This window comes from Lissotriton vulgaris, chromosome 12 (assembly GCF_964263255.1).
Source record: "Lissotriton vulgaris chromosome 12, aLisVul1.2, whole genome shotgun sequence".
In the NCBI taxonomy this organism is placed as follows: Eukaryota; Metazoa; Chordata; class Amphibia; order Caudata; family Salamandridae; genus Lissotriton; species Lissotriton vulgaris.
Window position 1 is genome coordinate 173,822,361 of NC_141700.1, and position 288,358 is coordinate 174,110,718.

Consider the following 288,358-nt stretch of genomic DNA (forward strand, 5'->3'; position numbering starts at 1 on the left):
GGTTTTTGGTCAAGAGTGACTGAGCAAAAGGTTTTGCAATTTGCAAGCATGAGTCCGTACCTCTGACACTTCTGAACTCTGACCGTACTCTTGTCCTGCGTTGGATAATCATCATTGGGGATCAATCATCGATGAATTCGGGAGCTAAATGACTCTGCCACACTGTCTAGTCAGTAAGGAGATTGGGGGTTCTTCAAAGTCTGATATCACTGAGGTATGTGGAAAGTCTACCTGCGCCTATTATAATTGATAAACAATGCACTATTTAGTGTCCATAGTTCTGTTTGTGCAGATTTGTCCCTGCAACAGTAGTAGTATGGATTGTCCTCCTATCCAAACCAAAAGTAAAGTAGTATCTTATTCTTTCTTGGTGGTCATTCACATTTTATTGTTGGGAATTGTCAAAGCATAAACATTTAGAAGACTTGAAACGACATTATGGACAATCCCAGAGGACTGCACTCAGTGCAAAGAGCTATTGTTGACTAGAATGGGAGTTTTGTTTAACACCTTTTGCCAAATGTGCAATCTTAGTTAGCTACACAGACAGACTAATAAGAATAATCTAGTAATACCGCAGGGAGTCATAGTAGAGGCAGGATAAGAATTTAGATACAGTCTACAAGAAGATCAAAGACGATTTAGAAAAAATTGGATGAGGAACGCTAGGAAAAAATAGGTACTCTATATTAAAATGAAAACTTACCGGGGCCAGCAAAGGAGCCCTCGCCTGACCGATCCTGGCCTTCTAGAGTAGCAGCAGCCGATACCACCTCCTCCTCTGTCCTCTTGCCCCTGGGGGGAGCTGATGTACAACATGAAAGAAAGAAAGACCCAAAAACATGGATGATTGTTGTCAATCAAATCAAGCATTTCAAAAGAACAATAACAAAATATTTTGGCGAAATAGCAAATAGACAACTATTCCACGGGATATATTGACCTATCTCATGTGGTCTACTACGATATATTAGTATTGCTTGATTTGCGGACCCTCGACTTGGACAGTTATGTAACTCACTAAACAAACTACTAAAAAGGTTCACCTAGGACTGACAGGCAGCAGTCCGCAGCACGCGAAGTGACAGACAAACTCCATCGAGATTGCATATCAGTGACAACACTAAAAAGTTTCCTACTACATTAACCAGTCATTAAAATACTCAAACTATCAATCCACCACCACTATTTCTTCGTATTGCCAGGTGTACAAAGGAAGGACTGGACTTGAGTCTGTAGGGGCAGATTTACAAGCCCCTTGTGGCTCTTTTGCTCCGTTGTTGCATGACTTTTGTGACGCAGCGGCAGAACAAAAGAGGCGCCATGGTGCGGCGTATATTAACAACGTGACGCACGTGGGAGATGCATCACGTTGTAAAGCCCTGCGCCATCAGGGGGCGTTCCGGCACAAGGGAGGGCGTTCCTGCGCAGGAACGCATCCTAAAAGTGGCTGAGGGAAATCTACAAGATTTCAATCAGTCACTTTTAGGACAATGATGCGTCACTCAAACCCTGCGCCTGCTTGAAGCTTGACGCAGCATTGGGGAGATAGGGCACCCCAGAGCATTGCTGGAGCTGCACCATCGTTGCGACGCAACTCCAGTAATGCGCTGCCTTTACGGCACAGATGCGTAACGCTTCGGTGACGTTTTGGGCCCATCCCTGCTAATTTTCAGGGATCCGCCGGTAATTGCAAGTCTGCCCCTTAGTGTCTAGCATTACGCAGTTCAGTAAACTACACTCATACATAATTTCTCAGGCCAATGAAATGAACACAAAATCGAAAACAAATAAGCATAGTAGTATCTCTACTGAGAAGGAGAGCAGTGCACCTGAAATGCACAGAAGATTTTGAAATATAATTTACCTACAATGTAATCAGCAGAATTATTGCTCTTGGAGAAAAACAAAAAATTGCAATATAATAACACACAGAGCAGGAGAAAACAGAGTAGTGATAAAATAGCTACTACTACTCACCAAGCCTCGGGATCTCGACGCCGAGCAGGCCGAGCAGGTCGCGTTCCCGGTCCAGGAGATCCGTCCAACGGTGGGTGGCCTGGTTGTAGGTGCGCCGGACCCGAGAGCGTTCATACATGGCCCGGCGCACCTTCTCCCACCGCTTCCGGTGCTCCCGGAGCCCGTAGCCACTTGCGATCCTGCCGCGATGGTCCTGGGGAGGTGGCGCTGTACATAGTACACTAGTGCGGTCACCTCCTCCGCGCTAAAGATCTCCTGTGGCATCACTAGCTCCCCCCTCAAACTCCCGCACGGGAGCAGGGCACGGGGTGCAGGACCCTTCCCCTTCTCGGGCTGCTTCCTGGCTCCCTTTACCATGGTCTGGGCAGAAAGGAAGGTAAATAAGAAATAGAATAGGGAAGAAGAAAAGAAAAGAGTTTAAAAAAGTAGTTTAAAATTAACCAAAAGTAGCAGAAAACACAAAAATATAGAGCTAGAAAAATAGAGGGATAGATAATAAGTAAAATAGATCAAAAAAACTTCAAACAAGCAAAGGATGGCAGAGATTGAGAGAGGATACAGAAAGCATGCTCAGAACCATAGCAATGAATGAAAAACAAGATGCCCGCACCCGTTCACGACCGCATGGGTAAGTTTGCACGAGATTTCCCCCGCGATCACACGCTAACTTGTACTAGCGAGCCGCACACTTTGCGAGATTACACATAGCGCCCGGAAACAGAAATACGTCACGCAAACAAGATGGCCGCGCCCAGGTACGACCGCTAGGGTAACTTTGCGTCATTGCGCTACAAGCGGCTCGCGAAAACGCAAAAAACCATGCAAACTAACACGCCGCAAAAAAACAAATCGCATATTCACACGAATTCGCGGCTTTCGAATTCATTCTCGCGCAAATTCGCGCCCCACGAATCCCGCGAAATTGCAGAAAAACTATTTTTGCAAAACTGAAAGCACTCAGCAGGTTCAAAAGTTCAAGCTCATCATTAGTAACCATTCCCTGTAGTGCTTCCTGAGGGCCCCCTCCAGAGTTCAGTTGCCTACTTGCAACTATTCTATGACCCTGCTCTGACCCTCACAGCAGGCTCAGAGAATAGCTACAAGTATGCCACAAAGGTCCTGTTAAAAACAATTACACTGCAACAGAAAGCAATTACAGATAAGGAAGCAGGTGCCAGACTGGAAGTTGAAATTCAGTGACACATTAATCAGCCCCTAATTCATTCATGTCAGTTGAGGCAGGGCAGGTGTGCTAACGAATTTTGCAAAACTGAAAGCACTTAGCAGGTGCAAAAGTTCAAGCTCATCATTAATCAGGAAGCACTTACAGCTAAGGAAGCAGGTGCCAGCTCAAATTCAGTGACAGGGGGTCAAACGGCAGCAGGCGCACTTACCGGACCACACGCCAGCACGCAGCTCCTGCCCCTGGGTTGGTAACGCTGTAGGTCTCGCCACCATCATCCATCCAGGAGCGGCTGGAGACTACAGCTCCCAGCGGGCTTTGCGTGGACTTCCTGTGTCCCGCTGTCTTCGCGCCCGGAGGCGCTACAAAGCACAGCCTACCCCTCCGCGTCGCGGGACGCGCGCGGGCGACGCCGGGCGGAGCCCGGGCAGAGGGCGGGCCGTCTAAGGCCGTCCAAGGACGACCAGGGATGGGACGGGCCACGTCCCTTTCATCATGGGTAAGCGCAAATTGGCTACATCGGCGGCAGGCGAGGCAAAAGCGAAGGTGCCCAAGTACACAACCAGTATTATCACTTATTTAACTACAAAGGTGGGGGAGCTATCAACGCAGATCGCTGAGTCAGAGCGTGAGCTGGGTCTTGCTTCTAGCGCTGGGGCTGGTAACACATCCAATGCCTCTGCTATAAACTGTATCCCGTTGGAGCCCCGGGTCATTATTGAGTCATGTAGACCCATTCTACCACCAACCGCCACAGTTCTTCCGTTCCCAGCTTTGTCCGAAACTGTGATACCATCACTCCCTATGACCCCGGGGGTTGCTGAAAGGATTGTATTAAGCCAGCCTGGTCCTTTACAGTCATTTTATGTAACTGAGGAAGGTATTTCGGCCCTACTGGAAAAACTGTTTACAGAAAGACTGGAAACTGCTTTGATCCAGATTGCCTCTGACATTACTGAGACTTTGAAGGATTGTGTTAAGAACCTTATGGAAAAATGTGACCGCATTATTGATGCCCTTAATACTCGAGCCCCCTCCCCCTCTATGCCTATAGCGCCATGCCCTACAGTTGCGCAGATGTCTGCTCCCAAGGGTGGGGGTCCACCCACAATAAGGTTGGCTGGCTCCCCTATAGTGACCATTGATAACCTTGCTCCAAAAAAAGGGAAAGTGGATAATGGGATATATATCCCCACAACGGAGGCTGCTCTCAGGGTAATTACCTCTGTAAAGCCTAGAGGCCAGCAGGGGGCTGTGGTAAGAAGGGTACCCCCAATAAATTTACCGCCGGATGCAACACCCTTTGTTGCAATCTTAGTTAACGTGCCTAAACTTGAAGATGGGGAGGCGGAACATCATGATACTCTTCTCAGGCATGTTAAAAAATGGTGTAATGCTAACTGCACGGGAGAAAGTAATATCGCAGATAATATTGTAACAAGTAGAAGGGTCAATTGGGTGGGCACAAGCAAGAAAGAGGTAGCTGGAGATTGTGTCATTGTTAATTTTAAATCTAGAAACGTCGCTAGCCGACTCTTTTGGGACGACTCCCCTTTGGACCCTGTAAGTAAAGGTGTTCGGGCGATGCCTCTTGGCTTCTTCTATCCCCGAGTATATAGACTGGGTGGCGTGGAGATTAATATGCCACAATCTACTGAAAACGCTTGGGTAGAGGACAAACTTATTTCATCTATGGTTACTAATGATTGGGTTACTAAGCCAACCAAGGGGAATGGTTTACTTAATGCTGCAAGGAACATTCCTTCAAATGATTTATTTTTGTCAAATAGGTTCGTGGCCCTAGCCGATAGAATAGACATTGAATGACTAGAGCCCGAACATGAAAACCTGACTGTCCCATGTTTAGGTATTGCAGAGGTTACCACATCTGAGGCCATGGTCAAAACTGTTGTAGATGACCCATTACAATTGGGCAAAGGGCATATCAGGTTATTATCATGGAATATTGCGGGCCTACGGGCAAAACAGGATGACCCGATTTGGCTACAACAACTCAAGGAACACGATATAGTTGCCTTGCAAGAAACTTGGTCAAAAGACAAGGGTTTCTGGGTAGATGGTTACATTTCATTTTTTGTTGATGCCCAGAGCTCCACGGCGGGAAGGGATAGAGGGGGCTTGTTATTTCTTGTTTCAGTCAAATTAGCAGGGAATGTTAGAGAAATACCCAGTTCATCTCAATTTTTCCAGCTGGTGGAAATTTGTTTGGCAGACAAGAACAAGCTTGTGTTTATAAATTGTTATAATTCCATGCAAGGGGGGCCCCCTAATTTTGTTCTAGAAGGCTTATCAGCCTTTTTAATCAATTATATGTCAAATCAAACCACTTTTGTTCAGCTAATAATGATGGGTGATTTTAATGTTCATTTGTGTGAGTCTCACTGCCAGATTGTAGATGATACCGGTCCAGACCACACATCGTTGCCTCATTTTGAACACAGCCCTAAGGGTGTGGCAATGGAAAACCTGTTATCATCTAATGATTTATATAAGCCAGGGTTCGCAGACCCAACAAACCGTGTGGTCACGTACAACGCGAGGGGCAGCAAATCGATTATTGATTACTTCTTTATGTCCCCGGGGCTCTTACGTTATGTATTGTTTTATAATGCTTTTGTAAGTGGGTTCAGTGACCACAACCCGGTGTTGCTGGTTCTGGACACTCTTTCTGGTTTGTGTAAAGGGGAACAAAGGGCTACTTCCACAAGGGATGTAAGGAGCAGAGACCAGGGAAGACGCCTTAAATGGTGTAAAGTTTGTCCAGAGGACTTTCATGGTCTAATTGAGCAACATATGGCAGTTGAAATTGAGAAATGTAGGGATGGAGAGAGGAGGGGGGGGAGGTTGTTAGTGCCTTTGAAGCTATTTGTGCAAGAATAGAAAAAGAGCACACAGCAAAACCGAGGAGGGGTCCTGCCCCAGTGTTCAGGTGGTTTGATCGCACTTGCTCGAAGGCACACTCGGCTTTGTTGAAAGCCCTTAAACAATCGCCCAGAGATAGGTCTCGGGTGGCACAGTTGAGAAGAGAATATGCAATGGCGGTTAAATTACGGAAAAAAGCCATTAAAGATGAAGCATGGGATTCTTTAATGGATTCCACAACTCTTAAACAAAGCTCCAAATGTTGGGCCATAATTAATAATCCTTTGTTTGCTAATACTAATAACATGGATCTTGATATAAATATCCCTGAAGCAGACTGGATTAATCATTTTTCCAATATATATGGCTCAAATGAAACAGTTGAGGCTTTCGCAATACCCTACTCCCTATCCTATCCTACCAAGTTAATTTTTAGTCAATCAGAAGTAGAGCTGGCAATTTTAGGCTCTGCTGCCAACAAAGCTCCGGGCCCAGATGGGGTACCTCTGGACCTCTACAAACTTAACCCTGAGTTGTGGGCTGAGATCTTAGCTAATGTTTTTAATTGTGTACATGAGGGGGTTTGCCAAAAACCTGGGCATGTTCAATTATAGTACCCATTTTTAAAAAGGGCCAAAGAAGTGACCCCAAGTGTTTTCGACCAATTTCTTTATTGGATTCTTCTATGAAGATTTTGGGCAAGGTTCTGTTAGCTAGAATTAACACTTGGTCCCTAGAAAATGACATTCTAGCAGATGCCCAGTATGGGTTTCGCGCAGGTAGAGGGACAGAGGACCAATGCTTAAATCTTCATTTGATAATTTCGAAATACACTACTGCTAAAAAGGGGTCAATTTTTGTTGCTTTTATGGACCTGTCCACGGCCTTTGATTTAGTTAATAGAGCCCGGCTGTGGACCATGTTGTTAAAATTGGGACTTGATCCACCCCTTGTATATTTCCTGGCAGAACTACACAAGGATTTAAAAGCTTCCATTAGGATGGACCAAGAAGGTAATTGTACAGCTTGGTTCAAATCGAGTAGGGGCGTGCGGCAGGGCTGCATTCTCGCTCCCATGCTGTTCACTCTTTATATAAATTCACTTGAGAAGACTCTTTTATCTGCTACCTTGGACATTCCGCGTGCAGGGGATACCCGTATTCCTGTTCTCCTGTACGCGGATGACGCAGCTTTGATAGCTCGTACCTCCATAGGTTTGCAAAGACTTTTAAATGGTTTTAATGACTTTATGTCTTCATTGGACTAAGTGATAAATAACTCCAAATCTCACGTCATGGCTTTTGGGGCTGTTAAAAACAATTCTAAACAGTTCTACTGCAATGGCGACGTGATCACTAACGTCAACATTTTTACCTATTTGGGTGTGATTTTTGACACCAAGGGGAGCTGGGCTCCCCAAATTACAGCTAAAACTAAAGCAGTTAGGAGCTCGGCTAATGCTATTTTAGGTTTCTCCAGGAGACTGGGTGGGAAGCCAACTGGTGCTTTATTAAAATTGTATAGGGCGAAATCTGTGGCAATAGCCAGGTATGGCTCAGGTTTGTGGGGTCATGTGAATGGCGAATCGGTCCAAAGGGAAGAAAATAAGTTCCTTCGATCCATATTAGGGCTTCCCCAATCCACAGCCACGTTCTCAGTCCATCAGGAACTTGGTCTAGGGTACATTTCAGACACCCTCCTAATGGCCCCCATTTTGTTATGGATAAGGACCTGGACCAATAACAATCTAGGCCTGAATCATAAAATACTGGTGGACTGTCTAAAATTGGACAATTTCAAAAAAATAGCTTGGCTATCATACATTCAAAAGTGTTCTTCGGACCTTGGACGTCCCGATATTTTTTCGGTCCCTCAAGGTCTAAAGAAATCTGATTTAGATTGGGTTAAGCTCAACTTCATTAAAATTAAAAATGTGGAGAGGGAGGAACGACAACTGACTAAAACCACGGTCAGAGCTCATTACCTGACCATTACTCGCCTCACTATACAACCATACCTTACTATTGTTAACATCCCCTTTCACAGGTGGCTTCTGGTTAAACTTCGGTTTAATCAGATTTATACGGTTCTCTGTGATAGTCAAGGCTGGTATAAGGAGGATGACGTCCCTGTTTGCAACTGCGACAACTTTTCAATACAAGATAATATGCACTTTATGTTGTTCTGTCATTTTTTTACTGTGCCCAGACAGAAATACCTGGTTCCATTATTGAAGGATAAAGCCTTCCATCAGGCAAAACCTGCCCTCCTGTATCTCCAATTATTGGATTCTGCTTTGGCTATGTTTAGCGTGCCCAATTATCTTGTTGCTGCGGTTAGGATCAGGAGAAGAAGACTTAAAATGTAATACATGGGTTTTTGCATGGAAGGTTAAAATGGATAATGTTTTGTGTATTTGTAAATTTTTAGCGAAATACTTACTCCTTTTTTAGCTGTATTTTTAAATTGTGAATATATTAATTATACTGATGCTTTTCAATCTTTTTTAATATTGTGAATATGTAAATATTATTGACCTATTGTCTTTGTAATTTCTCATGAATTTGTATCGCCCCTTCTTTGTGAATGTAGAATGCTTTTATGATTTTTAACTAAATCGAATAAAGTGGTTTTGACTTGACTTGACTTGAAATTCAGTGACACATTAATCAGCCCCAAATTAATTCATGTCAGTTGAGGCAGGGCAGGTGTGCTTTTCCCCCCATAATCTACAGTGATGAACCAGAGGGTGGTAGTGATGTACCAGAGGGTGGCATGGGTGAACCAGAGGGTGGCAGTGGTGAAACAGAGGGTGCTGTGATGAACCAGACGTAGAAACAACATGGTCGCGACCGCTGCGACCCGACAAGTAAGTTCGCGTTTGCGAACTGGTAAAAAACCCTCGCGAACTGGCAGAAACCCTTGCGAATACAAAAAAAATAAAAATCCGCGAATTCGCGAAAGTTCGCGAATTTCGCGGATTGCGAATTCGTAAATACGCAGATTCGCAAATTGCGAATTCGCAAAATTCACCCATACTTACTCCAGACTCCCCCTATCCATTTCCCTCAAGGCAGATGGATGGATTACGACGAGTCCCCTCAAGTGGGACTGAAATTACTGACTGACTACATGCTTGCTGATTGCTGACAGAGTTACTTCTGATATTGACAGGAGAGGCTGCCCTGTGGGCCCTCACTTTCCGAAGAAGATGCAGACAAAAAGTAAAACAGGTAATGAATAATTGAGAAGATGGCATGCAGTGGACAGCAATGGCTGTCTGGCTCTGATGAAACCAATTGCTATTTGTTTTTTGTGCATGAAATGATGAATCATATGTCTTGTCTTAGTTATTATTTAATCTTTTACACAGTAATTGTAACTCATGTCAACTACTCTGTTTTTTTTACCTTGTTTATTTCAAATTGTACTTCAAATTCAGGGGCCACTATGTTGCATTTCACAATATGCAAAATGTCCTTGGAGCGGACTCACTTGCCAATATACCATGATGATTGAATAAATAATATATCTTTTTTCTTTACAGTCACTCACTGGGATGGATGGATCATCAGAGTTGGTTTACGGAAGAACTATGGCCAATTCGTGAGTGGCAAACAGGTAAACCAGTCTACAACAACTACTACAGCAGAACTACATGTCTGTCTATTTGTGGCATGTAGTAGTCGAGGGCGAGGCTGTGTACTGTTGTTGTTATGCCAGGCAGGGTCCACTCCAGACAGCAGTTCATGTAAAATTGGGGCTATGTGGCTTGCTGCATACAATTAGATATGCTTTGTCTGTCTTACAAAGAGCCTAGGTATGCTACATCAGGTTGATTCACTCAGTGGTGCCTGCCTTGACCGTCTGCATGGCACTGCCTCAAGCTTGGGCCAAACATCCGTTATGTTTGCAAAATTTGCTGTTTTTTGGTATTTCGCAAATCTCGCGAAATTACCGAAAAATCACTAATTCTTGAGCGGAACGGATTTTTGGCCCATGCTTGCGGCAGGGCCATGCAGACGGTCGAGGCAGGCACCACTGAGTGAAGCATCCTCCTGATGTAGCATATCTATCAATCAATCAATCAATCATGACATTTATATAGCGCGCTACTCACCCGGAAGGGTCTCAAGGCGCTTGGGGGAAGGGTCCGCTACTGCTCGAACAGCCAGGTCTTGAGTTGTCTCCTGAAGGCGAGATGGTCCTGGGTCAGTCGAAGGTGGATGGGGAGGGAGTTCCAAGTTTTGGCCGCCAGGTAGGAGAAGGATCTGCCTCCGGCGGTGGCTCTTCGGATGCCTGGGACGGCGGCGAGGGCGTGGTTGGTCGATCGTTGCTGGCGGGTGGGAGTGTAGAAGATCAGGCGGTCATTGAGGTACTTGGGCCCCAGGTCGTGGAGAGATTTGTGTGCGTGGGTGAGGAGCCTGAACGTGATCCTCTTGTTGACGGGGAGCCAGTGCAGGTCCCTCAGGTGGCTGGAGATGTGGCAGCAACGGGTGATGTCCAGGATGAGTCGGGCGGCGGCGTTCTGGATGCGTTGGAGTCTTCTCTGTAGCTTGGCTGTGATTCCGGCAGAGAGGGTGTTTCCGTAGTCCAGTCGGCTGGTGACGAGTGCCTGGGTGACCGTCTTCCTGGTTTCGGTCGGGATCCATCGGAAGGTCTTGCGGAGCATGCGTAGGGTGTGAAAGTAGGATGAGGAGACGGCGTTGACTTGTCTGGTCGTCGAGAGGGAGGAGTTCAGGATGAAGCCCAGGTTGCGTGCGTGTCAAAGATCTAGGATCTTTGACACAGACAGACAATGCATATCTAGGGTTTAGGGTTCAGTGCACTTTACTAGGGTTTTTGGGTTTAAGTTGGTATAGTTCCCGCTGAGTCTAGGGCTCGGGGCCTGATGCAGGCTCGTTCATAATAATGTTGGCAAGGTTTTAGGGGGGTTTGGTGTTCTTTGGTCCAGAATTGGCAGAATTTTGGCCTTTTTGGGTGTGAAAACTAGTTGTAGACATTCTTCTTCTTCTTCTTCTTCTTCTTCTTCTTCTTCTTCTTCTTCTTCTTCTTCTTCTTCTTCTTCTTCTTCTTCCTCTTCAAAGAGCGCAGTGGTTCGATTTTGTTCTGCCTTGCTGAGATTCTTGGGAATCGCTGGAACAAGTTTCCAGGTAAGCTTCAATAGGATCGAAGTAGTGGAAGTGCTGAAAACAGCAATGTTTTGTGAACAGCGCAATTTGCCATGTTTTGAATGGGAAACATCACTTACAACGCAACTTTTACAACGCAGTGCCTTTACGACGCAACTTTTACAACGCAAACCATTACAACGCATTGCGCTGGGGGGCGCTCTAGGATAGAGAATAGGTTTAATTTACTGTCCAACATCTTCCCTACTATCCACGGGGACTGGAGTTGGAATAGTAAATGAAACTATTCACTATCCAGCGCCCCAAAGCACTATGCGTTGTAATGGTATGCGTTGTAAAAACCGCGTTGTAAAAGCATGCGATGTAAAAGCATGCGTTGTAATGTCGTACATCCGTTTTGAATATACCAGTATTGCATGTTTTTGGGGGGCTGTTTGGGGGTGTTCTAGATTTGTGGGGGTGAGTCGGGGGGGCTGGGAGCACTGTTGGGATAGTCTAATTTTGATTGCGAGTGGTTTGAAGAAAATCCATGTTGGAAAAGGGGGGTTTGGGCCTAGTTGCAGACAGCGTTTTGGCACAATTGAAACTGAGGCCTAGCAGTATTGCGTGTTTTGGGGGGGCTGTTTGGGGGTGTTCTAGATTTGTGGGGGGGGGGTCTGGGGGTCTTGGAGCACTGCTGGGATAGCATAATTTTGATTCCAAGTGATTTGAAGAAAATCCATGGTGGGAAAGGGGGGTTAGGGCCGAGCTGCAGAGCGCGGTTGGACCGATGTTGACTGGTTGGCTGAAAATGTTCTAAGTATGAGTTTTTGCATTTTTGCTTTTTGCCTGTTTGGGGGTGTTCCGCTTTTGTTGCGGGTGGCTACAGGGGTCTGGGGGCATAGCTGGGAAGGTCTAATATCGGAATCAAGTGGTTTGGACAAAATCCATGGTGAAAAAGTTTTTCACTTTTCAGACTTTTCGCCCACTTTCGTGTTTTCGGGGGGCTGTTTGGGGGGTTGCTGGTATTTGGGGGTAATTGGGGGGTCTTGGAGCAATGCTGGGCATGCCTAATTTTGGTTGCAAGTGGTTTGGAGAAAATCCATGGTGGAAAAGGGGAGTTAGGGCCTAGCTGCAGAGCACGCATGGAGTGATCTGGGAACTAGGCCTAAATTTTTCTAAGTGCCCATTTTTGCTTTTTGCCTATTTGGGGGTGTCCTGCTTTTTGCGTGTGGCTGCAGGGGTCTGGGGGCATAGCTGGGAAGGTCTAATATCAGAATCAAGTGGTTTGGACAAAATCCATGGTGAAAAAGTTTTTCACTTTTTAGACTTTTCGCTCACTTTCGTGTTTTCGGGGGGCTGTTTGGGGGGGTTGCTGGTGTTTGTGGGGGTTGGGGGTCTTGGAGCAATGCTGGGCATGCCTAATTTTGATTGCAAGTGGTTTGGAGAAAATCCATGGTGGAAAAGGGGAGTTAGGGCCTAGCTGCAGAGCGCATTTGGACAGAATTGAAGGTAGGCCCATTTTTGTTTTTTGCCTGTTTGGGGGTGTTCTGCTTTTTTGTGGGTAGCTGCAGGGGTCTGGGGGCATAGCTGGGAAGGTCTAATATCGGAATCAAGTGGTTTGGACAAAATCTATGGTGAAAAAGTTTTTCACTTTTCAGACTTTTCACTCACTTTCGTGTTTTCGGGGGGCTGTGTGGGGGTTACTGGTGTTTGGGGGGGTTGGGGGGTCCTGGAGCAATGCTGGGCATGCCTAATTTTGGTTGCAAGTGGTTTAAAGAAAATCCATGGTTGGAAAGGGGAGTTAGGGCCTAGCTGCAGAGCGCGCATGGAGTGATCTGGGAACTAGGCCTACATTTTTCTAAGTGTCCATTTTTGCATTTTTGCTTTTTGCCTGTTTGGGGGTGTTCTGCTTTTTTGCGGGTGGCTGCAGGGGTCTGTGAGCAATGCGGGGAAGGTCTAATATCGGAATCAAGTGGTTTGGACAAAATCCATGGTGACTTTTTTTTTAATTTTCGCTCACTTTGGTGTTTTTGGGGGAGCTGTTTGGGGGGTTCCTGGTGTTTGGGGGGTTGGGGGGTTTTGGAGCACTGCTGGGCATGCCTAATTTTGGTTGCAAGTGGTTTGAATAAAATACATGGTGGGAAAGGGGAGTTAGGGCCTAGCTGCTGAGCGCGCTTGCATTGACTTTGGAAGTAGGCCTTAAATGTTCTAAGTGTCACATTTTCCATTTTTCCTTTTTGCCTGTTTGGGGGTGTTCTACTTTTTTGCGGGTGGGTTGACAGCTCTGGGGGCATTGCTGGGACTGTCTAATATCGGGCACAAGTGTTTTGGATAAAATCCATGGTGAAAAAGGGGGGTTAGGGTTAGGGGTCTAAAATCGCAGTTTACACTTTACACCTAGCTTGAGGGGAAAGATCCGCAAATTTCGCCCACACCAATTTATCCTTGAAAAGGAGACTCAGAGTATGTACTTTTGAAATTATGCTTGTATGTTTTGTAATACTGTCGGCTCTGAAACTGAAAGTGTTATTTTTGCACTACACAGCGTACCGTATATTTTTTTCTCTGTAGTGTTTTAATATCACTTCCTGTTTTTCCATCAAAAATTACAGGCTGGCTTTTACCCTGTGCAATGGCAAAAAGGATGACCTCAGGCTTAGCGACCCGAAATATCCACCAGGCAGGCAGTGGACAAGGTGTCTTCTGGTCCCCAACATTGATCGGCCGAGTATCAGATGGAATGGAGGAGTACCGTGAAAAAGAGGAATGGCTGGATGCATGCAACTTCCCAAATTCAACAGGACAACTACAATAACATACAGTTACAGTATCCATCTTCATCTCTACTTATCTTTTAAGTAATGTTATTGCTGTGAACTTCTGTGAGTTTGACTCTGTGCATTTGTTTGCTCTCTGCTTCAATTCATCCCTCCAGCCATTGTATACTTTTTTCTTTGCTATTTTTTAAACTCATTTAATGTACTAAGTGGTTCTTCTCTCTGAGGGCAGATAGGCAAGTGAAATTGCGTAATTACTGCAGCCCTGTACTGTCACATTGTTTCTTCATAGATAGTACATTGTAGAAAGTACTACTTACTTTACAGTAACCTATCCATTTAGCAAACAACTTCATGCATGCAGTAGTGCATACACTTCCTTTATGTCCCTTAAAAGATTTATGGATAGCTTTGTATCCAAATATTTGTTTATCTTGAATTTGTTGTTTGTCCATGCTGTGGTTTTTTTTCCTCTCTCCACAAAACTTTCCCCATCAAAGTTTCAACCCCTAACCCTCTTCCCCCGGGCTGTGTGGTTTTCATTGAGGTGTGAATAAATTACAACAATAATTCCACACACTTGCTGGGGAGGATAAGGTCAAAGCAATAGAAAACATCCTCCTCCTACACGTGGCGAATGATTATGCTGCTGTGCCCTTCACCTTCAGTACTATTTCTTGTAGTAGCCAAAGCCAAACTCCACGCAACTAGTATACTTTGGAAACTTTAGCATTTGTTAGGCTAAATTATGGCACTGTTCTTGTTTACTATGCTATCTATCATACTGTTGTAATGATCCGCTCAGGCCACTCAAGGTTTCATTTTCTTTTTTTTTCATATGCTGCTACTGCCACTGTGTACCACCAGTACCACCACAACGATACCATTTCATCCGCTCAGGGTTGCCAACCTTCATCGCCAGTTGCCATGCAGCAAGCCCTGTGCCTAGCCCTAGGCCTATTCTCAAACACGAATCACAGGTAAGATAAGCGTTTGGGGGCGAGGAAGAATAAGGGAGTAGGAGGAGAGAGGAGAGAGGTAGTACTAATAAAGTAGTAGGACAATTGAATTCACTAACTCTGTGAGTGGCACTTACTTTTGCAAACATTTGGGCGATTACTTAGACAATTTGAATCAAGCAGCCAGTTAAGTTTCAGGGAAAAAAAACTGTTAACCTCTCCCCCCTCCTCCCCCGCAAAACATTAAAAACGTGTATGCAATGTTTCAGTTCAAAGTAAATAATTATTTAAATCCATAACAAAAATGAACTATCCCGCAAGACCCGACCCACCCCGCTCTCTATCCCCAAAGAATGTCCGTGAAAAAATCCCCAAAGTCCAAGAATAAACCCAACTCCCAATTCCCACCCCCTAAAAGTCTTTAAAAAAGGGGCAAGGGACAGTCTCTCCTCCTCTACTGCCGCCGGAGGTGTCCTTTGGCCAGGTGGGCCCATTGCTCCCCGCGGAGGTTCTTCTTGAGCAGGCTCTTCATTCTCTTCATCTCCTGCTCAATGTTGGACACCCTGAGGGTTAAGCGGTGGATGCGGGCCTTGCACCTGCTGTGGGGGGCAGCTGAATTTTTGGCTGCTTGGTGGTGGCGGGTGGCTGCGGTACCACGGCTCCGTTCCGCTGGAGGCTAGCTCTGACTGGCTGACCCAGGGAGGGCGGAGGAGGATGCAGCTGTTGCGGTGGATGTTGTGGTGGACTGCATGTCCTCCTCCTCCTGGGCCACCAGCCGCCGATATTCGGCGACAATCGCTTCCAGCTTCCTTTGCCGGGCACATCTAACCAGCTCCTTCCATGTCAGTTTGGAAGGAGCATCTATATGAAGAAAGAAAGACCTACTGTAACCAATGCTCTTCAAGTTTAACACAAAATAATTCAGCAGAAAGTTGTGTCACAGTAGAACTAGCAACTTGCAAGCACAGTACATAACATTTGTGGCCTGTATCTATCTAACCTCCCGCTTCGTCAGCCTCTGCTCTAACATTAGTGGGAGTTTCAGGAATCAGTTCTACGAGCACTATATGGACTCACTACATTAGAGTCGACTATGACAGTACACCAGTCTTATTCTTCTTCTACTCTCTTGTTTAGCGAAATTGGTACATAAACTTCTGGAAGCCGATATAATGCCAGCGCAGTCAACTTGCACCCGAGAAAAACAGACACAAGCCATGATGACACAGACTTGCGTTACTGTACCAGTCCAGTACATGCAGGTGGTGAAGCTCTTACTTTTCTATTACGGGTGGCACTGAGAATACTCTGTTACAAGGGCTACTGCTTAATTAATTTAACTTTCACCCTACAGTGCCAATGACTACTAGAAAATGAAAATGAAGAAGATAAATAATATGATTATCTATCCCTTCACAGGATATTTGCTTACATATGGGATGACTTTAGGTGCTTTGTTTTTTATTGAGTGAACACTGATAGTCCACACATGAATGACAGAGTTGTACTAAAATTAGTAACAGAGGTAGTGAGTAGCCCCCGTAAACGCTGGATATATGCTGTGCTTGAAATACAAACTACTGCTACTATTCATGGTAGTATTCAGAAAAATTACAACTTCTTTTCCTTGCCTTTGCTACACTGGAACGGACGTGCGGGTGCAGTGTTACATGCTCTTCAAAGTAACACTTACTTCATCCAGTGACCGTCTACTCTGTCTACATACACATATGCTATCTATGAGTCAGATAGTACCATGATCCAGTCATCAATCCATTCAAAGTAAATGTCAATCATTCTTCTTAATGTCTCAACTGGACAAACCTTAGTTTTTCTCACGGAAAAACATTTTCATTTTATTTTGGAAACCGCAAGCCATGCATCCGTGCTTGACTTGCATTTGAATTTGAACCAAAGGATATATTGCGCACACATACAGTTTCTGTTTCACCCACCCAGGCAGTCCTCTTCCCTTTCTCCTTCCACTGATCCTTGCTTCATCCTTTAACCGCCCATGCATCATATTCCCAGCCACCTCGGGCAGCATTCAAAAACACATATCATTCTTTACCAGTCATCAATACTTTTTAACTCGCTCGGCCTTCCACACTTACTTACACCCTTCTTTCCCTTTTTGTTCATCCCATCCATCAAGTTCATCTCTGATCTGACTTGGCTTCTTGATAAAACTTTCACAGCTGAGTTGAAGTCAATTTAGAGGAGGCTACTACCTGGTTGATAAACTTAGTTCTAAATTTGTAAGTCTTCTTAACAGTAAAGTTTACTTGTACTGTACAACATATACACCCATGCAGAGAGCGCACTCTGCAGTCTGCAATCTCAATAAGTAAGGAATATAATAGTTTGCCACTGCCCGCCACTCCCGCGGCATCCCCCACAGTAGTTCCCGCTGGATGTTGCACCGCCTCCGCCCCAGGAGTGCCCCCCTCCGCGCTGGCCCCGGCACCGGTGGATGGCTGTGCCGATGTTCCGCCTAGAAAATACATTTCAGATTCTTAGATGCCATATACACCACTCCCTAGTATTTTGTCTAGGAATGAAAAAATTTACTACGACTACACAAACAAATTTAATAACTTGTGACTCTCTAGTCTAAACTACTAATTGCCCTTTTTTCAGGGAAGGGTGTTTTTTAGTTATGCTTAGCCATACTATGTCTTGCTACACTTTTTGGCACAACTGATGAATGCTTGCTTTTTAACACGCACCATTTTTCTCATACCAGACAGAAGCTTCCCTTCTAAGAAAGATCAGATCATCATCACTTGGACGGAGTCAGCAACGATTCAGTACCACAAAGAAAACTTGAAGTTCCAACCTGGTGAGGGCTCGACTTTTTGGTCATGAGTGAGTGATCGAAAGGGTTTGCAATTTGCAAGCATGAGTCCGTGGCTCTGTGAGGTCCGGACTCCGGCTCCGTAGTCTTATGTCCTGGGTTGTATAATCATTGGGGATCAATCATCAATAAATTCGGGAGCTAAATGACTCTGACACACTAGCTAGTCAGTAAAGAGATTGGGGGTTTAAATTCTGTTATGACGGAGGTATGCGGAAAGTCGAACTGTGCCTATTATAATTGATAAACAATACACTATTTCGTATCCATAGTTCTGTTTGTGCAGAATAGTCCCTGCAACAGTAGTAGTATGGATTGTCCTCCTATCCAATCAAAAAGTAAACTAGTATCTTATTCTTTCTTGGTGGCCATTGACATTTTATTGTTGGGAATTTTCAAAGCATAAACATTTAGAAGACTTCCAAAGACATTATGGACAACCCAGAGGACTGCACTCAGTGCATAAAGCTATTGCTGAATAGAATGGGAGTTTTGTTTAACACCTTTTGCCAACTGCGCAAGCTTAGTTAGCTACACAGACAGACTAATAATAATCTAGTAGTACCACAGGAAGTCATAGTAGAGGCTGGATAAGAATTTAGAAACAGTCTACAAGAAGATCAAAGACGATTTAGGAAAAAACGATTAAAGAACGTTAGGAAAAAATAGGTGCTGTAAAAGATAGGAAAGTATAATTATTAATATTAACAGGAAAACTTACTGGGGCCAGCAGAGGAGCCCTCACCGGACCGATCCTGGCCTTCCTGATCTTGTCCCTTCTCCGCCTGCACCGCTACCTCCTCCTGTGTCCCCTTGCCCCTGGGGGGTGCTGATGTGCAACATGAAAGAAAGACACAAACATGGATGATTGTTGTCAACCAAATCAAACATTTCAAAAGAACAATAACAAATTATTTCGGGGAAATAGACAACAATTGCACAAAATTGATTGACCTATCTGATGTGGTCTACTAGGATATTAGTATTGCTGGATTCGCGGACTGTCTACTTGGAAAGTTATGTAACTCACTAAACCAACTACAAAAAGGTTCGACTAGGACTGGCAGGCAGCACTCCGCAGCACGCGAAGTGACAGACACAGTCCATCGTGATTGCAGACCAGTGGGAAGTTGAATACTAAAAAGTTTCCTACTAAATAACCAGTCATAATATACTCAAGCTATCAATCCACCACCACTATCTCTTCTTAGTGGCAGGAGTACAAAGGAAGGACTGGACTTGAGTCTCTAGGGGAAGATTTACAAACCCCTTGCGGCTCTTTTGCGCCGTCGTTGCGTGACTTTTGTGACGCAGCAGCAGCGCAAAAGAGGCGCCATTGTGCGGGGTATATTAACAACGTGACGCATCTGGAAGATGCATCACGTTGTAAAGCTCTGCACCATCAGGGGGCGTTCCGGCGCAAGGGAGGGCGTTCCTGCGCAGGAACACCTCATAAAAGTGGCTGAGTGAAATCTACAAGATTTCACTCAGTCACTTTTAGGCCAATGCTGCGTCAAAACCCTGCGCCTGCTTGAAGCAGACGTACGGCTTGACGCAGCATTGGGGAGATAGGGCACCCCAGAGCATTGCTGGAGCTGCGTCGTGCTTGCGACGCAACTCCAGCAATGCGCCGCATTGTAAATGCGGCGCACCATGGGTGGTGGAGGAGTGGCGCACAATTACTGGCGCATCCCTGCTAATTTGCAAGGATGCAATAGTAATTGTAAATCTGCCCCTTAGTATCTAGCACTACGCAGTTCTGTAAAGTACACTCATACATAATCACTCAGGCCAATGAAATGAGCACAAAATTGAAAACAAGTAAGCATAGTAGCACCGCCACTGAGCAGGCGAGCAGTGCACCTGCAACGCAATCACAGAAGATTTTGAAACATAATTTACCTACAATGTATACAATGTAATCGGCAGCATTATTGCTCTTCAGAAAACACAAACATTTGCAATATGATAACATAGAGCAGGAGAAAACAGAGTAGTAATTAAATAGCTTCTACTTGTCACCAAGCCCAGGGATCTCGAATCCTAGCAGGTCGAGCAGGTCGTGTTCACGGTCCAGGATATCGGACCACCGGTGCGTGGCCTGGCTGTAGGTGCGCCGGACCCGAGACTGCTGATAGATGGTCCGGGAACACCTTCCTCCACACCTGAAAACGCTCCCGGAGCCTGTACCCGCCAGCGATCCTGCCGCCTGCTGCGATGATCTTGGGGAGGCGGCGCTGGACATAAAGAAATCAGTGCGGCCACCTCCTCCGCGCCAAAGATCTCCCGGGCTATGACTTTTTCCCCCCTCAATCGCCCGCATGGGAGCTGGGTACGGGGTGCGGGACCCTTCCTGGCTCCCTTTGCCATGGTCCTGGAGAGGAATGGAAATAATAAATAGGAAAGAGAATAGGGAAAAAGTAAATAAAAGAAGAGGTAAAAAAAGTAGTTTTAAAGTAACCAAAAGTAGAAGAAAACACAAAATATAGATCTAGAAAAATAGAGGGATAGATAATAAGTAAAAAGGATAAAAAAAAACTTCAAATCAATCAATCATCGTATTTATATAGCGCACTACTACCCAGAGGGTCTCAAGGCGCTGGGGGGGGGGTCCGCTACTGCTCGAACAACCAGGTCTTGAGTTGCTTCCTGAAGGCGAGGTGGTCCTGGGTCAAGCGGAGGTGGGTGGGGAGGGAGTTCCATGTCTTGGCGGTGAGGTAGGAGAAGGACCGTCCCCCTGTGGTGGCTCTGCGGATGCGGGGGACGGCGGCGAGGGCGTGGCTGGTCGAACGGAGCTGGCGTTTGGGAGCGTAGAAGTTGAGGCGGCTGTTGAGGTATCCTGGGCCTTGGCTGTGTAGGGCTTTGTGTGCTTGGGTGAGGAGACGTAAGGTGATTCTCTTGTTGACCGGGAGCCAATGCAGATCTCTCAGGTGTCCGGAGATGTGGCTGCGACGGGGGATGTCCAGGATGAGTCGTGCTGAGGCGTTATGGATCCGGTGGAGTCTCTTCTGGAGTTTGGCGGTGGTTCCGGCGTAGAGGGTGTTGCCGTAGTCCAGACGGCTGGTGACGAGGGCCTGGGTGACCGTCTTCCTGGTCTCGGTGGGGATCCACCGGAAGATCTTACGTAGCATGCGCAGGATATTGAAGCATGACGAGGAGACGGCGTTGACTTGTCTGGTCATGGAGAGGGAGGAGTCCAAGATGAAGCCCAGGTTGCGTGCGTGGTCTGTTGGTTTGGGTGCGCTGCCTAGGGCGGGGGGCCACCAGGAGTCGTCCCAGGCGGAGGGTGAGGATCCCAGGATGAGGACTTCCGTCTTGTCCGAGTTCAGTTTCAGGCGGCTGTTCTTCATCCATTCGGCTACCTCTTTCATCCCTTCGTGAAGGTTGGCTCTGGCGGTGGCGGGGTCGTTGGTAAGGGAGAGGATCAGCTGGGTGTCGTCGGCGTAGGAGATGATGTTGAGGTTGTGCTGGCGTGCGATGTCTGCGAGGGGGCTCATGTAGATGTTGAAGAGGGTTGGACTGAGTGAGGAGCCTTGAGGGACGCCGCAGATGACTTCGGTGGCTTCAGATCTGAACGGGGGGAGGCGGACTCTCTGTGTTCTTCCGGCGAGGAAGGAGATGATCCACTCCAGTGCCTTCTCCTGGACACCGACGTTGCTGAGGCGTTGTGCTAGGGTGCGATGGCAAACAGTGTCGAAGGCCCCAGATAGGTCGAGGAGGATGAGGGCCGCTGTTTCTCCGTTGTCGAGCAGCGCTCGGATGTCATCTGTGACTGCGATCAGGGCGGTCTCGGTGCTGTGGTTGGCCCGGAAGCCAGACTGTGAGGGGTCGAGGGATCCGTTCGTCTCGAGGAAGGCGGCCAGCTGCTTGTTGACGGTCTTCTCGATGACTTTTGCAGGAAATGGGAGCAGCGAGATGGGGCGGTAGTTCTTGAGGTCGGTGGGGTCAGCCGATGGCTTCTTGAGTAGAGCACTAAGTTCGGCGTGCTTCCAGCTCTCCGGGAAGGTAGCGGTGTCGAAGGAGGTGTTGATGATGTCCCGCAGGTGGGGTGCGATGATAGCGTCGGCCTTGTTGAAGGCGTGGTGGGGGCAGGGGTCGGTCGGAGATCCGGAGTGGATGGAGTTCATTGTGCGGATGGTGTCTTTGGTGTTGATCGGAGTCCAGGCGCGGAGGGTGGTGCTGGGGGACGGGGGTTCGGGCGTGGCGCTAGTCGGTTGAGTGATGAAGCTGTTGTGTATGTCCGCGATCTTGTTGTGGAAGTAGGAGGCGAGGGAGTTGCAGAGGTCTTGCGAAGGGGTGATGTCGTTGTTTCCGGCGTTGGGGTTGGAGAGCTCTTTGACGATGTTGAAAAGTTCTTTGCTGTTGTGTGCATTGTTGTCCAGTCGTTCCTGGAAAGCAGTCTTCTTGGTGGCGCGGATGAGTTGGTGGTGTTTCCGGGTGGCGAGCTTAAGGGCAGTCATGTTGTCCGGTGTTGGGTCTCTGCGCCAGGTTCTCTCGAGGGCTCGGCAGTTCTTCTTGGAGCTCTTGAGTTCGTCGGTGAACCATGGGGCTTTCTTGCTGCCGGGTCTGCTGGGCGGGGTCCTCAGGGGGGCGAGCTCGTCTGCGCAGTCGTTGATCCACTTCGTGAGGTTGGTGGCCGCCTGGCTGGGGTTCGTTGTGCTGGTGGGAGGGTTCGTGCTCAGGGAGGACGCGAGCTGGTCGGCTGTGATCTTGTTCCAGTTCCTGCGTGCCGCCTGTTGCTGGTGGTGGTGGATCGTGGTCCTAGCGAAGCTGAAGTGGACGCAGCTGTGGTCCGTCCAGTGGAGTCCGGTGGCGTGGCTGAAGGCGATGTCCTTGCTGGATGAGAAGACGGGGTCGAGTGTGTGTCCGGCGTAGTGGGTGGGGGTGGTCACCAGTTGCTTGAGTCCCAGGTTGGCGAGGTTGTCCAGCAGGGTGGTGGTGTTGCGGTCGTTGTTGTTTTCCAGGTGGAAGTTGAGGTCCCCTAGGAGGGGGCGTGCGGGCTGATGAAGTCGGTGATGTCTTCGCTGAATTGTGGTCGTTGTCCAGGGGGTCTGTAGATGAGGGTGCCTCTGAGGGTGGTCTTGGGGTTGATGTGGACTTGGAAGTGCAGGTGCTCGGCGGTAGAGAGGGTGTCATCGGTGTTGGTCGTGATGCGGATGGTGTTCCTGTGGATGATGGCGATGCCTCCTCCGGTGTGATTGATGCGGTCCCTACGGATGATCTTGTAGCCGTCTGGGATGGCGATGGTGATGTCAGGCGCGGAGGAGGCATTCATCCAGGTTTCCGTGAAGAAGGCGACGTCTGGGGCTGTGGTGTCGAGCAGGTTCCAGATCTCGATGGCGTGCCTGTGGACGGAGCGGGTGTTCAGCAGGATGCATCTCAGGTGGCTGCTGCTGTTGCTCGTCGAGGTCTTGGGTACTGCTGGAGTGGTGCAGGTCCGGATGCAGGTGAACTTGCAGGCGTTGCAGCAGAAGGGTCCGTGGGGGTGGCTCGGTAGCAGCCCGGGTCTCGGCCGGCGTTGAGTGCGTTGAGGGTGGCGGCGTCGTATGTCCAGCGGGTGGGCAGGGGTCTGCGGGGGCCAGGGGTTCCGGCACTGGGCGCGGTCCAGGCGCGGACGGGCGCAGACGGGCTTACCTTTGGCGCGCCTTCGGGGATACAATCGGCGCGCCCGCTGCGCGTGACCGCTGCGCGTTCGCACGGTCGCCATATATGGCGAAGTGCGAGGGAGGGCGGAGCAGCTGGGAGGCGGGAGCGGGGAGGGCACAGAGAGAAAGGGGGCGTGGTTGTCTACGGAGGCGGGAAGCGGGGAGCGGGGCGGGAGGAACCGGGGAGCGAGAGCAGGGGACAGGCGCTAAAACTAAAACTACAAGAAAAACAAAAGGCAACGCAGCAGCAGCAAAGGGGCACAGAGCAAAGAAAAACGGGGCACAGGAGCCTACACACACAGTGAGCACAGCACTACACCGCAGGAGACCACGCCGCTCGGTGGCAGGGGGCGTGGTCAGACGGCGGCGGCAGGGTCAGCGAGGCAGGCGGGTGGCGGGAGGCACTCGCAGCAGCTGGTGGCCGTGCGGCGCGGGGGTGTCCTAAACTAGGTCAAACAAACAAAGGATGCCAAAGATTGAAGCTGGATAGAAAAAGCATGCCCAGAACCATAGCAATGAATGAAAAACAAGATGGCCACGTCCATTGAGGACGGCATGGGTAAGTTCACGCGATATTTCCCCCGCGAATACGCAAAAACACACGCAAACTCGTAATAGCGCGCCACACACATCGCGAGATTGCCAATAGCGCCCGGAACAGGAAATACGCAGCGCGCACAAGATGGCCACGCCCATGTACGACCGCATGCGTAACTTCACGGTCGGTGTGCTGCAAGGGGCCCGCAAATATGCAAAAAAAACAGTGAACACGCCAAAACAATCGGCAAATTCGCACGAATTCGCAAATTTTGCGGATCGCAAATTTGATTTTGTGTGAATTCGTGGACCGCGAATTCGCAAATTTCACCCATACTTAGTGTCATGCATTCCCCAGGTTTAGTTGAAGCTCTCCTATGATGTTATCCCAGTTGCTTATTGCTGAGACTTGATTTGGTGGATTTGTGCCATTCTGTCTTTTCTCCACCCATGCTAACAAGTTGTCTCCAATTTTAGCAGATAATGTCATTCTTTGGAGAACCTTGTGCCTCTCTTCTCCTGTAGTTTCACCTATTTTTGGAAGGTGATTGCTGTAGTTACTGCTAGTTGTATCATGGCTCTCAGGGGCCTCTGATCCCATTCGGCCCTGACATTGATTTCAAAATCTAGCAGCCTAGTTGCAATGGTTTCACTGACTACGATATATTCGATTGTAGACACGTTCGTGAAGATTAGTTTTGAATACTAGGAGGGAGAGCGTGATTCTTTTAGTGAGTGGGTTGAGCTTAGCTTGTGGTTTTTAAGAAGAGTTAAAAGGGGTACAGCCCAACCCCTGTACCTGGGCATGGCTTTCATTTTTTTTAAATCCCTTAGGTTGAAGTCCCCTCCTATGATTACTTGATGAGGGTCATATTTGGTTTGAAGGCCAGCTAAAGTTCTTGTCCAATCCATTAATTTCTTCCTGATAGTCTGTGCAGGGTTAATATAACAGGTTATTAGCAGGAGGCGTAGGGGTTGAGAGTTAAGATTCAGGACTTTAATCAGTACGACTTGGGTCTTTGGCATTCCAGTTTGCATTTCCATGGCTTTGAGTCTGCATCCATGTATTAGAAAGATGGAGAGTCCTGCAGATGGCCGGCTGAAGATGTTCCGCTTGGTAGCTGCTACATGAAACTTGTAGTATCCTTTTAAAAGGGTGCTGTTCAAGGCCCCGTCTCCTGGTAACACACTATGTCGCCCTTAGCTAGATAATCTTGTATTGGTATTTTCTTGGAGAATTTGCGAATCCCTGCGATGTTCCATGAGATTAAGGAAAGTTCTAGATTGGGCGAGGTTTCATCTCATACCCCCTTCCTGCCGGACTGACTGTAACTATTGTTAGGGATGATGTCACTGTGTTCTTTGGGCTACTGTGGGAAATAGGGCAGGTTGACTTGAGTGTAAAGCTCGTTTGCTTGGTGCAGTATGTGGCCATAAACTTTAGAAGGGGCACTTGAGCTAATCTGGCTGCTACTGCAGGCTAGATTGCTGTTGGTATCATTCAAGACTGAGCGGGCCCCCTTCTCCCCTTTATTCTTGGTGAGGACATGCGGGTATTTCATCTACCCGGGGGTCTGAGCATCTATGCGCCCCTCAGCTAGCTGCCGTGATAGTCCCAATACTGCGTGTTTGAATCGCTTTTGCCGAAATCCCACCAGGGTCGAGTCGCCGTGGTTGCCCCCTGGAGTTTCAAGAATCTTACCCATTTTAGGTCTTCTAAAAGAATTTGTGCGAGGGAGGCTACTTGTTTAAATAGGCAAAGGATATTGCTCCTATTCAGCATGTCATGTTGGCCCTTGATGTAATATCTAGGAGTAAGCAGTACTGCGTTCATATTTGTGGCTACATCTGAGGTTAGTGCTTCTCCTGTTCCTTGACCTTGATCTTCAGTGCTTGTTGGGAGCTTGGGCTTAGTGGATTTTTTGGAGCGTTGCCTTGGGCTGGTTGCCCTTCCTGATGTGCTTGGAGGCCTTTCCTTCCTCGTCATTCCCGGCTGTAGATGTATAGTGGGCCCTTCTGGCCTTGTTGGCTCTGCAGTCTTCGATGTGAAGAGTGTTGATATCTGGGTGCCGAAGTCCACCTTCGCAGGGCGTGTCCCCACAGCTTCTTTGGGTCCCGGATTTATGCTAAGTCTGTGGGGGAACTAGGGATCCTGTATGTTGTTGTGACTTGATGGCGTTGCCTGCCCTTGGGTTTACCATCTGTTAAAAGCCCTGGCTTGACCCCCTGTTTGACTATGAAGATTGGGTAAGGCTGTCTTTCATTTATTTAAATTCATGGAATGGGTTGATTTGTGGTGACTGGCTGTAGTGATCTCCTTTTGGCATTTTTTTGCTGTTTTCTCAGATTTTACTTTGCTCTTCTTGATAGGGCAAACAAAGCAAACACAAAGAGATGATGGATGGAGCGCTGAAACCTTTCAGGCACTCACCCCCAGTCATAGATCTGGGTTTAATCCATCATCGTTCTTTAGCTCACTTCAACACGCCGGTTCAGACCTAGCCATATGCAAATCAGCCTTGAACCTGTTCGTCAATGGAACAGTCCAGCCCAAACTGCCAAGCCAGGTTTTCCCTTGACTGGAAACAAGCATCCTGGCACTAGTTTTGGGGTAACACCCCTCATCAGCCAGGCTAGTTTGAATCCAGTGAAAAAGTGAGCAAGGGACCCACGTCTGGGCATACCCTGCCAAGTTAGGGCAAACAAAGCAAACACAAGGAGATGATGGGTAGAGCGCTGAAACTTTTCAGACACTCACCCCTAGTGACAGATCTGGGTTGAATCCATCATCCTTCTTTAACTTACTTTGCCACCCAAGTTCAGACCCAGCTATATGCAAATCAGTTGACCCTGTTCCTCATGGGAACAGTCCAGCCCAAACTGCCAAGCCAGGTCTTCCCTGACTGGAAACAAGCATCCTGGGACCAGAACTAGGAAAGAGGCTGTTAAATTTCACGCCACTGTGGAGATGACTGGCGGGCCATAGGTGGGTGTAGCTGGGCTTGAGGAGGTTGGTGGTGCCTCTGATTTTTGGTCTTCTGGACCAAGACCTTCGTGCCAGTGGATTTATGCCACAGTGTCTAGCTCTCATCCCATTTTGTTAGGGACAGCCCTGGTGCTCCAGGGTTGTATTTATTCCTTGCATTTGGTGATTCAGGTGCCCTTTCTTTCAAATTTAGGTTAATATAGAGCTGCAGAGTTTCAGCTCCCCCCAGCTCACTGAACATGAGAGTGATCTCCTCCTTTGGATGGGTGAACACCGAAGGGAAGTATTGGTTGTACTTAAGTTGCAATCGGCTGATGAAAATAGGGTTCCTTACCCAACGTTTACCTTTTCCGTTTGGTAATCCGGAGTTGTTCTGGGGTTTCCACTTTTTCTGAAAAACTGTGAGATGGAATCCCTTTGGGAGAAGTTCAGTGGGTTCTTGTTAGAAGATTATGGCTGGTTTGTGCTCCTTGTGACCCTTTAAGTGGTTAGTAGGAGAGTGTCCCTTTCATGGAACAGTGCTTGGTCAGCAGGTGACCCTCTTTTTGGGTCCCATTTTGCAGTGGCCAACCAAGTGTTATGAGGGTGTCAGGGGGGTTTTCAGTGCTGCCAAAGTCGATAGTTCCCCAAGGCTCTCCCAAGGAGGAGGTTCTTGTGCCTTCCTGCAGCCTCTCGGAGCTGTCAGTAAACTTGCCTCTCTCCTCCTATGGGGTTCTGCTGGGGCCTATGAGGTACTTCAGGCCACCTGGTTCCCCTGCTAAGTTCCCCACTTCTTTTGTTCCTGCGACCAGTAAGGTTTTGTGCACTGGGAGCGCTGGTCACTGTGAGTTGAACTACCGTGGGTTAGACGTATCGTCACCTGGTTTTCCCACAGTTTTTCTGCTGCTCTCTTGTAGCTCCTATTTCAGTGTGCTTCAGTAGCTGGTTGTGGAGGTATTCTCCTTTCTGCTGTGCATACTGCTTTCGAGAAGCCTTTCGGCGTGTGTGTCCTGGTGCTGTCTAATTAATCTGAGGTATGAAAATATATGACACAAGAATAAGAAACATTATCTATATTCATTGATTGTGGATATCCAGAAAAAGTGTTGAATACGGCAGTTACTAAGGCTAGAATTATAAATCAATTGGCATTACTAAAGGATAAGCTGAAACATACGTGTAAATTGAAACAAACAATTTTGGTGAGATTTGTAACTAGGTGCTGTGTGGGGAATCAACAAATCTTTAGTATCTTCAAAATTTATTGGACCATTTTACCAACGGATCAGGAATTGGCAAGTTATGTCACTAGGAATCTCTTGATGACATATAAAAAGGCAGTCACTCTCAAGAAGGTATTGAGTCCGAATGCCACATACAAATATGTACAAAAGAAGTCTGTAGCTTGGATGGGCAGTAAACGTAGAGAGTGCTTCAAATGTAACAACTATAAATGTGTCTGTTGTAAATGTGTATAAATTTTCAGCCCTTTTGTGCGCATGACCACTCAAAGTCTTTCAAAATCAAGGAATTTATCAATTGTAGCACAACTTTGTATGTGTGTATATAATACAATGTGTTTGTTCTTTGAGGTGCGTAGGATCTATAATTAGGCCTTAAAAGGAAAGATCGAAAGAACATTTAAATTCTATTAAAAATAAAAACCTGAGTTCTCCAATCAGCACACATTTTTCTGAACACAATTCCATGGAAATTAGTCAGATTGCATTATTTGAGATTGATCATGTTCAGAAATATTATAAAGGGGGAGATCTAGAACACAGACTCAGATGTAAAGAGATATGGTGGATAGACACTTTCAGGACTGTTAAACATGGTGTAAACATGGACAAGGAGTTTATTACCCTTCAAAATTACTATAACTAGTCCACTGGATCGTGACCTCATGGAGGTGCTGGACAGTGGCTGGAGTGTAATTTACTTTTATTACTCTACTGGGTGGTAGGCTTAGGGAAGGTGGTGGACAGTGGTGAGGGTCAAATTAACTTTTACTACTCCGCCGGGGGCTGACGTCAGGGGAGGTGCTGGTCCGTGGTGGGAGTGTATATTTACTGTTAGTACTCCACTGGGGGCTGTCGGCAGGGAAGGTGAAGAAAAGAGGTGGGGGTCAAATATACTATTACCGCTCTGCTAGGGGCTGACCTCAGGGAAGGTGCTGCTCATTAGTGGAGGTGAAAATGTACTATTACTACTCCACCAAGGGTTGTCCTCAGGTAAGGTGCTGGACAGTGGGGAGGGTGCAGATTTAATTTTACTACTAATCTGGGTGCTAGGCTCAGGGAAGGTGCTGGATAGTGTTTGGGTAAAATTTACTATTACTATTCCACCTGAAGCTGAAAGGTGCTGGACGGTGGTGGCTGTGTAAATTTACTATTACTACTCCGCTGGGGGCTGAGCTTAGGGAAGGTGCTGGACAGTGGGGAGAGTCCAAATTTACTATTACTACCATGCAGGGTGCTGGACAGTGGTAGGTTATAACATTAAATACACTTACAGTAAAACATACTAATATGATAGGTTTTTTAATTCCTTTTCTTACAGACTTTCAATTTCTGCAATTTCGAGGAAGTTTACAAATCAAGATCACCAGAAATGCAAACTGATAGTTTGTTTAATAGTTTTTTTACAGACTTTCAATTTCTGCAATTTCGAGGAAGTTTACAATTCAAGATCACCAGAACTGCAAACCATTCAAATCAGCACTTGTTTATAGCAGAAAGATCTTCAAACTTATATATTTTTTTATAATCCCACATTACAAACAAAGCTAACAAAGTATTTTCAACTGGATAACCAGAAAAAATAAAAAATCACTCTTAGTTTTAAAAAAACCCCAAATAGAATAAAAATGTCTGTTGCCATCAATAACATGCTTTTAAATAATAATGCCAAAACATTTTTCTATTCCACAGGTACATTGCTACCGATAAAACTCTTCTTTAGTTAAAGGCCAATATGTATAATCTTCTTATTGTTAACTTTTCCTTACAGACCAAACCAAAGCCTCCTGAAGGGAGCTGTCCTTCAAATCAAAAGCAGCAGAGAGATACCCTCGCCTACCAAAACTACAGCTCACTGGCAAAGAAATTAATTGAGGTATTTTTTACACAAACATCAGTTCTCTTAATAAGCAAGTGTCTTTTTTTTACAGGCATCAACTTCAAATACATTATTCTCTCAATCAGTGTACAGAAATAAAATTACAAGCATGTCTGTGTAAATGTCAAAAGGCTGTCAAGAAATGATTTTGCTTTTTAGGGTATAAGTAAAAGACACTTTTATTAAAAATACATTTACACAAAATGTCTATTTCTTTTTTGTTTTACAGACAAATACAGTATGGCATCAATAAAACAGACCAGCTATGTACTATCTAGAAGAGGAAATCAACTACTTAAGTATGGTGGCTACCTTTATTGTAAGGAGAAATAAACTTAGCCCAGACGTCATTGGATATATGTGCAATATTTTCCATCCCTTTGCACAGGCAGAACAGTTACTCTTGGTGACATTGTTGAAAGGGCCACTGACTATAGCCACTCTGCAAGGGAGATTGAAGTTAGGCAAAATATCCAACAATTAAAAACACTTGCATCCAATTCCAATGAGCCCTGTGGCTCAGTGTTGAGGGAGGTATCTCAAAACATTCCTATGCATGTAGCAAGTTGTTTGCCCACAATTCCCAAAATCTGTAGAATTACACTGGGAGAAAAACCGGCAAGTAACTCCGAACATGAAAATCCCCAGGCCTACTCAGATATTAACATCCGACCTGGACTATCTGTAACCTTCACTCGTGAAACTATCCTTTCACTCAACAAAAACCCTCTGAGAAGAATACTAATCTTTTGCACACCCATAAACTTGTAACACAGCAGAATAGAGATTTTTGAATGATGCATGGCACCTTTAAGTCCACACCCCATCCATTCACCCAAATATACACTATTCACGCCAACATCAATATCACCACAGTTCCTTTAGTTTACAATTTACTACCTGAGAAGCAAGCCTCAACCTACATTGAATTTTCAAATCAAAAACACTGAATAAAAGTTCTAGAAAAGTGATTATTGTTTTTGAGTTACCCATAATTATTTCCATTAGTAAATCATATCCCAATACCCAAATTTAAGGATTTTTTTTCACTTTTCTCAGGCTTTTTTGGCGAAAAATTAAAAAAATCATGCTTAGTTGAAGAGTACATATTAGACAGCAAACTGCAGTTTGAATTAAAGAAACTCACAGCGCTAAGCTTCTTATCTCCTGACCGTGTGGATGAATTATACATAAGTGTATTATACAAAATGCAAGGACAAATTGGCACCATTGCTAAATTATTTTGAGGACATATGGATTGACCATCTAAGTAGGTTGGCTCATGAGAGTAAGCCAAGCTCCCCTATTGACTTCAGGACGAACCTGCTTATAGGGAGGTGCTAGGACTAACAATGCCACTGAGGGGTGGCTCAACTCCTTCAACAAATCTATTGGTAAACCTCCCTCAAACTTCTATATTTTTCTTGTGAATTTTGAAGAAGGAGCAAAGTTTCCAAATAATGAGAATAGAGCAATCATTGACAGGTAGTCTGAATGCACATGTTGCAAAAATATACTAAGGAGATATTTGAGCGACTATTGGGCCAAATTCAAAAGTTTTTGTTGATGGTGGCTTCTGACTACCTGGACAATGGTGCTACAATCGTACTACATTTCTAAAGCATAGTAACCCCTACTATATCTTACTTTCCTGCCTTATGATGTCTACTTTCTTCGACTCTTAGGGCCGCATTTATGAGGTTTAGCCGTAGGGAAGCGCAGCAGGCCTTCCTGCTGCGCTTCCCTGCAGATTCTGTACAAAAATAATCACAAGTGGCTTTTCCTCTTTCTATGTGTGCTGCAGAATGCAGCACACATAGAAAAAGGAAAAAACTAGGAGAAATAAAGATATTTCTCCCTGTTGCGCCTCCCTTACGCCTCTCCTGGGAAGGCGTAAGCTTTTGGCACTGCCTTCGATTTACGATTTCTCATAAATCTGGAGCAGTGTCAAAAGGCCATGGATGTTGCTGGGAACGCCCCCAGCAATACCAATTTCACACCCCTTTAACGCAGAACACTGCATTAAAGGAACTGATATTTATCAGGCAGCATTAAGCCAAAAAAAGTGGCTTAGTGCTGCCTGATAAATATCACGCATGCTTCTGTGCCACAGAACATCAAAAACAGTGACGTTCCGATGGCGCAGGCGGCATCATAAATGCGGCCCTTAGTGATTTATCAAAAGCATCAGTCACCAACAGCCTTTTGTACTCCAAATATTCCTAGAAAGTGCTGAACTTTCACCCAAAAACCCCCCACAGATTGCCGAATACACAATTTCCAACAAATAAAGAGTAAGTCAAATGACTGTGCTGTTTAACCCCTTCGATGCTCATGACGAGCTCAGCTCGTCATGAGGCACAGTGGAGCTGTGCTGATGACGAGCTGAGCTCGTCATGAACAATGGGATTTCCAACAAGTCAGCACCGGAGGAAAATATCTCTAGCAGCGCTGGTGTTAAAAACACAAATCCACCCTGAAATCCAGAAAAGCTTGAATGTTTTTCAAAAAATACAACTACAATGACCCTCCTTCCAAAGAAAAATACCACCATCCAGGTCCTTATTGTAGTTGTCACAAAAATTTGCAAATCCAAGAATCCTGTAACAAAAGTATGATGGTTTATAAAAAACATAGATAAAAAGAGAAATGTAACAGCAACCAGCTTTCCCAAATTTAAAATTAACTGCACCCAAATCAAGAGAATCCATTTTCTTCTTGAAGCTACGTGGTCAGTGTTTTGTCAATATTCTAAACAATATACAAAAAGCATGTAGCAAAAAAGATTTAAAATACCGCTTTTATTGCAAATTGGTTTTTAAAAGCTCAATACCTTTTCTTATAATGCTTTTTTAAACTGAATTTGGCCAAACAGAATTCATCTTGACGTGGGCCTACAACCATACCTGCATAGGAATGAAAATGTGGTTAAATTGTGCAAAGCATACATTTTACTTCAAACATTTATCTAACTACCTCTCACCTCTCTCCTTACAATAAACTTTGCAACCTCCAAACTTAAAATATTAAAATTAATTGTTCTTAACTGACCACAGCTCTTCCTTGCATCAAATCTTGACCAGGACGCTCCACCGACTGTAGAAACAGACCCTCAACTGCATACATCAAGTCAAAAAGTAAAAAGTGAGAAAAGACAAAACCTGATTGCCTTCAATGGGAAAGCATGGAAAAATCCAGTAATAAATGTTTTTAGAATGCTCTAATTGATGTAATAAAATGTACTTTATTTTTTTTAAAATACAATATACTATTAAATATTTATTGTATATTTGGTGACTTTTTTTAACACCTTTAATATGTTTTCAAATTAATAAATATGGCTTGATGCCTTCCATATGTTAATAAAGTATTTTTTAACTATTTATGTATGTGGTAGTTATTTTTTACATTAAGTTTGTTATTATTTATTTTAATTTAAGATGGACTTAAATTCCTAATAAATACATGGGTAAAATGTATTTCATAATTTATGATAGCTCTATTAACAATAATACCTGAGTATTAATACACTTCCTCACCGATACCCTTATCTCCCTCACATCCCATGCTGAATGGTATGTATAACATAGTAAAGACAAGGAGATGATGGTAGGAGTGCTGAAGTTTTTCAGACACTCACCCAAGTCACAGATCTGGGTTGAACCCATCATTATTCTTTAGCGCAATTCAATTCAATTATTTTATTATGATTTGGAATTCCGAGAAATTCCACATAAAATATCCAAAAACAACATTTAATACAGATCACAATATTTAAAATACAAAAAGGGTATAAATTCGATTTTCCTGGATTACACCCAAGGAAACAATCTTTTTTCTTCATTTAGACTCTGTACTATTGAGAACAACGGAGGTCAATGTCCAAAATACAAAAAGTTACAAATTCAGTTTCTTAATTGCATCCTTCAAGGAATGGAAAACATTTTACTTCACAGAGTTCATCACTTCCAATTGGCAACACTATTCTAATACGTACACTTCCAGCTAATAACGATCATTTCAGGTGGGTAAAACTTTTAACTATCTCCCTAATTTTATAAAATTATCTACGTTTAGTTGGCACATACTTTAAAAAGAGTACAGTTATCATCCTATATACACATAACAATTTAGGAGAATAACATAGAATCACGATAGCAGCAAATATTTTTTAAAGTGCTAAATAAAGTGCTAATGCGTTACATAAAGTGCTAGCGCTTTGAACCCTATTCTAGAGCATTTCTCACAAATAATTGCCCAGGAGCTATACTTCTAAGAAAATGTGTTTGGAAAATAAACTTTCTTACAGGAATACTAATCCACAATTAAAAATCCGTTATTGAATATCATGTTTAGTAACTGATTAAAATGCGTACAGTACTTAAAAAGCTAGTGCATAAAGTCACATGATACAATACTATAGAAACCTAAGGATCACCATCACCCACTAATTTTTCTAATAGACATTCAGAAATTCTTTAAAAAAACGAATTTTTTTAAAACAAATCAATTCAGATGGGGGGAACAGGAGAAAGTTATGGGCTTGTTCTGCTGTGGAAATTTTATACTGTAAAAAACCAGGACTTAAGTATTTGCGGCGTATTGAAAGAAGCGTCGGGCACACAATCAGAACATGATTGAGATATTGTATGCCACCATTGCATAGATCACAGTATCTTTCGTTTTTGGGGATACCCTCCCAAGCGCCTGTTACAACCCTTAAAGGCAACTGGTTCAGTCTTAATAATAAAATCACTCTGCAAACTCTATGATTCAAGTTCCAAAGAACATACGGCTGAGGATTTTTAACTATAGAGCTCTTCACGATACAGTCTAATCTTCCATTCACACGGCATATTTTCAAGTCTCCTTCCCGTGAAATCACATATATACTTCTTTTAATTATATGCTTTAATGCATTTTGTCCAAACCTGCTGCCCCTTCAGAGTCTAAACCAAAACTGCCTAAAGACTTTATATAATTCCTAAAAATTACACTTTTCGACTGCATATTGGTGAAAATTTCCTTATGCAATGCCAACCTTAATAGGTTCTCCTGACAATTTATCAATGCATTTCCCCACCTTAAACAAGCTGCCATTGTTAAAACATATGTCGAAAGAAGTCCAAATTGAAGCCTAAGGGCGGCGATTGATGCAGCATGACTCAGATTACATAATTTTCGCCAAATTTTACCTTCCACTTTTTCGAATTTTACCCAATCGCATTCATCTATCGTTTCATTTGCATAATTCAAAGTGGGGGGAATCTTTTTTTTATACACTGCAATAGTATGCGAAAAATGTCTTTTACCACATTGCAGGTACAAGCGATTAATTGCAGAGGCTTGTGAAATAGCTTTACTTTTGCAGTGGTCCATATGTCTGTTAGCAGAACACCTATTAGTGAAAAATTTTCCTCAATAAGGGTAAAATTTCACTATTTCCATTATTTCATTTCCTAAAAAACATTTTAACTTTGCTCTAATCTTACAGCCATTATAACTAAAAATCATCACTTTACTCTTTGAGCGACTTATTTTTAGGTCACCCAATTGAGGAGGATCACCTTTGCTTTCCCCAATCCGTCTCGGTAAATCATTTATGTAGATTGAGAAAAGCAAAGGAGCCAATAAACACCCCTGCTTCAAATCATTGTTAGTTAAAATTTTCATTGAGAGACCTTGAGTCCCCCCTAACAAAACTTGGGTCCATGTTGAAGAGTGGAGAGTAATTATTACTCTTAGCAGGTTCCCCAGGATCCCCATAGTGATCAATTTCCTCCACAGCGTCCCCCGATCCACCCTGTCGAACGCTGTGGAGAAATCAATAAATGCTGCATACAATGGTGTCTTCCGACCAACGGGATATTTATCAATTAAAGTTTGCAGAGCAGAGATGTTATCTAAAGTACCACTATTTTTCCTAAACCCTGTTTGTTCAAGGGGAATTAAATTATTTCCAAATACCCACTCTTGTAGATGAACCAGGATGCTTTTCGCAAACAGTTTTCCTGTTGCATCTAACAGGGAGATTTGCCTAAAACTTGCCTGGGAGTTTTAAGGGCCCTTCTTATAAAGCGGGACTATTACGCTTCCTTTCCAGGAGTAAGGGATGTCCCCAAAATTATAGCAATGGATAAATAAGGGTTGTAGTGCTTTTGCCCAATCGCCGCAGTCCTTTTTTATTATGGCAACAGGGACATCATCCGGACCCATTGCACCCGAGTATCTCGACCCCTTAATATATCCTTCAATTTCCCTCTCTGATGGCGCTTCTACAACACCCGCCAATGCTATAGTATTAACAGACCCCTCAACTTCCTCTTCTAATAGATTAGGGGCATACAGTAAGGAAATATAAATAGACCACTCTGTTTCTGGAATTACCATGGGTTGAGTCCTTTCTCTGCTATCACAGAATTTAGCTATTAAGGCCCAGTACTTTCTAGTATTTCCCGAGCGTGCCACTTCCCTAAGCCGAAATCATTTTTCATCTTCAGAGGCCCTACGGACTGCTGCTAGTTTTCTTTTCCGGACCTGTTTTAATCTATATATCTCTTTTTGTCTTACAGGGCTAGGATCCATAAATTGGGATCTAATCAACCCATTAATCTTATTATTAAGCTTTTTAATTTCAGTAGGGAATATTACTTTAGGGGCGATTCATACAACTTGCTTCTTTCTACCCAGATTTCTTATGGCAGCCATTAATCTTTCGTAATTCATAATCGGGCTCACCCAGATTGAACTAGGCACAATATTTTTAAATACCCACTGGAAGTTCGGAAGGTTCTTGTATGACCAGCAGGTGCGACCATTATTTCGAGAATAAGTTACATTGTCATTCCTCTGATTCCAGAGTTCAGGTTTCTCAAAGTTTAATGCTAAATTTACAGCCAAGATGTTATGGTCACTAATTTAGTGGGAAGCACTTTAAACTGTGAACATGCCCCAAATAATTGAAACGACACTGCCATATAATCAAGAAGGGAATAGCCAAATGTCCCATGAAAGGTGTATGCTGCGGGAGAGTCCTCTGGGAATCTACCATTTAATAAAACTAGGTCAAGATTCCTAAGATTCTGCAACAATGAAAGGCCACGTTTGTCAGATTTTAAATTGGCCGGGAATATTGACTCCCGTATAAACCAAACATCCTCCAAGTCCACATTGGAAAAGGACGAGATGGAGCTGTTGCTTATTTTAGCGTTAAAGTCCCCTACCATCAATATGCATACTTTTTCTCCATCACTACATAAATTTTGCACAAAAGAGCAAATGGAGACAACTAATGGAGTAAATGCTTTCCCTGGTGGAATATACACGTTTACCAAAAGCAGAAAGGTTGCATGTCCCAAGATATCTTTTTCCATTTTTACCTTAGCACAGATACAGCAATTTGAAGAATGTTCATATATCACTGGGTCCCATGCTAACTCACAACTTAGCAAGATGGCTAGACCCCCACTAGCATGCCCCTTTATAGATTTTTTTGCCTCACTACAGAACACATAATAGTTCTCTAACTGAAACTCTTCCCTTGCCCACGTCTCCTGGAGGAAAATTATCTTGGGTGCTAGGTATTCTACAGACACTAGCTTTTCAGACACTCACCCAAGTCACAGATCTGGGTTGAATCCATCATTATTCTTTAGCGCACTTCGCCACCCCAGTTCGGACAAAGCTATATGCAAATTCGTCTTGACCCTGTGCCTCATGGGAACAGTCCAGCCTGAACTGCCAGGCTATGTCTTACCTGGACCGGAAACAAGCATCCTGGGACCGGTTTTGGGGTAACACCCCTCGTCAGCCAGGCTAGCTTGAATCCAGTGGCAAAGTGAGCAAGGGACCCACATCTGGGCATACCCTGCCACCTCAGGGCAAACAAAGCAAAAACAAGGAGATGATGGACGTAGCACTGAAACTTTTCAGACCCTCATCCCCAGTCACACATCTGGGTTGAATCCATCATCATTATTTAGCTCACTTTGCCACCCCAGTTCAGGCAAAGCTATATGCAAATGAGTCTTGACCCTGTGCCTCTTGTGAACAGTTCTGCCCGAACTGCCAAGCCATGTCTTCCCTGAACTGGAAAACAAACATACTGGGACTGGTTTCAGTGTAACACCCCTCATCAGCCAGGCTAGCTTGAATCCAGTGGCAAAGTGAGCAAGGGACCCATGTATGGCCATACCCTACCCTGTCAACTTAGGGCGAACAAAGCAAACACAAGGAGATGATAGATGGAGTGCTGAAACTTTTCAGACACACACCCCAGTCACAGATCTGGGTTGAATCCATCATCATTCTTTAGCTCACTTCGCCACCCCTGTTCAGACAAAGCTATATGCAAATCAGTCTTGACCCTGTGCCTCATGGGAACAGTCCAGCCCAAACTGCCAAGCCATGTCTTCGCTGGACCAGAAACAAGCATCCTGGGACCGGTTTTGGGGTAACACCCCTCATCAGCAAGGCTAGCTTGAATCCAGTGGCAAAGTGAGCAAGGGTCCCACATCTGGGCATACGCTGCCAACTTAGGGCGAACACAGCAAACACAAGGAGATGATGGACGTTGCACTGAAAAATTTCAGGTACACACCCCTAGTCACAGATCTGGGTTGAATCCATCATCATTCTTTAGCTCACTTCGCCAGCCCAGATCCGACAAAGCTATATGCAAATCAATATTGACCCTGTGCCGCATTGGAACAGTCCAAACCGAACTGCAAAGCCATGTCTTCCTTGGACCAGAAACAAGCATCCCTGGGACTGGTTGTGGGGTTACACCCCATATCAGCCAAGCTATCTTGAATCCAGTGGCAAAACGAGAAAGGGTCCCATGTCTGGGCATACCCTGCAACTTAGAGTGAACAAAGCAAACACAAGGAAATGATCCCTGGACATATTTTTAATAATATATAGAATTATAGTCAACATGCAAAAAATAACTTACAGATGCCTACTCAGGCATAACACTTATTACTTGAGTATTAATACACTTCCCCACCCCCATATCCCTTACATCCTGTGACTAATGGTGTGTTTTACACCCCTAGACATATTTAATTTTTTATTTAATTCCAGTAGACTTTTAAAAAATAACATATATATTAATGCGCCAGCCCACCACGGCGGTATGCGCATGCTAAAGTGCACCCTAACCTGTGGGGGATATATTGAACAAACTCACAGTTTATCCATTCAAACCTTCAGGATTTCCAAAAGCTGTTAAGGATATGAAGTAACAGTAGACTTCACAACATGGGTCCCGGTGTGGGGGGTGCTTGACATCAAGTCAAACCTTCTCTCAAGGTACGTGCCTGATAGGGTCCTGCAAATTGCCCTTCATGGACCCGAATATACTGTTGCCTGGTTTTCCACCATGAACCAATAAACCGAGGCATCTTTTAAAACTCACTATTTTCACAATCACACAATCACACATGTACCAAAAAACAGCTCCACTGCAACCAGGCGTTGTAGCACACCAGAGAGGCACTCGGCCTCTCTGGTGGTGTCCCAAGGATGGAGCATGTCACCAACTAGGTTGGTGAGGGCTGGGTCTTTTTAAACAAGAGTGATTCCTTGTGCTGGCTTTCCTTCCCTGTCCATTGTTTGGCCTCACTCTTTTGTTGTTTTTTTATATTTATTAGTGGGACCAATAGTGACTCCTTCATTTCCCTCTCTGTCTTGTTGTTATTATTTGTTCAAAATTTCTAGCCAATGTATGCGTCCACGATGATACGAAATGTGTTTTAGCAACCTCTTCTACAGCCAGACTTTAGTGTTTTGAAATCAAAGGTCACTTAGAATGGATTTTCACAAGAATCATCTGACTATCACTGGTATCTAAATATTCAGAATTGATTGCTAATTTTAGTAAAACAAATAAATATCATGCCATTTTCTTGACTACTGATTGCATGAAACTCATAATCTTGATATGAACAAACGTTGTGGTTACCTGATAGCAAACACGTACTTGCATTCTGTGTTAGTTCCCATAAATAGAAATAGAAATCAGGAATATATAATTCTGATTAGTTGCTAGGAACTTTGGGCTCAACAATAATTAATTTTTATTCTGAATTGGTTCCTAGATTCTAACTTAAAAGTGTAACCGAACCATATGTGACATCATTTCAAAAATTCTATTTTGGGTCTTAATTAAACGCTTTTCAGTTTTTTTAACTCTAGTAATTACCACAGCATTATTTTTTTTTTTAAGTTCTTACACAGTGAGGATACATCTGATTATGACATTTTAATAAGATTATGTCCTCAACTGACATTTCTAGTATATTACATGATCAAAGAGCAAAATATTTTTATATAGAATAGAATTTAAGTAGGCCAACAAAAGATGTAACCTTTTATTGGAATTATTGATAGGTGTTGTAATACTGAATTATTTTGTACCATAGGGGTGACCCAAGCCAACTTCTCTCTGCCTAAATTGTAAAGAATAAGTTTGCTTTAATTTTATAAGAAGGCAACAATGTAGACAAGTATAGCAATACAATCTCCACTTTCTTCGGGATGTATATATGCACAAGAAAGAGCTGGTAAAGAGGTAGGAACCAGTTGTTTCTGTCTCAAAAACGTATACCCACGCTATAACACTTGACAATCATATTACATAACCTATACAGTAATATCACTACATTGCAAGTTATGTATAGGGAGGTATATTTCTTAAAAAGGTTAGGAAGATGATGTAAAGATGATGTAAATGTAAAATAATGAAATAATTACAATAATCATGTTGTGGTAAGCAATATACTGAATGCAATATACATCTGTAAATCAATATTATTGATCTAGATATAATGTCATACAATTATCCGAACATCGAAACAAAAGGCTTACTAACCCAATTTGTCCCACCTGATCCCAGGATGTAAGGAAAATGCATGTACATCTTCTGTGATGCCAATTTCACTCATTTATATATAACCATTTACAAAACGCTAATTATCCAGCAAATGCTATCTAACATTGGGCATCAATATTAAAAAATATGTATTTGCTCTTATTCAATTAAACATTGACGGATTAATAAGGCAATTGCAAATAAGGGTGATATGAATACATCATATCACACCTTATTTGCAATTGTGTTATGGAGGGGTCAATGTTTAACAACACAATTTCAAACAAGAATAATATGACTACAAATAAATAAATATTATGTTGTTCTACATTTAATAAAACTCTGACGTTCACCCAAAAAAAACAAAGGTTAAAGTGACATTATAGTTACGTGAAAATATCTGTTTAAACAACATTTTATGAGATAGTTGTCCCCCACCATGCCTAGTATTGTCATGAATTATGTCATTTTAGATTTTATCAGTTATGTCATCAATGATGTCCTTGAATATGTCATGAGTAATGTAATCTATGAGGTGATAAGCAGGGCATGGTGTCTTTTGCAGGTACACAAGACAGGAAACAGTTGTGGTCTTGTAGTTTATTTGTAGGACAAAAACCCTAAGATGTCTCTGGCAGGAAAGCCCAGCTCCAACTGCCCTTACATTCTTATGTACACACATAGGAGATACCAACATTCCACAAGAATTAAAGGAACAGTGATATACAGAAGCATGAGAGAATGTAACACATCTTTCCTCTTAAATAATAAAAAAAATTAAAAAAAACTATATACACTGCAATGAATATAAGGTCAATGAATATAAGGTCATTATACTTATGTACAGAGTCACTTCAAATAATACAGATTCACATCAAATAATCCTTAAGCTTGACAGGTTTCACAATAATACGTCCAGATAATCTTCTGGGCTTGGGAACATCCTCCTTTGGAAGTTCAGGTGACGCGGACTGAACATGGGAAGACTGGACAGAACTAGAAGCAGAAATGGAACCAGACCCCTTTTTCAACCAAAGATCACGTTCCAGATCATTGCACCTGGTAACATTGCATAAATTCCATTTCTGTCCGTCATCAAGTAATACACAATTACCCAATACTTTTAACACCTTTTTAGGATGAGACCATCTGGAAGAACCATCCTTGGATAACCCAAAGCGAGAAGACCTGACCAAATCTCCCACATGAAAACTATTTACACATTTCATAACTTTGTCATTATGCCTGTCTACATACTTCTTCTGATAAGCACCCATCCTACTGTCGAGACCTTCTTTATAATTACGACCAGCAGAAATCTTGAGCATCCATGTAGGAGTCACCTTATTACCAGCAGAACGCCCCTTTAAAAGATGGAATGGAGATACCATGGTAGCAGAATGTGGAGTGTTCCTATAACTCCAAATCAAATTTTTGACAGCAATCTTGCAATCATTTCCACCAGACACAGCTAATTGTATACAATCTTTTAAAACACGGTTGAACCTTTCTACCATGCCGTTCTCCCTTGGGCAATAAACAGCCGTGGTAATATGCTTTACACCACATTGGTGTAAGTAACTTTGGAACTCAGCAGCAATGAACTGGGGGCCATTGTCAGTCGTAATGCTCTCAGGAAAACCTTCCCTATGGAAAACTTCCTCACAAAAGTTAACAATGCTAGAAGCTTTAACTTCCTTAACGAATGCAACTTCAGGCCATTTGCTATAATAATCCATCAACACGATGGCGAACTTCCCGGTAATGTTACCAACACTGAACGGACCACAAATATCCATAGCTAACTTCTGCCATGGTCCGTCAGGAAATGAAACAGCAGAGATTGTAGTTTCTTGGGAGACATGAGATTTATCACTGCATGTGCAAGCGGCACAATTCCTTACACACCTTTCAACATCCTTGTCCATACCTGGCCACCAGAAATCACACCTACATCTTCTTTTCATGCCAGACATGCCTGAGTGCCCTTCATGCATAAGATCTAGTAACTTACTTCGTAACGAAGACGGTACCACAAGTTTATCAGCTCTTCTAACTACACCAACCACAAGGTCATAAGAAAGTTCAGCCCAAACTGTTTTGTATTCAGACAAGTCAGAGTCACTCCAAGAGAAGTTATTGCATGGTGATGTTAAGCGTGCAATTACTTCCTTCAATACCACATCATCCTGAACAGCTTGTTTCCATACTTCCAAACTTATGGCACCACCACATGCTTCATCCACAGAAGCAATTGACCAGTCTTCATCTTGTTCACCCACGACATCTTCACCTCCAACAGGAAGTCGAGATAGGCAATCAGCATTGACATTTTTGATTCCCGGTACATATTCCATTGAAAAGTCATATTCTTGTAACTTATAAATCCACTTGGCAATTCTAGGTGTGGCCTTCCCTGCACCCTTAGTGGAAAAAATATCAACAAGGGGTTTATGATCTGTTCTCAACTCAAAATTAGTGCCCCAGACATAGTTCCTGAAATAATTCACACCCCAAAAGCAAGCTAAAGCCTCTTTCTCGATGACAGAGTAAGAAGGTTCAGCACCTTTCAATGTACGTGAGGCAAAGGCTACCACCCACTCAAATTTATCTTTCCCTTGCATCAAAACAGCTCCAAGCCCATATGCACTCGCATCCACAACTATGATCGACCTCTTGCTGGGATCATAAGGTTTAAGTGCAACAGCATTTGCAATTTCCTTTTTTACATCATCAAACACAGCTTGACACTCAGTGGACCATGAAAACTTGGCACCTTTTTTCATCAACAATCTCAAGCAAAAGACTTTGGAAGCAAAATTTGGTACAAATTTCGAGTAATACTCGGCAAGACCTAAAAAGGAACGGAGCTGGTCTTTATCAGATGGTGCCGGAGCGTTCTTGATGGCATCTAACAAGTTCTTTTTTGGTTTAACACCATCTGCGGATAAGGTGTGCCCAAGATATTCTATTTCATTTGTTGCAAATTTGCATTTTTCAGCCGCCACAGTTAACCCAGCCTTTTGAAGTTTCCCTAATACATCATGTAGAATCATATCATGGTCACTTTTGTCTGCACCCCATACCAGTACATCATCCTGAAACACTAACATATTGGGTGTGCCTTCAAGGACTTTGCACATGACTCTCTGGAAAACCGCCGAGGCGGAAGATAACCCAAAAGGCATTCTCAAGAACTGAAATGCACCCTCAGGAGTGATGAAAGATGTTAGATGACGGGATTCTGGATGTAACTTTATCTGATGGTACGCATTGGATAGATCAATGGACGAGAAAAATTTTGCATCTTTAACAGAAGCAACCATTTCGTTAATTTTGGGCAAGGGGTAACGATCTACCCAAATATTTTTGTTCAAATCTCTTAAATCAACACACATGCGCAATTTTCCATTGGGTTTTCGTGCCAAAACCACTGGACTAAGCCAATCAGATGCTTCAATTGGTTCAATAATGTTTTGATGACAAAGGCGATCTAATTCCAATTTGAGTTGAGATCTTAACACTAACGGCACATTCCGTACTTTATGGACAATAGGAACACAATCTGGTTTAAGAACAATTCTATGTTCAAATTTTTTGAGACACCCTAATTTAGGATTAAACAAATCAGGAAACTTATTATGCAACTCCAACACAGCATTGTCATCCTGAGTTACTAAAACTTCTTCAGAAGTTTTTTTATGCCAATTGGGAGATAGTAGAATCTGATCAGGATGACTTGGATCAAGGGTTAATCCTAAATTCCAAACTTCCTTCCACCCTAATAGTGCTCTCCCTTTTTCTACCACATAAACAGTTCCAAGAGTGCTCCTATCCTTAAAAATGATTTCAGATGTGAAACATCCAATCACAGGTAGTCTAATGCATAGATAACCTACAGGAGATCTTTGTGAATGAACCAAGATGGGTTTACCACACGTTTCCCACATGGTCTTATCAATAATGGTATACAACGAGCAAGAATCAGCCCAAAGAAATAATTTGTGGTTGTTGATAGTGACTTCACATTTAGGCGGTTGAATCTCATCAGAGATTTGATTGACCTCATCATCATTCCAAATGGTCATAACATCAATGTCGCTATCACTATTAGAGTAAACAGATTCATCAACAACATTTACAGAGCTTTTCCAAGCATTAGGATTCCCTGACCTGCACATTTTTGAAAAATGACCGGATTTGTTACACTTGAAACAAGTGACATTTGATGCAGGACACCAAGAATTTTCAGTGGTATGCTTGGCATTTCCACATCTAAAACAAAATTGCTTATTGTTAGGAATCATAGTCTTACTAGAAGATGCTTTGTTATATGATACAGTGCTTTTGTTGACACTAGAAAAATTGCGAGGTCTAATTCTACTATCATGTTTAACATTATATCTATTATCAAAAGTTTTTGGTTTACTGGACACAGTACATACCTCACCAGAATCTTTGTTTTCAGACAATTTTCTATCAGTGCTATGTGTTTTGTTCAACTCTTTGACATAACGTGAATTATTTTCAACTCTCCTGGCAATAGAAATAGTTTTGTGAAGAGATGGATCTTTTAAGTCAAGTAATTTCTCCTGGATTTTAACATTGTTAGTTCTATTGATGAACTGATCCCTTATGATTTCCTCATGTAAGTCCTTAAACTTGCAGGTAACTGCTAACCTTCTTAAGGCAGTAACATACTGTTCAACTGTTTCACCAACCATTTGTGCTCTTGAAAAGAATTTATGTCTTTCTACAACAATACTGGTTTTCTTACCAAAATTTTCTTCTAGTGCATTAAGTGCATCTAGATACTCATCAGACAAAACTGTTTCAAGTTTTGAACAATCAAATACAATTTCTTCTTCGCTGAGATCTTCATCTCCGCCAACACATACCTTTGAATTAACAGAAGATACAATGGGTAAAGTTTTCAGTACTTTCCTACCTTCAACACCAAGACTGTGTTTGAGTAAAGCTAATTTTCGTGATGCAAGGAATACTTCTCCTCCAATTGCCTCCAAATAAGTTTCGAAGGATTCACGCCAATCCTCCCAATTCATAGGAGGTACACCAGGATCTTGTAAAAATTTGGGAGGAGCTAAAATATTATTAGTTTCCATGTTGAGTAAAGGTTAATTACAATATGTTATATACAATGAGTCTAATATGACAATGATACAATTAAGGTGAAATGAAGTGAAGAAAAAAAAAAAAAAAAAAAAAAACTAACATATAAAAAGTAGTCACCGATGTCTGCGCTGGTTTCAATGAAGAAATGCTGAAAGAAAATTAATAGTTTTGTCTCTGGTAGTGAAGTACAGGAACATTGTTTGTTTAATAAAGATAATCTCTTCTTTTTTTTTAGAAATCTCCCAGAATGCCTTGTCATCTCCCAAAGTGCATTGCGAAGAAGAAGGAAAAACGAAGGAAATAGCAGGTGAGTGTGTGTCGTATTAATTGTGCAGTTGCTGAAGTAAACGAAAGGTGAATTGATAAAAAAAAAAATATATTTGAACGTTGATAACAAAGACTGAGTTACTTTGTTGTAAGCGATCGTTGTTTTTGTCAAGCGCCGTCTAATTAAAGTAAATTAACGGAGAATCGGCAAGATTACGTTGCCAGGCAACCGGACTACACAAAATGGCCGCTACGCGACGTAACTGCCTGACGTTGTCTGTAGCTTTCCGCCTGACGTGGCCGGAGTGCTTGACGTCGCTGCCGAGCAAAGACGCGGAATGCAGGTGAAGATCAGCTGGCAATATTCTATGCGCGTATACACGCTCGCGCATTGGCAACAGCTGGAAGCTTTTTATTTAAAAGATGCAGGTTATTAATAAAGCGCTGTTTTCCACATACAACTGAATTTCCCAAAAAACAAGGTAAAAACATGAAAAGAGTTTTCCTTTTTAACGCTTGCGAGCGCGTTCAACAAAAACAAAAAGACAGTCAAAGTCAATGTCGTTTATGCAAGCGCTCTTCATGAAAAATCAACAAGGAAATTGACAACACAAAAATACACAACTCACTGTACTGGAGATTGCTATTTCATGAAGAAGTTTTGAAGATCCTTCTTTATGTTGGTTGGTGAAGATATTTTCAGGATACTTTTCTACTGTAGAAACGATTTTCTTTCTTGATGTGTAGAAATTTTTTTAAGGTTGAGGACATCAAAGGGTTAGATGGGTTGTTTTCTCCCTCGTCGCCACTTTTGCAGGTACACAAGACAGGAAACAGTTGTGGTCTTGTAGTTTATTTGTAGGACAAAAACTCTAAGATGTCTCTGGCAGGAAAGCCCAGCTCCAACTGCCCTTACATTCTTATGTACACACATAGGAGATACCAACATTCCACAAGAATTAAAGGAACAGTGATATACAGAAGCATGAGAGAATGTAACAGTGTCGACACCATGTGATCCAAACTCTGTCCTATCAAATCTGGATGGCCTTTGACCCCTGCTCTGTCAAAAGTAGTGTACTGGTACCAAACCCAATCAACCCTGTCCTAACAGCTTCGCACCATTCAAGTTAGCTCTGTTACAGTTCACCCTTCCTATTAATACCCAACTTCTTAAGAAGCTCAACTTCAGTCCTGCTGTCTACTGCAACTATTCTCTGATTTCTTTAGAGTCATTGAGTCTGTTGCCACATAGGATAGCTCTTACATGTCTTGCACATGACCTTGCTGACAGGAGTCGCATTGGCTCTTATCCTTTTGAATATCTTCGTAGCCTTCAAAACTGTCTCCAATCCCACACTGCGATCTCTTTTTTATACTGTTGGAAAGAAGGACAGTGTCTTAGACTAGCTTTATTCCTTTCTCCAGAGATCCTTGCAGAATGTATTTTAAGAGGGCTGAGCGAAATCTAAATTATGCCAGCGTAATTCTTATAATATGGGGAACTTCGTGTTAAGCTTGGTACACAAAATGATGCCAATAGACAATGTTGCATAATTATGCTGCAGTTCAGTGTAAAATGGTAGTGTGGACAATGCTAACAACCACAGCTTGAGTGGCTGTTTTTCCTTTGTTCACTGCAGTTTTCGTTGTTTTATTTTTAGCACACAAAATGCATCCTTTTGTCGAAAACCGATAGGATGCATTTCTTGCTAAAATACAGCGCTAAATGGTGCATTTACATTGAACATATTGTGTGTAATTTTGCATAATTTTCCCCAAATTTATTGAAGTTATGTGAAAACCAAATATGCAATTTCACACCCTAATTAACGTGTATTTGAATAGCACACATTCACTCGTAGGTGTCTTGGTACTGAATAGCAGATATTTATTGTTACCCAACTCAATGGTACTCAATTTATCAGCCTCAGAGAGATCAAAGGCTGAGTGGACTTGGTGGGAATTGAACCTGTGACCATGATGTTGAAAACAGGCTCCTGCCGTGAACACATTAGTCCACTGATCCACCTTCTACTCACCTTTCAAGCCTCTCTCTTGTAGAGTTCCACAGTGTAGGAAGCTGGCTCTGATATACTATACCAAAGTGAGTATAGTGTGCACAGAGTCCAGTGCAACCCCAAAGGTAGGCAGAGGTAAAGTTAGATAGCACCTCATTCTCTATTGGTGGTAGTGTGGTCGAGCAGCATGGCAGTATCAGAGGACAGTGTTAAGCATTTGTTGTGCACACTCAGACAGCAAATGAATTCACACCCTCAAAAACTGAACTTCAGACCAATTGTTTTTGTATGAAAAATATTGTTTTAGTTATTTTATTTTCTAGAACCAATCAAGCCTGGCACAGGTAAGCAATAAATATTTTACAGTAGTAATGCAGATTGCACACAGTTTGAACTGTAATTGCATATTACAACCACAGTACTGGCCTGGGACACCAACTATATGGACACATAGGTGGTCCCCTCACACTGAGGTATTTTTTGAACAGACTTTACATATTCATTCCACCAGTCACCTACTGCAGTTATCGCCATTACTTATACCATTCTCCAAATTATTTAGGCCATCTATCAAGTAACACGTCTAGGCCCGGACAATTAGCATTGATGAAACTTTTTTCTTACTTGGCAAGATTTCAGCAACTCTACCCATGGTAAGCTGAATCACGCATATGATGCTTTTCTCACCGCTCACTGGGTCTTTTGGGTGTCTGCTTTCATCCTGAGGTCACTACACATAGTCCAAATCATCTCTCTTCACTCACATCTGGTTTAGTCTCCACCATCAAAGGACGGGTTTTGTCGCACCCCTCTGATTTCCTGGGTCTACGATACCCTTAAGTCTTTTGCTTCCCTTTAGCTCTTCATTTTAACACAACTCTTTTTGCAGTCCATCTTCTGTAGGACTACTCTTCTTCTTCATTTTATCATTTACATTTTGTCTCTATTCTTTTTTTTGTACACAACTCCTTTGCGGCTCTTCTTCTCATGAACTATCCCTCTCCTTTTACTTGTAATCTTTTTAAATTTCCTTTAAAATTCACTGACGGGTCACTCACAGATTTCTAATGTTTTTGTACATTGTATGCTATTGCAGCCCTGAAGAAGCCCATTGGCTGTTTAAATCTGAAAACCAAGCATAATTGAAAATAAAGAAAAACACAAGCCACAATGACGTTTATTCATTGTTTTTGCAATTTGCATATACCACGTCATCTATTTGCTCTCGAAATATATTGCCTCTCATATTCTGCACCGTGGTTTCATGCCCAATACTGCTGTGACTTCTACTCTAATTTTTGCCGATATTTCTTATCGCAATTATGTTCCGTATTAGACCATGGACTCGCGCCCACCTTCCTGTGGTTTTGGAGGGTCTGACCTCCGGCCCCTCTACTTATACCCCAGTTGCAGGAGTGTGCGTACCGTATTTCTGACTCAACCTGCACCCCCCTTTTTATAATACCATTGAGAGCAGTTACTTTCTGAATTATAGGAAGGTTTGCGCTTTGACCACACTGGCAGCAGTTTTTTAATTATGCTCCTTCAAAGCTGCTTCCACTCTCTTTTGGATGAGCATGATATTTTATCTGATAGCTTAGATACTCCATAAATCAGCGACCCCTGCCTGTTTCACTCTCTCAGCTCAGCCCAATTGCATCCATTTATTCTAGGCTCTGCTCTCTTTTATAGACATTTGTACACTGAGGACACGTTCAGGTACAATCACAGTACTGGCCTGGGACACCAACTATATAGACATATAGGTCGTACCCTCGCACTGAGGTACGTTTTGAACAGACTTTACATATTTATTCTACTAGTCACCTACTGCAGTTATCACCATCACTTATACCATCTCCAATTTATTTAAGCCATCCATCAAGTAACACGTCTAGGCATGGACAATCAGCATTGATGAAACTTCTTTCTTACAAGGCAAGATTTCAGCAACTCTTCCCATGGTAAGGTGAATCACGCATATGATGCTTTTCTCGCCGCTCACTGGGTCTTTTGCGTGTCTGCTTTCATCCTGAGGTCACTATACATAGTCCATATCGTCTCTCTTCACTCACATCTGATTTAGTCTCCATCATTAAAGGACGGGCTTTGTTGCACCCCTCTGATTTCCTGGGTCTACGATACCCTCAAGTCTTTTCCTTCCCTTCTGCTATTCATTTCAACACAACTCTTTTCGCTGTCTGTCTTCTGTAGGACTACTCTTCTTCCTTTTATCCTTTACATTTTATCTCTATTTCTTTCTTTGTACACAACTCCTTTGCTGCTCTTCTTCTTTTGAACTATCCTTCTCCTTTTACTTTTACTCTTTTTAAATTTGTTTTAAATGTTCTGACTGGTCACTCACAGATTTCTAATATTTTTGCACATTGTATGCTATTGCACCCCTGAAGAAGCCCATGTTTTGGTGAAACGCATTGGCTGTTTAAATCTGCAAACTAAGCATAATTGAAAAATTAAGAAACACACAAGCCACATAGACAATTTTATTCATTGTTTTTGCAATTTGCATATCCAAGGTCACCTATTTGCTCTTGAAATATATTGCCTCTCATATACCTCCTGTGCATGTTCAAATTTTGTGGTCAAGTGGCAGCTGACCATTTGGGGGGGGCAATATCCTGAACCGATGTGACTAGACTAGGTGGTGCTGTCCTCTCTAACCCGGCTGCCTTCTTTTCTTTTGCTCTGTAACCACAATTTCAGAAATCTTAAGAAACCTGTGTATAATATGGGATATCCATTTGGCATGTGCAGCAATTTAACAAAAACTGACCGAGGCCCACTCAAGTTCTGAAAATAAGTGTTTTCATTTACTCTTAAAAGAAAAAGAAAGAGAGGCAAAACCAATGGAAGATTGTTCTACCACTGAACTCCACCACTTTTACAATTTATTTTCCACAGAGTAACGCTCTTTTTCCTTGGGTATTTTGCAGACAACCAGTACCCAATAATCTCAACTTTCTGTTGGGCAGGTAGGGTCAAAATCACATTCTCCTTTGTTTAGGACCTACTAGGTGAATGAACTTATAAATCAATGATAGCACTCTGAAATGGGGACTTTTGCCATAACAAGGCAAAGAAGGGTCCTTAAATTTGAGTGTAATCGATCATAGTGCATAAGAAACAGCCACCACTTGCTGCAAAGTTCTGGAATTTTCTTTAAACAGCCTACAATCTTATGAAATATAGTAAGTGGCATCCACAATGGTTGAACTGCAGTAATCCAGATTAGAGCCTTCAATGACCCAGGTCAAAGTGAAATGATTGTCTTCTGAACACCAAGGCTGGGAATCAAAAATATTGTGAATGTAGTTAATACCAAGATTTGGTTACCTGACTTATCTGTCCTTCCAGATTCAGTGTCATTGACTACCACACTTAGAATTTGATTGTACAAGTGATGGTAATGAAGGAAGGTTTCCATTGTCAGTGGACCTCACAGTGTTTTGAGATCAACACATAAGGACCATTAGAATCAGGTAGCAATATCTGGATTCAGAAAGAGGCAACAACCCCCATTAAGAATGGGATAGTCTCTAGCGGTTGGATCAAAGAAGAGGGATTGGTGAATAATCACTCAAAGAGAGTAGAATCTGTACATTGTCAATATAAAAATGATATCCTACCCCATAAATCATGGAAAGACTTAATGCACATGTTATAAAGCATGGGGGATAAGGGGTGGTCTAGTGGACCAGACGTGACGAGATCACCTTCAAAGAAAGCACACCATCATTAATCATGTGTGTCTTCCTGACTGGACTAATCTATGCCACTGCATCAAGGAAGGATAATTAGCAGGTTGTGGTGTAGTGTGTCAAACGTGGCCAAAGGTCAAGCAGCACTGAAAGAGCTGCAAACCCCTATCCAGAAATTGGAGTGATCTTTCATGTATAAGCTACACATAGTCAAACATCTGATTTTAGGTCACCAAATAAAAGATTTTTTTTTAAAGGTGCACCCAGAATAGGTTGTTAGTTGTCAGGGTTGGGTGGACTTAGAGACAGCTTTTTTCAGCAGAGAGAGATTGAATCATAGCTTCTGGAATGACTAGAGTGGTTACATGAGATGCCCCCACCCTCTAAAGCCTGTGGCAACTCTGGGGAACAAACACATTATTTATATGGGAAGGGGGCATGCTGCTCTCATCCCCGACCCTATGTGGGGCTGCATCTCCTGGGGCAAAACAATAAGTAGCCATCCAGGGCCTTGGGGACCCCATCCCCAGTGCCAGCTCTTTGAATGTGTCCTGGGGAGCCCACCTCTGGACACAGGGGTTTTCCCTGCCACAAGGACTGCGGGCAGGAAAAGAAGTGTGCTACCACCCAGCAGGAGCTTAAAAAATGCTTCTGTTTCTTTTGTGGGCAGGGAAACTGTTATTGCTCCTGTCTGTCTGGAGCAAGCAGAAGTAACTGCTTCTACCTGGAGCAAGGAATGCTGGTTCCACCATTTTAGTTGACTAGTGCCACGGGGTCTCTGGTGCTTCCCGTACAGCCTTCAGCGTTATGTTTCACCCTGGTGAATGGGTTCCCCAGAACTCTTTAAGGCTGAGGAAGGGAGGACCACACCCTGCTCCTCTTTAATTAAAATATGGCCCAAAATGCTGGGGTATCAGTAGGCCCGGACTGGCCATAGCGAGCACCGGGCAATCCCCCGGTGCGCCGCACCGGTGGGGGCCTGTTTTAGGCCCCTGGGGGCCGGTTTTGGGCCCCTGGGGGCTGTTTTTGTTACAGGGCCATTTTTGCAGCGTAGCCGAAAACCGGCCCCGGCACAGTGCTCGGCCGGCCCCCCCTCCGAGTGGGAAAGGGGGGCCGGCCGAGCACTTTGCCAGGGCCAGTTATGGTTCCCAGTCCGGCCCTGGATATCAGCAAATTTCCTTCACATCAAACTCAAAGATATACCCATTGACGTTTCAATGATATAGAATATCTTCTGCTTTTATTTTGTTTGAAGTACATAAAGATAGCAATTTACAGAGCAAATAGCATATGGTCAAAGATGTAAATCAAAGAACATAATTCCAACTAACACATGTTTCACAATGTGCTATCCCTATTTGAAGGCTTACAGAAGAGTTGGACAGACAGACTTTCAAATGCATATATGAATAAGTCCTTATTAAATGCGATCTCATTCGTAACCATAGTGCATGCAGCACTTACTCCAAGAGGAAGGAAACAAATAGATACCGATTCTGTGACTTCATGTATCCTAGTTATTCTAATATGATAATCATCATTATCCAATGCATATGAAACTCCAGTCTGTTCACAAAATTAGGGGCATATTTATCAAAGTTTTGTGTCGCCCATGTACCACACAGGGTAACTCAAGTACGATGCAAAACCTGGATGAGCTTTACCAAGGCATGTAAGGTCACCTTGCATGACCCTGCGGTGCTTGTTAAATCTGGAGTAACGCGAAGGAGTGCAAGTTACTACCTTCTGTTACTCTGCCCCAGGGTGGCACTGTATGGGTGAAGCATGGGTTTTTCCATGCAACCACACATGGAGTGTGGTGCATTCCCAGATATACCATGAGTGGTAGACCTGGGAATGATTCAAATTGCTAGGCCTTCCGAGGGGAGGCATAACAATGAGAAATATCTTTATTTCTCCTTGTTTTTCTCCTTATGTGTGTTGCATTCTGCAGCACACATAGAAAGAGAAAACAGACTTAGAGGATTGTTTTTGTGCGGTAAGGTGTCCCTTCCAGCACAAAAAAAACTTGCCTGCAATACACACACCCTTGCACCATGGTGCAAGGATGCCTGCTTTGCGCTAAGCAGTCAAGCAAAAGTAAAGGGCACGAAGGCGCCATATTTTGGTAGATATGGCACACTCCTGCCCCCTCCCTTTCATGCAGCACAGCAAAACAGGGTGACTTGCTGCATTGAGTGAAAGAATGGTAGTTTTTTTTACTCTAATTGCTTAGAACTCGTCATAAAGAATCGTCTTGGGAATCTTTGAAATGCCAATGTATAGCTATATATTTGTATTTGGTGTAAAAGAAAAGCCCTGATTGGCTGTATTGTGGAAAATAAATATTAGTACATGAAGCTAAAAACAAAACAATCTGAACTGATTGCAAGTTAATTTGGATCACAATATTTGTAGTTCATGCTTGGAAAATGTTAGTACATTTAAAGAACATTTTTATTCTTGTGTGAGTAACATATCTTGCTCTGGTACCTAATATACTTGTATGTATTCTCTCATTCATCCTTGTACCTAGAGGCAATTGACTTTGTGGAATTTACCCTACTAATCAATGATTAAATAAATAAAAACGATTCTGTTACATGGGTATCACTGCTGATTGCCGTTCAGTTAGTTGACTAGAACATTTCAACTATGCTTTGTTGCCACCAACGATGCAAAATATCGTTTGCACGGATTTCCAATGTAAATAAAGGTGTCGTATAATCTCATTAAATACAGTTTAGCCTATGTTGTACTCAAACTGCTTTCTTGCTGGTGATCGTGCTCCACTATGCTAGGCATGCTAACAAGTCCGGTCACTACTACAGACATTAGGGGGGCCAATAGCAATGCCTTACAGCGTAGAACCAGGAAACAACAATATACACCCATTCATCCTGGGCAACAAATCACTTCTTGGTATTACGTCCGAGATAAACAAATTACATTTGCATTTACTAATCACCATAGAGCAACAATAACTGCGTTCTTGATATAGCACGTTAACAATGTCAAATGCACCATTGTTGATGTTCCTAGACTTTTTGAGAATCCCAAAAACAAAATCGAAACGTTGGGGCATATTACCAAGCAATAGCGATAATTATCGCTATTGCTTGGTTAGCGGGGAAAAAATAATCGCCGAGTTGCGGCGATCGCAGATAAACCTTGGTATTACCAAGGTTTATCGCAAATGCGATAAAAATCGGCCACAATGCATGACGATATTAATGCATTAGCGAGCTAATGCTCTTAGCCATGTTATCCACCTCCCATTGGATAACATGGCTAAGAACTGCTCAGGGCAGGTGTTAGCTTTTGGAGATATTCGCGCTTAGCGCAAATATCTCCAAAAATTGGTAATAGGAGATAGCGATGTTAGCGACTGTTTCCAGTCGCTAACATCTAGGCACACCCACTTTGCATGTCATTAGTGAGAAATATCACTGACATGCAAAGTGGGGCTGAGATGGTCGCTATTTCCTACTAGCTGCCGCTAACTGGTGTTAGCGACAGCTAGGTAATAGGGAGATAATTTTATCTCCGCTTTCTTGGCTTTTAAAGCCAAAAAAGTGGAGATAAACCCCCTTGATAATATGCCCCTAAGTTTACTAATTTGACAGTAGGAAACTTAATAACTCTGAGCCATAATTGTCCTTGTGCATTATGGGTAAATCAGATTTGCATTGCATTGGTTATATGTTGGATTCCTTCTGGAGACGTCCTATTAGCTGTGTGATTTTACAACTCAACTCGAATTATGCTGTGCATACAGTTAAGAACGCATGCCTATTTTACTATTTTTCACATCTATACTTCTCAAAAAATGTTTGAACAGTTAATTAGAAAAAAATGACCCATAATTCTAAGATATCCGTTTGAGTCTGCAATGGAGTGTTGAGCTGTGTCTGCAGCCGCTACAGGAGACAGCTTGTCATTCCTGTCATCGACTGACGGGAAGCCGTGGCATGAGCGTTACCGCTCCTCGCCACTTTGGCTAGGATTGAAGAAAAATATGCAAAATAAATTGCGGCGTCACAACACTCTATCCCGTGCACCACCGGGGTGAAGCGAAACAGGGCCAATGCGTTTGCTGAAAACCTGCAAAACGGGGTCCGCTTACCACCGAGTAACAGCGCCTCAGAATTAGTCGCTTTAGCACAGCGACGAAACCCGCTTTATCTCTATTTTTAAATAATGCCTAAAGATTGCTCACATGCTGGCGTAAGGTTATTGGGTAATTACCGTGGTGGGTAAAGTCACTTCATGTCACCTCATCATTTCCTTCTGCTAAAATATTATGCCACAGACTCATTAATAACAAGCCAATAAAATGATTTCAGCAATCTGGTTTGAGTCTTTTGACTACCCAGATGGCCTGCGATGTTAATGTGTGACAATTTTAACAGTGAACTCGGACTGTTTTATGGAACCAACATTTGTTCCAATGCTTTTTTTTATATCGCACAATTTTTTGACACAGATGGTACAAATTAGTCAGAAAAACAGAAATGCTCATTTAGTAGCCTGGGATACGTGGTTTAGCTAAGGCCATTGAAATATATCCGTGTTTATGATTCGTTAACCGAGTGTAAACCTTTATTTAGTCACGCGCAAACTGTGTCTATTCTGTCAGTTATGCACCAAGAATTGTTTTGTCAATGATAACCAGGGCACTAGTCCTAAAAAAAGAAGTTCGGGGACTAAACTAATTAATCAGTATGCAAGTGGCACCAGGGCGCGTGACACTGCGGCGCGTGACATCGCAGCGCGTGAGGCGTGTGACATCACAGCGCATGACATCACTGGAAGTGGCATCATAAGAAGGGACATCAGATCTTAAGCCCTCACTGTATATGTTTAATTGAGCACATTTCGATACTTGCAAACCCTCCTGATTTAGGCAGGAGATTCACACTTTTGTAAACTTCACATAAACCAATGTTGCCCTATGTCAGCATAAAGCTTACTCTACCCATAGTGCTTTAAAAGAAAAAATAGTGATATTTAAATTATTACATCGCCTCCTTAGGGGTAGTAAGCGCTATATAAATGCTATTTATTTTGGGGAAATACTGGGAAAGAGAAAGAGCAACACATACAGATGTTCTCACAGTGCATGCATTTCTCCTAAACAGAGGCTGAACAAAGTGAATAGTGAATAGCTGCTCTGTTAAGTATGTGTGAAGTGCCAACAAGGTGTGACCCTGTGATTCCCCCTGCTGCATTTGCTTCTAGATGTGAAGCTCCTGACTGCTGCCAGTCAGGAGACTTGAACAAAAGGAGGCCTGATGACTCCTCAGATTCAGCCTTTGTTATGGGCCTGGCAGTTCCGGCTATACTGTTCACATGAGGCACAGGGTCAAGACTGTTTTGCATATGGCTGGGTTCAAACTGGAATGGCATGGTGAGCAAAAAAACGATGGATTTAGGCCCAGATCTCTGTATTGTGGTGAATGTATGACATTGTTCTGCATTCTGTCAATCAATTGTTCTTTTTGCATTTGTTATGGGCCCAGCAGGAGTCCGAAATAAGAGAGCCCCAACCCCTCCCCGGCTGTACGTTGTTGCTGTTCAAAAGCAGATATAAACGTGTAGGCGCTGCTAAAAGTGTCTCAGTGTTTGGAAATTACACAAGGACGAATTCAGCATCTTTTTTAGTGGGGCCCAACATCTGGGCAGGGTGTACAGTGTCCACCCAGTGAAAAAAGTGGGTGGATGGCGTCCACCCGCATGTGGTTCCGACTTGTACCCTGATGATAGCGGAACACAACAGAAACGGAACCAAACGATCTGGGAGAAATTTGCACATTTGCTGTATATAATGACAAGTCCAGAGCGAAATTGCAATTACTCCAGCGAAATTCGTAGCATTTATCAAGTTTTGCATTATGAGAAATTCCTGAAATGATGCGAAATTGTAAAATGATACTGTATTTGCAACAAAGTTATAGTGCAGGAGATTGGCAACATTGCGAACAACCGGAACACTAACAACTGTCATTTGTGGTACTTAGAATGTTTTTAGCACAAAATGCATCCTACAGTTCATCTTAATTTGGGCTACAATATGGAGCTAATTAGCAGATTTTTATTTTGCCTGTTTATGATCAATTTCATGTAATGTCCCCAAACTTTTGCTTCCTTCAACTAAAGCAAATCACACCAATTTCGCACACCGCAACAATAAAACGAAAACAATTATTGATGGAGACACTTTTCGTTATGTGAAACACACAAAGGCACGATGGCAGGGTATATGCCTCCGCACTACTACCGGTATTCTCCAAACAGTAATAATACCGTGTTCCTATACAGTATCTCACAAGTTGCCTACCTCTAAAGGCCAGCCACCATTATTGGTCTTAAAGCTAACATAAACAAAGGTAAGAGAGGCACATGTAAAGAGACAAGTTCACAACAATCCTTGGAAACAGTCCACAACACACGGACAAGTGATGATGACAGGAACAGGTAAGGCTTCCTGTAATAAATCCTTTATTCGCAGGTAATATACAACACAGCCAACTTATTTCATCCATGCGGGATTCTTCAGGGCAAAAATGTGGTCCAAAAAGTGTAAATCACCCAGGTTGGTCAAGGAAGCTATTGCAGAGTCCTAGCAACACTGAAATACAGTGGGTCATATATTACAGCCATGAAAATCCTCTATAATTGAAAATGTCATTTTCTCATTGTTCGCGATTGTGATGCAACATTTGTTAACAACACAACAAGCCTATAAGCAATTCATTAAACCATTTGGGTTTAAGTGAAATCATTGTTTTGAGTCTCTTTAACATTGTATTATTTGATTATTTTGAGTATTTTCTGATTGACATTGTTTACTTGGAAATGAATTCAAGCACTAAGGGTATGGGGTAATAGATGACTGCAACTATCTCTTAATCAGGCTACAATATGAATTTGGGTGCCAAGGATCAGAGATGCAATACCCTTACACCCCTATGGAAAATTCCATAAAACACAATTAAGTACAAAAAAGAATCCAGCACTCCAACAAATAGTATTGATTCTTATAACAAATAAATGTTCTAAACAGGAGAAATCAGCAGGTGGTGATGTAACTTCTTTATTCATTATTCTTTTTCATATAAAATTTCGACATGGAGTAGCCAACGCGTTTCGCCCTTACGGACTTCTTCAGGGCAAAATAATTCTTGGGATATCATTTTTAGCAATTCTACTTCTATTTTTTCTTTTTATTCTTTTTTAAAATGTAGGTAAATAACAAGGTTTTAGAAGGGATTCCATACATCACCTTAGTACAAGTAGTAAGGCAACGTTATTCCAGTCTGCTCTTGTGAAAGCCTTCAACATGAATGTTCACTTGTCTAGGATCGTCCAAATTTTTAGAAAAACGCTGTGTAGTCGAGGATCGTCTCCGCCGGATTCCGCGTAATTGGAAGCCTGAGGGCGCCACCAGTGTGTGTTGTGTCTGGTACACTTCGGCGAGCTAGCCTTTCCTCAAAAGGTTTGTTTTGCTGGGTCCGAAAGGCAGTTTAAAAACTGCACACAAACTGCAATGGCAGACCTGAGACATGTTTTAAATATCTACTAGAGTGGTGGCACAATGAGTGTTGCAGGTTCACTAGTAGCATTTAATTTACTGGCCCTGGGTATATGTAGTACCACTTTCATAGAGACTTAAAAGTCAAATAAATGTGCCAATTAGGTGGAAAACAATTTTACCTTATTTAAAGGAAGGAGCACAAGCACTTTGGCACTATCTAGCAGTGGTTAAGTTCACAGAGTGCTATGGTCAACAAAATCACAATTGCAGGAAAACTATCGCCTAATTACCTTGCAGGATACAGATGCAAAGCAGTTTGCTGGAATTCTATTGATGAATTTAACGGACTGGGCAAAGGAGAAGCAGGTATTGCCCCCGAACCAAATAGGCTTTATCAAAGGCCTTGGTACATCTACAAATATTATCAGTATTAATTGACAAAGCAATTTCATCTAAACAACCGTTATACCTGTATTTCGTAGATTTTAAATCTGATTTTGACTGTGTTGACGGAGAACTTCTGTGGAAAAAACTTAACAATCAAGGAATTCTGGATAATCTGTTAACCCTTTCCATGCTCATGACGAGCTCAGCTCGGTTGAGCTGTGCTGATGACGAGCTGAGCTCGTCATGAACAATGGACTTGACGATGAGTCAGCATAGGAGGGGAAAACACCTAGCAGCCAAGGTGTTAAAGATGATCAGGCTCCTGCACTCTGAAACTTGGGTTAGGGTGAGGACGGGGGAAGGAAAAATACTAACCAATACAATTCCTACATCTAGTGGTCCTAAACAAGGATGCGTTTTGCCCCCCTTACTTTTAAATTTATTTTTAGCTGATCTTTCTACTGAGTTAAATGAAATCAATGCACACCCTCCAAGGTTAGCTCAGAAACAGATATCCAACCTATTGTATGCGGAGAACGTCATTCTTCTAAGTCACACCAAAGTTGGAATGCAACGACTAATTGATGGCATTTTTAAGTATTCAAAGAAAAATGGCATGTACATAAACAAAGCTAAGACCAAGGTAATGGTTATCACAAAAAAAGTGTGACTTAAATTTACACATAAGTGTACTTTGTATGACAAAGAATTGAAGCAAGTAGCTGACTACAAATACTTGGGCGTCACTTTTAATGATAATGGCAACTTCCAGACACAAAAACAGGATATTACAAGGAAAGCAAACTCCCTTGTCGGGGCATTCAGAACCATTCAGAAAACCATAGGAGACCTGTCTTATTGCCCGTTATTAAAAAATAATTGCCGCAAAACTACTGCCTACCCTAACATACTGTAGTGAGGTACTCAATGGGAAAGATGCGGAGATCATCAATACCGCCATTGCCAAAACGTACAGAACCTTATTCTTTCTCCCAAAGAATGCCTCACAAGCCCAGGTGAGGTTGGAGTTTGGGCTAAACAACCAATGGTATGTAAGGAAAGGGCATATATTGAACGTGTGGAACAAAATAAAAAATCGATCGGGACAATGAAATGTCTCGTTTACTGTGGCAAGAAGTAAAAAATAACAGAAACTTAAAAGCCTGCTCCTATTTAAATACAGCAATTGAAGAATTTGTTATAACATCCATTTGGAACACCACCATTGCACAGGAGAGCTTCAGAAAAACAGTAAATAAACTTACCAACCATCTTTCCCTGATAAAGGATAAAGATATTTTTGTTAAACGTAATCACGCATGGCAGATAGTTAACGGATTCAGGAAAAAAAAGGTTCAAAACTACCTGAAAAAATCAAGGTCCAAGAAAAATAAACAAATCTTTATCAATGCTAGGTTTGGCTGTTTTCCAGGTTTATGTCACTTGGCACCATTGAAAAGATGAAAAGATAACAAATTATGCAGGCTATGTAAATTAGGGCAAGAAAACATTCTACACTTATTGTGTCTTTGTCTGGATTTGGAAATTGAAAGAAAAACTCTACTTAAGAGACTGTTTAACATTCGTGGTGTAAGGACATGTAGACAAGCCCTGATTACAAGTTTAAATCCTGAAGATCTGCCAATCAATTCAGCATTCGTCAAATTCCTTTGTGTTGTACAAAAAAAGTTGGAGGCTCTCGCTTGATTAACTTACTGCGTGAATATGTATTTTATTGAATTACGTCTTTGAAATAGCCACAATGATTGATTATTATATTACCTAATGTTTATGGTAAATAACAAAGTTTTAGGAAATTAACTGAGTGTATGGATTGTTTTATAATTTTAAAATTGTTGATGTTTTAGCTGCTTTTTGTAAGATTTTAATTAATCAAACAAATACAATAAACTTGAAACAAAATCACATTTCAGCAAAACAGGAGGGGAGAAGGCAACAGGTTTGGGGGAAGACCACCCTAAGGCTGACAGGAGTAATAGCCCTGTGATCAGTACAACGTGATTTGAAAAGTATCCTCTTTGCAAATGGTAACCAGTGTATTGTTCTTTAATGGAGAGGGGAAAGATTAAATGTATGGAAGTGAGAAGTCCAGCATTCTGTTTATGTGAAAGAGGTTTGATCAAAGAATCTGAAGCTCCCAAAAACACAGAATTACCATAGTCTAACTGATTAACTATAGTGTCTTGAACAATAAAAGGTTTATTTTCAGCCTGGGGCAGATGTAGTAGCTTTTTTTAGAACTAGTGTGAAGATGCTAGTGTGTTCATATGAGTGATCAGAGCTAGATCACTACTAAAAAAGAAATCAAGGTTCCTGAACTCAGAAGAACCTGCCTGTGGAAAGTTAGAATGGGGAAGACAGAAGTCTACCGACTGTGCCTGAGGGATCATATATGCAGCACAATACAATACCTCTGTGTTATCCTCATCAAAGTTAAAAGAATGCAGAGTCAGCCAATTAGTTATTTTGCACATGCATGGATGGAAATGATCCCATGGTGCAGGATTCCTTGTGTCTACAGATATTATGAGTTGGGTATTGTCTGTGCAGTTCATAAATAATATTCTTGATGGAAAGTAGGTAGACCAATGGCCTCAAGTAGATACTAAATAAAGTGAGACTCAACTCAGGCCCCTGGGGCACCCGCTGTTTCATGCATCAGAATTCTGTTTGATGCTATGGAAGATGAAGATGAATGAGCTATATTCTTCAAATATAATATGCACCATCTCATAGCGTTGCCCTTTATGCTGTTTTCAGTTTGCCTCGAGATTGATATCTCGTGGGAGACAGTATCAAATGCAGGCAAACAAGTCTAATAAAACTAGGGCCACCAAGTAATAAAACCAGGGTCACAAAGTAATATTTAATATCAATGGCATACAGGTTTAGGCAGTCTTCATTAATTGAACAATTCATGCTTTGTATAGAGTGTGCTTAGAAACAAGTAAAACAAAAGCACAGCACATTTTATATTATTATTTTAATTTGTGAGACATTGAAAGTGATCTAGTGGCAAATGTCATTGGAGGAATGCAAAATGCCGTGCCATTACTCCCATCATCCCAAAACAAATACTCCATTCTCTGCACTGTTTCTACCACATCTGCCCTGACCTTTGTGTTTTCATGTGGTTTTTGGAGACTGATTTTTTTCCCCTTAACTTTATGGATGTGTATTGAACTGGAGATCGAGAGCATCCTCTGAAGACCCCGCCTAGCAGACCCGGCAGCAAGAAAGCCCCATGGTTCACCGACGAACTCAAGAGCTCCAAGAAGAACTGCCGAGCACTCGAGAAAGCCTGGCGCAGAGACCCAACACCGAACAACATGACTGCCCTCAAGCTCGCCACCCGAAAACACCACCAACTGATCCACGCCACCAAGAAAACTGCATTCAAGGAACGACTGGACAACAACGCACACAACAGCAAGGAACTCTTCAACATCGTTACAGAGCTCTCCAACCCCAACGCCGGAAACAACGACATCACCCCTTCGTAAGACCTCTGCAACTCCCTCGCCTCCTACTTCCACAACAAGATCGCAGACATACACAACAGCTTCAGCACGCCACGACTGAACAACCGCCCCCCACCACCACCCTCTGCGCCTGGACCCCAATCAGCACCGAAGACACCATCCGCACGATGAACTCCATCCACTTCGGATCTCCGACGGACCCCTGCCCCCACCACGTCTACAACAAGGCCGACGCTGTCATCGCACCCCACCTGCGGGACATCATCAACACCTCCTTCAACACCGCTACCTTCCTGAATAGCTGGAAGCACGCCGAACTCAGCGCTCTACTAAAGAAGCCATCAGCCGACCCCACCGACCTCAAGAACTACCGCCCCATCTCGCTGCCCCCGTTTCCTGCAAAAGTCATCGAGAAGACCGTCAACAAGCAGCTGGCCGCCTTCCTCGAGACGAACGGATCCCTTGACCTCTCGCAATCTGGCTTCCGGGCCAACCACAGCACCGAGACCGCCCTGATCGCAGCCACCGATGACATCCGAGCCCTGCTCGACAACGGAGAAACAGCGGCCCTCATCCTCCTAGACCTCTCCGCGGCCTTCGACACTGTCTGCCACCGTACCCTAGTGCGGCGCCTCAGCAACGTCGGAATCCAGGAGAAGGCACTGGAATGGATCATCTCGTTCCTCGCCGGAAGGACACAGAGAGTCCGCCTCCCCCCGTTCAGATCAGAAGCCACCAAAGTCATCTGCGGCGCTCCCCAAGGCTCCTCGCTCAGCCCAACCCTCTTCAACGTCTACATGAGCCCCCTCGCAGCCACCGCACGCCAACACAACCTCAACATCATCTCCTACGCCGACACCCAGCTGATCCTCTCCCTCACCAACGACCCCGCCACCGCCAGAGCCAACCTACACGAAGGGATGACAGACGTAGCCAAGTGGATGATGAACAGCCGCCTGAAACTGAATTCGGACAATACAGAAGTCCTCATCCTGGGATCTTCACCCTCCGCCTGGGACAACTCCTGGTGGCCCCCCGCCCTGGGCAACGCACCCAAACCAACAGACCACGCACGCAACCTGGGCTTCATCCTGGACTCCTCCCTCTCCATGACAAGACAAGTCAACGCCGTCTCCTCGTCGTGCTTCAACATCCTGCGCATGCTACGTAAGATCTTCCGGTGGATCCCCACCGAGACCAGGAAGACGGTCACCCAGGCCCTCGTCACCAGCCATCTGGACTACGGCAACTCCCTCTACGCCGGAACCACCGCCAAACTCCAGAAGAGACTCCAGCGGATTCAGAACGCCTCTAAGCGACTCATCCTGGACATCCCCCGACGCAACCACATCTCCGGACACCTGAGAGATCTGCACTGGCTCCCGGTCAACAAGAGAATCACCCTCCGTCTCCTCACCCACGCACACAAAGCCCTACACAACCAAGGCCCAGGATACCTCAACAGCCGCATCAACTTCTACGCCCCCACAGGCCAGCTCCGATCGACCGGCCACGCCCTCGCCTCCGTCCTCCGGATCCGAAGAGCCACCACAGGAGGAAGGTCCTTCTCCTACCTGGCCGCCAAGACTTGGAACTCCCTCCCGACCCACCTCCGCCTGACCCAGGACCACCTTGCCTTCAGGAAGCAGATCAAGACCTGGCTGTTCAAGCAGTAGCGGACCCCCCCTCCCCTAGTGCCTTGAGACCCTCCGGGTGAGTAGTGCGCTATATAAATGCTTGGATTGGATTGGATTGGACTGTCATGCAGTATTTGATTTTTAGGAAGAGCAATTCCTCTGCCTCTCCTTCCCACCACCCCAAACAATGGGCCTAACTGGATTTTGAAAATCAGCTCTACTGCTGAGACTGAAATAACAAGGTCATGGTTAGATCTTGTTATCTCCATTTTATTATGAGTCCCTAATCCCGTCTGTTGTCAGCTGAAGTAGAATGGTCCATCCCAAACAAGGTCCTAGGGAAATTAACCTGCCGTCTGTACCCCTCTTGTGTTGGTACTTGAAGTGGGATCTGGGTGCCTCATAAAGATTTGTACCACTTCTGAATTCAAATTATTCTCTACCTAGGAGTCTGACTGCAGTGTCCGATGGGCTGATCTGACAAGGTCAGTAGATGGACCAATTGTTTAGCCTTTTGTGAGCCAATTTTGTGGTGTGTTTGGTTGTTTTTGTACTGTTATTTCAGCAAACATTGCCTGCAGCAAGTACAAATGCATGCTGTCTCCTATACCTTGCAAAATACCTATACAGCAAGTCTTTACAAGTTCAAAACTGTCATGATTTGCAAATGTGAGCACTTTTTTGCTCTATGATTCGTTAATGGGGGGATCAGTTTTATCTTGGTGCCCGGACCCATTTTTTGTCCCAGTCTGACACTGGGAGAAATCCAGGGCACCAAGTGTTGCTACACTGTGCATTACTTGGAATTGACTCTTGAATTTGTTTCACTGGTTTTATTTCATTTATTGGGGTCAGGATTTTTACTGGATGCATTTGCATCTAGGTGAGGGTTTAAGTGCTGTGTGCCTAACGGCAGTTGTCTGTGATGTGTTTGAGATGTTAATTTAAGATTCTATCAACATATGTAACTATGCCAAACCCACACCATGCACAGCCTTTGGGCCTGTGTGGCATTAGGTGACCACACCCGGCGCCCAAACCTCGCCGCTGGCCATCCACCACCACGCATGGCAGAAGGCACCCTCGCCATGCATAATGTTATCATAAATGATGTCATTTCAGCATTTATTTTGTCATTTAAGACAGTGGAGGGCCAAATTATGTGTCTGGGTTGAGTAAGTTATGCACCAAGAAAAGGCAAATTATGCAGCAGAATGTGGCACTACTATTACTTCATTATTTTGTTCATTTGTACACTGTCTGGGCATTGGCTGCATCTCATTAGTACCTAACATACAAATATAGTAATAAGCAACAGAAAGGTTGCTTGCATTTCATTAGTACCTAACACACAAATATAGCAATAAGTAATAGAAAGGTGAACATTCAAGCATTGCGAAGGGAGTTCTATTGTGCTACACCACGTGCCTCTGCATTTTGATAAATTTTTGAATTGGTTGAGCTAGAAACAAATTTTCTTTTGTTAAGATCTGCAGATTATGCAGCAGATAATGGAATATGTGGTAAATTCGGAAAATCTATAATTTTTTTGAAAGACCCGGGGTCGCATAATCACATAATTCCAGTGGCCCTGGTTATAAGTGATGTTATCAGTGCGGTCATAGAACATTTTATGAGTGATTTAGTTTGTGAAGGTATAAGCAGTGCATAGTGAGGGCATGAGTTATAGTTAGTTCATGGGACAAGTTATACTTATAATTATTTCACTTAACTGTAAATGGTGATTTAATTTTTTTTTAGTTTAAAATGTTATGTTGTAAGTGACATTTTCACCAAAATATGATGTCAGTTTAACCTTTGCTTTTTTCTGCAATTTTGTAACATTATTTAATCTACCAAACTATAAATATTGCTTTAACTTTTAATTTCTATTAGTGAATGTCTAGGTTGTTTCTAATGTAAAGTCACCACTTAATATATAAAAGGCAGGACTATTGACTTTGTCAAGGAGTGACTACATCAATATACAAGACAAGGCTATCAGCTTTGTCAACAAGTAATGCCATCATTGCAATGTCTGTCAATAAACATTTCTATAAAGCATTTGTAGTCAAAATACCTCTACACATGTTTCAGAATCTTTCTTTTAGAGCCCTAAATCACATAATGCAGCCGTAAGGCCAACTGATAGGTGTTCCCGCATTGTAAAGCTTCAGCTCTAGACACACTTAAAAATATAATTAACTTTTCCTGGAGTCAGGTAACAGAGACCCCAGGAAATATAGGGTTAATATAGATAAAAGAAATTCTGGGGTATTGCTGCACTCTCTGCAGCCCCCTACAACACTTACATAGCATGCTGCTTGGGAAACCACCATGGACAGCATTAAATGTTAATTATTCCTTGAAGAGCACAATGGGAGTAGTGAACAATAAATGAGTGGCTCAGCCCACTTATTTATTATTTTTAACGTTCTGCAATTTTTTTTGTGGTTGTCCTGGTCCCAGCCGGGACACCTGCAGCTTGTTGTTTTGTGGGGATGAGCCTCAAGCCCTTCGTGGCCCCACCAGCTCCCTGCATGGGACCTGACCACACTTATCTGTTTTTAAAATAATTATTACATGATGCCCCGGTCCCACACGATGCACCCAACAAGTATGTTAAAGTTGGAGGCAGGCCTGCATTCATCCTTGGTTGGTTGGGAGCCAGATGTACTTGGTTGGTTGGCTGTAATTGCTTTGGTTTCTACTCCCTCCCAGAAAGAGCAATCCAGTGTTCCCTGACCACAAGAGTGCGGGCAGGGAGTTGAAGTTTTCCCACCCTGCATTCTTGTGGGCAGAGAAAAACACTGTGTTGAGGGGAATGGGGCCGCAGGACATTGAATGTCATCAGGCTTCACTGGGGCCATAAGATGCTTCGGGAGGGGGGCTGCAAAGCACCTGTCTAAAATAATAAAATTGGCCCCAGGGAATGGAGTCCCCAGAGCCTTTTATTTGCTCAAGTGGAAGGATCTGCACACCCCTTTTATTCTACAATGTGGCAAACCCCCCGAAGTCCTGACCCACCCAAGGGGATCCAGAATGAATCAGGCAGGAGATTGCCTTTCTTTAATAGAAGATCCACAGTGCCGCTCGCAAAATTATGTTTTTGGCCCTGGAGGTCCTTCTGGACCCTCAACAAGGCCTTTCCCCCTAAAAGTTTTTAAAAAAATGTTTTTATTCGCAGTTTCATATTTGCAGTACAGAAACAATACTTATCTCTGAAGTAAATCAGCTCATTTAGTGATACATGAACATCACGTTCTTTTAGCAGTGGTAAACAGTCAAATATAGGTTCCATGTTACTAAGGTTCACCCCAGGCCCTCTTCCGCCCGGCCCCCATCACCCCACCCTAGGAGATCATTGGGAGTCAGTGAGCGTAAGTCCGTAGTGTGTGAGCCATGGCTTCCATAATCTCCAGAACTTTTTGATACGTTTGATATGTTTGATATGTCGTTTTCTCCCCAAGCATGTACATATCCATACTCTTTCTCCACTCTGCCAGTGACGGTCTCGGTATAGCCCGCCATGCCCTGGCTAGGTCATGCTTTGCCATCACCAATCTTAGCTGAAGTAGCGTTAACTTTATTCTGGGGTGATCAACCAACAGAACAAACTGGGGACTCAGAGGAATCGTCTCATCAAGGATAGCTCCTTCAAGGAAAGATTGAGAAGGTAAGCAATGGAGGAGGACAGATGACAAGCAAGGGAAGTTGTGATCTTCGCCGGGATGCTGTCTAGAGGTGACCCTGATTTTATGGTACAAATCAATGACTCTACCTCTGCCTGTATGACCGGTGGGAAACTTCTCAACAGTTGGGTGTCTGTCTGCGCAGGCACCTCAGGGGGTGTGATGGTTCTGGAATACCTACTTGACATAACTATTTTATTATAAATGAGCTCTATTTTTTGTGTGAAGAAGGTTCCCATATCATCACACAATTTTTTTGTAGGAGCCTCTGAATTTTCACAGGCTTTAGGGTATATAAAAGACTGTAAAACATGGTATAGTGCTTTGGGATCGTTTTGGGCCTGATCTAGTTGTAACTCTATGTGGGCTTTACGAGTTGCCCTAATTTTCCCATGATAATCAGCCTGGGATGTAAAGAACCAATCCCTGTCTTCCTCATTGTGAGTAAGACGCCCCTGATTTTCGTGCTTCCTGAAAATTCGTTCCTGGGCACGAAGTAGGGGGGAATACCAAGCATTCTGGGGGCGCCTGGAAATGCTGTGAAATGATTTCAGAGGTGCTAGCTGATCAATGGCACTGGAAACTGCCATATTATATTCGGCAAGAGCCTCCTCTATATTGTCTGATTTTGAAAACCGTGGCTCTACGAAAGAGGCTTGGAAGCCCTCCAAAGTGACTCTCTTCCTTTGTCTACAAAGGTGAGGAGTGGCTTGGCTAGAATTGGCTATCTTCCTGGGGACGTGGATGGACGCATGGCAGACCTTGATAAAGGCTGTGGGGGTTCACAAGAGACATTTGGAGAATTTGAAAAAATAATTTCCAGTGTGTGACCGGCTGATGCGTAGGGCCTTTGCTGTGCTTGGTTAGCCCCAGTGTAGCTAGGTCCGTCAAAAGTGTCCCTACATCCACATTGGAACCACACTCACTATGTATATTATATTCGCCCAGCAGCAAAAACAAAAAATTGGTGCTCGCGATCACATGAGGCACAATAAACTTGGTAAGTTGAAGAGAGATCCCAGTTAAAGGGCCAGGGGGTCGATAGACAAGAGCCCCCTTCCAGCACATTTGGGACGACGTAACTGTTCAAGAGACTCTGACTTTTTAATTGCAGCTAAAGAGTCCATCATGAGATTCAAAATCAGAGGTTTTGAATCCACTCTTCTTGATAAAACCCTCAACAGAGTATTAAAAATTCCCAGAAAGGACCTGTTGAGTAAGAAAAAAGAAGAAAAACCAGAACAATCGGAAGTCACTAATAAATTCAGAATGATAACAACTTTTTCAGATGAAGCCAATCAGTTGAGAAAGATACTTACCAGAAATTGGCATATGCTGCGATTGGATCCAACAATAGGAAAAGATGTCCCTCTACGACCCTTAATCACTTTTTGCAAACTAACCTCTCTCAAAAATAAATGAGTACAGAGTCACCTCATGCCACCTAAACCTAAAACGAGTGGAACCCTGAAAGATATGAAAGGGTTCTTCCCCTGTGGAAAATTCAGAGCCTGTGAGAACAGCAAACAGGTTTTGTCATAGAAAATTCCTGGCCTGAAAAAAGCGAGACCTATCAACAAGTTTATAACATGTCTAACCCCATATGTTGTGTACTGTCTGACCTGTCCATGTGGTCTTAATTACATTGGCAGTACCATTAACAGTGTAAAAATGCGAATTTTGGAACATCAATGTGCCATTTCTAACAAGGATATAACTTATCCAGTGGCACGGCATTTTGCCAAAGTACATCAAAGTAATAGGGATCTATTACAATATTATGGCATAGATCATGTTCCCGCAAACCCGAAAGGCGGAGATAGACTGTTGAGGTTACGCAGACTAGAGTCACGGTATATTATTGACATGCAAACTAAAAGCCCACAAGGAATGAATAGTGGGGAAGAACTGATGGTACATTTGGGCAAATGAGAAAGAGCGAATGAACCTATGTACTATTTTATGTTGATTCTGATACATACTGATTTTGAATTTGAATTTGACTGCATATCTGACCCTATTTTCACCTAGTTGTCTGACCTTTCCCTTCTCCTGTCTTTTCTTTTCCTTTCTCGGCTGAGAATTGTTAGAATTTGATAGGTTATTTTGAACATGTCCAATTATGAATATATTTTATTATCAACCACAGTGATTTAAATTGGAATATGCGCGATGCTTAGGTAAGCTGGTGATGTACTGATACACGGCGAGATTCTCTTAAAAAACACCGGCTTTTATGCGGCATCTATGCCGATACACGGCGAGAGTATTACATGTATATGTATATGTGAAAGATGTATTTATAAAGATAGTAAATCATCCAAAATGGCAGCTATGTTTGCAAGCGCGATAAATGAATTTTCCAGCCGTCATCGCTGTTGATAATTTGAGATGATGACGCATTTATAAGCTGCCGCTTTACAGCGTTAGAGGTAATTACTGACAAAGGACTTCTGTCCGAAACACGTCTGTTAACACTGCTAACGGCGCAATAAAGTCATCCTGCTTTACCCTCGGAGTGCTGTACCTTTGTTCCATGGATTGGGGGACAGAGCTGGAGCTTTAATATATATATATATATATATATATATATATATATTTATATATATATATATATATATATATATATATATATATTTATATATATATATATATATATATACATATATATATATATATGTGTATATATATATATATATATATCTATATATATATGATTGGTGATGTCGTTAATGTATCTTGTAGCAACCTTTATTGTTATTGTTACTATACAAGGAAATTGGGGTCAGCAACATTACTGGTGACATTATGTATCACTACTGACAACATTGAAGACACCACTGAAGCCTCAAAATTAATGTTCTTTTTCGATGTCTGTTTACCGACAGTGTAAATGTAGGCATTTTTCCACTCTACTCCCAGAGTCCATAGTAGATCAGTGGCGTAACAATAGCCCTCACAGTCCGGCTGTGTGGGGGCCCCCAAACTCAAAGGGGCCCCATCAATCACTGTGCATGGGTGGCAGACACCTGGCCTGATAGCTCCTGACTGGGTCCAGAGCACATAGGGCCCCCTCCATGTTCTTTGCAGGGGGGCCTCCGCAAATTTTGTTACAACACTGTAGTTGACCTGTGAAAGCTGTTTCCTTTGCACAATGGGGGCTGCTGCACTGAATGCAAATGATAGTGAAAGACAATGTACTGTGGGCTGTGAGAGCTTGAGAAAGAGCTTATTGTGGCCAAATGCCATGCACCTTAATCATTGACCAACATACCTCGCTGTAAGCAATGCAAAGTGTGATTTAGACAAGGGGAAAGTATATCATTACAAATTGAAGAAATGGTCTGAAGAAACTGTTAAGGGGAAATTATGTTTGCTTTTCTCACATCTCAAATACATGTTAGAAACAAACATAATAACTCTTTTTTAAAAAAAAAGAATTCTTTATTGAAATGTTTTGACAGAGACCTTCCTTTCCTCTATTCCCACCCCCCTTCGGCCACATTTGACAGGTAATTTGAGCCACAAATCAAGAATAAATAGGAAGAAAAAAGGAAACGAAAGCGTATACATTGCATTACTTAATAGTCAAATATCAGCAAGAAATTAACTTATGTTAAAGTCACATTAAGTTTTAAAATATTAGATGTTGTACTTTACACTTTATGATTCAGTGTGTTGTATCCACTGTATAAGAGGGCCCCAGATTTCGAGGCCTTTTTTTTTCCTCTTCACCCCTTCCCTCCTATATATAGCTATTTCTAAGCTATAAGTAGCTAATTGTCTCACCCGCCACTGTTGAAAGGTTGGAGGATTTAGATCCAACGAGCTAGAAGCTAAACATATTCTGAGAACGGCCATGGAGATAAATACGAGACCCTGTATTTCCTTTGGCCTGAGATCTCCATCCATTCCCAAAATTATTTCGGCTATTGATATTTCAAAGGTTGTGTTCCAAACTCCGGAGAGAAATTTAGAGATTTTGCTTCTAATGGGGTCTAATGTATCGCATGTGGCAAATAAATTTATTATGTCGGCTTCATGTGATGCGCATCTTGGACACTGGGTGCCTTTACCTGTACTCCATTTCGCTATTTGATGTGGTGTATAATAAAGTTGAAAAAAGGTTTTATAATATTGTGCTTGTAGCTTGGGGGACATTAGTAGTGTTTTTGATGATTGGTATGCCAGTCGAACTGAGTCTGGATTTATTTCTAATTTGTTTTGCCATTTGAGGATGTGTTTGTCCATATCGTCTGGCAGCGAAGAAACTATGTTGTTATAGATTTCCCCTATTTTGGCTGTGTTCTTACGGAGAACAGCCTCTATTGTCTGGACTTTATGGAACTCTGCGTTACCACCCCCCTTTTTCATTATAAAATCTCTGATTTGCTGGTATTCAAAAAAGTCTCTGTGTTCTAGCCCATACTCATTCTTAAGGTCTTTGAACGATTTAAAGCCAGTTGGTGAAAAGAGGGCGCCACATCGTGTGATCCCTGTATTAGCCCATCTTTGCATACAAGTGTCCCAGAATATCTCTGGAAGGTTGTGATTCCGATAGATACTCGTATAATGGGAATATCTTCCAATTCCTAGTAGTTTGCGTATGTTTTTCCATGCGTTATATATACCTGCAAGTGTTTTAAAGCGAGCTTTTTTGAAATGATTGTCATAGATCAATCGCCACAGATGCCCACCGGTTTCTGATCCTAGGATGTGTTCTTGCGGAGTTGTAACTCCCCCTTCTTTTGTCTGATGTCTATTTGGTGTCAATAAGGCCTTACCATATTTCAAGAGTGTAGCCCACCAATATATCTTAAGGTTTGGGACAGCGAGGCCCCCTCTGTCTCTTGGGAGCGAGATGTACCTGTATGCTCCCCATGATCGTTGGTAGCCCCAAATGAATCGAGAAAATACCTTGTCTATTTCTTTGAAGATTGGCAGTTCAAAATTTAGACAGATTGTCCTAAAAAAGTATAAAAATTTCGGCAGAAAGATCATTCTGATGACGTTACATCTACCTATTAGGGTGAGATATAGATTGTGTAATTTGCTGAGGTTTCTCTTAGTCTGTTTCAGAAGTGGATCTATATTGATTTTTACTAGTTGGTCTAGGTTAGAGGTTATATCAACACCCAGATATGTGGCATTTCCAACTATTCTTTCATCTCTGTAATTTATATTTTTATTGATAGTTATCTGTGTTTTGGCCTGATTTAATTTATACCCTGAGATTAGCTTCTTCTTCCATCATTTTAACTGAAGCACTGGGGTTACTTGTGGTGATCGCGATATCATCAGCGTATGCAAGAGTTTTGGTATTTCCACTTGGTGTTTTAATAGGTAATATGCTCTGATTGATCTCCAGTTTGTGAATAAATGGGTCTATAAATATCGCAAACAGTAGGGGTAGCAAGGACCCTCGTTCCTCTTTTCACATCGATCTTGCCAGATATTCTGCCGTTTATCATTACTACAGCTTCAGGGTTGTGATATAAACTACGGGTGGCATTGATAAATTGATCGCCAATTCCACTCTTTGACATGGCTGTCCATAGGTATTGCCAGGAGACCCTATCAAACGCCTTTTCGGCGTCCAAGAGTATAAGCGCCGTAGGGTCTCCTGCAGCCTCTGGTAAGTCAAAGAGTGTAATTACCCTTTGTACGTGATCCGTGGTAGATCTGCCGGGGACAAATCCGTGTTGTCGGGGTGATATGACCTTATGAATAATTGGTGCTAATCGGGTGGCTAGCATTTTAGAATAGATTTTGGAGTCACTATTGATTAATGTGATCGGGCGATAAGATCCTAGTTCGGTTGGGTCCTTATTTTTCTTTGGAAAGACGACGATTTTAGCCCGTGCCCATGATTTTGGCGGCTTACCTGCTAAAAATACTTGAGTCATTAGGACCAATAAAATTCCTTTAAGTGACTTATGAAATTTGACATAAAATTCAGCGGGGATACCATCAAATCCGGCCGCTTTCCCCGGGTCTAGACTGTTAATGGATAATAAGATTTCGATCCACTGAGGTATTATCGCTAGATTATCTTGATCTATTTGTGAAAGTTGCGGCCTTGGAGCTTGGTTTAAGTATTCATTGATTAGTTCTTGATCCTTGTCGGTTTCATTATATAGATTTTGATAATATATTTGAAATTCTAATCTAATCTCTTCTGTGTCTTGCCTTAGATGATTATTTCGATATTTGATCTCTTTAATTGTGCTTGCGGTGTGTTGTTGCTTTGTGCGATAGCTAGATGGTGCCCGATTTGCTCACTTAATTCGTATGCCTTTTCTTTATACATTGTCGCTTTACCAATTGCTTTTTCCGAGAATGTTTCCGTTATTCTGTTTCTTGCTATAATACAAACTTGTCATGAGGCAAACCACATCATTTGTGGCTAAAAAGACAGTAATCCATCTAAATCTAGGGACATATTTACCAGCCCCTATTGCCACAGGAACTTCACTTTTATCAGCGTTCCTGTCGCAATAGGGGCTTCGTAAAGCAGAGCTAAGCCCCTGGCTTAACGCCGCCTTTTAAATAAGACACCCTTTCACGCTATGGTTGTTGCGTTAGCCGTTCTGCCGTAACCCCCATTGATTTTGATGCTGCCCCATATTTACAAGGGTGGCGTAAATATGGGACAGCACCAAAATTAAACCTGGTCTTAAACAGGGAAAATGAGGAGAAATGCTTTATTTCTCCTTGTGTTTGCTGTTTCTATGTGTGCTGCATTGTGCAGCACAAATAGAAAGAGCAAAATGCCATATATGAGTGTTTATGTGCAGGTGTCCCTTCCTGCACACACCTTCCTGCACATAAACATAAACATTCATTTTAAAAATTACGAGTTGCACCTTTTATGTGTGCTGCACAAGCAGCAGACACAGAAGTTACAAATCTTCATTTATGATTGTTTATATGCAGGAAGGGACACCTTCCTGCACTTAAACAATATTTACTATGGTGCAGGTGGACCTGCGTTGGTGATTGGCAGCTAGATTTAGTGGCAGCGCAGGGAGAAATGTAGGGCTTTAATGTGCTGTAGATATGATGCAGCCCTGCATTTCTAAAATGACGGAGCACGGCGTTAGCCTTCTTGGCTCAACGCAGCGTATTGACACTTTAGTTGTAAGCATGCCTGCCAGTATTCAGACACATTCTGGTTTCAAACTTTGCTTTGATACCTGTGAAGTTGTTGTATGTGTCTCTATCCAATTGTGCTCTGGTGCATATACGTTTTAGCCAAAAATATTCAAAGATGACAATACAGCATTTAGGGCCTCATTTATGAGACTCCTTGCACCTCCAGAACGTCACTTTTTGTGACGTTCCCTGGGGCAGAAACCTGCATGATATTTCTCAGGCAGCACTAAGCCACTTTTTTTTTGCTTTATGCTGCCTGATAAATATCAGTCACTTTAACACAGTGTTCTGCGTTAAAGAGATGTGCAATGGGTGTTGACGGGGTCGTTCCCAGCAACATCCATGGCCTTTTGACACTGCCCCAGATTTACGAGAAGTCGTGAATCTGAGGCAGCGCCAAAAACGTACGCCTCCCCGGGGGAGGCGTAAGGGAGGCACCACGAGGAGAAATACCTTTATTTCTCCTCATTTTTTCTTTTTCTATGTGTGCTGCATTCTGCAGGAAAAAGCCTCTTGTGATTATTTTTGTACGGAGAGGTTTCCCTTCCTGTACAAAAATAATCATCCCCGCAAAGCAGGTATCCTTGCACCATGGTTCAAAGGTGCCTGCGTTGGCGCACAGTTAGCCCATTGTGCGCCAGCGCAGGGGAAAAGGACAAGGATGCGCAGTATCTGATAGATACGACGCATTCCTGCCCTTTTCTTTTGCCATACGGCAAAACCTCATAAATGAGGCCCTTACTATTTAACTTTTTAAAGGACAAGGGGACCCAACGGATAGCTAAGTACCATGGGTATAACTACGTTATAAGGAACAAAAGGACACTTAGCGTATTTAAAATTCGAACTGATGCAGTATAGGTACACAATGGAAGCTATACGAGTATCAAATTTCCAGACCCAGCCGGGAAAGGAGTTTATTTTCTGGAAGCAATATCCAATCTTACAGTATAAACAGTATAACTTGACACAAGCCTGTGCCGTACAAACCAGAGGAAAAAAACAAGGATAGCGTAAAGGTGAAAGGGGTGTCTTTCAGGCAAAGGAAAAGGAGCAAGGACAGGGTACTGTAAAGAGTTAGAAATTAATCTCAGTATCGCCTGGAGTTGGGTGTACACAATCACAATTGAAAATACTACACGTGTCACCCCACTCATGGGTGTCGACGTTTCGATCCCTTAGCTCAAATAAATACACGGGATCATCATCAGGACTTTGTAATAGACAAAAACATGCCTGAATGTGGTCAATACCGCCTGTTAGGAGAAAAGGAAAAGAGCAGAAGTTTTTCAGAGACTTAAGAGAGTTTTTTGCATAGATGCCAACTTAAGTAACACTTTCTCAGTAAGTGACCACGTGCACAGTGTTAGTGCCCTACTTAAAATCAACAATATTTACATATTCCTCGGATTCGCAGTGTCATGCGTGAGAAAATACGTCAAGGCGCTGTGTCGTGAGGGTGCTTGAACACGGGGAGGGAGGAATAGAATCGTGGGGTGAAAAATAACAGTCAGAAGTGACTAGGGGTTGTGCCAATGGGAGATACCCTACTGGTTTAATGATAAGAACAGGGAAGGTCATACCTCAATGAGGCGGAGAAAATAATCTCTAGTAGTTAACGGTCCTTCTCTTCAAAATATGGCAATGGTGCTAGAATAGGAGCAGAGCATAAAAGTGAATTAAGGTCAAAGGATCAGGAGGGTCATGGACATGGTGAGGAGTAGGCTAGAAATGAACCTACCACGTAGATAGGCGTGATGAAGAGCATAAAGGGGGGTCCAGGGGAAGTTTCTGCGTTAAAAGGTATCTCGAGGTCCGTTTTCGACTGCAGAGGGTAGCAGCTCTGAAAACAAAGTTACACTTAGCTCGATCGTGTGGAAATGGGGGACGCTTCGCACCCAAGGGTTAGGAAATAAGTCAACATACCTTAGTTCACTCTGTTTGTGAACGCGGAGTAGTTTTAACAATGCAGGCAACAATGGCCATGCATGTCGGGAGCCAACAATGTGGCGTTAGGGACGCTGTAAGAAGACAAACGGAAATAAATCAGCGCCTCAGTATGGTGTCACGCAGGTAAACCGGTCGAAAGCGCTGGCAGCGATAAACACTCACCGCGTCTGGATGTGGGTGGGCGCGTCTCTCGAGTGCTGCTCGGTCGGTGCCTGATGCGTAGCAACAGAACCAGTGCAACGGCAGACTGGATAAAGCCTCGCCGGTCACGTGACTAGGGTTGCGAGCGTCATGAATGCAGGAAAAGGCGGGGGCCATCTTGGAGTGGATGGTGGTGCTTGCGCCGTGGGGGAGTGCTCAGAATTAACTAAAGTGCCAGGAGTGAAACAATGAAAGTTTGTGACAAAAAGTGAATTCAAGATTATTAAATATCAGAACGGTATAGTTGCAATACTTCTTATTTTTCATACTAGATTTTTCAGAACAGGAACCAGGTGTCAATAAAGTTACCATACTCCTTATTTTTCAAAATTCATGTATGAATCCAACGAGGTATTTTTAGTGGTAACAATTTTTCCATGAGTCCCAGAATGCTTACTGTATACAGTTGTACCAGTTTGTCAGCAATGTAATTTAGTTCAATCAAAGCAAAGTAGTCCAATCCTCGCTACGGTTGAGTCCTTTTTGGATGGTGTTGAACTGGATGATTGATTTCAGTTCCTCTCGATTCAGGATCTGTTGTAGGTTGCCACCTCTCTGGGGTAATTTGATGGCCTTCAGGACTGTCCAACGGAGATCGTCTGCCGTGTGGTTCAAGTGGCCAAAATGTTCAACCAGGGGTGCGTTGGGGGTTCCACACCTTATGCGGCTACGATGCTGACTTATTCTTGTTTTTACTTTTTGTGTAGTCTGGCCTACATACATCATGGGACAAGAACATAAAATCGCATAGATGACATTGTGACTGTTACAGTTTGTGAAGTCCCTCAAGTCAACCGTGGTGTTGTTGTGACTAAATGTGCGCCCCTCTAGTGCCAGATTGCATACAATACATTGTCCACATTTTACGTGACCCCTCAGTGGGGGTAGGCCCCAGTTTGACTCAATTGTATTCATAGAGGGTGGTGCCGGTAGGGCTGCTCGAACAAGGTGGTCTTTTATATTCCTACTTTTTTTGAAAGCAAATAATGGTCTGTCAAGAGTTAGTTGGCCCGCGTTTAAGATTGGCCAGTGTCTTAAAATTGTTTTGCGGATTTTGTTCGAGATAGGGGAGAAAGTCGTGACACACGCTATTCTTTCTGTACTTGGCCTGATCTTGGGTTGGAGCAAGACATCCCTGGGGCAATACCAGGCACGTTTGGACGCGTTCTTTACGCGTCCAAACGTGCCTGGTATTGCCCCAGGGATGTCTTGCTCCAACCCAAGATCAGGCCAAGTACAGAAAGAATAGCGTGTGTCACGACTTTCTCCCCTATCTCGAACAAAATCCGCAAAACAATTTTAAGACACTGGCCAATCTTAAACGCGGGCCAACTAACTCTTGACAGACCATTATTTGCTTTCAAAAAAAGTAGGAATATAAAAGACCACCTTGTTCGAGCAGCCCTACCGGCACCACCCTCTATGAATACAATTGAGTCAAACTGGGGCCTACCCCCACTGAGGGGTCACGTAAAATGTGGACAATGTATTGTATGCAATCTGGCACTAGAGGGGCGCACATTTAGTCACAACAACACCACGGTTGACTTGAGGGACTTCACAAACTGTAACAGTCACAATGTCATCTATGCGATTTTATGTTCTTGTCCCATGATGTATGTAGGCCAGACTACACAAAAAGTAAAAACAAGAATAAGTCAGCATCGTAGCCGCATAAGGTGTGGAACCCCCAACGCACCCCTGGTTGAACATTTTGGCCACTTGAACCACACGGCAGACGATCTCCGTTGGACAGTCCTGAAGGCCATCAAATTACCCCAGAGAGGTGGCAACCTACAACAGATCCTGAATCGAGAGGAACTGAAATCAATCATCCAGTTCAACACCATCCAAAAAGGACTCAACCGTAGCGAGGATTGGACTACTTTGCTTTGATTGAACCAAATTACATTGCTGACAAACTGGTACAACTGTATACAGTAAGCATTCTGGGACTCATGGAAAAATTGTTACCACTAAAAATACCTCGTTGGATTCATACATGAATTTTGAAAAATAAGGAGTATGGTAACTTTATTGACACCTGGTTCCTGTTCTGAAAAATCTAGTATGAAAAATAAGAAGTATTGCAACTATACCGTTCTGATATTTAATAATCTTGAATTCACTTTTTGTCACAAACTTTCATTGTTTCACTCCTGGCACTTTAGTTAATTCTGAGCACTCCCCCACGGCGCAAGCACCACCATCCACTCCAAGATGGCCCCCGCCTTTTCCTGCATTCATGACGCTCGCAACCCTAGTCACGTGACCGGCGAGGCTTTATCCAGTCTGCCGTTGCACTGGTTCTGTTGCTACGCATCAGGCACCGACCGAGCAGCACTCGAGAGACGCGCCCACCCACATCCAGACGCGGTGAGTGTTTATCGCTGCCAGCGCTTTCGACCGGTTTACCTGCGTGACACCATACTGAGGCGCTGATTTATTTCCGTTTGTCTTCTTACAGCGTCCCTAACGCCACATTGTTGGCTCCCGACATGCATGGCCATTGTTGCCTGCATTGTTAAAACTACTCCGCGTTCACAAACAGAGTGAACTAAGGTATGTTGACTTATTTCCTAACCCTTGGGTGCGAAGCGTCCCCCATTTCCACACGATCGAGCTAAGTGTAACTTTGTTTTCAGAGCTGCTACCCTCTGCAGTCGAAAACGGACCTCGAGATACCTTTTAACGCAGAAACTTCCCCTGGACCCCCCTTTATGCTCTTCATCACGCCTATCTACGTGGTAGGTTCATTTCTAGCCTACTCCTCACCATGTCCATGACCCTCCTGATCCTTTGACCTTAATTCACTTTTATGCTCTGCTCCTATTCTAGCACCATTGCCATATTTTGAAGAGAAGGACCGTTAACTACTAGAGATTATTTTCTCCGCCTCATTGAGGTATGACCTTCCCTGTTCTTATCATTAAACCAGTAGGGTATCTCCCATTGGCACAACCCCTAGTCACTTCTGACTGTTATTTTTCACCCCACGATTCTATTCCTCCCTCCCCGTGTTCAAGCACCCTCACGACACAGCGCCTTGACGTATTTTCTCACGCATGACACTGCGAATCCGAGGAATATGTAAATATTGTTGATTTTAAGTAGGGCACTAACACTGTGCACGTGGTCACTTACTGAGAAAGTGTTACTTAAGTTGGCATCTATGCAAAAAACTCTCTTAAGTCTCTGAAAAACTTCTGCTCTTTTCCTTTTCTCCTAACAGGCGGTATTGACCACATTCAGGCATGTTTTTGTCTATTACAAAGTCCTGATGATGATCCCGTGTATTTATTTGAGCTAAGGGATCGAAACGTCGACACCCATGAGTGGGGTGACACGTGTAGTATTTTCAATTGTGATTGTGTACACCCAACTCCAGGCGATACTGAGATTAATTTCTAACTCTTTACAGTACCCTGTCCTTGCTCCTTTTCCTTTGCCTGAAAGACACCCCTTTCACCTTTACGCTATCCTTGTTTTTTTCCTCTGGTTTGTACGGCACAGGCTTGTGTCAAGTTATACTGTTTATACTGTAAGATTGGATATTGCTTCCAGAAAATAAACTCCTTTCCCGGCTGGGTCTGGAAATTTGATACTCGTATAGCTTCCATTGTGTACCTATACTGCATCAGTTCGAATTTTAAATACGCTAAGTGTCCTTTTGTTCCTTATAACTTACTATTTAACAACACTGGTAAGAAACAATTTGCTTTCTTGTCGCACACCGAAGGTAATTTGCAGGTTTATGTTTGTTTATGTTGCTAAATTTCTAAATAAAAAAGTAAATGCCAGGGTCCTAGGAACTTATCAGAATGCCACTGCTGTTTGAACCACCCACTGCCCCTAACAGGGGTGCCAAATACCAGTGCTACTCACCAACAATAACACTCCATCAAATGTGACAGTGAAGACTATAGTCACCCAAATCCTGGGTGCCCTGGTATTATTTTTCTTTACGTACTAAATTGTTAAGCACTCTCTTCATGTGCTCATTTAAAAAATAACTAAGAAATTGGTGCCGGTGCCCAGCACCGAAAAACACTGGTACAAATTACACAACACACGTTCAAAAAACAAACAGTAAGCAGAAGAACAGCAGTACAAATGTTATTGTGTAACACGATACTTTTTAAGATAATTTACAATAGTACTCATCTTTCTGCTTGTTGCTTTTCGTATACCTTCGAAAATGCTCTAGGGAAACGTCTGTGCTTCTAAAACAAAGAGCGCACTTGTCACTGTGACGTCGCTGAAGCTGCCTCAGGAGCTCAGTACTTGGCTACAGCTGTGGGGAATGCACACGCTGTCTTGTCAAAGTTGTGAAGCTGAAGACACTGTCCACTGTTTGGCTAGGGTTTGTTTTTAGTGATCAGGGCTCAACTCTGAAGTTCTGACTCAGGCTTTTACTACCCTGCGATTTTCGCCAGATCAGTTTAATTCATAACGCACTAAGGCCCAGATGTAGGTAATAGCAAATTACCGAATGGTAAATACCGAATTTTACCGATTCGGTATTCACTATTCGGTAATTGCTATGTAGGTAAAATATTCGGTAACCGATTCGGTAATTACCGAATCTGTATTTGCCATTGATTCCTATGGGCCTTGAAGCCCATAGGATTCCATAGCAAATACCGATTCGGTAATTACCGAATCGGTAATTTTACCGATTTTACAAGGGGGACAGGGTATCACTCTGACACCCTGTTTCACCCCTGTTTCTGGCTTGTGTGCCATGTGATACACATACATGCCTTTAGGGCATGTCTGTGTGCCACATGGCACAGGTGTACATGCACAGATGTGCATGTACACTGGAATTCGTTATTTACCATGGAATAGTATTCCATGGTCAATAACGATTCGGTAAGGGCCTGTGGCACTGATTACAGTGCCACCTACATATGGATTTATAGAATCAGTAAATTTACCGATTCAGTATTTTACCGATTCTGTAAATTTACCGAATCGGTAAATATACCGATTCTGTAAATATGAGGCCCCCTACATGTCAAATCCCAAATACCGGTCGGTAACGGCCGAAATCGGCCGTTACTGACCGGTATTTGGCGACCTACATCTGGCCTCAAGGCACGCAATGAACACCTTCAAACAATGCCATGCGGTAGTATCGGCCACTGTATTGATATGGATTCCACTGTAGTGTACTAACAACTGAACAGCCACATTTAATTCAAATCAAATACTTTATTTCAGCTTCAAAGGCCTTTGAAGTAAAAGCAAAGTAAAAATACAATACATACATAGAGAACTAAAATACACTCATCTAGTGCTCACTACAACGCACAGATATGCATCTGATTTGTCATAATGGTTTTGGGCAGGTCCCGCAGAGTTGCCACATCAGAGTAAAGGCTAACCTATTAACACAGAGCTATATAAGGTGCTTGTGCTATATATGAGCATAATGTTGCTGTGTATCTTGTGCCAAAGAATGATTTCTGTTAAAATATATGTACAGTAAATGCGCTTAACCATCGACATAAGCTGGTTAAAGTGCGTGTGCAAGAGGTACAGAAATTAATACTATTAAGATGTTCTTAAAAGTAGGTTCAACAATCTAGCTTTGTCAAACCAGACCTATCAATTCATAACATATTCAAAGTATTTCTAAAAATATAAAACCTGTGTAAGGGCATAACAAATAAAACCATTTTGGTAGTTACACCAATACTATCTATTTGTCCTTTTAAAAACTGTGCACTTTCAGCTGACTTCTCATACAAAGTGATGCACCCCAACTCTAGATATAAGCTTTGGCCTTGATTCCCGGTAATACAATTAAAAGATGTTTTTAAATGTTTGGCCTCTCTTTATCCTTTTGAAATTAGTGGCCAATAGGAACCGACTGAGGCCAAATACCATGAGGCGAGAATTGTCTGTTTTTAATATCTGCAGCATGTCATTAAGTTTCCAGACACTATAGCACCTGCCTAACGGTTTGAATCACTTCCTTCTTGCGATTTTATATCTTGGGCAAAAGTACAGAACATGTGAGATATCCTCATCAACTCCCATCAGACACAAGCAACAATGGGCCTTCCCCTTCTTGTGTTCTGTTGTTGCCCATTTGGAGACAAAAAAAGTATTTATATGCAACATATCATACCTGAATTTCAAGTATTGACTTTTTGCCATCTGAGGTTCTATTTCGTCCAGAAATGATTCAAAGCAAGGGGCTATTTTAAACTGGAGAAATTGCATAGTGAGCCTGCCCAGAGTACTATCTGTAGTTACCATGTGTTTAGTAAAATCCAGAATATGAGCTTAATCTTACGTTTTGATTCAGGAGTCAGCAGTCCCGAATTTGTCCAATATCTACTCAGACCTAGATCAATGAGCCATTTTCTAATGTGGCTCGACCAAGGGAAAGTAACTTGGGTATCAAGTTCCAAAAATTCACTGAATGATTCTCTGTACGTTACTAGCTCTGGTGGGGTCCTCGTTCTAATCCAGAATGACAAGGTTCTCCAAATGGCTAGGTGCTCCAATCGTTTAAAACCCAAGACATAGGACTTCAGGGGAATCACTGGAGTGTGATGTGGAAGGGACACAAACATTTTCAAAACTTTATTTTCACCTGTAATTAGGGGTTTGAGGATACTGCCTCCCCATATCTCTGAACCAAACAAGGAAGCAGTTTTGGCTCTGGTCCTGTGTTCTTCCAGAGCGGGAGTAATGGCTTTTGAAGATGTTGCTGCTTGCTTTTTTACAATAGGGATAGAGTTCTGCATTAAGATGGCCTTTGATTTCTCTATTTGAGGGGCCCAGGAAAGTCTAGAATCCAAAGTAACTCTTAAGTATACGAAGTTCGATACACGTTCTAAGGTTGTGCTGTTCAAATATATTTTGTTCTTAAAACTTCTATGTGGCGTAATAGTCCTATATTTTGTTTTAGTTGAATTAATCTCAAGGCCTTTTATTTTACAATATTTGTTGAGTTTATGCAGTACATTATGTAGCCCACTGGGTGTTTGCGACATCAGAATAGTGCCATATGCGAATGTTAGAGCGCAGACAAGATTGCCTCCAAGTTTTGGCGAGTCATGAGCAGTTTTTTGTAGGCTTTGCTTACTAAACTAAGTGGATATTTTTTTTGTGCCTTTGAAGGGGTGCCTTATTCCCATTTGCTAGCATAGATTCTTCCTCTTCAATCAGCTGATCGGTAGCTGCTAAGGTGCAGTTGTCTGCTGCGGAAGTCGCTGTCTTACTAAGCTTAGCCATCTTCTTCCTTCCGGTCGCTGACTCTATTGCCTTCCTTTTACCCATTTTCCTACCAGAAAGCCGCTCAAACTTGCTGCTCGGATGATATCACACACAACGGGTAAGCTATCGGGTAAAGTATTGCGCTTTTGCCGTAGCGACAGGAAAAATATAAACAATAAACAGACAGAATGAAATAATTCTTTCGATTTTGGATACAGGGTCCCAGTGTACAGTATGTCAAGGTCCAATGCTCATGTGATTATACCAGTAAAGATAGAGCAAAATGTATGTGCATTAAAGAAAAAAAAGGACAATGTTCTATTCTGTCTGGACTAGAAAAACTTCCAGAAGGTTCAAAATTCAGATCAACCTAATTTCGGAGCTGCAGTTCAAGGAAATATCATCATGTTTGGGCAGGTAGATCAGTTGGTGAATAAAAACCCCATCCAGCTATCAAGAGTCCATGGAAAGTAAAAACTTTGGGGCAGATTTATGATAACTGGTGCATCCCCAGGGATGCATCAGTTATTTTGCGCCGCTGCTCCGCCACCCATGGTGCGCATTTACAATGCGGCGCACCATGGGGCAAAAACGGCACAGATGCGTGACACATCTGTGCCGTAAAGGTGCCGCATTGCTGGAGTTGATAATAGGTCCTTGTGAATTCCCATAGCAGCCCAGGTTAACACCAGAACCTTGGCTGCTATGGGAATTCACAAGGGCATATTATCAAGCCCATTATTGCCGCTTTTGCAGCAGTTTCCTGCCGATAAAGCAGCGATAATTTTATCGCCTGTTCTTGATAATATGCCCCCTGGTTCGAGGTTCAACAGGCAACCACCATGTAAGCCATAACTGAGAACCACCACAGACACGAGTCTTCCACTGCTGAGGAACAGAAAAGGGGTATAAAAAAATACTGTTCAGTTCTCAACAGCGCTACGAAGTGGATTCCGTCAGAAGCCAGCACAATATAAAGCACTGAAATAAATAAACGATTGAAGTAATTGCTCTCTGAATAAGTATGTAATGAGAGTAGACTGTGTGGAATCCTTTATACTGTTAGGAACGACTGAAGCAAGGAGAGCTAGGCCCTCGACCAAGGAAACAAAGCACCTTACAACTCAATGTTTCACACTCATAAGCGCATAGTTTCATTCAAACAATCACCCCTATTACATTTATCCAACATTCTATTACACCCCCAATCTAAACAATTTTACATCCCACAGAAGTATCCGGATGTGAAGAATGTTTATGTCACCCATGTCAAAACCTGTCTTATTCTTTATATATAAAAGAGAAGTTACATATCATAGTTCATCCAGCTAACACTTGGTAAATCTGACAATTGTTTCTGTCAATAATTAAAAACATGACGCAAATATTTAGAAAAACACAAGCGGGTGATTTTAAAAAAGAAAACATAATTTAAAACATGGAAAGGGAGAGACACAGAAGAGAGGCGCATATGTCTTTAACTGGTACTAATCTGTTTGAGTCATGGTTTGAGGTACATGATTTTCTCAAATAATCATCATCTATTGTATCTCAAAGTTCATCAGATTTAGAGCAGACTTTACCTTGATAGGTTTCGGTGGGGAACAAAAATATGGAACACCTTCTTCGGGACAGATTGATATCTCCTACACACATATATATCAAAACAGTTAAAGCCCGCATGGAAAATAAACCCAAATTTACTACAATATTAAAAACGGGGGGGTTTATACAATAATGAACAATGCACTCCTGCCCAATTAAAAGTCTAACCTACCTCACACAAGAGTAGTGCCAGAAGCAAAAATACATGGGGGTTGCCAACCACCCTAATCAATGCCCACATTCAGGCTCCTTTATCCATGGCCTCATCATACATAATCAATTCGTCCCCGGAAGATACCATAACTCAATCCACAAGTAATTTTCGTTCATTGGTTACACTTATACAAACAGTGACCCACAGTCGATCTATTAGGTTCATCCACCATCTACTCGTTACATTTCAACTCGGAAATCCGGACAGAACTGGATATGTTCATGTTTTGTAGGATTTAAGAATTTGGAAGTTCGGCAAGGGACAGTACTGAAAAAAGGGAGTCATTTTTAACTCTACCCTCCTTTTCCATTTATACCTCCCATTATAAACATCTCTGTGTCTCCTCATGTCCTACCTTATACTGATAATCAGTCATCACAATTATCCGCTGGGTCCATGGGACTTTTGCCCTATGCAATATAAAGTCACCCATGAATGGATAACCCCCTATGGTGAGGAAAAGAGGTGAAATGTTCAATCATATCCTCTTCGTCTACTGCATTCATGTGAAGCTCATGTTCTTACCTCTTCTTTGAAGTTTAGTGGGTTACTATGAAAAACAGCCTGGGGTGTAGGTTCCTAATTTTTTTTGTTCAAAATAGCTCCTACACATTGTAATAAGAAAGTATTGGCCAAGTACATGAGGAGACACATGAAGAGTTTTATAATTGGAGTTATAAATATATTTCTATTTATTCTTCTTTCTCCATTTTCTGTCTTTCTTTTTCTTGCTGTGGATCAGAGTGTGATGATGAAAAACAAGTCCTAGCCCCCCAAAATAAGTGCAAACATTCACCACTGCCATCCTTTTCCTTTCCTGGTACTGTATTTGTATTTGCGTCATTGTTATTTGCATTTTCGTCATCTGTATTGCATTTTTGCTAGTGTACTGTAATTCAGGCGCCCCTGCCCTCTGTGCCTCCGCTCCCCGCTGCTGCTCCCCCACGGCCCACCCCCTTTTCCCCTCTGTACCCCCTGCCACTTGCCCATTGGCCGCCCCATTCCCGTCTCCCAGCTGCTCCATCCTCCCACTTCGCCTCTTATGGAGGCGGCGCGGCGGGCGCGCCAAAGGTAAGCCCATCTGCGCCTGTCCGTGCCTGGACCACGCTCAGTGCCAGAACCCCAGGCCCCAGCCGTAGCCAGGACACCCGACTGAGATACGACACCACCACCCTCACCGCACTCAACAAAGGACGACTTGCCGCATGCCACCGAGCCACCCCGAAGCGCACCCATGGACCCTTTACCTGCCAAGCATGCAAATTCACCTGCCTCCGAACCTGTACCCCGCACACTGAACGCAGCAACGACAACAACAACCACCTCCAGTGCATCCTCCTCAACACCCGCTCCGTCCACAAACACACCGTCGAACTCTGGGAACTCCTTGATACAACAGCACCAGACATCGACTTCCTCACTGAAACCTGGATGAACGCCTCCTCGGCCCCCGATATTGCCATAGCCATCCCGGCCGGCTCCAAAATCACCCGGAAGGACCGCATCAACAAAACTGGAGGAGGAATCGCCATCATCTACAGGAACACCATCAGCGTCACAACCAACGCCGAAGACACACTCACCGCCGACGAACACCTACATTTCCAGATCCACACCGACCCCCAGACCACCCCGAGAGGAACACTCATCTAAAGACCCCCGGGCCCACGGACACAATTCAGCGAAACCATCGCCGACTTTATCAGCCCGCACGCCCTAGCCTCACCAGAGTACATCCTCCTAGGGGACCTAAACTTCCACCTGGAGAAAAACAACAACAACAACACCACCATCCTGCTCGACAACCTCGCAAACCTCGGACTCAAGAAACTGGTGGACACTCCCACCCACCTCGCGGGCCACACGCTCAAACCCATCTTCTCCGCCAGCAACCACGTCTCCTTCAGCCACTCCACCAGACTACACTGGACCGACCAAAGCTGCATCCACTTCACATTCAAGAAGACCAAATCCCACCACCACAGGCTACAGATCCCTCGTAGGTGCTGGAGCAAAGTCACCATAGACCAGCTGACCACATCGCTGAGCCAGAACGCACCTGTGGACACCCCAGACACCAACAACGCAGCACACAATCTCGCACAGTGGATCACCAACTGCGCCAATGACCTCGCTCCACTGAAGAAAGCCCCAGGCAAGACTACCAACAGAAAAACCTCATGGTTCACAGATGCCCTCAAAATCACAAAGAAGTCATGTCGAACCCTCAAAAAAGCCTGGCGCCACAATCAGACATCAGAAAACATGACAGCCCTCAAGAGCGCCACCCGTGAATACCACCAAATGATCCGCACCACCAAAAGGACATTGTTCAAAGAGCGGCTGGACAACAACACCCACAACAGCAAGGAACTCTTCAGCATCGTCAAATAGCTCTCCAACCCCAGCAACAACAACATCACACCGTCGCAAGACCTCTGCAACTCCCTCACCACTTTCTTCCACCGCAAGATCGCAGATATACACTACAGCTTCGGACCCCAAACTCCACCTCCAGCCACCAAACCAAGGACCCCCACCACCCGCCTCAGCGCATGGACCCCCATCAGCACTGAAGGCACCACCCGCATCATGAACACCATCCACTCCGGCTACCCCTCCGACCCCTGCCCTCATCATATCTTCAACAAAGTTGACACCATCATCGCACCCCACCTCCGGAAAGTCATTAACAGCTCCCTCACGTCAGCCACGTTCCCTGGAAGCTGGAAACACGCAGAAATCAACGTCCTTCTGAAGAAACCAACAGCGGACCCCAAAGACCTCAAGAACCTCCGCCCCATCTCTCTCCTCCCCTCCACGGCTAAAGTCATTGAGAAGACCGTCAATAAACAGCTGACTTCATTCCTCGAAGAAAACAACTCGCTCAACCCATCCCAGTACGGATTTTGAGCCAACCACAGCACGAGACCGCCCTCATCGCAGCCACCGATGACATCAGGACCCTGATGGACAACGGAGAGACAGCCGCTCTCATTCCCCTGGACCTCTCGGCAGCCTTTGATACCGTCTGCCACCGCACCCTAATAACCCGCCACCACAACACTGGGATCCAAGGAAAGGCCCTGGATTGGATCACATCGTTCCTCTCCGACAGAACCCAGAGAGTCCGCCTCCCTCCCTTCCGCTCCGATGCCACAAAGATCATCTGCGGCATATCCAGAGCTCCTCACTCAGCCCAACCCTCTTCAATATCTACATGAGCCCCCTCGCCACCATCGCACGCAAACACAACATCAACATCATCTCCTATGCCGGCGACATCCAACTGATACTCTCCCTCACCAAAGACCCTCTCACCGCCAAAGCCAACTTCCAGGACGGAATGAAAGATGTCGCATAATGGATGAAGCACAGCCGTCTGAAGCTCAACTCGGACAAGATGAAGGTCCTCATCCTAGGACAATCCCCATCCGCCTGGAACGACTCCTGGTGGCCCACAATGCTTGGCACCACACCAACACCCACGGACCACGCATGCAACCTGGGATTCATCCTGGACTCCTCCCTCACGATGGCCAAGCAAGTCAACGCAGTCTCGTCCTCTCATTATACAACCCCACCCCCCAGCTCCGCTCCACCAGCCTCGCCCTCGCCACCGTCCCACGAATTCGCAGAACCACCACCGGAGGAAGATCGTTCTCCTACCTGGCAGCGAAGACGTGACATGGAGCTCCCTCCCCGCACACCTACGACTGACCCAGGACCATCTCACCTTCAGTAAACACCTCAAGACCGGGTTATTCGAGCAATAGCGGCACCCCCCCTCCCTTCAGCACCTTGAGACCTTTACGGGTGAGTTGCGCACTCTACAAATGTATTGATTGATTGACTTTTAACCTGCAGAAAAAAAACAGATATGCCCAGACAACCAGAAGTCTGGGATGGTGAAGTCATAAATCCAAAAGGTTGTTAAAGGAAATCTTGAAAACAAGTTGGATTAGGAACTGAAAGGACAAGCCAAACATGACATACGTAGGCTGACTGTGTGAATTGACCCTGGGCGAAGCACTACGCTATGCTTGCGTAGTTTGCGAAGATTGCGCAACTTCACACTACGCGAGCTGCACGTAGCACAGTACAAACACGCGCAGTGCAGCGTAGCGTAGTGCAGCGGTAATTTTTTGCTTGTTCGTGGTCCTCAAAATCATGTTCGCGACCGCGAGCAAGCAAAATGACACCCCGGCGAGATTCTCAACGCGGGGAGGTCAGGTTTCTCATTGCGAGTGGTTGCGCATGCTCGCGACAGCTCGCAATGAGAAACTACCAGTTCGCGTTGAGAAAGCTGCCACTCAAGTAAAAATCTACTCGAGCAGCAGAAAACTACAGTTCGCACTGTGCAAGATGCCGTTTTCAATGATTGCACAGTCCCGGATGCTTGTCCGCACACTGCGAACATGCTACTACGCAGCTCGCATAGTGCTACGTGAAGTTCGCGTAGTACAAAGTGCACTTCGCGTAGCTTCGCGTGGCGCTACTTCGTGAACTATGCCCACCCTTAGTGTGAATATCCTGACACAGAAAGAGGACCATGAATTGCAATAGTTTTCATGGGGAAATGGGTCTAGACTTATGGTATAGAGCATGGGCATGAATCAAAATCATGAGTTTAGAAACAACATTACAGAAGGGAGTATATTTTGTGGCAACCACAGTACATTGAGACAGTCCTTTAGAAAATACAATGAAAGTGCTATTTTCTGACTCTCTTTCCAATTTTGTATGATTTCCTGAATGGGTTCAGATTTGATTGCCACCAAAAAAAGCAAGATGCCACCATTGCTGCCATTGAGACCAGGATGACTGTAAAGTACTTGACCCAACCATATCAGCTTTCTTTTTCATTTTGCTTTCTCTGCCTCAAAACTCCAATGAGTAGCTTTCTGGCATCATAGGTACTTGGTAAAGATGAAACACAGGCAGAGATTCAAGCCACCTGTTAAATGCTGATGAGCTGGAACTAGGGGGGGCGGGGGGGCAGTGTTCTGTTGAGAGAGACGTTTTGGATTTATTTATTTATTTACTAGTGGATTTTCATAGAATTGACCAAACCCCGGGGGTGACAGAGATCTTTATGTAGTGTCAGGCTGCTCATTACAGGCTGCAAGAGTGATCACTGTAAATAACAAATGACATGGTATAAATGATAGTTACTGAACCCCAAACAATTTATACGAGTTCTAGATTAAAACATTTGCTACCACGTCAACCACTAGTTTAGGATCATCTTCTGCATACATGGACAACCCCACTGACACTGCTAGGCGCAGCCTGGAGAAGGGGTGCATGGATCTTAACTCCCTCTTTACCTCCAGGGCAGAATACACACTTCAGAAATTGAGGCACAGGCACTACGAACAGGGAGAGAAAGCGGGCAAGCTCTTAGCGGTGCAGCTGACACAACATGAGGCGGGGATGGCAATACCTGCAATCACCACTGATACAGGAGTCCTGGTCACCAAACCACAGGAAATCGTAGTCACATTTGCCTCCTCTTATAGGGCCTTTCGACCCCTCATAATCCCCTGTGAAGAGGCATAGACCGCCACCATCTTGGAAACCATTTGAGTTCCCTGATTTGCGGGCAAGGGTTGGGCACTGTTCAAAGGTTCAATAACCAAGGAGGAGATCGTGCAGGCAAGCTCAAACTTGTCCTATCACAAAACTCTAGGAGAGAATAGCTTACCGACAGAATCTAACAGGTGGACTATATTCGAGGTGATGGATCTCCTTCATGATGCCTTTACGGCGGTAGACCAGTGGGGTTCCCTTGGCCGACTCTCCAACAAGGCCTTGATATCGGTCCTCCCCAAACCAATGAAAGACCTCCTCTGTGAAGTAGCTACCGCCCCATTTCTCTGGGTAGCGAGGATGTTAAGAACCTGGTCATTCTGACGACTCGTCTCAAGTGGGTCCTCCCCTCCTTTATCCACCACACACAAGTTGGGTTCATACCAGGTCACTAGGTCACTGGTGACTGGCTCACACTGTTTGGATGGTGACGGGCCTGCTGGAGGATGCTAAGAAGGCCTTCAACAGGATAAAATGGGACTATCTGTTTGCCATGCTCTTGAGATTTGGCCTCAAAGTCAAGCTAATTTCCAGAGTATGCTGGCTCTATTACTCTCCCTCAGTGCAGGTTAACTGCAGTGGCTTCCTCTTTGACCCTTTTCCAGTCCCCTGGGGCATGCAACGGGGAAATCCACTCTCCCCCCTGCTCTCGCTCCTTGCCATGGAGCTCTTAGCAACAGCCTTGTGCTAGTCAGGGCAGATCGCGGGCATCCCCACGCCCGGACCCTTTGTGTTGTAGCCATATGCGGACGATATCTTGCCACTCTCAACCCTGTCCTCCTCCATCCCTGCGGTACTGAGGATAATTGATTCTGTCATAGCCCTATCTGGTACAAACTCAATTGGGGAAAGAGTGAGGCCACCGGGTACACATTTCAGGGGAAAAATTGTCTCAAACTCCTGTGCATCCTCATGAACAGGAGCTTGGATGCATGGTGGTGGACAAATTGGACCTACTCATTGAGCGCAAGCAGCTGGACTTTTTGAAGTAGTCCCATCTGAAACTTTCTCTGTGGGGTCGGACCTAGGCGTCCAAGATGGTGACCCTTCCGCGGTTCACCTTTGTGTTGGGCATGCTCCCCTTGTTGACGCCTCTCTGAGTACTCTACCAGGTGGGTAGAGCTATCAAGGACTTAATATGAGGGTCAATGAGGCCTCATCTGGCCATCAGGAAGCTCCTTGCCCATAGATCTGCAATGGGCCTTAGCTTCCCATCCGTGGAACAATATTGCATGGCCCTCCACCTAGCACAGCTGGAGTACATGCATATTCAGGTCTGAGGCCACCATTATGGGTCACGATTGAGAACTGGAGGATGGGTGGCCTGCTGGTTTTCCATTCCCTCTATTTTCCGAACAGCTCCAGCATTGGGACTTCGATCCCTATGTTGCAGGCCATGTACAAAATGTGGGTGCAAGCCCTCAAACTCCTCTTAACGGGTCCACGCCTGCATGACCAAGTGCCATATCAGAACAATCATGCCATCTGCATCTGGGAGGACATGCTTAATTGGGATTCCTGGCATGCGGTGGGGATCCACACCCTTGCTCACCTATTGCCCCACGGATAGCTTAAAATCTAGCACAGCAGTTGTGCTGCACACCACTGCGCCATTGCTTGTCCAGCAAACTTGCCTGAGTGTAAGTATATTTGTATCTGCTACTTGCTGGAGCCTGAGGAGCCCGTTTATTCATCCTTCCCTCATTTTCGTTTTGAGACCTATTGTTGAGCTGGTCTCAACCTATACTTCATTGTTCTACTTATTTGTTTGGATGCCCCACACTATGGTGGTTCCGAAGACAACGAAACACGCGTTGGAGCTGAATAACCTTGTGCCTCCAGATTTATCTACAACCTCCCACCAAGAGAACGCACCATAGTCTTTTGTCAATATTATTTACCTGCATAGGACCCTTTAGTGTTGTGCAATTTTGTCGATTTGTCCTTTGATACATTGCCCCTGAGTGATTTGAGTGTATGAGTATGTATGTATTTGCGGATGTATGCTTGTCATGAGTGTATGCATGTTGGACCATATTTATATTTATTTGTCTTGTTTCCACTATCATATTTATGTCCTATGCCATTGTTTTGCAAATTTTGACGAAACTATATAAATGCTAATAATAATAAAAATTCATGTATTTTGTAAATAAGATTTCTCTATATTTGTTTGGGGAAATGGTTGTGTGTTAGCCTAGTGATGCTCTAATTATTTGGTGACCCTTATGGGCGCCGTTTATATTACCTGTAGACAGGTTGGGTCCTTTTGATTGTTATTGGCATTCTATTTAGATGCCTAGTAGTATTCCGCAGTGAATCATTAGGGTTCAGTGGTCTGTAGAAGATGACGTCAGTGAGAAAGGAGCTCGTCGGACTACTAAAAATCCGCTGGCATCATGGGTAGTGTGGTCTCTGTCAGTATGTTGCAAAGCAAACAGTGTGTGATATCGTTCACCCGGAACTAAACTGTTTGGAAAGAATCTAGCGATTAATTCTAATGCTTCCTCGTTGTTGTCAAGAGGATATTGAGATAAAATATGTTTTTAATAATAACTCACTAGAACTCAAAGACTGTCACTGGACTACAAATAAGCTTTAGCATCATGGGTAGTGTAGTTTTAGACAGTATTACACTGGGAAATAGTGTGTGGCCGGATTCACTCGACACTCGACTGTTTAGAGGAATACAGTAAATCATTTCAAAGCTAGGTCCTTGTTCTCAAACGATAGCAGAAAATAGCTCGCTATAACTCAATTTGCTCCCCTGAGAAAGTAACGCATTTATACCAGTAAATCACTCAATTCTATGTTATTGTGGAATGATTATATCCTCCAAGAAAGAGATTCCTTAATTAAACACATGTAAATTATCACACTGGCTTGAATATTCTGCCAGTGATTAGTGCTCTGCCATTTAGGTACAACTTCTTGTTGAATTTATGAATGTTGACCTAGGTTGGTTTAAGGATTATATTTTGCCATAGGGCTAAAAAGGCTTATAATGGTCATGGCATTTTCTTGAACTGTTGGAAGTGTAAAGATGGTCCATCTCTAGGACCTCCTACAATGCGGTCCAAGGAATCTCATCACTAAAGCCAATCTTATCACTCCGGACTTTGAACACCCATCTTTGTTCTTCTGGAAAAAGAAATTTAGACACATCTGTGAGATGTGCAGGAATGAACGGTTGTTCCAATACCGTCCATTTCAGTTAATCGGCGCTTTGATTCATGTCCAAAAAATGCTGTATGAGTCTAGTGGCCTGCTTTTTACACCGTATAGTGCTCTTGTGCTCCATGATCCTTAATTTAACTTTCCGTGTAGTCATACCCACATATCGGTGCTGGCAGGGACACGTGATTAAGTAAATAAGCTTATTACTGTTACAATTTGTATGTTTTTACAGCACCCATGGTTTTGTTGTGCCAATATCTATGGTGGTTGTGTGCTCTGTTTGTGGGCAAGCAGAGCATGACCCACAAGGGAAATGTCCTTGAACTGCTGGTAAATTCCGGAGGGTCCCTTGAGTCCCAGCTGGCTTATCTTTAGGTTTGGTATGTACCAGGCTGTCTCGCAGATTGGAGCTTCGTTTAAAAGAGAACATGGGTAATGGGATGTTCTTGTTGCCAAGATTGAGTATCCGCCAATTCTTCCGTACACTTTTTTGTATCTCATTTGATAAGGTATTAAACGTATTCACGAATGGCATTCTGGTCATGGGAGGCTTTTGGATTGGTGGATCCGAAAGGGCATCTCAGTTATTATTAGATGCCCTTTTCAAGGAACGTCGCACCAACTTTTTCGGGTACTTCCTTTCATCAAGGTCTGGCACAAACATTTTCATGCCAAAGAGCTTTTCGTATGGGGTCTACCCACCCAGAGATCTTCTAGGGAGATTATTTAGTGCACGTTGCATGCATACTAATGGGCTATCCAGTTCCTGCCAGTTCCTAAGACTCTAGCTGTCAAGGATTGCTTTAAGTCACGGTTCATTCACTCCAAAACTGAAGTGCCCTCAGGCCTATATGGAGACGAAAATTTCACTAGCACGCCCAAAGACCGCCTTAGAGGCGAACGGCGGACCTTGGTCAGAATGGAAGGTGCCACATGCAAAAATTCCCACAAAGACACGCAAATCCCTGATGACATTTAAAGCATCTGAACCGCGTTGTGGCCAAAACCACACAAAGCCTGTGCACGAATCAACTTACACTGAGATGTATTTATAAGCAGTATCTGCAGAAAAAGGACTGCAGTGCTCAAGATATACACAACCAAAAGGCTTATTAGAGATGGTGGACGTGCAACCGTATTTGGTTTGACCTGCTGACAAATGTCACAAGAAAGTACATAATTATGAGCTTGTTTATATAAACCACGTCACCACAAACGTAGATGCAAGATAGAAACAGTCGCAGACATGCCAGCATGAGCTGAAGCCATGCCTTTGTGTACGGCTGTGATCAAAGAAGGTCTGCGGTCCGCATTGGGAATTAATCTGTCACCAAAGTTATTAATTTTTACATAAGGTACTCTATCAAGACTTAAATGATAAGAGTATTTTGAAGGGAAACCTTGCGGGTACTTACCACCCTTCTCAGTAGCAGCAATAGCTGCCAAAATTTCATCATCAATCTTAGTTATGGATCTCTTAACGGCTGCAACTGAACACGTGGCTACTGCTGATTTAGCTGCTTCATCAGCCAAACTATTATTGACAGCTTGTGCCCCCATGCACTGGTAGCCAAGAGTGTGACTCACCTGTGTGAGAGGCAGACATTCCTTAAGATCTGCCACTCGAACCCAAAGCATCTTATGCTTAATAGCGCTGACTTTGGAATCACAATAGTCATTCTGAGACTATGCGGGGGCGGGATTTTGATCGCTATCTTATCACCTTTGATCTAAACCCCGTTCTGGTCGACTGAACCTTTGTTGCCTGTCTTTGAGGAAAGAAGGTGCATCTCTTACCAGGATAATTCAATCAATAATGGACTCCGCTCGGAAGAACCACAAACAACTTCTAGCTTTCAAGGATTTATTATAAAGTTAGGGTAAGTTGTAAGTACAAGCATCTCAGCATAATATTCACCAGATACATGGGTACGATTACATACATGTGCTCTCTGAAAACCCTCAGACGAGCAAAGAAAACTACCAAGACTAGCTCCAATATTAATAGAGCTGCAAGCATAGACACGTATTGTGATCTCTCAATCATTTACAGGCGGAGTAAAAAGGGTCAGGATAGGCTGTCCCTACCCTGCTCTGGATGGTATCCCTACTTAACAGAATCCCAACCTACCAAAAGGTGTCAGCGGTGAATGACTCCCTGGGGAGATCACCCACTCTTAGTCTCTAGATGAAAACCTATGATCGCCGGTCATGACCCCTCTCTGCCTACCCATCCGCTCTCTAAAGGGTCCTCAGGCATCTGCTCTAACTCCACCCAGGGGTGCTGTCCCTAATACAAAAACACAATCTCATTTGAGACGCCCCTCGAGAGACGCCCCTCACGTGATGTTGCTTCTGGCTTTTTCCATGATGTTCTTCATTGGGGCCTCGTGCGTTAGAGTTGACCTTGCTTCTCAGACTCTGCTCCGGCCCGCTGATACCCCTCAAACATTCCTAAACCCTCCTCCATGTCTGGTTCATTTCCCTGAACAACCTTCTATTCATTCTATGTATAATTGGATCCCCCTTCTCATTTGTAGACAGACATCTGCAGCCAGGATCCCAATTCTCATAAACTTCTAACAGAAGTTTGCAACATTCCGTCTCGGCGCACTTGGCTCATACTAATACGTGTAAATCAAGCATGGCTAAACATTTCAGGCCTACAACATTTCTCGTAATGATTATGTTCTTCAACTTCTTTCATTAATCAATATCTCGTGTTAATACTCTACTTTAGGATTATATAACACATCTATATAATATAAACCTATTGCATACCTAACTACTAAATATCATTTAGTGCAATCCACGTCGTGCAAATGAATACCTTTCCCAAACCCTTTCAGCTCTGGCCCTGAGGCCTACTCCGTTCTGTGCTTACAGCATGTCATTCTTTCATTTTAGCAGCTACACGACATGGATTCAGGATTAATCACGTCTAATAAGGTTATACATATTCACACATTTCTGCATTAGTTCCACTTCTACATAAATCTCTAGATCAACTACACATGTCAGAATATAGGTGAATATAATGTTAGCACTCATGGCATTTCTCTTCATGATTGTGCGTACTACGTGTAAATGTGATGTACTGCTACAATTCGTTCAGTTTGCGCTCTCTCAGTTCCCCCCTTTGATGACCTCTAGGGGTCATCACCAACATTTAAACTGAACTAATTGCTAGTGTTCCTCGCTTCTGTGTTTCTAGAGCCCTCAGGCTCCTATACTGATTGTCTTGTATTGCAGCTAATCTCTGTAGCTGTTCTCTCTGGGCTCTCTCCAATCTCTTTGATCTATACCATTTGTATGCCCTCACCAATCCCCACAACATGATCACACAGATCAATATTATGATGATAGGTTTCAACACATACCATACGAAGCTCTTTCCCAAGTTGGCGAACCAACCTCCAACGTCACCCATTCCATGGCCCACTTTTTCCCAAACATTTACTCTACTCAGGTCTTCGATCTCCTTGTGGATATTAGTTATGTTCATGATAACTTTCTCCAGGGGCTTTGAATTGTCTGGAATGTAAGTACAACATTCCTGGACCTTCAAAGCCTTACAGACTCCGCCCTCCTTTGCTAGCAGGACGTCTAATGCAAGACGGTTTTGGAGCACCATGGCCCTTATCGATTGCATCTCTCCTTCCACCAGCATTAAGGACCTTGCAGTGCTAGCAGACAACCTGTCTACGACTGTTGCCAGTCGTCTAATTTTGACATCATTGAGGATCAGTCCTAAAAGAGGAAATACGGCTCCAAATACATCTCCAACCATTTCTGCATCTCCCAGGTCTCTTCTCCCCCTTACTGAAGCCTTGCCCTCGATGATCTCTAAGTCTTGGGCATGATATATTTTGGGGAAGATAATTGCCAAATAACATGAGCCATACCAGTTGTCAGGCAGTCTCACGTAAGCATTTCTTCCACACACAAAATATACATTTGGAATCACTTGCATTCCTTTCAAGAAATCTTTTGTATAATATTCTAAATTGAAAGCATGTTCACAACTGACTTCTCCTACGTATACATTTTCATAATACGTTTTGGCTCTGTGAAGACATAACTTTCCTCTCTGCGCTTTATCCAAAGCTATTGGACCACTACTACCCTTTCTCTTGTGTGCCTTCTCTTCCTCGGTCCAATCTGTTGTCCATTGTCCTGATTTTTTCAAAATCTTCTGCCTTCTGTATCGATCATCCACCTGCCCTATAAACTTCTTTTCGACCTCTGACACCTTGCATGTCAAATTATTTCTGCGGGCATGTGAAGTATCTAAGGTAATCCAAGGAATGAAGAACTTGGCCAATCTGTCTTCACTCTTCCAGTAGTCCCATTTATTCATTTGCTTGTAATTTGGGACTTCTGGTAACACTGAATCATAATTGGAGAAATAGTATTCAAAACTATCTCTCCCATAAAATATACTAAGCAATAAGCTACATGTAATGCCATATGTCAGCGGGAGGTGATGGTATCTAATGCCTTCATCTACAGACGCCGGCAACTGCATGCAAACATAGCAGTCCTTAACCTCCATGGCATCCACGTATTCATACAAAAGTTTAGCATAAGCGTTTGACCTGAAGTCACCTTGGGACTCATCCATATGTAATCTGCGGGCTTCTGCTGCTAATAACGCCTTTTCCTGTATGTTTTCTCCTTTCTCACCAGCAACAGTGGGTTTTGGTGTCACTACAGACTTCTCATCTGATACCCTTGCCTCCCTCTCATGTCCCACCACATATGAAACTGTGACGACTAAAGCTATCAGAAATATCACTCCTACTATTAGTGTGCCTATTATACATTTGGCCCTACAATTCGAGGTGCCTGCCTCCATTTCGTCAGACTGTAGGATTCTCTTCCTTATTTCAACACAAAGCTCTTTTTCTTCACGTCCCTTTACAGTCTCTTTTGTTCCTTCAGTCTTTAGAACCCCACAACTGGAAGCTGGCAACTCCTTTGCAAAAAGTCTTTTAAAGCTTCAACACAGACAACCCTAGCCCTTCTCCGTCAACTTATGGGAAGGTCCCTAAGAATTTCTGCTTCCTAGGCGCTAGGTAATCTTCTCCTTCTTAATTATTTACAAAAGTCTTTAAGCATCCACAATCAGGCTTGGGCCTGCGGCTTGGACGGCATAGTTCAGTATTTCCAGGCGAAGAGTGTGCTCTTCATGGCTTGTTATCTTTGTTCCAAAGTCAGGGAATTGCAATTCTGTGAAAAACATGTGCTTTAACTTGCTGAGGCGGGGAGGGCTGGGGAGTGTGAAAGTTAGTGACCCTTCTGCTTCGACTCCGGGCACTAACAGCTGTACTTCCACCGTGATGATGGGCTCAGAGCTGGACACCACCACCGCTCGTATCCTCCCTGTCTCCCGCTCCAAAGACATTTGTCGCCAGATATGTCCACTCAGGAGTGGCGTATCTTCTGCTAGGCACACGTACTCTTCTTGATCTTCTTAGATCCGGTGCTTCAGAGCCCTGAGCACCTTCTTCCTGGTCTGAATCTTCGGATATTGGAGGGAGGGTTCTCTCTGGAGTCGACCTCAGGCTTGTACTCCTTCTTTGAGGCCAGCTGGCTTCTCCACGTCTTACCCTCCTGCTCCTTGTCCTCCTGCTTTGTTCTCGCTCTCTTTCAGCCGGGTCAGTATCTGATTCGTACTCCCAGCTACTTTCTCCTTCAGTAGCGTCGTCTGTTTCGCTGTTGTACTGACCGTCCTCTGGCTGATCAGACTCGTTCCCTGCTTCTTCTGGCACCTCTACAGCTTGGCTAGCCCCCTCTATGGCTTCTCGGTCCACAGCTGGACCCCTATCCGAGAGAGGAGCTGTTTCTTCCAGAGGTGCTGGAACCCTCCGCGTATGCGACGCGTGGATCCAATTGGGCAGGCCTCCCACCTTCACTGCGGTGTTCGTAATCAGGATGATCTGGTAGGGTCCTCGCCAGCGAACATCCAGGCAGCTTCTTCTCACGTGCTTTCGCACAAGCACCCAATCACCAGGGCACAGGTCATGGCACGGATCCTGGCACGACGGAACTTCGGCAGCCTGCACCTGAAGGGACACAGAATGAATGGCAGCCCCTTACAATAGTCCAGGATCATATCATCTGTGATGTTTAACAATGCCGCAGTTGGTACAGATGGCAGCCTCATTGCTCTCCCCATTAACACCTCGTGAGGCGACAGTCCCGTTCTTCTGTCTGGGGTACTACGGAGGCTCATAAGGACCAATGGCAGAGCATCAGGCCAACTCAGGGATGTTGATGAACACATCTTTGCAATTCGGGCCTTAATGGTGCTATTTATCTGCTCCACGATCCCTGATGCTTCTGGTCGGTAACTACAATGCAATTTCTGATCTATGTTCAGGGCCGCACAAATCATCTTCACAAGCTCGCTGTTGAAATGCGTTCCCCTATCTGATTCCAAAGAGGCCGGCACCCCGAATCTAGGGATGAGTTCCCTAAGCAGTAACTTAGCTACTGTGAGGGTGTCACACCTGCGTGTAGGGTATGCCTCGACCCATCTGGAAAATACGCAAACCACCACCAAGACATAACGGAGGCGGTTGCACCTTGGCATTTCAATAAAATCTAACTGCATCCGATTGAATGGACCTCCAGACCTCCCTATGTGGCTCAGTGCAACTGGTGTTCTTTTACCTACATTTAACTGCTGGCAGGTCACACAACGTTGGCACACTGCTTCGGCTGCTACTCTGAATTTAGGGTTATACCACGTTTGTCTGAATACTCTCATCATAGCGTCTCTCCCTAAGTGTACTGGACCATGGATCTGTCTGGCCATTGGGCTCACCAGCTCATTGGGTAACACTGCCCTTCCATCTGCCGAGACCCAGAAGTGAGCCTCACCCATCACACATCCTGCCTTTTCCCATGTTTGCTTTTCAAAATCGGGTGCGTTATCTTGCATGCACTTCAGCTCATCCCAAGTGTCGACAGTTTCCAATATCATGGCTAATTCAGTTCTTACATTTATTCCACCCACTTCCACCTCTGTGAAAGAGTACCCTTGCTCCGCGCAGTACCTCGCAACTTCGTCGGCATATCTATTGCCTTGTGACACGAAGTCCATATTTCGAGTATGAGCGGTACATTTTACAACTGCGATCCCTGCTGGACATTGCAAAGCTTCTAACAGTAGACGCACAAACTCTCCATTTCGAATGGGGGAACCTGAAGACGTCATGTAACCTCTCTGAGACCATAACTGCCCATAATCATGAACTACCCCGTAACCGTATTGGCTGTCGGTGTATATGGTGACTCTAATTTGGTTGCTTGCCAGGCAGGCACGCGTTAATGCAATAATCTCGGCTACCTGAGCGGAGTGTACTCCTTCCAGGCATCCAGCTTCCACAATTCCAGAAATTGTGCAAACAGCGTAAGCTGCTCTCAACTGCCCAACTTCGTCTCTTACACATGAGCCATCAACAAAGAAAATTTCATCGGGGTCAGTCAGTGGCTCATCCACGATGTCGGGTCTCGGTTTGGTGCATAGTTCAGTCACATCGAGGCAATCATGGTCTGTACATTCATTGTCATCGATATCACTTGGGAGTGGCATCAAGGTAGCAGGGTTCAAAACAGAGCATCTCTTGAGGGTCACGTTCTCTGCAGCAAGGATGACTTGCTCATAGCGCGTGAGCCTGCTATTGGTCAGATGCTGTGTTTTGGTCCTGGTCATCAACAGTTCAACAGAGTGGGGCACGTACACCTCTAACGGGTGCCCCATCACGATATTCTCACAACGCTCGATACTGACACCTGTTGCAGCAACGGATTTGAGACATCCGGGCAACGCTGCGGCTACTGGGTCTAACGTAGCCGAGAAATAGGCAACTGGTCTACGGGCATTCCCATGAATTTGGACCAACACAGATAACGCACAACCTTCTCTCTCACAACAGTAAAGCAAGAATGGTTTATCGTAATCAGGCATTCCCAGAGCAGGAGCACGACACAGGTCCTCTCTCAGCTGCAGGAACGCCATCAAACAGTCTTTGTCCCATGGTACCGGATCACTCACCTCCTTGTGCATCAGTTTTTGCAAGGGTTTTGCTTTCAGTGAAAAGTTCGCGATCCACTGTCGGCAATAACCCACCATCCCTAGAAACATCCTGACTTCTCTCTGTGTCTTTGGCGCATTCATTTTCATGATCGCCTCTATTCTGTCTGGTGACACTTTTCGTTTACCCTTCTCTATTCTGTGCCCCAAGTACTGCACTTCTGTCAGACAGTACTGCAATTTTCCCGGGGACACCTTGTGCCCATTTACAGCTAGGTGATTTAGCAGAGCAATGGAATCCTCCCTGCAAGCTTCTTCTGTCTCTGATGCCACAAGGAGGTCGTCTATGTACTGGACCAGAACTGACTTCTGGGGCAGTACCAGACTTTCAAGATTCTTCTTCAATAGCTGGTTAAAGATCGATGGGCTTTCTGTATACCCCTGGGGGATACGACACCATGTTAATACGCGATTTTCCAGCTTAAAAGCGAAAAGGAAATGGCTATCCTCATCCAATGGGATCGAAAAGAAAGCCTGGCAAAGATCAATCACAGTGAACCATTCAGCTTGGAACGGTATCTGAAACAATATCACGGATGGATTCGGTACCACTGGACAACATGAGACAACTATGTTATTAATCTTTCGGAGGTCCTGCACTATCCTAAACTTCCCATTTGGTTTCTGCAAACCCATGATCGGGGAGTTACATGGACTACCCACGATTTCCTTCAGTATTCCTTGCTTAATCATGGACTCGATCACTGGTTTTATGCCTGCAATCGTTTCTGGAGTCAATTTATATTGGGGTGTTCTTGGAAACTCAGCATGCGGTTTCACTACAATTTTCACTGGGTCCACTCCCTTGACCAGTCCGATCTCTTCCCCAGTGAAATCCCACACTTCTGGTGCTACGGTCTCTCTCAGATCCCATGGGAGCTCATCCACGGTCAAAGTGGGATACAACTCCACACATATTCTTGAATTTGCGACTTTGAAGTCCGCATCGTCATCATTGGTCAACACCTCCACTCCTTGAGGTGTACAGTATATTGTACAATTTAATTTGCACAAAAGGTCTCTTCCTAACAGACATACAGGACTAGAATCGCAAACCACAAACTGATGCTCATCGCTGTATTTCCCTATTTTCACCTGCACTGGTTCTGTCAATTGGCTAGTCATTCTCCTGTTTGCGACCCCCACCACTTGTATAGTCTCTCCAGACATGGGCAGGCCTGGAACTGCGGCTGATCTTATCGTGGATCGAGTGGCTCCTGTGTCCACTAGGAAGGTCGTGGGGCACCCTGCCACTTCGGCCTCAACGTAGGGTCCCCTTTGGTCCACATCTAAGGCTGCCCCGAGGGTACAATCTTCTCTTTCTACTCTCTGTCCGGTTAGTGGATCAATGTAATAGCATTCTTCCCCTCCTACAAACAGAGGCATCTGTCTATATGTGTTACCCATGGTCCCTACTCTGGGTGGCTGGGGGAACTGGGCTCGTGGGGGTGGGGTCCCCCCTTTGAGCACCTTCCCTTGGTAGGGTATAACCCCTCTCGCCGGAGTACTCTGAACCTCTTCCTCCTCTACCTCCTGTTCTCCAATTTCAATGTTGTAGGGACACTCGCGTTTCCAATGCCCCACCTCGTTACACTGGTGGCATCGAGTCATTTTCTTCAATGCGGCTATATCCACCCTTGGTCTAAAGGTGGAGTTCTCCTCATTGCCCTTGCTCTGGCCATACTGTTTCTTACCCCCAGTTCCTGTACCCTGCTGCTGTTGCTGCTGTCCACCCTTACCAGCTGCCTGCATCTGCACCACCATCAGTTTTTCTTTTAACTTCTTTGCCTTGGAGTCTATCTTATCACAGCAGTACCTGGCATATCTCAGGATTTCATCTAAAGGTTTATTTTGCCAACAAATTAAGTGTTGCTGAATCATCAAGCTAATATCCGGTCTTAGACCCAGGACAAACTTAGACACGAACTGCCCAATGTCTTTCGGGTCCATTATATCCAACCCGCTATATTGTTTAAACGCTTTCAGCAATCTCTCATAATATTCATGAACAGTCTCCTTGGGTTCTTGTCTAGTTCGATCTATTTTGACCCAATCTATGTCCTGCATTGGCACTTTGTCCTTCAGCCAAGTCATCACTCTCTCGTATTTTGCCATTACTGTCTCGGACGGCCCATTAGTCTTTGCATCCCTTTCTGGTTCTGCTGTGGGCCACTCGGCGCTAACCTTACATGCGGTCCACAGGTCTCCTGGTACCACTATATCAAATAGTGTATTCAAATCTATCCACAGTACCTTGGAGATTTTCACGAACCTCTCCACTTGCTTATACCACTCGACGGGGTTCTCCCTTAATTTTGGGAAAGAGTTAGTAAAGGCTGCTAAGTCCCCCCTACTCCATGGCACATGCACATAGTTCCCATTTGCAACCTCACGCAAAGGGTATGCCTCTACTCTTTGTAATCCTCCTGGTGTCATACCAAGCATGCTTCTCCTGACGGTCCCCTTCTTGGACCACCTTTCCTCCCACTTATCTAGTGCCCTCCACGTCCTTATTCCCGTGATCAGTTCCCTTATGTGCGTTTTCAATCCTATTGTTCTTCTCTCATCTAAGTCTCGATCTGAATAATGTAGCCTGTGGTTACCCTGTAACGCTTTAGTCCGCGACAGGTCCACCATATATTTGCCTGCTAGTTCAACTAATTTCTCATGGATTGTTCTCGCCTTCCGGGTGATGTCCTTTGCCATGAACAGTATTTCATCCTGCTCATACATCTCCATTCTTTCTAGAGGCAAGGTACCATCTACCATGTCGTCCAGATCTGACTTTAAGCTGGCGACATCGAGTCTCTTGGCTTTTATCTCTGCTCGCAGTATGTCTTTCGAAGGGGGTTCACTGGCCTCTCTGCCATCCCAACTCCGAGCCCTACGCTTGGGCTCCGGAGAGTTAAGGAGAGTCCTACCTTCCTCCCATCTCTCTAAATCCCACGCTCGGCCATCCTGCCTGGGGAGGTGATGAAACACAGGCCTGTTTCCCCCTATCCCATTTTGTCCATTCTCTTTGGCTCCCCTTCCTTCATGGCAAGGTTCTCCGTGGTTCTCTACCCTGTCCTCATTCTCTCGTAGTCTAGTGTCACTCAGTATCTGGTAAGATCCTTCCCGGTTCCCCATATCCCCTGGACTGCGTTCCTGTCCGTAATCACAGGGGTCTTGGCGAGACCTCTCGCAACTCCCGTTCTGTCCCCTATTCCCAGACACATAGTGGGTGCACTTGAAACTGTTTCTATACTCCTGCGTCCTCCGGTCTCCTTCACTGTGTATTGGGCGAGACACCCCCCCACACTCGGGGCCCCTGTTTTCCAGGTCTGACCTCCCTCTCCTCCTGATAGGGCAAGTGTCCCCTCTCCTGTCCTGTTCCTTCCCGTCCCACTCTGGACTGCTTTCGCCAGCCTGAGGTTCCGTGACAATTGTCAGTGGTGTTTTCGACTCGCACGAATATGGTCGAGTCTGGTATCTATGAACCGCAAATGACGAGTTTAGTAAGTGTGCGCAGTTTCGCTGTGCTAACTTAAACCGTTCGTTTGCTACGTGGGTTTTTCATCTGTACCCACGGGTTCCATCTTAGATACGGCATCCATTTTGTCTCTTGCCCTCAAGTAGCCAGCGAACGGACGTTGTCCGCTTCGCGACCCTGGGACTCCCAAGATATTTGCGGAAGACACATGTTCTTTGTAAGTGTCTTTATGACTAGGGGGATGATACTGTAAGGCAGATGGCCCCGCTCGAGGCTCATCTTGCCGTGCCGGTTTATTGTCTTAGCCGTGCATCTCATTAAGCACGTCCCTTTGATGCCTGTATCTCGTGTTTCCCGATACCTCCCCTTTTACACCCTTTCCGATCTCCCCACTGTCTCCATCTTCCTCTGCACCTGTCTTTGTTCCTATTTCGATCTGTTTTACTGCCGATTGGAATGTACTAATGGTGGGAAGATGGGTTTTTACAGTTGGGAACCGCCAAATGTTTCCGCACTTATGTTCCGGACTTTGTGTGTATCAAAGTGACCAAAGCGACCCCTCTGGGGGATAATTGTGGGAACCGGGTTGTAAACCTTTGTGTATCATGTTGTCCTATGGGTAAATTCTGTATAAAAGGAGCGATCCACAGAACCAATTTGAAGCAGTCTCCCCAAGTTGCACGTGTTGTACTTGTCGTGACTTCTGTGTTCCCTGCAGTAAATAAACCTTGAATCTTTGACGCCGAAGGAAGTGTCCCGTGTCTCTGTCATTCGTACGCCGGAGCAGGTTACCCACGAAGGTTTCAGGTGTTGTGCCCTGGCAACGCTGGGTCTTAAAGAGCCCAGTCCTTCAGTTGGCGCTACATCAGTGGTACCGGTCCAAGCCCGACGATCGTGAGGAACTTCGTGTGAAATCTCCGAGGGAAGGTGCACTCCGCTTCATCGATCCTGTTGTCGAAATAAGTGGCCCGAAGACTTTTCCCGCGAAGATTCCCGCCTCCTGACGGCTGCGACGGACTGCTGCCCTGACTGTAGACCTGTTTTGGCGCCTGGCGTAGACCTTGGTATAGCGAGACGATTGACGGGCCTTCCTGGTGACGCCATCGATCTTTGAGTTAAGTATTTGTGGGTCGCTCCCAGAGTCCTTGGTTGTTGACACTTTAGCGAGTGTTTTTGTTGTTGACGCTGTGTGAGTGTTTTTGTCGGTGACACTTTGCTAGCGTACTTTGTTGTGTTATTTGACGACTGCAGCCGCCAAAAACCGAGGGTTTTTGCTTTTTGCTGGGACTTGGTAAATCCCGTAACCCTTGAAGTTTGTGAAACTCGGCTAGTGTGCAAGATGCCTGGTCGTAGTACTTTGTTTAGTTGTTTCAGACCTTGTGGTGCGGATTCCCGACTGGAGGATTCGTGTCCGATACCTCCGGTTGGAACTTCGACTTATGAACTGTACAGTAAACATGGGCTAGGCCCGATTACCTTTAACGATTACTGGATTCGCTATACAAAGAAGGATGGTGTCCTTAGTTGGCCACCTCATGGTAGCTTTGAGACCCCGATTTTAGATAACCTAGAGGCTAAATTGTTCGAGAGAAAGTCAAGGCCGGCCATGTTTGATGCCTTTCGGTTGTGGCGTAAAGAAGCCCGACAGAAAGAAATCAGACAGACTAAACGAAATCAGAGAGATAGTGTTGCTGCCATTGTAAAGAAAGCAGAGCAATTTCAGCATGATAAGGAGGTTAAAGAAAAGGAAGTGTTTGATAGATTACAGCGTATGACCATAGATAAATGCTATCCTGCTTTGCCTACTGAGTCGGAAAAGAAGGAAGACGCAGTTGAGGATCCCTTAATGTCTTATCTTATGAAGTCGCCACCTCCGTACGTGCAGGGTACCGCAGCTCCTGTGATTCCCCCTGTACCTGTTCCTGTACCTATTCTTCCTCTGCCTGTTCCTCAACCTGCACCCGTTCTTCCGACTGTTCCTGCTCCTTTGCCTGTTGCTATCCCTACTGCTCCTCCGCTTCCACATACTCCTGCTCCCGCTACTGCTCCTGCTCTATTAACTCCTGCTGTTGCTTCTGTTTCTACTCCTTCACTTGTTAGTTCTGTGTCTTATACTTCTCCCTCTACTCGTAGTCGTAATTCTCCTCTTGCGGCTAGTTTCTTTCATTCGCTCGGACCTGTTCTTGGGTCCGCTGGTTCAGATGGTCCTCAGAGACGTAGTCAGCTTCCTGGTAACAGGGAACGCGCTTCATTATATAATATGGCGATGGGTTGGATGACACATCCCCTTCGTAATCCACCACGTATTGTACTCGACACGTTTTGTCAATTTAATATACCAACCCAGAGATTCGTGTTCGAAGAAATGTGTAAGGTCCTTCGCGATCAGATATCGGCCGACGCACCTGACGAGGTGCTGACCGCTTTGTCTGATCTACAGCTTCAGTTCTCGACTGGACTGATAGTGGATACCAATGTTCGACGTGCTGTTGAACGGTTGCTATCTTTCCGTCCCACTTCTATACCCCAAGCCCTCTTTGTTGAAGATGCTGAAAGACAGCCAGATGAGTCTGGTCAGTTTCCTATGCGAGAAGTTCCACCAGTGTGGATGCCAGGCGACGCTAATGCTCAACCTCCGATCTTGCCACATTTCCAGAGAGTATGGATACATCTCCCATGGAAACGATCAGAAGTGTTACAGGTAAAGCAATCTTTGCCTGACCCTCGCAAAAATCCTGCAGGGTATTATAAAGAATTATCGCAGCTCGTAGACGCTACGGTAATGAATCTTGCCGATATTGACATGCTGTTTGGCAATGTCGTACCGCAACCGGTATGGGCTAAGATTCGGCAGGAAAATCATCCGAATGAATTGGGCGGTGATTGGGCTGCCCTTGTGGCGGCAGATGGTTTGCAAACTGGTGGTGCTAAACCCGAGCAGTTGATTGCTGCTCTTCCTCAAAGAATAATAACGCTCATGAAAACTCTTATGCCAGCTATGAGGGTGAATTGGGACAAATTGTCAGCTTGTAAACAGAAAAAGGACGAGAGTGTCTCTGATTTCTTTACGAGATTTGAGGAGGCATTCATCGATCACAGTGGTCAGGATATGAGCACTGAGGGTGGTCAGAGGTTGTTCGTAGACAAATTTGTTTCAAACTTATTGCCCGATTTGAGCAGTAAATTGAAAAATTCAGAAAGTGCGTGGGCCGTTTCTACCTCGGCTCAAATATTGGCTACGGCACAGTATTATGAGAATAGAGAGAAAGAAGAGAGTGACCGTGCTGATAAAAAGACGAAAGAACTTAAGACTAAAGTGTTGTTACAGCAGGCTTATCCTCCACATTCGACCCAGAATGCTTCGCAACAAAATAGATCACAGCCGCAATCAAACAGATCACAATATCGCAATGATTCCTCTTTCCAAAGATCGTCATTAGGATACAATCAATGTGCTTATTGTAGACAGGAGGGACATATCAAATTCAATTGTCCTGTTCTAAACGAACGTAATAGTGGTAATTCATCTAGAGGAGGTCGTGGTGGTTCACAGCAGGCACCACGTGGTAGAGGTCGTGGTGCTCAGAATGATCGTTCAGATAACTCATCAAATTCCGATAATTGTTTTGATCAACGTGGATCATCGCAAGGACGATCTGCGCAGTACAATGTAGACGATTATTACGTCGATCAGGGAACTGACGTCAGTAATTACTAGGACAGCCGAAGACAAGGAGAGGGAGTAGTATCAGTTCCGGTTGATCAGAGAGGGCCTTACGTCGCAGTTGCTACATCGGGCGTCGTTGAGCCTTTTCTGTTGGACACTGGTGCAGCGAAAAGTTCCATAAAGCATTCGAAACTCCCTGGCGCACCTTTGTCTGGCTTAACAAATGTTTCCGTTGGATTCTCTGGCGCCCCCGTTAGCAATCCAGTTTCGCGCCCTTTGCCCCTTACAATTGGGCCTCGTGAGCTAGAAGCTCCGTTGATTTTAACCACAGTTTGTGGTGAAAATCTTTTGGGTCTGGATTTGCTTAAACGTTTGTATGCAACTTTGTATTGTTCTCCTGCGGGTGTAAAGCTTACGTTGGGAGAGAGGGTTGTCTCTCCTATGTACTTGTGTCTCGATAAGCTTCCACCGGAATTGAATTCTCTTCCTGCATCTTTGTGGGCAACAGGTCCCAATGATGTGGGCCTGCTTGACATCTCCCCTTATGTTGTCCAGTTGAAATCTAATGTGCGATTGCCACGTATTCCCCAGTATCGTATCTCTCTTGATGGTGAACGAGCATTGTTAGCGATCATCTATAATTTGATCGAGAAAGACGTTATTGAGGAAACACGGGGAAACGTGTGCAACAGCCCTGTACTGCCCATTCTAAAACGTACTGATCCTTCGAAACCACCTGTCTATCGTTTTGTTATCGATTTACGGGAGGTGAATAAAATTGTGATTCCTCAGTTCCCCGTTGTGCCTGACATCACGGCATTACTGACTCTGATTCCAGCTTCTGCATCGTGGTTTTCGGTGATTGATTTGAAGAATGCGTTCTTCAGCATTCCCATTGCAGAGGAGAGTAGAGACCTCTTCGGTTTCTCTCTTGGTGGACGCAGCTTCCGGTTTAAACGCGCTCCTCAGGGCTACTGTGAGAGTCCATCGATTTACAGTCAAGCCTTGAAGGGTCAACTGGATGCATTTAGGTTGCCGGCTGGTGCGGCCTTAATCCAATACGTCGATGACCTATTGGTGGCTGCTGATACTCAGGACATTTGCAAAATTGCTACGGTATCGCTGCTGCAACATCTCTGCGAGTTAAATCACAAGGTGTCACCTTCTAAACTCCAATATTGTTGTCAAGAAGTAACCTATTTAGGTCACTTATTGTCAAAGGAGGGAAGGCGGTTGACCCCAGAGAGAATTGCAGCAATTGCGCGAATGGCTGTGCCAACAACCCAAAGAGATGTGCGTGCCTTTCTAGGTATCACGTCATACTGTAGGCAATGGATTCCAAATTTTTCATTGCTAGCGAAACCATTGGTAGCTCTTACGTGCAAGGATGTTTCGACTCCTTTACCATGGACGGAAGAATGTCAGAAAAGTTTTTCTGAATTGCGTGACTCATTGTGTTCGGCTCCTGTGTTAGGTACTCCTGACTATAGCAAGCCGTTTACATTATATGTTCACGAGAGGGAAGGTTGTGCGTTGAGTGTCTTAACGCAACCTTTTGGTGGTAAGCAACGTCCATGTGCATATTTTTCCTCGACCTTGGACCCGGTAGCTAGAGCATTGCCGAGTTGTTTACGAGCAACGGCGGCAGCCGCGGTCTCCATCCGACAATCAGCAGGATTGGTCATGGATAATATGCTTACGGTGATGGTTCCGCATGCAGTCGACACTCTTTTGAATCGTACGAAAACTCAGCACTTGACGAGTGCGAGGTTGTCTGGGTACGAGTTGACGCTGTTGGCAAGCCACATTCAAATAAAACGTTGTAATGTTCTGAACCTGGCAACTTTGTTACCAATTAGCTCAGAGTCAGATGAAATAACAAAACATGATTGTTATTTGAGGACAGAGGAGGAAACAAAAGGTCGAGTGGACCTTAAAAACACCCCATTGGAAGACCCAGATGGAACACTGTATGTGGATGGTTCATGTTTCAAGTTGCCGAATGGCGATGTGACTACTGCTTATGCTGTTGTAACATTGAATACTGTTGTTGAGACTGCGAGATTAAATCAGAATTCTGCCCAAGCCGCAGAGCTGATCGCTCTCACTAGAGCGTGTGTGTTAGCGAAAGGGAAACGTGTGAATGTGTTTACCGACAGCCAATATGCCTTTGGCGTCGCACATAGTTTTGGACGGTTGTGGAGAGAGAGAGGTTTTCTAACATCGCATGGTACGAAGATTCAGCATGGCCAGCTTGTGAATGATCTTTTGGATGCACTTACGTTGCCTAAGCAAGTGGCGATTGTCAAATGTAGTGCGCATCGTAAGGTGACGGATGATGTTGGTCGTGGTAATGCTTTTGCGGATGAGACTGCTAAGGAGACTGCACGAAACCTTAGCACTCGAATGTATGTGACGAGTTCGGTTAGGTGGCCTACAGAATCGAGTATGTGTGAGGACACTATCGAGAGTGTGAAAGCAATTCAGAATGAGGCCACCGAGACTGAAAAGACGAAGTGGAAAGAAAGCACGGGAAAGTTGGATGCGAATGGTTGTTGGATTGATTTATCGGATCAGAAAAGATGGATGTTGCCTGATGCATATGTGCTGGCTGTTGTGACAATGGCACATGGGTTAGCACATATTAGTGCGAAAGGTATTTGTAAATTGCTGTCTCCTGTGTGGAAGAATGATGGTATTACGAAATGTGCTGAACGATTGGTTAAGAACTGTATGGTATGTATGTTGTACAATCCTGGTAAGGGAACCCCAACTCCTCCTGGTAGTTTTGCTCCCCCTTCATGTCCCTTTGAGGTGATCCAATTGGACTTCATCCATATGGAGCGATGCAATAACCTGAAATACGTTTTAGTTGTGGTTTGCGCATTCTCCCGATGGATCGAGGCCTATCCTCTCAAAGACAATACTGCTTTGTCCACTGCGAAAATCCTACTGAAGGAATACTTTCCTCGGTATGGAATGCCTAGAGTTGTGTGGTCCGATAACGGAAGTGAGTTCGTGGGGAGTGTGATGAAGAGTGTGTGTAAGGGCCTTGGAATTAATCAGAAATTCCATAGCGCCAACCATCCCCAGTCAGCTGGTTTGGTAGAAGGGTATAACGGCACCCTTAAACTAAAGCTAGCAAAGATTCAGGCTACGACTGGTCTCTCGTGGCCTGACGCTTTACCCTTAGCACTACTGTCAACTAGGGCGACTGTACACTCCCGAGTGGGGCTTAGCCCCTACGAAATAGTGTTCGGTCGTCCTGCGAATGTTTGGGGGGTTCCTAGGCCAGGTGCGTTCTGTGATCTTGAGTATCCAATGTTGATCGATTATCTTCATGACTTGACTGCTAAACTGAGGTTAATTCACCAACAGGTTCACGAAGCATTGCCGACGCAGACGGAGGGTCCAGGCCACCAGCTCCAGCCCGGAGATTGGGTGGTAACGCGAAACTTTTCGCGCAAGAACAATTTGGATCCCAGGTTCACTGGACCCTACCAGGTCCTCCTTGCCACGAGAACTGCAGTTCGTCTCGAGGGACGGAAGAATTGGGTGCACGCCACCCACACCAAAAAGGTCCCTATTCCGTTGCCAGCAGACTCGTGGGTGAGGAGAGGTATTGCATCAACTGAAACCGAAGGATTGCCGGCGTTTGTACCTTTCAGTGACGCACAACCTGTCGGAGAATCCTCAGTGCAGCAGAAAGACACTGTTGAACATTTGTCATCCAAACACTCAAGACCAGAACATTCAACTGATCAACAGAACGCTGTCTCTTCAACGGATCCTTTGTTTGACGAACAGACACGTCCTGGGAAAACACGATACTTTTTGCGATCCAGCACTAAAGACTAATAAAAGATCCTGTTCTGTCCCTTGACAATTGCATTATCCCGTTTTCCACGATCAGTTTGAACACTCATATCACTGTAATTATTTTTGTATATATTCATTGAGTTCCATTCCTTACACTTTTTGCTTCCACAGCTGAGAAACATTGTTTTCGCATATATATATTTGTGAAATAAAGACCGTAGGGCCGCGCGCGTACTTCCTTCTGGTTAGTAGGTCTTGACACTAGGTTAAAGACCGTCGGTTCCTGGGAACTCCTAGGGATTGACTATTGCTACACAGAACGAAGTGCGTCAAGAAACGTTGCGGACGGTCATAGGGGATGGCATTCTCGAAACTGATGGACTTGGAAGGAGCTCAAGCGCAAAGATTCAAGCTGCAGCAACTCAGTCGTACCAAATGTTTTATGTTCCAAATATTCGTATTGTTTTTGACTGTTTCTGCATTATTGGCGGGTGGGGTGTATTACACGATGTTTTACCTTTTACCTTCTGCCATACCTACTCCTACCCCTGACCTTAAACTCACCTCCACTGTTTCTCCTCATTCTTTTCATATCTTACCTGAACACGAGCAGGCTAGACGTGCAGAATTCCGCAATAATTCCTTTATTCAGCTCCTTCACCAGCATCAGTTAGTGGTTAACACTACTAATTGTTGGGTGTGTGGGTTGATGCCACACACTACGGATAAGGGAATTCCATATCTGGTGTTACCGTATAGTTCCCAAGGGTCTGCTCGAGCATTTCAAACAATGTTTCGAAGCGCACTAGGTTTCCACCCCATTCGAGAACCACGTTCCCCCTACTCTGGTCCTACCTCGTACCAGAAACCTTTGTCTATAGCAATTGAAGACTTAGATAGCGATATCTATGATCCCTCGCTTATTCCTGAAGAAGAGGTACAAGCCTATAGGGTCCTGAGTAGAGGCGAGTATAGTATGTTCACTAGTGAAAAACAGCTTAAAAGCTCGCCTCCGATATGGGTCGTACCCCACATTGGTAATTTTTGTCTAATAGGTCGTGGCCGAAGATCGAAAGCCCGACTTGGAGAGAGTGCTTGCACTGAAAATTACATTCTGCCGATGGTCTCGTCCCCTGTGTTCCTGGCTGCCAAGGGTACATACTTTATCTGTCATGATCGTGCGTATGCATGGTTGCCCTCTGACTTCATGGGCTCATGTTTTATCGCAAACTTGTTGCCTCCGACGTTTACTGTAGATGCAGATTATCACAAGACTAGAGTTGTGAGAGGCGTAATTAGCGAAGAGGATACTGCCGGTCAAGAGGCAGGAGACTTTTTCAAGGGTTTCCTCCCGTTTTGGGGACCTATGGTTAATAGTAGGAACCTGAGACAGTTGACTCGAGTGGTAGAATCGACAGCTAATATTACTGCCAGTGCCCTTGGTAATATAACCACAGAACTCCAGGCGGATAGACTTATGACGTTACAAAACCGTATGGTTTTAGATGTCATCTTAGCAGATCGAGGTGGGGTATGTAAGGTGATCCATTCGAGCTGTTGTATTTTCATTCCTGATAATGCTCCGACTGTCTATCAAGCCATCTCGAAGTTGCATAAAATCTCCGAATCCATACACGTGGATGTAGGGGATTGGACGCTACTTGGATGGTTTTGGGGCCTGATGTCGACTTGGGGTTGGAAGATTCTGATGATCATCGGAGTCGTTGTGGCGTTCCTGTTCACGTGTTGCCTTTGTGTGCAGTGCGGTCCTGCCTTATGTGGCCTCTGTGCTACAACGTGTATGAGACAGCCACCTGTTACCAAGGGGACTCGGTTGGACAGAGCTATGCTACAGCAACATCTCGATGGTCTGATGAATATCGAATATGATTCCGACTAGTGCTTGCCTACATGAGGGCAAAAGGAGCGTCTGAGGTTCCGTGACAATTGTCAGTGGTGTTTTCGACTCGCTACGAATATGGTCGAGTCTGGTATCTATGAACCGCAAATGACGAGTTTAGTAAGTGTGTGCAGTTTCGCTGTGCTAACTTAAACCGTTCGTTTGCTACGTGGGTTTTTCATCTGTACCCACGGGTTCCATCTTAGATACGGCATCCATTTTGTCTCTTGCCCTCAAGTAGCCAGCGAACGGACGTTGTCCGCTTCGCGACCCTGGGACTCCCAAGATATTTGCGGAAGACACATGTTCTTTGTAAGTGTCTTTATGACTAGGGGGATGATACTGTAAGGCAGATGGCCCCGCTCGAGGCTCATCTTGCCGTGCCGGTTTATTGTCTTAGCCGTGCATCTCATTAAGCACGTCCCTTTGATGCCTGTATCTCGTGTTTCCCGATACCTCCCCTTTTACACCCTTTCCGATCTCCCCACTGTCTCCATCTTCCTCTGCACCTGTCTTTGTTCCTATTTCGATCTGTTTTACTGCCGATTGGAATGTACTAATGGTGGGAAGATGGTTTTTTACAGTTGGGAACCGCCAAATGTTTCCGCACTTATGTTCCGGACCTTGTGTGTATCAAAGTGACCAAAGCGACCCCTCTGGGGGATAATTGTGGGAACCGGGTTGTAAACCTTTGTGTATCATGTTGTCCTATTGGTAAATTCTGTATAAAAGGAGCGATCCACAGAACCAATTTGAAGCAGTCTCCCCAAGTTGCACGTGTTGTACTTGTCGTGACTTCTGTGTTCCCTGCAGTAAATAAACCTTGAATCTTTGACGCCGAAGGAAGTGTCCCGTGTCTCTGTCATTCGTACGCCGGAGCAGGTTACCCACGAAGGTTTCAGGTGTTGTGCCCTGGCACCGCTGGGTCTTAAAGAGCCCAGTCCTTCAAGCCCCACAGTGAGTCCGGGTCCTGCTATCCTGGCTTTCCCTACCAGCTTCCGCTGTTATGATGCTCTTGTGAGCCTCTACGGCCTCGTCCCATTTCTTCATGTACTCGCTTAGCTCCTGAAAGGATTTCCGTCCTGATCCCCTCAAATCCTCCGGCCATCTAGGGCCCCCTGGACCTCCCATTTGATCTTCTGCTGTATGTACCGGGGTGCTCCAATCCCTTGGCCTTGGCAGCTGACTTGGAGAATTGACCATGTCATTCCTCCTTGCCATCTCCGCTCTTTCCCTATCCCTCCGTACCTGTTCCTCCCCTCTACCTCTTTCTGGGTCATAAATCGATACTATAGGGCCTATAGTAACAGGTACTTGCAGGGCATCTGGTAGTGCGTAAGATGTGACACACTCTGTTTCCGGCACCCGTTGTACCACAAACCTTCCTACCACCTGTTGCACCGGACTAGGTTGGGACAGTTCCTTCTTTGCAGTGGGATCCCAATCAGTAATGGGAAGCGGTCTATTCTCCCCTATGCTGCCCCCCCCCTCTCCTGTCTCGTCTTTTCCTGTTTCTTTGTGATACGGGGGTGGCCTATCTGTCAGTAACCTATTTATCAGGCTATCCTCGGTCTCACTCTCATCATCTTCTTCTAATGGGCTTTTATTTCCTGGCACTTCTAACACTGGGTACAGTTTATTTACTTCAATGTTATGCACTCTCCATCTTTTAGCATCCGCATCCCATTTGGCATCCTGCACTGCTCTTACCGATCGTTTCACCCTTTCCTGTCATCTATTCAGGTTCCTCTCGTGCGCTGCCCTAATCCATGCATTGAGAGCTTCGAACTGGGTCGGTCTAGGCATAGGTCTCATTGAGGTCATGACTGCTTTCAATCTGTGTAGCACCTCTAACCTGAACGTCCCATACTTTGGAAACGTCAGTTCCTCATTTCCCTCTGTAATCTTACTCCACTCTGATATCCACATTATTGTATGGAGCCCAACATTTGCCGCCATATAATAAGCCGGCGTACCCTCCGGCGGGGCTTCTTCCCCTTCATAAGATCTCCGCCTCTCTCTTTTAAACGCCGCTCTTAACCATTTAAAGCACTTCATGATTATACGCACAATTTCCAGCCTCACTATTCTGTTTACTTCCTGATGACAATCCACCAATCCTAGCGCGGCTTTGCTAGCTGGCCTATCACAGCGCGGTCTTGCTCCGGCCGGCCAATCCCAGCGCGGCACTTCCTGACGTCACTCGTCTCCGCTTTGCAGCAGCACCCCTCCTTTCTCAGCTCGTCTCCCGGTCATGCATGCGTCCCATTCATACGCCGAGAAATGACTACTTCCGACCAAGCCGTCACTTCTCTTGACTGTACGTCCACAGTCTATCTGTAATTGTCATACCAATTGACGAAACGTCCTCCGTCTCTCTGATAGGTTGCTTACACACAGTAACTTCCGACCAGCGTCCGTTACTCACAGACTCACTCTTACGTTCCCCCTATCACGGTCCTGCGGGCGATCAATGGTACCTCATGACCCCCTCCACTCTGGTTGACAATTACTCTAGATGTCCGATACACCCGAACCACTTAAGCTCTCCTTGAACTTAAGATTTTCTCCGGTTGCGCGCGCTCACAACCTGTTCCACAGTCTCTCTACAGGCATTCAACTCCGCCAGACATTACAACATAGATACAGCACAAAAACACCGCAATCTAACACGCATGACCCTTTATACTCACTCTCGACCGATACTGCTGCTTTTCTGTCTCACGTCATCCGGACCTTCTTCGGCGGGCGGCTCTTCCGATCATCGATCTCTAGGGGCCTTGGGGTAATCTAACCTGGCCTAGGTCACCTTCCTCAAGAAGGCAACCATCCTCTATAGCTACCAACTGCGGGGCGGGATTTTGATCGCTATCTTATCACCTTTGATCTAAACCCCGTTCTGGTCAACTGAACCTTTGTTGCCTGTCTTTGAGGAAAGAAGGTGCATCTCTTACCAGGATAATTCAATCAATAATGGACTCCGCTCGGAAGAACCACAAACAACTTCTAGCTTTCAAGGATTTATTATAAAGTTAGGGTAAGTTGTAAGTACAAGCATCTCAGCATAATATTCACCAGATACATGGGTACGATTACATACATGTGCTCTCTGAAAACCCTCAGACGAGCAAAGAAAACTACCAAGACTAGCTCCAATATTAATAGAGCTGCAAGCATAGACACGTATTGTGATCTCTCAATCATTTACAGGCGGAGTAAAAAGGGTCAGGTTAGGCTGTCCCTACCCTGCTCTGGATGGTATCCCTACTTAACAGAATCCCAACCTACCAAAAGGTGTCAGCGGTGAATGACTCCCTGGGGAGATCACCCACTCTTAGTCTCTAGATGAAAACCTATGATCGCCGGTCATGACCCCTCTCTGCCTACCCATCCACTCTCTAAAGGGTCCTCAGGCATCTGCTCTAACTCCACCCAGGGGTGCTGTCCCTAATACAAAAACACAATCTCATTTGAGACGCCCCTCGAGAGACGCCCCTCACGTGATGTTGCTTCTGGCTTTTTCCATGATGTTCTTCATTGGGGCCTCGTGCGTTAGAGTTGACCTTGCTTCTCAGACTCTTCTCCGGCCCGCTGATACCCCTCAAACATTCCTAAACCCTCCTCCATGTCTGGTTCATTTCCCTGAACAACCTTCTATTCATTCTATGTATAATTGGATCCCCCTTCTCATTTGTAGACAGACATCTGCAGCCAGGATCCCAATTCTCATAAACTTCTAACAGAAGTTTGCAACATTCCGTCTCGGCGCACTTGGCTCATACTAATACGTGTAAATCAAGCATGGCTAAACATTTCAGGCCTACAACATTTCTCTTAATGATTATATTCTTCAACTTCTTTCATTAATCAATATCTCGTGTTAATACTCTACTTTAGGATTATATAACACATCTATATAATATAAACCTATTGCATACCTAACTACTAAATATCATTTAGTGCAATCCACGTCGTGCAAATGAATACCTTTCCCAAACCCTTTCAGCTCTGGCCCTGAGGCCTACTCCGTTCTGTGCTTACAGCATGTCATTCTTTCATTTTAGCAGCTACACGACATGGATTCAGGATTAATCACGTCTAATAAGGTTATACATGTTCACACATTTCTGCATTAGTTCCACTTCTACATAAATCTCTAGATCAACTACACATGTCAGAATATAGGTGAATATAATGTTAGCACTCATGGCATTTCTCTTCATGATTGTGCGTACTACGTGTAAATGTGATGTACTGCTACAATTCGTTCAGTTTGCGCTCTCTCAACTAAAAGTGTAAGTTTTCATTGAAAGACTGAACACAGTAATAGGAATCACTTACAATAAATGTAGTCATGTTAGGCTCTGCAAACTTGAGGGCTAGCACCAAAGCACGCAGCTCGGCCAATTGGGTGGTGCAGCCACCTAGTGCCTGCGTATGACCAACATTGGACTTGAATTCACCGTTCACTATAGAACCCACCACAATAGCACAGGCCGTGGAATAAGCATGCTTAGACCCGGTAGACGATTGCGCTGAGCCATCGGTGCAAATTATACAATGGTACTTCTCAAGCGGGCGTACAGACAGTGCAGGAGGATGAACAAAGTCATACTGAAAAAACTCCTGTGTCTCAAGAGACAAGTCAAAAATATGCATGACATCTGGAGACGTCAAAGAAGTATCCCATTGGATCCAACAGGGATGCAACGCTTTTGAGTTTGGTACTCTTGCCCTTGTCACCGCTCCAAGTGCAGGGTATGGTGTCAACTTCATTAAAGGTAAAGTAAGTGAAAACCACCCCGCCTGGTACAATTCTTAACATCAGGTTTGTGTGGTTATCATGTGTTAACAAGTATTTAGATTCAAGAAGATCAGACTGCAACGATTGCAGTATAGCTGAATGTTTTGGAAGCCAGCGGGCTTTTGAACATGTTGTTTGTATCAAAGAATAAAGAGGCTTGATACACTGGGCATATTCGGGAATATAAATACGAAGGAAATTGAAAAATCCCAGCAATGATTGAAGTTTTTCAGTGTTGTCAGAGGTCGCAAACGTGCACATTTCTCCAGGAAGTGAAGTGCCAAGCTGCTACCTTCATTATTGATCTCATAGCCCAGAAACAACACTGTATACTCTGCAATGTGTGATTTTGCAAAGTTGAATTTGTAACCGTGGTCCGCAAACAAAATAATAATGCGGTTAAAACAGCACAGATATGGCCACAATTAATCGTCCGTGAGATAAATATCATCAACGTACGAGTACGCATCTGGGTCTATGCTGTCTAGCAAAGAGACAACACGGGTGGCGAAAACACCAGTGCTGTTCTTGTAGCCCATAGCTACTCGCCTAAATTGTTTTTATTTACCACCGGCTGTGAATGCCGTCTATTGACTGCAAGCCGGAGATAAATTGTCACTAAAAGCCATTAGAAATTTCAAGGGCAGTTTTATATTTTTACGAACAAGACTGTCTACAAGAGCAGAACTGTGGGTATTTTGTACAGCAAAAGTCGACAATGAGGGTTCAAATGTGGGTAATCCAAAACTATGCGGTACATCCCTTTGGGTTTCGTAACGGTAAAAAGAGGGTTATTCATTGGTGACACGCATGTCTCAATCACTCATTGATACTCTGAGTGAGAATCTCTGAAACGGGTCTTTTCGCCTCCCGCCGGAGGGGATATTGTAGTTAAGGCTGTGGCATAGACCGCAATGGTATCTCATGCGGTGGAGAATCTTTATCCCAAACCACATGAGTACGGTACAGTGCCGGTGCAAGCACCTAAGCCCACTTTTCTGTAAAAGCCTCTGCATGCTCCTTGAAGACGTTCTTAGAAAAACACGGAAGTATCACCTCCTCCCCTTTACGAGCTGCAAGAACAAAAGGTGGGAGCCAATCAGGCCCACTAATAAAATGTCAAACGAAGAAGTTGAATTTTTTAAAAAAAATTCTTTAATGACACGCTGTACATCACCTTCAATTAAAAGAACTATGTTATATAGTCTGTCAAGGGGAGCAACTCTAATGTCTGCCTTCTCAACTGTAATGTAAGTGTCAGTTGCTGTTGCATCCAGAAATGGAAGCAGTGCTTGCCGAACTATGGTTACTTGCGCTGTTGAGCAGAGTCACCTCCCATGTTAGATTCTGGAGCCGGGTTCTCTCCGTCTGTGGCATAACTTGCTGTTAAAGCTGCAACTTTCTTTTTCTGAAACTGTGGGCACTGACGAGGAAAGTCGTCTTGTTTTCTCTTGCTATCAGACTGACAAGGCTGATCACGTACTAGTGGTACACCCCGACCTATGCCGCGATCCTGGCGTTCACCTCCACTGGCTTGTGAGCCTGATGTTTCCTGTAAAGAATGAGGAGAATGCTGATCAGGAACCTGAAACTCTAATCTTAAAAATCTAATCTGTCAGGAGACCTAACTCGCACGCAGTAGCACAAATCATAAGAGCGCTGAGAAGAGTCCGTTGCTGATGACGGAGCACATGACTTCTGTTTCTGTTGTTGCTTTCCCTGTTTCTTATTTTTCCAATTCTTCTTTGAAAAGAACGGACGCTCGTCTTTATCAGACTGAGACTTCTGTTGTGTTTGCGTTTGGGGTAGTATTTTAGCAAAAGGCTTAACACCCAAACTTTTGCAGCCAATGGTTTTATAAGCCTGTGCAATAATTTTTGGCAATTCACGTGGCTTCTCACCCTCTGGGACGAGAGCTAAAGCGTTAGCTACTAGAAAGTTCACTGCATCTCCCTTCACGTTTGCAAGGATGAGATCAGCAACTATGTCAAACACTCCCACCAACCTCATCCCCAATTCAACTGCCGCTTCATAGCCATGCTCATCCTGAACAAGCTTAATCATGGAGCAGAGTACGGTCATTGAGGGAGTGCCAAAACACTTTGCATATACTGCTGCGAACACCCTACCCCAATTGTTACAATCGGTTTACTCTGGAATTAAGTCTTTCTGCAAACTAATAGTCAAAATCCTGTGTTTTTTCACAGGTGTTATATTCGGAAATACCATCTCCAACTGGTCAAATTGCTCAGCAAGCCAATAAGGTAAATCATCCTTATCCTGTGGGCACTTGCCCATAACCGAATTAACCATGACGGAACTAATAGTCACTTTCTCTCCCAAATATATCACACAGCTTGTAATGCCTAAAAATCTATGAAACCTAAATGTCCAGCCACCAATTTAAACTCAAACCTACAAAAATGAGTTTTCCCCTTATCTCATCATCACAGACACTACTAACTGTTTAATCCTGGTTTGATTCACTTGATTTCCTTGAATGCCATCTTTGACTGCACCAAATCCTAGGGTATTGCTCTGGACAAAAGGCTTAATCTTCAGACACAAATCAACTCAATGGTGATTGCTCTTTAGGATTCAGCAATTTATCCCTGAGAATGATTTTAGGACCCTTGTTTACTTTCTTGAGTTGCCAATGATCAACTACTGCAACTTTCTCTTGACCTTTCTACTCAAAGTGCATTTGGACCCACTGAAAGTAGTGCCAAATGCTGCAGAGCAAGTCGTATCTGGAACCAAAAGAGGCAACTACATTACACTGGTGCTAATAATCCTGTAACAGCTTTGTATTGAAGCCAGAGCCTTCTGCAAGATGATTTGTATCACTCATATAATTATACGCACCTCTTCTCTGCGATATCTGACGTTGAATTTGAAATTATCTAATGGGCTTAAATCTAACCATGGATGTAGTACTACGCTATGCTTGTGGAGCGTGCGTAGTTTGCGCTACTATGCACTACACAAATTACACGTAGCACAGTGCAAAAGAAAAAGTAGCAGGCATTTTTTGCTTACTCGCGGTCCTCAACATCAAGTTTGCGACCCCAAGTGAGCAAAATCAACATCCCGGCAAGACTTTTTCTTTGTTGGCGATCAGCAACATCAAGTTGCTGATCCCGAGCGTGGATTCTCAACCTGGGGAGGTCAGGTTTCTTATTGCGAGTGGTCGTGTATGCTCGTGACCGCTCGCAATGAGAAACTACCAGTCCGCGTTGAGAAAGGTGAGGCTCGAGTACAAATCTACTGGAGCGGCAGAAAACGACCACTTGCACTGTGACTTTTGCAATGATTGCACAGTGCGGACAAGCATCCAGCACTGTGCAATCAGTGCGAACAGCAATTTCCCTACCGCACTACGCAGTTCGCGTAGCTACGGGTAGCATGCGTAGTGCAAAGTGCACTTCTCGTAGCTACTCGTAGCGCTACTATGCAAACTACGCCCAGGGTTATTTAAATCCTCATGTGATGCTGATACAGTATTTCTAGCCCCCACATTTAAAAGGTAGCACATCCTCGCTATCTACACTCCAGAATTACCAGAAAATATCTCTCTTTCATAAATAGTTTTTTAATATGGTGCGTAACCTCTATTTTCCATACTTTCTAATTTGTCCCCTAATTGTTTCCTCTCTTGCCTCCTTCCTCACGACTTCATTTCTTATCCCAGGCTCACTGGCTTGCCTTTGCTCCTTGATTATGATCAACTTGAAGTGTGACCTTCATCGTGCCACAATCTCCTACCATTTGCTTTATCCTTCATTTGCTACTATTACTTGGTACAAGTGGGCAATTCTGATGAATGTGTTGCAGCGTGTTAAGTTTAGGCAGTTTATATTTCACCTTTCCGATTGATTTTTTCAACTCACTGTTGTTATGTTTTATTCCCATTGCTAGGCGTTTTATCTACTCATTTTTCTCATGTAACCTATTGTTTCTTCTGAAAAGTACTCTAAGGTTTCCATGGAATGCCCATGCTATTTAAAACGGCATAAGTAAATAAAATGGCATTGGTGGGGATCTTATTGGGGTTGGTGATGGTATTGGTGGTCGTATTGGTTTTGCATGTATGAGGTAATATTTTAAACGTGACAAAACGTCTGTTGGTTGAGTGTACCTTTTCAAGTGTAAAGTAGCCCCTCATCCATTACAATGAAAGCAGGAGGTGGAGTGATGCACCAAATAGCCACTATCATGGGCTGAGCGAATAATAATCCTCTGGATGGAGATAAAACCCTTTCTTCATATTTTAATGACCTGGGTGCAAAAACATGGTCCAACGACAGTCAAAAGTGTGCAGACAGATCTAAAATTCAATTCAATTCAATAGAGACTTTATTCGGTTATATTTCACACCATAAAAGTACACATATATACAATACGATTAAAAACATTATTCATAATATTACAATAATTCATAGTCACATACAAGAATCATATTACACGTAGCCCATTGTCAGATCTAAAACAAAAGAGCACTTTTTTTAGGACACCTGTTACTATTTTGCAGAATTCAAAACGGCGCGGCAGAGAGATGCATTGCTCTGAAGATTTTGTTATGAGCTGGCCCGGAAAGAGGGTATTTTAGGCAAATAAATAACACTGTTTTGACGGTTTCTTAACATGTACTGCTAAAAGCTTTCTCGGTCTGGCCTTCTATCCCCTTCTCTCTGACGTGTTTGTTCGTGTTCTGTTCCATAACACAGAAGTAAGGCCTACTGCTTAGTACGTGTCTAAAGACGGCGAGTTATAGAACATTGCTGATTGCAGAGTGGAACAAGTGTTGCAGCGAGCTCATGAAAATGCTGCATTTAGTCATTTCCACCAAGAATGCTATATTTGAGCTGAATTTCCGTATATATGTGGCCATTAATGAAATATGTGATCACATGAGTACATTTAATTGCACCTTAACCTGCTCCTCCTCTGATTGTCTGCGATAGGTACATTTACCCAGAAATATCCTGCTTCCCATCTTATTTTCGTAACCATATGTATCACCGAAGAGTGTAAGAAGCAGCAAAAAAACTTGCAGCTGCTAGTTTTTTATATTCATAAATGCAGTTATCTAGAAATCCCTGCTGTTCAATGCCAATAGAAGTAGAAGGAACTGAAGCCTGATTCGCATCACTGAGAAGCTTTATAATCATGAAAATATACATGCACATCAAAACGATTTCTAAGAGCAAAAGTAAAAGATTTCATCGAATATCAGCACTCTCTCCGAACCTATTTATATTGGCTAAATTGCATTTAAAATGAGTCGTTTGTGAGTCTGGCTGCTGGGAATTTAGATGTTTAGGTTGAAGAAGGTAATGTAAGTTAGCATCACTACATGCCATTTGAATCACGCTTATAAATCTAATGCTTAAAATGATTTTTTAATCTAGGGTAGAATAATAGGGGCCACGCGTGTGGCTGAAAAACAAAACATTGGTCTTATGGAAGGCTCTGCTATAGATTGACATCTTAAGTGATTTGTACATTTGTCAAAGGGTTGAGATGTGCAGTACGGTGAGTGGGATTATGAACAACAGTTTAGGTGCTGACATAAACCTGTATGTGTCTCGTGGATGAAAGAGGGAGGATATGCTAAAGCAACATAAAGTTGTTTTCGTCATAGGTCCATTAATTCATCCATGATATATGATCAGCTTCTGATAAGCAAGATGCAAACCCTAATAAAATATTTTTTTTAAGTCTGAGAGTTAATGTAACCCCTTGGATGGGTGTGATTTGTTCCCTGTTCTGTGTTTTTTTTATGTATTGTTGCCCCTGATTCTAGCTAATTTGTTCTGGTATCTTGGTGACCTTAAATCTTATTTGCCGAGGGCCTTGAGTTATGCTGGTGTTACAGTGTAAGGTTAAGGGCTTTCCATGCATGGTAAGTATGCTTGGTTTACCTGGAGAAAGCCCTGGGAAATAAATTCAGTTTCACTTTTCCAGCTCCCACCTTATGGAAAGAAGAAAATGTAATTTGTAGACTTTGTTCTAGCCTAAGCAAAAATAAAAAACACTAACACCTTAGATGATCACATGGGGAAATGTGTACTGTACATTTCACTGGTGGGTGGAAGGACCCTTCTGGCACCGAAAACTAATGCACCTTTCATTGTGAGATGGCATCATCAATTACAACACCAGGTCCCCAGTAAATTAAAGAAAGTATTAGGTGCGTGGTAGCCTAATACACGTATGCAAGCCTGTCTGTATTTTATGGCTAGTGGGTCTTATTGTTCTGGTTGCATTTCACATTAGTGACCGCTTGTGAGAAGCTGGCTGGTATATGATGTCCACTAATGTAAGTGGGCACCTTGCACTAGTCCAGTTAAGAGATCTTGGACAACCTCATAAGCTCTCTATGTGGAAGCTATGGAGAGCAGCCTTCAGGCTTAGTCCAGAAGTGGTGTACAGCAGCTTGTTTTATCAGACTCCTATATTATAGTATGGATTAAGTGAAAAAGAACTACACAAGGTATTTATAAAAATATTTATATTTATTATAGAATACTCTCTAACAAGTTTAGATATCTCCTACATGGAGATAAGTACAATGCACACAATACTTTGCAGAGAAACCCCATGGAAGACAGAAGGTGGGAGAGCCACCCCGCCCATGGATACCCTCGTACCCACGTTACCTACACCAGGGAAGCCGGTAGCATATGTGTGATGTGGTGTCGGAAACCACTGTTGCATCCAAAGGAGGACTTCAGGAAAGTGTCACTGCTGAAGAAGAAGAAAGTGTCTGGTAGAATCTGAAGGTGGGTTCTAGATGAGAGGCACCTGCAAGCAGAGGGCATAGAGTCTATATCACTAAGGAGTGACCAGGAGACTTGGAAGATGATTGCCCTCGGATGTCGGGTGTTGCAGGATGTATAACAATGACCTTGACTCTGCAGCTGTGAGGACCAGGAGATGCTGAGGACAACCAGGAGCCATGCACAAGCTGTCCCAAGTGCGATTTCGAGTACTGAGGGGTCAGTGTCCATCAGGAGCAGCAATAAGCCTTGGCAAATGCAACCAATGCATAAATCAAAGAAGGTGGAATGTCAGGATCAGCAAGGTCCAGGTGACTCACCAAAAGCAAGGGAGTCAGGGCAGGCCCAGAGCAATCAGGGGATCCTCGAATGGACCCACAGGCCAGAGGTACTGGAGTCATGGGAGGACCTCAAGCAGCTCCCCAAAAGATGCAGGTCACGATGTACACGATGCGGTGTGGCTGAAGATTCAGGTCACTGCAAGTGCTAGATGTTGGAGCTACTTGGAGCTCGAAGATCTCCTTGGAAGAAAGCCAACAAGCCTTTGGAACTACAAGTTGATGCAGTGCACAGGAGTTCAGTTATTGCAACCCCCACACTGGACACTGACCTCAAACTTGGTGAGCGGCAGAGCTGGCTTTGTGAGCTGTGGAAAACTACAACCTGCGTTGCAGAACCTTACGGATTCAGGGGAGGCTCAGGATCAGCAGACCAGTTGACTTAGTTGCCGTGTCTCGGAATGCAGGTGAGTGACTCCTTCACTCCAAGGAAGATTCCTTCAGGTGTCTTTGATGCTCACAATCCTTGGAAGGTTCCTGTGTGGTGCACAGGCACAGACAATGCAGACTGGAAGGGAGATGAAGTCGAGCCCAATAAAGTCCAGTGAAGTCCTGAGTATCCATAAGGTGGAAGAAGAGGAAGTGGTGTCTGATCTGAATCTTGTCCCACGACAAATCTAGGGACCCACTAACAGGTAAGCTGTTAAGAACCCTTATGAAAGGGTTGGGACGATTCAGGAGACCCTCCCAGGAGAGGGTCTGGACAGGGGGTAGGTTACTCCCATGTCCTTTGTCCAACTACATTCCAGAGCGGGAGCCAATGGCTCAGAGGACTAGTTTGAACTGGACTATGCACATTGGCACCAAATGTGACCCTCATGCAGGCTTAGTGGTACTGGCAAGCCACCCACCTGGTCCCAATATACTAAATACTGTCTGGGAGGTTGTCACACCTCCCTGTGACAGGATGCCTATTGTTCTGCCTTTCCCTGCTCGAGCTTGGCTCAGCAGCAGGAGGGCAGCAATGTGTTTCTGGTCAGCAGCAACCATTTTGTGCTGTCTGGGTCTACAAGGTTGGCACCGGAAGCACTGAGAGCCTAACTGAGTGTTCTTCCAGTGCTTGGAATCATACCTCCCACACAATTTACGGTGTGGGGTTATGATTCCAACATGTTTGATACCAAACATGAAAGGCTTCGTTGCAGCCATTTTCGAGATGGTCATCGCGTAATTATATGGTGTCCCTCTATATGGTATATGGCTGCTTCACTGACAACCCGGGAGAATGGACTCGGTAGGCTGTATGGGTGTGCTGCTCATGCAGGGGCACCCTCTCACTTAGAACCAAGGATTCTGCCTTCAGAATTGCAAAGGCCTGCTATATGGGTGACTTATAGTTTTTAAGTGCAGTGACCCTAGATATAGGAAACCTTTATCTTTAGTAAGTGATGCTAGCACCAGCTTTCACAGGCTGCAATGGCAGGCCTGGAGTTCCATTTTTAATGGTCTCCCAAGGGTGGCATTATGCATGCTTCAGCCCATGGGGACCTCCGGGGTACCTATGTCCTGAGTACCTTAGTACCATATTCTAGGAACTGATAAGGGTACCCCAGTATCCAATCTGGGATGTACCTAAGTACCTACCATAACAATCTAAGGGAGAAAGCAGATAGACTGCTTGATTAGCAGGATCCCACACAGACTAGTCAAAAACCGCGTAGGACCAGGCAAAACATGGGGGTAACCATGCAGAAGGATCCTACCTTACTACATAACCCCCCAAACAAAAGGAGATGAGGCTAACCTTGCCCAGTTGAGACTTTATTTCCCAAGTGGCCATAAAAGGAAGGTCCTGCACTTGCACGGATACTCCATATCCTATGGTCCACTGAGACGTTCCTTCCCTGTAGCACCAGGCAAAAAGTGGGGGTAACCATGCAGAAGGATCCTACCTTTCTACACCCCTGAAACATCAACATAAACATATTTAATAACCATGATATTGAATCCTTGAATGGTATCAAGATAAGTGCAAATTTAGTAATATTAATTCATCATGAGATTATTTTATAGACAATATTATAGTCATGGTGTATGTGCAGGTCTGCATTTCCTACCAAACTGAACAATCTATCTCCAGTGCAATGCTTTCTTCTGGCGAAACATTACACTCCTTTAGCCATCTTTGAGTAGGACCTTCGCACAGCACTTTTCACCTGTGTGTGATATCCAACGTGTACTGCTGACAATGAACATGTGTGCTTCAGGTATTTGTCCATTGAAGGAGAATAAGATTCTGTGCATTTTCAACATCATTTTCATTTCATATTTGTGAACCTAAATTGCTGGCATTTTTAGATATCTGGTCAATGACAGAATGTCCATGGAATCAAACACGATTCCTGTAGTGGGTTTATTAGTCAGCTGAGCCACCATACTCAAGTGCTCTTCAATATCAAATATCTGGCGAAATAGTAAGAAATGTCAGTAGTGTACCAATTGCAAGGATTGGTGTCACTCTTTGATTCAGGATGGTATTAATTTCCAACAAAATAACTATTCCCCAACTCAGTGCGGGTGATATAGGCACCATAATTTCTCCAATTGGGTCCGAATAGCACTTGCCATCCACTGATATTATTTGTACTGAAAGTGCCAACAAACTAAACCCACTTTCTCTCAACCCATCACTGCACATAGTTAATATTTCATGCTCACATTAGAATTCATCAATTGCCTTCAGTTTTGATCTGATATACCACAGTGACAGAGCGGAGACCATCAGACCTAGCCCTGGTTTACAGTTTTCCTCTTGGTTTCATCACAGAACTGAGGATGAAGGGAGAGGGGTTATTCAATAAAGCATTATTCTGCAATATTTCAATTTACCATATTACTTTCATCAAGGTTGACACAATTCTGGTGTTGCATCAAGACTGATAAAGGAGCACAGAGTGTTTACTTTTGGATCCATATAAAGAGAGTGCAAATAATATGTTGTTCATAACAGACACTTTTAGCCAGATTGGATATTATCTTTTTACTAATGGACTGAAAACTAAGCTTTCCATTATGATTCCAGAGAGCACATGTGTAGAGCTTCAGGAAAATGCTACTGTATATTGAATGCATAAAATATATATAAAAATCTGATGACGTTAAGAACTCATATGTGAACAATGCTTGTTTACAGGGTGTGAGCAATTGGGTTGTTAGTTGACTGGGGTTTGTGCCCTGGTCAAGCAACAGCCACAATCCCTTGCAGAGTGAAGCACAAAAAAAACACAAAATTAATCTCTGCGTAATCATTGGTAGCTTGGCACAAAAGCAGTCAAGCTTAACTTAGAGGAAATATGTAAAGTATCTATGCAGCACACAAACAGTAATAAACAGTAATAAAGTGAAAATACAACACAGGAAAACCAATTTAAAAGAATAGAGTGCATTTTAATAATTTATTTGACACCAAAACAACAACAATCCATTCTGTGGACCTGAAGTTTAGAATTTTTTAGGATTTTAGTAAAAGATAGTGCCAAAAAGCACAAATCGACAACTATGGATATCTAGTCCCGATGGAACCAGGTCAAAGGGACATTTTCAGGCTGATAGCATGAGTGGTGATGTCTTGGTGAGAACCAGGCAAGAGGACAGCAGGGAAGCAGTTCAGCAGAGTGGCATCCAGCAGGGCGGCAGTCAAGCAGAGTAGCTGTCATTTAAGCAACAAAGCAGTCCTTCTTCCTGGCAGAGTTCATAGGTCCAGAAATGTACTGATGTACTGGTGTCTGATGTCCTATTTTTATACCCTTGTTCCCTCATTCTGAAAGATGGGAGAAGATTCTAAACAGTGGATTTGAAGTGCATGGAATTTCCTGGCCCCCTGCCCTGGCTCCAACCTGGTGCACTGACAATGTGTAGGTGTTAAGTCCTTTATGGGAGGGTACACCACTTATTATTCAGCTGCAAGTGGGGCTGTGCTCAGGTCCACTCCCTCATCCTGCCAGCAGATGACCCATTAAGGCATACCTAATCCCTCAATTGTGTGACTGTCTGGGAGGAATTCAACTGTCAGTTACACCCAGTCATGTGACCTAAGAGAGGCCACAGGCATATGGCATATTGTCAGGAAAATGCCAACTTTCTAAAAGTCAAGAAACACCACAGGACCTTGACTCCACTCAGTAAGGCTGAGTCCGTATAACAACAAAACATAACAATTGCCAGTACTGAGCACTATTGTAAAGACAACTATTTTAACCAGAACCTATGAACAAAACATATGGGTCCACATTTTTTGCTTGTTGTATCGTTCAACTGACCAACCACTCAATGCAACCCATCTTACATACCTCATACAAATTTGGCCACGCAATCATACCTAGCACTCATACCATCCAGGAAAACATACACACCAGAGCAAGTGGTAAAATAATTTTGTTTATCCACAGCTCTAATAGAGAATAATCATAATCCCAACGTCAAAAGAAACATCAATATTTCAAAATGGAATGTAGAACTGATTCAATGTCATCAACTTCTCTACATCTCACGTCTAAATTACTCTAATCATGAACAACTTCGACCGTGTATTTTGTTTTGACAAGGGAACCCATAACAAGGGGTGAAGGGGGTCGATACGTTTCAAACCCAACTGTAAGTCGGGTTCTCATCAGGACCAAACAAATCTAAAGGAGAAAGAAAACAAAGAAACACCATTCAAATTACAAAACTTCCAGCTAGAATTACACAAAGGAAGTCCCACCGGTAAACACTGCCTACCTTGCTTCCTGGTTTGAAATAAATCAGTCACTCCAAACACGAAGATCGTAACATTTTAAAAGTGCAAACAAAAAGACAACATGTACAATAAACCTTCTATCAACTTCTTACACACATAACTCTGTGGGTCCTTGTTGAAATTCGGTTAAACGTGACCTGCCGAAAATGAGCAATTTGTTAATCTATGCCAGTACAAACAGTCTGATCTTCTTGGTTGGACTACACGAGGCAGGGCTTACCTCATGTCACGAAACAGCTAAAATAGCAGAGACCCGCTGTTGCCTTTGGAGTATCTACGAGAATGGAAATGCCAGATTAAGTTTTTGCAGGCATTCAAAAACTGTCCGTTTGGGAAGTAGCCAATGTCCCAATCGTTTCGCTCCCTGCTGAATTCGCTGCTTACACGTCCTCCGTCTATGGTGTACAGCGGGAACATCCGCTGCACACCATAGACGTGTAGGACGTCAATGCCTGCAAAAACTTAATCTGGCATTTGAGGTAGTTAATATTTCCCTAAGATTAAATGGTCTCCACTGCTTGATCACTACTAGATCACAACAGATTGTCATTGGCTAAAATAGTCTCAAGTAGTTCCTCTTGGGAGGTATGTTCAAAATGAGTATTTTCTAAATTCACGAGCACAGAGTCATCACAAATTTCACAACCCAAATAGCACAAGTAAACATTAAAGTCACCTAAAAAAAACACCGAATATGAAAAGTTCAGCCCCTTATCTAATGTTTCCAAAAAGATTTTAAGACAAGTGCTCAGTAACAGTAACCCTTGAACAAGAGTTATTAAAATTAATAACTACTAAGCTAGGAGCTTTTATTAATAAAGTCTGATCTAACTGTCAACAAGCAGTCAGAGCCAGTTACCATTAGACAAGAGTTACACGGAATATCCAGTGTGACCAGAGTAAGCAATCCTGCACTAGCTTTACCATGTTTTGAGGGAGCAGCCGGCCCAAAGAAAGAAGAACACTTGTTAGTGAAGTACAAGTTATCTGTGTCCCACATTTCCTGAAGACCAATAATGTGGTGGCCACCAATAAAGTTGAGCCACCTCTCATCATCTTTTTTATTGTCGATCCCTTCTGTATTCCAGCTAGCTAATTTAATAAAAGCACCTGGGTTAAAACCAGTCTTCGGTGGGGAACAAACTATCACACACTCACTATGATCCCCTACCTGGTGTATCCCATCCAGGTTGGAAACAGTTAATCATTACAATCCAACCCACTCAGAGGTTGGAACCTGTTGAACAGAGGAATTGATCTGTACTGATCCCTTCTGCCCCTCTCTACCCCACCTTTTAAGTTTGACAACCTGTCATTAGGAGAAGACCTGCTAAAAATATAGAAATAACCCGGGGGAAGAACTCTATGGCCTGTAAAAGACCTATGATCACTCATTTAGCAGATCCCTGATGATTCAAGTTTAAGACAATACCATATCCCTTGACATCTTTTTCCCTGTCACTCACCCATCCCACTCTTCAGGCCATTATAGGGTGAGAGGATAATTGCTGCCCATGCCCCATATAGTTGTCATACCAATGCTCACCTTACACAATAATTCTGAGGTAGTTTCCTCTACCTCACTTTTCAATGGAGTAACTCACCCACAGCTAATGGTGTGGACGCAGGTGGAAGCTGCAAATACATGCTGTGGCTGATAGGGGCTTTCTTGTTAGCGGGGGATGAACTCCTATGCTCCTGAAGTGTCTTACTGACTTGAAAGGTTACTTCTCCTGAACTCTGAGTATCAAGAAAGCATAGGCCCTTTATCCCCCAGCTTATTCGCTTCTTGAGGTGGAAGATTACTGTGAGTTATTGGTACATTACCCAGCCCACCAACAACGATCCCGCATTCCACAGATCGAGAAGCAACAGAGCCCAATCCAGGGCAGGCAGAATATATGAGAGCACTACAAGGATCATTACAAGCATTGGTGTGCCTTGCTCATAAGCAGACACATGAATATCAACACCCCAACTACAAAATCTTTCAAATTAGACACAGAAGAGTAAATCATCCTTGACTTTGGATACAAGCCCTCTATGGTACTACTTAAAATGTAGCCAATAGCCTCACAAATGGCCTTTAGCGCTAAATCCGGAACAGATTTCAACTGCGACACAAAAGCATTCAAGTTTGTTGAGGAGGTGCTATTAGAGGCTGTTACTTAGTCATCAAATGGTCCAGTGACGTTGATGAATGCCCAGGTTGGTATCACCAAAGCTCCCATTGATTTCAAACTTCTCTCTTTCTTTGGCCCACAAATATCTATTCACCCTATTTTAGAGCACCAAATGATTGTGTTGCAGCAGTAACCTGGCCAGAACCCAGGTATTTGATCCAAGGCAAAATCCTGCACACCTCGTTCATCGGTGATATGCAGCCATCCTTCTCCACCCTTGCACTTTCCTGAGGGCCAGTAAAACTAGGTGGTTTTGGGCAAATGTTAACAACGTAACCCCGTCTTTGAACCACATTTTGGGGGATATTCTCAAGAACATGTAATAACTATCGCAAAGTTAGCTTAAAGCAACTGTCAACATAGCAGTCTATCGCGTGAAAATTACGCTGTGTTAATAACTAAGTCTTTACAACAGGGCGGTACCATGCGATAGTCTCACGATAAAGTGTCAAATGACAACGTTAAAACTAACGAGACGCCCCAAAAATGCGAAACACGAACACAAAAAAAGCTGTGATGAGGCCAAACGCGATACAAAACGCAGCGAAAACCAGTGACTGGCCTGCAAATCCCAAGCTTCCGGTGGGAAAATGCACCATAAAAGCAGAGTAAAAAAATGGTGAGATGACAACGTACGAGCACAATCCCACCGCTGTGATGCAGAATAAATGACCATTGTCCCACATCAGATAGGCATTTCCTCACAAACAGCCACAATGTACATTGACATGCATTCAGTTTGTAACCTGCACCAATGTGGAAACATTCATGGAACACACTATGAAACTGCATCTCCTCTTCACATTGCAGAGGGACAATCAACACATCCTGCACACCAACGTGCCACGTCCATGATCAAACGAGAATGAAAGAATGGACTAATGTAGGGGCAGTGAATCTCCCTTACGTACATGTTGCCCATGTCATGGGACTTGAGTCAAAGGGTGCATGTCTGCATCATGGCGGCACATATCAGAGCCCAAAAGAAGCCCTGTTGTCACCTGAAGGCCCCAAATGACAGCAAAAATGGAATGAATTGGGACACATGTGAAACGCTGAATAGGGGGATACCATAACAACTGTGACATACAGAACTGCCAGTTCGAATTTGTGACACCCTAAACAGCCTCACTGCACAGAGGTGACACACCCACCATCCATTAACAAATTCCAAAATTCTCAGCACTACATGTCGCACCCACACTGGTCTGAGTGACATGCCTGTACAGATGAGTGACATGCATGCAGGTATTGTGTTTTGGAATGCATTTATTTGCACATGCTGTGCCTGTAGTCAATCATCATAGTGTCCCACTATTGCTAAAGACTGTCACAATGTGACGTCAATAAGAGAAGAAATTGTCAATGATGTAGGTCCTACGGGCTATTCCTGTTGTGGCTGCAGTGGGGTGTGGTCCACCTGCCTCATCTTCATCATCATCGTCCAGTGCATCTGGCACTCGCATCCATGGGGCTTTGCTGCGTACACATATGTTGTGGAACACATAACATGCAACAATCATCTTGCACATGATGTCTTGGCTGTACAGGAGTCTTCCACCTGTGATGTCCAGGCACCTGAAACATGACTTCGACATTCCAAATGTGCACTCCAATGTGCCCCTGGTGCGTTTGTGGGCCAAACTGTACTGCCTCTGGGCCTGTGTGTTCGGGGCTCGTAGGGGTGTCATCATCCAAGTGCAGAGTGCATATTCTTGTTCACCTGTGACAGAGAAGAGAGGCATGAGTCAAGACTATGTCCTCATGATGTGTTGGCACGCTCCCTGATTCATTGGTGTGTGATATGTGTGACTCAGTGATTCCTGTATGACATGAACTGTTTGCTGCAAATGAGCGGCATCAATGTGTCTTACGTAACCTCACTGCTGCACCACCCTCCCCCGCAGGCATAGTCACTAGTGTCCGCAGCATGGTAGCATCCCTTGCCCCCCTACGGCGCACCATTGTCATGCCTGTCTGCACATGTCCTCAAGCTTGACTACGACACAGTGATGATGTGCGCAGAAGGTGGCCGGCCACGTGTGTGTCGGCCCATTGTAAAGACAGGGCTGACACAGATGTAGAGCACCTGCCTGGCTGAACTCAACATGAAGTTGAGAGTAGATCTTTGGCTCATGCTGCCTAATAGCGACATACACAACAGTTGGCATGTGTGATCCCTGAGCCCGAGCGGGCATGCCCTCACTCATGTACCCCTTCGGCCGAGCAGACACACCGAGGGCATGCCACAAAGCAACATTGTTGATTGCGGGATGGGTGGCACAGACACTTTAACAGAGATACACCCATCAACCACATTCTTGGCAAGTCCTACACATAACCACACCCAGATCCACGTGTGGAGGAGCCACACCCCTACGCTGTACTGTCATATGCCTGTCCACCCTGCTTACCCTCACAGGGAGGTATAACACGGTTACATGTCCCAGGTCTACACCACTGCCTGCTGTGAAATGGTTGCCCCCGTTGTACACACCACAATGTAATGTGTAATGGCCCCGGTCATGCATACATAATGACCACACGGACACACTGAGTAAGTGTGTGGCTCTGGCTATGGGCACGTGCACCCGGCCCCTTTCATTGCCAGGGTTACATGTACAGTGATGCCTGTGCTGAATGGGTAGTGAAAGCCACACCTCAGGGGTTGTTTGGTGCTGGCAAAAACCACAACAGCGATCAGACAATCAGCAGTACAAGGTACGAACAGTAAGGGTCCCTGACATGAGCTGCACAGAGTCAGTGGCCCCGGATGCACTGCGGCCGGCACAGGCACACCGCCACGGGACAGTGACTTGTGGTGCACTGAGGTAGGGCCACGCGAGGTGAGCGGGTCCTCGTCGATGTCCAAGGAAAATGTTACGGAGGGTTGCGGGGGACAGTGGAAGGGGTCCTTCCAGGGCATGATGCAGAGGGCAGAAGCAAGCAGCAACAGGCAATTGGCAGAGTTGAATGCTACAGACTCCACTTTTCCACCATGTCAGTATCAGCTACATGATGATGAAGACAACACCTAGCCCATAGACTCAGACGCCACCAAAGTTCCACCAGAGAGTGCCCATGGATTTGGGGACACATGCTTAGTGGCACCATAGCTGAAAGGGGATGCAGTCTACAATGAGGCCTGTACAATGACATGAACTCTGCCATGAGGAGAGCAAGACTCAGTTCAAATTGTGTGACCTACTCCACTGCAGTGTGTGCCGGAGACAGCAGTCAGCAGTGGCCCACAGCCACGTGTGGTAGGCCTACGCTGCACAGAGTCAGTGGCACCAGTGCAGTTGTTGGTAGTGTCCCATCACCTCCATAAAGGTGAGCCTTTTGTCTTCCGGATTGAAGCGCGTCTTCCTCTTACTCCTCTTCTTGCGTAATGTGACATGAACACTGCCATGAAGAAATCAAGACTCAGTTCCAAATGTGTGACCTAGATGCTGCAGTGCGGGCCAGAGGCAGCGATCACTGCGGGTTAACCACTGTCAAGCCATTTCCTCCTGGATCTCTAACACACAACGTTAGAATGGCATATGGATTAGATTTGTGGCTGATGAAGGTAGTGGCACCAGAACTGAGCGGGTGTGCAGCCTGTGATGATGCCTTGTCCTGCCGGATACGGACTGCATTGGGTTGGTGTAAGGCCTGCATTTCGCTGTGTAGGCCGAAGGCCGATGGCAGCAAGGACCCACAGACACGTTTGGTTGGAGTCCTATGCACAGACTTGGTGGCACCACATCGAAGGGAGTATAGTGACATAAACACAGACATGAATAATGTTCTCTGCCATGGTGTAATCAAGACTCAGTTCCAAATGTGTGACCTACTTTTCTGCTGTGTATGCCAGTGGAGTATGTCAAAGAGAAAGGGGTACTGCAGTTCTGTGTCGTGGAGGCAGTGATGGTTGTAGCAGGTTGTCAGGGTCGGGGACCTCGGGCTTGGAGGTTGCATCAGCACATGGTGAGCCCTCTTTGAAACACGCTGGTGTCGGCTGGTGAGCAGTCAGGCCTGGATGCGCAGGGGTGGGCATGACGGCTTCGGGGACCAGCGGCCCGGGGTGCTGCAGGTGCGCAGGGTCGCAGGCACCAGGGCTCATGGTGTCGGCCTCATGGCGGGGTGAGAGGCACTGCCCTGGCAGGGTGTTGAGGATTCCAGAAGACAACCATGCCCAGGTTTATGTGCTTTTTATTCACACCCCTACGCTAGCCTGGCGTACGCCGGGCCAGCCCACTCCACTCACGCTTACAAGGCTTACAAGGGGGGACGTAACTGTAGGAAGGTAGAATCTTACTTCATGGTTGCCCCCACTTCTTTCCCGGAGTTTTGATGGTTTTTGGCTTTGTTTCGCTGGCATCCCTTCTAATCAGGGCCCCAGCCTAGCTTCTTCCTCTCTAAATTGATTGCATGTACATTAGGTACACTCCAGATTGGTTACTGGGTTACCCTTGTGAGTCCCTAGTATATGGTGCCTTAGGTACAAAGGGCATAGGTACCCCTGAGGCCTACCAGGGGCAGAAGCAGTGTATTATGCCACCCCTTGGAAGCCTTCCAAAATGGCACCACAGGTCTGCTACTACAGCCTGGGTAAGGTGGTGCATGCACCCCTTACTAAGATATAGGTTACCTATATCTACCTTTAATCAGTGACAAATATAAACCTATAAGTCACTCCTATGGCAGGCCTTATCAATCCTGAAGGCAGAGTGCTTGGTTTTGTGAGAGAGGGTGCCTATGCATGGGCAGAACCCCTTTGCAGCTTTCGGAATATATTCTCTGTAGTTGTTCTGTGATGCAGCCAAACCATATACTCTTAAGTGCATTATAACCTCGCGGTTAATGCTAACTTTGTAATGGCTGCATTGAAACATGTCATGTTTGGTGTCAAACAATTTTGGATTCTACCCCTGCCAGTCCTGGCTGTGGGGGTAGAATTCCACCCTTCTATAGAGAAAGACATGTACACACTGACCTTACTGGTAATAGTTTAAAAGAGCCCCATAATCACAAAATGGATGCTGCAGCCACAGACACAAGTCTGGCCTCCTGCTGCTGGATGAAACTCTGTCAGGGGAGACCTGGACAATAGGTTTCCTGTCAGAGGGAGGTGTAACCACCTCCCAGACAGGCTTTAGTGTATTGGGACTCAGTGGGTGCATTCATAGAATGCATTTCCGACAGTGCTAGGGGCACACTAGGTGTACCTGTGCATATCCCAGTTCAAACCGGTTGCAGGGGCACTCAGCCCCTGCTCTGGCACGAAAGTGGAATAAGGGAAAGGGGTGTAGCCACCACCCTCCCTAGATCCTCCCATAGGTGGGTCTCCAGAGTATGTCCAACCCCCTATCTTAGTATAAGTATAGGAACCCAGTACTTAGGACTTCAGATTACACCTGGACGAAACTCTGCAACATATATCCTGGAACTTCGACATTCTACAGCAACAAAAAGACAGAAGAATCTCCCTCTGGGTCATAGAGAGACTCCCCTGTTCAAACAGGCACAAAAGAAGCATCTTGAAGGTCTGCATTTCCAAGGCTCCCGCTGGATGCTGATAGATTTGTGACTCAGGACACTGACTTCCAGACTTCTCAGAGGCCGACATGAGATCACAGCAAAGCTGAGACCCACTGCCCTCATGAGTGACGTGGGACCGGAACTTCTGGACACCGTGCACATTTGCAAGTGCATTGACTTCCCAAGCTTTCCCGAAGTTGTGCATTATGCTACTTGTAGTCCAAGCCTGAGCACCCTTTGCACCAAAGATGGTGGACCTACACTCCATGAGTGTTCCGTGTGCCCGCTTCTATAATTTCCGCCCGAGGCTCCTTTGTGATCCCTTGTCTGTTGACTGGTGGGTCCCCAGGAAGGTAACTTCTGTTTCTTGGGCTTTCCTAGTGGCTCCAGACGTGCCCTGACTCCCCTTCAAAGGGTGCGTCCCTCACACCTTGCTGGTCTTCACCAAAGCCAATCTTTGCTTTCTGTGTGGGTTGCTGTTGCCAAGGCTTGTTGGGTCCAATTCGGAAACCGACACCGCAGCATTCAACATCCTTTATGGGACAGCTCGAATCCAGATCCCGGTTGCCCTCGACACCTCCTGGTCCTCGTGGCTGAAGAGTCAAGCTTCATCTTCTTCACCTGAAATCACCCAACATCGGTTGGCATCTTCTCCTTGCCTTCCTGATCACTGGCTTGTGACCCAGACTCTGTCCCCTCTGCTGTCAGGCACTTCAGATCTCCGATCCACCCTTGGATCCACCCATACACTTTCCACTTGGTCGCCTGCAGCACTTTTCACCGCTCAGTCGACGACGAAACCTGACACGAACTGACACCTATGCACCCGGCTTCCCTGGGTGAGGTAACTCGAGTACTCCGGTGCTCCTGTGGGTGTTGACTCTAGAACCTCCTAGTTCTAAAGGGGTTTCTTCCAAGTTCCTCTTCTACGTGTCCTTAATCTGTAATTTTCCGACTGCGACTTTCCCCATAGAAGTTAATGGTGATTTGTGGCTGTGTTTAGATACTGCACGCGTCCCCTTGGGTCCCCTGTGTCACTACCGTGGGTTGTTCCTGGTGGCCCCAGCGGTTCTAAAGGCTCTAGGCCTTGTATCTATGTCAGTCATGGTTCTTTACCACTTTCTTAGGGCTAATCATATATTGTGCTAATTTACTGTGTGCTAAATAAGTTTACTGAATTTACTTTTGCCTCTAGCCTCATAAGGAGACTAAAGGGATGTGTTTAGAATAAATACATATATTTTATATATATACCTGGTGTGGTCCTCCTTTCATTTGGTCATTCATCAGATTATAGACTGGTATAGCAAGCTGCTTTACATTCCTTCAAGACTTAGCCTGAAGTCTGCTCTCCACAGCTACCACTAGGATAGCTTTCTATATAGGTTGTCTTTAAACCTACCATCAATAAGGGTCATTCGGACTGGTGCAAGGTGTCCACTAGAATAGTGGACAGCATTTGCCAGGCCAACTTCTCACATGGGTGGCAGCGGTGGGATTCCAGCTTGCCATTGTTTTACCATATAATCTCAAGTTATTGATCATTTGAAAACCACCAAAGGTACCAGAGGTACATATAATACAAGCTTAAATACAGTAAGTTCTACTGACCTTAGAGTTGTGTGTCAAGGGCTCAAGCACACCATTTCTACAACTCAAGAGAGTTTAGTAGGTAAACAACTAGAGTAGGTAGTGCATACACCACACCTCACTAGTTATGTCTTCAAGGCCAGGAATCAGTAGATCCCTGCTAGATGTCAGTAGGTTACAGACATCCAAGTATGACACATTCCCTTTTCAAGAGTTAAGGGCTCTGTGTACTATAAGGAAATTGAAGACACCAAAAAATGCAACCACCCAACATCTCAGAGAGGTGTTAATGCTTGATGACCAGAGAAAGGCTTCAGAGCCTGAAAGGGTAGGCAGTGGGGTGGAAGCAACAGAAGGAGAAGAGGCCAGTGGTACAAATTCACAGGGCTCAGACTCTGATGTTGACCAGGCAGGTGACAATGACCTAGACCTTGAAGGACCGGCTGCACCTGGAGATGAAGAAGGCCAAAATTGCCCTGTCTTTGTCCCCCAGCAGTGTATGTCTACACGGATATGTATGTGGTCTGCATACCGCAGTCTGTCCAGACAGCCACGCCACACTTGGCATTGTGTGCAATTCATTCATCGGTCACATCGCCTCCTTTACACATGCCTGGTTCCATCCTCTCCCCACATTCTGCTGATTTGTAGCTGAGGTGCCATGCCGTTGATGGCTCATGTACGTGGCTAGCCCAGGTTCCCACAGTGAGTTGTGCTGTCGTGGCTGGTGGTTCGGCATGTTGTTTGGCATGCTGTATGTGACCTTGTGACATGTGCATTCCCAGAGTTGTGAATTGCATGATTGTGTATTTGAGGTGTCTGTTGTGTTCATTTGGTACTTACCAACGAGCAGTGCATTTCCGTAGGTGCCATCCTAGAAGCGCTGGTTGATGATGAACTGTCAGAAGATGTATGAATCATGCACACTACCTGGGTAGTGGACGACGACATTGGTGAAGACTCCCCGGTGGTCCACTATTGCCTGCACATAGATGGAATACGTTTGCTTGCTGTTGCAGTAATTGTGTGCAGTGTCAGCAGGGAGCACAAGTAGGACATGTGTGCAATCAATTGCCCCCAACACGTGCGGGAAGCCAGCTATGGCGTAGATGCCTTCCTTGGTCTCCAGCTTTTCCTGCGCAGTGTGGGGGAAGTATAGGCACTGGGGTACCAAGCTGATGATGGCATTCAGGACAAGTTTGAGGAACTTTGATAGGGCTGGCTGTGAGACTCAAGAGGCCAACAGATGCAGCACAGCCAGCAGCTTTGTCTGAGGTGGAATGTTGGTTGTCCACTGTGTTGGTACAGTCAGCCTGTGGGCTATGATGTTCAAGATGTGGAGGATGGTTGTCCTTTTGAGCTTGTAGTGGGCAATGACATACTCTGGTGTTAAGTCTGTGAGGCTGGTGTGTTTTCTGAAGGTCCGTGGTCTGTATCTGTGCTGACTCTGTGGTGGTCCGGGAGGAGTGGCGGGGGGGTCGGGGCGGGCCTGTTGGGGATGGCGGTGGGTGTTGTGGGCCTATTGGGACTCCGACCTGCATGATTAGTAGCTCTATGGCATCTGTTGCCCTGTCGTTCTGGCCTGGCTCCCTTGTCTGGTGCAGGCTGTCGTCCAACTTTGCACCAGGTTAGGGCATTTGTTGCTAATACGCCTTATCGCCTGTTTTGGGTTCTTATCGCCAATCTGTCTGGTTGTTGTGAATATTGGGGAGTGGTCTTGTCACGGCTTTTGGCACGGGAATGCCTACTCTGCAGCTCATTAGCAATAGTTGCTGGGGTCATCTGTGGCAATGTTTGTTGCGGCTGCTATCGCAGATAAACTGGTGATATGGGCAGTTAGCATCAGCTTGTGACTGTGGCGATAAATTTATCACCACTTTGGCTGAGATAAAGTGCCATTAACTCTGCGATAACTCCTTGAGAATATGCCCCTTTGTATTTCTTTTGCACAGGTAAGATAAGAAATTATAGAAGTACGCTTACACAGGTTTCTTAATTGGTCAGGGTCCGCTTCATGCAAGCTGGTTGATTTTTCCTTCTTCCATTGCAGTAATCACAAGACAAAATTAAAGGTGGGTGGCCCTGCCCTGATGGGTGCAGGACAAGCCCACCCTTAGTCCACGCCCCCAGAGGTGTTGTAGAACTATGTGTACTGTGGCAGCAGGGGAATGCTCCCAAAACCCCTCCTCTTGGGCTGGTCACAGTGCGGTGATTCTTGGAACCGCGAGTCCCGGTGCAAGCCATCTGACCCACACAAACAGCAAATAAACATCCCATACAGCGGGAGGTGTTGTAGCGCTATACGTGTTGCAGCGGCGTGGGAATGCAGCCAAAGCCTCTCTTCCTGGGCTGGTCACGGTGCGGTGATCCTTGGGATTGCAAGTCTTGGTGCAAGCCACCTGGACCACACACAGCAAATAAGCGTCCCATCAAAGGTCGAGTAAATAAAGAAAAAAGGGGCACTACTCCACTGGGTGTATAAAAAGACAAGCATTTAAAAACAGAATAGCTAGTTGATCAAAGTGGTAAATAATCCAACAATAATTTTACATGTTTCTCTGCTAGAAAACTAAAAATTAAAAATTAATTCAGCAAACAATGGTAATGATTTGGTCCATATTCAGTATCTAAAGTGGAACATCATCAGGATACCAAATGCATTAGTGAAACATCAATGCTCCAAGAAAAAAGAAGTATACATATTATACTTTAAGGTGAATAGGATCCCAGCCATATTAACCCTATACAGGATAAATGTGGAATCTGTGTAAAAAATACACGACTGGATCTATGTTACTAGTTACACACATATTCCAAGCATTACAGTAATTCTTATCTAGAATTAGAAGAAGTAGTAAATATCGGCAGTTGCTAGGCAAGGGAAATTGAGAACCTTACTAGATGAATCATGTGCCCTTGTAATGAGATTCATGGGAACTAATTTAGTTCTCATGAATCAGTGGCTGCTGTTAATCTTCTGAATGTTAATATTTATTGAAAGAAGTTCTGGTCTGCTGTTTATCTCCTTGAAAATGTTTCTCTCAAATACTATTTTTTTAAAGGAACTGGAAGAGACAGAAAAATCTTTTGCTGCATACCTAACTTTGAAATTCCATTTCTTATTACCCATCTAGTTTTTCTTCTAAAATTGAAATACACAAAAACCCTTAAATCTCTTCTCTCATTATTCACAGAGTTTACTAAAATGTTGCACCCTTGACAGAACTGTCCACGATCCAGTAGCTTGATGTGGATAGTTGTCTTTACTGTATGCATATTGATGTACATATGTAGAGATAAATGATAATATATTGAATACTAAAACATTTAATTATGAGTAGTTGTTTAGTGCTGCATCTTCACTTAATGTACTTTAAAAACTATGTTAAAAATGCATAATCTGAAAACAAAATGGTAAAATCAACAGGCCCCATTTATCCACCAAAGACATCTGCATCCTCATTGCAAGATAATGAGACTGGGAACTTAATTAAAGAGGGTATCTGTTAATCAGCAATGAAGAAATAAGGACCAAGAATCTGACTCTCAGGAAGAAAGAAAAACACTGCAAAGCATAATAGCTGCTTCTCTAGTGGAGAGCACTGCAGTGAAATCCCTTAGAGTGGAAGCAGTGTTTAATTAGGTTAACTATCATCTAGATGAAGAAAATGGGGCCTAATGTAATTCCATAATTCAGGGAACCACTGTTCCAGACAATAAATCACTCATGTATAATCAAGATGATATGAACAGTGACCCATCCTTCAAAGTGATATCAGTGAACCCCATTTTAATGTTGGAATTCTTCTGATACCCACAGCTTGTTTTCAAAAGAAAACTGTCATGTGCTCTAACATTTGGAAATCTTACTCAATAAAAACCCACTATTATACTTGAATATCCTTTCGTGTTGGGGCACAAAGTGGTGAAAGGAAAAACAGAGAGCTTGACATTGAATGGGAGGGATTTGCCTTCGTACTCAACAAATAGATATCCTTCATAAGAATCTTTAAAAAAACTGATCTTTTGATTACCTTCCCAACTGGAATCTGATAAACTCTTCCTTCACCACCAAAGTTGTGTGTTGAGCACCTTCGTACAATTCAGCCTTTCAAGAAGTGTTTCTTAAACTGGTCTTAGACTTTCAAATTCAGCCCAGAAAATATGCTGTCTTTGAGATCTGATACCTAATGCTGATCCACAAATTTGAAATACACAATTGCATGATGACAATGATTTCTTGTTCTGACAATCCAGTTGTTACCATTAAACTAAATAATGTGGCTCAAATACAGCCATGCCGCAGCACTCACCTGGATCGACCACTCCATTGCCCACTTCACCATCTCAGGATCTCAATGTACTGCCACTGGCCCCCCCCCCCAACAACTCATTAAAAGCTGAAACAAAGTGACACAGACACAATGGATGGATGCCCTCAACAACACCCAGTCTGACCCAGCAACCAACCTGGAACGAGCAGTCCACAACTGCACCACCTGGATCACCAATGCCACCTACCTAGTTGCTCCCATCAAGCAAGCTAAGACCCGCAGATCCACTAAACAAGCCAGTTGGTACACATCAGAACTTAGGACAAGGAAATGTAGCTGCAAACAACCGGAGAGAAGATAGAGCAACAGCAGAGACACCACAGACCAAGCCACCTTAAAGACAGCCCTCAACAAATACCACTAATGACTCAAAGAACTCCACATCCTCTTCGCTCCAACAGAAGCCTCCCTGATCAGCCACTCACTGCTTGGGAAGAGCTCACCACACAGAACACCACAGCCACCAAGAGCACCCGCAGACCTCTGCCTTTAGATGCAAAACTCTTTGTCTCCCACTGTGAAAATTAAAGAGGGATTAAACTGCATTGAAGCGTATATGGAAGGAAACATTGTAAATCACTGTCTCTGTGTGTCTTTATCCAATATGTTAACACCTTGGGTGCTTGAGAGATTCCCCTCCTGTGCTGCATTCCCTGATTTCCCATTGTTCATGACGAGCTGAGCTCGTCATGAGCACAGCTCAACCGTGCCTCATGACGAGCTGAGCTCGTCATGAGCAGCGAAGGGGTTAAAGGTTGCTGCTAATGGTGTTAAAGGTACACATTTGAGAATCTATTTTCCTTTGTCATCCAGGTTATGTCCCCTGAAGGTCTGCGGATAATCTCATGATCCTTTAATAACTATGGAATGTCCACTTCTGGTTTTTAAATCAGGAAGCACCCCCCCTGCTTTAATCTAATGTAGGTATTTCAGAGCCAAGTGTGACCTATCGACATTCCATATACATTTGGTGATTTGCTTCTGTAATTGTAATATAAAGCCAGTATATCATGGGGCTAATAGGATTTGGAAAAGATAGAAGCCTTGGAAGAATGTTAATTTTAAATGTGTTAATCCCACCTGTTCATGATAAGAACAATGTCAATCATTTTCCAAGGTCTCTATTGACTGAATCCCATACGGGTGGGTAGTTTGCTTTAAGTAGATCCTGCATCTGTGTCTTTGTCCATCTGAATTGTAGCTCTTCAACCAAGATCTTCTTCCTTTCCTCATCAAGTGATAGATTTTGGATCTCTGATTTTCCCATATTGATTTTATAGCCCACTATTCCTAATAATTTGTGTGAATTTTGAATCAGCAATTCATGAGACCTCTGTGGGGCACCAAGGGCCAGGAGTATATCATCCTGATACTGTATATTGTGTACTTGTCTGGCCCAACCAGGATCATCTTATTCTCTGGCAAGCTTAGGACATGGCAGTCAAATGATTCTGTGCTTAACATAAATAGCATGATGAACAGATGGTACCACTGCTTCTTTCACCTCTCAAGTCTGATCTCTTGTGATATAACTCAATTTAATGGCATTTTCACTGCTGATATTTTATAATTTACCATAATTATTCTCATATATCTCAGCAGCATCCCCACCTGCCTCATCACTCTCCTTAGCAAACAGGAATCTACCTGGTTGAATGCTTTTTCTGCATATAATGATGTGAGAAATACTGGTATTTGTTTCTTCTCTACCTTTTCAACAAGGTGGACTCCACCCAGAGATTATCATGTGGCTGTCTGCCAGTCATTAATCCAGTCTGATTCAGGGACGTCTATTCTAACAGGATCTACACAGTAATTAAACATTTACCTTGGTTCAAGCTTAGTACAAAAGGTTTTTATAGAAATACCCAAAAATTCATCCGTCCCATGCCTTATTATGATTAAAAATAGCTTTTGCCTTTTTACTTTTCTCTTGATTAATTAGTGCCTCCAAAGGTTCCAGTTAAAAGTGAGGCAATCCTAGGCAAGCAAGCCCTATCTATATAACATTGTTGTCATGTAGGTGAGACTTTGTCTTATTCATAAAGTGTCTTGTAAAATTCATGGAACTCCACTGGCTTATCCTGATCACTCACCAAGTAGAATCTATGTGTAGAGAATATTTCCTTTACATATTCAATCTCTCTCTTGGTGCACAATAGATAGGACAAGAGATGTCCCCCTTTATCCCCCATTATATACATTTTCCCTTTTAGTTGTAGTGCTGTTAATTCTATTTTATTTGTATATGCCATTTGAAATTGGCCCCTGATTTCCAGTAATCTGCGCTTACTTGCCAAGGAGGTATATGCTTTATATTCTGTTTCCAATATTCTCAGTTCTTTTTCTAACTCCTGGATCTATCTCATCCCAGGTTTCCTCTAGTGGGCTGCAAAGGAGATACATTTCCCTCTTTTTATTTCCTTAAAGGTATACCCATACTGTTGAATAAGAGATGTTTTCTGAATCATTATCTAGGAAGTACTCCTTAATACATTTTGTGAGCTCCTCTCTGATGAGGTTATCTCTGAGTGCGGCTGGATGTAATCTCTAAGTTGGGGAGTGGGCCTCCTTAAAGGTTTCTAAATATATATGAATTGGCATGTGGTATGATGAGGATTTGGACTCTATCTCTGATGCAATTGTCTTTGGTGCTAAGACATTACCGACCAAGGCATGGTCTATACGCAATGGTGATTGATGCACGTGTGAGTGAAATGTGTACGCATAAGCGGCCAGGTGTAGTTCCATCTGTACATCATGTAGTCCCATCTCTTCTATTTTTTTCCTAGTACGAGAGGAGAAATATCAACCTGGCCATTGTCCTCTCTGTGTTCTATCCTTTTGTTGATCCCACACAGTGTTACAGTCACTCATAAGTACGATCTCCCCCTTGCAAAGGTTGCTAGTCTCTCAAGGAAATTCCCCAGAAAAGTATACTGGGCCATGTGGGTGCCTAGATTGTAGCAAATATTATGAATTTAGTATCTAGATTATCTCTAAGCAATAGGTATCTACCCTTCTTACTTAATTTCTTGACTTCACATATAAGGAAGAGATATTTTTTCATAAAAATATCCAAGTCATTGTGTTTGGTGTTTACTGAAGCATAGTATGTAGTGGGATATACTCTATTTCTTAGTTTAACCTAGTCAGTTGTATTTAAGTGTGTTTCTTGTACATATATATATATATATTATGTGACCAAGGCCTCTGAGCAGGCCGAAACGTTATGCTGGTGGCGATGCAACAAAATTGAATAAAAATATTCTCTTCACCTGAAGACTGGGTCAGCTTTCGTTTTTTCGGATTGGTGGTCCCCCGGGACAATGGGGGTTGCTGGTTCTTGCTGGACGAGTGCAGTGCTATATATATATATATATATATATATATATATATATGACATCAGGCTTTGAAGTGCTTAGAAATTACCAGATGCATTAAATCCTTTAACACTAGCGACCCCACTGACCTCACTGTGCAAACGCTGACCGGGACTGACACGGCAGGAGAGGACTCCAACTCAGCCGCCCCTGGGCCTCTGGACGCGCATACAGCACCATTGCAGACCTGTCCACGCCCGTCCACGCCCGGAGGAGGCTGGGCTGGGCCTACCCTCTGAAAATCGGCAAATTCATATAAGGTACTGGCTATACTCATCGTTTTCTTTTTGTTATTACCGTTATTTTCATACCATTTGCTATAAGATTAAGGCAATTTAACTGGATAGGAATTGCTAGTCATAAGATGAGTAAGCGTAGGGGCTGAAATGACCATCTGGGAGAGGGAATCGTGGGAACACTTGATTTGTTCCTAACTAGAGCAACGTCTGTCTTAGCACACAAAATTGAGATCACAGAACGTCGACTATCCCTGGAGCCGCTCCTCCATACAAGTTCCGTTCTGATGGCTGAGACACCTTTCCCTACCCTAAAACAATCCTCACTGCAAACTCAGATGGAGGGGACCGAAGGAGAAAGGGGAGCACCACCCAATCAACCTGCATTGAGAACAAAGACCAGAATATCCACCAGGGGTGTAGGGGGAAAATGGTCATGGGAACCAACTTGGAAAAACTAGGAAAAAGAAAACGAGGGGGCAGGCCCACAGAATCGAAAACCGACAAAGGGGCCCAGACAAGCTAAAGCAATAGGGAACTGTGATGAGAAGAAATATGTACAAGATATGCAAGAAGGAGAACGTATCCGGATAACCCCTATAGTATCTGTCAGCCCCCTGAGCATTGAGGACATCTGGCAGAGACTGGAGACCTTAGTAGCCACAATGCTGATTCCCATTATCGCAACACTGTCCCAGATTGAAGGGAAGCTAGTGGCCCTGGAAACACAGATGAAAATAAAATGAACAGGCACTAGGGACATTGGTGCTCCCACCAAATGTAGGGCCCCAGGGGATGGAATTAAGTGTAAGAGGAAGGTCAGACCAAGAGACTCAACCTCCAAATATTTTAAATAGCACAGATGAGAGGAGGATTACCCACACAACGAGCTCCCATCTACTAACCTCAGCAATGCCCCATCCGGGATTTCGAAGTTGTATGCAAGAGCTGCCTTGAGCAAATCCAGCAATAGTCAATTATACCGGCAACATACAAGTGGTATGGACGATGGAACAAACCACCTAATCCCACTCTTTAACGCAGCTACCACCTCCCGAGGAGGAATGATGCCTGGCATAGGGATAGGGCCAGGTAACCAAGTAGATCTCCAAAGAGAGAAAAGGGTGAATGTCAGACCACTATCGAATACAGACTTTACATCTTCCCCCGGCAGCCGCACCCCTGGTATTGGTGTTAGGGAATACACCTTTGATGACCGAGGGTAAATTGATGTTTAAAGCAGTACATTGTTTGACAGAAAAATTGAATGAGGGGGAGCAGGGAATCTTTCAAGCTAGTTGATTATGACCGGAAGGGCAGCGTGGGTGGGCCCAGCAAGAAAAGAAATGGTGGGAGACTGTGTGGTTTTAAATTTTAAGAATGAATTCATAGTCAGAAATATTTTAGACTACCTAGGCAATGTCACGCTAAAGAATTCTGAAATTGTTGTGTTACCGCTAGGTTATATTTATAAACAATTTTCCCTGCTTCCCCAAAGGAGCAACTTACCTCAGAGGGAGAATCGGGCTTGGACGACCCCAGGGGGTTCTTCTATGGTGCAAAGCTTAACCCTTGAGAATCGATTTGCCTCACTAACTGACCTGGAAGCATGCGATTGACTGCATATATACCTGCAAAACTCTCAAGCTAACTGTGAGAACCTGGCTAATTTGGCTTGTCCTATTGAAATTATCTCTTACTCACTCAAGCCACAAACGGGGGCTACCAAAACGGTCCTTTGGATAGCCTGAAGGAATGTGGTTGGCATTTCCCAAAAATTAAGTGAGGAAAATTGGTTGAAAATATCGCAAGGTTGCGACATCGCATGCCTTCAGGAGACATGGTCTACTGACCCAATTTACGTAAATGGGTATTGCTCTTATCAAACCCCAGCTAAATGTTCATCTTCAGGAAGGGCAAAGCGGGGCATTTTGACTTTGATCCCAAACAATTTCCCAGGGAAGGTAATAACATTTTAATCTCCAAATTCAAACTTCCATATTCTTACATCGGAGATACACCAAGAAGGTAGATGGCTTTTAATTAATACATGTAACAATGAGTTTGGCCAAAATACACATGCTATTGGTAGTGAGGTTGATAAGGCTTTAGAACACTCTACAGGCAATAGTAGCAACTATGCCTTTAATGTCGTTTGGTTGGGAGACCTTAACATGTATCCTTGCAAGTACAATGTAACCCCTATATGTGGCGTAGAGGATTTGGGGGCAACAATAAACATCTCCACTTTGCACACAATGAATATGGTAATTGTTTAAACAAGATGCTAACATTGCGAAATATGGTAATGACTGGCGATCTAGAACTATCATCAGGTAATATGGCAAGAACCTTCCTAAGAAATGGCCTAGAGTCAACTACTGACTATATGTTGGTTACTGCCCCTATTAGCTCTGGAACCAGCAGGTCGCCAAATCAATTTACAACCTTTAGCGAACATACCATTTTATCGCTATGGATAAAAGTATCTTTAGGGGAACCCCCACATATTCAAAATGTTGATACCCCCAATAGTGGCAAGAAGGAATTGTACATAATTAAAATCGTCCCGTGTTGATCAACCTAAACTGACTGCAGACATTATTTCAACTACACTGAGCAAGATAGCAATTTGCCTAAACCCAGAGGCTGAAGCAGGAGAAACTGTGAAGGCCTTTAGTTATCTCCTAGAGAAGGTAAAACTGGCTATTACATGTACAAAAGAAACAAACAAGAGGCGCGATAGGGGCTGGTTTGATTCTCCTTGAACAAAAGCAAGGAGAGCCTTGCTGTATGCCTTGGAAAGCAGACCCAGAATCCCAGATGAAATCAGGGGACTGCGGGCTACATATAAACTCACTTAGAGAAATAGCGAAAAGGCTATAAAAGAAGAAATTTGGGAGGATCTCACAAAAGCAGCAACAATGGGTAATACCCGTGACTTCTGGATGATAGTAAGTGCCCGGCAGTTTAAAAATCCTGTAGATCCTATATTAGATAACAACATAGATGAGGAAGCATGGGTAGCCCATTTTGTGAACATCTTTGCCTTAAGTATAGATCCCCAAATCCCATCTGTTAATATGGAAACAAGCCACCAGGCTCCCCTTTCCTTCTTACTCCTGGAAGTAAGGAAAAGTTTGATGTCGTGCAATTCAGGTAAGGCCCCAGGACCGAATGGTGCCCCAATAGATTTTTTTCAATGAACACCAGAGCTATGGGCACCCCTATCAAAGAATGTTATGAATATTATAGTCCGAGTAGGTCCCCCTCATTCTTGGTGTGCAGGTGTCATCGTCCCTATTTATTAAAAAAGGGGACAGGGCTGATCAAAAAAACTATAGGCCAATTTCCCTGCTGGACACAACAGCAAAATATATGGCCCGGCTCCTGCTTTCCAAGTTAGAGGGATGGGCCAACATCCTAATCCAGGCCCAATATGGATTCCAACAGGGAAGGGGCACCGTAGACCAGTTCTTGAATCTGGCACTTATGACAGAAAAATATACCAGGATGACGGAAGGGAAAATATATATGGCTTTCATGGACCTCTCGGCAGCGTTCAACTGTGTGGTCCATGAAAAGCTATGGACTATAATGGGGAAAATGGGGGTTGACCCAGCCATATTAAATTTTATCAGACTAATTTGCATGTAGCCAGGTTCTGAGCTGGGATGGTGTAGTGAGCTAAAAAACGGTGATGGATCAAGCCCTGATCTGTTGACTGGGTACGAGTGTTCTGCTTAATTCAGATACTCTGTCCATCACCACCCCCTTTTCTGAATCGTTTTGTCCGCCATAAGCGTGGAAGGGTATGCTCAGACGTGAGTCCCTTGCTCACTGCACCATCAGGATTCAGGCGGGCCCGGCGGAGGACAGCTGTAATGCCGGAGGCCGGTCCCCGGAGGCTTATTTCCTTTCCAGTAAAGGAATTGGCTTGGTAGTTTGGTCTGCCCTGTTCCCATGATGCACTGAGCCAGGGACAGACTAATTTGCATGTAGCCAGGTTCTGAGCTGGGATGGTGTAGTGAGCTAAAAAACGGTGATGGATCAAGCCCTGATCTGTTGACTGGGTACGAGTGTTCTGCTTAATTCAGATACTCTGTCCATCACCATCCCCTTTTCTGAATCGTTTTGTCCGCCATAAGCGTGGAAGGGTATGCTCAGACGTGAGTCCCTTGCTCACTGCACCATCAGGATTCAGGCGAGCCGGGCCGAGGACGGCTGTAATGCCGGAGGCCGGTCCCCGGAGGCTTGTTTTCTTTCCAGTAAAGGAATTGGCTTGGTAGTTTGGTCTGCCCTGTTCCCATGATGCACTGGGCCAGGGACAGACTAATTTGCATGTAGCCAGGTTCTGAGCTAGGATGGTGTAGTGAGCTAAAAAACGGTGATGGATCAAGCCCTGATCTGTTGACTGGGTACGAGTGTTCTGCTTAATTCAGATACTCTGTCCATCACCACCCCCCTTTCTGAATCTTCTCTATGCAATGCAAGTGTGCTGCCATGTGCCCTATCTGCCGCTGAACTGATCTGATTGCCTTTCCTTTCAGGCGCAGAACCTTCAACAAGTTCACCTCCCGACCTGTATAGACACTCTGACCCCGCCCTGCGAAGGTGGACTGTGTGCCCTAGCCCTGTAGCGTCTGGCACCTGTGTGTGGTCGCTCTGTGGGGGACTGTGTACCGGCATTATTGCCATTGTCTGGCACCGTTGGCTGTTCTTCCCCCCTGCAGTCCTCGTCGGACAACTCCATCTGTTGGAGGCTGGTAACTGCATGCCTCCTGGGTCTTGGAGATGATGGCGTTGGTGACGCTGCTGGTGATGCCGGTCGTGATGCCGGTGTTGATGTCGGTGGTGGTGGTGTTCATGGTGGTGGTGTTGATGGTGGTGGTGTTGTGGTGTGGGCCGCAGGCAAAATTACATCCTCCTCCTCCGCTCCATCTCTCTGGGGTGCCTTTCCTGCCTTGCCTGGCGCAGCCCCGCGCGATGTCTCCTCTGTGGAGACAGATTGTATATTAGTTCACTTGTCTGGCAGCATTTGTATACAAATAAATTTCATGTCTGCCAATAAATCTGACTGTCCTCTGCTTGCATAGCGCTGATGTGCGTCACTTGCCTTTGGGTTCAGCTGGCTGACTGTTATGATTGGTGTTACACTGACTACATCTCCCATAATGCATTGCTGGTGTTTAGTAAAACCTGTACTGGAATGGGATTCACACTGCCTCATTGGGGAATGGGGTTAGGGAGTGGGGGGCGCAGCTTGGTGTGCATGCATTTTACCTTGTTTGGTTGCCTCTCTGGCTGAGCTGTCTGCATCCCCGATGCCGCTGACACTCTCAGGCTCAATGGTGGATTCCACAAGCAGTTCCAGGGCAGGTGGTGCAGGTGCTCTATTTTTTCCTCCTCCTGTCAGGTTTGCTTGCTTTTTCCTTTCAGACATTCTCTTCTTCGCCATACTCCTGAGGTCATACCACCTCTTTTTTAGGTTGTCCATGTCACGGTGGGTCACACCTATGGAATTAATGAGGTCCTGGATTCCAATCCATATTTTTCTTTTTTTGACTCAGGCACTTGTAGTGATTTTTTACCAAATAGTTTGTTGTGCTCCTTTGCCACCTACTCAATTAAGATCTCAAGCTCCCTCACACTACATTTAAGTTTTCTTTTCCTTTCTGCACCATCAGTTACCCTGTCCTGGCTGTCCATTCTGGTGTTTGATGTCAGGTAGTAAAGTTGCTCCTGTTTGTCTTTCTCTGCTGCCTGCCTCTCCAACAGCTTCTGGCTCAGTGCCGCTGCTTGGGTGTGGCCACTTTCTTGTTGGGAGTAAATAGGATGCACAGGATTGGCTGATTCCTCAATTGCAGGAATTTAGAATTACCGATTCGGTATTTACCCATTCGGTAATTAAGAATCAGTAATAGCGATCGGTATTAAGGATTCAGTATTTTCTTTCCGAATTTTTCCGATTCGGTAAAAATTACCAAATTTTTACCTACATCGGAAATACCGATTTCTTAATACTGAATCGGTAAAATTCGGTATTAAGAAATCGGTATTTCACAATTACCTATATCTGGCCCTTAAACTCCCAGGTATTTTCATATTACATTTTGAAAGTAACCTTGTGCATTATGGTTTAAACAACTATTTAATGGGTTTCTCTAATACTGATAATTTTTTCTGAGTCACCCTGGAGAAAATATTTCCTCCCATTCATTCATAGTTTACCTCTTGTATCTCTCCCAGTGGGTACTTGATTTGGTGACTCAAGGAAAAACATGTTCCCTTCTTGCCCTGCCATCCTCAAGGTCAACATGTTTCCATCTCACTTTCACCGGTTCATCCATCTGTAGAGGGTTTTAGTTAACAGATATGAGCACTGTCTTCCTCCCGACAGGGGAAATAATAAGCCTTCAATGCAAAAATTATAGTTTTACCACAATTTAGCTGATGATACGGTCTTCTAGATTCAGTTCAACTATATGTTAATTTCTATTTGTCAATGTTTCTCATCAATTTTGTGGACTAGGTGTTAGCCAACTGTTGGGAGAGCTACGTTGTTATTTCTTTTTTCGAGAAGGGTTCGTCAATGTTCTGCTCCATTTGTAGTATTTTAGCCACTCTTTCTTTATTTTCACCTACTGTGTTTAACTTTCATTGTCAAACAATAAGCCAGAAGGGTAAAGCAATCTTTTGTTTACTCCTTTGTTGGGTGGTCCATAATTGGTCTAAATTCTCTTCATCATGGAATCATGGCTCAAACAATATCTTGGAAAATGTCACATTTTATGTTTTGGAACACTATTTCTCAGCGAGTTCCAGAAGTTAAATGATTCCTTCCTTTCCAAGAAGTAGCAAAACATAATCATGTTTTGAGGAGGTTTTAAGTCTGCCTGAGGGCATCTTGGACCTACTCTGTGGGACTCTTGGATGTACATTGTCTAATATTAATGAACAAAGTCCCTGTATGAAGGAGATCAAATGGGTGCCTCCACATCTTTAATGTAGGCCTCTAAAAATGAGATTTTCCCTTCTAGTCCTATTTTCCAGACCCTTTTCTCTAAGGAGCACTAGTTCTAACTGTCTTTCAGCATGATGAGATTGAGCATCGTTACTGGTAAATTTTCTCTTTAACAAGTCCACCTTAGTTTCCATATCGACTGCTCTGGACCACACTGCATCCACGTCTTCCTACATTTCTCCTGTTTTCTCTCGTAGGTTCCCGTGCAGGCACTACAGGTGATTTTAATCTAATTTTCAAGTTCCTCCAGGGCTCTTGTTTGAATTAATATAGTGGGTATAGCAAGGCTGCCTTAGTTATGTTATGTTATGTTATGTTATGTTATGTTATGTTATGTTATGTTATGTTATGTTATGTTATGTTATGTTATAGTGATTTGTATAGCGCGCGGCTGCCCCAGCCAAGGGGCGTCCCGGCGCTGCGAGAAGACTAAATGCAGAAAGTTAGAAGCACAGAGAGAAGAAGAGGCATTACTGAAAAAGGTGAGTTTTGATGGCCTTTCTGAAAGCCAAAAGGTCCTGCATGCCACGGATTGTTTCCGGTAGACTGTTCCATAGCTTGGCAGCTAGGAGGCTAAAGGATCGACCGCCTATTCTGGCCAGTTTGGTACGAGGGATGATCACGAGATGTTGTCCCTCTGAGCGAAGCGACCTCCTAGGAGTATACTCCGACAGGAGGGGGCACAGCATTGGGGGAAAGGCGGTTTTAAGAATTTTAAAGGCTAAACAAAGTGCCTTGAACTGGATCCTTTTGCCCACCGGGAGCCAGTGCAGTTTTTTCAAGGCTCCGGCCACCGAAGAGTGGCGGGGGAGGCCTACCAGCGCCCTGGCAGCCGCATTCTGGACTCTCTGTAATCTGGTGGTTTCGGCAAGGTTAGCCCCCAATAAAACAGAGCTAGCATAGTCCAGTCTTGAAAGGATGGTTGCCTGGACAATTAACTGGCGGGTGCGGCAATCGAAGAACCTCAAAATAGGTCTGAGGTTACGTAAGATGCCGAAGCAGGTGGCAGCCACCTTTTTAGTGTGGTGAGTAAACTTCAATGCCGAGTCCACCCAGACTCCCTGATTTTTAACGCATTCATTTGGTTTAGGAGGTTGGCCCAAGGTGTCAGGCCACCACCTATCTCCCCAGGACGCAGTGTTTTTCCCCAGGAGCAGTATCTCTGTTTTCCCCGCGTTAAGTTGGAGGAAGTTCGCCGTCATCCAGTTGGTGATGTCAGTGAGTGTCTGTTTGAAGTGATGAGCCTCCAAACCACTGTTGTCATTAAGAGCCACCACCAGCTGGGTGTCGTCAGCGTAGGACACCAATGCCAGTCCGCTCCTTCTAGCAACCTCTGCAAGAGGACGGACATAGACATTGAACAGGGTGGGGCTCAGGGAAGAACCCTGCGGCACTCCCTGTCCGATGTTATGCTCCTTAGAGATGTAAGGGGGGGTGGAGACTTTGAAGGACCTGTTGGAAAGAAAGTCTCTAAACCATCCTAGGGCTGTCCCCGTGATTCCAATTTCCTCTAGTCTCATCAGAAAAACCTCGTGCGACACTGTGTCGAAGGCCGCACTGAGGTCCAACAGGACCAGTGCTGCTGTTCCGCCGGTGTCAAGAATGGTACGGAGGTCTTCTGTTACACTGAGCAAGGCTGTCTCGGTGCTGTGACCAGCTCTCAACCTGTGTTGAGAGTTATCCAGGATGTTGTTGGTTAGGAGGAAATTGGTAAGAATGGTGTTAACATGTGCCTCGATTATTTTGGCTGGCCAGGGAAGAAGGGAGATGGGTCTAAAATTTTCAGGAAGCGTGGGGTCTAATGTGGGTTTTTTTAAGATGGGAGATACCCATGCCTGCTTCCATTTAGAGGGAATTCTGGCGGTAGAGAGAGACAGGTTAATGATGTCTCGTATAGGTTCTGTGACAAGTCCGTGGGCTTCACAGAAAGTCTCAGGTTTTAAGGGATCAGCCGGGGAACCAGATTTGATTTTTTTACAAATTTTTTGAAAACTCTCTCGCTCAAGTATAGGGAGGTAGGAGAGAGAAGGTCTGGTGGGGTCCAGAGTGACAGAAAGCTGGGGAGAGTTTGGGAAGGTGTCATAAATTATTGGTAAAAAAATTAGCCATATTGTTACAGAGGTCAGGGGAGGTAGTGGCAGTGATAGCAGTTTTCTTCGCGGTAAGGTCTTTCAAGATTTTAAAGACAGTTTTAGAGGCGTTGGGGCTGCTGTTGATTTCATCGGCATAGTATGCCGCTCTTGTTCTGCAAACCTTTCGGTGATAGGTTTTCTGGAGTAGAACATATTTCTGTTTGAGATTGGCATCATAATTTTTTCTCCAACCTCTCTCCGCCTTTTTACATTCCTTTTTCAGAATGGCTAGTTCTGAATTATACCAGGGACTAGCCGCATGGGCACGAGCCTTGATCCATCTGGCAGGGATCAGGGTGTCTAGTGCCTGGGTAATCCAGAGGCAAAACTGATCGTACCCTACGTCAAGGTCGTCACTTGAGGGAGGGGGATTTAACACCAAGAGGTTATGCAGGTCCTCTAGGCGGAGTTTTCTCCATGGACGTTTTTGAACTTGCGGGGTGGGCACCAAAGCAGGGACAGAGTTGCAAGAAATTGACATTATTACCAGATGACTGGAGTTCTATCTGGGAAAACATCTGTGACTGATGAAGTATGCCTGCTTTTGTGTGGGTAAAACTTTCGGAGTACTCCTCTTTGCTTTGGGTGGCATCCAGTAGTTTCTTGTAAACCTGTGCTATTGATGAAGTTCTGTTCTCTTCAGGTGCCTCTTTATATATCAAAGAATAATATTTTCGGTCCGCTTGGAGATTTTCTTTGTGGTGCCACCCCTGCAATACCCAAGGCATTGTTGCAAATCACCTCATGATACATTTGTGAGCATTTAGAAGTGCCTATTTTTACTGTTTCCCTTACGTGAATTTTAATACATGTGTTCAGAGTTAGTGACAATGCCCCACACCATATCAGTTCTCTAAAAGCGCATTCATCCACTCAGGGACTGATTCACAAATTGCCTCCGCACTCATGGCAGAGGCCCGAAGTCATGGCGCGGGACCCGCATTCATGGCGGGACCTCCACACTGCAGTTAATCTTTGTGGAGGTCCAGAGATGAGTGCTGTGACCTTGCCACGAGTGCAGGCCCCCTTCGCTACGACTGGCGGTCCTCATCCACAAGTGGGAGGCCCTTTGTGAATCAGCCTCACTAAGTGCATTTCTCCACGTAGATCATTCTCAATACGCTAGGGCTCTATACACATGAGCCTTTTTTATCCCATTATATTGCACATTATCTGAGAAGTGTATAGTTGTACCATACGGGGTCCCAGCGTTTGCCACCCTTTTAGTAGCAAAAGTCTGAGTGGGATGCATCTCACCACTTTATCCCGTTACTCCCCAAAGAAGTTGGCGTTTATAAAATTCTGTGACTGTTGCGCCATTTGAAGATCCAAATCTTTGCAGTGTTATTTGGCAGATCTCTTATTAGATACATTCAATCTTTTAACATTAAGTGATGTAAATCTCATACAGGCAAGTGATGAAAAACGAATTCTCTCGTGTAGTTTTGCATGAGTTCTTAAAAGTAACCTCATGCATTATGGTTTGCACTGTGGGCTAACACATTTATCTAATGTTGATAATGATTTCTGAGTCACAATTAAAAAACTTCTCTCTCCCATTCTGCCTCAGTTTATAGCCCCTAGGGTCTCTCCCAGTGTGTACCTGATGTGGTTGACTCAAGGGAAGACATGTTCCCTTCTCACCCAGCCCCCTTCAAGATCATCATGTTCCCATCTCCCTCTCACCAGATCATCAAACCTCAGAGGCTTCACATCCTTTTTGTAGGCATCTAAAATTGAGATGTTACCTCTATTCCTTTTTTTCTTGATCTTTCACTCTAAGGAGTGATAGCCCCAACTGTCTTTCAGCAAGTTGGGATCGAGCATCAATGTTTATTAATTGTCTCTCTAACAAGTTCTCACCATAGGTTCCATATCGAACTCTCTGGATCCCACTAAATCAACACCTTGCCCATTTTTGTTTTCTCTCTTAAGTTCTCCTCCGTCTGAGTGTGCTTCTTCCTGCTCTTCAACTTTTTCGCACCATTTTAGGAACCCAGTGATGTTTCTTCAGAGGCTCTGTGGAAGCTCAAACGTGGTGGCCCACCCACCACTTCACATCCGCCGAATCACCGCTTCACTGCTAACCTCTCATGCATCTCAAGGTAATTTATTTCAGTCGATCAGGTTGCATTTTAATGGTTTAGAACTGTGGCACTCATAGTATGGCCCACGGGCCGCCAGCAGCCCGGCAGGCCTTCATTGGTGCCCGCGGACTTTACCATGCTGTTTTTACATTGCCAGTGAGGCCAACAGCAACCCCAGAAGATGACCACAGCAGCACATGTAGTGAATACATATTAAATACGTATTTGCTACTCATGCTCCTGCAGCCATCTTCTGTGTTTACTGCCAGCCACTGCGACCTCACACATGGCACAGTCGGAACGATTCCTAAAATGTCCTTTAATAGTCAGCTGTAAGCATTTTCACAGCTGACTTTTAAAGGGCCTTTTTGGAAGCTTCCTGTTTCGTGTTGACAACAACGTCAACTTCTACGTCCTCTTCTCCAGTAGCCTCCACTCCACCCATAGAGACAAACACACAGAAACACGGAGACAGAGAGACACACACAGAAACAGAGACACAAACACACAGAGGCACACAGAGACAGAGAGACACACACAGAGATAGAGAGACACACACAGACACAAACACAAACAGAGACAGAGATGCACAAACACAGACAAAGAGACCACACACACAGACAGAGAGACAGAGACACACACACAGCGACACAGACACAGAGACCCAGACACACACAGGGACACAGAGACACACAGAGACACAGAGAGATAGAGACACACACACACACACACAGACAGACACAGAGACACACACAGAGAGACAGAGACACACACAGAGAAAGACCACAGAGAGACAGAGACACACACATAAACACAGAGACACAAACACACAGAGATAGAGAGACACGCACAGACACAAACACACACAGAGACAGAGAGGCACAAACAAAGACAGACAGGCCACACACACAGACAGAGATACAGAGACACAGACACAGAGACACAGACACACACACAGAGACAGAGACACACACACAGAGACACGCACAGAGAGACAAACACACAGACAGAGGCACACACAAACACACAGAGAGACAAACACAGAGAGACACACACAGAGAGACAGAGACACACAGAGAGACAAAGACACACAAAGAGACAGAAACACACAGACACAGAGACACACACAAACACACAGAGAGACACACATGCACACACACATGCACACAGACACACACACAGAGACACAGACACACATGCACACAGAGACAAGCACAATCAGAGACACGCACAGAGACAGAGACACGGACAGAGACAGAGACACACACGTGGACAGAGACACACAGAGACACACAGAGACAGAGACACACAGACAGACATGTGTGTGTATGCTGGGTCTGGTGGCTCAGTGGACTAATGCGTCCACCGCAGGGCCTGTGTTCGACCTTATGGTCACAGTTTATTTCTCTAGTCCCACCCCCCCACTGACTCTGCCCTTGGCCAGAAACCACACTGTAAATTTGGCCCTGAGAGAAAATTTGTGAGTACCCATGATTTAGAAGAACTCAGAGGTGAGAGGTCCAGAGGGAAGGGTCCTGTGGCATCGCTAGCGTAGCCACACCCCCAAGGGAGTCTCTTTGACTAAATTTGTCTAGTAAAGTATTCCCACTGTTGCAAATAGGTTAGGATATCTATGCTTAGTGTTACAAAATAAATTGCTGTATGCAAGGTGTTAGACTTTTTCTGCGGCTTAAGAAATGAAATGCAAGACCTTATTTCCTGATTAAAAAGAACCTCAGCGTTTGTTGTGCATCATGGACAGACGCCGGTATAAATCCAAATACTATTTCCCAAACGCACCTGCTACAAAGACCGGGGATCCACTATTCATGGTCTGTTAAACAAGTTAGAATTAAACAAATAACACAAGGAGGCATATAAAAGTAAAATGATGCCACCTCTGAAGTGCATCAAACCTCCACTGATATCACAACTGACCTTCTTTGTATTTAAGTACAACCTGCACACCACTCTGTCCAGGAAGATTTTGAGACATAGGCATCAATCAGATGTGCCACTTTAATAGAGGCCATGTACACTAGTTATTAAGGCAAGCACCAGCAAAAGGGTTATCAACCAACCCTGATTTTATTGCTGAGTACCTCTAATGATATCACATCTTCAACACTTCCTCCTTTAGTAGGAGCCCACTGACTTGAACAACACCATTCAATTCTGGATCAAATTAAATCAACACAGCGGCTCAGCCAAAGTGTTTTTTGGCAAACTGAAAAACTTATAAGTTAACCAATGACTGCTCTAAAAAGATCTAAATAAATAATTAATTAAGAAATAACAAAAAACTACTAGGTGCAGCTCTCTAATTACTTCCATTGGTGCACTGAATATAGAACAATGTTATGTCGTCTGAGTATTTTAGCTACACAATGAATGTAGTCTTCTCTACTTGCTTCTGTCCTCCCTCTCTGTAAAATATGAATACCATCAACATAACAAGTGGATTTCCTGCCCACCACTCAAAAAATCCAGGGATAATCCAAAGGTTCTACCTATGGGACAGAGGCAAAAAGATGCAAAATTTACTCTCAGACTTTTTGAACTTTCATGGGAGAATCATTTAACACCTTGGCTGCTAGTGGTGTTCCCCTCCTGTGCTGAGCTTCATCGAACCCCATTGTTCATGACAAGGTCAGATCGTCATAAGCACAGCTCCACTGTGCCTCATGACGAGCTGAGCTCGTCATGAGCAGGGAAGGGGTTAAGAATGGAAATGCTTCTAAATGTTTACCAATTCTTTTCTTTTGGGTACTGTTGTGGTTGCCTGAAATTTATTTACTAAGGCAAGTTAAATAACACTCATGTTCTGAATGTGCGCGTACTGCCAATAGGTGCCACATTATGGTACCCATTAGCTCCACTTGGAAGAGTACTCTATATTTATGCCTTGGCTAATCATATCAATACTATAAGGACATCACTACCTTGACTGCATACACAAGGAAATCCATTCTTAAAATACCTCATTATTTATACTTACTCCATATTATGCCCTGCACATGGGGTACTTTTGACAACAGGAGAGGTTAGAAATACCTTTTACATAAATCCCGTAGACATATGGATGCACCTTAAATATATTAGGTTGGCACTAGTACATTGCTGGTTCATTGGCACATTTTTATTAACACTTATCTTTTATGTTGAGCTTCTCTTATACGTTTTTATCATCATCTAGAGTGAAAATTCTAAATGTAATCATGTAATTCTATATGCAATCATGTAATACCACTATTGTGATATGGGGTATTACCGTACTTTGTACCAAAACGAGATTTGTTGTGTTGTTGGTCCCTGTGGCCAGGTCATTTTGGATACCTCCTGTTTTCTACGAACGTCTGACAAATATCCCCTGATGAAGGGTTCTGTGTTAGAACCTGAAATGCATTGGGACTTTCTTGCTTAAATTTTGGCAATTTGCTGAATATTTTGCTAGCTTTTTATTACGGATATTGTATGATTTGAAATGATCTCCATGATGAATTTACATTTGATATACAACCATTTTTGTTTGCAATAATGCATTAATGATAATGACAGATAATTACAGGTTTGATTAAATTGCAATGTCTTTGATCAGAAGAGTTGATGTTGATTATTTATGAGTAAAGTATTGAGACGACTGGTGTCGTCTAGAACGCAGTGCTCCGTTCAGGTTGTGGTTGTCCACAGCCCTCTTATGATTATTTTGTAAAAGTGGCATTTTCAAAAACACAATTTGAAACCCATCTTTTCTAAAGATGTGTTAATAAATTCTGAGTACGGAGAACCAAAACGTTATTCTTCTATCCTGTCCTAATGGGAAGTTATGCTTCTAAGATGTTATAAAGTTTCACCTATGCTATCCTATGAGAAAGAAAGCCTTTCAACAGTTAAAAAGGAAATTGTCAGTATTTCACTATCAGGACATGTCACACATACCAGTACATGTCCTACCTTTCAAATACACTGCACCCTGCCCATGGGGGTACCTTGGGCCTACGTGAGGGGTGTCTTATTTGTAAGAAAAGGAAAGGTTAGGGCCTGGCAAGTATATGCACTTGCCGGGGCGACAGGACAGTAAAAACTGTGCACAGACACTGCAGTGGCAGGTCTGAGTTATATTTGGAAGGCTACTTGTGTGGGTGGCACTATCAGGGCAGCAGGCCCACTAGTATTATTTGATTTACAAGCCCTGGGCACACTCAGTGCACTTTACTTAGGGCTTATCATTAAATCAAATATGCTAATCCTGCACAACCAATCATAATAATAATTTACACACGGAGCACTTGCACTTTGACACTAATTATCAGTGGCAAAGTGCCCAAAGCATTTAAGCCAGCAAAAACGAAATCCAGCACAGCATCAAAGAATACGGGAGTAGAGCCCAAAAATAGTCAAGGGAAATGACGCCAAGGGCGCCAAGTCAATGTCATGTGACCCTGGAACAGACTAGATGCACCAAATAGAACAGGAAAATGACAACCTTTGAAATGTAACTTACAACATAATATCTAGCTGCCAATTATACTGCTGTTAGCTACTTAAACAGACTGGAACCAATCACAAGTTTCATTGATCCTGGTTATTTACTCAACCAGTTATTCCATACTTTTCATTTTCTTTTTTCATTTTTCCTTACATATCAGAAACTGAAACAGGAAAGCACTTTTGTTTCTTGCAATATACACACAAATTTCAAAGCATAAACATAAAGCATGGCGGAACAATACGCAAACAAAAAAAAATAGAAAACAATGCATCACAATCTTAAGCCAGTCAATAATTTCATAGTTACAGCAACCCTCTTCATGATGTATGTAAACGATTTAGGGAGTCTTTTTAAGGTTGCTTTCCATTGGGGACAAACGTTTGTGCAGCTAAGGTTTTTGAGATAGCAATTAGTCCCTTAAAGCGGCTCCTATTCTTATGACAATGTTCCCCAATGGTTGAAGATGCCGACACGTTTCAAGCTCCAATATTATTCTGGGGTTCTCTTCAGGGCTCTGACTGGAAACAATCTGTTTGTCTATTCTTTTTACTTGAGATTATAGACAAAGAGCACTTCTTTTCTTATTATTTTTTAATTAAAATTGTATCCTCAGACCATCCGGTCTGGAATTTTTTTTCAGCCCACACCACCTGGAGGTCAGGATTCTTGTAATATTTGATAGCCTTGTATTTAGTTCGAAATCCGCTTTTTTAATTTGCGGGACTAGAATTGCTTTTGTGAAGCCGTGCAGGTGTCTGCCTTGTATGCTCGTGAGCAGTTCATCTGAAAATCTACCGCACATATATTATGTGCATGTAAACACACACACACTCACACATATACAGAGTTATGTTCTGAGGAAGTGAGCTGAGAGAGCTGAGTGCACTCAGAGGAGGAGCAGCAGTGGTGCGGAGCGGCTGGGGCGGCGGCGGCGGCAGCGAGTCGAGAGAAAAGCCTAGAGAGACGAGAAAGCCTGAGAAAGCCGCAAATAACCCGCGATAATCCAAAAACGAAAGTCGGGTGAGAGAGCGGCGGCAAAGAGCCGCGGTGCCGCGGAGCCGAGGAGAGAGCTGTGGAAAGGAACCCAGGCCAGCTCGGGCAGCTCCGGGCCGCTCCGGGCAGTTCCGGGAACTCTGAAGATGCCGGAGACGGCGGCAATTACACCGCAAGCTGAACCAGTACCCGTTTCGAACCATAAGAGGGGTAGACGAGTCTCCGCATGCTTTTTTTTTGTTTGTTTGTTTCTACCCCACCTCCATCGACGAGCGAGCCAGTGATCTGCCAGTGACCTGCTAAGCAACTAAGCAACTAAGCAAGCTGGCAGGCTAAGCAGGCTGGCAGCTAGGAAGAAGTCTAGAAGGAGTCTAGTAGTGAAGTGCACGGAACAGAGCATAGTGCACAGAGAGGAGAGCTGTTCCAAGCGAAGCCCGCCTGTTCGCATACCGGGAGAGCACGAGTGAGGACGTGGACGTTGTGGGCACTGGTCACGGGCTACGGGCTACGGGCTACGGGCTACGGAGTCGAGTTGAGGCGCTGTGACCTCCGACCAACCTTCAGCTTTGACAACCGCCTACAGCTGACTAACCGGCTCCATCCAAGCATCACAGCACTGCCTGTCCCGTAAGTGTTATGCAGCGCAACGCTTAAAGTACATAAGCACAAGTGACATTTTTCTCAAAAACACGAAGTCATAGCCGTGAATAGTTGAAAAAGCGGAATAATTGGCATCTTGCACAGAGGGTGAGGGGGTATTAGAAGGAGTGATTTTTACTGAAAAGGACGGTGCAGGACTTATTGGGCTTCCTCTTGGTCACCATCAGCTTTTTGCTATTATGAGATCAGGCAAAGAAAGACAAAGTATTTCAACAGTAGTGAGTAACTGGAAGAAGAAAAATAAGTTACTCAATGCCCCTTCCGACAGTCACGAAAAACTAACAAGGCCAACAAGATCTGGCACAAGTACAGATGATGACATTTTAGTTACTCTCGAGCATGAAGCAGAAGGTCCAGTGCTAGGTCTTAACCGAACAAAAAAATTATAATAAACAAAAACTAAAAAAAACCCTTGTTCAACCAAACATTTTCTCTAAGTTCGCCTTTGTCAAAGACGCTGGGGCTGTGTTACACCATATGAGTCCCGCCCAGAAGGGCCTTCCCTCCCCTCTGCTTCCGGAAATAATCATCTTAACAAAACATGATGTCGCAGAGTCTGCACCAGCCTTACAACCAGCATCAATTTTGGCAAGTTATTTGGACAACGAAAGCCCACCTATACCTATCAGAGACTACGCTCAATTCAATTACAATAGCTAACAATCTTCAAGGTACTGAAACCGATGAAAATAACCCCAGGTGGCAAAATAAAAGTTCTGAAGTGAACAAGGACATAAGCGTGGCAAGTAATTCGAGAGCAGATGAGCCCGATGATCAAGCCAAAGAGCCTTCTTTCAATGAATACCGAGAACAACCATCACCTCAAATTTACAAATTCCACTCTACTCCAGCAGAAAAATCAAAGCGCGAGTCCCCTGTTTTGGCCTTGGAGTCAAATAGTCTACACCAAATAAATCATCCTGGTCTAAACACGATTCAGCACGTGCTACTAAAACCTGCACACTCCGCCGTTTTGGAGCCAAACACCTCACCTCAAGTGGGATTATTGGCTTCAACTACTACAGCATTAGAAAATAGTGCATCCCCCTTGATAACTGAAGAAAGTGAGAAAATGGCGGTTACAAACGACCAGGGAAAAGGTGTCACGTTACCTCATGACACAGAAACCAAAACGGTTGATACCCCAAAGACTCTAAACACAGAAGAGAGCGGTCTTTGAGCATCACTGCTAAACACCTTGAATCTCACGCCAAAAGCAATGGAATACCATTCTGACAAGATGGATATCCAATTAAATCTGCTAACCCGCTTAACCACCCACGTTATTAACATCGATACCAAGTTATTAGATTGGAACAAACTGATCAAAAGAGTTCAATCAAAAACCATAAATAACCCACAAAGCTGCACATGTTACTCAATCATCGATAAACTATCATCTTTACCAGATGTAATGAGTGAGCTCTTAACAGACATAAAATCCATAAACACTTCCCATAGAGCAGCATGGGCAGAAGTAAACAGGGAAAGAAAAAACCCAGATTGCGAGACAATGGAAAAAACCCAATCGGTGGTCATTCCTATCGGCGCAACGGCCTTCAACAACTTACTTAATTATTCTAAGGAACCAAATGAGCAGAATTTGAAACAAATGGGAGGTGTTTCCATGCCCCGGCAAGATGAAAAGCAGCAGAGCCCAACTAGAGAGCCGGCAGCCATTGTGGAAAGCGTGGAAAGCGGGCAGTATTTATGTAACAAACAACAGTCAGCCAAACAAAGAAGGAAAATGAAGAGAAAAGGGAGAAACAAGACGGGCTCTAGAAAAACATACTTCCCACAAGCTAACAATTCGCTGTTGGAATCAGTGAAAGAACAAAGAGACACCAAGGACAAACAAAACCAAAGGTCTAGGGAAAGCCCTCCAACTTCACTTGCTCTTATAAGCCCAGAAGCAACATCAGCCAAGAATAAACCAACAGAAGCTGAATCTACAAGGGGAACAGCAGAGGAAGCTGGTGAACAAGATGACCTAGGGGCATTAAGCAATAGTACAAAAAAAAACCTCTACTCCAAGTCAACGGGGCAATACATTTTGGACAATCCGGTGGCACAATCAACTGGAGGAACGAATCCTTGGGATACTACCATCTGTATCACCTCATCAGTAAGGAAAAACAAACCTAAGGTAATTTTTAGCCGCATGTGCGCTAGCGGGTTTTCCCGCTTTGTGCTGAAATTTCAAAAATCTCGCGTTACGTGACAAAGCCAGCTCGTCATGCGCGCAGCGCAGGTAACGCCCATGACGAGCTGGCTTTGTCACCAGCATCAAAGGGGTTAATAAGGAATCTCTAACCTGAGAAAGCAATGCCCAGGGCCAGGGCCATCGCAAAGTACAGCCCTTGAAAGGACATCGGGCGAAAAACAGGATAGCAACAAGCATGAACCTCGTGACCCAACTGCCAACTCGGGACAGCCGATGCAAAGAGATCAACTACCCCTAGATTACAGGAATTGCATAGCACGGGTATCAACTGCTAACCCGGGCCCGCCGACCCAAAGGGAGCAAAGCCCACAAGAATACAATAATTGCAAGAGCACAGAACGGGCATCAAATACTGACCAGCGGCAGGAGGCCATCAATCACGAAGAGCCTAAAACAATACTCTTCATTCCTGATTACAGATCCAAAGGCCACGAAGATACTTTAAATCGAAGGAATATCTTACGAGTCTTTAACTCAGTTACATATTTAGCTATGCTAACTTCTCAAGACTTAGAGGCAGTTGAATTTATCACACTCAAACATCTATCAGAGGAGGAATTAACAAAAAGAATTTGGGACTCTGGAGAATTAGTGAAAAAAATCCTAAGAGAGGAAAATCAATTAAAAGCATGGGGGATTCGAATCAAACCGTTCTTCAACCCTGCTACCCAGTTCCATTACTTCGCAATCTTCAAGAAAATGTTAATTCAACTCTGAGCAAACGCCTCCCAGATATTCCCATAAAATCTATACTGAGAGGCGCACGAGGAAGCTCACTTGAACGAAAGGCCGGTACACCCCTTCTGCAAAAAATCAACGACATTCCAACCCAAAATCAAGAATGGGACTGGATCGCAAAAACAATTAACTCTAGACTGCCCAGCCAATGACAATCTGCAGTGCGATATGGCAACGCCTCAAATACAAATCCGTCACTTAAATTGTGTTCCTGGAACATAAACGGACTAGGAGCAAAAATTACCAACAAGGATCTATTGCTATATTTTCAGCAGTGTGACTTAATACTGCTACAAGAAACTTGGTTAGCAGAGCCGCTCCATCTTCAGGGCTTCAAAACATTTCACCTCCCAGCAAGGAGAACCTCAAAATTCGGTCATGAGAAAGGTGGTATAACGATTTACACTTCGACCCAATCAATAAACCACGTAAAAGAACTGCTAAACAAAAACATTTCGGGAACTGAAAACAGGATCATTGCAGTTCAGTTGGAAATATCAACACCCGGATCCAATAGGCAAGATCTAATCCTGGTTAATATCTATCTGCACCCAAAGAGGAAAAAAACCGCTGCTATCACCCTGGTGACGGAACTGAACAAACTAATAACGGAAGTGGACAATTCGAACCTTATTGTCTCAGGAGACTTTAATATGTTCCTTTCGAAATCATCAGGGAAGAACTACCCAATGGAAGATTACTTATATGCCAGGGGGATTCCACCTCTGGAAGCATGCCCTTGGGGCAAACAAACAAATGTATCAAAGAGCTTATCAGAAGATCTAATCAACTTGGGCCTGATTTCGGTAAATGGGCGAACGCCGGGGGACCGTCCCCAAGCAGCAACTTTCCACAACTCGACCACATCATCAGCAATTGACTATACCTTCTTGTCCTTTTCATTGTTCGTATTAGTACAAGACTTTACAATCGGAATATCTGACTGCAGCGACCATCTTCGCAAGAACTGATACTAATAGCACAAGGGACAGCGATAATATTTCCAGCAAATGGCCCAAAGCTACTGACTTCAGCAAAATGCAAGAGAATTAAGTGCAATACCAGCGGCCCAGATCGATTAATGCAAGAAGCAAAGACTAGCTGGGAAAGCACCGCCGTGCAGGAAGACAACAAAATACTCGCCTGGGAATCCTTCTTGAAATCTTTTGGCCTAATGATCACCAAGCCCAACTTCGTCAAAGAAACCGACTTACGCACATGTCAAAAAATAATTTCGCACAGCTCGACAAGCAAGCCAAAAAATTACCCTCAATCCTCCCTAACGCCTAACTTAAGGGCAATAAAAACAGCCATTAACAGCACACTTCGTGGGCTGCGGAAAGACGCGAGGGACAATGGCTTAGTGTCCAAATTGAGATCACTAAAATGCAAAAAGAATAAAATCCTGTGGCGAATCAAACAAGAAGCTGCTGACAAAACTTGGGCAAAACTACTTTATGACTCAAAAAACAACAACAGCTCAAGATTTTGGAACATTGTCAATAAAATAGATAATCCGAATGCCCCCGGAGTGAGCTCCCACATTACAGAGGTAAGCTTTGTAAATTACCTGTTCAAACACTTTAATGATGAAGTGTCAAGCATGGGCCATCGAAATCCCGAACTCTGTAAGCAGATCGCGACGACTCTAAAGCCTCCAGATGTGAACATCAACTTCCAGGTACGACTGAGCAGCTGAAGGGACAAATTGCGAAAGGACGGAAGGAGGGAGCCCCTGGCCCAAATGGAATCCCTCCCGTTATTTATAAACAAAACCCAACTTATTGGGCTGAACAATTGCTCCCGATCTTCAACGATATCTGGAAGGTTGAACAATTTCCGTCATCCTGGAGGGGTTCAATATTAGCTCCAATCTATAAAAAAGGCAATACAAACGAGCCTAAGAACTACAGACTTATAGCTCTTATAGATATAGATGCAAAATACTTTTCAGGGCTACACTTGGAAGAACTAACCTCCTGGGTAACAAATAAAAAATTAATCCCTATCAACCAGACTGGATTCCAAAAAAATCTAGGGACCTCGACTAACATTCTAGCCCTTTCCCTGCTGATAGATGCTGCCATTAAACGTAATAAACCATTATATGCGTGCTATATGGACTTCTCAGCCGCTTTTGATAGCATTGACAGAGGGAAATTGTGGTCAAAACTCTCAAAGTTGGAGGTGGACTCCAAACTGCTCAACTTATTGATTTTACTGCAATCAGACACCTGGGTCCAAATAAAACTGGGGGCCAGCAACTGTTTATCTAAAGAAATTTCGACCTCAAGATGGTTGAAACAGGGGTGCGCTCTCACACCGACCCTGTTCAACCTCTTTATGTCTGACCTCTCCAAAGAACTGGACAATTGCAACCACCATGCCCCAAATTTAGGGGGCCTTACATTGTCGATCTTACTATATGCAGATGACCTGATACTAATCAGCCACACCCCAGTAGGCCTGCAACATCTTATTAACACAACTAGTGCATTTTCCGAAACAAATGGCCTGACTATAAGTACGGAAAAAACAAAGGTGATGGTTTTTAATCAAAAATTAAAAAAGCAAACATTTCAATGGTCTCTGCATGACCACAAAATTGAAACAGTCAAAGAATATAAATACCAGGGGATTACCTTTGATTCCAATGGCACTTTCCAGCGACATGCAACAATAATAAAAAAACAGAGGGATTTCACTGGCCATCGCTTTAACAAATATTAAGAACAAAATAGCGGGCCCAAACTTAATCCCCTTGCTGGACATATTTCGCGCAAAAATGTTACCATCTATAACATATGGCAGCGAATGCATGAGAGGGAGAGATGAAGAAATTTTAGATAATGTGGTCAGCAAAACACTCCGAATACTCTTCTCACTCCCTCCGTACACCTCCCCAGCACAGCTAAGGCTGGAGTTTGGTTTACAGAAGCAGCAAATTGCGCGCAAGGGCATGTATGCTAATTGCTGGTACAAAGTAATGAACGACGTAACAGACCCCCTGAACGCCCAACTTTGGAAAGAGCTGGAGACAAACAAGGCATGGGTCTATCTCCAAGCAGCTATAAAATCCCTTGCATTAAAAGACCTTTGGGACTCGAGCTGTTCACATAAGTGCTTCAAACGCCTGGTCAGAAAGTCAGTGAAAATTCTTTCCATGGAAGAAGATAAAGCAGCATTAACTAGGAGATCACATGGTTGGTTTGTAATCCAAAGCTACACTAGCGCCTTACCTCAGCCATACCTCAGTACCAGCTTTTCAAGGAAGGTGAAGGAAGATTTCCTGCGGCTGAGGATGGGGGTAATCCCGTCAAAAGCACATCTCCCCCCATGGAAACGCCTGGAATCTAACTTTAACTGCAGGCTTTGTGACAATCCAAAGAGGACGTTTTCTACTTGTTATGTAGCTGTAAAGCTCTAGATAGTGCCCGAAGGGGCCAACTAAGACAGCTCTGGAATCAAAATGGTGTGCGAACTCGTAGATCGGCCCTGCTGATCAGCTTTAAAGGAGAAGATATCCAATTAGCCTGCAGACTAGTGCGTTTTATGAAATCAGTCAACATGATCCAAAACTCAGAAGACAGTGTTTGAACTTGACTCAAAAAGATCAGTTTTTGCATTTTAAGAAAACTCTTTTTTAATCAACAAAGATTCACGACCCAAAATTCAGAGGACAGTGATTGAACTTGACTTAAAAAGATCCTCTTTGCACTTTTTGAAAACATTTTTAACCAACAAAGACTTAGTAAATGTTGAATGTCTTTTTTTTTCTCTTTTTATACAAATTCAATTCATTGCATCAGTCTGCTGGGATCCTTTATCCATATTCTTAACTTTCTGTTATTGTTTTTTTAACTGTTGCTGTAAAACTCCTGATTGTGTACCTCTTCCAGCTTTTTTTTTATAAAGAGCCATCACAAAGATTTTTATTAATCATGCAATAAATAAATAAATAAATAATAAAAATAAAAAATAAAAATCGTTCTGAGGAAGGGTCTCAGCAAAAGGTGCTCACGGGCAAAATCCATGGCATCACCAAGCCTGCCATTCTCAGCCTAGTGCACCTAGGAGGGGTCAAGTGCATTTCCAGACTCATGTATGTGGAGACCAACAGTGTGCTCAAGGTTTTTTCCTGGAGAATGTGATATGGGACGCCATAACCTACAGCAACCATGCCAAATGGGAGACTGTCACTACCATGGATGTGGTGTTGAACCTTAAGTGCCAGGGGGACACTCTCTACGGGATTTGTGGCTAAATACTCTACTTACTCACAAAAACACATACATAAAAAACACAGTCTCTTCCTTCATGCTGGATGTTTTCATTGTATACATTACAATACAATAAAATCCATATGTCTAGGGAACTTTAAACTATGGAAATATTTAATTAGTCCCTCTTAAATGTGGCTTTCATGATCATAATGAGAGGGTTACAAAAATCAGGCAACAAAGAGGACCAAACTTTATATTACATTATGTAAACCATGTGAAAAAAACATTTTTCAGGAGATATTATTTGCAATAATTAGAGCTAGAACAATTGTAATAAAGTTTACAACTTTAATAATATTTGTAATACTTACTGTTAAATAAATCACAAAACAATGTATTCACAATATTTCTTAATGTGTTAATGTTGTATCATGTTTTCCAACCCCTATTTTTAAATTCATAATTGTTTCCTCCCAAAAATGATTGTTATTTTATATTAAATGTATATTATTTGTTTAAATAAATAAAAATGTGTGCTACAATTCATTACTATTTTACTTTATGTCATAAATAATATTCAGAAAATTCGAAAAATAATGTTTTTGTTTAAATGTAAATATAGAAATTGTGTTAATATAAATATTGTTTTAGACTGTGTCAAATTTATATCTATTGTATGTGTACTTTACATATTATTTTTAAAAAATATCCATTTAAAATATTTTTTAATGGCTAATCAAATATAAAATTGCACATGACAATGTAAACATTTGGAACAATTTTAATATTTACCAATATTTTAATAATAATGCAGAGCCTGGCTACTCATTAAAAAATAACCAGCTACACACAAACAAGGTTTATTTTAAAGATAAACATTCATTAATATTATTTTACATTACTTTATTCTCTTCCTAACATGATCTTAACCTTTTTAAAATAGACACATACTGTCTTAACTACCACCTGACACATACTCAATATGATTCCTAACTGTGGTGATCAAATTAAACATTCTAACCTCAAGTCCAACATCACTGGGGAAAGATTGACCATTCTAATTCCAATTCCACACTCTTTGGGGAAAATACCTTATCTAGAAGGCTTTAGATTTACTATTCTAACTCCTACCATCACGCTTATTGGAGATGTGTTTAATTTTTGGGAGGAGATAATATTTAATATTCTAATTCCGACCCCATACTCATTAAGAATTTATTTTTATTTTGGAGAGTTAATATTTGAGGCATGTGCGCATTTTCAAGTACTTGGGAGTACCACTCACTGAGCATTTTAACTGGCAACCGCATACAGTTACAAGCAGATTAAGGCTGGGGCAGATTTTGGGGAGTATTGTAAAAGTACAAAAGGGCTCTCCTTTCCGCCCTTTTTGCCCCATACATCAAATCTTCAACTGCCAAGCACTTGATTCAGCTCTCTATGGAGCACCGCTCTAGGGGAACAGGGATGTGCCTGCCCTGGGACTTGCTGAAAATCGTTTCCTGCGAGAGTTGGTTGTTCTACCCATTAGTACCCTGATGCTAGCATTAAGGCTAGACATGGGGAAAAATAAATTAACAGATGTGGTTTGCTTAAGGCCTATACTTTATTGGAAGAGATTTTGGTCCTCCCCGGAGCTGGCTCCTTATCTGATAGGGTTGCAGTAGAGACTCTGTAGTGGGGGAGCGATTGATATCCAGTGGCTAAAGTATATTAGGGCAACCCTTTCAAGCATTGGCCTTAGCCACCTTTGGGACGCCCCCTATGAGTGCAGTGAAACATCTACGGCCCAAATAAAGATCGCTTATTGGCAATATAAGCTAAATGTGCTGCACACCCAGGCACGAGGAACCCTGACTATGTTTTTTTCTCCAATATAAAGATAACTATGATTTGGAGAACTTTTTGAATGATATTGAGCCAGGAACTGCATGGAAACTTTTTATGCAATTTAGATAGGAGTCTCTTCCTCTACTTTCTTTTACAGCTAGGTGGGGGGGGGGGGGTAGGGGGGGGGTGAATCGAGGTCCTCTTTCCAGGAATGTGCTTCATGCCTCTCAGCGAGTGAAATACTTGAGCATGTTCTATTCTACTGCCCGGTGTACAGAGTCCCTAGGAAAATGTACATCCGCCCATTGTGCCATAACCTAGAGCTTAGGACGTGTAGAGTGGCGCTGATAACTCTGAAATGTGACACTAGCCGGTGTGTAGTATTTGCAGTCTTACTGTATTTTTGGGCTGTGTGAAGGATTAGGCATTTTAACATGAAACAGAACCCCATTGATTAGTACCACTCGTGGTGTAAATACTTAGGGGCATATTATCAAGGGGGTTTATCTCCGCTTTTTTGGCTTTAAAAGCCAAGAAAGCGGAGATAAAATGATCTCCCTATTACCTAGCTGTCGCTAACACCAGTTAGCGACAGCTAGTAGGAGATAGCGACCATCTTGGGCCCCGCTTTGCATGTCAGTGAAATTTATCACTAATGACAAGGAAAGTGGGCGTGCCAAGATGTTAGCGACTGGAAACAGTCGCTAACATCGCTACCTCCTATTACCAACTTTTGGAGATATTCGCGCTAAGCGCGAATATGTTATGTTATGTTATGTTATGTTATGCGTTTTTATTTGGCGCACAGATGCTCCAGCTAAGGAGCGTCCTGGCGCCCGACAAGGCAGCTGCACAACACAACTAAACAAACAAACAGTGTAACCAAACTAAGGGAATAAAAAGGTTTTCACCGCACGGCGAAAGGAAAGCAGATCCCTCATAGCACGAATCGCCGGGGGCAGGGAGTTCCACAATACCGCCGCACGTACTCGAAACGAGCGTCCTCCAGCTCTGCTCCGCTTGAAGCGCGGCACCACAGCTAGTTCTAGGTCCGCAGATCTCAAAAGACGCGCTGGAGTGTACTGGGCGAGGAGGGCCATCAAGATCAAAGCTGGGGAACCCTTCAAGATTTTATAGGCGACGCAGAGGACCTTAAACTGGATCCGCTGGGCCACCGGGAGCCAATGCAGTGACCGCAGGGTGCTGGAGGTGGGGCAGAATCTTGGAAGGCCTACCACCGCTCTTGCTGCGGCGTTCTGCACCCGTTGTAAGCGCGCAATCTCCGCCTGATTCAAACCAACCAGTAAGGAACTAACATAATCCAGCCTCGAGATGACTGTGGCTTGGATCATGAGTTGCCTGGTGGTGGCATCGAAGAACTTGAGCACTGGACGGAGCCCGCGCAGGATGCCAAAGCAGCATGCCGCCGTGCGTTTGGTGTGACACACAAACGTGAGGGAAGGGTCCAGCCAGACCCCGAGGTTCTTAAGCTCGGCGACTGGGATGGGAGCAGGACCCAGATCCCCAGGCCACCATCTCTCTCCCCAGAGCTCCGGGTGTCTGCCAAAAACCATGACCTCGGTCTTACTAGCGTTCAGCTGGAGATAGTTGGACGTCATCCAGCTGGCGACCGCCCGCAGTCCTTGTTGAAACCTGGGGGCATCCACTTCGGCATCCCCGCTGATCGTGACCGCTAGCTGGGTGTCATCGGCGTATGACACCATCGTCATACCCCATTGCCTGACGACCTCAGCTAGCGGCCTTACGTACAGATTAAACAGCGTAGGACTCAGCGAGGAGCCTTGGGGGACACCCTGGTTCAACGGATGGAATTTGGACTGATACGGTGGGACGGTCACGCTAAAGGCCCGGTTGGCTAAAAACGACCGGAACCACTGGAGAGCGATGTCGGTCACACCAACCTCCTCTAGGCGCTGCAGAAGGATCGGGTGCGAGACGGTGTCAAAGGCAGCGCTCAGGTCTAATAGCACAAGAGCTGCCGTTTGTCCCGCGTCTAGCACGGAGCGAATGTGCTCCACCATATAAAGCAGAGCCGTCTCCGTGCTATGACCGGCCCTAAACCCATTCTGCGTCGCGTCGAGGATATTTGCGCGGCGGAGGTGTTCCGAGAGGACAGCATTTACGTGCGCCTCCGTAACCTTAGCCGGCCACGGCAGGAGTGAAATCGGCCGATAGCTCTCCGGCTTGCTCCCGTCCAGGCTGGGCTTCTTGAGGATAGGACGAACCATGGCTCGCTTCCACTTGAGTGGAACATCGCCAGAAGTTAATGACGTATTGATCAAGGAACATAACGGCGAGATGTCATGTACCGCTAGGTCCTTGAACACGTCTGGGCAGAGTGGATCCTCTGGGGACCCAGACTTCACTTGACGAGCCAATATGCCAAGGCTATCAGAGGTTAAGGTAGGGAAGGAATGCAGTCCCTCAGATGGTGGTGGCATAGAAGATGGATTAGCCATGGGAATGGGCAAAGGAAAGGCCCGATAAATAGCATTCACCTTTTCCAGAAAGAACTCTGCCAATTTTTCACAGTGCTCAACGGAGCTCTGGCACGTCGTTGTTATCTTGTTGGCAGTAAGGTCTTTCAATACTTTAAAGATAGCCTTAGACGGGTTCGAAGTAGTCCTAAATTGTGTCGCATAAAATGCGGCACGGGTTCGACATACCGCCCGATGGTACACTTTCACAGTGGCCAGGTAGAGGGCTTTCTTCGTGCTGTTATAGGCTTTACGCCACACCCGTTCTGCACGCCTACAGGAGACCTTCAATGCACGCAGTGAGTCGTCATACCAAGGGCTGGTTTTGCCGGTCCCAGTTTTGCAGCTGACCAAGGGAATAAGAGTGTCCAAAGCCCTAGATACCCAATCACAAAACCTGTCATAAACCTGATCAGGCGGCCCGTGATGACAAATGGGTCAGCCGATAGGAGGTGGAAAAACTCCTCCAGTTTAAGTTTGTTCCAGCGACGTCTTGGCATCGAACACACCACTGGCTTACGTTGAATAGCCGGAATGGGGCACTGGATCTGTAACAAGTAATGATCCGTCCAGGCTAAAGGTGTGCAGCTGGTAATGCAGGCTTCCGTCAGATTAGTAATAAACGGATCAAGGGTGTGACCCCCTGAATGGGTAGCAAAAGCTAACACCTGCCCCTGAGCAGTTCTTAGCCATGTTATCCAATGGTAGGTGGATAACATGGCTTAGAGCATTAGCTCGGTAATGCATGAATATCGCTGACTTTTCAGCGATATTCATGCATTTCGGCCGATTTTTATCGCTTAGGAGATAAACCTTGATAATAGCAAGGTTCCTAAGCGATAAAAATCGCCGCAGCTCGGCGATAAAAATATTTTTCGCTAAGCCAACATAGCGATAATTATCGCTAGTTGTTGGTAATATGCCCCTTAGACCTGTGGAATTAATTGCTGTATTTATGCAATTTGTATTTATCTATGTTATTGTGACCTTAACTGTTTGTACCTTGATGGCATATTGCCGTATAAAGTTGATTGATCTTCATTAGGAAAAAGTTTTTATTTTGGAGAGTTAATATTTACTATTTTAACTCCAATCCCACATTCATTGGTGAAAGTGTTTCATTTTGGAGAGTTTAGATTTACTATTCTAACTCCAATAACCACTCCCATTGAGGAAGGTATTTCATCTGGGAGGCTCCGGATTTACTATTCTGAACCCAACTCCACAGCCATTGTGCAGTGCTTAGTTTTGGACAGCTCAGTTATACTGTTGTAACCCCAATCATAGCCATAAATGAAAGTGTGTAATTCGGGGGACTCCAGACTTATTTAGTTATTTATTTGAGTTTTATATAGCGCTGGCTAGACCTGGAGGTATCAGAGCGCTGTACATAAGGGAACAACATGTTACAAGTTGCAAAAGTTTCACAATAGTTACAGAATGACTAAATATACAATACAGGAGTTGTTCAATGAACACGAAAATCATAGTCAGAAAGACCAGGGAAAGCTGGTAATTCACAGGAAGGAGACAGTAGCAGGGATGAAAACGAGACAAATGTCCTAAGTCCGGCTGGGTAGGTGACGGCCATAGCGTTGTGCCAGAGCCAATTTAAATATGAGCCATATTAAGATAGCCCAGGATGCCTTACAATTAAACCATAGAACGGTACTAATACTTGTCCAGCACAAACAATGCAAAACGAAGGGCTCAATGAGCACTCAGGATCCGACAACTACAACTGCTGGTGCCTGGTCACCATCCCTAAATTTTAAATACCCAAATGCCATTGAGTCACCCAACAAGAAGGTAATGAAGGCAGGTTAGTAAAAATGTAGGAGTTGTCACACCTAATTATTTTCATCTTTTTGGGGGGAACACACCAGCTAGTAATCTTGAACTCTAGTTCTGGTCAGGTGCCCTGTGTATGTGCTCTAATACCAAAAACATGTCAAAATTGGCTTAAAACATGGTTGGCATATTTGACTTTCCTTATAAGGCCAGAGTATATGATGCAGAAATACACCAATGGCATTGAAACATAAATGCTTCTTACGCACTTAAAACACCCATTATTTGAACTCTCCAGAACGGTCTTCAGAGGCCTCTGCTTAGTCGTAGCTTGAGAGAGCTAGATATTACTTGTTATGGTGGAGGGAATGTTGTGGCATCTGTATACTAAGCTTGCGCCATGCCCTAAAAGCTGTGCAGCAACAACGGTCTCGAGGGCAGCCGTAGTGTTACATGCAGGTTCTGTGTTAACATTGGTTTCTGATCCGTGTCTCAAGGTGTGAAGCATTATTAACTACAAGAACAAAAAAATCTCATGATAATGCTTTTGGCTCTAACAAGATTAATGTACCATGCTATTAATAGATTAATGCTTGTGTGTAGAAAAATTTGCCTTTTTGAAATGCTCTACCCCAACTTTTTGCCTGGTATGTGATACAATTTTGACTGAGGTGCACTGAGTTTGTGCCAATCATGTCCCTAGGACCAGTGTTCTTTCCATAAACAAGGTAACTGTTCAATTGTTTCCAAATTGGCAGGCCACTAGCACCTCTGTAAGTGCCTATTAAATAGTACCCCTGATGCCCAGGATTTGGGTTGTAAATAGGGCCACTAAGGGCAGCAGCATGTATTGTGCCATACTAAGGGACCCATCACCAAACTCACGCCGAATGGTCAGCAGAAAGGTTAACCAGATGTTGAGGTTGGTGCCTGCAAGTTGCAGGGAAATGGCTCTTCCACTTCAAGGGAGCTGCAAACGGCTTAGCGAAGTGCTAAAGCCCCTCCAAGGCTTTTGGAGTATGCACAGCTGCAGGACAAGTTGGGTTGTCGCGATTGTAGGGACAGGAGCAGGCAGGGTTTGGCACCAAAGTCAACCAGTAGTCTGCAGTTCTCACTTTTTAGGTCTCGCCTAGGCAGTAAATGCGCTGTCACTTTGAGACATGCTGTTCCTTGGATATGGGCTTTAAGCAATTCACATTCTTTCAATTGGCTCCTCTTACTATAATTTTTAAATCCCAGGCGTTTGATTAGTCAAAAGGCTTAGTAGTCACTTCTTTAGGACTTCTATATCCTCCCATGAGGACTGCCTCTGTTACATGTGCTGTTACTATTACTGTTATTTATGGTGCTGGGTTTCACTCATGTGTGCACTCTGCCTATCAAACTCTGCATTCCATAAAACTGAACTTAATTTTGTTGAATACAAAAACACCTCTTATATGCTAACTAGAACATTATGATCGAATCCTCTTGTCCACGTTTTAAGCGCTCCAGAAGGGGTGGTGGGGTTGAGTAACTTCAAGTTCTAGAAGTTCCGCCCTGGAATGGCCTTCCTCTGAATCCCTGCAGCCCCTCCAATTTTCACCGATTGAAGTACTCTTAAGTTTTAGCTTTTTTATTAGCTGGCCTCATTGTCCTGGGGTTCTTTAGTTTAGTTCCTACATTTTAAACTTAAATAAATCAATGGATAGGGACTACTAGGCAATAACCTGATGTAGAATCCAAGAGTACCCCAAGGAAAGCACAGCAGCAGAATCTTGCAGCTGTGACTAAGGCCATGGTCAGCAGTGCTGGAAAAATAGTGTGCAGCCTCACAGGACTTCTGCAATAACACCAGATTTAAAGCCTCACTGACACTGTCTAGGTCTGCGCATGGCCCTTCAAGGATTCTCACATAACTGTTAGGCCGAACATCTCAAGTCATAAAATCGTGGTGAAAAGATCCTAGGCATTGGAAAGTATCAGTATTAGAAGCGGTAGGGCAACTTCAGCCAAAGGACAAAGTAAAAAAGCCACAAGGGTGCCTCTGAATGCTCGGAAACCCTGCTGGTTTAAGACTGTCATATTTTGAACACCAGAAATAATTTGAACACAAGAAATAATTTGAGGTTGTTCAAGACAAGCATGGGAAATGCTTATATTAATTCTAATGTTAAAACCCATTATTGCGAGCTAGGACTGCTTTGGGATATCTTTCAATGACAGAACTCTGTATGGTAAAACAAATGATTATTTTACAACAAAACAATTAATCACTGCCCTTCCATTGCGCCATCATTTAGGCAGTTGTTAGCAAACATTCTAACAACTATATTTTTTGAGTTGGGGGGTGCTTGAAAGGGTGAGTGGGAACACAGTGAATTGCAATCTCTGAAACTAAAGGGGAAAAAACAAGCTTTAAAAAAATGTCTATTGATCAGAGGAAAACAAAACTCTAACATCCAACAAAAGAATGCAAGCTTAAATCAAATCTAGGATTAAGACAGGATTAAATTCACTATAACAACACTATTTGCAAAGCACTGATTGAACAAGCTCAGATTTCAGGGGAAAGAGATTTTAATAACACCAAATATTAAACAGCCATACAACAAGAAACTCAATTAGTAAATATGGAGTGCAAAAAGATTACTTGTTATTCTAATTCCAAGTAAAAACCTTATTAGGGAAAGTGTTTTATTTTGAAAACTTCAAATTTCCTATCACAACTCCAACCCCTTGCTCATTGGGTTATGTTTTTAGAGTTCAGTTCAGATTTACTATTCTAACTCCAGCTCTCACCCATTTGGAAAATGTTTACTTTTGGCGAGTTCAGCTTTACTGTTGTTACTACAAACCTACACCAACTGAGAAAATGTTTCATTTTGGGGAGTTCAGATTGACTATTCTGACTCCAAACCCACACTCATGGGCTGACACAATTTACTCCTAGGGATGGCTTAGTTGCTTATTTGGATACATTGAAACACAACGTATCCATGTAATCAATTTGTTTGATTCTGAGCACATTCATTTATCTTCTCTGCTACAATTCTTTTATCTTGAAACATCATGAGACAGTCTGCATGCATTTCAGTTTTCACTGTGTGAATTGCGAGAAAGTGGATTACTTTATTTATGTTGTGCCAGTACTAAGCTCACATCTCCATGTTTATGAGGATGCTTGTTGTTCTTCTTCCAAGTGAATCTCACATCTACCAAATTGTGAAAACTAGACAAAGTTCTTTGCTGATGAAAAGACTGGAATAAAATGAAGGCCCATTGAGAGTTATATTAGGGATTCAATTTAAGCCTCTTACTTGCTCATTCTCATAAAACTGAAAAGTAATCCTCCTCTGGGAATTAATATATGAGGCAGCAAGGAACCAGCAGCCCTCAGCAGGCTGGCGGATGGTGACATGGACCTAGATCTCTTTCCAAGAATCTCAAGTGGTCCCCTTTGGAGGCTCTGACATGGATTATACACTCATGTTCTGTGACTCTGCTTTAAAGAGTATGGCAAATTCTTTACAATTGTGACTCTCCAAATGAGTTATTTAGATCGATGCATTTCAATTCATAGTTAAGGAAGAATAACAGCTCTTTCAATTGGAAAAAAAACATGCACATACCGTAGGTAAGACTCTGAGGTGCCACAGAAAAAGCTGTACTGGATCATGGTTTGTCAGGAATATTTAGATGAAGGTGAGATTCAAGAGGAACATAGAACAAACCAGATCAATAATGTGGTGGGGCTCAAACTCAATGAACCACATCTGAGTTCCAAATTGTTTATCCGCTTTTGTTACCTATGAGGACATTATAGGTTGTTAAGAATCCGAATTTTCCATGAATGATAGCAGTACATTTAAATGTAAAGTAGGCAGACAGACGTCCCAAAAAACATTCAATGTGCCTCTGCACTGTAAATACAAGGATTGTATGTCAGAGGAGAAGGCCCTAGTTAAAGCTTTGATTTAGTGTGAACATGAGTGAGGAGGAGTAGGGTATATGAATGTGGTTCTTTCGCTGGTGTGGAGCTTATTGGTGAATACGACGAAGGGTGACGATTCAGGTTTGCTGTTATCCAAAAATAGTTATATTCAGTAAGACTTATTACATAAAGATGCACACTACTCATTCACGCCTTTCAGGTCCCACCTTTAGTTACACCGAAAACATGAAGATTCTTGTTGTAACCTTGCGCTTCTTTTTAGGTCATGCCTGACACATCTTTGGCCACTGCCCCAAAAAAATGTTGCTTTGTAGAGATTATGGAGTCCTTTTTGCTGCTCGTCCCACTTAATGCACCAGTTATGTTACTATCATGTGCACTGTTACAAGTCTGCTTGCCTAGGTCTGAGAAGTCAAAGCAGTATATGCAGAGAGCTTGCTCATTGGTCCATTTCCACCTCAGAAAACACTTCAGACAGATTTATCAGGCTTTATGCAATGCAAAATTTCGTATAGTGGCATAACGTTTTGAGACTATTTACAGTGCAAATCTTTTTTGCAGCGAAAAATGCCCTCTTTTAGCGCAAAAACCACTTTGCACTGGTTTGCGATACTTTACACCAAGGGAATGTGGGCATTTCAGGGCAACTACCCATCGCTTTTGATGCAATGCCCTTTCTACTGAAATATTTATGGCCTTATTATGACTACGGTGGTCCATGAGACCGATGTAGTTGTGGTAGCGGTGCCACCACCGCCACACTGCGGGATTGCCTGTGGTTTTATAAGAGTAAAACAACTATTAGAAGGGAAAACCCAATAAACCCTTGGAGGCTTGGGTAACAATAGTATGAACAAATACAAGGTGCCAATAAGGGATTTCGTTTCAAAATATTCAAAGTAATCTTAGTTTTGCTGATTGAATGACTTAAACCAACAATCAAATGAATTGAACACTGTGTTCAATTGAATGCATACAAATACTGAACAAGAGAAAGAGAGCACAGACACGGGGATATCTTATCAAAATGTGTAAATATATTTGGTAGGGTACATACACAGAATTGCCATTAGATTAAATGTAAGAAAAAAACATGAACAAGGTACAGGCAACTCTAACCTATATCTCCTGAATAAACAGCCGGTTTCTCAAAAAAATCAAATCTTGACATATGTCATACTTAAACAAATATTCAAAAAGATCAAAATATTGTACAAAAAGCAGGCAATCCAGTCGACGTTTCGGTCTTTGTTCAAGTTATTTTTTCAGACCATCCTCAGGACAATATAATACTGCATTTAAAATTAACCCTTTCCAAAGCAAGGTCCACACGAGAACTATCCGTGGAGTGAATGATATCAAGGACACTAGCAGGTTTGTCTTAATCACTGCTTTTTACTTCTTCAGAAAACATTCAATATCCTCAAAGGTGTGCCAGTGGTCACACTATCAGATGTTATATATGCAATATTTATTATATGGTATACGCAGGCAACGTTCGGCTGCCGAACCAGAGGAATACCGCAAATTCACTCCACGGATAGTTCTCGGGTGGACCTTTCTTTGGAAAGGGTTAATTTTAAATGCAGTATTATATTGTCCTGAGAATGGTGTGAAAGAATAACTTTAACAGAGACCGAAACGTCAACTGTATGGCACCGCCATGGAAAGGGTGGCATTGAGGCAACAACGTTCCCTCTTGCCCCTGTGCACGAGGGTGCATGCAGGGGGCACATGTTGTGCCCCCTGTAGTTTTGCACCCCAGTTCCTGCACAGGAAGGAATGCACAACAAGGTGCATTCTTTTCTGTGCAGGAAAGTGCACTGGCGGTCCCATGGTGGTGCTGTACAAGGCTTACAATGAGCCTGTAAACAGCACCGCCGCAGGACTGCCATGCTACGCCCGTCAGACCACAAAATTACATGTAAGCCAGCGGATGGGTGACGATGAGTTTCGGTGATTCTGGAGCGGAGCGGTGGCATGCCGCCCACTCCAGTACCGCCAAAACGCCCTTAAACAGGACTTTGCATCCAAAAACCTCATTGAGGCAGACACAAACCTGGTGAAATCTTTTTATTTATGCAGACATTTTGTGTCTGCACTGCACTGTACAGCAAACATTCAATGTGTGAAATCTTGTACACTTTCCAGGTGTAGGACTGCACTGAAAAGGTATCCTTCTAGTATTATCACTATGCTAAACATCAGGCACACATCTTTGCACTGTGATGCAAAATCATAGGCGTGGCTTTAGGCTGCTTGTTTGAACAGCAGCACAGGAGAAGAGAGCAAGAGCAGGCTAGACCAAGTAACATGGCACAGCGCTGCTCTCTTCCCCTTCAGCAACACAGCACAGCAACTGTGGTAGCGGCGCAGCATTATGCTACAACTTAGAAAATCTGCCCTTTCGTTTATAAAACCAGGTAATACCGTCTAGTTGCTCTAGTGTGTATTTTCACAACACATTGAAAGCTCTGGTATGTTCAGACTGTTACTAGTTGAGTTTATGAGAAAAGAAGGTGATTACAAAAACACTTCTTTAAAAACAAAAACATGCAGTCAGCACCGATATTCCAATAAAATGTCAAGCTAGTGCGAGAAAAGGGTCTTAAAAACTTCAAATCAGTATGAGGTCCTATTAGGTCCTCCAACCAGTGGTATTTTTAGGAATTTTAAAATGTTGTCTCGACTAGAATCAATCACAGCGCGCAATTAAGTCTATAGTCTCTCCATTTTTGTTGTTATGAACCGAATCATCGTACATATATTGACAGCTGTCCGCGGCAAACTGACACAAATTGGGCTGTGAGGGCATTTTCCGAAATGTCACCAATGGGACAACATCAGTCATCGTTTCAGAGCACTTCCTAATTTTCCTGAGCGTTAGAAAGATGCAGTCGACTCTCTCTGCTACAGCAAAAGGCACTAATCATTGTTGTGCATCTGATTAGCTGCCGCTCCCCGAGATGTTTAAATACCACATTCTTTGGTACTAAATATTGATACTGAATATTGCACAGTATGCAGAAAAAAATGCACATTGGACGTTTTGTTTGCCATATGTATCAGCGAATAAATGAGCTAAATATTGTTTGTTACAAAACAGATGTCAAATAAAATTATGCCATATGTGCTTTTAAACACTTTTCTTTTCTTGTTCTAGTTTTTTTTTTGCAGTGCACACTAAGACTTCGTTGCGGAACGAAACATATTTGATGCCTGCGCATTTGAAGCATGAATAGTTGGAACATCTTTCAGTTTTTTGTTTTTTTTTAACCAACCTGCTACTTTTATACGTCTTTGGTTCTGGAAATGTAATTTATTCTGCACCGTTTTTTTCGAAAATCTGTGACTACAACTGAAGCAGTTAATAAGAAGTGTTTTTATTCTTCGTTTCTAAACTGAGTGTTAATGTTCTGCTGAAGGCCCATGACTTGAAGTGCTTTATTAATTTGGGTGGTAGAATGATTGAATTGATAAATTAGTAAATGGGGGTCTAAAGAGGCCCCATAGTACCTCTCTAACAATCCTCAATTTTGGGACACTAAGTAGGAAAGAGCAAAATATGGACTGAATTTCCTAAGTATTTTTATTGTTTTTTTAAATTCATCAAACAGCAAAAGTAAAAAAAATGGCAAATCAGTAAATGGACATGTCACAATAACATGCACAAAACAATTAAGAACATCTAAGGTTTTATGAGGCCCTCACAAGTTCCAATAGGAAAGAGAGTTCTTATGTGCGCAGGCAGCTTTTACATTGTGATTGGGGCCTTTACTATTAGGGAGAGACAACCAAAGGTACCACATTGATGTTTGGGGGTGTCCTAGGCCAAAAGCTGAGAAGGGTGGCCTACCTGTTTAGTATCTAGAGGTAGACCTGAAGCCACAAATCTTCCGGGAAGTGCGCATGCTACACATTTCAGTTGTATGTGTACCAATACAAGAGTTTTGAATTTTTAACCCTCTCTTATTAGTCCTTTGCTGATATTGTATTTTTTATAGGCTATTAATCGGTCATAGAGCAGCATATTGCAAGACTTGAGGCTTGCATCTGAAGCAAGCCAGAAAAGATTAATGAACATTCTTACAGTTATGAACCATGGTTGTGATATTGATTTTGACTCCATTAGTGAGTCATCCAATGGAACAACTTGGTCCCTAACACTTGCTTTGCGGCAATCGAAATCGCGTATGTTTTAAACTTGATGGGATTATGTTTTTTTATATATAAAATGTATGCATTTCTAGACCAGTGTGTATTACAGGATTATTTTATGTTTTTATTATGTAAATATATTTTTGTATGGTTTATGATTCTAAAAATGATTGAATACATCTTTACATTCAATATTTTTCAGCTTTTTTGTCTGTATTGTAAAGCATATCACCAAGAATCCAGCTGATACAACCAAGATGATTTGTGAGAGAAACCAAACATGCTATCCATTATAATACCAGGTTGTTCAATTTGACCAGGACCCAGAAAATACCATCAAAATCAGTTCATGAGAGCACAGGGCATTTTAAGGGAGCTGGAATGGTAAATGTGTGGAAGAGTGCCTTTGACTTCTCTTTATTTCAAGCTACTTGCTAGAATCAATTGGTTAACTCTTCATCCTGCCCTGGCTACTTCAGGTTGCTAATGGAATCATAGCCATACCCTGAAGCTCTGTGCTTGCCAGTAAATCTCTGGGCCTGAATTAAAAAGCACTTAATCCCAATGTAAGCCAGATCACCTTATCTTTCACCACCTCATTCCTGTGCTGCCAGTATTCTTTGTTGCCATCTTGAATGGCTTACTGACATCATTGTGAAAGAAGCAATAAAAGGTCTGCCGAACCTCATTTAATCTTTCAGGTGCTCTCATCTGAAACAGCCACAGAAGATGGAATGCTTATTTTCAAACTGGCATTATTTTTATAGCTCCATGACTAACTCTGCTAATAGTCATCTTGACCACATCCATTGACTGGAAGGCACTATGTGACCTGAATTTTCCTCTTCACGCTGAACACGTAAGCTTCTCATCTCATGTGCCTTCCATGAAGACAATCAGCAATTAGGGATTCGACTGGTTGGAACTTTTGAAGCATGGAGGGGAGACATGTTGTCAGCACAGGGATCAGTAAGTGAAAAGACTCATGCTCTGACAGTCCATCTTATCCACATCACCATACCAGACACAACTCAAACACAGCAAAGCCACACCTCAATGCATGTCCCAGCAAATAATCCAGCCTTTTCCCTATCCTTATTACATGCACCATGCCACTCGACCAGCAAAATACTCACATGCATTCTCATCAGCGACAGCTGGACAGTATGCAATCCTACTGGTACAAGATAAATCCTCCCCACACACAACCTGGATGCCCTGAGCATCACAGAGACATGACTGACAGTCTTATATTCACTAATTCTAGACGAACCAATTACCAAAACTCTATCATTACAGCTTTTTAACCCCCGAAGCAAAGGAGTATGTTAAGCATCCACTAACCACAAACCTTATTGTTCTCTCTCTTCCATGCAACCTTATTAAACTCCTTCGAAATGCCCTTCTACCACCACCCTTCTGCCCCTAATTCCTCCCTAATCACCGTAATTTATAGAAAAGCAGAAGTGACCCTTAACTGAAAGAGTCTGAGAATGTGTGACCTCCATTACTATCTCTCACTATAAATATATTTGCAGAGAGATCTCAAGCTTTTATGGGGCTCAGCAGCCAAGAACTTTGCAAGGATCAAATCAACTTACTTTCAACTTCATGATCAGTTAATTCCCCTCACAATAATGGCAGAAACCCTTTAACCACTCAAATTCAATAATGACTGGCCACGACAAACCAACTACAGCACCATCCGTCTCTTTCTAATACTTACATTTGAGTCTATGCATACTAAACTCAAGCAACCTTTTAATTATCAACAGTCGGATGTTGATGCTGTCAAACAGTTGTCCCTTCCTGACCAAATGGAACACAATGAAATTTAAACAGCTACACCTCAATGCACCCACTAGACGAAAGTAAACACACGAGACTTCCTCTGACAAAAGAAACATTGGTGCCAGTGTGAAGTAAGGTCGTACATTGTTTTCCTAAAGTGTGCATGCTCTGATCCCAAGAAAGAAATATAGCTTGCTTCATCCCACTACTATTTTAAACACTTGTACACCCCTACAACAGATAACAAGATGTCTTTGCCCCATCCATCATTATATCAGCCTTGTTCCAGAGAGGAATTAGCCTCAATCTGTGGACACATCTACAGCTATCAATACATTTGGTATTAACAACATAGCTAACACCACTTACAAACTAGGTAATCTTCAACCAAGCATGCTTTTCCTTTCAACACTTATGTACATGCATCTTGTACCACCAACACAGGCTCACTGACCAAAGAAAACAGCCTGGCATCCATCTAGGCCTCCAACTTCATGTATGGCAAGCACTCTACATCATAAAAACATATAAACCTAAACCCGTGTGCTGAACCTAGACATTCTCATTGCCTGTTAAAACCTATTTAATACCTTCTTTAATGAACTGCATGTTGATCCCAATAGTCTCAGGAGCTACAGAAAGACTACTCCCACCTGTCCCCTCACCATGGAATAAAACTTGCTGGAGCAGTTGCTGTTAAACTCCAAGCCTTCGTAGACTGCCAACATGTCTACTAATAAATCACGGTGCAGAAACCTTCACAAATTTAAGTAGACAATAATACCGTTTGAATAAGAGGCAGTAGTGACAGCTGCACTCTCATCCTGTTGAGCCTTTAGAAGGACATTAGCCAAATCAGCCACCTGACACACCTCTTATGACCAGATGGGATATGATCCTGGACTGGACTTTGTAGCCAACCAACAACAATCTGGGGCATATTAGCATGGCAGGCGATTTGAAATTATCGCTGCTTTTGCGGCCGTTTTCGGGCCGAAAAGTGGCGACAATTTCATCGCCCTATCAGCAAAGACACGCTATCGCGTGTTCTGCTGATTTTGCGCCTTTGTCAACAACGCCCAGCTTTGCATCTCTAATGAGATGCAAAGTGGGCGTTCCAGGGCAAAATAATTGGAGAAATGTCGCTAAGCGACATTTCTCCTATTATCAAGCTGATCGCTAATAAGCAGAGCGTTAGGAAAAGTAGCGCTAACCACAGTTAACGCTACTTTCCTAACGCCTGCTTGTGACCTTTACTTAGCCAAGTAATCCAATGGGAGGTGGATTACATGGCTAAGATTGTCCTGCCCTGTCAGCAAGGTTATTGCCATTTTCAATGGAATATCACTGGAAAACGAGCGATATTCCATTGAAAACAGCGATAATCCCCGCTATTGCTGGGATTTTTATCTCCATGGCGTTCAGCGTTGTTAATACAATGCTAACATGGAGATTATCGCCAGCAATAGCGGGCGATAGAATTCCTCACGCTAGCAGCGGTCAGAGATAATTATCGTTGCCGCTTGCTAATATGCCCTTCTGTCCTTCTGGAATCTGAATCCCCCACGTCTTCCTCTGCCTATAAACTATGGCACACCCAAGAGTTCTGCCCCATTTCCCATGAGATTCAGTAATGACATTAATTCCATGGGGGTTTTCTCAGCAAAAAAGGCATGCCACTTACCAGCGCACTAATGAAAAACACGTCATAAACAATTACACTCACATTCTAAGATCTTGCCTCTAACTCATTCAAACATGGGTGGTGTTGATCCTCCAGCAATGTTAACCCAAAAGAAACCATGGTTATCTTTCTCACTGGCAGGAGTAAATACACTCAGGTAAAAATCTGGCTCTCAGAGAACAAGCCTGTGGAGCTTGTTCTAATGATTCACCTTCTTCAAATCTCTTGAGGGGAATATTATCAAGAACGGGGTTAAAATTATTGCCGGTTTAGCCGTAGAAAACTGCTGCTAAAGCAGCGAAAATGGGCTTGATAATATGCACTGGAGAATTCCAATAGAAGCCCATGTTCACACCAGAACATGGACTTCTATTGGAATTCTCAAGGGCATAACATCAAGCCCATTATCTCCACTTTAGCGGCAGTTTTCTGTCGCTAAACCGGCGACAATTTTTAACTCCGTTCTTGATAATATGCCCCTTGGCTTCCGGTGACTTTGCCTTGCTCTGTGATTCAAGTGATTTTACCAAGGTATACGTTTTGGATGACAACTAAATCTTGAGCAGTTTGTGTTTTAGTCTCAGGTCTTTGCTTGGTCATCAAGCCTACCCGCTTTCGTATCTGTAAATGTCCAATCCCCGGGGTTCTACCAACCACCCAGTAAAAAAGCTAACCTAGATAGCAAGCACGTTCCTTTGAATTATTGTACAAAGGTATGTGCTTGGCAGTCAGCAGGTGTTTGTGCACCAGTGCAGAGAAAGGGAGCATCAGGGGAGCATATTTAGTAGCTATGGCTCTACGCTGTTTCTCCCCACTTGCGCAACGCGACGACTCTGGTGGTTGTGCTGCGTTGCGCTTTAATTCAATACATGTGGACCTTCATCTTCTGATAGTCTATCCTAGTGTGAAGATTCCCCGCATTACTACAATGTTCTAATTTTCAAGGTTCGATGATAAACACGTTTAATATCAGCAACATTTTTTTTAATTGCTCCGAACGACATTTCTGGTCAATAACAGGACGATGATGACGTCCACACAGGCTGCTCCTCTCTTAAAGTAGATCTATTTTTCAATATAAAGTGAATGCAATTCAGTAATAAGGAAGTAATCCGAAATACGTTAAATAGGACGTTTTAAGCATGCTAAATAAGCTTTGAGAATAAATAGATTTAATGTCTAAATCTGGCTGTGTCATGTTCTTGCAGCATGGCAACAGTGTGCACTAATTAGCGCTGCTCTGTGCCAGTAACTTTCAGCAGATAAACTGGTTGAAAACAGTGGTAGGTCCGGCCATCTGCTGTGTTCATGTACAAGGTTTTGTCTGGAATTGAAGACCGGCCTATTGTAAAAGTAAGTATGTCGGTCAAATTTCAGCAGATCGAAATTCTTCTCCATATACAATTTTGAATCACTCACAAGCAAAAAAGAACGAATACCCCAAAAATATGGCAGTTAAATTTGGGATGCGTTTTTCCTAAATTTTAATTAGTGACTGAATCCAATTTACAATCATTTTCTGCCATTTTTTTCTCATTTGCAACGCTTTCCATTGATCAGAATTGAGAAAAATAATAGGTAAATGAGAACAGTTCTAGTGAATGCTGTCCTTTCTTGTTGCATAGATCATTACACAGGAGAGTACCTATAAACTATGGGGGAGATTAACAAACCCCTTGCACCACGTTTGCGTCACTTTTAACATGGGAAAAGTGACGCAAAAGTGGCGCATGGGGCTTGTAAATCTGCCCCTATGAATACAGTTAAGGAAAGGCATCTATCAGACATGAGCTGTGATGCCTCGATATAAAGCAACTTGCCTAGCCAATGCATGGTATGGTAAAACTCATCTTAACTTTTGACCACTGGCAACATATATTTTTCTAAATTCGCAGTTTGTCTCAAGAAAGTGGACAAATAGCATTGATTTTAGTTGTAATCTTGGAGTCCCGGCCCTATTTCGGGCTCTAAATTCATGGCGCATATTCACTACTTTGGTCAACACGTGTTTCGAAATCATTTAATCGCTTCCTCAGGGCTCAGAAAATCAATTTTGTCACAATCCTTTGGTCTCACTAAATCAAAACAAAACATTAATCACAGTTCCCTTTTACTAATGATCCTCCAATGTTATCGGGTAAGTATAAATGGTTTACTACTCTGCCTCTGTCCATGGTATGATTAATAATGAACACTAGTGATGATGGAAAACGTGAATCCACAAGAATTTTCAAATTAATAAGTTCTTGGTTATATTTAAACCTTTATTCCTCTTAGGTACACTTTGCTGTTCTCCCCTACCTACCAGCATGGCTCCGTCCATTCTGGCAACATCCTGTATGCCTTTTTAGCGTCAAGTGTTTTGTAATACCACCCGCCGGGACTTTGTGAAACTATAGTGTACATGCTTTCCCAGTGGTTGGGTGCCCTTGGTGCACCATAGGAACTTCCCTCTGTACCCGTTTGTCATGAGATTACATCAATTTCCACACACTCTACCCCTGCATCCATCCATTCATCACACTCATCTTTCCACTCATCTTTTCTATACCACGCAACCGCAGAACAGCTGAACACCGTAGTGGGCTTTTACATCACAATCTGGTCATGTCATGAGCACCATACAGTAATCATTACTTCACTTAAGATCAGTCTACATTTACACATTCGGTCTTGGAATTTCCTATTTAGTTATTTTCCTACTGAAGAGGCCTGTCCTACCTTCTCCATAAAGCATGGAGTACACTACTATTTGTCTATTTTTCTATACTAGTATACACTCATGGTGTAGGGTTCTGGATTTCTCTTTGTTTTTCTGTAGCATTTTGTGTATTGAGATAGAAATAGCAAAGTAGACCTAAAAATACGATGAGCCTCATTGATATTCAGAGAACTCTCGATATAAGGAGTAAGAACCTCCGGATGATGATCCTCCACCATAGGGATAGTGTGGTGGGGAAAAATTAGCCAGTGATTTTCAATCTTTATTTAAGGTTTTGTCCAGAAACTGAAGATTTTCAGTTCCCCTCAAACTCGAAATATTGCCTTAAGAATTAAAAGAAGTGGCTATACTGCCTGGACAAATGGCGTCCTGCAAAGGACTGGGTGAATCTTAAATGTGGTGCCACATGCCGAAAATGTGTAGCACTTTAACACAACTAGGTAAAATTCCGAGCTAGAGACCTAGCTCCAATTATAGTCTTTAGTTGCAAAAGGTGAATTGCGAACAAAGCACACAAACTGTATCCATGATTTTCTGACAGGTACCAAACAAATAACTGCAAAGCAAGACCCGGATGTGAAGCTCTGGAGATGATCAACCATTGTGCCTTTGCACTGGACAGCATTATGAAGGGTGACAGGAATGCAGGTGAAGTGGTGGACTCAGCTTGTCTTGAGTCTACTGAGAGGAAGTCTGTAGATAATCCGGGGCCTCCTCTTTAGGAATCCCAAAGGCAAGCTTATTGGTCCAGGTCAAGTGTGCCTTTTATAAGTCACACCCAAGAGCCGGAGCCACACCCAAACGTTGGAGCCAGAGGAAGTCTCACAGGCAAACAGAGGATGTTGAACTCGGTGCAGCTTCTAGACAGAGCCACACCCAAAAAGCAGATGAACAAGGGCATGCCAATACCAAAGAGCACTCGAATCTTTGCAGTGGCAGAGCTTTTTATTTGAGAAAACACCAGACAAAGGGCTCATTAACAGGGGACATGCAGAAGCAGGCTAATTATTTACAGCTATGATAAACTTTGTGCAAAATTGCCTTTGACCTCTGGCAAAAGTAGGTTTCACCGCATTGCCATTACCATAAGATAATTGGCTTTTCTTCCAACAAAGGAGACTGAGACAGAAATGCATTTGCATTTGAGACAAATATGAAAACAGCAAAGTCCATGATATCAGAAACTAAAATAAATATTACAAATCAGATGTTTTAGATATGGTTACCCACATAAACTGCATACTCAATTTGTTGCTACTCATTTCAAATTATCAATTTGTAGTGCAGTTTGGATTTTCATACACGTGAGGTCACTGCTGCAGACTGATAGTGTGAGACTCTATGTTACCGAAACTTATTTATTGACTACAGATGTTAAAATCTTACTCTGCAGCACCATAACTAAATGATATACAGAAGCAGACAGGGCTTTATGTAAGTCTACATTTACTGTACAGTTTGTTAATCCTCTCAGGTGAAACCCAATGTCCTCACTTCGATTTGAAAACATCAAGAGCATAGTCTGCAAAGCAACTGATAAAAAGTGGTTGTAGACAGAGGGCATATGTTAGGTGGGCACAGGATCTGCACTTTCCAGACTGCATCGTTAACCTTCATTACCCACTTCCTCAAAGTGTAGGAAGACTACACTGCTAGCGGAAACTCCATTGCAGATCCACCTGCATATGTCCTCTGCACTGTCACCACTGGCATCTCTAGAGGGGAGCCAGATGGGGGTTGAGCCACAACTCCATTTGTCAGGATCCTCCCCTTAGACACCACCACAACTGTTGAATGTATCGTGAACTTCGCCTTGCCACATATACTACTTTGAACAACTATCTTCCACTGCAAAGCTGCACTATTTTTTATTTAAATGTATGCACATGACTTTTTAAAAATGTGTGCATATGTTTTTATATATGTATATTGATACATACAGATGCATATATATATATATATATATATATATATATATATATATATATATATATATATATATATACATATTAAAACATTTTAAGCAAATAGATATATATATATAAATAAATTTACATATATGTATATATATATATATGTATATATATAACAATCCAGCCGGTAGCCGCGCCAAAGTTCCTAGCGCAGAATCCAGCGCGTGGACACCAAAAATAAGCCCAAAGTCAGTCTTGCGAGGTAGTTTGCTTTTATTTAATCATAAGGTGCAGGGTGAAAGAAAATGCCGAACAGACGCGTTTCGGACAGAGCGTCCTTGCTCACTGTTAGCGGGAGTATGGACCACAATGCATATATGTAATGTTTGTATCACATTATCGCGCCAAAATTCGAAAGTATTCGCATTGAAATGGACATAGGACTCACACATTGCCTAAGCCTATATTCAGACGAAAATGGGCGCCATTTTGGAATGGTACAAATACATTGCTAACGTAATGTGAAATATATACAAATAGTTGATATACTTTTTTATGCTATATGTGTGTGCTTAGGTAATGACACCATTTTATATATATCAAAATAAATTGCTAATAACACAAATGTCAATTGATAAAAAATCATAACTGTACAAATACATGTATAATAAATATTCCACATGAATGTGTATCAAAATTGATAGATTAGTGTATACATATGAAGTTCACGGTTGAGACAACCATAGGGAAATGTATATGACAAACATAATTCGAAACATTACATTGTATTCAGTAGTATAACAACATTAATTTATTAGGAAATCAAATATATAGGAGACATGGTATATTAATAAATGAAGTGCATTGTGCGGTATGTAAACATTCATATGTGCAAAGTTTTGCATGATAAAGCGCAAAGTGCAAATGTGCTTTTTATATCATACTGTGCAAATACGCGTTAATGTCTCTCTATGCTGTTTATTATAAACAGCATAGTATTGTAATCCTTATACGTACTGAGATGTTGTATTGTCATATAGAACATAATTTCCCATACGATGTACATCTTATATACTACATCAAAGGTAGTGCAAATGGTGTCCTAAAGATCCTTGTTGTTTTAAGTCTAAGCACATGCTACATAAGGTATATCTAATAGTTGATATGGTTGTAAAGGTGGTCACTATTTAGTCGGCTGAAATCAAAATGATAATATGTGAAGAGGAAAACGTGACAACTGAAAAATATTAAAAATGTTGAAAAATACGTTCCATGGGGTAATTGTCCAAAAGACTTTTGTTAGGATTAATTAAACCCTGTGACGTAATGTTAAATAAGTGAAAAATAAGCACAAAAAAAGATTTTTGTTATCAAAAATCTACAACACAAAGGACCCGTGGTACATATGGCAATTATTTTTTTTTATCATTAAATGGATGTCAAAGGTTCATGTTGCTCTCCATAACTGAGAAAACTATGTATATGTACCTTTGTGGAATGCTGAAACTGGGACACCTGGAGAGAACTCTTTAGAGTTATTACAAAAAATTGCTTAGATCTTCCCCCATGTTTAACCCCCTGGTGCCTTGCTGTTGAGTTGCACAATATATCGTGATTCGAGCTGCCTTAGTTTAGTTTCATAGTCTCCACCTTTTTTGGAGGTGGTAACAGCATCGGTCACATATATATATGCATATGGTGGATTGCAGGCTGAAACTCTAGGCACAAAATAAATGCACTGAAGAAACTGCACCTACTTAGTGGTCTCGCTCCTTTCGTTGTTCTGTGGGGGAAGCAGGAGAAAAAACGACGACTTTTGGAGATATATATATATATATATATGTGTGTGTGTGTGTGTGTGTGCATATATACAGTTGCCAGTAGGTAGTTATAGTTAGGACCTAGTTCCGTAGGTAAAGAATTTTTTGACTTGCCTATAACTTTAGCGTTTACCATTGTTTGACCAATCTTTATAATATTTTCCAAAATAAGTATAAAAGAAGGTTCTGTGTGTCATGGAGCGTTTGGGGGTGATTCGTGCAGTGGGGACCGAGAAATAGGGGTGCGAAAAAAGGATTAGTTTGTCATGTTAATTCCCATAGGAATGCGTTATTGAACCTACAGCCCAAACTGCTGGATGGAATAACACCAAATTTGGCAGAAAGGTAGATGTTATTAAGCAGACTGTGCTTTTTGTTGTTTGGCGCAAATCTGTCCCGTAGTTTTTGAGAAATTTAAGCCGAAAATTATAGCTATATCCCTGGCCGCGGATATTTCACTGTGGCTTTGCAGGGTAATCGCGGATGCGCATGCCATCAGCAATGCTGTGATTGGCTGGAAGCAACCTGAACGAAAAGTTGGGGCCACCATTTTATCGCTCTGGAACGATTCCCGGGGATGACAATGTGCGTGGAAGGTAACATAAGGGGTCAGGGTGGAGATACTCTGAGTGGAGATACTCTGACCCCATGTTTGAGAAATGGGCGTGTTAGTGACACAAGTTATGTGTCCAAAATTGATTTTATTCATCGCACGTGATATTCGCAATGATGCCATGACCGCCAGTCCAGCCCCCTTGTACCGTCACAGGGACATCGTGATTATCGCTGTAATATCACAAATATTGGTGGAAATATAAAAAAAGACAGTGAATCATTGATACACATTGTACTATATTGAGATCCTCATAAATGTTTTTGTAGAGTTATTTAGATAGTGATTTATCCAGAGTGATGGTTAGAATTAATTATATAGATATACTTTTTGAATGCGGAGGTGGCTATTGAGTTCTACGGAAAGGCATGTCCCAGCTGAAATGCTAATATGGATGGCGGTGACTCCGAGACCGGGGTCCCCCCGCCATGGTAATGGGGCGGGGTAATTTTAAAGCGGGCGGTGGTTTTTACCGGGCAGATCACCACCGCCATACGGGCAGTGGTGATCCGCCCGCTAACCTAACGACCCCCCTAGTGTGTAAAATACTGTAATATGTTTGCATATATGCGTTTTACACTTTATGGGAAAGGAGCAATTGTCGCAGTTAAGAGCTTTGTTGTGACTCTTTGAGTAACAGCAAAAATGGAAAATAGGTATTAAAGATGGATTTTAAAGAAACTTAGTACAAAAACATGAATTTAAACATTTTTTTAATGAAACATGTATAGTAATATGTGTAGCGTAATGTTTAGAATGGATTTTATTAGTTAATATACTTGGATGTGCTGGTGGCTGTTTTCCCGACGTATCCGTGGCGATCAGGACGTCATCACGAAGATTCCCAATAACTGAAAAAAAGGATCTCTATAAAGAAATTTGACAATATTTCGGGTACTAGGGTGGTCTGACAAGAGCCTCTGTGTTGATTGTGTGTATATGACAGCTACACATAATACCGGATGCAGAGTTTCAGATTACCTAGAAACACCCTGTTGCCTTCATCTGTAAAGTGCACTCCATCATTTCTATAAATTCCAGGCATGCCAAAATGCAGATTGTTTTTAAAGATACAGACCTTGCAATGGTCTCTGAGGAATGCAGAAACAGTTTTATTAACATGTTTCCTGGCTTTGTCAATCTATGGACAAAATTGATTTGACAATTTCCATTTCTGTCTTTGGCATATATTAGAGTACACCAAGACAGGTGTGAGGGAAAAGTGATATCAGTCTAGCAAAGGTACCTTTCATTAGGATTTCCAGCCCGACCCCAGTCAATGTGCCTAGATCATTGCCACCAGAGTGCACAATCATGAGGTGAGGAGCTCAGCAATCCTCAATGGATTTAACCATAGCCAGCAACTGATGAAACTTTAACCCTCTCTCGTCAAGTAATCTCCACATTTGGCAAGCCCAAGTATCTGTCAACATCTCTTTTTTTGCATCCTCTTTAGCCCAATAAATACAGCTGTGGCTCACAATCCACACTCTAAGCATTTTGAAGTGAAAGAGCTATAGCAGTCATGAGAACGCTGGAGTTAAATGAGGTAGTTTTCCAAATGAAAAACAGTAAAAATAGAGGTGTTTACATTTTTTTAAAGATATATTTCATTGGATGCTGTCAGCATGAAAGGGACTAAAATTAGGAAGTGTGTTTGATGCCTTTGGACAAAGTCCTATTGTTGGCTATTGTTTAAAAAAGGAATGTAATACAGACATAAATATGCTCCAGAATCTTTGCAGTAAACCACACCTGCTGTATCTCATTAGGAAGTAGCGGGTTTTCTCTAGAGTGTGCTGTGAACTTGTGACCTACTGGTTCCACTGGGTTGCTAGGTACACTGAGCTAAGAGTACATTGGGAGGGAAGGGCGCTAAAGAGACAGAATTTTTTTTTAAATGTTGAAAAGTTATGACACAATTTAAGTAATGATAAACTTTAAATTCCAATTGAGGACTATGTAAAAAAAACTGTTGTGCAGTATTTAAGTTTAAAAAAAACTGAAGCTAGATATAGGTTTGGACTCCCGTTTGTTTTCGCGATTACTCCCCTATCATCATAAAAACATCGCAAACACGCGGAGACAGGAACCTCGTTTTGGAAGAGAGGAAAAGGGTTAACAGATGCTAACCATTCACAAGTGGAGATACAATAGCCTAAAATGAAAGACATTATTACATTTGTTGCCTTTCTCATGATCATAGAGTGGAAAGGTGAAGAAGTTGCCATTTCATTGTTGCTTTCTGTGAGTGTGGTGTACCATTCTTGTACTTCGTTTTTACAGATGTTAACAGTGTATAAACTATCTATAAAGAGTTAAAACAAGAATATAATCTAAAACTCAATTCACCGGTATGTATATAAAATCTAATTATTTAAAGATTTTACATTAGAAATAAAGTTGTTTATGGGAGTGTGATAAAACAGAGTATCACAGTGATGTGAAAAAAATATATCAGATGAACTATATCTATACAATACCTATACATCTATACAATGACAAAGTTTTAGATTTCGAAGTATTGTATGCAGAACAGACAGATCTATGTTATTTGCATTCTGGGAACTATAGTACTTTTAGCCACATTATGAAAAAGGAGTAGTATAGTCATGAATAAAACATAAGAAAATGTACTGTGCCTGTATATGAATAGTAAAGTAGTAACACTATCTATGTATTAGGAAGTGTTTGTCAATGGATTTTTTAACTTATATGACTGGTTTGCATATACTTAGATGGTGAGAGTTGGATTTTGTGGTTGCAGATAGTTATATGTACGATGAGACTCTTGAGTTTGCTTAAAGATACAGAAAACTATATATGTCTGGAAGGTGTATATCTGTCATCAAATCACATATATGTTTACATGGGGATATATGTTCTTTAAGGCAGTTGAAAATTCCAAATATGGTAAGGATTTAATTAATTTAAAATTGAGGGCGGTTAATAGTGTAGAATGTCTTTTGAGAGTTCTTGTGCTAGCTTCACTTGGTGTGTAACTTTTCTTTGAGAAATGCTGAATATATGTTTTAGAGACACAAGAAATATTTGCGAAAGGATGTAGGTATGCCAATAGTAAACATGTTTTGGTTTGAAAAAGTGGGAATTTTTGTTTTCAGTTTTAGAAATTTACTAATGCATGTGTATGCTGAGTAACAGAGCAATGTATGCTCTTAAAGAGCCATGTATGCAATTATATAACAAGTGTTTTATCTAGACTTATTCAATCACCCAGGCATTACACATGCACTCTTCCAATCAATCAGGCACTATTTATGTACAGATTGAACTATGCAGGCAACACCATTACATTCATCGATGACCCACATAGTGGGAATATAGTCATGCGAATACACAGGCCCTAACTATGCAGATATGGGACCACCAATGTAGTACTTACATACTCAGGGAAACATGCAGGCTGTACCAATATTCTGAGGGAATCACCTAGGCACTATCTATACACTCACCCAATCTTCTTGGGAGTATTGTTGTACTCAACCAGAAACACATGCATTAACAAGTTTTAGTGAGGAATATGTACTCTTTTAGAACCATCAGTTAAATTATATGTGTAACCTGTCACACACTCTTTGCATGTACTCGGAACAATTAGAGAGCTATATGTTGTGACACAGATGTGCAGATTTTTATATATAGTGTTTCTCAATATTTAAATCTAACACACCTAAATAGAAAAGTATTGAAACACTAAATGAATCAGTGACAGAATGGTAGAGAGCCACAGAAATAGCTCTTATGTTGTGTTTGTGTATTTACAGTATTGAGACACTGTATGTGCTTTTACACTTTGATTGATGTTTGTTTTAAAACTTACTATAAAAGAGATAAAGTGGTATTTTAGCCTGTATAAATGAGAACTGAGATATGGTGCTGCTGTGTTGTTGGAGAGGATGCTATGATATTAAAAGGTAACTAATAAATTACGTTTTGTGTTTTGGTTTGGGTTTGGTACATTGAAGTAAGTTCTTGTAATAATATAGCTACGTTCAGCTGCAGATTAAAAACTGCAACATAACATAAAAAACAGTTTTTGTATTATGTGTAAGCAAGTAGTAAAGCAGTTGGTACATTGGCTAATATGCACATTCAAATCTACGTTATGTTTTACTACAGAACAATGTCTGCATACCTACAGACAGAATGCCTCCAAAAGCTCAGAGGAAAAAGGAACAGAAGCAACTACAGTATCTATGCAGAAGTAAGACGCTACTCGTAAAAGGACAAAGCCATTTCTTGAAAACATATGTGGAGATTGCCAAAGATTATAAAATTATGAAAATAAAATCCAAACTTTGAGAAAGAATACCAGTGGAGGAAATCTGTATAAGAAGAACAGGAAAGAATGTAACAAAGATGAACACACCTTAACGAGGAGACAGAAGCAGTTTAACCCCTTCGAAGCTGATGACGAGCTCAGCTCGTCATGAAGTACACCTCTCGTACGCTCATGACAACCGCAGAATTTTTAAAAGTTCAGCGTACAGCGGGAAAATGCGCCGCACAGATGAGGTTAAGGAAATCAGAGCCAGAATGTTTTCTAGTGGAGGAGTTATACATCTGAAGAGATTTATAAAAAAGTATAGAAGAAGGAGAAAGGCATTGAAAAAGAAAGAACACATTTAAAGAGTAGTTGATAAGGCCTTTGCTTTGAAGAGTAAGCTTTTTATTTTGAATATAAATAGAATGAAGACTCTTGACAAAATGGTGTTGTACTTGAGAAGACAAAACCAGAAAAAATATTAGTGAAAAGAAGTAATTTTCTTACAGTTTTCAGTGGAGAATGCATACATACATCTAGTACAGTGTCTTTCTTTAGTGAAGAAAGCTATCTCCTGGATAATGGATTAGTTCATGCTACCTTCAAATGTAGAACAAGTTATTGGAGAACGGGTACAAGGAAGGAGGAGTAAGCTGCCTGTATAAAAATGCAATTGTACTAGTGTTTGCAGTATTCAACAGCAATTCATTGATATATTTAGGGCATTTTCACATATCTTTCCAAGGTGCAGTTTAAAACACAAAATAAGTACTTTACAAAGATTTGATCCTTGTATAATTAGAAAGCATGCACATTTGCAGGGACACTCACTGGCTTATTTATCTAACAAAGTGTGCCAAAGCACCTTTCATAATTGCAGGATGCTAGCTGTACACTACTCAACACTGTGAACCTTAGTTAGGAGGCTGTACTATGTGAAAACTCTTGCTTTATGTTTAGGAGAAATGAATAGAGCACATTTGCATGGAATTGTGGCAGATGTAGAAAAGGTGTGTGATGATGCGCAGTTTCATTTCTTTGGCCTGGATCAAGATTTTAGGGAAAATCAAGAGATGTTAAGAGGAGGAGTTGCAGACCACTAAACAGATATTACAGTTGATAGTTTTGAAAAAGAGAGTACAAAATGTAACACATTGTGGTCTCAAAAACCAGAGTGTGTTTGTATATTTTGTCCTTGCACTCACTTGAAGATTCAAACAAAGACTGATGAATTGTATTTAAAAAGTGAAAAAGTAAATAATGATGACTGGCAAACGTTAGCTGTGTATGTATTTGTTGAAGAATATTTTGACTTGTCCACATTGCAAGTTATATGTAACTAGAGTTACAATAAATTAGAAGGAAATAAAATGAACAACACATAGAGATTACATACTCATTTTGTAAGATAATAAAATCCCTGCTAATGTGGAAGAACTATGAAGGGCCAACATTTCTTTTTAAAATCAACATTTATGATTCTTTGCACCATTGTGAAAGGTTGTTATGGGCTGCTCTCCAGGACTCAGTACAACTCCACAATCCATACAGTATGATACCATCCGGGAACATTGAAGTTGAAATTGGACCTCTGAAGGGACTCTCTGCCCTGGTGTTGTTGCCGCTGCTAATGAAGTTGAGGGTCCTTCAGCCTTGTGTTGCCTTTTTTTCTGCTTTTACACTATTGCCAAGGTATGTTTTTAGATGGTAAAGCATGGATGTAGTCCCGCAAGAATATTCTTTATTTGGACCCCTTGACAATGTCTTGTGACATATTGTGCACTGTGTAAATCTTCTTACTATGAACTCCTCTTAAAGAATGTTCAAGATAGATAAATGGGTGTGTTCTTCTTATTCTTTTAGGTGAAACACATATCATTCAATTATATTCCTTTATTTCCCAGTTACATGATTTCTGTTGTTTTTTAAGTTTTTTTTATTTGGTGGTTTTGTAAAGTTTTAAAATGTTTTTGTTCTTATTATAGTAACAGAAATGGCAACTGGGACAGGGGGAATTTGAAAAATGTGCACTGAGAAATGTGGAAAAAATATAAAAGGGGGAAAAATAGCATGTATGATTTTTTTGGAGCATTGCGAAAAGCTGCAACACACTGCTCACCAGCACTTATAACAACACTACAGTCCATGAAATATGTGGCCATTATTGAGAACCCTTGAGCCATATCTGTTGTAGTAGTCTGCACCTCTGAATGGATTTTCTGGCCGGGAATTGTTGCTGCTGCTACTGATGTAGATGGTCCGCCAATTTCCCTCTGCTAAATCACCATTTGTAGATATTATCTATGATAAGTTTAAAGATGATATAAGATGGACGTCGTCCCACATGAATATTTTTTGTTTGTCCCTCTAGAGAGGGTCTTGTCACAGAATGTGCATTGCACTAGTTTTGCAGCAGTTTTTGACTCCCCATGCGTTTGGATAACAATGGGTAGTTTGATGGGTGTTTAGTAGTTCTGTTCTATTCGAGAGTTCAGATGTTGTAAGTTATTTTTTTAAACTCTACTTTTTTACAAATATGTTGTAAATAAACAGTTAAACCAATGTGGAGAAGTGTGGCTCAATAGTTAGAGGAGGCATACCCGGAAGCTGAGGTCAGACCCGGGACCAGGGTTCAATTCCCGACGCGGCAGGGTCTGAGCCCAAGTGTCCACGGACTCGATAATTCTCACTTCGGTGCTTACTCGAATCACGGGTTCACACTCTGCAACTCTGGGCAATAGCTTGCTTAATCTCCACTGCGGCCCCCCGCGGCGGGATGCCTGGCTTTCACCTTGGGGATACCCAGTACGGGTTATCTCACAGGGAAAAGCCAGGAATGGTTCCCAATGCAAGCACCGGGACACCCCGTTGGGGTAGCCGTGCGCTATATAAGATACACTAAAAAAAAAAAAAAAAAAATATGCTACTAAAAAGCTAGACTAAATCTTTGTGTAAAATATGTCTATATATCTGTTTTACACTATGTCATTTGTATTTGTTACTACTAATGTCAGTGCAAACTATGGTTTTGCAGTGAAGAAGGAAAATGCATTTTTGATGTAGTTATTTCAATAAATGAATCCAAAAGGGAACATTTAATTAGTATCTTACTAAATAGTTACTGTGAGATCTTGGCCTGGTATATGCTGTCAACGGGTTAAAGTGGGCACCTAGCATCAGTCCAAACAACCCTATGGCGATTTAAGAGGTCAAAGATATCCTTAGAAAGCAATCCAAGTGGTATCTGTGTAGAGCAGCCTTCTATCTTAGTCCGAAGGAATGTTCAGCAGCTTGTTTTACCAGAATGCAACATAATATTATTGATTAAATGAAAGGAGAACCACACAGTTGTTATAAAAATATGCATTTATTAATATAACACTCTCTAGTACGGCACAGTATCTTCTACACAAAGATAATCACAAAGCACACAATACTGTAGCACAGAAACAATAGTAAATAGCACAAATACACAGTGGGCTCCAGGGGGAGAGCAAACCATATACTTAAATAGTAGTATATTGTTTGACTTGAGTTAAAAAAGTGTCTAGAGGACGTAGAAACCCAAGGAACCACCCAAGGTGAGTAAGTAGGGACCCCTCAAAGGATGGGTGGAGTGTGGGAACACGACTGTCTGCTCCGTACAATTCTATAGGGAAGTGGCAGTTGAAGTATTAAAGTTTAAGGACCCTTGCCAGTGGACTTCCAAGAAACCCAGTGGAAGTTAGGAGGATGATTAGCCACCCCACACATGGATATCATAGTACCAGAGTTACCTATCCCAGGAGAGCCGGGTGCATAGGTCTGAAGTGGCATCAGAAACCACCTTCAATCTCAATGAAGGACTTCAAAGAAGAGCCACTGCTGGAAGGAAAAAAAGTGTCCACTGGAATCCGAAGGTGGATTCTTGTTGAAGAGTTCCTGAAAGCAAAGGGGACAAAATCTGGGTCCCTCAGGAGTGACCAGGGGCTCGGTAGTCGAATGCCCACAGATGTCAGGTGTTTCAGGTGCGTTGAGGGAGTTCTTGACTTTGCAGCCACGGGGACCAGCAGATTTTGAGGACAACCAGGACCCGGATGTGAGCTGTCCCACAAAGGATGTCGAGTGCTGAGGGGTCATGTCCGGTGGGAGCACAAACAAGCCTTGGCAACTGCAACCCATGCAGAAGGTCAAAGAAGGTTATGGTTCGGACCAGCAAGATGCAGGAGACTCACCAAACACAGGGGAGTCAGGGCATGCCTAGAGCAACCAGGGTAGCCCAAGAATAGCAAAGTTGACCCTCAAGTGTACTCACAGGCCAAAGGCACAGGAGTCGCAAGAGGACCTCGAGCAATTTCACCAAACAGCAGCCCATGGAGCACTCAATGTGAGGAGGCCGGAGTTCTTGGTAGGAAATGGTGCCAAAGGTTGAGGCTACTTGGATCCCAATGTACTTGCTCGGGAAACACCAACAAACATATGCAGTTGCAAATGAATGCTGTGTGCAGGGGTACAAGTATTGCGGTCCCCACGAGGGATTCTGGCCTCAAACTTGGTGAGAGGGTAGCTTGGACCTCAACAGACGTAGAAACCCATCTCCTGTGTTGCTGAAGCCTTCAGAGACTGTAGGAGTTCAGGAACAGCAGACTGGTCAGTTGAGATGGGGTGCCTCAGGTTGCAGGGGAGTGACTCCTCCACTCCAAGGGAGATAAATTTGGTTGTCCTTGATGATCCACAGGTTCCGCACAGAGCCTGTATGGTACATGGGCACAGACGATGCTTCAGACAGTGAGGGAGGTGGAGTCGGCCCAAACGAAGTCCAGCAAAGTCCAGAGTGTCCAGACGGTCAAAGTTCAGTGGTTTCTTGTTCAGAATCTTGTCCCCGTCAATTCTAGGGTACTACAGCCAGGTAAGCCCTTTTGTACCTACAGGAGAGGGTTGGACAGATTATGGGGACTCTCCCAGGGGAGGATCTGGACAGTGGGGAGGTTATTCCCATGTCCTTTGTCCAGCTTCACGCCAGAGCAGGATCCAACGGCTCCCAGTACTGGTTTGAACTGGACTATGCTCAGGGACACCAAAAGTGCCCCTCATGCAGACTTTCAGCTGCTGGCAAGCACACCCACCCAGACCTAATACACTATATCCTTTCTGAGAGGTGGTCACACCTCTCAGTGACAGGATGCCTATTGCTCCACCTTCCTCTGCCTGAGCTTGGCTCAGCAGCAGGGGGGCTGAAATGTGTCTCTGGCGGCAGCAACCATTTTGTGCTGCCTGGGACTAGGTGGCTGGTACTGGGAACACCAGGGACCCAATGAAGCTCGCTTCTGAGGGGTGGAGCCATACCTCCCACACCGGTTACCGGTGTGGGGGTATGATTCCACAATGTTTAACACCAGACTCGATAAGGTCACTTTCAGCCGTTTGAGAGTTGGTCATTACGCGGTCGCATAATGCCACTCTATTTGTCGTAAATGGCTGCTGCACTAAGAACCCGGGAGAATGGACTCCGTGGCTGCAGGGTTGTGCTGCTCATGCAGTGGCGTCTTCTCACTTAAAACCAAGCATTCTGCCTTCAGGATTGTTAAGGCCTACTGTAGGGGTGACTTATAGGTTTTAAGTGTAGTGACCCTTAGATAAAGGAAGCATATATCTTAAGTAAGTGGTGCATGCACCAACTTACACAGGCTGCAATGGCAGACCTGTAGTTCCATTTTGCATGGTCTCTAATGGGTGGCATAATACATGCTTCAGCCCATGGGAGGCCTCTGGGGTACCTATGCCCTGGGTACATGGGCACCATATACTAGGGACTGACAAATGTACCCCAGTATCCAATCTGGAGTGTACCTAAGTACATGACATAATAGTTTAGGGAGAAAACAGATAGATGGGGGTCGATTAGCAGGAATAGTCAAAAACAGTATCCCATTTTGCAAAAAGTGGGGGCACCATAAGAAGCAGATCCTACTTTTCTACAGTTACACTGCAACTTTATGTACAATATGTCTATATGTGTTTTACACTTTGTCAAAAACACCCAGTATTTGCAGTGTGTCTAATAAGAAGACTTTTTCCAAAGGCATCCAACACACTGCCAGATTTTATTCATTTTCATGCTGACAGCATCCAATGAAATATATATTTTTTTACATTTTTTAAACACCTCCATTTTAACTGATTTTTATTTCGGAAAACTACCTCATTCAACTCCAGCGTTCTCCTGACTGCTATTGCTCTTTCACTTGAAAATGCTTAGAGTGTGGATTGTGTCCCCAGCTATATCTAATGGGCTAAAGAGGCTGCAAAAAAGAGGTATTGACAGAGACTTGGGCTTGCCAAATGTGGAGATTACATGGTTTGGACAGAGAGGGCAAAAGTTTCATCAGTTGCTGGCTTTGGTAAAATCCATTGAGGATTGCCGAGCTCATCACCTCATGATTGTGAACTGTGGTGGCAATGACCTATGCACATTGAATGGGGTAGGGCTGGAAATCCTAATGGAATAAACCTTTGCTAAACTGATGTCGCTTTTTCCTAACACTACCTTGGTGTACTATATATGCCAAAGACAGAGTTGGAAGTGGTCACATCAGTTCTGTCCACAGATCAACAAAGCATGGAAACATGTTCATAAAACTTTTCTGCATTCCTCAGAGACCATCGCATGGGCAGTATGTATAAGAACAATCTACATTTCGACATGTATGGAATTTATAGAAATGATGGAGTGCACTTTACAGATGAAGGCAACAAGGGGTTTCTAAGTAACCTGAAACTCTGCATCCATTATTATGTGTATCAGCCATATACATACAGCCAATGCAACAGGTCTTGTCAGAGCCACCCTAGTACCCGAAATATTGTGAAGTTTTTAGCTATTTTTTTTTTTGTTTTTGACAATTTTCACAACGAAGTCATGATCATTGCGAACATGTCGCGAAAATGGAAAACAAAAGCAGACATTCAATGACCACTAACAAATCCAAAAATAATATGTAAAAAAATTCATTCTGAACATTGGACTACACATACTACTATATACATACTTCTTTCCTAAAATCCTTGCAGAATTCATATGTGTGTTTTTCGCTAGCATCATTCTTAAGGACATGTTTGAAAAAGAGAAAGCAGGTTGGCCTATTAGATGAATTAGGACTGTTTTGCTTTATCTAGTTTTTTTTATACATGGATTAAATGGATTTTCTGATAAAGTGGATTACAGCACTTTTTTAACTATCAGAATTTCTGATGATATCTTTTATCTGTGTCTTTTTTATAAATTGTGACTTAAAATACTTTTATGATCTTATGTGTAAGATCGAATAAAGGATTTTTTTACTTTGACTACTTCTTTCAAAGCATGTTTAAACTCATATTTTTGTACTAAGTTTCCTTAAAAACTATCTTTTAGACCTACTTTCCTTTTTCGCAGTTATTCAGGACGTCGAAATGATGTTGAAAAACCGCGACGTTTCCCATGAAGTCTAAAACTCATATATCCACATATATTACAGTATTTTACAAACTAGAGGTTTCTTACAGTATTCTCTTAAATCATGTTTTTCTAAGGATTTTCTATAAAAACCAACTATAAAACCTATTTTCCGTGTTCTCAGTGGCGCCGGAGATCGCAATGATGTCGGTAATCGCGATCACCGTGAATATGTTGTGAAAATGCAAAGCAACAGCAGGAATTCAAAAGCCACCACCACATTCAACAATTATAACTATCTTACTAATTCTAACCATCACACTAGATACACCACTATCTAATTACCTCTATAAAAACATCTATCAATATTTCAATATCTCTATAACAGTCTGTGCTAATGATTCACTCAGTTATGTGAGTGCATGCATAAGTCTCTGGGTGGGTCTGTCACTGGATATATAAGACTATGAGTGGATATCAGAGTGGACTCATGAGTTTTTCAGTAAGTGTGTCACTGGCTGCATAAGTCTCTGAATGCATATCTCTATCAATGAATGTATAAGTAGAGTTATAAGTCTCTAATGGCTCTTTAAGTCAGTGAGTGATTGTCAGACTGGATCTATGACTGAGTCAATCAATGTCATAGTGGGTGTTAAAGTGGAATTATATCTCTCTCAGTCGTACTGTGAGTCGATGCATGAATATGTGAGTGAGTCTCTGACTGGGTGTGTGAGTGTCTGAGTGGATCTCTAAGTGGGTGTATGAGTCTCTGATTGCATATGTGAATGGATACATGGACCTGTGACTAGATCTATGAGTTGGTGCATAAGTGCAAGGAGGGTCAGTCTATCAGTGAGAATGTAGGTGGAAGCAAAAGTCTCAAACTGGCTCTGGTAGTGGATGTATGTGTGTCTGAGTGGGTATGTAGATGGGTGCGTCACTCTCCAGGTGAGTCTGTAAATGCATGCATGTGTACCTGAATGGGTATGACATTGGGTACACCAGTATCTGAGTGGGTATGTGACTGGATATTAAAGGGTGTGAGTGGGTATGTGAATGGGTGAATAAGTGTCTGAGTGAATATGTGAGTAGGTACATAAGTGTATGACAGTCACTGGCTAGTGTGTTCAAATATATATATATATATTTTTATATTTCCACCAATATTCTCAGCAATGTCAATAGTTGTGACGTCCCCACAATGGTACGCGGGGGGTCATGCTGGCTGTCGTGTTGTCATCTAGAATATCGTGCCCGATTTGAAAAAAATCAATTTTGAACACCTCCACTCTGACCCCAGCCCGTCTGTGGCAGGTTCACCGTCATCGTAATCAGCCCCTTAGTTATTACCACAAAATGGTTATTCAATGTTTGAGGGTCTTTAACAATTAAAACAAAAAGAAAAACGTCTGTCTGGGGGAACATGGCGGCCGACAGGTAGTGCCGTTCGAGAGCTCTCCCACCAACGTGGCATTTTGTAGTAATGCTTACCTATGGATAGATAGTCTGCCTTCTTTGTGGGTGCCACTGTAGAGGTAGAGGGGGTCAGGGGTGCTCATCTCTATGGGTTTCAGGTCTTGAGGAGGAGATTTGGGGTTGTAATTTGGCCCTCTACGAAAGATGGCGGTTCAACCACGTACAAGTGTGTGGGCGGAGGCTGCAGTGTGGCACAGCAGGGGCCGGCTTGCAGCCACCAGGATCAGTTTCCACGGCAGCAGTAGAGTAGCCTGGGTGGTGAACTTTGCTCCATTCATGTAGTTGCAGAGTTTTCTGCACTTCACAATCTGCAGAGTTGGCGGAGTGCAGTAAACTCTGCTTCGCGATGTGCAGCATTGTTTCTTACCTGCTCGCGATCCCAAACGGTAAGTTCATGATCGCAAATGGTAAGTTTGCGAGCGTGAGCTTCCGCTCGGCTAGAATTTCTACCCGAATGGCAGGAATACCAGTACACACTGCAGTTCGCACTACACTCCGCCACACATGGAACTTGGCAGGGTTTTTTGTAACCTCGCAGAGTTTCACATAGCAAAACTCCACAAACTACACCCAGGCCTGCAGCAGAGCAGCAGCCTGTGGTGGCAGCGACACTCTTTTTTTCGTACAACAGATTACTTTGAATGGTGGCAAGGTGAAGGATACAAAAGGGGGTGGTGATGGACGGAGCAGCTGAACCAATCAAACACTCACACCCAGTCAACAGATCTGGGTTTAATCCATCACCGTTCTTTAGCCCACTCTGCCACCCCAGTTCAGACATGGCCATATGCAAATCAGTCTGACACTGTGCCACATGGGTACAGTCCAGCCTGAACTGCCAAGCCATGCCTTTCCTGGACCGGAAACAAGCTTCCTAGCACCGGTTTCTGGCATTACAGCCGTCTTCAGCCAGGCTTGCTTGAATCCAGTGGCAAAGTGAGCAAGGGACTAACGTCTGAGCATACCCTGCCAACTTATGGCAAACAAAGCGGTACAAAAGGGGGTGGTGATGGACGGAGCATCTGAACCAATCAAACACTCACACCCAGTCAACAGATCTGGGTTTTATCCATCACCGTTCTTTAGCCCACTCTGCCACCCCAGTTCAGACATGGCCATATGCAAATCAGTCTGACCCTGTGCCTCATGGGTACAGTCCAGCCCGGACTGCCAAGCCATGACTTCCCTGGACCGGACACAAGCTTCCTAGGACTGGTTTCTGACATTACAGCCGTCTTCAGCCAGGCTTGCTTGAATCCAGTGGCAAAGTGAACAAGGGACTCACGTCTGAGCATACCCTGCCAACTTATGGCCAACAACGCAGTACAAAAGGGGGTGGTGATGGATGGAGCATCTGAACCAATCAAACACTCACACCCAGTCAACAGATCTGGGTTTAATCCATCACCGTTCTTTAGCCCACTCTGCCACCCTAGTTCAGACATGGCCATATGCAAATCAGTCTGACCCTGTGCCTCATGGGTACAGTCAAGCCTGAACTGCCAAGCCATACCTTCCCTGGACCGTAAACAAGCTTCCTAGTACCGGTTTCTGGCATTACAGCCGTCTTCAGCCAGGCTTGCTTGAATCCAGTGGCAAAGTGAGCAAGGGACTCACGTCTGAGCATACCCTAAGAACTTATGGCGAACAAAGAGGTACAAAAGGGGGTGGTGATGGACGGAGCATCTGAACCAATCAAACACTCACACCCAGTCAACAGATCTGGGTTTAATCCATCACCGTTCTTTAGCCCACTCTGCCATCCCAGTTCAGACATGTCCATATGCAAATCAGTCTGACCCTGTGCCTCATGGGTACAGTCCAGCCCGAACTGCCAAGCCATGCCTTCCTTCGACCGGAAACAAGCTTCCTAGGACTGGTTTCTGGCATTACAGCCGTCTTCAGCCAGGCTTGCTTGAATCCAGTGGCAAAGTGAACAAGGGACTCACGTCTCAGCATACCCTGCCAACTTATGGCGAACAATGCAGTGCAAAAGGGGGTGGTGATGGATGGATCATCTGAACCAATCAAACACTCACACCCAGTCAACAGATCTGGGTTTAATCCATCACCGTTCTTTAGCCCACTCTGCCACCCCAGTTGAGACATGGCCATATTCAAATCAGTCTGACCCTGTGCCTCATGGGTACAGTCCAGCCTGAACTGCCAAGCCATGCCTTCCCTGGACTGTAAACAAGCTTCCTAGTACCGGTTTCTGGCATTACAGCCGTCTTAAGCCAGGCTTGCTTGAATCCAGGGGCAAAGTGAGTAAGGGACTCACGTCTCAGCATACCCTAACAACTTATGGCGAACAAAGCGGTACAAAAGGGGGTGGTGATGGACGGAGCATCTGAACCAATCAAACACTCACACCCAGTCAACAGATCTGGGTTTAATCCATCACCGTTCTTTAGCCCACTCTGCCACCCCAGTTCAGACATGGCCATATGCAAATCAGTCTGACCCTGTGCCTCATGGGTATAGTCCTGCCCGAACTGCCAAGCCATGCCTTCCCTGGACCGGAAACAAGCTTCCTAGGACCAGATTCTGGCATTAGAGCCATCTTCAGCCGGGCTTGCGTGAAGGATGCCATCCACGTATGTTAGAAATGGGATTTGTGGTTAGCTAAGGCTTGCGCCAAAGTCAGGCAGAAAGCACCACTCTAGTCAGGGTAAGGAAGTTACCCGCCAAGATAACCCCTGCTCACCCCCTTGGTAGCTTGGCATGAGCAGTCAGGCTTAACTCAGAGGCAGTGTGTAAAGCGTTTGCGCTCGCTCCCAGCAACAACACCCAAGGGCCACCACAAAGGAAACTCCACACAAAGGTATATATAAAAAATGATTTTTGTATTATACCACAAACGTTAGATAATAAACATGTACTTTACAAGGTGCCATGGGCACGGACAGAATTTACAGGGGATATGTACAAGACATGGCCACATGGACCACTGTCAGGAATAGTCACTTTTAGAACTAGCACTTAGGACATAGAATATAAATCACTGGAGCACAAAATAGAAAATATAGCACACAACCAGTAATCACTGGTAACAGGTAAGTACCACCTACGCAACCCTAACCACCTTAAGAAAAGGTCACGCAAGGAACCAGGACTTCACTAGCAACATCTGTAATAGGAGAAAAACAACCACCTAAGTTTCACAATACATGTAGGGGCATAGGTACATTACACATGATGCATCACAACACATTCAGAGCTGTAGGGAAGGAAAACACATGATGCATAACATACATTCAGCGGTGTAAAAACAAGGCATATGACGCATAAAAACACATTCAGAGGTGTAAGAAAACACAATTGCACCAAACTCACATGAGTCACCACCTGTGACTGTCCCAAATGTCAGGGGCCTAAACGGAGCAGCTGCCCACTAAGTACTGGGCAGCTGTGGCAACAATGGGGGGGCCAAATGGGAGCCTTGCAGGCTCTGCGCAAAGCAATGCCCCTTAGCCCCTCTGGGCTTTAAACACACTGTGGGGCAAGGTGGGAGCGGCCCGCTGCCTTCTGGGGACGCTCTACCACAAGAAAAGTTGCCCCCGTGAGCCTCCGTGGCTCTAAAGAGAGAAATGCCCCCACGAGCCTCTCTGGGCTCGCAACTTTGGAGTCCCTCGCCTGGGGATTTGAAGAAACAACTCCCCGCAAGAGCCTCTCAGGGCTCTTCACCAATGCGCCTGAGCCCCCTGGGCTCGTAGTACCACTTTGCCCCCTGAGCCCCACTGGGCTCTAAGTAAAGAAATGCGGCGTTGTTGTAGTCCCACCCAGGGTACTCTGAATGCTCGAGACCAAATGCTGCCCCAGACGCCCACACTCACCGGGCTGCTGGGGCGGGGACTGCTCTCACCGGGGCGCTTCTTCAATGCGGGGCTCTCTCTCCCCTTCAGAGGGGCCTCACCGCGGCACTCCTTCGGGCTTCTCTCTCTTTGCCGGGCAGCGGGCGGGGCTCTCTCACTCATGAGAGCCTCACCGAGGACAAGACACTGGGCTCCTTCTCGCTCCGCGGCTGCAGGGGGGGACTTCCGGTTCGCTTGTGGCTTCTGCTTCCGGGTCGCCGCAGGCAGCGCGGCGGCCCAGGGGGGATACCTCGGTGGCTTGTTTTGGCAGCAATACGGGGTGGGCACCCGTTAAATAAGCAAATAAAACAGGGTGGCCTCCTGTTCATGAAGCACCAAAAATCGTCAAATATGCTGCAAAATGCGGCGTGGGCAGCCGCTAGAGTAAAAATAAAGCGTTCTGAGCGCTAGCAAGCAATAAAGCGCTACCAAGCGCTGGCACAGCAACCAAAGCGCTTCCAGGCGCTAGAAGCAAAGTAAAGCGCTATTAAGCGCTGGGGGCCAAAATGAGTGAAAACAATAGGGGATAAGTTCAAGTTCAAGTTCAAGTTTAGCATTTGTATAGCGCAATACTCACCCAGAGGGTCTCAAGGCGCTTGAGGGAGGGGGGTACTTTATTTATCGAATATCCAAGTTTTTAGTTGTTTTCTGAAGGAGAGGTGGTTCTGTGTAAGGCGGAGGTGGGTGGGGAGAGAATTCCAGGTTTTGGCCGCTAAGTAGGAGAAGGCTCTTCCCCTCATGGTGGATCTATGGATGCGTGGAATTGCGGCGAGGGCTTGATTGGACGATCGTAGTTGGCGGGTGGGGGTGTAAAAGGACAGGCGCGTGTTGAGGCATTTGGGTCCTAGGTCGTAGAGGGCTTTGTGCGGGTGGGTGAGGAGACGGAACGTTATTCTCTTGTTAACGGGGAGCCATTGGAGGTCTTTCAGGTGACTGGAAATGTGAGCTTGGCGGGGGATGTCTAGTATGATTCTGTCTGAGGCGTTTTGGATGCTTTGGAGTTTTTTCTGTAGTTTGGCTGTGGTTCCGGCGTAAAGGGTGTTTCTGTAGTCCAGTCAGCTTGTGACCAGTGCGTGGGTGACAGTCTTTCTTGTTTCGGTGGGGTTCCAATGGAAAAAAATTTTGAGCATACGTAGGATGTTGAAGGATGATGATGAGACGGCGTTGACTTGTCTGGTCATCGAGAGGGAGGAGTCCAGGATGAAGCCCAGGTTACGTGCGTGATCCGTAGGTATGGGTGCGTTTCCTAGGGCCGGTGGCCACCATGAGTCGTCCCAAGCGGAGGGGGATGAGCCTAAGATGAGGACTTCCGTTTTGTCCGAGTTCAGTTTTAAACGGCTGTTCTTCATCCACTCGGCTACTTCTTTCATCCCTTCGTGTAGGTTGGTTTTGGCGGTGTTTGGGTCTTTGGTGAGGGAGAGGATCAGCTGGGTGTCGTCTGCGTAGGAGATGATGTTAAGGTTGTGTTGGTGCGCGATGGATGTGAGGGGACTCATGTATACGTTGAAGAGGGTGGGACTGAGTGATGATCCTTGTGGAATGCCGCAGATGACTTCGTTGGCCTCTGATCTAAAAGGGGGAAGGCGGACTCTCTGGGTTCTTCCGGCGAGGAACGAGATGATCCAGTCCAGTGCTTTTCCTTGTATTCCTACGTTGCTGAGGTGTTGTATAAGGGTGCTATGACAGACTGTGTCGACGGCTGCTGAGAGGTCAAGTAGGATGAGGGCAGCTGTTTCTCCGTTGTCCAGTAGAGTTCGAATGTCGTCTGTTGCTGCGATGAGGGCGGTCTCGGTGCTGTGTTTGGCTCGGAAGCCGGACTGTGAAGTGTCGAGGGAATTGTTGGATTCGAGGAAGGCAGAGAGCGGCCTGTTGACGGCTTTCTCAATGACTTTGGCAGGGAATGGAAGGAGCGAGATGGGGCAGTAGTTCTTAAGTTCAGTGGGGTCTGCTGTGGGTTTCTTCAGGAGGGCGCTGAGTTCGGCATGTTTCCAGCTTTCCAGGAAGGTAGCGGAGTTGAGGGAGCAGTTGATGACGTCTCGGAGATGGAGTGCGATAATGGAGTCTGCTTTGTTGAAAATGTGGTGGGGATAAGGGTCGGTAGGCGATCCAGAGTGGATGGAGTTCATCAGAAGGATGGTGTCTTCAGTGGTGATTGGGTTCCAGGCGCAAAGGTTGTTGGAGGGGGGTTTTAGTTCAGAGGTGGGTGGGGTGGACTGGTCTCCAGACTGGTTTTCAAAGCTGTTATGTATGTCAGCGATTTTGTTGTGGAAGAATGAGGCTAGGGAATCGCAGAGGTCTTGGGAAGGATTGATGTCGTTGGTGCCGGCGGTGGGGTTGGTGAATTCTTTGACGATGTTGAATAGTTCCTTGCTGTTGTGGGCATTGTTGTCGAGTCGATCCTTAAATGCTGATTTCTTGGTGGAACGGATCAGTTGGTGGTGTTTGCGGGTGGCGTTCTTGAAGGTGGTCAAGTTGTCAGTGGTTGGGTTTTTTCTCCAGTCTTTCTCGAGGGTGCGACAGAACTTCTTGGATTTCTTAAGGTCATCGTTGAACCAGGGGGCTTTTTTGATACCTTGTTTGATTTGATGTTTTTTCAAGGGTGCTAAATCGTCAGTGCTGTGGGTGATCCATTGTGTGAGGTTGGTGGCTGCGAGGTTTGGGTCCGATGATTTTGCAGGAGGGTTTTGGAGAAGCGATGTGAAGAGTTGGTCGGTGGTAATTTTGTTCCAGTTTCTGCGGGGAATTGGTTGAGGGTGGTTGTGGGTCGTAGTCTTTTTGTAGTTGAAGTGGACGCAGCTGTGGTCTGTCCAATGGAGAGCTGTGGTGTGATTGAAGGAGATGTGCTTGCTGGAGGTGAAGATTGGGTCGAGCATGTGCCCGGCATAGTGGGTGGGGGTGTTAACAAGTTGTCTGAGTCCGAGATTGGCGAGGTTGTCCAGAAGGGTGGTAGTGTTGCTGTTGTTGTTCTTTTCCAGGTGGAAGTTGAGGTCTCCCAGTAGAATGTATTTCTCGGAGGGGAGGGCGTGTGGGCTGATGAAGTCAGTGATGTCTTCGCTGAATTGTGTGCGGGGTCCTGGCGGCCTATAGATGAGGGTGCCTCTGAGTGTGGTCTTGGGGTCGGTGTGGATCTGGAAGTGAAGGTGTTCGGCGGCAGCGAGGTTTTTGTCGGAACTGGTCGTGATGCGGATGGTGTTCTTGTGGACGATGGCGATGCCTCCTTAAGTCTGGTTGATGCGGTCCTTTCGGATGATCTTGTAGCTGTCCGGGATGGCTATGGCGATGTCGGGTGCTGATGAGGCGTTCATCCAGGTTTCTGTTAGTAAGGCGATGTCCGGCGATGTGGTGTCGAGTAGGTTCCAAAGGTCAATGGCGTGGTCCGTGAACTTGCAGTGAGGGCTAGACCTTCTTTTAAATTGCAAAAACACACAGTGCCCACACCACAATTACTTAATGAATGCTTTGTTAGGGTAAGAAACCAATTTATTGTAACTTCCCTTAGACAACCTTATTTTGTGTCCATTATTTTATACTTTTTGAATTTTTCAAAAATTCGTAACAGAACAAAGGACAATACATTTACAATATTTACAGGACTAAATACACTTTGTACATATTTCAATCACAGACATTATTTACAGAATCTAAAACATTTTTGCATCAAACATTAATACACAGACAAAAAATATTACATTCAAAACATGAGAAAAACATATTTTGAGGGGGAATATAAACAACTTAATGAATTGTAAGCGTTTAAATACTGGACCAGCCGGTCCAAGTGTGTTTCAAGATGGCAATATATTCCACCCAAACAAAACCTGCTAGAAGCAAAGTAAAGCGCTATTAGGCGCTGGGGGCCAAAATAAAGCGCTCCCAGGCGCTAGTTGGCTCAAAAGACAGCAAAAGTCCTCCAGTAGGTGGGGGAGGCAAGGCTGGGCCCAGAGCCAGCTCACTGGGCCTCCAGGCAGGGAGGCAGTCCAAGTGGCGGTCCTCCGGGCGCCCAGCAGCAGCCCCCCTCCAGAAATGGATCCAGGAAGAGAACACCTTCATGGCGTTACAGCCCCTCTTTTATACACCTTTTCCCTTTGTCTTTGCTCAGGGTGAGGGGAAAAACAAGTCGCAACTGGTTTGTGAGCACTCTTGATGTGCTCAGCCCCTCACTCTATTCACTGGCAGGGCTAGGGTCATCAGTCGTACCACAGGGGGCGGAGCCAGCATTGTGCGGGGAAAGCCCAGCCCTATTCAGGACCCAGGTGCACTCCTCCCCAGCCATCAGCATGCTAATCTCCACACTCACCACCGGGCAGACCCATCCAGACTCCTGGAGCCAGGCTCACCAGCCAGATCCAGCCAATCACGTGCCAGCAGACTCACTGCACGCGCACACCCATGTCTAGAAGTGGCACTTTCACACTAGACACATACACGCCGCACACATCATTGCGCAGCATTCAATCACACAAGTTTTCACATACCAAACTCGAGCCTGCACTTCCCACACATCAGGAATTAACATGGACACACACATTCCCCATGCATTCCTACCGGAGGGCAGGCCAGCCTCACTACACACACGCACTTTACTCTGGAACTCAGGGAAAAAGTGTGCCAAGCCAGAAATCATGAACGTCAGGTCGCCATCAATAGCAAAAAGTTCAGGGGTGAACCAGCCAAGAAGGCCCGGGTCCAACACAACCCCCTTCCAGCTAAAACACAGGGTAGACCGATCACCACCGTGATGGACTTCCCTGCTTTGGGCGATATAACACGGACAAGGAACCACCACTGCCGGGACACCCTCTTGTTCTACGCCACTGTGAACCCCTGGGGTTCCTTCTAAAACTACTGTAGGGACTAACTGGGCTACCCCACTGCTACTCCCCAGCTGTCCTCAGGCCCTAGGCCACCCAGGTGCCACTGGTTCCTGCCTAGTCCCAGAATGGGGGGTAGTAACCCCTGGCACATAGTAGCCACTCTCCACTCTTCATGTCTGCAAGACAGGGCTAGACTGCCACTGGTTCTCCAGCATAGGGTCTACAACCTCAGGTGGACCAGGAGTCTCAGGGAAGGCTCTCCTCCCCCTACCTCTTTTTCTAGGGTTCCTCCACCTCTGAGAGGCACCCTTAGAACGCCATTCACCCAACCTAGGGTTTAACCCCTCAGGTTGCACCGGGGTCAGAGGCGGGCTCTCCCACCCTCTCTGTACCCCCTTCCAGAGTTCTGCACCCTCCCTACTGGAGAGGTTCCCCTGGAAGAAGTACTGGCCAGGACGCTGGTTACAGATGCCCCACCCTTCAGGTCAGGCCGATCCTGGACCTTGCCTCCCAACCTTCGGTCTAAAACCTTGGGTGGGATAATTGCCTGGCGCTCCAGGACTTCTGGGGACTCACACACCATCCCCCTGAGGCGAACACATGACTCATGTGCTGTGTGACTGTCTGTCTGGCGCAGATCTCCCGTCCCCTGTCCCTCTGACAGTGCACGAAGATCCCCCAGAACAGAAGTGGTGTCACCATGGTCACTACACGGGGACTTCGCCCAAATGGGTAGTCCCTGACCCACTGGTTCTCCCACTGGAGAACACATCCCCCATTCACTCCTCACTTCGGACTTCTGTGCCCTCCCAACTGGAGTGGCACTGCCAGACAGTAGAACCACTGGAACACTATTTAAAGACACTCCAGGTTCTCTAGACACTAGGAGATCCCCCTCAAAGGGTCTAACAGGACAGCCTAGGTCCCTAAGCTAGTGTTCCCTTAAGAAACCACCCAGGTTCTGAGACTGGGTTTCGGGCACCTGGGAACACTCAGTTCCACACTCACTCCTACTCCACTGAGACAAGACGTGAGCCCCTACACCCCTCTCGCTACACTGGGACCTAGCTGGGCTACTCTGAGCCTCTTCCACCACACTGGGCTGGAAGATGCCTGAACCACTACTTTCGTGTTCACTCACCCATGACGTGTCAGAGCCTCTGGAACTTTCCCAGCGGTCTGCTCCCTCTGCAAGCTTCCAAGGACTAACATAGTCACCCTTCGACAGGTGTTGGCGTAACTCTGGCACAAAACAATTGAGTAGCTGCTCTCTGATAACCAGGTTGAGCAGTCCATCAAAATCAGGTTCCCCGCGAACCTCTATCCAATCAATCTGTGCATTATGACAATCATCTACATAATCCCCTCAATCCTGGTGAGGCAGTCTTCTACTGCCCCGGAACTTCAACCTGTACGTGTCCTCTCGGGAACAAGGTACTATTCTTTGGAGAAGGGGACTGGGACCTCCTGCACTGAACTCTCTATTGCTGCCACCACTGGACTCAACCCTCCCTCGGGAATCTAGAAAACTATAATTGTGGTCAGGGGATACCCTACCCTCAAGGGCTATCTTCTCCCTGGCCAAGGCCCTCTCAGCCTCTGCAATCCTCTATTGCACACTCAGCTGTGCTATCTCTCTGGCATGCTCTAACCTGAGCTTCTCCAAAGCCAGCTGGTGCTGCCTCTCTTCCCTTCTATCCAACCACTCATCTGGGGACAGGGAAAGTGATGGGGTGCTGCATCTGACATTGGACCCAGCAAGAGACTCCCTATCTATGGGGTCCTCGCTCTCTGCTGGCACCCATTCACTGTCATCCTCATCCTCCTCTTCAGACTCTTCAGGGCTCCCCACAGACCCACCACCCTCATGGTGTGAGGCCCGGGCCCTCTCTTTCTCACTATGCTCACGTTCCCAGTCATCCTTCTGCCATAGTATTAGGGTATCCCTAAGCTTGGACTGGGTGTCTGACTCATTCACTGTGATGTCTCGCTCCTCACAAAACTGTACCAACTCATGCATACTGTACCTAAACAGGCCACAGAGGTTAAAAGTAGATTCCATCTTGGCAGGATGCTCACAGACACGTGCAACACAGGGGACCTAACAGTCTGAAGTAAGAGTATACAATCCAAAGTCTTCAGCAAGCTCCCTATCCCAGAGAACTCACACTCATTTGTCCAGGGCAACACACCATTCATCCACACACACCCCCCCTCGGACCGGTAAGGCAGTTTTTTTACCACCCCTGATTTCTCAACCTGACCACACGTGACACAGGTACCAAACTCAGGGAGCAGGGCGGGGAACAAATGTACTAGACACACTTTGAAAATTACACTCTTATGAAAAGAAATAACAGAACTTCCAAAAACAATAATCCCCAACATGTAATTATCTAAAAAAAAATGCAGAGTTTTTTGGTGCAGCCAGTTTCCGCTGCGGTACGGCGCAAACGCAAGTCCTATCTCACCGCTGATCACCAATGTTAGAAATGGTATTTCTGGTTGGCTAAGGCTTGCGCCAAAGTCAGGCAGAAACCACCACTCTAGTGAGGGTAAGGAAGTTACCCGCCAAGATAACCCCTGCTCACCCCCTTGGTAGCTTGGCATGAGCAGTCAGGCTTATCTCAGAGGCAGTGTGTAAAGCGTTTGCGCTCGCACCCAGCAACAACACCCAAGGGCCACCACAAAGAAAACTCCACACAAAGGTATATATAAAAAATGATCTTTGTATTATACCACAAACGTTAGATAATAAACATGTACTTTACAAGGTGCCATGGGTACGAGCAGAATTTACAGGGGATATATACAAGACATGGCCACATGGACCACTGTCAGGAATAGTCACTTTTAGAACTAGCACTTAGGACATAGAATATAAATCACTGTAGCACAAAATAGAAAATATAGCACACAACCAGTAATCACTGGTAACAGCTAAGTACCACCTACGCAACCCTAACCACCTTAGGAAAAGGTCACGCAAGGAACCAGGACCTCACCAGCAACACCTGTACTAGGAGAAAAACAACCACCTACCTAAGTATCACAATACATGTAGGGGCATAGGCACATTACACATGATGCATCACAACACATTCAGAGGTGTAGGAAAGGAAAACACATGATGCATAACATACATTCAGCTGGGTAAAAACAAGGCACATGACGCATAAAAACACATTCAGAGGTGTAAGAATACACAATTGCGCCAAACTCACATGAGTCACCCACTGTGACTGTCCCAAATGTCATCGGCCTAAACGGAGCAGCTGCCCACTAAGTGCTGGGCAGCTGTGGCAACAATGGGGGGCACGTGGGAGCCTCGCAGGCTCTGCGCAAAGCAATGCCTCTGAGCCCCTCTGGGCTTTAAACACACTGTGGGGCAAGGTAGGAGCGGCCCGCAGCATTCTGGGGCCGCTCTACCACAAGAAAAGGTGCCCCCTGAGCCTCTGTGGCTCTAAAGAGAGAAATGCCCCCACGAGCCTCTCTGGGCTCGCAACTTTGGAGTCCCCCACCTGGGCACTTAAAAAAACAACCGCCCGCAAGAGCCTCTCAGGGCTCTTCACCAATGCGCCTGAGCCCCCTGGGCTCGTAGTACCACTTTGCCCCCTGAGCCCCACTGGGCTCTAAGTAAAGAAATTCAGCGTTGTTGGAGTCCCACTTGGGGGACTCGGAATGTGAGTATGCCCGGAAGCCTCTCGGGCTCTAGACCAAATGCTGCCCCAGACGCCCACACTCACCGGGCTGCTGGGGCGGGGCTGCTCTCGCCGGGGCGCTTCTTCAATACGGGGCTCTCTCTCTCCTTCAGAGGGGCCTCGCCACGGCACTCCTCCGGGCCTCTCTCTCTTTGCCGGGCAGCGGGCGGGGCTCTCTCCCTCGTGAGAGCCTCGCCGAGGACAAGACGCTGGGCTCCTTCTTGCTCAGCGGCTGCAGGATGGGACTTCCGGTTCGCTTGTGGCTTCTGCTTCCGGGTCGCCGCAGGCAGCGCAGCAGCCCAGGGGGAATACCTCGGCGGCTTGTTTTGATGGCAATACGGGGTGGGCATCCATTAAATAGGCAAATAAAACAGGGTGGCCTCCTGTTGATAAAGCACCAAAAATCGGCAAATATGCGACAAAATGCAGCGTGGGCAGCCGCTAGAGTAAAAATAAAGCGCTCTGAGCGCTAGCAGGCAATAAAGCGCTCCCAAGCACTGGCACAGCGACCAAAGCGCTTCCAGGTGCTAGAAGCAAAGTAAAGCGCTATTAGGCACTGGGGGCCAAAATAAAGCGCTCCCAGGCGCTAGTTGGCTCAAAAGACAGCAGTAGGTGGGGGGGCAAGGCTGGGCCCAGAGCCAGCTCACTGGGCCTCCAGGCAGGGAGGCAGTCCAAGTGGTCGTCCTCCTGGCGCCCAGCAGCAGCCCCCCTCCAGAAATGGATCCAGGAAGAGAACACCTTCATGGGGTCACAGCCCCTCTTTTATACACCTTTTCCCTTTGTCTTTGCTCAGGGTGAGGGGAAAAACCAGTCACAGCTGGTTTGTGAGCACTCTTGATGTGCTCAGCCCCTCTATTCACCGGCAGGGCTAGGGTCATCAGTTGCACCACAGGGGGCAGAGCCAGCATTGTGTGGGGAAAGCTCAGCCCTATTCAGGACCCAGGTGCACTCCTCCCCAGCCATCAGCATGCTAATCTCCACACTCACCACCGGGCAGACCCATCCAGACTCCTGGAGCCAGGCTCACCAACCAGCTCCAGCCAATCACGTGCCAGCACACTCATTGCACACGCACACCCATGTCTAGAAGTGGCACTTCCACACTAGACACATACACGCCGCACACATCATTGCACAGCATTCAATCACATGAGTTCGCACATACCAAACTCGAGCCTGCACTCCCCACACATCAGGAATTAACATGGACACACACATTCCCCATGCATTCCTATGGGTGGGCAGGCCAGCCTCACTACACACACGCACTTTACTCTGGGACACATGGAAAAAGTGCGCCAAGCCAGAAATCACGAACACCAGGTCGCCATCAATAGCAAAAAGTTCAGGGGTGAACCAGCCAAAAAGGCCCGGGTCCAACAACGTACCACTCATGGCTCCGGCGAGGAAAGGGAAAGGCGATCAGGAGATTGCCACTTTAGGGGGCACATCCAAACAACCTGAACCAGTCTCCTTAGATTGTAAGATGGTGGGCAGGGATGTAACCCACCCACCAAACAAATACACATTAAGCATCAGAAATATTTGGGAAGAAGGTATTATAGAGATTCCTTCAGCTTATTTCTATACAAAAAGAATCCCCCTCAGGCTGAATAAAGGGTGCCGAACTTCCCTCCCCTCGCCTTCCATGGCTATAAAATCTCTGGCTCATAAACCATTTACCCAAAATAGCAGGAAGAAAGCATTGAAAAGAAACTGATCGAGTCAAGATTACTCCTTCACTCCATTCTTGCTTTAAGGTCCAGTCTAAGGGAGAGCAAGCTGGCAGTCCTCCCCGTCTGCTCCCACTCTCTCTTTTGCACGTCTTTGATCCCACTATTTGTCCCACAATAATGAATGCCACTGTTGCAAATAAAGGGGCTAAAGACACATTTTGTTCAGGTAACAGGTTCAGTCCCTTAGCATTAGGGGACAATGTTGAGCCTGATCAGAGAAGCCATACATCTACAACTGCCCCAGCTAATTCTCATAATTCTGGAGGGCTGCATTCAGAGGGGGATAATTAGGCTAAACAAGCTAGTATGGAGAAACGTATTTCCACCCTATGAACAGAAGTTAGGGAAGATTTTGCGGTGTCTGAATTAAACCAACAAAAGATTCAGGGTGTGTTCTGGAAGATAAGATCAATAACTTGATGGAACAAGTGGAGGTAATGGAGTTGTCTCTAGAAGAACTTTCTAAAAAGTTTGATATTAACAAAGACGAGATTCAGAAGTTGAAAAATGGGGATAATGAGCTCCGGGGCAAGATAGAAACCCTGGAAAACAGTGCAAGGAAAAATAATATCAGAATACTGATTATACCAGAAGGACTCGAGGGAGAGAATATTAGGGGTTTCATGATCAGCCTCCTAAAATAATTTAATCCTGATATTGATGAACGTATCTTAGAAGAAGATACTCAAAGAGTACATTATGATCCGTTCTCGAGACGACCACCAAAGAAAACTCTGAGAAAGATCCTGGTAAACTTCAAGTCCTACTCTCTTAAGGAGAAAAAATATTTACAGGGGCTCTCAAAGCAGGAACATATGACAAGGGGGACTGGTCCTTACGTATAGATCAGACACTTCGCAAGCTAGCAAGACAGACAATGGGAGTTAGGGAAGTTCATTCAAGAACTTAGAGGACTGGGTGCCACTGCTAATATTAGTTTTCCCACTTCCCAAAAAGTGTTGTGGAATAACAAAATGCACAATATCAGAGAACCCAATGAAGTCAGTACACTAATTGAACAGATTAAAGCACAACATAAATGACCTCATTGCCGTGGGTTAGAGGGAGAGCTCAAAGAGGTAATCTTTTAGAATGCCTTTAGTTATCTGGGAGGGTTCCCCAGGGTGGGTGGATCACTAGTAAAAAACAAAAATAAGCACAGTTTGTTTCCTTTTTTACTAGGTGGGGGAGCATGCGGGAGTAAATAAAAATAGAAAGTCCTCATTAGTTAAAATGGATCAGGTAGATCAAGTAGACACACCAGATTTAGGACTCTAGATTCAGCAAGTCCTGGTCATTGTAAGTCTGCCTACTTAACTTATGGCAATTTTAGAAAGATCCAGACAATTGAAAATATTATCCTGGAACGTTAACGGTTTCAGAGTTGCTCCTAGAAGAAAGAGAATCTTGGAGTATCTTAGGCTCTCAGACAGTGAGGTCTTTCTTTTGCAGGAGTCTCATTTATGAAAAGAGGAATGGGGTAGATACTCAAAGGGCAGAAATGGATAGATCGTTGTGGGTGTACCTCTCAGATGTGCTCAGTGAAAGGGATGGTTGTCCTTTTTAAGAAATCCATACAAGCTATTCTGGGGGAGTGTGTTGTTGATTCTCTAGGTGGATGGGCAATAGACAAGATTAACATTTCTGGTCCTGGCTGACATTTGTAGGGTATTATGGGCCCAACTTAAATGATCCTGATCCCCTCTGGGCTTTATTCCTCCATCTTGTTGACATCAATATCCCTATTATTTTAGGAGGGGACTTTAACACCTTCCATGCTCATAACGAGCTGAGCTCGTCATGAGGCACGGTGCTCTGGTGCTCATGACGAGCTCAGCTCGTCATGAGCCTTGGAATGCTCACATGCTGGGATAATTCCCCTGCTGTGCTGAGCGTTCCATGGGAATGGGTGCTGCTGTGACGATCTCAGCTCGTCAAGGGCACCGGAGTGCTGTGCGTGACCCCCGCCCCCCAGCATAGCGGGAGAACTACCCCCCCACAGCGAAGGGGTTAATGTAGTTATTGACTCTGTCCAAGATACATCTTCTAGGAGGGCAACTGCTGTGGCACCTAAAATGAGAATTGTGCTGTAACAGTTAATGGTGGATATTGTCCTTATTGACATCTGGAGACCAGAGGGGAATAAAGAGGAGAATGCAGGGGAAAGGTTTACTTTTCATTATAAAAAATTTGGTCATCGCTCCAGATTAGACTTCTTCCTTGTAGACTTTGTTACTAGCATGTACACTATCAGAGTTAGCCATGTACCGGAGCACTTATCAGATCATTTGGCAGCTACATTAGAGATTACTCCTCAGAAATGGGCTCTAAACCATACTTTACTCCTAGATCCACAGGTAATTGAAAACCTGAAGGTTGCCACAAATGACTTTTTCCTCTCCAATATAGATTCTGACTCGTTGCATATTGTGTGGGACACTTATAAGGCCTTCCTACGAGGTATTTTAACTAGTTCGACTGTTGCTCAAAATAGGAAGGTAAGGGAGGAAATCAGTAAATTTGAAACCTTAGTACTTACCCTTCAATTAGATCTCAAAGAGGTTCCCAATTTTCAAAGCTCAAAGCAAATTGAACAAAAGTTACAACTAGCAAGGTCAGAACTCTCTGATTATTTGGAGGTAATAGTAAGGAGAAAATGGGAAGCTAGTAATCTTTCTCATCATGAGTACAGAGAGGATTGTGGCAAATTGTTGGCCTGGAAGGTTAAATCCAATAAGACAAGGAATGTAAGGAAGTTAGATGTCAAAATACAGGCAAAATAGTCTACGACAGTGTTGCGATTGAAAATGGCTTTGTGCAGTTTTTCAAGATCTCTATACAGAAAACCTGATGGCTGGGGGAGATCAAATTGAGAGCTTCTTTCAAGATTTGGAACTGCCATCCTTACAGGGAGCCTCTAGGTATGACCTGAGTGGCCCCATTTATCTTGAGGAAATTCACACAATTATTAGTAATCTACAAAAAGGGACAGCAGCTGGCCCTGACTCCCTCCCCAATGAGATCTATATGATCTTAAAATAAGAGTTGGCGGCTATTTTGTTACAACTTTTTAATTCTGCCTTCCTACATAGACAGAAATGATGCTCAATGGCTTCAAGACCGCCCTTGAAGCCATTGAGCATTTATACAGAGAATTTCTCGAGCGCGACTGAAGGCTGATATTTGTCTTGGGTGGCTGGAGGTGTACACTGAGGAATATCTGTTCCTATCTGGGTTTTTGGACAACGACAGGCCGCAACTATTTCTACAATATTGCCTTTAGTTTCACAAGTAAGACAGCACTTGAAATGTATGCCGATGAACTAGACTCTGCATCCGTATTTACATTTGTGTGCCCTGAGGAAGCTCTCTTTGCGAGAGTGAAACGCGTTGGCTGATACTCTTAATCAACCTGTTTTTAAGAAACTTGTATTGATCTAATAAAGAAGTGACTTTTCTCATTTACCTACGGTCTATTGGACTTTGAGAGTTGTGCACCCCAATCATTTTCTAATCTACTTTCTGATCTGGAGCACAGTTACGTCACTCAGCTGCTGACGTATGGGTTGTTTGCACAACTACATAAAATAACTTTTGGAACTGGTGTGAGGTGCTGCACCTATGGCCCGCTGCTGCCTTTTGTCCTTCAGTTTCATCATTTACGGCATGGATGGCATGGAATTGAATAGCTCACTGTTATATGTGGAAGTTATTTTTAATTTTGGGGTGCGTGTTAAAGCCCCACTAGCCAGTAGGCCCAGGGGTAGTTAGTGGTGCATGGACCAAGTCTTTTTGTGGGGTCTCTTGAATTTAAACATCATTTAGGGCATGGATGGCAGTGGATTGGGGTGATTTATGTGTGTATTTTGATTTTTTGGGTGGGTGTTGTTGGGGCCTGGTCCAGGGCCTGTCATGTGGGTGGGGGCCATGCTGATGCCTGGTTCAGGGCCTGGCCATGTGGGTGGGGTTCTAGGGGTCATTTTGAAGACAGGCAGTGTGCTTTGTGCCATAGGCCTGCACCCAGTCTGCCTTGCTTTCATCCATTATGCCCAGGGGTACTCAGTGGTGCATGGACCAAGTCTTTCTGTGGGGTCTCTTGAATTTAAACATCACTTAGGGCATGGATTGGGGTGATTTTTGTGTGTATTTCGATTTTTTAGGGGTTGTTGGGGCCTGGCCATGTCGGTGGGGGCCATTTTGAAGCCTGGTCCAGGGCCTGGCCATGTGGGTGGGGGCCATTTTGATGCCTGGTCCAGGGCCTGGTCATGTGGGTGGGGGGCATTTTGATGCCTGGTCCAGGGCCTGGCCATGTGGATGGGGTTCTAGGGGCCATTTTGAAGCAAGGCAGTGTGCTTTGTGCCATAGGCCTGCAGCCAGTCTGCCCTGCTTTCATCCATTATCCCCAGGGGTACTCAGTGGTGCATGGACCAAGTCTTTCTGTGGGGTCTCTCGAATTTAAACATCATTTAGGGCATGGGTGGCATTGGATTGGGGTGATATTTGTGTGTATTTCGATTTTTTGGGTGTTGTTGGAGCCTGGTCCAGGGCCTGGCCATGTAGGTGGGGGCTATTTTGACGAATGGTCCAGGGCCTGGCCATGTGGGTGGGGGCCATTTTGATGCCTGGTCTAGGGCCTGGCTATATGGGTGGGGGCGTAGAGGCCATTTTTAAGCCAGACAGGTTGCTTTGTGCCATAGGCCTGCACCCAGTCTGCCTTGCTTTCATCCATATTATGCCCAGGGTACTCAGTAGTGCATGGACCCTGTCTTTCTGTGGGGTCTCTTGAATTTAAACATCATTTAGGGCATGGATGGCATTGGATTGGGGTGATTTTTGTGTGTATTTCAATTTTTTGCGTGTTGTTGGGGCCTGGTCCAGGGCCTGGCCATGTGGGTTATGGCTATTTTGAGGCCGGGTCCAGGGCCTAGCCATGTGGGTGGGGGCCATTTTGATGCCTGGTCCAGGGCCTGGCCATGTTTGTGGGGGCCATTTTGATGCCTGCTCCAGGGCCGGCCAAGTGGGTGGGGGTGTAGGGGCCATTTTGAAGCCAGACAGTGTGCTTTGTGCCATAGGCCTGCACCCAGTCTTCCTTGCTTTCATCCATTATGCACTGGGGTACTCAGTGGTGCATGGACCAAGTCTTTCTGTGGGGTCTCTTGAATTTAAACATCATTTAGGGCATGGATGGCATTGGATTGGGGTGATTTTTGTGTGTATTTCGATGCTTTGGGTGTTGTTGGGGCTTGGTCCAGGGCCTGGCCATGTGGGTGGGGGCCATATTGAGGCCTGGTCCAGGGCCTGGCCATGTGGGTGGGGGCCATTTTGATGCCTGATCCAGGGCCTGGCCATGTGGGTGGGGGCCATTTTGATGCCTGGTCCAGGGCCTGGCCATGTGGGTGGGGGTCTAGGAGCCATTTTGAAGCCAGGCAGTGTGCTTTGTGCCATAGGCCTGCACCCAGTCTGCCTTGCTTTCATCCAATATGCCCAGGGGTACTCAGTGGTGCATGGCTCAAGTCTTTCTGTGGGGTCTCTTGAATTTAAACATCATTTAGGGCATGGATGGCATTGGATTGGGGTGGTTTTTGCGTGTATTTCGATTTTTTTGGGTGTTGTTGGGGCCTGGTCCAGGGCCTTGCAATGTGGGTGGGGGCCATTTTGAGGCCTGGTCCAGGGCCTGGTCATGTGGGTGTGGGTTTAGGAGCCATTTTGAAGCCAGGCAGTGTGCTTTTTGCCATAGGCCTGTACCCAGTCTGCCTTGCTTTCATCCATTATGCCCAGGGGTACTCAGTGGTGCATGGACCAAGTCTTTCTGTGCGGTCTCTTGAATTTAAACATCATTTAGGGCATGGATGGAATTGGATTGGGGTGATTTGTGTGTGTATTTCGATTTTGTGGGTGTTCTTGTGGCCTGGTCCAGGACCGGGCCATGTGGGTGGGTGGGGGCATATTGAGGCCAGGCAGTTTTTGCCATAGGCCGGCAAGCTTGTGGTTGCGGGCCAGTAGGCCTAGGGTTATATGATGAATGGGTGCATGAAACAACTCTCTCTCTGTGGTCTCTCTTCTATTAATTTAAACATCCATTTTTGATTAGAATTGCAATTTTTATTTTGGGTCTTTCCGTTTTTGGGTGTGTTGTGTTAATAATAATAAATGCCTAGTTGCAATAGTATTAATTGAAGCACGACATATGCAACATTTATTTAACTGATGTTCCTCTGGCTTCTTTGCTTTTAGGTGCACAAAGACTGAGAACCAGAAATAATCCTCATCATCATCACTTGTTGTAGTGCCAGGAAGAAATCCTGCTGCGGTGTGTGCACAACGTCACTTGTGGCCGCAGACAACTCTGCAACTCATGCAACTGCGTCCTGCTGTTCTGACATCTGAAGAAGATTGGCCCAAAGAAAGGTGCCCGTAGCTCCTCTACCAAGAAAGTTTCCTGTGCCACTGCCAGTAAGAAGGAGCAGAAGAAGCAAGTGGTGCCACTTACCAAGGAGACTGGTGTGCCGATATACACTTTTTTGGGGGAAAAGAAACTACGCCTGCAGCAGCGGTGTCCGCCGGGGACCAAGCTGGGAGCAGCACCTCCGCCTCATTGGTCTCAGTGCCAACACGCCAAGTTAGGCCAAAGCCCATGAGTGCCGCAGAGGCAGCCACTTTAATTGCTCTTTCACCATCGACCAGTGATGTTGGCGCTGACTCATCGCAAAGTAGCATCCAATCATCGCAGGGTGTAACTCATCTGACGAGTGTTCAACCACAGCCGTAACGACAACCACAAGTGCAACAAGGAGAGGCGCAAGGAGAGGCGCAAGGAGAGGCACAAGGAGAGGCGCAAGGTGAGGCGCAAGGAGAGGCACAAGGAGAGGCGCAATGCGCACAATGCTTGTTGCTCCAGAAGTAGCGGCACATGAGGAAATCGAGATTCATGCGGAGGTATCAGCCGAGCAAGCCACTCCTGATGATCCATTGTCTTCCAGATCCCCAGCAAGGAAAAGGAGGGCTACTAGTACAACTTCTTCTTCAAACCCCCTTCCTTCTGATGATTTAGATCTTGATTGACACCCACCAATTCAGTCTGAGAGGGAGGCACGCCATGAGCCGACAAAGCTAGGTAAAGGGAAGGTTCCCGCAAGGGTTTCAGTTATGGGCGATGACGAAGAAGAAGTAAAAGTTGTGTATTCTGCTGCTGATGAAGAGTCTGACGATGATGACCCAGTCATCACAGTCGTCACTCCAGCCCCAGCGGGCATGCAGCAGACAGACATTTTTACCCTATCCCAAAATGCTGCGCGGGATGTGGGCGGCGTGGCACTGGTACCACCACCAACTACTACACCAACACGACCTACAGCTTCCATATTTTCTCTACAGAAGTGCCGGCAGGGACCTCCATCCAGCTCGACCTCCGTTACCTGAATTAGTGGTGCTGTAAGTGCACAACAGAGACAAATTCCGCCATGCCCATCCTCTACTTCATCTGGCATTGAAAGTGGAACCTCCACCACAACCACCAGAAATCTCAACTCCCCAGTTTGGGACTTCTTTAGTATTAGCAAAAAGGCGGAAAACCACATTATATGTTCGATTTGTAAAAAAGTAGTTAGTCGGGGTAAGACTGGTACCCTCTATGGTACCGGAAGACAGAGAGGCCATTTCCAAAAACACCACAGCATCCAGTGGGAGGCGCACCTTAGTAACATCTGGGAAGCCAAAATTACAAATCCAAATGTAGCCATTGATATTGCATCTGATGATGACGAGGAGCTGATCGCGCAGGGGGTAGGTGAAGAAGCGAGAGACATTTTTTCTGGTACACACAGTACCCCTGGCAGCATCACTGCAGTGGTAGCGCCCACACCCTCTACCCCAGCAACATCTAGCAGGCACAGTAGGAGTCTGGTAGAGTCACCAATGCGATAAAGTAGATCAATGAGCCTAACTGGGTTGAAGAAGTCTGGATCATCATCACGTATGAAAATGGTCCAGACACCATTAAAAGCATGTTTTTTGGTCGGAGGCGCCATTTGAACGCAACCACCCAACTGCACGTCTGTGTAATGCAATGCTGGCTAAAAAGTTAGCGCTGGACCTTCTCCCTTCTTCTTTCGTGGAAGGGTGGGTTTTATAGAATTTGTGGCAACAGTCTGCCCTAAATGGAAGGTTCCTAGCCGGTCCTATTTTGCCAGAGTTGCGGTTCGAGCACAACATCAAGATGTGCTGGACGTGATTGGGGCAGCTTTGCTGAAGAGAGCTGTTCACACTATCCACCTGACAACAGAAATGTGGACCAGTTGCCGTTGATTACATGTGCATCACTGCACACTGGGTCTCTTTTGCGGGGGTCAGAGAGAAGATAGCTACAGGTGTTGACAGTGTCACAATTTTTCAAGCTACTCTGAAACATACAACAGTAGCCATGTTTGCCATGGAGAAATCTCATACTGCAGTAAACATTTTGGAGGAGTTTAACAGTAATGTCTTTAAATGGCTGCATCCGAGAAAGCGCATGATTGGTTATGTTTCCACGGATAATGGCAGTAATATAGTTAAGGCCATGGCTGATGGTGGCTATTTCAGAGTGCTGTGTTTGGCGCACAGCCTTTACATTATTGTTCAAGATTTCCTGAAAAAAGAAAACACAGTCAGCAAGTTACTGACCACCTGCGGAAGAATCTGCACACATTTCAGCCATTCTTTTAAGGCTCGGAAGCAGCTGAGGATCATTCAACGTGTCCGTAGAGTGCTAGTCAGAGGACTCATCCAGGAGGTGGCACCACGTTGGAACTCAACCTTCTACATGCTTGAGCCTATGTTTGAGCAGTACTTGGTAATCAATGAGTATGTCTTTCATGCACGGGCTGCTTCTATGAAAGACACGAGGCTAGAAGTGGAGGAATGGGACCTAGTTAAAAGCCTGACAGACATGCTTCGTCCTTTTGAGGTCTTCACCCGAGAAGTCAGCAGGGAGGACTGTCGCTTCATAGACGAGTCCCCTCACAAGAAGTGGGACTGGAATGACTGACTATGCTGACTGAACTTTGGGCAAAGCTACCCCATTGTTGTGCATGCTAGAGCACCAACTTAAGGCGGTGTCTTCAATGTTCCGAGTTGATGCTGAAAAACAAGACGCATATCGGTTGGCAGAGAACTTATTAAGCCGCCTAGTTGACAATGCAAGGCTTAAAGCAATACATTCAGAACAACATTACATTTGTGCCACTATTCTGGATCCTCTATCCTCCTCCTCCAGACTCCCCCTATCCATTTCCCTCAAGGCAGATGGCCGGATTATGTAGAATCAAGAAACTGTCGCTTCATAGACGAGTCCCATCAAAAGAAGTGAGACTGGAATGACTGACTATGCTGATTGTACTTTGGGCAAAGCTACCCCTTTGTTATGCATGCTAGAGCACCAACTGAAGGCGGTGTCTTCAATGTTCCGAGTTGATGCTGAAAAACAAGACGCATATCGGTTGGCGGAGAACTTATTAAGCCGCCTAGTTGACAATGCAAGGCTTAAAGCAATACATTCAGAACAACATTACATTTGTGCCACTATTCTGGATCCATGGTACAAAAAGGCACTGGCCAGCAATACATTAATTCCTTTTTCTGAAGAAGATGTTTCCAAGTACAAACATTGGCTAGCTCTGTCAGCCACTCGGTTCGAAAAGGAGCGGCAGGAAATTGAAGGAACCACCACAAGTACTACTGAAGCAGCAGGCCATCCGGCATCAAGGTCCACTTCTGTGGCCGAAGGCAGTCACTTTCCCCCAGAGCCGTTAACGACACCAGCAACCGTATCATCACCTTCACCAGGCCCAGCCATAATATTGTCGGAAGCGGATTGGATAACTCATCAAGGATTTGCGTGTTCCAGTATTGATGCAAAGGCAACAGATGGTACGCAAAGTGGAGCACCCCTGGAGGACTTTGAGTGGATAGTGCAGGCCTATCTGGATGACCCAACAGAGGTCTTCTTTGATCAGAACCCATTGGTGTATTGGTAGGGGAAAAGGCCTCAATGGCCACTGATCACCAAGCTGGCTATAAATTATTTGTCTTGCCCACTCGCAAGCATGTCTTCTGAACGAGTTTTCAGTGCAGCTGGTGCCATTATAACTTTAAAAAGGGCCCGCCTCTCGCCCACAAATGTGGAGAGGTTAACAATGATCAAGATGAATCTGCTCTTCATACCACCAGATTACAAAATATGTGAATCCACGCAGGAAGAAGAGGACACCAACTTAGGTGACAGAAGTTCTTCTCTGTTAGCTGACCAACTTCCCTTTCAATTCACAGAGTTTGAGGACTAGCACTACTTCCCTGACACCTAGGCTTGAAATACATACTTTTTTTTCGTCCTTATTCACTTTTATTTCTGTGTGTCTTTCTTTCTTTTGCAATTTTTACAACAACAAAACTCTAATCACAACAAATCCATCAGCAGCATTGTCTTCGTCTTATTTCCATATTGAAGCTGCCGCTGTCTGGATTCCTGAAGTTCACATGTTCACAACTCAGTCATGCTCCTCTATCCTCCTCCTCCAGACTCCCCCTATCCATTTCCCTCAAGGCAGATGGCCGGATTATGTAGAATCAAGAAACTGTCGCTTCATGGACGAGTTCCCTCAAAAGAAGTGGGACTGGAATGACTGACTATGCTGACTGTTACTTCTGAAATTGACACAAGAGGCTGCCCTGTGGCCCTTCACTTAAGAATACGGTGATGACAAAAAGTGGAACAGGTAATGAATAATAAGATGGCATGCAGTGGACAACACTGGCCGTCATGCTCTGATGAAAGCAATTGCTGTTTGTTTATTGTGCATGAAATGAATCCTATGTGTTCTGTTATTATTTAATCTTTTACACAATAAATGTAACTCAATTCTACTCTGTTTACCTTGTTTAATGCAAATTTTACTTCTACTGCAGGGGCCACTACACTGCATTTTTTAATATGGAAAATGCCCTTGGACTCACTGTGTGTAGACTGTGACTGCATGAACAACATTGAGTTTGCCAACACCATGATGACGATGAGTCATGATGACCAAAGTTACATAATATCTTCACAGTCACTCACTGGGATGGATCATCATTGTCGATTTACAAAAGAACTATGGCCATTTTGTGAGTGGAAAACAGGTAAACAAGTCAACAACAACCACAACAGAACTACATGTCTGTCTAGTCGTGGTATGGAGTGGTCGATCCAGTGTAGTGTTATGCCAGAGTCCAGACAGCGGTTCATGTAAAATTGCGGCTAAGTGGCTTGCTGTATAAAATTAGATCTGCTTTGTCTGTCTGTGTCAAAGAGGTATGCTACATGGAGCTTGGTTCACTCAGTGGTGCCTGCCTTGACCGTCTGCATGGCGCTGGCCTGCTGTGAGCTAATTATTATCCTGGAAACAGAGACTCAGAGTAGGCACTTTAGAAATGATGCATGTATGTATAACTGTCGCCTCTGAAAGTGAAAGTGTTATTTGTGCACTACACACCGTACCTTATATTTTTCCCCTGGGGTGTTTTAATATCCTTTCTGTTTTTCCATCGACAATTACAGGCCGTCACTTACCCTGTGCGATGGGAAAAACATTAACTCAGGCTTACCATAGCAAATCGCAATTCCGCATCCGCCAAGCTGGCAGTGGACAGTGTGGCCACCAAGATTGATCGACGGAGCACCCGATGGAATGGAGGAGTACCGCGAATAAGAGGAATGGCTGGATGCATGCAACTTCCCAATTTGACCAGGACAACTACAACATACAGTTACAGTATCCACTTCACTTGTCCTTATCTTTTAAATAATGTTATTGTTGTGAACTTCTATGAGTGGGACTCTGTGCGTTTGCTCTCTGCTTCAAATTCATTCCTACAGCTATTTGATAAGTTTCTTTGCTATTTTTAAAACTAATGTAATATACTACTAAGTGTTTATTCTCTCTAAGGGCAGATAGGCAAGTGAAATTGCGTAATTACTGCAGCCCTGTACTGTCTAATTGTTTAGTACTAGTTAGTAAGTTGTAGTATAAGTACTACTTTTCAGTAACCTAACCATCCATTTAGCAAATAACTTCAGGCATGCACTTCCTTTATGTCCCTTAAAAGATTTAAGGATATGTTCGTATCCAAAGATTTGTTTTTCTTCATTTGTTGTTTGTCCATGCTGTGTTTTTTTTCTCTCTCCAAAAAAACTTTCCCAAAACCCCCCATTCCCATCCATTTTTCATACCCTAACCCTCTTCCCCCGGGCCGTGTGGTTTTCATTGAGGTGTGACTAAATGACATCAATAATTCCACACGCTTGCTGGGGAGGATAATGTCAAAAGCAACAGAAAATCGATTTCAAGGCAGGTCAGGGAATCCGAGGAAATATTCTTATTCTGCTTGACACACACCCATGAGTATTTGCAAATCAATTCAGAATTTCATGTCCGCCATTGAGTGGATTCATCAACAACAACATCCTCCTACAGGTGACGTAACCTTACGCTGCTGTGTCCTTCAGTACTAGTTCTTGTAGTAGCCATAATCCACGCAACTAGTGATTACCTTTTGATTCAATACTTTAGCATTGCTTAGGCTACAATTTATGGCACTGTTCTTGTGTACTGTACTATGTACTATCGTACTGTTCTAATGCTCCTCAGGCCACTCAATGTCTCATTTCCTTTTTTTTTATATGCTGCTACTACAAGTGTGTACCACTACTACTACCACCACAACGATGCCATTTCATCTGTACCGGATTCCATAGCCAACCTTAATTGCCATTTGCCATACAGCCAGCCCTGTGCCTAGCCCTATTCTCAAACACGAATCACAGGTAAGATAAGCATTTTGGGGAAGGAAGAATATTGGAGTAGGAGGAGAGGACTGACGAGAGACTGACGGTAGTACTAGTAAAGTAGCAAGACAATTGAATTCACTAACTCTGTCAGTGGCACTTTTATACAAATTTGGGCGATTACTTAGACAATTTAAGTTCAACCAGCCAGTTAAGTTTCAGGAAAACAAACGTACAGTTAACCCCCCCTGCCTCCCCCACGAAACAGTTAAAACGTGTATGCTATGTTTAAGTGGAAAATAAATAATTATTTCGACCCTAACAAAAAAAAACTATCCCACAAGACCCGAATAACTCCCCTGCCTAACCCCAACCAATGTCCACAAAATGTCCCGCCCCAACGCCCAATTCCCACCCCCCCAAAATTCTTTAAAAAAGGGGCAAGGGACAGTCTCTCTCTGGCCGGCGGTGTGCTGTGGCCAGGTGGTCACGCAGCTCTCTCCGGAGGGCCGTGAGCAGGGCTTTCTGCCTCTCCACCTCCTGCTCAAGGTAGGCCACTCGCAGGGTTAGTCGGTGCACATGAGCCTTCCAGGTACTGTGGGGGGCAGCTGTTGGTTTCGCTGCTCGGTGGCGGCGGGTGGCTGCTGGACTACGGCGCCGTACCGCTGGAGAATTGCGCTGGCTGTATGACCCGGGGGCAGTGGAGGAGGACGCAGCTGTTGTTGTTGATGTTGACTGAGAGTCATCCTTCTCCTCCTGAGCCACCAGCCGCCGATATTCAGTGACAATTGCCTCCAGCTTCCTTTGCCTGACACGGATAGCCAGCTCCTTCCTTGATAGTTTAGAAGGAGTATCTATATGAGGAAAGAAAAAAATATTGTAACCAATACTCTTTAAGATTAACACAAAATAATTCAACAGAAAGTTGTGTCACAGTAGCACTAGCAAATTGCAAGCACAGTACATAACATTTGTGGCCTGTATCTATCTAACCTCCCACTTCGATGGCCTCTGCTCTAAAATTAGTGGGAGTTTCAGGAATTCTACTAGCACTATATGGACTCACTACAGTAGACTCAGACAGTACACCAGTCTTCTTCTTCTCTCTTGTTTAGCGAAATTAGTACGTAAACTTGTGGAAGCCGGCATAATGCCAGCGCAGTCAGCTTGCCTTGCACCCAAGAAAAACAGACGCAAGCCATGATGACGCAGACTTGCGTTACTGTTACCAGTCCAGTACATGCTGGTGGTGAAGCTCTTACTTTTCTATTATGGGTGGCACTGGCCATACTCTGTTACAAGGGCTACTGCTCATTTAATTTAGCTTTCACCCTGCCCTGCCCCTGACTACTACAAAAGGAAAATGAAGAAGATAAATATTATGATCATCTATTCCTTCACAGGATATTTGCTTATGATGACTTTAGGTGCTTTGTTTTTATTGATTGAGTGAACACCGATAGGCCACACATGAATGACAGAGTTGTAAAAAAATTATTAACAGAGGTAGTGAGTGGTCCCCGTAATTGCCGGAGGAAGGCACTTGTGAGTTGTGACTTGACTTGATAATGTGAACTATACAATATAGATACACAATATATGCTGCGCTTACAAACTACTGTTAGTCAAGGGAGCATTCTGAAAAATGACAACTTCTACTTTCCTCGGCTTTGCTACTTTGGCACGACGTGCGGTGTTACATGCTCTTCAAAGTAACACTCTTCATCCAGTGACCGTCTCTGTCTACTCTACATACACCTATGCTATCTATGAGGAAGATACCATCCAGGCATCCAAGAATCATTCCAGGTTACTAAGAGCGACAACCATGGTTGTCATGTGCAAACTAATAGTAATCTGCACTAGATATTGATTCTTGGGATCTTTAACATCAACTTCGCTCGTATTTCCGCATTGGCCGTCATGATTTTGGGTCAGCGTTCTAGTTCTTACGTTACGTTAACGTGGCGCGTCCTTTTAACGCGTATGATTTGCGGGTCACGTGTCCAAACAGGAACACGGCCAATGGAGAGTACACGCTTTTGCAGCATTCATAGACACTAAGGTAAGCGCTTAGTTCTTGGATCCCAGAGTTTCCATCAGTCTGATTTCGGACGTTATTTTTTGAAGTTTAAACCCAATGGTGATACATACTTACTTCCTTTCCCAGAATTGGCGCCCTCTTCGTTGTGACTGAAGTCGTACCCGACTCCAGGCTGGTTTGTTTGGCATGATGCCCATTTAGGTAAGATGGACAACGGTCATTGATAAGATTCCTTTCACTGATTATACATTGATATTGGTTTTTCTGAATGGATTGCTATTCTAACTTTTCAGATCGCAACTGTTAAGAAATATGCGCACATAGAAGACTACTTGATATATCAACGTTTCTTACAACACACAACGATTTTATTTCCAGTCACCTCTCACTGGGGTAAGCTACATTCTATCCCAGTTGAGATGCCTGATTTTAGTTTACATTTTCTCTTGTATAGTTTTCTGATGTTTAGAGATTTACCATTCGTGTTTCTAGTAGTGGGCTGTCAGATGGAACACTGGATGACGTTTAGACAGTTTTAGACTCTCTTATTTGAGAGACATAGGATGTTTACTTTCTGGGATAGTTAGATACGCTAGCTTGCTCTTATATTGATTTAGCGTCACCTTTGAGCGTTTCATTATCCACATTGTTTGGCCCTTTTATAGTGTGGAGATCATTTCCCTGCGTTTTCTACATTGACGGTCACAGGCCCGGCTGAGTCGGAAATATCACCAGCTGAGCGGTGAGCTTCATATTATTTGTCCCCTACATACACTTTGTTCCTTCCTTTTTGCCCCGGCACTCACACATAGGTCACAATATTGATGGGTTTTTCCTCCCTTTTGTCATTTGTTTTGTTACATACAGACCTTCTGGTTCGGATACAGCCATATATAGGTATGTGTTTTCCTTTTCAAAGAGTTACAATTCCACGTGACTTTGTTTCATATCACTTTGCACGCAGTGTGAATGAACCGTGCACGAACAGTGGCACTCGCATATAGGAAGACGTACTACGCATGGTGTTATTGAGAGATTCTAGATCGCGCCGTCTCTTTTTAGTAAGAGGTATACGAAAGAAAAGAGAGGTTTTCTGGATTTTTGTTTTTAATACCTTTCGTCAAGGTTTAAATAATGAAATACCGTGGGAGCACGCGATTTGCTGAGAAATGAATATTGTACATACTATATGTATGCATGTACCACTTGTTAAATATCTACTAGAACTCTGAATTAAGAATCCTGAACTGTCCACTAAACCACTAGGTAATGATCCCGTATATACAATAACACACCGAGAAGATAGAGAAAAAAACTGAGTCCTTGAGAACAACGACGATTTCTGTCTTTTAAATTTTTTTTTGTTAAGGTTCAATTAATGAATTGAATACCGAAATGTCCGCCAAACCTTTAAATAATAACCAAACCTCTAAATAATGACCCCAAGGATACAAAAATAGACCCAGAAGTAAGATAAAACTGAATTTTCTAGAATAATGATGAAACAACTTATGAATCCACTAGAACTATAATATTTGTTACTCATAATTTCCTGCACCCCATTGTTTCGTAGTATGAGTTGAGTCAATAAGCGTTAATAACAATAAATGAAAAATAAATAAATCTCTTCCTTTTTTACATAAAAAAATACATAATTTTCTTAACTTTTCCTATAATATCGAATTTACAGAACACGGAACACTGAAACTACACAATGGTAGTCTTCTTTCACTTTTTTCTGTAAGTGTTGAATCTCCAATCATTGGAGCGCACACAATATCCCAGGAGTAAAGATCTCCAATCCTGGAACCCGATTTATAGTCCCGTTAATAGGTCTTTGAACGTTATCGTAAGAAAATATGTTATTTATTTAAAGTACAAATATCAGGTCAATATTGCGGTTTATTATTAAATATAAAGCACGGCAAATGTGTTTTATCCAATCGCGAGAGTCCATACAAAACTCCGCACACGAAATCCGCCAATCAGTGAAGCCGACCGAAAACTTCGCGATTACACTGATGAATATGTGATGATATTACCACCCCTTTAATACCAGGAAAATGTGTAAATACGCTATTAATATAAAATGCGAATACCATGATCAAAATGCGGTCAGTTCTTAAATATAAAAACCGGCGAACGGAAATTATCCGATCATTAGAGCACAAACAAAACTATACATATACATACACAATCGATCAAATAGTGAGGTCGATTTAAAACTTCGTGATTGCATTGACAGGCACGAATACCATATTTAAAATGCGATCTATTTTTATATATAAAAATGGACGAACGGAGGTTAACCAATTGCTCAAGGCCAGACAAAACTTTGCAAACATAATCCACCAATCAGTGAGGTCGGAATAAAACTCCGTGAACACACTGACAACTACGCGGAGATATTGCCGCCCCCTTAGTGACAGGACGTAACACAGGTGAAAATAATCCAAACTAATTAAGCCGTGTATATATAACAGCGTTCCAAACTGGCGTCTGTTCATCATTTTCCCGCGCTTGCAGTTGCCAGATTGAGTCACTCGCCACCGGACATACAGAGCCCTGCCGTCTATCCTCGGGTAAGTTCCAGGACTAAATCAAGCCTCGAGAAACCACATTCAAATCATGCCTAATTAGGAGATAATATATTCTTTTACCCTATTTCCCTATTTTCTTACAGGCAGGGAGATCTTTTAAATACCATCCATTTGTCCAGCATTTTAGAATCTCTTACATCTTTCATCCGCATCTCTGAAGCAAAAGAATTCGTGCCTCTAGGTAAGATGGCTAAATAATATATTTAGAGAGTTAGACCCTACAAGATAGAAGACAGCTAATTAATCTTCGCATTGAACTCCTTTTTTATAGGCAAATAAGAAATATCCTAAAACAATATCTCGCCAACTGATTACCTTCTAAAACTGGAGAATACATCCAAAAGACTATGAGAACATTATAATTTTAAATAGGTAAGACTAAAACCAATTACAAATAATGGAATTTCATCCCATTTTCATATGCTTATGAATAACCCTATATGTACTACCACCGCTGAGAATAGAAAAAAGAATATCTTCTTACCTCTCCTCTATATATATTTTTTGAAAAACCAGATTCCCAGGGTACCTCGAGAAGAGCCTAATTGGGGATTCTACAGAGCTCAAATCCACATTAAGGGTTCCGGTGGCGGACGTTTAATATCTATCTTTCACATTATCTAGGTAAAGTTATCTGAAAATGATCCCCTTAAATACTGACGATATCTAGATTACTCAAATATTAACAGTCATTATCATCTCTTCCCCTTTTTTTAAGTTTCGGCAACCCCTGACGCTAAAAAAGTCATAATAAGAAGCAGACATCTTTACTTGGTCGTGTCTTTAAAGAGGAAAAATTTCTAGTAGTAAGTATCTATTTAATAAGAAATGAGACATTATAAGTACTTCAAGATTGACTAACTTTGAATAGATGAAGGATAATAATGTTGTTTTTTTTATCATGTATCCATCTCTGTATTTCTTAAACCAATACAGAAATTCTTTTATGTATCTGAAGGAGCAACTGCCTATATCTGACCCCATAATAAGATATATTGAACATATGGATTTGAGAGATTAGCATTGGTTTTAGTGGAATTGACAGATATCTATGTTAACTTCCCCACTAATCATCCATGAATTTTCCATCCCCTTACCATCTGGAACAATACAAGGAAATGACAACAATAGAGGAAAATGTAAATTGGATTGCTTTTTAAAATCATGTATGTTTCTTTAAACTATGGCTACTAAAAGACAAACTTTTAGATGTTAGATCGCTTCTTTATTTAAATGTATGAATATGTGAATTTGAAATGATATGCATTTTTTTTTTAATAGATATTACGTGGCTACTCCAGGAAGAAGGCGCTTTCGCCACTTATCTATTATAGATAAAGAATTTATTGTCTACTGTCCACTAAGTTTTTATTGTTGATACTTATGATACAATACTTTGTGATTTTTAATTTTGTGTTATATGAATGAAATGTTTACTGTTTTAATTATTAAATAAAAAATGATGTCTTTTAGTCAGTTGTAGCTATCTGTTTATTACCCTTTATCAATAGGATATTTTTTTTAAAAACATTTGGATTGCCTAGGTTGTTACTTTGCATATATATTGTTTTCCCTGACCTAGGAATTATACGATTCGCACTTTCAGGGGGTCCTTGTTAAATATACACAAGAGATTCTAGATCGCGCCGTCTCTTTTTAGTAAGAGGTATACGAGAACCCTTTACTTTGATTCACATGTTCACTTGGTCACCAGCACATTCATGACATGGCGCCGTAGTTGCACTTTCGACACAAATGTTTTTGGCTGCATAATGATGTAACAAGGTGTAATGCATGTTTTACACTAGTGGAAGCATTGTTAAGTTGTTTGAGACCATGTAATGCTGCATCAATGTGATTGTACTTTCGCACATGGGTTGCTCCATTGTTACTTATTTGTTTTTTCAGCCCTGAGGATTCGCAATAGCGATGAAACATGTGTCTCTGGTTCTGATACAGCCATATATAGCCCTGAGGATTCGCAATAGCGATGATACACGTGTCGGCAGGCTGTTTGTCACAATAAAGGAGTTCACCAAACCACTCTCCCACTGGAGATTCCTAGAATTTTCTGTTGCTTTGTTTTTTGTACATGAATATTTTATGTTACATAACATGTGATTTACTGTAGATGAGTGCATTGGGTAACCCCATAATTCCTGTAGTTGGTAGTTCAGTCTACTTAATGTTGAGTGGTTCCAAGGGCTCTCCACTCACCCAGTTGCACCACCAGATATTAGCTAACTAGTATCCAGTGCGTTTAAATTAGGCTGTGCGCCCGGTTGTATTTCTGACAACAAGCCTTTCGGGATCCTTACAGATCGAGCAGGTCTTGTTCCCGGTCCAGTATGTCAGACCACCGGTGCGTCACCTGGTTGTAGGTGCGCCAGACCCCTGACTCCCGATACATGGCCTGGCACACCTTGGCACACCTTACCCCATAGCTGACGACGCTCCCGGAGGCCGTACCCGGTACGGGCCTGCCGCCTGCTGCAACGGTCTTCGGGAAGTGGCGCTGCATAAAGAAGACCAGTGCGGCCACCTCCACCATGCTGAAGATCTCCCTGGGACTTACAGACTCCCTCCGTAAGTGCCTGCAAGGTAGCCGGCTGCGGGGTGCGGGGTGCGGGAGCGGGACTCTTCCCCTTGGACTTGCTGGCTCCCTTTGCCATGGTCCTGGGTTAAAGAAAGGAAAACGAGGAAAGAATAGGGAAAAACAAGTAAATAAAAGAAAAGAGAGAGTTAAAAGAAAAAGTAGTTATTAAAGTAACGAAAAGTAAAAAAAAACACAAAATGTAGATGTACAAAAATAGAGAGATAGATAATGAGTAAAAAAGATGAAAAAATAGTTCAAAAAAACAAAGGATTACAAAGATTGAAGCTGGATAGAAAAGGCATGCCCAGGACCATAGCAATGAATGAAAAACAAGATGGCCGCGCCCATTGCAACCACGAGGGTAAGTTTGCGCGATATTTTCCTTGTGAGCACGCAAAAACGCACACGAACACGCAACTGTGGCCCGAACAGGAAAAGCGCAATACGCAATGCGAACATTGAAAACAAGATGGCGTGCCTATATACGACCGCATGGGTAAGTTCACGGTAGCCGCGGTGAAAAAAATCCTGCGAACATGAAAAAATAAAAAAATCCACAATCTCACAAAAGTTTGCGTATTTTGCAGACCGCGAGTACGCCTTCGCACGAATTTGCGTACCACGAATTCGCAAAATTCACCCATACTTAGTACAAAGATGCACACATTTCTGCTTACAGTTGTTTCACTCAGTTATACTCTATAGTATATCATTTGAATAAGGGAGCACAATTTGTTACCCTATGGTGTATATATAGAATTAGCTGTGCTTGTCCTCACTAATGTTGTGTGGCTCCATGTTTTGCCTTCTTGATAAGAACAAACAGAGGAGCTCAGTTGGCCTCTTGGTTCTATAAGGCTGTTTATGTCTCTTCGTGGGTGGGTACCCTTTATGCAACAGTTATCATCCACAGATGGAAGGTCAGTCTGATACTTACATAACACAATATGACAGCTTTTATTTAGTGTTCTACTGTCTTTGGGCACCAACCCATCATTGTTCTTTGTGCAGTGCAATTTTCTTACATTAATGCCAACCTTGAATTTATAAGAGCATTACCCTTCTTTCAAATTTAGATTCTCATGTTAAGATTGTGCTGTTTATTAACCTGAATTATAGTACTGTACATTTGGTTTAAAGTACCAGGCACATAAATGAGGGTCTCATTGCGGAATCCAATTTCACCCTTCCAGGCAAAGTGAAAACAAAAAAAGCAGGCATCTCTTGTGGGCCAGAACCTCCTAATCATGTAGGAGACAAGGTGTGGTTTCGCCCCCAGAAATCTACATCTATGATGATCCCACAAGTTACAATCACAGTGTAGAGTTCAGCAACAATAAGACTTGATCTACCTCCCACATCACATATTAACCCAGTTCTCCACATAGGGCTCATCAATCATATATTTCAACACATCAGGTAAAACGTTCTTCCTTATCTCTACAGATCAGCTGTCATGAAGAATTCTGATATCAAAATGTAGCCTGGGAGTACTACGGTACTTGATAGAGTGGAGAAGTGTGGCTCACTGGTTAGAGGAGGCATACCCTGAAGCAGAGGTCAGACCCGGGACCAGGGTTCAATTCCTGACACGGCAGGGTTTGAGCCCAATTGTCCACGGACTCGATAATTCTCGCTTCGGTGCCCACTCTAATCACGGGTTCACACTCTGCAAGTCTGGGCATTAGCGTGCTTAATCTCCACAACGGCCCCCCCTGCGGCGGGATGCCTGGCTTTCTCCTTGGGGATGCCCAGTATGGGTTATCTCACAGGGAAAAAGCCAGGACGGGTTCCCAAGGCAAGCGCCGAGATGCCCTAGGGTAAGTCGAGCGCTATATAAGAACACACATACATACATAGAAGAGATAAGGTGTAGAGGACTGGTCCCTTGTCATGCTCAAAGGCTTGTATGCATATTTCACCAAGACAATCTTGACAAACCAAGAGGCGTGGATTGGATCTTACTGTAGGGGGCACATAGATTGAATCTATACCCTGCTCACCCTGTCACCCAAACTGCTATTGAGTAAAGGTCACCATGAGCATCAACCCAGTAAAAACTCCAGTAGGCAATTGTTTCAAATTACCAAGGTACTGTCAGGTAACTCCCCTGATCTCACTCCCCCTCCTTCGCAATCATTATGTGATGCTCTTGCCTCGTTTTTCTACACCAAAGTAGATGATATTTACCAGGCTTTTGCTTCTAATCCACCCTCGCGCACAGGCAGTCTCCCTATCCCGCCCCCTGCAAACACATTCACCAGCTTTCAACCAGTTACCCCAGATCACATAAAAGCCATACTGTCTTCCATCAAATCAGGATCACCCCTCGATCCCTGCCCAATATCAGTACTCCGGCCGGTTATGGAAGATATCATTCCAGTGATCACCCAGGTCTGCAACACCATTCTTCTATCAGGCAATTATCCAGACCCCCTCAAAAATACCTTACTAAAACCCTTGTTGAAAAAACCCTCCCTTGATAAAAGTGAATTAAAAAATTATCGTCCCATTGCAAGCCTCCCTTTTATGGCGAAAGTGCTTGAAAAAGCAATGAATTCCCAGATTTCCGAGTTTATAGAAAAACATCAGCTCTTAGATAACACCCAGTTCGGATTTAGGAAATTCCATGGGACAGAGACAGCCCTGATTAAAGCGGCCGACGATATCAAGGTAATCAGGGACCAGGGGGGCACAGCCATTCTGGTCTTGTTAGACCTATCCGCAGCCTTCGACACGGTCGACCACACCATCTTGGTCGACCGGGTCTAGGGTTTTGGAATCTGTCACACTGCCAAAAATCTAATCGCGTCCTTTCTTGCCAAAAGAACGCAGGCAGTCATCCTAGGACCCTTTCAATCGGCCCAACTCTCAGCCCCATGTGGTGTCCCTCAAGGCTCATCCCTGAGTCCGACACTTTTTAATATCTATGTGTCGGACCTTGCTAAAACCATCAAAGCACATGGGATGAGCCTAACCTCTTATGCCGACGATACCCAACTAGTGTTGGCAATCAAAGGGGACGGAGATCAAGTGGCCGAACAATTCAAGAAAGGACTCCTAGATATAGGAGATTGGATGTCAACCAACTGTTTAAAGTTGAACTCTGACAAAACAGAGGTGCTTATTTTTGGAACTCTTCTGCCAGCATGGCCTTCAAGTTGGTGGCCTGACACCTTTGGTATGCCTCCTACCCCCGCTACCAAAGTCAGGAACCTTGGCATCATCTTCGATGATGCCCTAAATTTTATGGACCATGCCAATAAAACGGTGTCTTCGGCACATCTAAAGCTTAAGATGATCAGGAAAATACACCCTTTTCTACCTGAATCAGCCATTAAGACACTGGTCACATCTCTTGTTTTGTCCTCCCTGGACTACTGTAATGGTCTCTTCCTAAATGCCCAAGCCAGAGTCATTACCAAATTACAGACCATTCAAAACGCCGCAGCACGCCTGCTTGCTGGCAAAACCAAATTTGAATCCATCTCCAATAGCATTAAAGACCTTCACTGGCTCACTGTGCAGAAAAGAATCCAATTCAAAGCTTTATGCATTGTGTTCAAGGCACTTAACAACCAAGGCCCCCAGTTTTTAAGAGACCAACTTCAATTGCACAAACCTTCCAGAGCCTTAAGGTCAGCCACCCTAAACCAATTAATTACCCCACGTACCAAAACTGTCACCTGGGGCGATCGCCGCTTTCTGGTGGCCACCCCCAGGCTTTGGAACACTCTGCCTCTCAACATCAAGCGAAGTCCCACCCTCCTTCAATTCCGTAAGCTTTTGAAAACCTGGCTGTTCACTCAATAGTCAATCAGCTCAGAGGCATTTACAAATAATTGGTTTACAGCGCCAAGACGCCCACGGGTATAAGCAGCGCTTTAGAAATGTTAAAAATAAATAAATAAATAAATAAACCCTACCTGTTTCTGCCACCTCCTGCACTGCCCCATTTCCTTCGGTTCTGGTAAATTCCCCCTCCCCCTATCATGGTTCCCTATTTGGCATGTTGACAGTTTCCAAACTCACCCCAGTATACTTCAACTTGTGCCCATTCAGGCCATCTGGGCAATCCAATTTTAATGGGATTGGGTTCTTGTGAGAAAACATTTCCGGGGGAGATTTTGTGGAGAACCAACTCTTTCAAGATGTTGAAGCAATCTTGAGTGCTGTCACTATATAAACCATATCCAAAGCCACATTTGCTCTGCCTAGTAATTTCTGTGAGAGTGGTTGGGTGACCTTAAGTGTCTGGATTTTGAAACAGATTTTCACAAGGCTGCATAATCAGCTTTATATTGATGCACCTGCATTGCCAATCACATTGTCTGTTTCATTTTAGTTTGCCTGCTTCATCCCCACCTACAGAATAGACAATAAAGTCTTGTTGGTCTGTTTTTGGGCAGCACTACCTACTTCTTAGACCTTCCTAATCAGTCCTGATAAAGATCAGGGATTGAATTCAGTGGTGTTAGAATCTGTTCAGGGACCCCAGGCGGGCAGGGGTTGATGGGTCACAGCTGTGGTGGTGGATGCGTTTAACCAGTGCTATCTCAGGGCTAGGCCTACTATGAAACTGCGAATCTACTAAAACCCTACAACAAGAGGGAATAAATGTCACCTGCCTATGATAAAGTATGAGCGTGGGGCGTCTCTAAATAGGAACAAAAGGTGAATTTCCAAGAAGAGAATTGAGATTGTCCACAGATTCAACAGTAACAGTAACTTCTCAAAGTCTTGAAGATTATTTGTAGAATTTTATTGTATTCAATGTGGAAAAATATTTTTAAATATATTCTGGATATAACCTGTGTTAAATACCTCACAAGATATTATTTAAATGGAAATAAACAGAGATCAAGATAATAATTATATTGCCCCATCACTCATCAAAAAGAAGGAAGACATTAAAAAACCTCAAAGGCATGTCCTGAATTTTATTTATTTATTTATTTATTTATGGGCTTATATAGCGCTATGAATAAACTCCCAAGGGAGTATCTCCGCGCTGAATAACATCATAATTATCAATCATACTTCAGTCATACTCATACATCTAACATACTACCAAGACAAACAAGTAAAAATAGTGAACATGGAGAAGAACCACCAGAGAAACTATGAGTGGTGACAACAAAAGAATACGTTCTGAAGCATGGTGTTAGGCTATTGCAAAAAGATTGTTTTGAGTAAACGTAATTACACTATGTAGAGTCTGTATTCGATGTTAACAATTGTTGATACACTTTCTTTGATTGAATGCAATATCCTCTTATACAAAAACAACATTTTAGTTAGTTTGAACTTTTATATATAAATATAGCACATCAAGCTCTTCTCTAACAATAGGTGCACCACTGTGTAGTTCTTGTTGCCAGGTGTGCCGATGATTGTTTTGGTATCAGGCTTCAGATCAGCCACAACATTCTTAAGAGCACAGGACCAATAGAATCAGGGTAACCACATGGATGAAAGGGGGGTAGTGGTACAGAAGAGGCGGATATTAACACACAATTCTAAAAACAATGGGAAACATAAAATCAAGGCAATCTAAATCCAAGTAGATGTAGGACAGTGCTGAGAAACAGACTAACATAAAGAACAAATAAAGCTTTCAGTGCCTCATCCAGGCCTCACCAATAAGGTAGGGATATCCATAGGGAAAAGAGGGGTCTCCAAGGCGTGCAGACTGAGGAATTGCGTCATGGCCGCATCAAAAGTGTGATGGAAAAAACTAAAGAGAAAAAAGTAAATGCAAAACCATAGAAAGTGCTACCCCACAGTACTTCAAACTCTGGAGTCAGAGAAGTGATGGTAGGGATAAAGGCAGCAACAGGATAAAAAGAGAAGAAAAAAAAACCACAACTTACGGATGATTCGAATCAGCCATAATGCTACAAAAGGATCCGTAACTAAGAGGTATCAAGATCCAAGTAGGAAGAACACATGGCAGGTTCCTACCAGACAGAAACAAAGATAAGGAACAAAACCGCTCAGAAAAGATTAATAGCTGATGGACAAATGAAAGGATATGTCCACAAAAGGAATAGATTGAGGAAGGGGATGAAATAACAGAATAAGAGAAACTACCTTCGGATACTGGCACCAGTTCAACTGAGAGATGTGAACAGGTAACTCAAGGCGCAATGGGCTCCCAGCCGGGTTGGCTTGAATCCCATAGTCCCAAGACCGTGGCAAGGTTCATCTACGGAAGATAAAATTAAAATTAAAGAGACTAACCAGGCCAACCACAAAGAAGGGAGTGGTACTAAAGAAAAGGCCATATGGGGTCCCATAAGCACCCTCAAAGGAAGGCATGAATGTTGTGGAGGGTGAACGTAGTGAGAGACTAGACAAGCAGTTGGACAGGAAGTTCAGGGACCGAGTACAAATGGGGCATATTCTCAAGAACGTGTGATAATCATCGCAAAAGTAACTTAATGCAACTCTCAACATTGAAGCCTATCAGGGAAAAATATGCTGTGTTAACCAAGCATTGACAACCCAGCGGTACCATGCGATAGTTTCCATATAACGTGTTAAATGTCCGCATTAAAATCACGCCGCAAAAATGCAAAACACAAACACAAAAATCTTGCAATGGGGCCAAGTGTGGTACAAAAAGCACCAAAAACCAGCGACCGGCCTAAAAATTCCACGCGTCTGGCGGGAAAATGCACCATGAAAGCAGAGTAAATAAATGGTGAAATGACAACGTGCTAGTACAACCCCACGCTGTGATGCAGAACAAATGACCATTGTCCAAATCAGATAGGCTATTTCACACAAACAGCCACAATGTGCATCGACATGCATTCAGTATGTATCCTGCGCCAATGCAGAAACAAACATGGTACACACTGTGAAACCGCATCTCCCCCACACATTGCAGAGGGACAAACAACAACCCCTGCACGCCGCCGTGCCATGTCCATGATCAAACAAGAATGAAAGCACAGACTAAAGTAGGGGCAGTGACTCCCCATTACGTACATGTTGCTCATGTCATAGGACTTGAGACACAGGGTGCATCCCTGCATCATGGCGGCACATATCAGAGCACAAAAGAATCCCTGTTGTCACTTGTAGGCCACAAATGACAGTCAAAATGGAATGCATTGGGACACATGTGAAATACCGAAGAGTGTGATGCCTTAACAACTGTGACACACAGAACTGGCAGTCCGAATACGTGACACCATAAACAGCCTCACTGCACAGAGGTGACACACCCACCATCCATTAACAAATACCTCAATGGACAGCACAACATGTCGCACCCACACTTGTCTGAGTGAAGTGCCTGTACAGATGAGTGACATGCATGGAGGGAAAGTGTATCAGAATGCTTTTATTAGCACATGCAGTGCTTGTGGACAGTCAACGTAATGTGCCATTACTGCTAAGGACCCACACAATGTGACGTCAACCAGAGAAGAAATTGTCAATGATGAAGTCCGTATGGGCTATTCCTGCTGCAGATGCAGTGGGGTGTGGTCCACCTGCCTTATCTTCATCATCATTGTCTGGTGCTTCTGGCACTCTTATCCATGGGGCCTTGCTGGATACACATATGTTGTGCAACACACAACATGCAACTATCATCCTGCACACTAGGTCTGGACTGTACAGGAGCTTACCACCTGTGATGTCCAGACACCTGAAACGTTACTTCAACACGCCAAATGTGTGCTCCACGATACCCCTGGTGCATTTCTGGGCCACAGTGTACTGCCTCTGGGCCTGTGTGTTCGGTGCTTGGAGGGGTGTCATCATCCAAGCAAGAGTGCATATCCTTGGTCACCTGTGACAGAGCAGAGAGACATGAGTCACGACTACGTACTGCATGATGTGTTGGCAGGCCCACTGGTTCATTGGTGTGTGATATGTGTGACCTAGTGATTCCTGAATGCATATCCTGCATGTTCGTATCAAAAACACAAGAGGGAGGTAGAGCAGGTAGTTGGATTCGCGCTCCACAATGGTACTTAAGTAAACAAAAGAAATCCAACATTCAAAGGGGAAGGGGAAAGAGTGATCAATAAATGTTGAAGCACTCAGTGTTTTGTAAAATACCCCTCACACACCAAAACGCCCCTTGGTGTCATGCTTCATCATCGGGGTCTTCGCACCCCTCTATCGGGATGCGGTGTGTTGCGACCTACGGCTACGCGGGAGCACTTATAGTATTGACTATGTGTGGTGTACAGTGTGTGGGGTATGTTTTTAAGTGAGTGGGGGGGTATAGTGAAAAGGTTAAAAAGTACCTGGCACTAGAGTATAAAAAGAAAAACAATTTTATTCTGAACTCTGGCTGGTACTGTTAAAAGAAGTGCAGGACGAGGTCAAGTCTGTTGTATTAATGAACAGGACCTCTGGTGTGCGTTGTTGTCGACATGTTTCGGAGACAAGCTCCTTCTTCAGGACGGGGGCACAACCTCCCCTCCCTACTCACGTCTTATTTTATAAAAAAATGTGTATTTACAGAAAAGTGAATTTTTAGGTATAGGCTAAGTGTGCCTACAGCGGTCTCCTACAAGCACAATGACCTGTAGAAAGACAAAAATAACACCTAATGGTTACCCATGTAATGGGTAGTTCAAGCAGGTGCAATCACCTGGAACCTTACCATTTGCTTATTAGTAAGCCTGTTGAAAAAAGGGGACTCACAACACATACAACATAAAACACATAAATTACTAGGGTTTACTGTAAGTTGTATTCATACTTGAGAAGCTTGTTTGTTGGCTTCATGAGCACAATAGGAACGTCGGGGTGTTGCTCCAATGGCTATCTGTAGTGGAGAATGATGCAGCTTTAATAATTCATTCTATCTCACTTACTTATGTAGGAGAGTACAGGTGGTCGTTATGTACTAGTTGTTCAGTATTATACTCACAAGGACAGGACGCTCTGATCGCCGCCTTACCCCTCACGCTGCTCCGCTGGTGTGGAGTAAGGCTGTGGTCATGGTTATTTATACCCTGTTTTTCTAATTGGGCGGAAGCAATTATGTATCCATATATGGGTTTTCCGCCATTAATTGCATGTCCATGTACGGAGCATCCGCTTACCAACCATACAGGGCATTCGTATGTAATTGAACGCGCCGTCACGGGATCAGCGTCTACACTCATATGAGGTCTTTTCCGAGCATGCGCACCGCTGTTCCATCGTTCTTGTGCGCACGCGTATTAGGAACCAGTGGGTCCGTTCATCACGCATGCGCGTTGTACACACGCGCGTCTCACTGAAAGGCTTCAGTGCGCGAGTGTCAGTTCTGTACCTGATCCATTGGTATAACGAGTGAAAAGAGGATACAAAACTATGGGCTATTCCAGTTGGTTATGAGACTGATATATACTCATATATACCGGATCCATCACCTTAGTATGTGTTTTTGGTTGAGTGATGTTTACAATGGGTATGTTGCTTGACTGATTCAGGTCGATCATTGTAGATGAGCATTGGTCGGTATAACTGACTGGACAGTGCGAATCAAGGGTCCTCTGTTTACATATTGTGATGTATATTATGCTGATAGTTGACTCCAGGGTACATCGTCGTTGAGCCCATTTAGATGGGTACCCAGTCTGAACACCCAACGTTGTTCCTTTTGGAAAAGGCCGACATCCGAGGGTAATTGCTCTATGACTGTCCATTTTAAGTCATTGACGCAGTGTTGTGCAGTCAGAAAATGCGTTGCCATTTTGGTTGTGCTTTTTTTACATCGCACGTTGCTTTTATGTTCATTCATTCGTGTTTTTATGGCTCTTGTGGTCATTCCCACATATTCAAGGTTACATGGGCACTTTATGAGGTAGATTACGTTTTTGGAATTGCAGTTCGAGAATCTCCTTTGCTCCCATGTAGTGCCATTGCGAAAGGTGAGTCTCGTGCTTTTTTCTGTCAAATGGCAGCTGCTGCAGTTTCCGCAGGGGAAGTGACCCTGGACGCCTATAGATGGTTGTAAGGCTACTGTGGTTGGTTTTGGTCTGGTGTGTACCAATATGTCTCTGAGGTTGCGTCCCCTGCGATGCGCAAACATTGGTTTTTCCAGATCCAGCTTGCCACATGTTAGTGTTCTCCAATGTTTATTTACAATTTTGGACACTTCATTTGACATGGTGTTGAATGTTGTTACGCAGATCGGAAATACCAGACACCACGAGGATTTGTTCTAGAATGCATCTCTCTGGCTTTGCAAAAAAACTTTTTTCAGTACAAAACCACGATTTACCAACAATGCCACGGGACCAGCATGGGAAGCACTTTTGCTCCGAGCCTGGCTGGTCTCTACGTGCACCATCTTGAGACCAGCAAGATTCTCCATGACCAGAATCCATACAGGTCGAATATAAAATGCTGGAGGAGGTACATCGATGACGTCCTGGTCATCTGGGAGGGTGATCGACAATCAGCTGAGAGTTTTCAGGAATGGTTGAATAACCAGAATGCCTTCCTGAAATTCACGAGTACCATTTCAAACGAAACATTGGTCTTTCTGGATCTAAACATTTATGCAGATGCAGGATTGCTAAAAACCACTACTCATTTTAAACCAACCTCTAGAAATTGCCTGTTGAGATATGACAGTTTTCACCCGAGACACCTACGGGAAAATCTGCCATATGGACAGTTTTTACGCCAACAATGCCACGGGACCAGCATGGGAAGCACTTTTGCTCCGAGCCTGGCTGGAGAAGTAGTGTGGCTCACTGGTTAGAGGCGGCAGACCCGAGAGCAGAGGACGGCCCGGGACCAGGGTTCGAATCCCGGCACGGCAGGTTTCTGGACCAGGGTCAGCGGACTCGATAATTCTCTCGCCTCGGTGCCCACTCTGATCAGCGATCACACTCGGCAACTCTGGGCATTAGCTTGCCTCATCTTCACTAACGGCCCCACCAGACCGCCGGGGATGCCTGGTCTCACCCTGGAGATACCCATTAAGGGACCATCTCTCAGGGAAGCCAGGAAGGGTTTCGCAGCGGTCGAAGCGCCTTGGGACCCTCCGGGTAAGTAGTGCGCTATATAAATGCCTATACATACATACATACATACATCCGCCTAAGGCGCAACTGCACAGATGTGTCTGAATTTAAACAGCAGGCAAACGACCTCAAAGAAAAACTCAAACAACGAGAATACCCCAACAGAATTATCGACAAAGCAATGAAGAGGGCAAAAAACAACAACAGAGAAGCATTGCTCGAGGAACGAATCAAGGAACCCACAGAGAACAAACGACCGATCTGCGTAACAACATTCAACACCATGTCAAATGAAGTGTCCAAAATTGTAAATAAACATTGGAGAACACTAACATGTGGCAAGCTGGATCTGGAAAAACCAATGTTTGCGCATCGCAGGGGACGCAACCTCAGAGACATATTGGTACACACCAGACCAAAACCAACCACAGTAGCCTTACAACCATCTATAGGCGTCCAGGGTCACTTCCCCTGCGGAAACTGCAGCAGCTGCCATTTGACAGAAAAAAGCACGAGACTCACCTTTCGCAATGTCACTACATGGGAGCAAAGGAGATTCTCGAACTGCAATTCCAAAAACGTAATCTACCTCATAAAGTGCCCATGTAACCTTGAATATGTGGGAATGACCACAAGAGCCATAAAAACGCGAATGAATGAACATAAAAGCAACGTGCGATGTAAAAAAAGCACAACCAAAATGGCAACGCATTTTCTGACTGCACAACACTGCGTCAATGACTTAAAATGGACAGTCATAGAGCAATTACCCTCGGATGTCGGCCTTTTCCAAAAGGAACAACGTTGGGTGTTCAGACTGGGTACCCATCTAAATGGGCTCAACGACGATGTACCCTGGAGTCAACTATCAGCATAATATACATCACAATATGTAAACAGAGGACCCTTGATTCGCACTGTCCAGTCAGTTATACCGACCAATGCTCATCTACAATGATCGACCTGAATCAGTCAAGCAACATACCCATTGTAAACATCACTCGACCAAAAACACATACTAAGGTGATGGATCCGGTATATATGAGTATATAGCAGTCTCATAACCAACTGGAATAGCCCATAGTTGTGTATCCTCTTTTCACTCTTTAAACCAATGGATCAGGTACAGAACTGACACTCGTGCACTGAAGCCTTTCAGTGAGACGCGCGTGTGTACAACGCGCATGCGTGATGAACGGACCCACTGGTTCCTAATACGCGTGCGCACAAGAACGATGGAACAGCGGTGCGCATGCTCGGAAAAGACCTCATATGAGTGTAGACGCTGATCCCGTGACGGGGCGTTCAATTACATACGAATGCCCTGTATGGTTGGTAAGCGGATGCTCCGTACATGGACATGTAATTAATGGCGGAAAACCCATATATGGATACATAATTGCTTCCGCCCAATTAGAAAAACAGGGTATAAATAACCATGACCACAGCCTTACTCCACACCAGCGGAGCAGCGTGAGGGGTAAGGCGGCGATCAGAGCATCCTGTCCTTGTGAGTATAATACTGAACAACTAGTACATAACGACCACCTGTACTCTCCTACATAAGTAAGTGAGATAGAATGAATTATTAAAGCTGCATCATTCTCCACTACAGATAGCCATTGGAGCAACACCCCGACGTTCCTATTGTGCTCATGAAGCCTACAAACAAGCTTCTCAAGTATGAATACAACTTACAGTAAACCCTAGTAATGTATGTGTTTTATGTTGTATGTGTTGTGAGTCCCCTTTTTTCAACAGGCTTACTAATAAGCAAATGGTAAGGTTCCAGGTGACTGCACCTGCTTGAACTACCCGTTACATGGGTAACCATTAGGTGTTATTTTTGTCTTTCTACAGGTCATTGTGCTTGTAGCAGACCGCTGTAGGCACACTTAGCCTATACCTAAAAATTCACTTTTCTGTAAATACACATTTTTTTATAAAATAAGACGTGAGTAGGGAGGGGAGGTTGTGCCCCCGTCCTGAAGAAGGAGCTTGTCTCCGAAACATGTCGACAACAACGCACACCAGAGGTCCTGTTCATTAATACAACAGACTTGACCTCGTCCTGCACTTCTTTTAACAGTACCAGCCAGAGTTCAGAATAAAATTGTTTTTCTTTTTATACTCTAGTGCCAGGTACTTTTTAACCTTTTCACTATACCCCCCCCACTCACTTAAAAACATACCCCACACACTGTACACCACACATAGTCAATACTATAAGTGCTCCCGCGTAGCCGTAGGTCGCAGCACGCCGCATCCCGATAGAGGGGTGCGAAGACCCCGATGATGAACTATCCTGCATGTTCCACATGAGCTACATCACTGTTTACTACGTAGCTTCACTGCTGCATCCCCCAGAGCACATTCAGTAGTGTGCGCATCGCGATTACATCAAATGCACCCCTACGGCACACGATTGACATGCCTGTCTGCGCATGTCTACAAGCCTGAGTACAACACAATGCTGATGCTGTGCAGAATGTTGCCAGCCACGTGTGTGTAAGCCCATTGCAAGGGCAGGGCTGACACAGATATACAGCACCTGTCTGGCTGCACTCAATATGCAGTTGAGGGTACATCTTTGGCTCATGCTGCGCTAATAGCGACACACATAACAGTTGGCATGTGTGATCCTTGACCCCTTTGGCCGACCACACACACCGGGGGCATGCCACATAGCAACATTGTCCTTTGCGGGACGAGTGGCGCAGATACTACAACAGAGACACACGCATCAGCCACACCCTTGGCAAGGCCCAAGCTGAACCACACCCAGATCAACATGTGGAGGAGCCACACCCCTACTCAGTACTGTCGTACACCTGTCCACCCCCGGTTACGCACACATGAAGATATGACATGGTTAAATGTCCTAGGTCTACACCACTGTCTGTGGTGACATGGTTGTGCATGGTCTTCAGAGCACAATGTATTGTGGAATGGCTCCGGTCTCACATGTATACATAATGACCACACAGACACACTGAGAGACTTTGTGGGACTGGCTACAGGTACATGCGTCTGGCCCCTTTTATTGCCAGGGTCGCATCTCCAGTGACGCCTGTGCTGGATGGGTGTTGGGTAGTGTAAGCCACCACTCAGGGGTTGGGTTGTGCTGGAAAAAACCACAATAGTGAGCAGACAATCAGCAGTACAAGGTACAGACATCATGTGTCCCTGACTTGAGCAGTCCAGAGTTTGTGGCCCCAAATGCACAACGGCCGGCACAGCCACACTGCCACAGGACGGTGACTTGCCGTGCACTGAGGTAGGGCCATGCGAGCTGAGCTTGTTCTTGTTAATGTCCAAGGGGAATGTTGCGGAGAGTTGTGGAGGACAGAGGAAGGTGTCCCTCCAGGGCATGATGCAGAGGGCAGAAGCAAGCAGGAACCAGCAAATGGAGGAGTTGACTGCTACAGACTCCACTTTTCCACCTTGTCAGTATCAGCTACATGTAGAGGAAGACAACCTCCAGTCCTTGGGCCCAGACGCCACCGATGTACAAACAGAGATCAATCATGAATTTCAGGGCCCACACTCAGGGGCACCAGAGCTGGAAGGGGATGCAGTCTGTATGATGACATTGACTCTGCCATGTAGAGGGCAAGACTCAGTTCAAAATGTGTGACCTACTCCCCTGCAGTGTGTGCCGGAGCCAGCAGTCATCAAGGGCCCACAGCCATGTGTGGTAGGCATGCGCTGTACAGAGTCAGGGGGACCAGTGCAGTTGTTGGTAGTTTTCCATCACCTCCGTAACAGAGACCCTTTTCTCCTCCGGACTGAAGCGCGTCTTCCCCTTACTCATCTCCTTGCGTTCTGTGACATGTATACAGCCATAAAGATATCAAGACTCAGTTCCAAAAATGCGATCTAGTTGGCCGCAGTGTCGGACGGAGTCTGCGGTCAACGCGGGTTAACCACTGTCCAGCCATCTCCTCCTGGATCTCTAGCACACAACATTGGAATGGCATTTGTATTAGATTTGGGGGTGACAGGTAGTGGCACCAGAGCTGAGCGTGTGTTTGGCCAGCAACGATGCAGTGTCCTGCCGGTGACAGTTTGCATTGGATTGGTGTGAGACCTACAGGACTGCAGTGTACGCCGCAGGCTGCAGTCAGCAAGTGCCCACAGACGCATTTGGTGCGAGTCCTATGCACAGCCTTGATGGCACCACATTGGAGTGAGTATAGTGACTTAACCTCATATTAAAAAAATGTACTCTGACATGGTGTAATCAAGACTCAGCTCCAAATGTGTGTCCTACTTGTCCGCTGTGCATGCCGGTGGAGTATTTCAATGATAATGGAGTTCAGGGGGCCTGTGTCATGGAGGCCGTGATAAAGGATGCCAAGGTCGTGGTCCTCCGGCCTGGAGCTTGCACAGGCACACGGTGGGCCCTCTTTGACACATGCCGGTGTTGGCAGTTGGGCATTGAGGCCTGGGTGGCGGGAGAAGGCAAGACGGGTTCGGGGACCAGCGGCCTGGTGTACAGCTGGCGTACAGAATCAAGGGCAATATCGCTCACGGTGTCCTCCTCGTGGCGGGGTGAGAGGCACACCCTGGCAGAGACGTTGGGCATTCAGCAAGAAGACCACAGCCAGAGTTACATGTCTTTAATACACACCCCTACGCTGGCCTGGTGTACGCCGGGTCAGCCCACTCTGCTCACGCTTATGGGGGAATGTGACAAGCAACATTTCTTTGATCTCCCCCACAGGCTGGGGTGACATGGTTGGGTCCACTGTCCACTACACTCCAAACACCAGCGGTTTGTGTCGACATGGATATGTGTAGTCTGCATACTGCAGTATGGCCTGCACATCCACTCCACACTTGGCATTGTATACCTTATCATTCATGGGTCACTTGCCTCCGTTGCATATGCCTGGTTCCCACCTCTCCCTACATTCCGCTATTGTGTGACTGAGGTGCCATGCCGTTAATGGCTCCTGTACATGGCTAGCCCAGGTTCCCACAGTAAGTTGTGCTGTTGTGTCTGGTGGGTGGGCATGTTGTTTAGCATGTGATATGTGAGTTTGTAACATGTGCATTCCCAGAGTTGTGAGTTGCGGTGTGTAGTGTGTTCATTTGGTACTTACCAACAAGCAGTTCTGTTCTGTAGGGGCCATCCTAGAACCGCCGGTTGATGATGGACTTTCGGAAGATGAAGAAATCATGCACACTGCCTGGGTAGTTGGTGACGACATTGGTGAAGAGTCCCCGGTGGTCCACTATTGCCTGCACATTGATGGATGCGTGTGCTTTCTGTTGCAGTTTTCTGTGCAGTGTCGGCAAGGGGCACAAATAGGACATGTGTGCAGTCTATTGCCCCCAACACATGCAGGAATCCAGCTATGGCATATAAGCCCTGCTTGGCCTCCAGCTGTTCCTGTGCAGTGTGGGGGAAGTATAGGTACTGGGGTGCCAAGCTGATGATGGCATCCAGGACAGGTTTGAGGAACTTTGATAGGGCTGGCTGTGAGACTCCTCCGACTCTGGCGGTTGTTGGTTGGAAGGTACCAGAGGCCAACAGATGCAGCACAGCCAGCATCTTTGTCTGCAGAGGGATGTTGGTTGTCCGTTGTGTTGGTACCATCAGCCTGTGGGCGATGATGTTCAGGATGCAGAGGATGGTTGTCCTTTTGAGCCTGTAGTGGGCAATGACATACTCTGGTGTCATGTCTGTGAGGCTGGTGCGTTTTCTGAAGATTCACGGTCTGTGTCTGTACTGCCTCTGTGGTAGTCCGGACGGTAGTGCGGGGGTGGTCTGGGGGGTGGTGGTGGGCCTGGGTGTGGTGGCGGTGGGTGTTCTGGGCCTGTTGGTGCTCCGAGCTGTATGATGAGTAGCTCCATGGCATCTGTTGTTCTTCAGGTAGGGCTGTGGGCTAGGCTCCCTTTTGTGGTGCAGGCTGCCGTCCGGCTTTGCACCAGGTTAGAGCAGGTGTTAATTTCCTGCTGCTAACGCGCCTTATTGCATGTTTTGTGGTCGTATCGCCAAACTGGCTGGTCGTTGAGAATGTGGAGAAGTGGTTTTGTCGTGGCTTATTGTAGGGAAACGCCTACTCTGCATCTCATTAGGGATAGTTGCCGGAGTGGTCTGTGGCGATGTTTTTTGCGGCTGCTATCACGGGTAAACTGGTGCTATGGGCTGTTAGCACCAGCTTGTGAATGGGGCGTTAGTTTGATCACATCTTTGGCTGCGATATAGTGCCGATAACGCTGCAATAGTTCCTTGAGAATATGCCCCAATGAAGCGCCATGGAGAAATCTAAGACCAAGAGAGAAAGAAGACAACATAGTCTGACTTTAGAACACTGTATTCTGGCTGTATCCAAAATGTAGACATTGTGATGAAAGTAGAGACTGACTGCTGTGGTATTAGGAGAGCAGGCCGTTAACATGAAGAGGGAAAGGCTTCTCGAGAGGAGCCTAGAGTTGCAATGCAAATGGGAACAGTAAACATTGAGAACCCCGAATACATAATGGTATCGGTATGGGCATCAGGCAAAATATAGCCCCGGATGGCGCCTGGTAAATGGTGGAGCTGGGGACAAAAGATCCTTTGGATACTGAAGTAAGCGCCGGGAACCCTCATGTTGAAACACCAGGAGGACGGGTAGAATATGGGGAGACTCTGGATATAAAGCCCATCCCCTCCCAGTCATGTGACCGGAAGTGGGAAAAGACTGGTCAGCGGCATACCGCCGTCGCGCTAGGTCGATAGGATGCAAGAGAGGTCACCATGTTAAATACATCGCGGCTGAACAGTGAGCCAAATGGATGCAACATAAAAGCTGGGCAAAGGGCCCAACAAAGAACAGAGGTACTATGGCACTTCAACCTGAACAGAAATTACATCCTTCCAACACTTGCACATCATGATAGTGGAGCAAGCCATCAAAGGCTTCTCAAGGAGGTATTGAGAGAGGTGCAGACTGCCCAGTTACCAAATATCATGCAGAAAGGATTGTCCAGTACAGTGCATATCTTTTATAAAAGATTGAAAACATTTTCCAAAATTTCGGCAATCAATAACCGCTTCATTTCAGATACCCAATCCAATCTTGAAACTATCCTCCATCCCCCTACAAATAACTAGAAAATAAAATTAAATCAATAGAACCTACTTTTTATTTGGATAGTTTTATATCATCTTCCCTTATCAAAAACAACTCCAAACTTTACTCCAAATCTTGGTGTCACACAGGCCCAGATGTACAAAGCCATTTAACATTTCTTAAATGGCTGAATCACTATTTTAGCCTGTTAAGAAATGTTAAATGTTCTTTTCAGATGTACAAAGGGCCAAATCTTTTTGCAGTAGAAATCGCAAATTGTGACCGAGATTTAGGATTCACAAATAGGGATTACCTAATTACGATTTCTAAAGCACATGTACGTAGCACCTCCTATATGTGAATCAGGCATTTAGGCAAAGCTATTATCATCGACTTGAAGTCAATGGTAACCATGTGCAAAAATTAAAAATGCATTTTTTAATGTGACATGGAGAATATGAGAACTTACATGTGCACTAGGATATTCGGGGTGCCTCCAGGGGGGCCTTAACCCCAAAGGCACCCTTGGTTTTGCCTTTTTTAAATTGTGATTTCCTATTAGGAAATCTCAAATTAGGAAATGCAAACCAAAGCCGGGCGAGGATAAGAAGGGGAGTGCCTTGCGTTGAATCCTACAGTATAAATGCTTAGAATATGAATTAACTGGTAGACTGTTGCAACAAGAACCTTCTCAAGTGAAATTCAAGCCGAAGCTTACCTAAGAGAAATCTCAGTAACCGAGAAAGGGAACTCAGGAACATAAATGCAAATCAGCAACCAGTCCATGAACACAAAAACATGGGGAGCAATCAGAAGGGGTTGGGGAAGGGGGGTGGGGGGAATAAGTGCCTCTGAAATTTGGTATGAATATTTGTGTACCCCACCCACTCGATACCACCAAAGTATAAAGGGCCTGCCCGCGGGACGCACTGAGGCGCACTCTGCCCACACTGACGCCCACACCTGGGTACTCGGGGACCCAGCAAGCCTCATAGGATGGTAAGGGGGGGAAGGGAGGGGGACCGAGGGAGGGGAACTGGTAGAGGGGGGGAGGAGCAATATGTGGGAGGGATCAGGGGGAAATAAGAGAGGGCCGGGGAGGGGAAAGCGGGGGGAAAAAACTCCATCACATCAGGCTATAGAAGAAATTAAAGACGCCAGGTTAACAAAAACTGATTGTGGAAGAGTGAAAATGAAAAAGAAATGCCTATGCGGATAGTTTCGTTGAATGTCTGCGGACTAAATGATGGAAAAAAACGAAGAGCAATGAAGGAATATTTAAGAACACTGTATGCTGAGCTGATCTGTCTACAAGAAACACACATAGAGGCCTCTCAAAAGGGGCTCTTAGAACAGCTGGGATACCAATTAGTATCATATACGACACAAGGAACAAGAACAAGAGGGGTAGCGATCTTAGCAAGGCATGGATGTGTGGTTGTAAATAGGCAAAAATCAGATCGCCATGGTAGATGGGTCTTGGTGGAGTGCCAGGTACAGAGCTTTAATTTCACACTATGCTCATTGTATGCTCCCACTGTAGACGACCCGGAAGCTATGGACTCTGTTAACCTAGAAATAGCCAACTGGCCTCTGCCATTAATAGTCTGTGGAGACTTAAATGTGATTGGATTGAATGGCCTGTGGAAGAATGATCCGGGGAAATTCTCCGGTCGGAAGAAGAGAAGTCACAGAGCATTGATTCAATTGATGTGTGACAATGGCTTAGTAGATATATGGGAACTGCAAAATAATTTAGGGACCGGTAGTACATATTACTCTGCCCCTCATAAGGTCTTAGCAAGGCTAGACTATTTTCTGGTATCACCAGCAGTAGCATCCACCGCAAAGATTAGCATACTACCCCGGGTAATGTCCGACCATAACCCGCTTAACTTTGATATAACAACTGCTGCCCAACAAAAGAAGATGACAAATTGGACTTTTGAGAGAGCTTTGTTACAGGACTCAGAATACACTGCCCTAATGAAAGAATGGATAAGAAATTTTTGGGTACTAAACAAAGGTTCTGCTCCCCCTGCAGTAGTATGGGACACCCTAAAAGCAGGTATAAGGGGGGAGACAATCAGATACTCGATTAGGCGGAATAAGGCAGAGAGGGAGGAAGTAGAAACAAGAATAAGGACAGTTGCTAGACTAGAACATGAACTCAGTAGCGCAATTAGGGCGAATCAGGATATTGTTAGAATAACATACGAGCTTGCTATGGCTAAGGCAGCGGTTGGGGAACTATTTGCGTCTAAAGCAGCAGGGAAATATTTGGCTTGGAGGAAAGATCAATATGAGTATAGTGAGCAGATAGGCCGCACGCTAGCTGTTCGAACAAGGCAGGCTGCTACAAAGGGGGATATATCTGAGATCAGGTCTGAGAATGGAAGTGTCGCAACAACACCCGAGAGTATATGTGCTAGCTTTCGAGACTACTATCAGAAGCTATATGAAGCTGACTATATGGCATCTAGCGAGGATATAGATAATTATCTTGGGAGTGTCAGATTAGAGAAACTAACGACCGAGGACAGAGGGACATTGGAGACGGCATTTAATAAAGTAGAAATACAGAGGGCAATTCATGACTTACCATCTGGCAAAGCAGTAGGCCCGGACTCTATACCCTTGGAGTTTTACAAAACATTTTTGCCCGAGAAAGAAGAAGAACTATATGAGTTGGCTGTAAATATACAAGAGGGTGCGATACCTCCGGAGTCATGGGGAGAGGCAACTATGATTGTCTTTCTGAAAAAAGATAAACCTGCAACCAATCCGGGTCGTATAGGCCGATAAGCCTAATGAACAGCGATGTGAAAATTTACTCAAAGATGTTGGCAAATAGGCTAGGTGCAGTAATTGGCAAGATTGTTTCCCCTTGGCAGCACGGATTTATCCCTGGGAGAGGAACAGCGGAACATGTCAGAAGAGTGCTCACGTTATTTGATGGTACGGCATCCTCACGAGACCCTATGGCACTGATCCTTTTAGATGCCGAGAAGGCTTTTGATAGGGTCTCGTGGGGATTCCTCTGGGCTGCGTTGGAGAAGCTGAATCTGGGGGAGGGCTATGTGGGAGCTCTGAAAGCCTTATACCACAATCCAAGAATAAGAGTTAGAACCATGGGGAAGCTGAGTGGTACAATAGTTATTGGACGAGGAACTAGGCAAGGGTGCCCCTGCTCCCCGCTACTCTTCGCTCTATACATAGATACATTCATTAGGAGAATAGAGCAGAACAGAAACATCTTGCCCATAGCATTGAACAGGTATGAAACTAAAATACTAGGATATGCGGATGACTTGGCCATAACATCAAGCGAACCAATGTCAGCCCTAACAGAAATAGAACAGGAAGCGGCTACATTTGGAAGACTGTCTGGGTACAAATTACATGTAAATAAGACCCAAGTAGTAATAAATCAGAATATATCTTTGGTCGATCCAAGAGTGGTAGAGACAGCAGTATATCTGGGGGTTCGCATAACCTCAGACCTTTCGAAAGTGGTATCGAAGAATTTAAGCCCCATTATAGATAAGGCCAAAATTGATTTTGACAAACTGAATAACCTACATCTAACAACAATTGGTCGCTGCAATGTTATCAAAATGGTGTTTATGCCAAAAGTGCTTTATTTATTTAGGACCATACCATTAATTTTTAACAATAGCTGGTTCAGGGAGCTAGAAAAGGTAACAAACAGATTTATTTGGGCCAAGGGAAAAACACGTTGCAGCCAAAAATTTCTGTCACTCCCAAGAGAGAGAGGTGGGCTGGCGCTACCAGACTTTAAGACATATTATTGGGCAACGGTCTTGCAATATACCAGAGGCATGCTGGGGGGGAGTGTTATAGACAGATGGAGAGGCAGAGATGGGATCCCAGACGTATATGAACTCGTAGTGAAAAACTCTAGTCAATGGTTACTCACTTATGAGGAGAGGAGCTATCACAAAAAAGTAAGGTTTAAGACCTTGGTGGCCGCAAGATCAGTCTGGTCTGGGATAAGGAGAAAATTAAAAATAGGGAGAATGAATTATTATACCCCTCTGTATGGGAACCCATCACTGCCGGGGGTATTTCACGACTCAGTTATGAGGGGATGGGATGCATTAGGGGTTAAAACTATCGGGGACCTTATAGGGGCAACCGGTCTGATCTCGTTTGAGCAAGCACAACGCTTATATAACTTAGGACGCAGAGACTTTTTTAAGTATTTACAAGTGAGGTCAGTTCTGGTAAAGAAACAGGGAGGAGATATGAATTTTCAGAGGATCGAACTGCTGGAATGTGTAAGGGAAGAAGGGGGATCCTCCATCTCGCAATTATACGAGGAAATCTGTAAATATAAAAAGGATGATTGTGATAGAATGTATGTGAAGTGGAGAGTCAAACTAGGTCTAACAGGAAATGAGGCAGAGAAGTCATTAAAACTGTCAAATTCGGTCTTAAGAGTGGCAAATTTACAATCCCAGCAATATAAGACTATGTTTGAACTTTATTACACCCCTCATAAAATAGCGCAGTGGGGGGGAAATAACGGGGGCATCTGTCCGAGATGCCAATCCACACAAGCAGATACAATCCATATGTTTGCATCATGCCCCTCTCTGGATATATATAAAAAATCTTTGGAACAATTTTTCTCCGACTCTCTGGGGATACATTTAACTCTGACAGATGAAGTCATGATTTTGGGTGTAGTGAGGGCGGGTGTAGACGTTCTTCACCATGAGTTTCTGTACTGAGCTATGACTCTCAGCAGACTATGTATAGCAACACTCTGGAAAGACCCAAACCCCCCAACATTACAACAATGGATCTCTCGTGTACTGGCCATATATATATTAGAAATGGCCCTATATGAAAAAAGAGGTAGGGAAAAAAAAGAGGCTGGACGGAGGATATGGGCCCCAATAATTGAATGGAAAAGGAGGCTGGGAGAGACTTAAGATGAAATAGGTGGAAAGTCAGATGCAATTAAGAATATGTGATATCTCTTAATGATGGTCTTCTATTGTGTCTAAAGCTCTTTGTGTATTTGGAAAAAAAATGCTTTATTAGTTTTAAATTTGGCGATAAAGCTTTCTGAATTGCAAGAATATATATATATAATTTTTTTTGTTGTTTCTGTTTCTCTGGCAATGTATTATGAATATGTAATTCTGATGTTGATGGAAAAATAAAAAAAATATTTTAAAAAAAATTAAAAAAAAAAAAGAATATGAATTAACTGAGCAAATGTAGGGAGCATTAAAACACTGTACAAGTCCTGTCAGTCTCAGCCCACTGTTATTAACCAACTGCACAAGTGCAGGATAAATAGAACTGCTGCAAGAGCCCAGGGAATCCCATAATAATGCAAATGTACAGTGTAAATTAGAACATGATATCCCAGTCCCCTGTAAAAGGAACTCTCAGTTCACAGCACATGTCCAGGCAATGCAGCCCATTAAAAACTTAAAGGTGTTCAGAGCTCACAGCACGTGGGCCAGGTAATCTACACATGACATGGCACTGCATATGACGTCAAGTCTCAGCTCACAACAATCGATGTTTAATCAGAACAGTTTATTTCAGATTACAAATCCATAAAACATACAATAAAATTCATCAGATACTTCATATGCGCCTATTACGTAATACACAGTTCCAGCATTTGAAACGGTTACAATAATACCAGATTATACTGCTTCCATAAGGTGCAAAAAGAACAACTCAGTAGCTTTCTTTGGTAAAATGTAAGTAAAATACTTTCTGTTCTGTGAAAATCTGGCAGAGCAGCGACCCATTCCCCATCCCCCCTTCTTTTTTTTAAGTGCCAATAAAAATATAAAGCCTAGAGACCCTCCTACAGGATTGTATTGAAATAAGCTATATTCTTGGTAATTACTTGCCAACGATGTAAGCATGGAATCAGGTAAAAGATCGAAAAAAAATACACATATCTTATTTAGATTATCTGGTTAACTATATAAATCCTACATGTTTCCTCTGAAGTACCGAATAGTTTCTAAGAGCTATGGCAAGGATAACAAAGGGGATTCTCCTAGCAACAACAACAACAAAGTTTATATTCATTCCACTTTACAAAATATTCTGAGAATATCAAGGCACTTAATGAACATGATGCTTTCAATTCACCACTAAAGTTATGGTATTCTTAGCACTTTTTCCTTTTCATGATAATCTTAAAAGTTGTTTGATTAGTGGATAGAATTGTGAATCTGTCGTAAGGCCATAAAAATAATTAGTGAGTTCTATTCTGGATTGAGTGAAGATAGGCTTTTGTAGATAACTGGGTTATTAAACTATTGAGAGAGAGACAGCTGTATTGATAACATATTTTATTAGATGTTTTGCAATCAAACATAGCAGACGTGAATATCATCATAACACAACTGCATTGCAGCACAGGAAATCTCATATATTAATATCAAAATCTAGGAAAAGTACATTAGTAAGTGAACTGTGGAATTGTCATATAATATGAGCAAAATGAGAGGTCATAGAATGTTTATTGTATGTTGCAATATTGGTGGTAAGGTGGCATGATTAATGGAAGGGTCCATCCAAGGGTCCCAAGCCTTTTTACATCTGTTTGGTCAACCTTGTGCAACATATATTGCTTTTTTGATGCCTGTACGTCTATCCATTTCCGTCACCCATTTTAATTTCGGGGGAGAGCCCCAGTATATGGCTATGTGTTGTGAGGCTTAAAAGAACTGCACGCCTATCTGTGCCCTTGTGCTCCAGGTCCACTCATGTCCTGCTTTATTCTTAGTAGGGTGAGTTTGGGATATATGTTTATTGGTCTGTGGGTTATCATCTCTAAAATGTGTCTTACACTTTCCTCCAAATTACGGATGCTCTTGCATTCCAAGTTAACATGGAAATCTCTCCTCCCTCCTCTTTGCATGAATCACATTTCTTTGCCGTGTGCTTGCCTTATGCTAAAGCCTTTATAGGGTGTAGGATGCCCTGTGAAGAAACTTACATTGTCTTAAACACAGTTTTCACAATATAGACAGTTCTCTATAATCAATTTTTTGCCTCCATTTGTGTACAGTCCTCCAGCGGTCCTACATCCCATTCCCACTTAGTTCGTATTTGAGCAAACTGATCTGGAGCATTAAACATTAAGGTGCAGTACATTTAGGAGACACCTCCCCTCCTCAAACTGTCTTCAACTGTTTTAGCATCTAGCGCAGGAGTCTCCACCCTTTAATGTAGTAAGAGCTACTTGTGTTCAGTGAAAATCATCCCGAGCTACTAATATTTTTTAGTTTTAATACTGACCACGTCAGAGAAGATTACATTAGTCCCCACCAGATGCACGATTATCAGCAGTAGTCACCTCAATGCATCAGACATGGTTCCCAGCAGCAGCATAAAAAATTGCTTTGTCAATGTGGAATACCTCTACATGGGTAAAGCCCATAGCTGCAATGCACCTGGTGCTATGTTAGTATTAGTAATAAGTCTCTCCAAACACCAGCTCATGAGTTCTGAAAATTCACACCTTTTTGTATCAAATACACACTTTTCAATTTTGGTGAAGACATGTTTATTCAAACATTCAAAAGCGTCTCACTTATTAGACTGTACTGCTCACAGGAGAGCTACTTATGGGTAGCTGACGAGCTACCAGTAGCTCCTAGGCTACTGGCTGGTGAAGCCTGATCAAGAGGATTTAAATCAGGTCATCTTCAGTCCGCTAACACAAAGACAGAGAAAAGGGATATAACATGGCTAAAGAAATGTCCATTTGCAATGGGTCTACTGACCTCTTTCAAGGTGGGCACACTTTTTTTCTGCTTCTGGGACATTCTGCACTCGTCAGCTTCGGAAGAGACAAGTTCCCCAAGGAAGCTGGCTACACTGGACAGGACCTAGACCCCTCTGTCTTTTGGGTTCAGCTAGAGCATGGGTACTCACAAACTTTCTCTCGGGGGTCGAATTTACAGTGTGGTTTGTGGGCGAGGGCCGCACCGGTGGAGGCGGGGTCAGTGGGGGAGGGGGAAGGGGCTAGAAAGAAAAAAACTGTGACCATGACGTTGAACACAGGCCCCTGCAGCTGACGCGTTCATCCACTGAGCCAACAGACCAGCATACACACACATCTCTCTCTCTCTCTCTCTCTCTCTCTATCTCTCCCTCCCTCGCTCTGTCTCCCTCCTTCTATCTCTCTCTTTCGCTCCCTCCTTCCCTTTCTCTCTGTCTCCTTCTGTCTCTCTCCCTCGGTCTCTCTGTCTCACCTCTCTTTCTCTCTCTGTCTCCCTCCCTCTTTCCTTCCCTCTCTCCATCTCCCTCCATCTGTCTCTGTCTATCTGTGTCCCACTGTCCATCTCCCTCTGTCTCCCTCCCTCCGTCTGCCCTCTGTCTGTCTCCCTCCCTCCCAACCTCTGTCTCCCTCCCTCCCTCTGTCTCCCTCCCTCCGTCCCTCCGTCTCCCTCCCTCCCTCTGTCTGTCTCCCTCCCTCCCTCTGTCTGTCTCCCTCTGTCTTTCTGTCTCCCTCCCTCTGCTGTCTGTCTCCCTCTGTCTGTCTCAGTCTGTCTGTCTCCCTCTGTCTGTCTCCCTCTGTCTGTCTTCCTCTGTCGGTCTCCCTCTGTCTGTCTCCCTCTGTCTGTCTCCCTCTCTCCCTCTGTCTGTCTCCCTCTGTCTGTCTCCCTCCGTCTGTCTCCATCCCTCCCTATGGCTGTCTCCCTCTCTCCCCCTATCTCTCTCTGTCTCTCTCTCTGTCTGTCTCTATCGCTGTCTGTCTCTATCGCTGTCTGTCTCTATCGCTGTCTGTCTCTGTCGCTGTCTGTCTCTATCACTGTCTGTCTCTACCTCTATCTGTCTCTGCCTCTATCTGTCTCTGTCTGTCCCTGTCTCTGACCCTACCTAGCTCTGTCTTTCCCTGTCTCTATCTGTCTCTGCCTCTATCTGTCTCTATATGTCTTTACCTGTCTCTATCTGTCTCACCTCACCCGGCTCTCACTCCCTGCTGCCCTCTGTCACCTCACCCAGCTCTCACTCCCTGCTGCCCTCCCACTTCACCTGGCTTTCACTTCCTGCTCTGCCCTCTCACCTCACCGGGCTCTCACTCCCTGCTCTGCCCTCCCATCTCACCGGGCTCTCACTCGCTGCTCTGCCCTCCCACCTCCCAGGGCTCTAACTCCCTGCTGCCCTCCCACCTCACCTGGCTCTCACTCCCTGCTGCCCTCCCACCTCACCCGGCTCTCACTCCCTGCTTCCCTCTGTCACCTCATCCGGCTCTCCCTCCCTGCTGCCCTCCCACCTCACCGGGCTCTCACTCACTGCTGCCCTCCCACCTCACCCGGCTCTCACTCCCTGCTGCCCTCCCACCTCACTGGGCCCTCACTCACTGCTGCCCTCCCACCTCTCCGGGCTCTCACTCACTGCTGCCCTCCCACCTCCCTCACCCAGGCTCTCACTCCCTGCTCTGCCCTCCCACCTCACCGGGCTCTCACTCCCTGCTGCCCTCCCACCTCACCGGGCTCTCACTCACTGCTGCCCTCCCACCTCCCTCACCCATGCTCTCACTCCCTACTCTGCCCTCCCACCTCACCGGGCTCTCACTCCCTGCTGCCCTCCCACCTCACCGGGCTCTCACTCACTGCTGCCCTCCCACCTCACCCGGCTCTCACTCCCTGCCGCCCTCCCACCTCACCGGGCTCTCACTCACTGCTGCTGCCCTCCCACCTCACCCGGCTCTCACTCACTGCTGCCTTCCCACCTCCCTCACCCAGGCTCTCCCTCCCTGCTCTGCCCTCCCACCTCACCGGGCACTCACTCACTGCTGCCCTCCCACCTCACCCAGCTCTCAGTCCCTTCTGCCCCCTTTCACCTCACCGGGCTCTAACTCACTGCTGCCCTCCCACCTCACCGGGCGCTCACTCATTGCTGCTCTCCCACCTCACCGGGCCCTCACTCACTGCTGCCCTCCCATCTCAACGGGCTCTCACTCACTGCTACCCTCCCACCTCCCACACCCGGCCTCTCACTCCATGCTCTGCCCTCCCACCTCCCTCACCCGCGCTCTCACTCCCTGCTCTGCCCTCCCACCTCACCGGGCTCTCACTCCCTGCTGCCCTCCCACCTCACAGGGCTCTCACTCCCTGCTCTGCACTCCCACCTCACCTGGCTCTCACTCCCTGCTGCCTTCCCACCTCCCTCACCCAGGCTCTGACTCCCTGCTGCCCTCCCACCTCCCTCACCCGGGCTCTCACTCCCTGCTCTGTCCTCTCACCTCCCTCACCCAGGCTCTCACTCCCTGCTCTGTCCTCCCACCTCACTAGGCTCTCAGTTCCTGCTGTCCTCCTCCCTCTCCCCTGTGTGTCAGCCTGGGCTGACACAGCCTCCCGGGCACCCCAGTACTTCACGGGTCTTTAAATGACCATTTGTTTGTTAATGAGGCTTTGTTCACCTCTTAGCGCCCCTGCAGCTCCACTCTTGACTGTGACTGGAATCGCCCGGCCCCCACAGAGCAGTCTCTCTGATTACGCACTGCTGCTCCCCGAGGTGTTTGCTGAAGTTTTAAAAAAAAAAACACAGGTGCGATGTCTCAAGCTCCGCGGGCCGCCACTGAAGGCTTTCCGGGCTGCCACTAGCCTGCGGGCCATACTTTGAGTACCCCTGAGCTAGAGAGTAGCACCACTAAACATGGAGAAATGTTCTTGATACCAGAGACTAAAGTCGATAGCAGGAGACACATTCTCCAGTACTTGGTAGGCAGACAGGCATGATTCAGAACAGCATGCAGGGACCTTTCCTTCATCTGTACCACACAGTTATCTGTCATAGTTTTTAGTTTTTTTAAAGATTGAAACTAGTCTATAATTGACAACGATGAGCAGTCAAAATATCGATTTTTTTATATCGACCTACACTAATATCAAGTTGTTAATATCGTAGGGACAGAATATTGATGTCAAGAATATCATTGACCAGAATATCAACTTTAAGGTAAGTAATATCGAAGTAATTAATATCGAAGTAAGTAATATTGTTAGCAAAAATATTGTTGTTAATAATATCGATATTTATTTTAGTGTTATGTATTTTAGTATGCATTTTATTTTTGTAATGTATTTTTATTATTTTTAAATATATGTATTAAATGTTTAGAAATTAGGAATTTTTTTAGGTAAATTTTGTGTTTTAGTATCTGAGCGGGTAGTGGGTTTATAGGGGAATAGGGTGGGAAGTAATTTAATTATAATTACTTAATATGTTTTCATTTATTGTTATTGATTATTCATTTATTGATACTTAATCATCAATTGGTCATTCATTTTTATTAATTGATTAATTTAAAATTGTATTAATTATAGTTAAATTATTATGTTATTTATTGTTATTGTTAATGAATTTATTGCTAATTAATTATTTGTTGGTAATTAATTTGTATTAATTTATGAATTGATAAATAAATTAATTATGTACATTTTTAAGTGTGGGTTGTGGGTAATAGGGTAGGAAGTAATTTAGTTATAATGAACTAATGAATATTTTTTATTTATTGTTATTGATAAATAATGTGTAAGGATCTATGCTTAATGGAACACTGAGCGGGTTGCTGGGAGCTCAGAATATTATGTTGTGAAGTGTAGACCAGTAAGAAGAAGTTGGAGAAGGAGCTGGAGGTTTCTTCATGTATGCCTATTAAAGTAAAGCTTTTTTCCATCTACCTACTGTATTGGATTCATCTTTACACTGGCGACGAGGATGGGATACGAACCCACGCGTGCCAGTTAAAACGTGGTAGTGTGACTTATCTGGGCCATGAGATATCTGGTCTTGGCATCAGGCCTAAGAAAAGTATAATTTCTGCAATTAACAATGCTCCTACACCATCCAAGAAAGATCAGCTTAGATCCTTTTTGGGCTTAGCTGAATATTGCTCAAAGTTTATAAAGGGGTTTTCCGATGTAATGGAACCTTTAAGAGTATAGATGAAGAATGGTGTTACATTTAAATGGAATGAGGCTTGTGATGAAGCGTTCAAGTGTGTTAAAAAAAGGAGTTTTGCATGCACCGACACTAGGTCATTTTGATGTTAAAGCTAAAACTTTGGTTACCACAGATGCTAGTGCTGTAGGGATTGGTGCAGTTTTGTCCCAGATTTGTGATGGTGTGGAGAGGATCATAGGATTTGCCTCAAGGAGACTTCAGGGAGCTGAAGTTTCTTATTCCGTTATTGAGAGGGAAGCTCTCGCTTGCACCTGGGGAATCAAGCATTTCAGATATTTTCTTTGGGTTTGCCCTTTAGGGGGAGGACGGATCATAAGCCCCTTGTACATTTGTTTAAGTGGGGAAGAGGTTTGGAAGGAAATGTAACTCCCAGAATATCTAATTGGATCCTGTCTGTGCTTGAGTACAATTTTGAGATGGAATATGTCAGAGGAGAGAAAAATTTAGTTGCGGACTATTTGTCAAGGATGCCGGTGGAGTCAGTTGGTGAAGATTTGGAGAATGATGACTTTGAAGTCAGTTGCAATGAAATTTTGGCGTTTGACAAAGCAGAGTGGGAATCTGCCATGTCTGAAGATCAGGTGATATCATTAGTCATAAAAAAAATTTCTGAGGGATGGTCTAGGGAGTCTTGTGCTGACATTCGTTTGAGGGGTTTTCATCATGTAGAGGGTGAATTGAGTGTTTCGGAAGGCAAATTGTGGAGAAGAAACACCATGCAATCTTAGGTCTAAGATTATGAGTTTGACGCACGAAGGTCATTTGGGTAGGAACATGACAAAGAGAAGGATTCGTGAGTCATACTGGTGGCCAGGCATGGATGGGGAAATAGATGATTTTGTTAGGAATTGCTATGCGTGTGCTGGTAGTGATAAAACTAAAGTTGTCAGGCAGCCTCCCCTTTCGTGTGTTGATTTTCCGGCACGTCCTTGGGAAAAATTGGCTATTGATTTTTTAGGTCCAATCTCTAAATTGGGTGCTCGTAATAAGTTTTTAATGGTTCTGGTGGATTATCACTCGAAATGGTTTGTGGTAGAGTCTACTGAGAATATTGATACCAGAACAGTGATTAGTTTTATGGAAAGGGCGTTTCTAAATGAAGGGATTCCGAAAACTTTAATATCAGAAAAAGGGGTGCAGTTGGTTTCGAGAGAAATGAAAGAATTTTTGGATGGTAGGGGAATTTGTCATGAGAGAGTTGTGTTATTCAGGCCACAGGCTAATGGTCTTGTAGAAATGATTAACAGATTGCTGATGGAAAATATACAATTGTCTCTTGCCAATGGTTTAGTATGGTCTGATGAACTCAAAAAAATGGTGTGGTCTTATAGAGTCATGCCACATTCAGTTACTGGTGTCTCGCCTTTTGTTTCTCTTAAGGGGCATGAACCTGATGTAAAGGAGGTTCCGGGTTGGTTGAGGAAGAAGGAATGTGTTTGGGTTGATCGTATGGGTGTGAAATGTGGTGTTGATAAACAGCAAAGTGATTCTGCTCAGTCATATAATTTGAGAATGAGGGTGCGTGAGAATGACATTAAGGCAGGGGATTGGGTTGTGACAAGGAAGGGTGGTATAGTGATTAAAGGGGAGAGTAAATTCTCACAACCAAAACAAGTGAAGTGTGTCAAAAGAAATATACTTATCTTGAGTGATGGTTCTGCTTGGAGTTGTGGCAATGTTGCAAAATGTCCTACTCCCTAATGGTTTACTTATTGTGTTTATGAAATGCAATTTGTATTGTACATGTTATGTTGTATTTTTATTTGTATTTGTAATGGGGGAGATGTGTAAGGATCTATGCTTAATGGAACACTGAGCGGGTTGCTAGGAGCTCAGAATGTTATGTTGTGAAGTGTAGACCAGTAAGAAGAAGTTGGAGAAGGAGCTGGAGGTCTCTTCATGTATGTCTATTAAAGTAAAGCTTTTTTCCATCTACCTACTGTATTGGATTCATCTTTACACAATGTATTGTTAATTTATTGTTAATTGGTAATTAATTTGTATTAATTTATTAATTTATAATATATTCATTATAATGAATGTATTATTATTATTTATTTATTGTATTGTTAACTAATTTATTGTTAACTTATTAATTGGTATTTAATTTTTATTAATTGACTAATTGGCAATTACATTATTTGTGTTTTTTTGTGTAGCGGGTTGTGTGTTTTTATGGGGCAATAGGATGAGAACTAATTTAATGTTTTTTAGGTAAATATTAATTAAATGTAATTATTATTCATTATACATTTTTAGTTAATTAATGTTTAAGATGTTATTTATTTTACAAAAGTTATTTAATTAATAAGCATGTTAATTTAACCCCTAAGCGATCCACCATTTTCCGCACTGTTACATTCACTGGAGTTGGAATATTAATTGTAACCCCTACGCTATCCAACACTTTCCCTACTGTTGCACTCCATGGAGTGGCAATAGTAATTTTAACACCTTCGCTATCCAACACTTTCCCTACTGTTGCGCTAACTGGAGTGGGAATAGTAATTTTTACGCCTACGCTATCCAACACTTTCCCTACTGTTGCAACACTTTCCCTACTGTTGCACTCACTGGAGTGGGAATAGTAATTTTTACCCCTATGCTATCCAACACTTTCCCTACTGTTGCATTCCCTGGTGTGGGAATAGCAATTTTAACCCCTACGCTATCCAGCACTTTGCCTACTGTTGCACTCACTGGAGTGGGAATAGTAATTTTAACCCCTACACTATCCAACACTTTCCTTACTGTTGCACTCCCTGGAGTGGGAAAAGTAATTTTTACCCCTACGTTATCCAGCATTTTCCCTACTCTTGCACTGTTTGGAGTTGGAATCGTAATTTTATTACCTCCGCTGTCTAATATTTTTTGTATTATTTAAATTAATGTAGCATATAATTAATATTAAAAAGATGTAAAATAATTTTAATTGTTTTAATTTGTTATAAATATTCATTTAATTTGTGTTATGTTATTGTTTGATGTGTATAAATGTATTTATTATTTATATAATATTTAAAAAATAGATATATTAAAACAATTATTACAAATTATTAGTATGTATATATATCATATATACTATGTATATGTTTAATTTATTTTTAAAATATATATATATATTACTTATAATTTTTAAACATTTAAAAATATTTGTAACTATGTTTATTTTAATTATATGCATTACTTACGTTATTTTACATTATTTTTTTTACTTAAATAAAAAACGATATTTTTGACATCGATATTTTTTTCCTCGATTTTTTTGAACTTACCATAATGTAGATTGGATGTCGATATTCTTGACTTCGATATTCTTGCTGCGATATGCTTGTAGGTCGATATTATGATCTTCGATATTTTGTCAGTGATATCTCTCATTCCCTTCCGTTACCCTCCAAACACATCCCGTAGCTGACCCAGATCTTCCTACCATGCATCAGGCAACATTTCCATCCTCTGAAGTCCTGTGTGTTCCTAATCCCAGGTTCTGCAAGCGGTCCACTTTCCGCGGACTATCCGTTTAACCAGAGAGCCAAATGTAGTGTTAGCTTTCACTAACAAGTGTAACTGCAGTTGGTGAAGTATGTTTTCACTCCCGGATGACCCTTGTTTGCGCTGATCTTTGAAGCTAGGCAGCTGGCCACTACTACCCTCAGGTAAGGGTCAGCGTTAAAGTAGACAATAAGATGCGAACCACAAGGGTTTCAACGACAGAAATCATATCAGGACTGGGTGACACTACTGCGTAGCAGCAGGCAAGGCAAATGACAGACAATAAAATGTAGACAAAGAATGTAGATTTTCAATATCCAAGTTTCACCACAATTTGGTTATACTTATTTACCTTTGTGCCATGAAATCGAAATTAGTTGCATTTTCCAAAGAAAGGTTAGAACGTGGATGTTTACTGCCTTTGTGACATGTTTAAGAACAGGCTTCTGCGCCCTGCTCCACGAACATGCGATTTGAGCAAGTTATCTTGTAGGACTACGAGCATAAAATAACTGTTGGCATCCCACCTTTGATCTTCGAGAGCTTTGGGAAGCTGTTCTGCACAATTGCAGCTCGGTAATCTGTGTCAAACACGGCACTTTCAAAGCAAGAACGTTTTCCTTTTAAGTGCACCACACCTATCCTACAGTGGAGGTCTGATTAGCTATTTCAGAGATGAAATATCAGGTGACAAGAGTAGACAAGAGTAGACAAAATAAAAGAAATTCGAAGAATACAACGCAGAGATGATTTCCCATAGGATTCCTCAGGGAATCCTGATAATTATGTTTTGTTTAAAAAAAAAACAGACATTGAAGTGGCCACTGTAAGCCAAGCACTATTGTTCTATTATATTTAAAGTGTCCACTCTTTGGCAAAGAGATTCATTGCTGCACACCCTGTTTCGAAGAAGATATGTTGAAGTTCTTGAGTGAGTTTGTTAAATCCCCATGCGATCTCAGCAAACTTACAGCATGCCAAAGGCATTGCATTGCTGCCGGTGATGAAAGCTGTGTGTTGTTATTGATGTGTTTGTACTTGTGGTTTCCCCTGGAACGTTTTATCATTTAATACATTTGACTATTGCATCAGTTTCACTGTGCACAATGTAATACATAATATTGTCATTTCACCCTGACCTGGGACCTGTGCGCCTCTCACACTGGATAAAATTGAAGTCAGGTATTTCTCAGCAGAGTGTGGTCGACCTCGAAGCTGGGGAACCGGCTTTGAGTCACGGCGGGACGCTCAACATCCTGTGATTCTGGGCAAATCACTTAATCTCCTGTGCCTAACAACACTAATTAATGTGTCCCTCTGACACAACTGGTGCTCATATAAAACGCTCTGATACCTTTGGGTCGAGTTTGAACTATATTAACCCCCCCCCCCCCAAAAAAAAGCAGTGTTTAGCTGCTTGTTTCAGTGATGGACTACAGGGAGCTCTAAGGTTGCCAGGCAGAGGAGCTCTAAACAGTGGAGTGATGTGTGGCACATGCCATCCCATATCTACGCTGTCATTAAGTTACTTTTCCGTCTAATGGGTTGGTTTCGAGTTTTTTTGACAGGGTAATTCACCCAAAAATGTGAAGGGGTACCCTATCCACCTGACTGATGGTCTGTTCACCCTATTTAGGGTCAGAGGGACCAAGAACTTTCTGTTGAGGGAGTCCCCTTGGCTGCATCTACGGAAAACTCCTGTCAGAGCAAGGGCCATCAGTGGAGGAGCATTATACCGCCCACTCTATTTAGGGTGGTTGGTTTGAGGTTTTATTTTTCTGTCTGGAGGCCTGGTGGCGAGGGACAGAAAAAAACAAATAATCCCCAACACACCCAGGAGAAAACTCCCTGAGTGTGGGGGTCAATTTTTTCAATTTTCAATCTTTATTCGATCAGGTTAAAATGATCATAAAAGCACACATAAATGTATATTCATAACATTTTAAGAACAGCAACTATTTCATCATAGATTCAAGAATAAAGACCTTATTACAATAAAATCGTTTTGTATGCTAAACAAAAACTATACAATGAAGTTGTCACATGACAGGCTGAAGGATCTTGGCACCCCCCCCCCCCTTCCTCTTTCTCATACAGGCCCATAAGAATGTAGCTACCGAATAGCAAATTGGGGGATCAGGTAACAGTTTTGAGAAATATAGTGCCACCCGGCATTGGTTAAAATTCCCTTGCTTTAAGATTGGTTTAAGGTAGTCATTCCTTTCTCTCTCACAGAGCCTGCAAAATAGAACTAAGTGCAATTCAGTTTGTAGTGAGAGGTTATCACATGGACACACACTTAAATCCGAGTGGTTATATGTTTTTTCTGTATAACCTAACATCAACGGGTTCATGTTCATGCAGAACGTCAATAATATAAATCTGTGTTGTGGCCTGGTGACATTTACTAAATAGGAGTACCCCCCTCTATTAGTGTAGGGATTTGGCGGTATATACAGACCGAGTGTGGGGGTCATTCATTTTTTATTTTTGAATAGCAAACTCTCGCTGTGGGAGTTTGTTTTTGAAAAGCAAAGTTTGTTACAGTTTAGTGGATGGTCATCTAAGACCCTAAATAGGACAGGCTGACCATCAGTTTGGTGGTCTATGCTCTCATATTACATGCCTATCATAATCTCTGCAAATCAGACAGCTAAATAATAAGGGGCAGATTCACAAAAGGATAAAGTGCTCCTTTCTGAGTGTTCATCCATAAACACAGGCATAATTTGTGTATTATTACAGTACATGCTTGTAACCATGCGATACCCGTGTGTAATATATGCTATGCTTCTGTACATTACTTGAGTTGTGCATGTTTGTCACTGGTTTTGCCAACCACTAGATAGTAAGAGGATGTAGATGTGTGGAAGGTAGGGTGAAAGACCCACTTCAGAGTGGAATCAACACTGTAGACGTTTGTGACATTTATAGAAATACATACTATTTCAGGATGAAAAGACTAAATAGAAAAGTATGGATTGCGATGAGCTGTCTTCGCCTTGTGTTTGTCTAATAGTTCATAGTGGATGTGTTTCATTCACATGGGTGGTGGAGTCAAAAATATAGGTGTAAGTCTCTGTTCCAACCCTAACTTTGAATCCTGCTTCATAGCGCTGCTTTGGCCTAGCTAAGTGCTACTGTTACCCATTTTTATCGTACTCATTGCATCGACCTTGGAAGGTAGGAAGCAGGCTGTACAGGACTTGTTAAGCACTAACTTGTGACGTGCAGATTTTAGCGCTTCCCACCAGTGGGGGGTTAAATTTGGTAAAACTGGGATTGATCTGAGGCCTGCTCTGGAGTTAGCTAGCGAGGTCTTGGTTTCTGGCAGTTTACGGACTCAAAGCTACATGGCTGCTTTTGATCTATATTATACGCCTGCAAAAATAGCAAAATGGGGTGGTAGGATGGGGAATCATTGCCCTAGGTGTGGGTTATATGCAGCTGATTCTATGCATATGTTCTATTTATGCCCGATCCTTCGTGACTTAATGCTTGATGTGGAGCGGTTTATTAATGGCACGCTTAATATCCCTTGTCTCCAGAGATGGTTATAATGGGCTCCGAAGGTTCATCATGGGCAAGCAATTCTCGGTATGCCACCACTTTTTTGTTCATAGCCATGTCTGTGATCTGTTTGTGTATTACTTCACAATGGTTATCTCCTGATCCACCTGTATTTAGTAATTGGAGAGCTAGGTTGCTTGCTGTCTATAACTTGGAGTTTTCCGTGTTTACACTAAAGGGTAGGAGGAAGCGGAAGAAGGCTTGTAAGATCTGGGCCTCCGTGGAGGAATGGTTAAAATAGGCACTGTGGGTCCATTATACATACATAAGTTTCTTATTGTTGAGCCCCTGTTTTTCCATGAATCATTTTTTTGTTTGCTCTATATCATTCTTTATTAATATCTTGATAACTCCAGCTGTTTACCAAACTTGATTTATGTATGTGTTTGTTTTGTTTGCCACAACTGCATTGTTTGATTTCAATAAAAAACCTAATTTTTTTTTTTTTTAAAGGAAGGAAGGAAGCAGGCTGTACGGGTCTTGTTAAGCACCAACTTGTGACGAGCAGATTTTAGCGCTTCCCACCAACAAGTGTGTAACATACTGGGCCATGATTCCAGCACATATGTGGTACAATACATGTATCTAAGTAGACAACTGATACATTTTGTGTGAATTAGAATTAAATGCATAAGAATCAGAAAAATAACGCGTAAGGTGTATGCATTAATTTAGTTCATGTTTGTTTTCTATGACCCTTTCAACATTTCCACTCTAAGTTTGCTTTCCGAGTACGTTACTTCTGCCGTTGCACTTTAAGCACGTACACGTCATCCACAGAAATGGTCCTGCCTTGTATGTCGCCTAGTACCGACGGGGCGACGATTAGAGGACGGACAATACACTTCCACAATCAAAACACTTCAAGACTTCAAACTGCGCGACACAGAAACACCTTCACAGATGATGCTTATGGACGCTTTTGATTTTAGCCATGAAAAAAAAGCCTGATTTCATCACAGGGAGCAAAACATTCTCACTTAAGTACTGCATTATAAATATACAGAGCAAAAGAAAAATTAGCTAAATAGGGCACGCGCGACAATATAAATATAGTTGTACGCGCCTATTTGCTACACATAAAGCGGGTCTTTATTATAATGTTTTAAGACAGAAGGCAGCTGCTCCTTGGCTCTGAGCCTTCCAACTGCATTAAAGCTCATTATGGTCACCTTAAGTACTGCTCTTTATAACCCTCCGAATGCCCGGCTCCTACGGCTGGTATCATAATAAGGCTGGAGCGTATTACAGCCAACTAAACATTAAAAATGAACCTATATGGCGAACGCTCGAATTGTACATAATAAAATATGTGGGCATTAAAATACGGAATAACATTTTGGAGGTCATCATTAGTTCCTTTGGAATTCAGCGCAATAACATTGCTTTGAATCATCAGATTTCTTCCCCTCCATCTATATTTCAGTTTTAGAGTTGTCAGATTCTGTTAATGGCAATTTGGCCCATCTGTTCAGATATGAAAATGAGGCCTCATGCGGCAGACATTACAGACCCCAAAATAGGCAGAGTGGTGGGACTCTTTTAGGTATTTCATTTGAATTATAACCCCAGGGAATTTCAAGTTAGATGAAATTGTTTCTTTTTTGGCTGAATTAAATTCAGATGCAATGTATATTCGGTAAAACGGTGCTGCAAAAGACGGCGCTAAAGGGGAAAATAGCCCTATTAGAAATTTAAAAAAAAACTTTCCAAAAGGTTAAGTTGGACATTATGCTCTTTCTCCCTCAGCAGGCGTGATGTAATTTGCCGCAACCAGGTTCATAAGGGACGACTCCTAGAGCGGGGCCAGTCTACAGGTCACCGTGAGGCTGGGGAATTAAATCAATTAACACTAGCACGCCGAAAAGTACGAGAAAAGAGACAACTTGTGCTACTAACAAGTAGGAAAGTTTTATCACAAGTTTATGTTGTCCATTGGTGTGTATTGGTGCATGAGCGCAGGGTTTAATTCGGCAAAGCAAGTGTGGGATAAAGCCTGGAGGTCTTCCAAACATTGGTGCATTGCTGCCACATTTACTATTTTTTAACATCCCAGCACGCAAATGCGTATTTTATTTTATCACTATTGACAAATATTTTAATGTTATCAAGTTTGTCACGTTGTGAACTGACACGTCTCCGCACCCTTGACCCTGTCTACAGGTAGGTAGCTCACCACGTCGCACAGCTCCACCAGGGCTCGGTGCCCATGCTCCCGCCCTCGCTGCTGCCACGAGTTCGTGCCAGCTCTCTAATCTGCTTTCCCCTCCCGCCTGCCTGCCGCTTTTCTCCTCACTTTTGTTGTTTCTCACTGCATTTCACCTGTTGTGGGTTTATTTGCTCCTCTCTGCCACTTTTGCTTTTCTCCTATCTCTCTTGTCCCTGCTACTCAATATATTTTGTCCTTCCCGCCGCTGCGTCCCTTGCGGCCCGCCCCCCTTGCTTGCCCATTCACTCCCCGGACGTCGCCTTCCTGACGGAGAACTGGATGAACCCCTCATCAGCACCCGGCATTGCCATAGCCATCCTGGATGGATACAAGATCACCCGCAGGGACCGCACTAACAAACCGGGAGCAGGAATCGCCATCGTCCACAGGAACGCCCTCAGAATCTCGACCAACACCGAAGACACCCTCAGCACCGCCGAACACCTGCCCTTTCAGATCCACATCGATCCCAACACCACCCTCAGAGGAACCCTCGTCTACAGACCCCCCTGGACCCTGTCCTAAGATCAGCGACTCCATCACAGATGTCATCGGCTCACATGCCTTGACCTCCACAGACTACATCCTCCTCGGAGATCTGAACTTCCACCTCAAGAATGCCAACGACAGCAACTCCACCACCCTGCTTGACAACCTCGACAACCTCGGACTCAAACAACTTGTCATGACACCCACCCACTCCACAGTATATACACTCGACCCCATCTTCAACGCCAGCATCCACGTCACTTTCAGCCACAGCACCGAACTCCACTGGACCGACCACCACTGCATCCACTTCTCCTTTGAGAAAAACACCGCGCACAACCACCCACAACGATTCCCCGACCACAGCTGGAACACGGTCAACAAAGACCAGCTAATCTCCACCCTCGCCCGAGACCCACCAACCAACCACATCGACACCACACAGCCAACCGCAACCTTAGTCAACTGCACCCATACTCTCGCCCAATCAGGAAACCGTCTAACTGGTGCACCGACAGAAGGGCCATCTGGTTCACCACGAAACCTCCAGGCATCCAAGCAGACCTGCCGAAGACTCGAGAGGAAGTGGCGTCACAAACAGACAAAGGACCTCAAGAACGCCAGCCGCAGGCACCACCAACTCATTTGAACTGCCAAAAGAACCTCCTTGAAGGAACACATCGACAACAATGCACACAACACCAAAGAGCTCTTCAACATCGTGAAGGAATTCGCAAACCCCAAGCCCAGCTCTAATGACATCCCGCAGTCACAAGACCTCTGCGACTCTCTAGCCACGTTCTTCCACTTCAAGATCATAGACATCCACAACAGTTTCAACACACAGACCCCCGTCAGCCGCCAATCACCTCAGACTCGCCGCCTCCTAGCAACACCGGCCGCCAGCTCTCCTGAACCCACGTCAACGACAAAGACACCATCAAAACCATGAACACCATCCACTCCGGCTCACCGTCAGACCCCTGCCCTCACCTCATCTTCAAGAATGCGAGCTCCATCATGGCACCCCAACTCCGGAATATCTTCAACAGCTCCTTCAAGACCGCCACCTTCCCCGAAAGCTGGAAACACGCAGAGATCAACG